Source organism: Mytilus californianus, unplaced genomic scaffold (genome assembly GCF_021869535.1).
Source record: "Mytilus californianus isolate M0D057914Y unplaced genomic scaffold, xbMytCali1.0.p SCAF_8, whole genome shotgun sequence".
In the NCBI taxonomy this organism is placed as follows: domain Eukaryota; kingdom Metazoa; phylum Mollusca; class Bivalvia; order Mytilida; family Mytilidae; genus Mytilus; species Mytilus californianus.
The window spans coordinates 70462738-70745705 of NW_026262734.1; the positions used below are offsets into that span (position 1 = coordinate 70462738).

Sequence of the window (282968 nt, forward strand, 5' to 3'; positions counted from 1 at the left end):
TGATATTTCATGATGGGGGGATAAATTGTTTGACAACTGATATGTAAAGCATTTACAACCATGATTTTAATTGCATCTGTAAAAAAATATCAACATCTGATCAGTTTCAGATTCAATCTTCAACCTAGTCTTATATCACCTAAATTTCTCGACTTCATCAAACATCATGAAGCTTAAATAAAGACCTATTCTACCTCTCAATACAAATGATAAGTATGATAAATGCACTCCCCGATCTTTAGGACAGGGTTTGGGCTGGGTTGAACGTTGTCTAGCTCTCCCTAGCTCTTCCTATAAAAATAGCAGACTACGAAGAACAGAAAACCCAAAAAAATCCAAAGTGGAATACGAGAAGAATAAAAAAAAACTACTCTCAGACGATGAAAGCAATTATACATGTATACTATCATATTTCAGCAGTGCTTAATTTCTATGAATGATTCTAAATTTTAAAGGAGATATGAAGTAAACGAAATTAATTTAGACAGCAACCCAATTAAACAACAAACAAAACAATTTACTTCTAAAATTCAACCTACGGTCTACTACAATGAACATGAATGTCATTACAATATTTTAAGTTTTTAATCCTACCTAGTCTAGCTATGATATATAGAATAGTTGTGAATACATGTAAAACATAATATCTTAATATCAAAAAATGAATATAATTTAAAACAATGAGCAGTGTCAAGAACAAACTTCTAGTAGTTGTTTTGAGATTTATTGACCATTTATACTACATATATATGCTATATAAGAGAAAGAGAAATAAAAGAAAATTATAAATTTCAAATACGAAAATACTGTTGGCATTTTAAAAGAATGGTCTCTCACAAAAGATTATGTCAATCCAGTATGTTAAGCTTTGAAGTATTCGTACGATAAGGACCTTATTTGACACCCAACATTAAATAGTATGCTGCTTAATAACGTGTTTGGTAAAATTTGTTGATTTATATGCAAGGATATTCTGAATGAATTAATCTACAAAGCGATAACACTTTCCACTTTCATCAGCTAAGAGACGGCTAGCTTTTTTTTAGAAAAGCTATTACTTGTAACAACTGTAAAGTCAATTTATTTAAAAAAAATATACCCGTTAACGTAATCATTAATGTGGTCTTACTTAAAACTTTGTCAATCAGTTTATTGATATTGAATTAAATTCAACTATGCTGCATCATTTTGTTATGCAATTCATGTAGACTATTAAATAATGATAAAATACTTTCTATTTCACTGTAGGGACGAATCATTTATATTGTATAAGCGGTGCCTTTTCACAGTATAAATGTTATTCACTTTCATCAAATAATGTCTTTATGACAGTGAAAATGTACTATCTGGATCCCGCACTTTGTATACACTGGTGACCGCGACAGACAATCAACACAGAATCATGCAGCACTTTTATAATAAGTGAGATGACAGAGCTATGTTTATGTTTATGTGTTTGTTTTTATTTGTATATTTTCCGTGCGTTCCCACCCAAACTTTGTAAAATTAAGAAGAAGAAGATGTTAAACGAAGAATTATATATTTTAATTCCCTTTTCAAAAATGAAAACAAAGGTATGTATGTGCCGCATTGAAGTATAATGATAACTACGGGATAACCGAATCGTCCAATTGTGTTACTTAAGGGTTAGAAATAGATCTTATTACCTAGTGCGTAAAAAAGTATTGCCGTAGGGAATTTTCGACAGATTTTGAAAGATGAGGGGTAGGCATTTCAGATTCTTTTTTATTAAACCTAACTTTGGACCTATGGTGAAGACAAACCATGAGTTTTCCCACCTGGGCCTTTTGGCCCAATTGACCAAAGACCTTCAACTATCATTTGCATCTAGTGTGTAAAAAGGTATTGCCGTAGGAAATTTTTGACAGACTTTGAAAAATAGGGGGTTAGGCATCTAAGACTCTTTAGACCTAAGTTTGGACCTATGGTGAAGACAACCATGAGTTGTCCCACCTGGGCCTTTTGGCCCATTGGACCTTAGACCTTTACCTATCATTTGAACCTAGTGCGTAAAAATGAATTGCCGTAGGAAACTCATGGTTTGTCTTCACCATAGGTCCAAACTTAGGTAAGTAGAGTCTGTTGAGTTTGGATCTTATGTATCTTTTGGGTTTTTAAATTTATCTTAAAAGTGGCTGCTAGCGTAGTGGCTGCTAGCGTAGTGGCTGCTAGCTGCAGCCTGGTTACATAATCCCTGAAAATTTTAGGGATTATACATAATCCCTAATTCTACAAATTCACTGTAACATATAAAGGTGTTTTACAGTAAATTATATATAAAACATATTCATCTGTCTTGTTGAATTTAAAGGATCAAATGACTTTTAACATTTAAAATAACGGGAATTCCCGAATTCCTTGATGTGAATTTAGTAGATGAGAAAACTACGGGATATTATAATTTTAAAGTGTAGCTCCTGGTGGGATATTTGTTTAACCAAGATTGGTATATATATATATGTGCATTTTACGTCAAAAAAGGACATTCAATCTGTCGATACAATTTGTAAGCCCGTATACATATTTTTATAGAGAACTGAAATTTGGCTTAAAAAATGAAAACAACAATTTATGATTTTCATGCGTCCGAAGCGCTTTTCTGGATCTACCTTCATCAGGATCACTCATAGCTTAATATGGTTAATTTTTTTTTTTAATTCCTATTCAAGACAGTATGTGGAAAGTTGTATTGATTGGATATGTATTGACGTGGAAATAACATTTAATTTAGGTGCAATGAACGGGTCATTGCGGGTATTCATACACATATCTCAGGTAAATATGTTCAAACAGACTGTCTTATATTAACATGTGTGTGTTATAGAAACAGGGTCAATATTGTGTTTTATAATATTCTATCTAAAAAATAAGGTTGGAGTACTTATCCTTAAGGATAAAGATTAACGAGAAACCAATTCAAGAAATATCTCAAACTATTTATTCAATTTGAAATAATTTACAACATTGAATTCATATTTTTGAACGGAAAAAGCAAAGGATTACCAACTATAATATAATGTCGCATTCGACCGACAGTAATTCTGAAAACATATCTACTCTCAGTGTAATTTTACCCGACGAAAGTTCGTGTTTATTAACCGACATTTGCATAGAACGCGAATATTTCATTGTTGTCGATAATGTAAACAGACGGGTTAAACGTTATAGAAAAGGTGATAATTGCTTGCAGGATTACATCTTTTTAGAAGATCCATGTGGGATTTGCAAATTATTTTTATCTTCTCATATTGTAGTTACAGAACCGTGCAATAAACAATTGACGTATGTCAGCGTAGAGGGTAATATGATCCTCAGTTCTCGAAGGAAGACTAACAAAAAGTATAGTGCAATCCGCTGCTTGGACGAAACAAGGCTTGTGGTTGGTTGTTGTGAACTGGCCAATGCTTCAGTTGACATACTAGATTATACTGGGAAAGTCCAACGGACTATAAATAGCAACGAGAAAGAATATCCCCTCTTTGTAACACCTGCTTGCTTGGCTTGTTTCAACGAGGAATATATAGTTATTTCTGATTCGGGAACAAGGAATGTGACGTGTATAAACAAAAATGATAAAGTTGAATGGATTATTGAACTCAAATGTTCCCCAAGTGGTGTTTGTGTGTCCAAATCAGGAACTGTGTACATTTGTTTGTACAATGAGAATAAAATTGTGACGGTTGATAATATACATAATGGCGATGTTGCAGGAAGTATAGACGATATTCAATTGAAAAATCCACTCTCAATCAGTAATTCAACTGGATGTTTGTACGTTACAGAGGAAATGCCGAGTGATAGAATAGTTCAAATTCAGGTAAATGAATATATCCGAATTCTAAATTTCAAATTGAAGTTTTACCTAATTTGAATTCCTCAAAGCTATTTTTAAACATTCAGTTGAACAAATGGTTTTACAATTAAAAAAATAATAAACCTTTTCTATTTGAATACTTTATGAGGTCAGTGAGCCACATTTAACCCATTTCTCTGACGTCAGTCTATTGTTCTTACAGTAGATTATTATTCAAGAATCCACTGACCTCTTCGTTTACTTAAGATAACTTATTTTCTAACTTTAAACTTTTAACTTAAGATTTTTTATCCTTTCAAAAACGAGAGGCAAATGAAGGGTTCGAACTCGCGCGTATTTTCTTCTTAATCAGTAGAGTCTTCAGTCTGTGCATTTTTTTTTTATCTTTAAAACTTCAGTCTGTGCATGATACCACTATACCACGAGTGCTCACATAAATCAATATTCAAATAACACTCTTAAAGCGCACAACTGTCAATACATGTCAATAAACTGTATTTCTATCTCAGAGATAATTCGCTTTTGTTATCTAATAAAATATTTATACTATGTCTGGATTTGTTCATGTTCTTTTCAAATTTATGTAAATTGTTTTATGCGTTATTTTTTAAGGAAGATTATGTTCTACATTTGAACGTTCTTGAGTATAGTTATATAGCTGTATGGAAATATCTTAAAAAAGAGTTTATTCACGATGTCAGGTTTGAACATTGGTCGATTTTCAACATCGTTATAATGAACCGATGGGTCTTTATACGATTGTGGCTATTACACACTAGTTCTCAACACTAGAGAATCGAGGAATTGTATATATTAGTACAGTTCCTTGATAAAATAAACAACCATATGCCCATTACACATGTCACTTTTAACGTACAAGGACTTTTCCTCAGTTTCATCATAGCAAATGCTTACTTAAGGTTTTAGTCTTATAATGATATCGAACTATCAATATTTTCTTCTTTGTTTGATTATAAATGGTCCAAATATACATCACGTCAACATTGAACGTACTCTAATTTGAATAAAGTGTGATATATAAGCTACGACCGTAAAACTACTTCCTTGACTGTAAAACCAGAAACAAAATCATCGCCTTAAAATGAATATGAAGTATATAATACCTCTAAGATTAAAACAATATTTTTGTCGAGAGAAAAATTGCAATGGAAAATTTCAATTCGGGTACAAGGTTTGAACTTGGCACTGCTAATATCACAGTTGTGTCTTTTGATACCAACGACTAGACGATCACGGCTATGAACAGCTTGAATGTAGTAGTAAAAAATTGACATAATTATACATTGTACATCTGTAGCACGAGCAATTCTGCTGGAGATTTAGAATGCGTACCACAGAAAATACTAGTTTATTGACTGGTTTACGATGGATGCCAAATGTAATAACGTTAAAATAATCTAAACTTAATGAAAGGGAAACAGTTTAAACAAAATACATGTATAATTTTCAAAAAAGACCTTCAGCAATTATTTTATTTATTTCGGAAAGCATCATTTACTGGAGTATCATAAAATTGTAGTATTATGGCAACTATGCTAAATACATGTATTTGACTTAATACGGTCAAATTGCTTTTTTTTTTTTTTTTTTTTTTTTTTTAAAGGTAATTTGTGGGTGGGGCTTATCTCGCCCTTTATTTTATAACACCAAGTTGTATTTCTGGCATAGTTCTTGCATGTCATCTTTTCTACTTTCGCTAAAGAGAAAGTTCTTTTTGTCTCTAATGTCTGGCCAGGTATTGAAGCTTTTACTGATTTCGGCGTAAAATTCAGGATTTTTTTTCTTTTTGACGTCTTTGTATGCCTGTAATGTGTCTGAAAACACCAGGACATACATGTCTTTTCTCTTCAACTTCAGTATGTAAGTTCTCTGTGGATGGTCGAAAACTATCTTTTCTACCTCATGGCTTTCTTGCTGTACCCTTTCCTTTCCTGTCGTGCTGGGTGGTGGTCAACCCTCGGCACCTTTAGTGCAGGCGGGATCTTCTTGTAAATCTTGTACAGCTTCAACTGATGGAGGTAGATCTCTGCATTCGGTTGATGTGGTTTCCGGTAATTCCTGTACTTCCACGTCTCCCATGTTGGTTGGAGCGGGTGTGCCTATCTCCTCTGGGTTTGATGAAGTTTCATCCGCATCGGACTTCTTCTACTGGATGAAAGCTTTGAGGCGGCGAGTATTTCTCTCTGTCCGTGCTTTCGATGATTTCTTTTTCTTTGTCGTCTCTCTTTGAGTGGTAACCTTTCCTAATGGCGGCCATCTAACTGTTAGAGTGTACTGTCCATTCCTTCTGGTTAAAGTCCAGTCGGCGGTTGTACTTCCCACCACAGCTAGTACCGATGTAACATCATCGGGTAGAGATAGAGTATGTTCTTGGCATGATTCACGTGAAGTCATTTCACCATATTACAAGACATCATAAACACGTCCGTCCAGGTGAAAATCTACTCACGACATTTAATACGGTCAAATTGCAGGCAATCCTTAATCATCTGTAAAGAATCATAGATTGCTAAATACTATATATGTAAATTTGAAAGGTTTCTAAATTTTGGTAATTAGATTTTTTTAACTATTCAAAAAAAGATTAAAAAATTCTGTATATTTACATATGTCTTTTTGAATAAATCATAAATACCAAAATCTATATAATTTTAATACTTTGTAATGATAAAACATTAAATGAAATATAAATATTCAAGTATTAAATCTGGTAATAAAAAGGGGAGCTAACAACCCATTTAAGTTATATCAAACTTATGTTAACTTAAATATAGACGTGAACCGTGTGGATATAATCATTTCCAGCTATTATAGAATAAAAAAGACAAAATACGAAATCATTTTTATGAAATTCCGTTGATTCATTGTCAAAACATAAAACAGACAGTCTTTTTAATAGAAATGGGTTAAGCTAGAGAATTGATAAGAAGTAGTGGATTCGTAAACGATAATCAACTTGCGACTAAAGTCGCTCGTCGATTATCGTTTACGAATCCACTACTTCTTATCAATTCTCTACTACATATCCTATTGTAAACTATAGTAATTACATGTATAACCTGTCTTAATCAACAGTATTACATGTATGATGAGGCTGACTGAAATATACATTGAGTAATCAAAAAGGGTAATTGTGAATATGAGAAGAACATCAAACATGAAAAGAAATCATCCTTACTAAAAGAAACATTTATTATATACTTCATTTACACGACGGGTACCACATGTAAAGCAGGATCTACTAAATCTTCCGGAGCACCTGAGATCACCCCAGTTTTTTGTGGGGTTCACGTATTCAATTTTGTGTTTTGTAGACCGTTGTTTGTTCTCGACATGAGTTTGAATATCCTTTGGTATCTTCAGTCTTTCTCTTATTGCTACTAGTCAAACAAGCTTGGAAAAGTATTATATGGTTGTGCACATCAATTATTTATAACCAATAGTTATGAAAGTATTACAATGAGACAGCATCCTTTGACTCTAACTAACAAAAGACAACTATAGGTGAAATACTGTCTTCAGCAGTAGACGGTTGTCTTATAATATGCTGACAACAGGTACAAAGAAACTGCATTTGAAGTGTCCTACTTCATCTTTGCAGTTGCTGGAATGGAGACGTTGAGTTCACAATCACGAATTTATACCTGAAAGCTAGATTCAACTGCTTAAGTTGTGTAAAATTTGGTCATCTCATGTACTTAGTTTTGTGTATAGTAAGTCTTTTAAGTAGAATTATCTAGTACATCTTTAGTTGTAGTTCTTCATTAACTAAAGTCAAGATTTGGAAAACAAACATCGATATGAGATTGAAAAGGAAGCAAACAGAACGATTAAAAATTAGTTATTTATAGGGACAACAAGTACTGCAACATTTCAAGTCACAAAAAATACAAAATTTGTCCTAAAACTTCAATGGAAAATAAATATGATCAGATGATACAGTTACTGTCTTGAAAGTCATTATACTATCTCTCTGATGGCTTGATATATGGATTTCAAATGAAAATTTTACGATATTATTCCATTTCAGATTGATGACCCTTCTGACAAAGGAAGAGTGGTAGACCTTTCTAATATTCATCTTATTACAAAGAAAGAATCAGACAATCAACAAATATCTTCATTATCATCCGAAGAAGACGAACCTCAATGATATTGTATTGACTCTTGATAAAAGATTATTTTAATAAAGTACATTGACACCAAACCTCCTTTGTGACAGAAGTAAATAAAATAATAAACATTCATAGTTTAAACGCAAAGCAACTTCTTTGAAGGCTTGTAAAAAAGTTGTAAATGGCTCGGCGATACAATGGGATAACCAATGACAGAGTGAGAACAGTAGAAAAGTAACTTTTCAAGCGACAACCTTCATGGCCAAAATATAGTATTCGTCAAGTGTGGTTTTAACTAAATGATACGCGGATGCTACAAAAATTATTGCGCCAGAAAGTAGTTTTTTATGCCACCTTATCTGAAAGTTACCGCATCTGAAAGTTGGGGGGCATATTGTTTTACTCCTTTCCGTCCGTCCGTCTGTTCGTTCTTCCGTCCCTCCGTCCCATTATGGGTATATAGTTATTCCAGATAACTTCTTCTACAGTTTGAATGCTAGGAAGTTTTGACTTTGCTGGCTGTTTGTACATATATTGAAGGTGTGCATGTGGTCAGGGTTTTGATTTTTATTGATATTTGCTCTTTTGGGAGATAGTTGAACTTTGTCATTTTTGGAGTATATACTTGCATAAGAGGTGCATAGCGTTTTCGGATAACTCCTCCTACAGTTTGAATGCTAGGAAGTTTTCACTTTGCTGTCTGTTTGTACATATATTGAAGGTGTGCATGTGGTCAGGGTTTTGAATTTTATTAATATTTGCTCTTTTGGGAGATAGTTGAACTTTGTCATTTTTGGAGTATATACTTGCATAAGAGGTGCATAGCGTTTCCGGATAACTACTCCTACAGTGAACCATAGACCTATGTGCTCCTATGCTCAACTTTGTGTATTTTAAAATAACACTTTGCATCTGCGGGGGGACCGTTTGTGTCTCCCAGACACAATAATATCTCAAAGAAAGTCCTACATTGACTATGTTATAATACAGTTACTTCAGAGTGGAGTGCGGGGGCATCACTTTGTCTGGTTTAAAGATTACAATGGCGAATACAACTTTAACAAGACTTATCGTACGGGTCGAACACAAATCAATTCGTTTCATGTTCTACGAATCTTTGGGTCAACAGATGGACAAGACACAATTCATTTGGTCTATATACTAATTAATTTCATGTTTTATAGATATTCAGGTCAATAGGTCGATTAGGTAGCACGTCGACAAATCAATTAAGGCTGCATATTATTCGTTTTATGTTCTACATTTATTAATTTCAAAAGGTCAATGGATCAGTAAGTCGACAGGTCGATAAGACAGCAGATCAACAGATACTGATATTGGAATCTTTAACAGGACACGATTTTCATGAAATCATACTTCTATATATATTTGACAAACCACCTATTTTGGCATTCAGACATGATAAAAACCTAAAAGACATTTTAGCTCATGAAAGCATAATGCTATGTATTTTGAGTAACCTTATAAATGTGAACCATTTGGACGGACCTGTTGAGATTTGCCCGTTTGTGCGTAATTTTAACTGTTTAATTAATTTCGAAGGAAAAACTTTTAACGTAAAAGGTTACATTAATTGTACGACAGCTAATCTTGTGTACGCATTATTTTACAGATGCTGTGACAAATTAATATAAGTAGGGGATCGAGAACAGGGATGCATATGAAAGCTTATTCGGGTAATTTTATGCTCAAGAAAAACTAAATTTCGAATTAATCTATCACGCCTTTTCATTTCGATCCCAGCTTTCTCCTCGACAGGTTGGATGCTTAATAAACAACTCGTGACTGGTCATCACTTAATACTGATGGCCACGACTTTTTAACTCGTGGACACGACATGAGTAACTCGTGGCCGTGACATGAGTAACTCGTGGCCACGACATAAGTAACTTGTGGCAACGACTTTTTTCTTGAGTATAAAATGACCCGAATAAGCTTTCATAGATACATTATATCTAAGATATCTGCCAAATTTATTGCTTATTCATAGTCAGAAACCATACCCTGTTGCGCTACATTTTAATTCAACGAATATTTGCACTTAAGAAAATTTGCAGAGACAATACGTACCGTGAAAAAAAATACTGTTTTCCGATGATTTTGTCGTGTATAGAAAACATAAAACAGATAATTTTTCCCCAAACTGCTAGCTTTGTATTACTTCTTCTAGTTGCTTTTACTTGGCCGAGTACCAGAATGTCCTACCAAAGAGTAGGCAACCTGTCGAAAAATATTATCCGGAGTAGAAAGTCGCTAATATGAAAATAGTCTATTGAGAAAATTTGGATAAAAACATTATTGCATACAAGCAGCACGGGATTAATACAAAAAATAACGTTCTCGCTCCCAAATTGTAATTGTTAACTACGACGTTGTGATGATATGATTTGTTACTATACCAATAATAAAGTTCCGCTGAAGATGACCGGCATTATTTTAAAGAGTTTTTGTCTCACCTGCAAGACATAGGGATTGCAATCCGGCGGTGGCGTAAACTATTTGTATAAAGCTTTATATTTCAGACGAAAGAAAACCTGGATGCTTCATACCTTCTATGCAGATACCTTATGCTACGAAGTTTCCGTCTGTCAAATGTCCATTGTCCTTGACCTCATTTTCATAGTTCAGCGACTTCTTGAAAAAAATATAGTTTTTTGTCCTGTGAACTTCTCACTTATTATGAGCAATACGATAACATTATATTTAGTATATGGATTCCATGGAAGGTCTACATGTCCGTCAGACAGGTTCCTACTTAACACGACTTCGTTTCATGGATCAGTGAGCAAGGTTAATTTACGTGATTAGGTCAGTTTCTCAGATATTATAAGCAGTAGGTCAACTATATGTGGTGTATGGAATGATTGTAAGGAGTCAGTCTGGCAGGTTTCATCTGACCTTGACCTCATTTTCATGGTCCTTTAATCGATGTTAAGTTTTTGTGTTTTCGTCTATTTTTTGAATACTATATGCAATAAGTCAATTGTAATTGATGTATTGAATGCTTGAAATGTGTACATGTCAGTCTGACCTTGACCTCATTTTCATTGTTCATTGGTCAATGTTAAGTTTTTGTGTTTTCATCTGTTTTTTTTTAATACTATAAGCAATAATTCAATTATATTTGGAGTATGGAATGATTGTAAGGTGTTCATGTCTGTCTGGCAGGGTTCATCTGACCTTGACCTCATTTTCATGGTTCATTGGTTCATTTTAAGTTTCAGTAGTTAGATCCTCTTCTAAGATACTATAAGTAATAGGTCAACTATTCGGTGTATGGAATGATTGTAGAGATTTAAACGACACAAAGTATCTATCTTTTTTATAAATTAACTGTACAAGACTTTGAATGTTTCGAAATACTAATGATTTTATACCCCAGGAATACATTACCTTAGCTGTATTTGGCAAACCTTTTTATGAATTTGGGTCCTCATCGCTCTTCAACTTCGTACTTTATTTGGCCTTTTTAACTTTTTTGATTCGAGCGTCACTGATGAGTCTTTTTTAGACGAAACGCGCGTCTGGCGTTCAAATTTTCATTCCTGGTATCTATGATGAGTTCATCTAAGAGTAATCGCAGTAACTGAAAGCTTGTTCAAACTCAAGTACAACTAATTAATAAATCTTGTTCTCCCAGACTGTATAAATCAGTACACATCCAACGGATTTAGTATAAAGACGTCATAAACAGTCTTAGAAAAGCCACGTGATTAATTGTGCAATGCTAAATCATAAGTACATAGTATCGACATAATGTAGTACCATAAGTTTTAACTACAGTATAGCAATATATTTAAAGTAATATGAAACGAATTTCTTGTAATTATAATATAATGGCAATTATTGAACCAATGCATGCATTTATACTAAACTAAGTCCTCTGAGGACATTTTTTTACATTTATTACGAACCTTTAATGTATAATCGAAAAAAAAATCATTTAGTGAGTCTTGATCCCAAACTATAGCTTCTAGTTAATCCTCGGGTTTTATTGCCGAAGTTTACCGGATCGTGACATTGATAAACAATCAACACATAATCATGGAGCACGTGAAAAGTAAGTGCGTTGATAGAACGATGTTAATTTTTGTTTTATATTTTCCATGCGTTTCCATTTGTTAATTTAACTTTACCAAAACAGTTGTTTAACAATTTAGTGTATTATTAGATTGTTCTTTCAGACTCAAATAACAATATTTACCTTCTAGTGCACGTTTGCTTTCATTCTTTTAAACACGGGTTTTCCATCGCACTTGCGTTGTGTGGTTGGCGAAGTTCTAAAGAGAGGCCTCATGGTTAATGTCATTCCATACGGAAAAGGTATCGGCGAATTAGAGTACGGGAAGACAATAAGTCAATAGCAATACATTTCAGATAAAGGATGTATTTTTACCAAAAAGTCCATGTACACTTGTTTTATAGTAAAACATTCAAGTATATAAAACATATTTAACTTTTTTTTAAATTTGGAGTTTTATAAGGCTTTAATTGTATTTTGATTTATCAAAAACAAAATCAATGTTAGTACCGATAAAACCTTATTCAAAGATCTTACTACGGTGTTAAATGAAAACATTCAAGTTTAGTCAAAGGAGCAACGAGTTAACATAGATCATATCTAAGTTACGAACTCTATACACATGTTTACCGTAAATATGAGGATGTGATGTCCTGTTTGTAATTATAATTCTAGAAGTACAGCCAATGGTAACTTACTTAATAATTTAACAGTTATTTATATATAAACTACGTTCATTGAAATCTAACCTCCACTTCAAACACAGGCATGACGAACCAGTTGGGAAAACAAACCGTAATAAGGGACCAAAGGAACATACCGTATAAAAAAAGAGAATTGCGAACAAAAATCGTTTCTTTTGTCATAGTTTTTTGTATAGAATTTTGCTTGTGAAATCTGCGACACATTACAATTCGAAAACATAGACATTTTGACTGGGAAGCTGGTATTAGGTATAAATCTATGATATGTACTCATTTCTATATAAAATATACGGAAAAAGGTCGCCGAAAAGTAGTTTTTGAACATGTATTTGAAGTCTAAAAATCTGCGACACGGAAAACTGAGGAGGGATCTTTGAAAAAACAGAGCACTGGGACGTCTGCTAAGCTTGCTGGAAGTAGATTATGGGTCGGTACCTTCCGTGTAATGCATTATTTGGTGCTAACAGTTCTCAAAAAAGAAATGTTTTAAAAGACTTTTACTTGCCTTGATTATTTTATCTTCGCTTTGAAGCTTTGTGCAAACATCTTTATATGATGTGTCCATTTTCATTATATGATGTGCATTTGCAATTAAATGATGCGATTTTACCTTTATCTTACTTGTCTTGATACGATGTACAATTGACATTATATGATGTGCAAATATCCTTATATGATGTGCAAATATACGTATATGATATGCAAATATCCTTATATGATGTGCAAATATACTTATATGATGTGCAAATATACTTATATGATGTGCAAATGTTCTAATATTATGAGCAAACATCTTTATATGATGTGATTGTGTCAAAAATATTATGTGCTTGTAACATTATATGATTTGGTTCGGTTAACTTCATTATAACGTCCTTATATGATGTGCTTTCATCGTTGTTATGTTCAATAAACATGATTACGATTAGAACGATTACTGTACGTCATAACTAATTACGATCTGCTTCTCCGGAATTACTATAAACCCGGCTCAAATCTGTAGCTATCGTTTGGAAAATGGATGAGATTTTAAAAGAGTTAAATCTTGGCACGTTGGTACCTCGTTTTAAAAACCTGATATTGTTGGAAAATTGTCAAAATATGAATTGCAAAGTTTAGGTTTAATCGATTGGTCTACAATAAAGAGCATACGGTTAACCCTCTTAGTGCGTATCGAAATTTCAAAACATTGTCCAGAAACGGGACAATTTCAGTAAAAAATGCCACAAACAGTAAATTGTTATTCAGCCTTGAATCACAACATGTTAACTTAAATAATTGAATAATTACTAAGATATAAAATCAAGATGTTTATTTTTTCAAAAAAAAACGTTATTTATTTGACATTACATAACGTCATAATGGTGTTCACGTCACGTTCTTAGCAAGTTTCGCGCTTTTCAATTAGCTAACGTCAAGCACTTTGCAGTGGATGGAAGAAAACGTTCAGTTTTTGCAAAACAGCACTATACTTTACAAAATTTCATGTCAGTTTTACATATTTTCGGTTGGTTATCTTAAATCAAATCAAATAAAATATGACATTGCGTAATCCAAGTGTACAACATACATGTGACAAAAAATGTAAATAAAACATAATGCATAATAAGAAAAAATTAACTATTTTTAACGATTGCCTGTAATTGTTTACATCCACTTCATTTGAACCTTGGTGGATAGTTGTCTCATTGGCAATCATACCACATCTCTTTTTTTATATTCAAAGGCTTATCTCATATTTTTACAAATTTGGTTGGCATCAGCCAACTTATTTTGATTAATTAAATATAATTTAAATTTGGATGAAACGCGTCTCCTGAGTGGCTGCCAATGTTTGTCTATCAGCTCATAGACATAATTTTGTCATGTGACCGTGATGACCGTGATGTCATCAACGTGATTCACTCCGGCTTAAAATGGAAATTAGAATTAAATTATAAGTTATGACTAATATTTTTTCTGTCTATTCGAAATAACATGAAAAATGTGGTGCACACTTTAAAATAACCTGCTACGCTGGTTATTGGGTGTGTCACATTTTTGATGTTATTTCTTCATAGACAGAAAACATTAGGGGACGACCATTTGATATTCTGGGGGGGGGGGGGGGGGGGGGCAGGAGGATTTTGAAAATAAATAACTCAGCCTTGATAATCACAAAAATAAATGGTTTGTTCTGTGGTAGTTTGAAAATAAATTACCTGACTTGCAATGTATTGAAAATAAATAACTCAGCAGGTCTGATCGAAAGTATGAGATGGCACCAGATTCTTCATAAATTCATCTTTTTCCAAAAAAAAAATCGGGAAACACTTCCCATATCTTTTAATAATAAAAGTATAAATATTATTTAAATATACTTGAAATGTCAGAAAATTGGTTTCATTTAACTTGAGGTTAATTGTCTCAGGAACACTTACATCACTTTTATTAAATCAGGGCCATAACTACATTGAGACAAATGCCTCATGTAGGAAATTTCAAAACCAAACGCTTGTCTCCATATCAAATTGTGTTCACCGTGAGTGCCTTGCAAGAAGCAAGTTCTGTTCTCCCTCAGACGTAGCCCCTGATTTTTCGGGATCAATGTTTCTTATTTATTTGTCTTTTGTTCATTGATTGCGCTTCTGTATTCTGTTAGTGTTGCATTCATTTTATTATTTAGTAATTTTATTATTAACTTGGTCATGAGTTTAAAAAAAAAACAGCAGCCACAGACTTAACTATGTGAATTACATTTTTGCTTTATCATGCATATTTGTCTTTTGATGTTGTTCCTAGAAACTTAAGTCTTACACTGAATCTATAACGTGATTTTGCTTTGAGACCAAAATATTGTCATAAAATTATTAAAACAGAACTTGCATTTTCAGTTTAAGAAAGGGTCTGGGGAACACCCAGAAGGCATGATTTTGCATCATTTGTTCTATAGCTTCTTGGGCCTTCAGCGGTTCAAAAACCCTTCAAAAAAATTTTTTTTTTGTTGGGTGCTAGGATGAAAAATCTTGTCCTGTATTTTTTTTAGTTGTAATCTCTGTTCTGCCTTTTTTATTTTTTCACTCTGTTTGGTCCTGCCTTTTTTGTATTAGTTTATCCTGACTTTTTTTTACATAAATTGTCATCCTGCCTTCTTTTTTTTACCAAGTTGCTCATTCTGCCTTTTTTTTTAAAATCAAAACTCCTGTCCTGCTTTTTTTCAAATTTCACCACCCCACCACCCCCCCCCCCCCCCGGCCAATAAAAATCAAATGATAGCTCCCTTATAACCTATACAATACACGTTTCTTTTGTTTTAATTGTGTTTTCTATGTACATGCACCTGTACATGTATTTTCATAGCACGCTTATATTAAAATTAATCTGAACTGTCAAAATAAGATTTTTTACATTATTGGTTTAGGGGCCAGCTGCGTTGGAGACCCATTGGTTGCCTTGTGGTGTTTTCTGCCTTTTGGTCGGGTTGTATCTTTTTGACACATTCCCCGTTTCCATTCTCTACTAGTATTCAGATTTAAAGGATGCATGTGTCCTAAAATAAATATCGTCACACCTAAAAAAGGCCAACATTTTATTGGTTTAACTATGATGCAATTAATTTTAAGCCTTGATTTCTTAACAAAGACACATTTAAGATTAATGGTGTTTACACGTGCACACAAGCACAAGCATGCACAATTTACATCCTTTACTTTAATAGAAATGTTTAAAGATGCCAAAAATATATCAATGCTGTGAAATGTTTTGCTATATATACTGTAAAATGTATCTTTCTCCGGAAATATCCTCCCCCAGTGAAACATTGCAGAGGCGGAACAAGGGGGGGGGGGGGGGGGGGGGGGCAGGGGGCCCGCCCCCTTTTGTGGGAAAAATTTGGTTGAATATATAAGGAATCACTGAAGCATGACTGGAGCGGGACCCTTCTTAGGCAGTCAGTGGGCCCCCACTTATGAAAATTTCTGGATCCGCCACTGCATTGTAATCGTCTTGTTCCCTTTTCTTTGTAGACGATGGTTGCACCGACGCTAGTGTCATCACATGAAATATTTCTTGTGTTTATTATGGTTATTATTTTCTATGTTATACATGTATTCATATCATATTATTTCATATGTCAAATTTATTATCATATCACATTGACGCTTGACGAATGATAAATCCAAATCGAGCACACCTTTTTACCTGCATGATTTCTAGTTACCGCCAAAAATGTGGATGGGTTGCGCTACTAGCTATATATTTACATGTTTGTTTTTTTCTGTTTCTTGGTTTTTAGGTTCGGTTCTAATATTTTCTTTGATTACTACTGGTTGATGATATATTTATACTATTTGTAACTATCATTATATATATATATATTTACAGAATAAATAATAACAGGGCCCTTCCGAATTTATATAGCTATACGGGGAAATATAACTCACGAAAACTTATTTCAAAATAATACCGTATGTGTTAATTTATATGTGTATATCAATGTAATATTTACACATATTTAGAAAAGATCTTTTATTACATCCTTCTTTTATTTTTTTCCCCAACTTGGCATTTTACACTCAATATATATAACACATGAAGTATAAGGAAAATATAGATCTTTGTTTGAAGCATCGTATTCAGTATCAGCATGATATGAGTTAAAAAATTTTACTTGTCTAAAATTTAAACATCGTAAGGTGTTGCTTCATTGAATAAATGTGAAGGAATTTCAAAATTTGCCGTTTTTAAAGATAGTACACTCTTTTGTTCACGTCCCAAGTCAGGAGTCGGAGCCTGTAATTCAGTGGTTGTCGTTGGTTCATGCTTGTCAAATGTTTTTCATAAATTGTATTGTTATAAATTATGCCGTTAGTTTTCATGTTAGAATTGTTTTACATTTTTTCATGTCGGGGCCTTCTTTAGCTGACTATACGGTATAATGGCTTTTCTCATTGTTTGGCTGATTCCTGCTACTAACGGGTTTCGAATAACTGCATAGTATCTATTCATTTTTGCACATAAACTAAAGCCTATAATAGCTAATAAAACATAAAAAAATATTCAGAATACTGAATGCTTTTTTATGCCAATTTAACAATTCGTATCAATAAATTAATTGTAGACTTATTTATCTATATACCAACGTAGACTTTTTCGTTGTTTAATTCATTTGTTTTCAAACAAGTAAGAAAACCAAAGCAAGCACTAAGTTCAACACTTAGTATATATCAGTGTCCCTCCCAATCTAAAAGAGTTGAGGACATTTGTTTGAAATATTTATAATTGTTGGATACAAGAATTAAAACCAAATAGCAAATATTTTTGTTTGTACTTTTCAATGATTATTTGTTCATGTTGATTTTGTTTTCTGATTCTATGTTATCTTATCAATACGAAGCATTTAAAAGGTTCATTCTAAAAGTTGATAGCGCTATTTTGCCTTCAACTCAATTACGACATAAAATGACGTCAAATAATACTATGACATAATGATGACGTTTTATGAAAAAGATGGATAAAAAGAAAACAACAACAAAAATAACAACCACATAATGAATAAAATATATAAAATGTATTCAATAAATGAAGGAAAGGGTATTTTTTAGAAATATTAAAAAGTGAAAAAATAATCGATTTTTTTTACACAAAGGACATACATACCCAACTATATCAGTCCTATTCAGGACCGATAACTCCGTCGATAAATATTGTCGGGTATACAATGTTGTTGAAATCAGAGCAATTGTATTATATGTCTCTGTTGAAATGTATACAATAACAAATTTTTTTACACAAGTTTAACTTTATATCGATTTATTGAATGCCTGGATTTTGCTTAAAATATTGAATTAAAAAAATAAATAATAAAATCATATTCAATGAAATCTCGTTTAATTTTTTACGAAATAATACAAAATCCATTTAAATTAAAATTTGAATCAAAATATTTCTTTAAAATAATTATAGAAACATAAATATTAGTTTGATTATCTTTTAAAGCAAAAATTATTTTTTTTAAAGATTTTTTTTTATAATATTCATATTTTCTTTAAGTTTATTATGATACATACTTCTTCTGGTTTGACACGGGGAAGAGAAGATATTTATTTGTACAGTTATGAAAACTTTTGTATATCACAAAATTTAAACTCTGGTAATACATGTATACACAGGATGTTTAATGTCACCTGGTTGCTTTTGGTTTGCACGTCTACCTGACAATATATTGTTATGTAACATTACATCCAAAGTCAGAGTTCACCTGTTCGTCAAGTGATGGGATTTTGAAGGTATGGAATATTTATCTATAATAATTGTTGGGATTTTTTTCTCTCTTGGGACGTAAATATTTTTTTGTTCTAAAAGGAATGTATAAATATATTTCTAAAGAAAGATAAATTATACAGAAAACAGGAAAAAAACCTTTTAAAAAAAGAAGAGAAAAAATTTTATTATAAATTTTATTGTTAACTATTTTCTGGTAACAGTATATCCTGGATATCTGTCAAAATAAAATTTTCCCGTGTCACACTTAAAATAATATTTTTTTAATCAATAAATTTTGAAATCAATCATATCGAAATATCACCAAAGAAAATAACAGAAACATCAGAGATTCTACATGAAAATTAAATTAAATCAAGGAAAGTCTTACTATACAAATCCTCGATTTGATGCAACATTTCCATATACATCATCCGCCATTTTGAAAAATCCCGAAATATTCACTTTTTTAAATCGATATTTGACCGAAATTGCCCAGAAATTAAACTGTTTTAAATAGTATTTTTCGCCAGATATATGTTTGAATATACTTAATCGAGTTGCAAAGTTTTATTTTTATTAACGGAATTTCTTTATTTGTTATACAAGTAGACATGGGTATCGGTAATTTAGCATTGAGTCAACGGAGAAATAACGAGAAAAAGTACATGTTTTTACGATTCTGTTAGGACCAACATTGTTTGATAGAAATATGTTTGAATATCAAGGATTGATTTGCAAAAGTTAGAAAACGGGTCAGGTTCATGAGAAAACTCAACTTTATTGAAGCACCTATGCATTTTATATGGGGCAATATATTACAAAATGGCGGCTAGTTTACGTCACAAAAGTCACGTGATGTCTGACTTAGTTGGATATGTATGTCCTTCACGCAGTAAGCCAGGGGAAGACATATATGTCCCTGCCGCAGTAAGAGGGTTAAAGTGATTAAGTTATGGGTCCTCGACTGTGTTAAGAGCACCTGGAGTTCAAATATTTGACCTACCAGAGGATATTCTGCATTAATTTTTTAAATGCCAGTTTTCTGTTTCTGATTTGGCAGTTCCAACCTAGTATCAGCTTCCGAACGTGTAATTTATAGAGAGAGAAAAATGAGACAGTGCAATTTAACAAAAATCAACGTTTCAAACATTTAGGTCAAATATTTGAACTCCAGGTGCTCAGTACACAGTCGAGGACCCATAACCGTGTGCTCATTATTGTAGATCAATCGATTAAACCTAAACCTTGCGATTCATACTTTGACAATTTTCCAACAATACCAGGTGTAATGTTTTCATCTTTAAAACGAGAAGATTTAACTCTTTTAAAATCTCATCCATTTTCCAAACGATCGCTACAGATTTGAGCCGGGTTAATACAAGTAATAGTAATTCCGGAGAAGCAGATCGGAATTAGTTATGACGTAGGCAGTAATCGTTCTAATCGTAATCATGTTTATTGGCCATAACAACGATGAAAGCACATCATATAATAATTTAATTTTGGATGTAACGCGTCTTCTGATTGGCTGACGTTGTTTTGTTTATCAGCTCATAGACATAATTTTGTCATGTGACCGTGACGTCATCAACGTTTTTTCATGGTTTACTCCGGTTTAAAATGGAATTTAGAATTAAATTATAAGAAATGACTGTAATATTTTTTCTGTCTATTCGAAATCACATAAAAAATGTGGTGCACACTTTAAAATAACCCGCTACGCGGGTTATTCAGTGTGCACCACATTTTTGATGTTATTTCTTCATAGACAGAAAAAATATTACAGTCATTCCTTAAATAAAGTACACTGAACGACATCATATAATGTAACAAGCACATAATATAATGACACAGCCACATCATATAACGATGTTTGCATATACTATAAGGGAAAATGCACATCATTTAAGGATATTTGCACATCATATAAGTTTATTTGCATATTTGCACATCATATAAGGGGCTCTTTGCATATCATATAAGGGGCTCTTTGCACATCATATAGTATATTGGCACATCATATAAGTATAGTTGCACATTATATAAGTATAGTTGCACATCATACATGTATAAGGATATTTGCACATCATATAAGGATATTTGCGCATCATATAATGTCAACTGGACATCATATAAAGGTGTTTACACATCACATAAAGACAAGTGCACATCATAGAAAGGTTAAATCACATTATATAATGAAAATGGACATACTAAGACATAGTTCTACACGGTATGCTTTGTCGAGCAGTTCACCGTGTGATTTTCATTCTTAACATAACATGTTGAGCACGTCACAGTGGTGTGCGTTTATCTAAATACATGTAAAAAGAATGCATATATATGATAGTTCAGAAAAATGTAGGAAACACTTTTTATTTCGCTTTAAGATATGGAACGAATACAATCAAAGTGGTCTCATAATAGTTTTGATGAAGTAACACATATTACGGTACACTGTAGCATTACAGAATGATAATATAGTTGTCCTTTACCTTTCATACGGGAAAATGTATTATATTTAGGAATAATATTTTCTTATTTCATCGATTTGAGGTCGTTTACAAATAAAAAGGTAATGGAATTCATTTCCAATATCAATTTTACAAAACCGCCTCGGTGGTCTCGTGGTAGCGTGTTCGCTTCGAGAGCGGGAGGTCGTGGGTTCGAACCCCGGCCGGATCAAACCAAAGACATTAAAATTGGTATTTGCTGCTTCTCCGCTAAGAACGCGGCATTAAGGAGTAAGAGCAGACTGGTCGGCTCGGAGTTAGAATGATGTGTCCGGTAGGGTGACATGTCTTCTTGCGGACTGTTACCTTGTGAACTAGCATGTTAAAAATTCGGCTCAGCGTGTCGGTCTAATACAAAGCAGCGTTCATGTTCATATATCATTAACATGTTCTCGTCCTGAATATGCATTTAATTTGCCACTGGACGTTAAACAGCCATAAATCAATCAATAAATTTTACAAAGATTTCACTCTATATCGTTTTTGGATTGTGTCCTCATAACCTGTGATAACTTCACTAAAGTTTTAAATAATTTTACCGGAAGATTTGACCACATATAATTATACTTTTGTTTTCAATTATAAATGATTATTGCAATGAATATCACTGATTTATTTTCTAGACTTTAAGATATAAGGATTTCATGTTTTTTAATCCGGAATTTGAGTAAAATATTTGCAATCAACGCCAAGCAATTTCACTTTAGTTAGTGCTTTGAACTGACATAACATATTCATATTTGTAATGTGAATATCTCTTTATCTTAATTTTTTATAAAAACATTATTGGAAGGCATGTTCACCTTAGGACATACAGACTTCTATCAAGTGATTGATAATTGCAAGAGTAAATTGTACAGAAGAGCATAAAGAACATCTTTCACAATGGTTCGAAATGACTTTTCATACGGAAGACGTTGTCAACGTTTTTCTACAACTTTTAGGTCACGCATTATGAATATTATGTAAATGAGGATGTACTGTAAGCATTTTGGTATTAAAATCAGATTTACGACTAAACAAGGATATACAATATGGTAACATCGAATAGACCAAAGGACAAAGATATGTACAGTTTTATTTTAAAGAAAGTTAATTTTGCCTTCCACTGTTTTCGAAGATATAAAAAAAAAATCTTTAAGAATGAATAAATGTCCTTTATGATTAATGTGCATACCGTAGTATTTTATTCCCAAAATGATAATTTTTAACAAACATTAATAGTATGCGAGGCTCGGAAAATTACTTTTGCCGTAATATGTAAGACACTGCCGTAACAAACGTTAGAAAAAGTCGATTTATAAGAGACAAAACATTGTAACTACAAAAAATGTGTTTTAAAGAGAGACCTATAAACCAGGTTTAATTCACCATTTTCTACATAAGGAAATGCCTGTACCAAGTCAGGAATATGACAGTTGTTTTCCATTCGTTTGATGTGTTTGAGCTTTTGATTTTGCCAATTGATAAGGGACTTTCCGTTTTGAATTTTTCTTGGAGTTCGGTATTTTTGTTATTTTACTTTATACCACCTAAAGAGAACATGATGACAATTATTCAAGAAACAGGTGCTGTAAACAAGAAAAGCAAATTACTTTTCTCCCCATTAAAACAAATGTAATCGAACTTGTCCGATTTTTAAAATTTTTAGTAAATGTATTATTCAGGTTGTGTATCACATGAAATATGATGGTAATGAGTCATGCATCTGTTGCAATGTTTCCAGGGAAAATGTTTAACTTTCAAATGATACCATGTGTTCTAAATAGAGAAAACGGAATTAAATGATTATTTAAACTAAACGTATCCATGTTCAAGTTAAACGTTGTAAACACTCATACAAACGATATAATTCATCAAAGTTTAAATTATTTTGGTTTCGGTTTTTTCAGCAAATTTATGAAATCAAGCACTTTTTGATAAGTTGACATTTTCATCACTACATTAATATTTGGGTCATCCAATTCAACAGGCTCTGAAGTGTCATTAGGAGTATGGTTTGAAACGGACGGTTTATTTAGGTAACTATTCTCGTTCGGTTTATTTACATTTTTTCCTGCTGTCTTACTAGGTGCATAATCAAACCCAGCCGGCATATTTGAAGTTTGGCCATTAATAGGCCTGACTGACTGACTTTGTTGTTCATCCGCAATACTTTGTGGTTTGCTATCATCTGGATAATTTTTTCTATTTTTTCCATTGCTTGTTTTATAGGGGTCTTCATTATCTTGCCTTAATGGAATGTCTCGAAATCTTGCACTTTCTTCTGATATGCCTGGCACTGCTGAATCGTTGAGAGAATTCCTACCGTGTTGATTCGGGGCTTTAGATATTGGATGAGCATTTCTTTTGTCCTTTTTGAGAGGATTACTTCCCGATCCTGTGTATTTCTTTAGAATACCTCTATTAGGCTGTGAATTATCCGGTTTTATTCCATCATTATTAGTATCATGTTTTTTTTTATAGATAGCGAAGTCTTCCTCTGGATTAATCATAGTACGTACTCGTTTACCAATATTTTCTTGGTTTGGGTCTTTGTTGTTACTTGGATTCTGATATTGCGTCCCCTGTTCAGGACCCTCTCTATACTTAGCAGTTTCGTTAGATATACCTGGAACAGACGAATAATATAATGGCTCGCTTATTTCTGGATGTCCGATGTTCCTCTCCGGTTGCGATTGCTTTCTTGGTTCTTCTAATTCATTTTCACTTGCTATTCCTTTCTTGCTAGCATTTACAGGGTATATATTAAAACTGGTTGGATCATCTAGCTCTCCTCTTTTCTGAAGCTGTGAAGGGCTCGAGCGACGTTTAACAGTTTCTTGATGAATGCCTGGCGCCTTGTAATTATCGACGGGTTCCGTTATCTGAGATGACCCATGCATGCCATGGATATTGTTTTGAAACTTTTCTTCCCTTTTGTTTAACATCGATTCATATGGATCGTCCTGTTTTCTAAAGTCTGGAGCACTCATGCTTTTATGCATTCCTCTTGACAAATCTTCAGCATTAACATTACTTAAATTCAATTTTTGTTGTAGCTGATTGTCTTCGTCAGAATTTTGTGGTGTAACATTGATGTTAAAAACTCTGTCTGGCCGTCTATATGTATTTTCAGAATTATCGGGATTATCTTGAGATATATCGTTATAATTGCCGTCAGAAAGTCCACGATTTGTGTAAGCTGAATCTCTATCGGGGTATTCTTTGTAGTTAACAAATTGTGGTGGTTGTCCGCTACTATTTGGTTTATTGATTTGTTCATATTTATCATTTTGCCTTGAATTATTACAATGGTGTGCATTGAATTCAGGAAGACTATTGTTTTTAGGTAGTTGTCTATTTTGCATATTTTTTATTCCTCTATTCATGGTTATGATGTCTGATGCAACACGTTTCATCTTTGTTGGGTTCCTCAACCGACACAAATACAACTGATCGAGATCATGGGGCGAATGTTTCATATCGTGAGGAATTTTCTCCATAACGTTATATTTATTTGTATTTTGCGAAGCATGTAAATTTTGTAAATTTGCGACGGGTTTACGTTTTATTTCTGTTTTTGATTCTTTTTCGAGGGATGTACTTTGATCACTTTCTGTGTTGCTGCCAGACAACGAGTTTTCATCGTATCCTAAACCGTTCTCGTCGTAGGAGTGTTCGTCATCTGAGTAATCGCTTGATGAAGGACTGAATTTGGGTTTTCGACTCCCTCTTGATTGTCTATGTGTGTCAGTCGAACGATAAGAAGGGCTTTCAGGAGGCATTCGATTGGAACCTTTCTTCTCTTCTATTTTTTTCTTTTGAAACCTGTCCCCTTTTGGTATTTTATCTTCGTTAAAATTTGATTTGGATGTGCTATCTTCATTAGTAGATTTTTCTTTCTTCTGTTTGGAATGTTTTGGTATTACTCGTTTATTTGAGACCTGTTGATTTGACTTAGTTTGAATTTTGTCGTCAAGATCCGACAACTGTAAAGGTTCGACTTTAATTTTTCTTTTTGTGCTTGGTGTTATCGGGGGTGATTCATCAGAATGATATACACTATCACAATCGTCTTCTTTAATAGCACCATTGTTTATTTCTCCTGCGTCAGTGTAATATTCCTCGTCTTTTGCTTTATTTTCAGCTTTTATATTTTTTCCTACTCTTGGCATAATTGTCATTTTACGTGGTGGGAATATTGAGTCGTCAAAATAGTCAGGCGGGTATTCACTCGGACATGGTGATGTTATAAATATGTCACGTGCTGTGATATTACCACGATCTTTCCATTTCCTGTCTTCATTATCAAGACTATAGCAGCTATCCGTGTCATATGAAGGTGCGACCGAATTTCTAGAAAGGTAGAATGCGTAATGTTAATTAATGCGTATGAATGATGTTTTCCCTCAATACTTGATATTTTTCTTATTTGATGGTTTATTCGCTTGTTCCAAATTAGCGTTTTCTGAAAAATCTTTCCTCGTCATTGTAATCATTACGACCTTTACCACTACAATTGAAATATTTCATGTAAAATTTGTACAGATGTTTAATGTATGTAGATGTTAGTTTTGTGAAAAGATTTAGGATTTTCCGAACTTAATTTAAAAAAAACCTGGGGCTGCAAGATCTAATCATAAAAGCCACAATAGTCATACCGTGTTTACACCACTCTATGCGTGCATTTAGAGGTGTTACTGAAACATTATAAATAGTATTTTTGTATATGTCAATATGTTTGCTTTATGTACCTTTATTAGAACCACTCAAAAAGGAGATTCAAAACTCAGAAGTCGAAGAGATATTTCATGGCAAAAATTGAAAAACGGCGAAAAGACAATTAATAGTCTGAATACTATACAAAATACCAGACTGAGCATCACATAACCCACAAAACTGTAATATCAGGTTCTCCGGAAGGGTTAGTAGAGCCTGTAGAATGGCTACAACATTGGTAGATATCCGTTTTCATCTCTGACACAAATATTACATAATAGTTAACCCCCTCATTTTTTTGGCATACTTTTATTATAATTAAGCAATAATCTAAAAAATTGGGTTTAGGAGGCATGCCAAAAATAAATATTAATGGTAAACGTCAACATTGTCTTTCGACATTAAAAACTTGTATTTCCTACGTTAACAAAGAAATTTTAGATACATTATTTGTGTAGACGTACCTCTCAAGACAGTTGACATTGGAAAAATATATGTTTGAAAAGAATGTCGCAGTTTTAAAGAGTATATCATTGAGCAATTTTTGTACATTGATTCCAATTGCATGATGGTTTTGACCGAACGTGAGGATAAAACACTTTTTTCAAATATAGATAGTCGTGCTAGATAATAAGTGAAGTATCTTTAATAATTTTAACTTTCCAAATGAAAACGTTTTAAGTTTTTATGGTAATAGTATCCATACTATTTTCACCTAAAATATACTGATATAGAATATTTATTCATTTATTTAAAAATACCATAGCTGATTTACTGTACCTTACCTTTTCTTTATTTGAAAAGGTTATATTTTGTCTAAACGTCTAAAGTGATAAAGATATGGAATTGTGCTTATACTTGACTTATAAGTGAAAAACGTATAAGGTTTTTGCTTTGAAAAAGTATTGGTCAAAAGCATAATTGATGACGATGTTCTCGAAAACTGCGTGAACAGGAGAATTGTAAATCATGTCATAATTTTTATCACTGTGTCGGTACCGCTGCTAATGGATTATCCCAAGAGGGTGACACGATGCCAAAACTGGTACTAAGTATCATCGATTCTGAAGTATTATATTATTTCTATGCTCAAATTCATTTGCCTTTCATAAATACATTTTTAAATGAAAGTATACGAGTGGAGTATATAACTAAATAAGTTTTTCAGCATATTTTTCTTTTCAGATTTTTTTTTGGTTTGTTGTATTTTGTTGTTTGCTTTGTTGCGTTTTATATAAAAATAAGGAGATGTGGTATGATTGCAAAAAGACAACTATCAACCATAGTTCAAATGACGAACATATAATCAATGTGTTGCGTTTGATTTGATTTTTGTTGAATTCTACGAATGCTGTTATAATATGCCGATACCAATATTTAGAACTTAGTTTGCAATAATGGTCTTGTATGTTTCTAGACTAAGTGAAACATTATTTTTGAAAATATTTTTTAATTTCCTTTCCGTTCACCATTGTCTCATTATTTTCTGTTCGTACTATTTTTATACTTATTTGTTATTATTTTCATTTTTTGTTGTTGTTTAATCTTTGACGAGTTATTTTTTATAATTATTTGACTTAGTTATATTTCAATCGTACTACTTCCTCTTTATCTATGTGATTACACTTACTCTCTTTGAAATTTCCTTCTTCCTCTTCCATGCATGTCATCTTCAGGGTCTGATTTTTTACGGAAACAACAACAAAGACAAAATATAAAATTGAAGACAAGCAGTAACCCTATCAGTCCAACATAAACAGTACATGGCATTTCGTCCCAACCAAAAACAAGGATACCAGGAACAGCTTCGTAACAATAATATCTTGTTACCGTTTCTGTAAAATGAAATAAAGTGCAATATTGAAGATATTTTCTTTTTTATGCATTTTATGTTCTTTCGTGGTTTAATTGTTCAAAACGAGCTTTTCTATGCTTTTGCATATATCGTTTTTAGAAATAGAGTGTTCATACATTATTAAAATCAATCATAACCTGAAGGTTTCCTTAACCCAAGATATAGATGGCTTTTGCAGATTTGGCGTAGTATTATGAAATTTCTGGTTTTCAATATTCGTCAAATTTGTTATTGATTCGGCCATGTGTTTGATTTGACCCGAGATACATTTATAAGTTTTTTTGTAGTTGAAACAATCATCTGTCTTTCTGAGCTAAGCCTTGTATCTTTTATGAGTTTTTATATATTAAAAAAAGCCATTGGAACAGAGCTTATTTGTACACTGATAAAAAGTATCGGTACTTTTATAACAAAGAATATCGCTTTTTTCTATGAGAGAAACAGGGACATAATTTAATTATCTTTTAAGAAAAAAGCTTTATAAATTTAATAGTACCCTGTAAATTTAGTTAAAACCATTTTCATACTCATTTGAATAATGTTCTACAGTTATGACCATTTCTATTCGAATTCATATAAAATAATCAACCTCTTTTTGCTTTTTTTCACAAGTTGATACATACCGGGTGGGTTGGTTGGTAAACCTGAAATAAAAAAAATATCCATGCATTCAGTAAAGTATTTTAATAGTATAGCAGGTGTTACTTGTGACATAGACCGTGTCCGTAAGCTAGCCATGTACTTCGGAAAATGGCTGTAGCTTACTAGGAAGCTATTAAACCAACAGTTCCAATTCGTGAAGTTGAAATCATCCCTTCGTAAGTTTTACGGACGCCATCATGAGTTGGTTGACCGTTATGGAATATCCGTTTCACAGATGATAGCGGATATGTTCCTAATGTCGTAACTACAATCCCGTCCGCCCTTTTCTCGAATTTGACCTAAAGAATTAGACTTATTACCGGGTTTGTACAAACATAAGCAACACGACGGGTGCCACATATGGAGCAGGATCTGCTTACCCTTCCGGAGCACCTGAGATCACCCCCAGTTTTTGGTGGGGTTTGTGTTGCTCAGTCTTTAGTTTTCTATGTTGTGTTTTGTGTGCTATTGTTTGTCTGTTGGTCTTTTTCTTTTTCAGCCATGGCGTTGTCAGTATATTTTCGACTTACGAGTTTGAATGTCCAACTCGTATCTTTTGCCTCTCTTTTCTGTACCAAGTCAGAAATATGACAGTTGTTTCCATTCGCTCTGTTGGTTTAAAAAGTCTAAAGTTTGATTTTGTCTGTTTTTAGAAGACTTCCCCTTTTCGAATTTACATTGGAGTTCGGTATTTTTGTTATACTTTATTTACTGATTTGTTCAACATTACTTTGATAACATAATTGTGAATCTGATTACAAAGTATCTACAATTATTTTTTTTCTTTCTGCAATGACATAAAAAAGGGATGTCAACGAGATATCGCGAATATTTCGGTTATATCGCGTGTTGGATACCAAAATACCTAATATTTTTTCTGTTCGAACATCGTCTCCTTCTTTTCATGATTATTCATTGTTAAAATACGTATAATTGTGCTAAATTGTCATTTAAAATATCTCCAAAATCCTCCGGATGGAAATATTATCAAAGTCCCGAGATATATCCTTTAAAGTGGTGGGCTACATCCGAGAGCAGCTTTCCGAGGCCTACACTTCTGGCTGAAAGGGTTCTTAATAATTTTTGCCTCATCAGTCCCGTCAGAGGAATGGGTAGCGAAACCAACTCTCCCTTGAAATGTTTGACAATATATACTTCTTAATGAAAACAAATGCGTCGCTCCCTCATCATCACTCCTGTGTACATGTGTTTTCAAACGATGAAAAATGTAATTGATGTTTGATCAAATTTTACTTTGTAATTATATACATTCAAGAGGTGTTTACCAAATTATTGATTACATGAATGTCTACTCAATCAGTAAATGGAGTAAATGCGCTATTGATTATGGTATATATTCTTGTGACTTTTATCTAGTCCTAGATAATAATGTAGAAGGTGTAACGTGCATTAAAGATGACATCTAAATGATTGTATTTCCAAGTTGATCACACAATGCACCACAGTAAAACTAGAGAAAACATCTATATGGCTCTATTTCCAAATTGATCCACACAGCAGCACAGTAACCTAGTAAAGATATCTGAAATGAAGTATTTCAGGGTTGATTCCCCGCTGCAGCACAGAAAAAGACATATAACGGGCTGTATTTCCAAGATTTTTCCAGATAGCAGCATAGTAAAACAAGAAAAAAACATCATCTATCGAACTGTATTTCTGAATGGATTTCACACAGACGCACGGCAAAACTAGAAGCAACACCAAAAGGCAATAATTCCGAGTTGATTTCAAAAAGCATTACAGTAAAACTTGAGAGAACATGAAGAGGGATGTGTTTACTAATTGTTTCCACACAACAGCAAGGTTAAACCAAAAGAGACACATAGAGGGATGTACTTTCGAGTTGATTCCTTACTGCAGCACAGCTAAACTAGACAAGAGATCTAAAGGACTGTATTTCCAAGTTGTTTTAATACAGCAACACAGTGAAACAAGAGAAGACATATAGAGTTGTGGAATTTAGAATTAATTACATTCAGAAGAACAGTAAAATAATGAAGACATTAAGATCCCTGTATTTTCGAGTTGATTCCACAATGCAGCACAGTAAAAATTGATAAAACATTAAGAAAGCATCTATATGGCTGTATTTCGGGTTAATCCAAACAGCAAGACTGCAAAAAATAATAAAGATATCGAAATGAATCTGTTTCCAATTTGATTCTGTACATCACCATGGTCAAAATAGAGAAAACATCCGAGTTGATTCCACACAGTAGGACAGTAAAACTATTCGTTTGATGTGTTTGAGCTTTTAATTTTGCCATTTGATAACGCACTTTCCGTTTTGAATATCCCTTGGAGTTTGTTATTTTACTTTTTAGAGGGTTCTAATTCCGTATCGATTCCAATAGAAGCTCAATGAAACAAGAGAAGACATCAAGGAAGTTGTATTTCCGAATTCAATCCACACATCAGAATATAAAATATGATCTTCTGCAAAGTCTAAAGTAATTTTGGCTTTAGAAGTTCATTAAATAAGGCAAATGATCTTTCAAAAGAAAGTTTTACTGATTCTATCTAGACTTCTATACAAAAAATTATAGAATATAACGATTCCATACACTTAATTATTATTTTATTCTATGTTTAGAATTAATCAAATATTGTGGAACAACGTTCATAAATATACATGACGAAATCACCGATTAATAATGAAATGACTAATGATAGTTTAACTTTGTCTTGGTAACATGAAACATTTCAAATACCAAAAGTTGCATTAACTCGTATAAAAAACACTTTATTGAACTGTCTAGTGTGATTCCTCGCCAAATGTATACTGGGCATGAAGTATACATTCTAGGGGAGTTGAATATTTAAACTGAAAATGCTCGAGGATGTTCTCATCTAAAAATATTTATATTCGATTGGATTTATAGCATTATCGACGGAGTGTAATTGTGGTAGAATGTATTCAAAGTTTCCGTATGGATTTTGTATATACTTTTGTACTTTGAAGGTGGTGGCGTATTTTGTCTCGGAACATCTTCTCTTGTATTAACAATTCCACATTTAAGGTCTTTCCACTACTATGAAAAGACCTTTTGATTTGTTCTGATTATTTTTCTTCTTCTCCCCCCAATTTTGTTTCTGAAATGTCGCTATTGTTTAGCAAATTTTGTATATGATATCGAACAGTAATTGTGCTGTGGACACTCGCCGTGTTAACCGAACACATTTCCGCATTGGAGTTATCTCTCAGTTAAATGTTTTCCTGTTATCGCTTCTCAAGGTCAAGGTTCAAGGTTCAAGGTCAAAAGTCAAAGTCATGATCTAAATTTCACAACTCCTCAGAAAGTGTTAAAGTTACAGATATAATGTTTTGTCAATTTGAATGTTACGACTTGACCCAATGCCAATACATAGGAGTCTAAGTGCTCTGGTGACCTTTTTAGGAGTTTTTCCCCTTAAATTTTCAAAATAAGTTGTTTGGTAGGATAACTTGTTATTCATACATATTAGAGACTTGGGGTCTTTAGATTTGTGATCCTTTATCTTTAACCTTGATACTGAGGTCTAGATTTTGACCTTTGCCTTAACTTCCTACTTGTACATGATACAGCTTTAAGGTCTTTTGTATGAGTTTGGACCACACATGATTTTTAACGTCAACCAGAAATGACATTGTGTAAAGCGAAATTAGGTTTTTGCACTTATTTCATATTGAAGTACCGAGACACCATATATTTTTCGAATCACTTTGAAGTGTTCTATCATATGAACCGAAAATGATATTTTGTAAACCGGAAGAATCAAATTATTTCTCTCATTTCAAGCAAAAGTATATTGAAACATTTCTAATCAGTGTAATGTTAGCTATTATATGACACCGGAAGTAGTATTGTGTAGACCGGAAGTAGAAAACTATCTCTCTTATTTTAAAGGGAAATACGTAGAAACCAAATGTTTTTGTAAACAGAAAAGTAAGCTATCAGTTGACTCTGAAAGTGACATTTTGAAACGGAAGTAACTGATCACCTCCCTTATTTGGAAAAAAGAACTACCAACTATATATTTTTGAATTCTATGCAATACAATTTACCTTCTGAAGCCGTTTATATTTAGGAAGACGATTTTTTTTGTTAGTAAGATATTTTTTGCAGATTTGTATAAAAGTTCTTTTAAAACTTTATTATCAACATGTAAAATGAAAAGACCTTCAATTGTTCTGTGAAAAATTGGTTTTTAACTTCTTTCGTTTAAGTTCTAAAAATTTTCAAAAATCAATTATTACAAATCTGACTTTTTAATTCAGATGCTTAGGTTAAGTGTATATTTATATATATTATGTAAAACACGAATTTCTGAGAGTAAATTTAAAGGAGAGAGAAATAAAAAAAAATATTTGCATCGAATAATAGAAAATTATTACTAGTATATTAATATATTTCTAGCAATATTTGTGTTGAAAATTATGAAATAAATCAATATTTTGTAATAATCAAATTCCTGCCTCCATATAGACAGCCATTCGTGTATTATCCGTAACGTCACACCTACTGTTTCGATTTTACCTGTCCAAGCATCTGCAACTTTCCAAAAATTTATTTACACACCGAGATGGAAACGAAAGTAGCCAAAATCAGATGGGTCTTGTTGCTTACAACATTGAACCTGAGCTCACTCATTTAACTGTTATGAATTGAAAATTGAAATCGAGCTGCATAAGCATATTCAGAAGCTGTAGTTCGGATACTGTAGGAATGGTGCGAGTTTGCAGAGTTTCCGTTTCTTGTTAGATTTCAATGGATCTGGTATTTTAAGGAAATCTCTTCCCATACTTCCCTCTTGCATTTACACAATTGATAGTTGGACAAAACGGCATAATAACGTAATATAATATTAAAAAAAGATTTCTTCTGTTGATAAATTGGATGCTTTTCTTTAAACCGGAATAGTAGTGATGACGTAGCAAATTATTCCTTTTGTACCCTTCTATACAAAAGAGCTGCGCAATCTGTCGCTACCCAGTAATTGGCGGGAAATAAAAAAATATTTTTTTAATTTAAACTAGTGGATTTTACATTTTTGAGTATAGATTTTAACAAATTAAAGATAAAAACTTAATTTTTTACGATAATTCTTTCAACTGAGTAGATTTTGTGTGTGTGTGTTTCCATCCCTTTAAGAATTGTTTATTCAGTAACTAAAATGTTATTCATCATGTCTAATGTAAAAACATTATTTTTAATGATAATAAGAGTTAATTTGACTTCCGAATATAGTGAGGTGCTTTTCCACCAATAATGTTGTAGCATTTCGTGTTTCTTAGTCGGAAATGAATTACAATTGACCGGATGCACATTTATCAGTTTGCCAGAATTCAAAAGAAGTCAAAGTGAATAATTTGATGATTCCTCTTCCTTCATATAATTAAAAATAAACCAATTGGAAAAAAAAAACATCTTGATTGGTTAGACCATCATTGAATATAGTTTATGAGCCTTTAAAGCCCGAATTGAGGCCGAGGATTTTAAATTACGGTAAGTCAATGAAACGGTATAAACTATGACATTTAGTGTCAGAGGCATTACTTCAATTTCTTAATTTTATAGCATATACATTTTCATTGACTATCCAACTTAGCAGCATGTTCACAACACGAGTAATCTTATAATTGATTATCAAAGATGATTTTTGCTGACTTCTTGTTTTACGGGTGTTTGTAAAAAGGAGTCGCAAACAATAAGTTTTAAATTATGTAAAATCTACTCACTGGTATATAAAGGTTAGACAATACTTGGTCATGTTTTATGAAGATTTAAAGCCCAAGGCGTAGCCGAGGGTTTTAAATGTTCATAAAACATGACCAAGTATTGTCTGACCAATTTAGAACGTATTCCCACTTTCGAGTGACTTACAAATTATCCTTCCCCATTGTAATATTCAAACCTTGATAAGAATTCACTTTTTATAAAGAAGTGTTAACTAGGTTAACAATAGGAATGTATAACATAGGTAATGATCATTTCAGTGGATGGAATGAAATAGCACTAACACAGTTTTCTGAGGACAAAAAGGATAAATTGTTCAAACATTGAGTTTTTTTTCTGCTTCAGGTAAAATTCAATACTTATATACCTTAAATTTCTTGATTTTAAAAAGCACACAATGTTATATAAATCAGCTTTTTGAAATTTGTATATTCAGCATCAGATGCTTACTTTTTATTGATGAATGTGCATGTATTGTGGTTTTTTTTCAAAAAAAATCCTTTGCTTTATATATCAGCAGTCTGACATTGTTTTTTTGAAAGAAAAAAAAATTATAATTGACTCGAATGTCTGGTATCAAAATTGAATAAAAGATTATTTTACCTACATCTTTGCCCCCATTTCATTTTTTGTTTGTTATATATATATATATACCATGATAAACATTTGCAAAATTAATAATGTTTTTTATAATTCTATTCTCTTATCTTTAATCAGTAGGCTATTTCCCAAGGAAAATGCCCCAGGGGATTGTACACTTCGTTAGTGTAGTTATTAAGAGTTCCCTTTCATAATTAATCTACAATGAAAAGTCATTCATTTAAAGCATTTGTACTATGAAAATTAGAAGGAAAAAAACTGACTTTTCATTGGATGAGAAGGGGTCACGTTTGTGAAATTCGTGTTCTTGTTTTTAATTCAAAATGCAGTTTTTAATCGGTTTCAATCAAAGATTCTGCCAAGCTGATAAATGTGCTTAAGGGCAGTTGTAACTCGCTTGTTGAAAATTCCTCACTAAGAACATGTTAACATACATTCTTCACAATTAATAATCATCCAATCTTACAATTCCATCGGTCGAGAACACTTTATTATATTTTGAATGAATAAAAGTTAGAAGGAAAATTCAAACAATTTTGTTCGACTGAGATAAATGTTCATAAAATATAACCAAGTATTGGCTGACCAATTTAGAACATATTCATCTTCGAGTGAATTACGAACCGTTCCTACATCAAAGGCTATATTATTAATGCACTGTTTTTTTTAAGTTTCCTTGGTTTATATATAAACAGTCAAAAATGCACGTGGATATCCACAAATATTCCCGTGCAATGCCAGAAATGACAAACCTGCTCCAGATTATCTTCAGATAATACTGTTCGTTCATCAGTGAACGAAAGAACTTTTTCTTTTTCCTTTTCATATGACATTACTTGAAAAACCCAAAGCCTCATATATCTTGTAACATGAACAAAACCGAAATGTAGTATTCAATATGTAGGGCAAACTGGGCGTGAATTTTTCAAACGAACACAAGAACATCTATACCGCTTCCGCAGACCTAAGAAATTCAAAAGTTTAATTTACCAACATTTAGAAAAACACAAACACAATATTAAATTTATAAAATTCCAACCACTTCAAACCGTCAAGAAACAACCAGGAAATCACATAAACAGTTTGAAGATTCCCGTAAACTTTGCAAACTGTCTTGGAGTAAACGACTACAGACAGCGTATTCCCTAAGTCTAAATGACAATATCATGGGCCAAAGGAACATATCTAAAACTTCCTCTATTGATATCATGACTATTGTTGATAAACGACAACACAATCAAAGATCTCATGGCAAACGCATTAACCGCAATTAACGAAATAAACATCGTTCTAATTTTATACTTGATGATTTTTTTATCTATATTTAAAAACAATGGTAGCCATCAAATATTATGTAAACTGGGTCAAATACCAAATAGTAAATTACATTATATTTTTAACGAGTGAGATACAGTATCGGTTTTCAGTCCAAAATAAGAGTGTACACGAATTAATACAGCCTTTTGTCACCATAGACTGTTCCCTAAAATTGACAAACCTGAAGATCATAAAAAGTATTTTATAAAAATGAAATACATTAATAGAGGTATTGATTTTATTAATTTTTCTAGTATATTTCATGACTCTACCGTTCAAAACTTTATACCTCCATATTTTGATAACATAGAGCCACCTATAATTTCTTATTCGTATAAAAAAAAAACAGTAGAAGTTTAATTTTTAATTATACGTCAGTTACATCAGGAATGTAAAACAATTCAAACGAGAAAACTAAATGGCCTGATTTTCGTACAAAATAATGAACGACAAACAACTATGAGAAACAGCAGCAAACGACAACCACTGAATTACAGGCTCCTGACTTGGGACAGGCACATATAGAATGTGGCAGGGTTAAACTAGTTTGAAGGCGCCAACCATCCCCCTAGCCTGGGACAGTGGTGTCCTCAGACCTGAATAAGTTTATTTAAAGTATCAATACGTTTACGTGGATCGTATCTTAATTTACGAGCTCTACTAACAACATTCCGTAAAAAATTGGAATTTGATATCCTGATTCTAATAGAATTTCTACACGAAAAGCCAAATTGTCAAATCAAATCTGTGTACATGTATCTATGAGAGAATTTAGTAAACGTTTTAATTAATTTGTGGTAACAAAATCTCTGACTTACTAATTTAACAGTGATACATAGATTACGTTCACTGAAATCTTAAACGTCACTACAGTCACGGACATAGCAAGCAAGGGTGTCAGCCTGGTTTGCCTACATTTAATTGCAGGTTAATAAAAAACATAAGGTGTTTTGTTGTTTTAACAGTTTTTTGTTGTTTTTTGTTTTGTTTATTTCTGAATAATTGTCATATTTTGTTCCTAAGTTTACTTACACATGTATATAAAGGACACTTAATTCTGATATCGGATATGTTCCTTATGTCGTAACTACAATACCCTTCCCTTTTCACGAATGTGACTTACCGAATTAGACTATTTACCGGATTTGTAATAACATAAGCAACACGACGGGTGCCACATGTGGAGCAGGATCTGCTTACCCTTCCGGAGCACCTGAGATCACCCCCAGTTTTTGGTGGGGTTCGTGTTGGTTAGTCTTTAGTTTTCTATGTTGTGTCATCTGTATTATTATTTGTCTGTTTGTCTTTTTATTTTTGACCATGGCGTTGTCAGTTTGTTTTCGATCTATGAGTTTGACTGTCCCTCTGGTATCTTTCGTACCTCTTTTAATTCTACTATTAAATTAAGGGAAATGTGACAAATATATTTAACAAAATATGTGCAATTTTTGGAAATACCAAAGAAATTTAGAAAGAAAATCCATTGAATTTTACAAATATTTATAACAAAATATATATATTACTGGCGCAAAGGCTAATAATTCTAGGATTGCTTTCATATAGAATTGAAAATATAGAAATATCTATTATTGTGACAATATATTAAAAACATTTCTAAATTGTTAGTAAAATTCTGGAAAAAAAAGAATAAAACGAGTGCCATTTAAAATTTCTTTTTATTCATTTACGTGTTTTCTTTTTTAATGTTTGTAGATACTTCATTCTTTAAATTTGAATATAGAATAAAACAATAAATTCTAACAAATAAATGTATTTTCTTGTTTCAATCAATAATCACGAGAGGCAAGTTTTAAAATCAAGTTTCATCAACTCTTACAACTTTGGAGGACATCGATGAAGCTGACAACGTACCCACTACAACAATACTTATCGACTACATGACAGAGTTTTGGGTTAAAGGATACCGTTTTTATTGAACTACTGCTTAACCGAAGGACCCCGCACAAATAACCACATGGAAAAATAACACAAGAAGATTAAGAGGAGACTTCGATATGCCTACAACAACATCTTCGAGATCATTGAACCAGAAGACCCAAGCATTAACAGAATGTACAATTATCCAGTTTGCAGCAAGAGCAGCCCGTCCTACAAAAAGACGCCAATACAGAGTAATTACAGACTCCAAACTTAGGCTACTGAAAGACAGACACTAACATGCTCTGATGCAGCATGTCATGTACTTCATTTGAACTGAATGACTGTGTGAAATATAATAAAATTTGCGATTTGTGACTTGTAAATTTATTGTTTTTTTACTTTTGAAATATAAATAAATAATTTAGAAATTTTCATCTTATACATATTACTTATTTACATAGTGGTTTATTTATTTTCTCATTGCAATGAATTTATAAATTTTCTTCATAGATTTTATAAATTATGTTTGTTATAAAAGACAACTTTGTTATACATTGGTGTATTTGTATCATTACCACTAAAAAGTTTAATGATGAATTATTAACACTTTAATAAATGAATGCCATTTTTTTATTTATATTTATTAATTTAGTTGTCTGTTAAATGAATTTATTGAACTGACATTAAATTATTCACACAAATAAAAGTTGAACTTTACAATGAATCACAGATAATATATACCTTAAAAGTTGGAACAGACTTTACAATTGTTTGCTCATTAATCCTTTTGTCTTTTTTGTTTTCTTAACCAATAGACAACATGATAGATGATTGGAATAATTAAATGTAGGCAAACCAGGAGTAAACCCACGCAAGCAGGGAAATATACACACCGTAAGAAGGGACCAAAGAAACACCCCACCGGTCAAAGAGTAAAAATTTAACAATAGGAACTAAAAATCATCTTTTTACTTTTTATATTGCATCAAAAGCCACATATTCAGAAATATGGAAGGGAAAATACTGTTTTTCATTTGACGAGAAGTGTATTTATGTTCCAACTCTGTATTAAAGATTGAATTGTGAAATATATATTTACAAAAGAGACCTCAAGGGTAACTTGTGTATTCATTAAATGTATTGACAAACATTTCTGGCAAAAAGGTCAGAGTTAATATACCAATGAGAAAAAGATGGTATATATACAACATGTAACATTTGGATTTTGAATTATTCATTTTTGTGGATTTGAAGAACCTACATTATCTTCAGACAAGATATCTAAGATACATCGTGATCTGTCCGATGGTTGTGTTTGTCTGGTTTTTTTCCCGTATATAACAGTTGGTTGTTGAACAAATTATAACAGTGGTTGTGTTTGTCTGGGTTTTTTGGGTTTTTTTCGTATATAACAGTTGGTTGATGAACAAATTATAACAGAACTTGTTAAATTTCTTTGCCCATTATAGTCTGTAATTTGTTAATGTTAACCTGCATTTGTGTTTTTCTTGGCACAGATGTAGCGTTAATGACATGTATCACAAACATCCGTTGAACAAAAGCTTCGAGCCGTCTTGAACTGTGAGCTCCGTGTAAGAGACCTCATTTCGACATTGAGATGATTAAGGCAGTAAAAGCGATGTTACTTTGCTGCTTTTGTCAAAAGTATATTAATATTATCTGTTATGAAGTAATACACCAATATCCCTTTATTTACATTACTGTAAAATAGAATTTTACTAACCTAAAGTCTTATTGGTGTCAGTTGTCACGGGACCATCTCCAGCACTAGTAAATCCTGTGACGCCAACATAGTAATATGTATCAAAATCAAGTCCAGTTATAGTATGTTGAAGAGTTGTGTTGTCCACTGTAATATTGCTTGGCCAAGCGCTTACAAACTTATAATATATTATTCTGTAACCTAAAGATATGGGAACAATATATTCATCAAACTTTTTAATTAACGAAAATGTGACTAGTTAAAGAATGTTGAATTGGATAGAATGTTTTTTGCCAAAATAAACCGATAGAAAGTTTTGCCAAGATAAACCGAAGTTAAACAATAATTATTTTTCTCATCTTATAAATTTTGGAAAGATAACCTATTCATAAAATTCAAAATAATTTCATATATGAAATGTACTTCAATCGGAATTTGGCAGTTTGAAACAATCGAATTGTTGTTCCTAAATTTGAAAGCCATTTAAATCTAATCATTTCTCAACCCATTTATTATTTATAACAAACTTTAAAAATCAACGTTTGATAACATTGTTCTTTTCAATGGTTTTGTCAGTTTCTTTCGACTTATGAGTTTTTAATGTACTTTTTTGTGCCGTAAATAACGAAATTGTTTTTTTTGAGCTCCACGGTGTATTGTGGTAGAATCTACATTTCTATAATCGTATTCCGTTTAATTAAATAATGACTAACCTAAGAGAACCCCATTTCTATCTTTCGTTGCTATTTCTGTCCAGTCTACTTCAATTTCAGTGTATGATATACCAACTGCTTCCACTGTATCCGGCGCTTGTGCTGGAACTAGTATACAATAATATTCTACATTGCATTGTTAAGATTTGTAGTACTTTTATATTTCAATAAACTTGTATATACAACATTTATGATAGTTTATGTGAACATTTATAGTTACGACAATGAATTCTTTATTTCAATAAACATTTTGATGCTCACACCATACCTTGATTATCTTGCAATGATTTATGTAACCCCTTTTTAGAGACGTCAGATGTTGAGTATCCGATGTAACGAGGGATATAACATTATTATTGAAAGTTAATTATCTCCCATTCACCAAATGATTCTCAATTTCAAAATAATTTTTTTTACAAATAAACGTGTATGGGAGATACGATAGGTCATATGCTTAAGTATAGTATATGTTATGTCGCAAGCTCGGACATCTCTAGTAGTAAATAAATAAAGGTAATAATAAGTCTATGGTCCACCTATAAAAAGAGAAAACGTAACTGTACTGTTCTGTGTGCACCTTTTTTTTTAAATTCAAGTATGGCTACAAAACTACAAATATTTAGTTTCATATTTGTATATATATTGATATGACATTGACTAAAAGAGAGGCGAAAGATGCCGAAAAGACATTCAAACTCATAAATCGAATTAAACTGACAACGCCATGGCTAAAAAGGAAAAGACCAAAAGACAAACAATAGTACACAAAACACAACATAGTAAACTTAAGATAGAGCAACACGAACCCCACCAACAATTGGTGGTTATCTCAGGTGCTCCGGAATGTTAAACAGATCCTGCTCCACATGTGGCACCAATCGTGTTGCTCATGTTAGTAAAGGATGAAGTTTCGCGAAGGAAGTCAATTTAGCTTTTAAAAAGCTTTGTTTTCTTATATTTTAATATCATTTAATGAAAGTAACACGTCATAATTTCCGCATGTCCGAAGCGCTTTTCTGGATTTACCTTTATCAAGAACGTTCAAACCTAGTTTTTTGAAAGTATTAGATTAGTTATAAACTTAATTGTACCTGGCACTAATTATGAAACAGGCATACGATAATATTATACTTTGAATACTCTTAGATTTATAATAATTTTTTTCTAAAATACATGTATATACAACATTGGTATTAGTTCTTGTCAACATTCATAGTTTTGATATTGATTTCTAACTTTCAATGAACATGTTGGTGCTCGTACTGAGACTCAATAAGCTTGTTATGAATTATGTTATGTAAATAAATCAATAGTGGCAAAAAGAGCTAAACGCGAGAAAAAAAAGTATCCTGAAAAACAAGTTGATGTACAGTATATGGTAAAAATTGTGTATTTTGAATACTAATATATAAAGGGCACATTGAGAGAGTGGTATATAATGAAGTACGAAAAATTAAACTCCTTACCATCCGTTAATGTCTGGCATTCTATTGTTTGTGTAGGTTCATTACCAGATGATGTATATGTGTAAAGAGATAAGGTGTAGATACCATATTCCCCGAGACCACCGTATGTGTAAGTTTCTACAAAGTAGTCATTTACGTCCAATTGCTGAAATAAAAATCATATAACCATAGAAGGTAATTAGAATCAAGAAAATATGCCACAAAAATGGCTCTTTGGACGCGTCATTTAATTTTGAGTTTATTTGAATTATCTTTATAGTATAACTCTAAATTTTACAGATTTGATATGAACTCATTAAAGTGGCAATGACAAAATATTTTGCTAACCATAGTAGGTACAAATAAAGAGCCAAAAGATCAAAAAGATAAACATGGACTTTGCCCGAGAACTTCATATTATGCAAGAAATTAAAGTTGTAAAAAATCAGCAGTATCGCATAAACCTTTTTCACACAACATCCCCGAAGTAAATGGTCGTGGTAGGCAGGATTTTTTTACCACACTTACGGGAAATAGCAGCTATTATGAATAGATAAAGGGAACTGGTCACAAATGAATAAGCTTCTTGAACAACAAATTAAGCAATGTACGGAGAGTTAATAGTATTTAAGTCATAGGAATACTAAAGAAATACTGCAAAATACAATAAAAGAATATTATTATTATTATTATTACAATTTTTCTATAGCGCTAAATCTAAAACAATATTACTCAAAGCGCTTTACATCACATGTTAAACGAAATATACACACAGACAGTGATAAAAATATAAAACATGAACACACAAAATAAATATTTAAGTGTTAAAACTTTTCTAGATAAAAGGATTAATAATGTGGGAATTTTTACAAAAAAGTGGAATATATATATCAATGAATCAAAATAAAATTATACTGAATAAAGTTGGTAAAATAAATAGCCAAAAAAGTCTAAAATAATATAGCACAATAATGAAAGAGCAAACTAGTTGGGAGGTCTCGCTGGTATTTCATGCACAAGATAATGATCTGCAGGCTAGTGAGGACGCCTCGCTGGCTATCGAAATCTGCAAAAACGGAGCCTTACCTCAGAGTTTCCGTGGGACGCCTAGCTGGTCAAAACATTACGGTTTGGACAGATTTATACTAGTGGGGACGCTTCGCTGGTAGGATTATAATAATCTTGTAAGGATGCCTTGCTGGATAAATCGATCAGGCTTAAAATGAATAAAGCTTGTGGGAACGCCTCCCTTGCAGGATCACTAGAAGATTATACAAGATTACAACAATCTAGTAGGGACGCCTCGCTGGATGAAACGATAGAGCTTGATATGATAAAAGCTAATGTGGAAGCCTCGCTGGCACGAGTTTTTTAGTATTTTTTGGTATGTGTAATAGAAAATGGGTAAGGAAGCCGTCTGGGGACAATATGAATTTCTACACCAACATGTACAGATGACATATTAGCACTCTCTGCAGTGAACATTAGGGTATCATGGACATTGCATACCACCATACACAGAGAGACCCAGTCAAAATAAATCAACAAAAATCGGACCTTGTATGCTACAATACCAAGCAGGAAAGAGTAGCGCATATTGGCAGCTGTCAGATAGGTAGAAGTACATTTGCAAAACATCTAGGTATAACCAGAAATGAAAAGAATACAAATGATATTGATGAAAAACTGAAAGTAAAGGAAAGGCCACTATCTATGGCATGTTAAGAGCTGGACTCCATATAAGGATAGGTTTTTCTCATGACATATTGGTTGAAGGTCTCAGTACTTACTTGGCTATCTATCTTTTATTTTCTTGGATACTTTACTGCGTAGTGCTTCAACCCTTTTTAAATATTTATCGCATAGTGCTTTAATGTACCCTTCATATTGGACATAGTCTCCATACATTGCCGATGAACGCTTCTATCAGTATATTTCGTATATTCAAAGTTTAAAACATTAGTCTTAAGCGCTTTTGCTATAGACTGTTTTAAACTAGTATTTTATGCATGGATCAATGATGATTTTATACAGATAAATTATCATCTTTCTCTTAAAGGGGCATTAGCTACGAGATATAGAAAAAAATAAAATATGATTTTTTTTTGTTCAATCATTAATGAAAGTGAAATAGTGATATAATAATTCGCTTTTAGCAGCCAGTTTGGTTCAGTTTTGACAAAATAAGCAAAGAAACATCGCTAATGAATTATTCACTTGCAAGTGAATAATTCGACCTCATTAAATCCGTATTCATGTGAACTTCAATTGAACCCTTTAGCTAGAGATGGGTTACGCATGAACTAGGCGTGTTCAGCTATTAAAAAGAAAAGAATGTCAACATTGAAGTGAATCAAGGGCAAACCATTTGGTTGACACGTTTTTACATGCATGAACTGATGCAAAAATGACATTTCTTTAGTTGATATGAGTTTTAAGTGGTTGCATGTGTTTATTTGTATAAAGCGCATTGGTCATGCTACTATGTATGAGTATGCCACTGTAGAACGACGATTCATACTTGTAGAAAAAAAGGAAATTGTCTATATTAATACAATAAATACAATAAAAGTTTTACCTAAGAGATGGATCATAAGATCAACATTATACAAATAAAACTACTAAATAGGGAAAAGCTATAGCAGAACAGAAAAGCTAGTAACACTTAGTGTATATATATATAACATGCGGAATATGCAATCAGAGAACGCAACCAGTAATAATCATAGACTGTGAAGTATGTAACCATTTGATGCACCACACATATGAAGGCATTACTCCAGACTTGATAGGCAAAATTGACGAAGATCAGTATACATGCAAGAGCTACGTTGCATTGGATACAAAACCTTTATCACAAAAAACTTCTGTCACAACCAAAACTTTAGAAGATAATAATCTAGAATTTAGTCCAGAAGATCAAGAAGTATCAGTAGAATGCAGTACATTGAAGCCAATAAAACAAGATATACAAACCAATGGAAATAATGATACACGCCAATGCAGAACAGACAAAATAAATACAAGGAAAATGGAAATACACAGCAGCTAGAATGTCAACTAGCATCATGCAGGGCATAATCAGTCATAATGGAGTCTAACCATATAGATTATAATACCACACATAACCTTGTACGAATGCAAGCAGAAGAGAGCAAATGAAATAAAGGAAAGTCTAGACCCTCTCAGACAAGCTGTAAATGCAGCAATAACCTTCATGAACAGACATTAAACAAAAAATGTACAAATAAATCTAAAGCTGTATATCAAAACGCCAAAATTCTATAAGTAACAAAATTAACAATTGAAGAATATGCCATCAACAGAACACATGAGACCAAAAAATCTTATTATAAACAGAAACGAACAAACCAGGTAGATATCGCAGAAAGAACAAGAACTGGTAGGGCAACTATATATAGTCTACCAAGGGATGGTTTACATGTAAGAATGTAATAATACATCAAATACGGCTGTCTACACTTTGGTAGGAACAGAACCCTTTAATATTACCATGGAAAAAATATACTAGTACTTACCTCCTTTGTGAACATTGCAAGAAACACAGAAACCTTAGAGTGGGAAATTCTGCGCAGAAGAATAGTTTTTTGTTGACCATAGAGGAAATGGTTTTACCAATAGAGTGGGGAAAACTCTTTCCAAGTATAACCTAAAGTCATGTAGCTACTACATAAAATATCCAATTAAGAAAATCGAATGGAAAAGATTGATAGGAACTATACGGAAGCGTAATAGGGACATAGTAAAAAAAAATTGGCATTGAACTTTTTTTCATTTTTATGCACCTTTCCTAAGTCAGGAGCCTGTTGTTCAGTGGTTGTCGTTTGTTGGCGTGGTTCATATGTGTTTCTCGTTTTTTATATAGATTAGACCGTTGGTTTTCCTGTTTGAATTGTTTTACACTAGTCATTTTGGGGCCCTTTATAGCTTGCTGTTCATTGTGAGCTAACGCTCCGTATTGCAGGCCGTACTTTGACCTACAATTTTTAACTTTTTATACATTGTGACTTGGATGGAGAGTTGTCTCATTGGCACTCATATCACATTTTCTTATCTAAATATTTAAAAAGATGAGATGGAAAAATCTATGTACGAAAACATTATAAATGAAGGCAAACTCCTTCAGCTTATTATGGGCTGTACTAGCAAAGACATCAACTGTCATTCAAATATGTGTGAAGATTTAGAAAGCACAGCTAGAAATATGTACTATGAGATGCACCAACATTGTACTAAATGGAGGAAAATATGATCACGAGTACAGTACATGAGAGCCAAAACGGCCAAAACCATAATAAAAAAATATTTGATTTTTCTTGAACAAAAAATGCAAATAACTTTTATATATATCTAGTGGATATTTAAAACTTTTCCAAATGCACAAATTTGTCTGTACTCGAAGTAATTTTGTAGGTGTAAACACAGCCATAATTGTCCATTTGTTATGCAGAACCTTAAATATATCAAATACATAAAACTAGCAACTATTGAAGGCCGATTTTATATAATCTGAAAAATATTAATTCTTCCGTCATCTCGCTGCACTCCAATATCAGAAAGACAGAATTTCTGAACTCGTTACTCGTGATTTGTCACATGATTATCATAACGCGTGATCCTCGATATCTAAGCACTCGTTGCAAATGGGTTTAAAAGTAAATACATACCGGGAGTGCGTCAACAATCAAGTTGTCAGTTCTTTCCAAGTTCAGAATGTATCCTTGAACAACTCTGCTTGGATCGCTTGGTCTGTCCCATGTAAAGATAAGGCTTGTGGAGCTTGAAGGTGCACATGCTAGGTTTGTGACTTCGTCTGAAAATAAAATATTTCAGCTCTTTTAACAAATGTTTCGTTGTGTTTGGATGCAATCTACATATATTTAAATGATCATAGACACGGGGTATAACCGCCGTACAGTTGATTCCGTACGTTACATGCGTTCTGGAGTGGTAAACAACGACGAACAAAGAGTCGATATATGATATTAAATATATATATAAATTTAATTTTAAAAATCTTTGAAAATTTGTAACGCATTTGAAACATCTTATTTCTTCTATATTTCAACTTTGAATAGTCAAAACGCGACCAGTACAAGAATTTGCAACGAACGGTACTAAAGAAAGAAACCACAAATATCACGAACCGTACAGTGGTGAAATTTGAGGTCTGTCTTTAAATTTCTGTATTAGAAATATACAGTTTTTCATTTGTTGTGACTATTTTAGAAAATGACAGGTGACTGTATGAATAACTTGTAAACATCGTGAAACAAAGACTACATGTAACACAAACTTTATTAAACTATGAATAAAGCATGGTGAGTGTACTAGAACTAAATGTGATTGTGTGTTTTGTGATTTTTTGTTGTTTGAGAAATAATAGGTGTTCATGTATTTAGAATAATTTCAGCAAGGACGATATTAAATATAAATTCACAAGAAAACGTTCTGGTGAATATAACAATAAAAATGAATTGAAATAAAAAACAAAATTGCCATATAAATTAAATGGTATCATTTTCCTCCTAATATAAGCAAACGACGAGTCTATAGGAGCTTTATGTAAAGTTGGTTTAATTAAAATGTTGCTGTGTGAATAAATTCCTGGAGTAACAACCTCAATTTATTTTTCTACTAGCTGTATACCTCTCTGGAATTCACCAATTATCATTTGGTGTACTCAGCTAGGTAAACAAAGTTAAGGAAACAAATACCAAAAGAATCGATTGATAAGCTGCGAAAATTAACACTTTTGAAATCAAGTTACTAAGCAAATTCTAACAGACCTAAGCACTTTGTAAACGAATGGAAAGTGAATACAAAAACATCAAAAACACCGCAAATACATGTACAAAAATCAAGACGACCTATTCTTAAAATTAAAAAAAATAGTAAAAATCTTTTAACGAATAACCTACTTTGTAAAAATATTTATCTTAAATATTTAACCTGCACAGACACAACTTTTAAATCGTTATATCCACAAAAAGACAATATTTCTGTATTGAAAGTTCGCGTGACAAGAGCAGACCGGCGTATTCGAAAACCTAGATGTGGAAAAAAGGTATACTTTGGGAAATTGTAAGATGCTAAGGACTATGTGGAACACTCCGAAAATTGGTGAAATGAAAGAGCTTTAGATTTTGTATGCACATGATAATTTCTAATTTTTGTTCAATAATGCAGCAAAGATAAAAAAAAATAACATCTTTCAGTTTCACAAAATTCTACCGCAATTATCTCAATAAAGAAAGAATATTAAACATCATGCATTTGCACCAGGGGCGGATCCAGCCATTTTTAAAAGGGGGTTCCAACTCAGGATAAAGGGGGGGGGGGGGGGGGGGGGGGGGTTCCAACCATTTGTCCCCATTCAAAATGCATTGATCGTCTAAAAAAAAGGGGGGTTCCAACCCACCGGACCCCCCCCCCCTTTGGATCCGTCACTGTGCACGTATACTTCTAATAATGTATACTTCTAATAACACAGTTTAAGAAAATGTATGACTGTTGATAAGAAATAACTTTTAATCAGTATCGTCATCCGGCGTTGTTCTACTATTTATTTTGTAGACTTTTTCATAAGAAGAGGTTTTTTTCAATTTTTCTCGCGTCATCGGTTTTGCACTGATATCCCGTAATAGACATTAGAGGAAAAAAGTATTGCTTGTAAAAGGATAATTTGCTGACATGAACCGGAATACTTTATTTCATTGGAAATATTGCACAGCAATATTCGAGTTTCGTTTATAAATTGTCCACATGCATTATTCTCGCATCAATGGTATACGCGATAAATAGTTTGTCGCTGTACGTCAGTGTGAGGTTTATACTATACAAAGAAGTCTCACTCATTTGGTATATAATTGTTCTTCCACAACGAATTTACCGATTTCTTCCTTTTTATTGGTGAATAATTTGATGAAGCTAAAACAAGTTTAACCCCGGCGTGCGACAATCTATATGTGCCTGCTCCAAGTCAACAGCCTGGAATTCCGCGGCTCTCGTTTGTGCTTTTGTAATATTTGGTTTTCGTTTATTGATTATCTTAATCAGCCCGTTGGTTTTTTCATTTAAACTGTTGCACATTTTGTCATGTCCCGCCTTTTATAGCTGACTATACAGTATGGGTTTTGCTCGTTGCTGAAACCAGATACCAATCCTTTATCGACACATACATGTATCTGTATTTGGATCACTCCTCTGTTGTGCTATTTCCAGTAAAATATTGAATTGAATTATAATTTAGGCATATCAATTATTTTTTACATGAATTAAACCCCCCCCCCCAAAAAGCCTTCGACGACATACTTTACTCGTCGACAATTGCTACATGTATTGAAATCAGAATTTTCAAGTACACCGGTTATTTCCTCTTACCTTAATTCCTCCTAAGCAATTTTGGTTTTTACTAACTGACATTATTTAAAGAAAAGGGTATGTTATCTTTGGTAATAAATCTTCAACCTCTGTCAATTACTAGTCTGTCCTTCCACGAAATATATTAATAGAATATATTTATTGCTTTTCAAACTTTCGAAAATTACCACTGACAACCAATCAGACAATAATTTTAGGTTTACAATTTAAATGCATAAAAGTACATCGAATGATAAGAGCTAGCAGATACATTTGTCTTTTAAAATATACTGTCATGTATGGATCGTAACGATACCATGTGAATTTATCGGTTTTCAAGAGCTGACAGCGCGTGATCCCAACAATTGCCTCTATTTTCATGAGTGAAAAAAAAATGGTATAATGGGGAGATAATTTTGACGAAGTAGATTCTTGACTGACCTGTACTGAATTTCAATCAACTTCTTCCACAAGTATAAAGATACGGATAAAATACTATCATAACTCTTATCAACAAAATTACTGTTAAAAACTAATGTCTGTTTTTATTATTGCAGATCATGAAGAGTAATAATGTTTTATAAAGTATACATTTTTTAACTATCTATGCAAAACATTGGGCCTTCAGCTTTACTTTTTTTTTTATTAAAGGACAAAATTAATCACACGCGAAAAATTTGTGGTAGATGGTTAAATAATGTTGTATTCTTTCTACAAGTCATTTACAAGTTGTAACACATCTAAGGGTTTTTTAATTATTTACCTTAAATTCAGAATTTCGCCCCATCTTGGAATCTGGAGTAATAACATAAGACAGCATTGCTAACTCACAAAACGACACCGGTTCGTATTATATTAAACATTCCTATATATATATCTTTTTTTATAGAAAAATCATAATAGTTACAATATTTCTACCAGAACCAGAGTTACCAGAAAAGTCTACTGATAGCTGAATTTCTCAGGATCAAAATAAGCTTCATTCTGGTCATAAAATTTGACCCCTATTATGTTAAACACACGAAATTAGCCTAGAAACACGATTTTATCTATACATGTATTTGCATTTTAGGGCAAGTAAACTGTCTTTTAAAAAAAACTGCAGAACGAAATGCTTACATAAAATTGGAAGCGTCTTTTAAAAATTTTGATGAATAATGACAAAGTTCCAAAAATCTAGAAAAATGGGGGGAATTTTTCAAACAACAAAAGAAGGAGTACAACTTCAGTTTACCGTCTGCATAAAAAAGATTATACGTACGATGGTTTATTTCAAAAAGGTTGATTTAAAGATGATTTTCTGTCCAAAAGGTCAAAAGGAAACAATTTATGAAACATACTTACATAAAGCATAGATAGAGTGAAGAAACACCAGGACAGATACAATGATCAGTACTTTCTCCATCTAGGTTTTTAACCTATATCTGTCGTGAAGGACAATTCCTTATAGCTACTATTTCATAATTATAATTAATAAAAGGTTAAATCCGATTAATCAAGGATTAATCTATTTGCGAATTTACTTAAAAGAGTGTGTGTGTGTCAAATAGTAGACTCACTTAATTTTGTTTAATCTATTTTAATTAATAATCTTTAATTTTCAGTGTTTATGGCATTAGATTTCATGCAGTATATAATGCTTAAAATGATAGTTTCAGGAACATGAACTTTAGTCAACCTTTAAAAGGAATTTAAATCTGACAACAAGGAATATTATATTTTATTCTCTGTGTCATGATAACAGATTTAACTAAATGGTAAGACCTGAGGGAATTTCATAGCTGAAACATTATATATATATATTGTAACTTAGATCAAGATTTTGAATAATGAAATTATTAAGTCATTATAACTCGTAATATATATATATATATACGTGCGCACAGTGCGATATGAACTACACCTTTTTACTGATCCCATTTGGTACCAACGTTTTTAATTTTCTTATCCAAAATCTTTCCCGAATGGGTGGTCATTGGCGGAAATTATTGGTCTACCTGGATTATTGGCTTTGTGTATTTCGGTCAGAAGATAAAAACGTCCCGGGTTAATTTTTCAGGTTTTAAGTATTCAAATGTGTCTTCATCCATTATAACCCTGTTCAAAAATGATATTCAAGTCTGTGGTGACTATTTTGTTGAATTTAGAAATTTGGTCAGAGCGTCTAATTTCTTATGAAATCTTTCATCAAAAAGTTGACGTTCTGCCTCTCGAGTATAATCACATTTGTCCATGACGACAACAGCGCTACCTTTATCTGCTGGTTTTATTATTATGTCGTCTCTTTTTTTAAGCAACTGCACAGTTTCATTTTCTTCAGATGATAAATTGTTGAATGTTTGTGAATTGGAGGTGGACAGATATGTTACGTTGGATTTAATATTATCTATAGTGTGTTCTAAAGTGGCACATTTACTGGGTTTAGGAATCAATGAACTTTTTTTCTTAAAATCTTGGAATTTCGACTTCATCGCGTTCTTCATCTGAGTCGAGATCACTTATGTCCCCCTGTGTGTTAATGTTGTCATTGTTAGAAAGTATTCCTTAATTCTGAGAGATCTAGCTTATTTGTCAAGGTCATCTTCCAATAGTAAACTATCAATTTTTCCCGGCGTGGAAGAGATGTTCAGATCTTTTGATAAGACTTAAGTCTCGGTCTTCGACAAAGCAAATGAAGATAAATTGACTACAATGTTTGTAGAGCTCTTACACATTTTCTTTTTTTCTCTTGAAACTGCGATTCTGGGCATTTTTTTTAACGTTTGTGTCGATACGATATAGAGTTAAGGTGGTCTGCTATGGAATATTGGGGTCTAATAGTCTCGTTCAAAGTTTTTTAACAGTTTTTTTATGTAATTTCCTGGATTCAATGCGTATGATGTCTTGGAGGCGCTCGTTGATGGTGAGCAATTAAGGATCGGAAAGTACCTATAATGATTTGTTATAAAATGATTATTATAATTTTGTAAATTAAAATGTTAATGAGACGCTTCGGCATGTAAAAGATCCATCAGCTTCAAAGAACCACAGTAAAGGATATCATTCCATCTTTCCATAAATCTGTTGAATTTTTCACCCGTGGTAAGAGATGAAGCTTTCAAAACTAGCCTTACCGAAATAATGCCTTGAGACAGATATGTCTTCAAACTGAAAACGAGATGTTCAGTTTAAATTATTTTAAGAGTCAGACGTCTAAGCTTTCTAGAAATAGGACACAAATGCATGGTTGAAAAAGCAGTAAGAAACATCCGATCTAGTGAGACTTCCTCTCTGCATGGTCAACTAAGTAGATTGTTTCTCCACAGTATCTTTATGTCTGGTACCATATTGACGTCAACTTCGACTTATGACTTATTTTTTTTGTTGACTCACGGAATGGTTATGTCAGTGTGACTCTGACTTCGAGTGACAACATACTTTAACAGTTTTAATCGTTTATGCTGAAATTATCCTGTTTCTTTGTCTGTTACCGATAGCACAATGTGGTATAAAATTTGATGTACATCTTTACTCAGTATGCCAGCATTGCACAACACTGTTGTAGACCTGCGCTAAAATTCTAACTGTTTGCTAATATACATCACTGTGTAGACGCCATAGTTAAAACCACCACTCCTTGCACGTGAAAAGTGGTGTATATTTAAACTGACAATCTTATAAAGTAAAAACGGCGAATGCCAAACCATTCAGTTTTCTGTTGTTTGGTTGCTGTTTTATTGATGTATGCGTTGTATCTTCTTTTACTCATATTTATGTTTTATGTGTCAAAAAGTTGCAACTTATTTACCAAAGATTGAAAATATTATTGCATTTTATAGCTGATGTGTACTTTCAAAAAAATAAATTTCATGGCACCCCCCCTTTTCTTAAAAAAACATAAAAAACCAATACAAAATATTTAAAAAATCGTTTTCAACGCATAATAAGAAACAAGACAAGCTACTTCTTTCAGAGATTAGCATACGATGTATAGGGTTTGAAAACCTTATATAGTACACAATTTGCGAAATTTCCTCAGAGAAGGTATTTGTTAAAATCTGGATCGTTATATACGTATTATATACATTTATAGGTTTTTTTCCCCACTTTTCGTTTTTTTTTTAAGTTGTGAAGTGTACAGATTAAAATTGAATAGTCCAAAAATTCTTAAGCATCGAATCAATCATCAAATGAGTCTTTATCATGGTTTTTTCATGATAAGAAAAACAAATTTTGCAAAACATTGATAATTTCTGTATTATTATACCTTTTCCAGGAAACAATTGCTTCATATAAGTTTTCATTGCAAGCTATGTAATCAAACCTCTGACCGCGCAAGGGCTGTATAGCCAGTCAATGTCGTTAAAAACTTCCATACATATGTAATCAAACCACAATATAGCACTGCTGGGAACTTAGCCCTCCACGGAACTAAGTCAAACCTGTACGTATGTTGAGGCGACGGGATGAATTCTTAGATCCAACTTTACCCATAACTGTCCTAGTACTATTTTAAGAGAAAAGGGGGAGGGTTAAGATCTGAAAAAAGCCTTCATTTTAACCCTGTTATATTTTCATATTCCTGTTCCAGGTCAGCAACCTTGTCAGAACCGCACACACGCACTTGCTTCAAAAGAGTTTTCTGGGTGTCAAGCGAAAAACAAAAGAATTAACGCACCCACAATTGGGGGAAATTAGCACAGACGTCTTTGCACGCTCTACGTACGCCTTACTCATTTTCTGCAGTAAAATGATAACAAAATCAGGGAAAACTAATAGAAGAGGAAAATGAGAGAAAAAAAAAACTCTCCTTCTTTCGTGATTCTATGTTTTTATATCAACAATATTCAGACTCTTTCTGAAATGATTTTGTGACTCTAAAAAGATACGTTTTCAATATGCAATTGTCTTTGTTCTGTAATATTCTGTCTGGGTGTCATCACTTTAACTGCTTCTTCAGCAGTGTAAACATTTGTTTCTTCCTCTTACACTGCCGATTTCTCAGATACTCTCCCTGTGTGTTTTATTAGACGATTGATTAAATTAACTTCCTCTCTGCATGGTCAACTAAGTGGATTGTTTCTCCACAGTTCCATTACGTCTGGTACCATATTGACGTCAACTTCAGACTTTAAATGCGACTTATTTTCTTTTGCTCACGGAATGGTTATGTCAGTGTGACACTGACTTCGACTGGAAATAGACTTTTTAACTTTGTTTAAACCTGTTTATTTACTTTTGACCTTAATTATTTATCCCTTATAATTTTTATCAACTATGTATTTGAATTCAGGTATCACAGATCAAATTTATTCGTTTATCGTGTGTTAATTTACGTTTTTTGATTGAGTTAAGCCTTCCAATTGATATTTTATAGTGTGTCTTTCTATGTTGTGATGTTATACTATTGTTTCAGAAAAGGGAGAAGGTTTGGTACCATTAAAACATTTAATCCCGCTGCAAATGTTTGCACCTGTCCTAAGTCAGGAACCTGATGTACAGTAGTTGTCCTCTGTTTATGTAGTTCATACGTGTTTCTCGTTTCTCGTTTTTATATAGATTAGACCGTTGGTTTTCCCGTTTGAATGGTTTTACACTAGTAATTTTTGGGGCCCTTTATAGCTTGCTGTTCGGTGTGAGCCAATGCTCCGTGTTGAAGGCCGTACCTTGACCTATAATGGTTTACTTTTATAAATTGTTACTTGGATGGAGAGTTGTCTCACTGGCACTCATACCACATCTTCCTATATCTATTTTGCAGTTTTAATCGTTTATGCTGAAATTATGATGTGGCTTTTGTCTGTTGTCGATACCACACTGTGATATAAAAGTTAATGTACATCTATACTCAGATTGACGGCATTGCAATACACTGCAACTCTCCTATTTTACGTAGACCAAAGACCTGCGCTAAAGGAGTAGGTCCGGTAAGGGCCGATTTTGGCCTCAAATTTCAGGTTCATATGACGAAGGATTTTGGACACTTTTTGAACACTAAAGTGTCTATTTCAGTTGATTCTATTAGTTTATGTGAAAGATTTTAACTGAATTAGTCATTAAAAACGCTCCGATTCAAGCTTAAATATGAAAAATATATCAAATATGCCAAAAATGTCACTTTTCAGATGGTTTTTGTCAAAAATGAAAGTGGCCGCATTCGTGTTCATCCTCAACCTTTATATATGTTATGTATTATCATCAAATACAACTTACTTTTCAATATTAAGAATGAACACAAATGCGGCCACTTTCATTTTAGACGGAAACCGTCTAAAATTTAACTAAAATGCTAAAATTGTGAAGATTTCAGTAATTTAGCCTGACTAAAGGATGCTAGTACCTGATATATGTGCATTGTATTGTCAAAAACAGCCCATATTTATGTAGCAGAAGCATTCTTCTTACCAATAAATAACTTAAAGTTTACATTTTAACAATTTTGTAAAACTGCTATATTTTGGGGCCAAAAAGGGGTCTTACTGGACCTACTCCTTTATAAGTGGTTACTAATATACGTCACTATGATGACGTCATAATTAAAACCCTCACCCCTTGCAGGTGAAAAGTGGTGTATATTTAAACTGACAATCTTATAAAGTAAAGACGGCGAATGTGATACCGTTCAGTTTTGTGTTGTTTGGTTGCTGTTTTATTGATGTATGCCTTGCATCTTCTTTAATTCATATTTATATCAATTTATGTGTCAAAAAATGCAACTTATTTACCAAAGATTGAAAATACTATTGCATTTTATATCTGATGTGTACCATTAAAGAAATATATTTCATGGCACCCCCTTTTCTTATATAAAAAAACCAAAAAACAAAGCAATACAAAAACACCAAAAAAATCGTTTTCTACACTTAATAAGAAACAAAACAAGCTACTTCTTTCAGAGGTTAGCATACGATGTATAGGGTTTGAAAACCTTATATACTAGTACACAATTTGCGAAATTTCCTCAGAGAAAATTTAAATTGTCCCAAAATTCTTAAGTATCGAATCAATCATCAAATAAGTCTTTATCATGGTTTTTTCATGATAAGAAACACACATTTTGCAAAACTTAGATAATTTCCGTATTATTATACCTTTTTCAGGAAATAATTGTTACATATAACACTACAAACCAGTAAAAGTCTGAAATGGCCTATATCTGTACTCGACTGTGTACTGATTTTTACTCGACCAGTCTGAATTGGTCTGAATTTTACTCGACATTACTCGACCCCAGTCTTAACCATACTCGACTGTACTGATTTGTACTTGACCCTTATCTTTGCCATTGAAAATAGTCTGAACTATTACTCGACCAGTCTGAAACAGTCTTAACCCATTCTCGACCTGTACTCGACCTATTTTTTTCAGTCTAAACCATACTCGACCAAAGGTCTGAACAAAACTCGACCAGTCTGAACCATACTGGACCAAATAACCTCTACTTTTTCTAAATTTTAACTGTTAAAATAAATTTCTTTTTAACTGACATGACAACAGCCACAATAAAATAAAGATATATATTATAAAAACAGACTTTTACATTCTCACATGATTCTCAGATATAATCTTATATAATAATTTAAATATATTAATTTTAAAGTTTTAGAGTTTTGTTAAAAAAAGATTTTCTTTTACCTAAAAACCACACCTATACTGAGGGTAATTAAACCTGGTAAACGGACAGAAAGTCACAGGACAAAAAGTCACAAGACATAAAGTCACAAATTTGATAGGACAAAAAGTCACAGGACAAAAAGTCACAAATAATTTGTTGACAATTGTTTGAATATATAAGAGAAAGATCTTGAAATATTTTAGGTGCTTCTATTTTGGCATGTGTTTTTTTTTTTAAATTAATTTTCCTAAATTCCTAAATAAAAACTACATAGGTTTCATGGTTACATACAAAAAATGTACAATAGTTATATAATTATCTTTTTAATGAGGTAACAACGGCCAACAAAATCACTGAAATTGTTTAACCTTATTTTAGAAATATATCTATTATTATAATTTGGGATATATCATATACAATATATATCAAAAAGGGATAAAAATTAAAGAAATTAATAAAATTGTTCTTCTGATTAGTGGTGAAGTATAAAGTAATACCTCCTGCTTGGGGCAAACTCATGAAAAAGATCACACCTGGTTAGAGAGTATTAAATTCTAAATAACATTCATTCAAAATTGCAACATCCTGTGAAACTTAAATCGCAAGGCCTTTTGAATTCACTAGATAAGTAATACACGAGTTTAAGAAAAATAGGGCTTTCTTTTTACCTGTAAAACACACATGTACTGAGGTAATTAAACCTTATTAAAGTGCTTCTATTATGCCATGTCTTTAATTTTGACAAAAAATATTTAAATTTAATTGAAATAAATTTATACTGTAACTTTGGAACACATTTCCTTTTTTAAAAGTTTATCACAGGATTACTATGGAAGTTCTATTATCATGATTATATTAAATTCTTGGTTTAACAAAACAAAGGTGTCATTTTTTAAATTTATTAAGTTGCTTTATATGCTATTTTACATATTTTAATAATTTAATTTTGGATGTAACGCGTCTTCTGATTGGCTGACGTTGTTTTGTTTATCAGCTCATAGACATAATTTTGTCATGCGACCGTGACGTCATCGACGTTTTTTCATGGTTTACTCCGGTTTAAAATGGAATTTAGAATTAAATTATAAGAAATGACTGTCATATTTTTTCTGTCTTTTCGAAATAACATAAAAAATGTGGTGCACACTTTAACCCTTTCGGCGCCAAAACGACATTTTTGTCGTTTACCGCTAGCACGCCAAAACGACATTTTTGTCGCTTTTTAACAGATCCCACAAACCATTAAAAACGTATATAAAAAACATCATTTCACTGCCGAAACCATTATAGGTTTGAAGGAAAATAACTGACATGGTTCTGTTATACAGATAAACTCTAAAAGTCCCAAATATATATATATATATATTGAATTTTTGTGGTTGAAAACAATTTTTTTAGAGGCAAGGTGCAAATTTTTACACAAGCTATACACCAATTATAAACTTTGTATGCCTTTATTTATCAAATTAATTTAGTGAAATTAGTTCACATAGTTGACTGTAAAAAAAACAACAATTGTTATTTTATTTTTAAATTGTAACGTTTATTCGAATGACGTCATCAAAACTGGTGCTGTATGTGACGTTTATGCGTATAAAATTGGCAGGTACTTGAAATTACTGGTAACGTTTTGCCATAAAACCATTGAGTTTTTACCGATTTTCACAATGTGAAGTGTAACAGATTGCAAATCGTTCGACAATTGGTATCACAGTTTGATTTCTGTAAATATATTCAATAAAAGCTGTTTGTTCAAATTTAGTAGGATACCTCGGCAGATAAAGTCGGTTGAATTCGGGAATATCTGTTTTTGAATGCACTATTTTACCCAACATATTTCTTGAAAAACTTACTCATTTGCTGTTGGTGTAAACATATGTTGACTTCATTAGTATTAAAAATACCAAAATACTAAAGTTATTAATAAATTCGACAATGTCTTTTAAAATAATTTCTGCGAAAAGCCAAATCAAACCCTGAATTTTGTATTTCTCATTCTGCATACACTTTTCATACTCCGCCTTAATTGTTCATGTGTCCCACTTCGTTGTCAATTCAATGTTTGAAAACATGTTCTATTTTTAGTGAAGATCGTGTTATGAATTACCTATCCTTTATTTTCTTATTTACTTTTTGTCTTTTGTCATTGTGTTAGTTTTATTTTTTTTGTGCTTGGTCATATTTTGACAAGTCAAACTCTTTTCAAATGTTTATTGCTATTTGTTCTAATGTTATACTGGTACACGACACCGACAGTTCAAGATTAGAAGAGGGGATCAGCGCCTACAAAAATATACGGAGCTTTTCCAAAGCCAGGAAGAAGCCTTTGGCCAACTGGTTGTCGTTATCACATACCCTTTGTTTGTCATGTTTGTTTTTTCGATCCTTCAATGCTTAAATCTTAACATGTCGTGAACTTTCTCATTTTAATTGTTTCACATTGAATTAAATGAAGGCCAAAAAAAAAATAGAGAGGCGAAAGATACCAAAGGGATAGTCAAACTCACAAGTCGAAAACAAACTGACAATGCCAAGGCAAAACACGAAAACTGACCAAAAGACAATTAAATAGTACACACACAACATAGAATACTAAAGACTGAGGAGCACGAACCCAACCAAAAACTGGGGGAGATCACATATACAAAACTATTGTTGAAGGCAGTACGACGACCCGTAGTTTATAGCCTTGTCCTGATGTCTTTGTTGGCTATAGGTGTCTCATTTGTAACCATACCAAATATCATGACTTTCAGATCATAACGGACTCTTTCAAAATAATACTGGTGCCAAAAGAAAATTCTGAATTGTTTATTTTCACAACCAAAATTGTTTAACGGTAGCTAAAGAAAAACAATATTTAAACACGGACGGCAGTGCATGATTCTATTCAAAAGTTAAGCTAATACTAGTATTGAAAATTCAAATCCAACACACAAAATTGATATACGAACTTGTTTTTATACAGAAGTTATTAACAGCATGTAGATTTTTTTCAGTCCATCTGATCCATTAAAACTATTGAACTATTGTCATCATTTTGAATCGGTTTTATTTGTTTTTTTTTTGTTAGTGGGAAAGATTAAACAAGACTCTAATCTAACTACTTCGTATGACTTTATATGAAAAAGATCAAGATATAATCAAATAGAGCTAAGGAAAAGCGATACAAGTATAAAAAATATAATATTCATGTTATTCCGAGACCACAGTGTTGTAAGAAATGTTTCCGTTTTGCTTTAAAAATCCAAATCTCGGGGGAACGAGGTCCTCATCGTGATCATCTATTCCATTTGTTTACTTTTAAATTTTATGTGAAAAGCTTTCCTTATGATGGAACCTGAATAATGCATATAACAAAGCACTTTTTTCAGTTTTAAGAACATACAAGAATGGGTTATTTAATTCATGTAATTTGAAAATGTCCATTATTGTAAAAAGAGTTTTATTTCAAATTTTTCAACTGGAAAATAAAGGGTCGTCTAAAATCGTCTTTTCTTCACACAAGTGCAATCTTCTATCCAGCTCTTTTGATATACAAGGGATGGGATATGAGTGACTATTTTAATTCGGCACCATTTTTCTGTGTAAGTCAACGGCGGTTGTTTCCACTCATGTCAGAATTGATTTATTGTCCCAGTCGTTGTTTTTTCGGTAATATTTGAGTGTTTTTTTTTTGTCCAAGCGGTTGTGTTTGTTTATATCCGACTGCTATATTTTATTTTGGGAAATGAATGCTGATAGCAAATTTTAGTAGTCTCTGATAATTTTTTCACAGACTTTCATACTTTATCCTTTAGTGTTTGAAATATCGTATAATGTCCGACTATCTTTTAAGAATGTAAGTTGACCTCTATAAATCTTTGTTTTATTGTGTGTGTCCTGGAGTTAAAGTCTCATTTACACCGAGTCTGCAACTCTTTTTAAAATTGGAGAAGGGTTTTTAAAGTGACCAATTTTTGGTTATGTTTGTGCATGTATCAAATCAAATTCAAAATCTTAAAGAATCAACCACAGTCAAAAGGAAAGTACGTCGTCCGTAATTATGATTGGGGAAAACTTTTGGTACCAACATTTACCTCTTTTTATTTCATACTTCAAACTAACCATGTACTAGTTTTGAAAAATAGATACTACATCATAAAGTTGGAAGCAATGAAAGAAAATAGTTACAGCATTTTGGGCCATATCGATTTTACCGAAATTCCTAAATGAACTCTTGCCAAAATATTGTGTCTCTACGATAAGATAGTTTCTTCTCATCATCTGCCTGAATCACACCAATGAAAAAAGATTTATATAAGATTTTCGATGTCAATGATCGCAACAAGAAAAAGAAAATAGTTTTATCGACAGGCCTCATTTAATGAAAAAACTGATTTAAGTCGGACATGTATCTAACACACCAAAGGATTTCTTAAACCTGTACCTATAATTGTTCTTTACTGAACTTATTAATAAGTTCAAAACATTTAAATATTATCTGTAAAAATCGGCTTATTCCGTAAAAGGGTCAAGACAGTTTGAACCACAGATAAACATCAAATTTAAACATCAAATGTTACATAAAAAAATAAAGATATGGCGAAATTAATTGAACTTCGCATGCCTTTGACATGTAAAATATTGACTTGAATACTAAAAAAAAAAGAAAAAAAAAAAGGATCAGACTAGGCGCGCTATATGAAAAAAGAAGCAAAACTGATGGTAAAAGTTAACTACAACTGGTTTAGTCAGACAATTGACAATCCTCAAAACCAAATCGGCAAATCAAAATGAAGTATAAGTCACAAAATTGTAATGTTACAGTAAACTTATTTCAGATTATACATTATCAGAAAAAAGATAAGTTATTATTGTGAATATTCATGAAATATTTGTCGTTGAACGCAGTTGTCATTCGATTTATTGCTCAACCAGTTAAGACTTTGGTGGTTACATCATTACAATGCTATATACTAGTATCCCGATTTTTGTGGTGATGTGCAAAGTGTTAAGACGGACTCTACAGCGATGGTGTTTTAAAAAATAAACCAGACCGACGCCAACAATGAAGAAACTGAGAACACTGCTCGTCTTTTGAATCCCTCGATGATATCAAATCTTGCATGATCCTTTATATCAAAATACAGTAATTGAGATATATTTTCTTCAATATATCTTTGTTGTTTGTAATATTTATCATGTTATAAAAACCTTCATTTATTTCATTAATTTCCATATTGTCGGTTTTTTTATGGTCTTCTAGAAAAAGAAATAGAAATGAAATAAAATAACTTCGATTTCCAACTCGAACATAAAAAAATCACTGAATATACGCAAGGTCCGCTTCATGTACTCAAGTTTAAAGGTTAGTCCCGAGAATGTTGGAAATTTCCCCGAATGTACGAGATGTCTAATAAATCGATTAACGAGGATAACGTGCATGTGCTTGTAGGTAATGTATTGACGTAACGTTACGTATGGTTTATAGTAACGTCATTCAAATAGGTATGGCAACGTAACAATGTGAAAAAACAACGTCTCGGCGATCAAAGGGTTAAAATAACCCGCTACGCGGGTTATTCAGTGTGCACCACATTTTTGATGTGATTTCTTCATAGACAGAAAAAATATTACAGTCATTCCTTAAATAAAAAAAATGTTCACTGCATTATTAACTAAACTCAACTGACACCATAAATCTATACAAAGCTTGAGTTAATGGTGAAAATTGAGTAACCATAAAATATATCTGAAACATTCAAAAAATTTTGAATAACATTGAAAATATTAGTTACAATTCAGTTTTGAGATTATTTGATCAGCTTGTTTTATTTTTATTTTAAAGGTGATATATATGTATGTATATAAGTGTTGATGAATATGGTGATGAAGTTATATCATGTTTATTGTGAAATTTTGGTTTCAATGCTATATTGAATACATTTTTAATTTCAAATTGTTGTTCAAATTTCTAGCCAGGGGAAATAGCTGTTGTTAAAAACAGTTTTTTAAATTGATGAAATACAATAGATAGATACAAAAAATAGGTCTAGGTTGGTTAAGACTTGGTCGAGTATGGTTCAGACTAGGTCGAGTATGGTTCAGACTAGGTCGAGCATGGTTCAGACACGTATAAAATGGTTAAGTACTGGTCGAGTAACGGTCGAGTACAAGTTCAGACTGTTAAGTATGGTTCAGACTACAGTCGAGTATTATTAAGTAAATTTCAGACCAATTAAGACTGGTCGAGTAAAAATCAGTACAGTCGAGTACAGATATAGGCCATTTCAGACTTTTACTGGTTTGTAGTGTAAGTTTTCATTGCAAGCTTTGTAATAAAACCACAGTCTAGCACTGATAGGAACTTAGCCCTCCACGGTAATAAAGATAAAAATAAAATGCTCCGCAGGGCGCAGCTTGATACGACCGCAGAGGTCGAACCCTGAACAGTTGGGGCAAGTATGGACACAACATTCAAGCTTGATACAGCTCTGAATTTGGATTGTGATTAAATATTTGACACAGCATAGGTTTCTGACACAGAATGAATGTGGTCTAAGAACTTAAAAATTTTAAATTGGACATTCACCTATTATGGTCCAATATCCAAAATCTAAATACATGGTTAGATTCAGCATATCAAAGAACCCCAAGAATTCAATTTTTGATGAAATCAAACAAAGTTTAATTTTGGACCCTTTTGACCTCAATGTGGACAAAGTTGATAACGGGGCCCAAAAATCAAAAATCTAAATACATGGTTAGATTCAGCATATCAAAGAACCCCATATATTCAATTTTTGTTGAAATCAAACAAAGTTTAATTTTGGACCCCGATTTGGACCAACTTGAAAACTGGGCCCATAATCAAAAATCTAAATACATGTTTAGATTCAGCATATCAAAGAACCCTAAAAATTCAATTTTTGTTAAAATCAAACTAAGTTTAATTTTGGACCCTTTGGACCTTAATGTAGACCAATTTGAAGACGGAACCAAAAATTAAGAATCTAAATACACGGTTAGATTCGGCATATCAAAGAACCCCAATAATTCAATTTTTGATGAAATCAAACAAAGTTAAATTTTGGACCCTTTGGACCTCAATGTGGACCAATTTAAAAACGGGGCCCAAAATCCAAAAACTTAATACACGGTTAGATTCAGCATATTTTAAGAACCCCAAGAATTCAAGAATAAAACCCCATTGAAATTGATCAAGAAATAAGCAATTTATACGAAGTATCTTCTTTTGCACAATACTGTGCAATTGAATATTTCTTGCTATTGTGCAATACTGTACAATTGACAATTTCTTGCTATTGCGCAATATTGTGCTATTGGATATTTCTTGCTATTGCGCAATACTGTGCAATTGAAGATTTCTTGCTATTGTGCAATACTGTGCAATTGAAAATTTCTTGCTATTGCACAATACTTATTATATAATAATTTACACAACCTGTTTGGTGTGTATCTCCTACCATTTCATTATTATTTGCTTTTAAATATAAATCAGAAATAACCAACTTAAAATGGAAAATTTTAAAAGAAAAAAAAATGAAAAAAAAAAATCCCCCCCCCAAATTTTTTGAACCCCCTTATGATTCATCACCCCCAAACTCAATCCCAGCCTTCCCTTTGTGGTATGGTACCTTGCAGTACAATTTCAGAGAGATCCATACACTTGAACACAACTTATTGTCTGGAAACTAGAAAAATGCTTATTTTAGGCCCCATTTTGGCCCCTTATTCCTAAACGTTTCGGGTAATTACCCCCAAACTCAATTCCAGCTTTCCCTTTGTGATATATGGAACCTTGTAGTACAATTTCAGAAAGATCCATACACTAACACACAAGTTATTGTCATGAAACTAGAAAAATGCTTGTTTTTTGCCCCTTTTTTGGCCCCTAATTCCTAATATTTTGAGGCAATTACCCCCAAAATCAATCCCAGCATTCCCTTTGTGATATGGAACCTTGTGGTACAATGTCAGAGAGATCCATACACTAACACACAAGTTATGTCTGGAAGTTACAAAAATGCTTATTTTTGGCCCCTTTTTGGCCCCTAATTCCTTAACTGTTGGTACCATAACCCCCAAAATCGATCCCAACCTTCCTTTTGTGGTATTGAACCTTATGGTAAAATTTCATAGAGATCCATTCACTTAAACTAAAGTTAGAGTGCGAAAACCAATGTGTCTTCGGACGACGCAGGACGACGCCGACAACGACGACGACGCCAACGTCATACCAATATACGACCGCAAAAATTTTTGCGGTCGTATAAAAATTAAGTCCATCTATCAGAACAAGAAATTATATTTTCAAGTCTGCTTCAGACATTATGTTAAATCATAAAAAGCTGCTGCCAAAATTTCATAAAATTCTATGAAGGTTTAACAAAGTAATTGATGTGTAAGAAACTTTAACCCCAGACTGTATCTACTTGTTAACTGTAAAAAAAACTAAGATCTGTAAAATAAGGAACTAGAGGCTCTCAAGAGCCTGTGTCCCTCACCTGTATGTACTGTGGTTTTGGAAATCATGTATAATACGGTTAAAATCATAATAGATACCCTAATAATGATTGAGACAAAGTTTGGTTTAATTTGGTCCAGTAGTTAAAATAAAAGCAGAAGATTTTGGAAAAAATTTACAAAAATTACCAATAAATTGCAGAAAATGACTTTAAAGGACAACAACTCCAATAAGATGTCAATTGCCAATTTTGGTCATTTTGACTTATTTGTAGATCTTTCTTTGCTTGATATTTTTGCTGTTTACAGTATATCTCAATCTATAATGATATTCAAGATAATCAACAAACAAGATACCCCAATGATGATTTTGGCCAATTTGGTTAAATTTGGCCCAGTAGTTTCAGAGAAGATTTTTGTAAAAGTTAATAGACAGTGGAAAATCTTCATTAAAGGGCAATTACTCCAAAAAGGAGTTGTTGGACAATTTCCTCCATTCCAACTCAATTGTAGATCTTGTCTTGCTGATCGTTTTTGCTTATTTAAGTTACTATCTATCTATTATAATTTTGAAGATACGAGGCAAAAACGCAAAAAATTGGTAAAAGCAGTCATCAAAGGGCAAAAACTCTAACAAGGAGTCGACTTGCGATTTCCACCATGTGGACTAATTTGTAGAACTTGTCTTGCTGATCATTTTTGCTATTTAAAGTTTCTCTTTATCTAATTAGTTTTCAAGATAGAAGACAACAAGAGGCTGTCAGAGTGACAGCAAACCGGATTTTCCTGCAGAGGTCAAACTCTGAACAGTTCAGCAAGTATGGACACTTCATTTAAGCTCAAAACTGCTCTGAATTTGGATTGTGGTTGAATATTTAACACAGCATAGGTTTGTGACACAAAATGAATGTGGTCAAAGAACTGAAATATTTGAAAATGGACATTTACCTATTATGGTCCAATATCCAAAATCTAAGTACATTGTCAGAATCAGCATATCAAAGAACTCCAAAAATTCATTTTTTAATGAAATCAAACAAAAGTTTAATTTAGGACCCTTTGGACCACAATGTGGACCAATTTGATAAAGGAGCTCACAATCCAAATTCTCTCAATACATGGTAAGATTCAGGATTTTAAGGAACCACATAAATTCAATTTTTGTGAATCAAACAAAGTTTAATTTTGGACACTGATTTGGACCAACTTGAAAACTGGGCCCAAAAATCTAATATTTAAATACAGGTTTAGATTCAGCATTTGAAAGAACCCTATATATATTTAATTTAAGTTGAAATGAAACACAATTTAATTTTATCCATATATTTTCTGTGCAAGGGAAATAACTCAAACTTGATAAATAGATATGATTATAATGAATAAAGTGATGACTAAGTTCTATAAAATTAGAAATGATGTAATTTTTCAAATTATAATCAATAATATAATAACAACAACCAGTAATGACTAAGTTCTCTTAAATTAGATATGATTTAACACTCAAACATTGTTAAAATCAGCATATCAAAGAACCCAAGAATTCAATTGTTGATTAAACAAAAGTTTAATTTAGGACCCTTAGTACCTGGATGTGGTATTATCTAACTAATAATGAAAATAAATACAGGTTTAGATTCAGCATTTCAAAGAACCCTATATATATTCAATTTATGTTGAAATCAAACACAGTTTAATTTTGGACCCTGATTTGGAGCAACTTGACAACTGGGCCCAAAATCAGAAATCTAAATATATGATCCTAATCAAAAAAATATATATAGCATTCAGAAAATTAGTTTTTACAGAATAACAAACAATTTACAATTTACCAAAGTAAAGAAAAAAAAATCAAAATTTTTATTTATCATTAATACAAAGTCTTTTAAAAATCTATAAAACTTATCTGTAATTATCTTCAAAATGTCTAATAATGAACAGTAAATTTCTAACTATATTTACTACTATATAGCTTTTAATCATCAACACTTAGAAAACAGAAAATTTTCAAATAAATCTGTCACTCAAGATAAGACATTAACCATATGTTTAGTAAACTGATTACAGGACATATAAACAGGTGAACATTATCTATAAAGGCTTAGTGTAATCAAACTTTATGTATATAATTAACAATTTCTGTTCAAAGGAAAATAACTCAATCACAAAAAAGACCCCAGGGGACTCGACTTTTATTTCATTTGATTTGTTTTATTGTAATATACAAGAAGAACCAGGGGACTCGCCTTTTATTTCATTTGATTTGTTTTATTGTAACATACAAGAATATATATGGTTTCAGGGTGGGGATCTTGACCGTTTACAAGTTATCAAAAAGAAGGGGGGGTGGTAGTTACCCCAATGGGCTTCCCCTATATTTCATTTGATTTGTTTTATTGTCCCATCCATATGGAACGAAAATCAATTTTGGGACATACAGCATACGTACTTACAGACAGACAAGGGTAAAACTAAATGCCCCCTCAACTACAGCGCAGGCATAAAAGTGTGGCAAACTGATTTGCCAAACTGAAGGACAAACAGACAGAGAGACAGACAGACAGACAGACACACAGCCTACCAAAAAACTTTCAAACAATTTACCAATGATATTTCGCCAATAACTCAAATTTATTTCCATGAACCAGTAACAAAACACCAAAATAATTCTCTAAAATTAGATATGACTTAACCACTCATAAATCTCTATTATTAGATATGATTATATATCTATCAATTAAACACATCACTTTTCAAAAAAAATAACTCAAACTTAATTACATAAACAAATAAATAAAATGCTCCGCAGGGCGCAGCTTGATACGACCGCAGAGGTCGAACCCTGAACAGTTGGGGCAAGTATGGACACAACATTCAAGCTTGATACAGCTCTGAATTTGGATTGTGATTAAATATTTGACACAGCATAGGTTTCTGACACAGAATGAATGTGGTCTAAGAACTTAAAAATTTTAAATTGGACATTCACCTATTACGGTCCAATATCCAAAATCTAAATACATGGTTAGATTCAGCATATCAAAGAACCCCAAGAATTCAATTTTTGATGAAATCAAACAAAGTTTAATTTTGGACCCCGATTTGGACCAACTTGAAAACTGGGCCCATAATCAAAAATCTAAACACATGTTTAGATTCAGCATATCAAAGAACCCTAAAAATTCAATTTTTGTTAAAATCAAACTAAGTTTAATTTTGGACCCTTTGGACCTTAATGTAGACCAATTTGAAAACGGAACCAAAAATTAAGAATCTAAATACACGGTTAGATTAGGCATATCAAAGAACCCCAATAATTCAATTTTTGATGAAATCAAACAAAGTTAAATTTTGGACCCTTTTGACCTCAATGTGGACAAAGTTGATAACGGGGCCCAAAAATCAAAAATCTAAATACATGGTTAGATTCAGCATATCAAAGAACCCCATATATTCAATTTTTGTTGAAATCAAACAAAGTTTAATTTTGGACCCCAATTTGGACCAACTTGAAAACTGGGCCCATAATCAAAAATCTAAATACATGTTTAGATTCAGCATATCAAAGAACCCTAAAAATTCAATTTTTGTTAAAATCAAACTAAGTTTAATTTTGGACCCTTTGGACCTTAATGTAGACCAATTTGAAAACGGAACCAAAAATTAAGAATCTAAATACACGGTTAGATTCAGCATATCAAAGAACCCCAATAATTCAATTTTTGATGAAATCAAACAAAGTTAAATTTTGGACCCTTTGGACCTCAATGTGGACCAATTTAAAAACGGGGCCCAAAATCCAAAAACTTAATACACGGTTAGATTCAGCATATTAAAGAACCCCAAGAATTCAAGAATAAAACCCCATTGAAATTGATCAAGAAATAAGCAATTTATACGAAGTATCTTCTTTTGCACAATACTGTGCAATTGAATATTTCTTGCTATTGCGCAATACTGTACAATTGACAATTTCTTGCTATTGCGCAATATTGTGCTATTGGATATTTCTTGCTATTGCGCAATACTGTGCAATTGAAGATTTCTTGCTATTGCGCAATACTGTGCAATTGAAGATTTCTTGCTATTGTGCAATACTGTGCAATTGAAAATTTCTTGCTATTGCACAATACTTATTAGATAATAATTTACACATCCTGTTTGGTGTGTATCTCCTACCATATCATTATTATTTGCTTTTAAATATTAATCAGAAATAACCAACTTAAAATGGAAAATTTTAAAAGAAAAAAAAAAAGGAAAAAAAGAAAAAAAAAGAAAAAAAAAAAATCCCCCCCCAAATTTTTTGAACCCCCTTATGATTCATCACCCCCAAACTCAATCCCAGCCTTCCCTTTGTGGTATGGTACCTTGCAGTACAATTTCAGAGAGATCCATACACTTGAACACAAGTTATTGTCTGGAAACTAGAAAAATGCTTATTTTTAGCCCCTTTTTGGCCCCCAATTCCTAAACGTTTCGGGCAATTACCCCCAAACTCAATTCCAGCTTTCCCTTTGTGATATGGAACCTTGTAGTACAATTTCAGAAATATCCAAACACTTACACACAAGATATTGTCATGAAACTAGAAAAATGCTTGTTTTTTGCCCCTTTTTTGGCCCCTAATTCCTAAAATTTTGAGGCATTTACCCCCAAAATCAATTACAGCCTTTCCTTTGTGATATGGAACCTTGTGGTACAATGTCAGAGAGATCCACACACTTACACACAAGTTATTGTCTGGAAGTTACAAAAATGCTTATTTTTGGCCCCTTTTTGGCCCCTAATTCCTTAACTGTTGGTACCATATCCCAACCTTCCTTTCGTGGTATTGAACCTTATGGTAAAATTTCATGGAGATCCATTCACTTAAACTAAAGTTAGAGTGCGAAAACCAATGTGTCTTCGGACGACGCCGGACGACGACGACGCCAACGTCATACCAATATACGACCAAAAAATTTTTAATTTTTGCGGTCGTATAAAAACCAGCAAAATACTTCTCTAAAATCAGATATCATGTTATATCTATTTCCATATTATAATCAAATTTAATTAATAGTTGTTAATATTGTTTCTTTCATGTGTCAAAAAATAATACAGATCTGCAACTTATCTATCAATGTCAAAAACTTTATCTCATAATAAAAATAGATTATTATCTAATCAAAAACAAGTTTAGATTCAGCACTTAAACAACCCTATATATATTTAATTTATGTTCAAATATAACACACACAATCTGATTAATTTTCCCAGGGGACCTGCCCTTTATTTCATATGATTTGTTTTTTTGTCCCATACAAGGATATATATGGTTTAGGGGTGGGGATCTCAACCATTTACAAGTTCTTAAACAGGAAGAAGGTGGGAATGACCTCAAGGAACTCACCTTTTATTTCATTTCATTTGTTTTATTGTAACATACAAGAATATATATGGTTTCGCCGTGGGGATCTTGACCATTTACAAGTTTTCAAAAAAAAGGAGAGTAGGGGTTACCCCAGGGGACTTCCCCTAAATTTAATTTGCTTTAATTTATTGTCCCATTCAAGTACATATATGGTTTAGGGGTGGGGATCTCAACCGTTTACAAGTTTTCAAAAAGAAGGGGGTACGGTTTACCCCCGTGGACTTCCCCTATATTTCATGATTTGATATATTGTCCCATACAAGAATATATATGGTTTCTGGGTGGGAATCTTGACCGTTTACAAGTTATCAAAAAAAAGGGGGGTAGGGGTTACCCCAATGGACTTCCCCTATATTTCAATCAGAAAACAGTAAATTTTCAAATAAATCTGTCACTCCAATGTTTATCATATGCTAAAATATTTCAAAGATCTAATTAATAATGAAAATAAATCATTATCATATGCTGAAATATTTAAAATATCTAATTGAACAGAACTATGGTTGTTTAACATAGTACTCTAACATAATTAATAATGTAATAATCTTCAAAATGTCTAATGATATAGTTTATAATCATTACCATTTAGGAAATAGATAATTTTCAAATAAATCTGTCACTCCAATTTTTATTCAGAGATAAAACAAATCATAAAAAGATAACAACAGTAAAATATTTAAAAATTATACTTTTGGATATTAAAAATGAAGATAACTCACAAAGGAGATATACTAAAATCTTGAAAATTAATAGAGACCTTCATTAAGTCCCAGGAAACAACATATTTAAATTTGAAAAAAATTTGTTAAAGCGTTTTCATGTTATTGTGCGGACGCTGTTTGGCAGCCGCCAGAGCCGCCCAGCCGCCTGCCGTATATTACCATTTTAATAACCGATATTTCCTTCGAAAATCCGGTTAAAAATGAAAAATTTCCTTTCGTCCGCTCCAAAACTTATTTCACCCAGGGCCTGCATAATGTTGGAAATGCCTTTAAATGTATTTTTTTTAAAACCCTTCAAAAAAAATTTGGGCAAGCACCGACTAACCTGCCTGATCTGGGGGGAATTCACCCAATATAAGTATGCTGAAAGTATATGCTATTAATTCTACTTGGCCCAGTAGATTAAGAGGAGAAGATTTTTTGTTAAAGATTACAATGATTTAAAAAAAATAGTAAAAAAAAAATGACTTTAAAGGGCAATAACCCCATAAGAGGTCAATTGAGAATTTTGGTGATGTGACTTGTTTGTAGATCTTACGTTACTGAACATTCTTGCTGTTTACAGTTTATCTCTATCTATCATAATATTCAAGAAAATAACGAAAAACAGCAAAATGTCCTTAAAATTACCATTTCAGGGGCAGCAACCCAACAAGGGGTTGTCTGATTCGTCTGAAAATTTCAAGCCAGATAGATCTTGACATGATGAACATTGTTAAAAACTGCATTTTACCCCCATGTTCTATTTTTAGCCAGGGGGGCCATCTTGGTTAATGGGCGAAATCATTGACTACATCTTTTAAACTACATACCCTAAGGATGATTTAGGCCAAGTTTGGTTTAATTTGGCCCAGTAGTTTAGGAAAAGACGATTTTTGTAAAAGATAACAAAAATTAACGAAAAATGTGAAAATTTACTTTAAACGGCAATAACTCCTTAAGGGGTCAATTGACAATTTTGGTCACATTGACTTATTTGTAGATCTTACTTTACTGAACATTCCTGCTGTTTACAGTTTATCTCTTTCTATAATATCGAAGATAACCAAAAACTGCCAAATTTTCCTAAAATTACCATTTCAGGGGCAGCAGCCCATGTCAGATTTGCTCTAATTGCTTTCGTTACAGAGATATAAGCCAAACTGCATTTTACCCCCTCATGTTCTATTTTTAGCCATGGCGGCCATCTTGGTTGATGGGTGGGGTCATCAGATACATTTTTTAAACTGGATACCCTAAGGATGATTAAGGCCAAGTTTGGTTTAATTTGGCCCAGTAGTTTCAGAGGAGAAGATTTTTGTAAAAGATAACGATGATGACAGACGATGACGACGGACGACGGACGCCAAGTGATGACCCTATGGGTCAGGTGAGCTAAAAATGAAAATAAATATTTTCAAAATTTTGCTCTTGTACTGTATTTTGGACATTAACTATTAACAATTTCAAAATTTCAGAAAATTCCATTAATTTTTGACAAAGTTATTGATGACTGAACAACTTTAACCTCAGATTGAATCTGAATGTTAACTGTAAAAAAACCTAAGTCCATTAATCAATAAAATACGGAAAAATGAAAATAAATATTTTTAAAATTTTGCTCTGGATACTGTATTCTGGTCATTAACAAACTTCTGTCTAAATTTCATAAAATTCCATGAAGGATTAACAAAATGATGGATGTCTAAAAAACTTTAACCACAAACTGACCTAAATGTTGACACCACCCACGCTGAAGCCAACCCCGGAATCTAGGATTGCTATGTCTGGCTTCCGTGACATAAATGTTGCAGAATCGACAATAAAACGCTTCGCTGGGCGCAGCTTGATACGACCACAGAGGTCGAACCCTGAACAGTTGGGGCAAGTATGGACACAACATTCAAGCTTGATACAGCTCTGAATTTGGATTGTGATTAAATATTTGACACAGCATAGGTTTCTGACACAGAAAGAATGTGGTCTAAGAACTTGATTTTTTTTAATTTACCTATTATGGTCCAATGTCCAAAATCAAAATACATGGTTAGATTCAGCATATCAAAGAACCCCATATATTCAATTTTTGTTGAAATCAAAAAAAGTTTAATTTTGGACCCCAACTTGGACCAACTTGAAAACTGGGCCCATAATCAAAAATCTAAACACATGTTTAGATTCAGCATATCAAAGAACCCAAAGAATTCAATTTTTGTTAAAATCAAACTAAGTTTAATTTTGGACCCTTTGGACCTTAATGTAGACCAATTTAAAAAACAAGACACAAAATTAAAAATCTAAATACAGGGTTAGATTTGGAATATCAAAGAACCCCACTAATTCAATTTTTGATGAAATCAAACAAAGTTTAATTTTGGACCCTTTTGACCTCAATATGAACCAATTTGATAGCAGGGCCCACAAATAAACAATCTAAATACATGGTTAGATTCAGCATATCAAAGAACCCCATATATTCAATTTTTGTTGAAATCAAAAAAACTTTATTTTGGACCCCAACTTGGACCAACTTGAAAACTGGGCCCATAATAAAAAATCTAAACACATGTTTAGATTCAGCATATCAAAGAACCCCAAGAATTCAATTTTTGTTAAAATCAAACTAAGTTTAATTTTGGACCCTTTGGACCTTAATGTAGACCAATTTAAAAAACGGGACCCAAAATTAAAAATCTAAAAACACGGTTAGATTCAGCATATCAAAGAACCCCATATATTCATTTTTTGTTGAAATCAAACAAAGTTTAATTTTGGACCCCAATTTGGACCAACTTGAAAACTGGGCCAAAAATCAAAAATCTAAATACATGTTTAGATTCAGCATATCAAAGAACCCCATATATTCAATATTTGTTAAAATCAAAACAAAGTATAATTTTGGACCCTTTGGACCTTAATGTAGACCGATTTGAAAACTGGACCCAAATTTAAAAATCTAAATACACGGTTATATTCGGCAAAACAAATAAAGAAATGTGTCAAAGATTTTACAAATCTAATGCGCCATACTGTGCAATTAAAGATTACTTCTTGAAATTTTTCAATATTTGAAATTTGAAAAAAATATAATATTTGAAGAATAATTCTGTTAATTTCTGAAATCTGAAATGAGAAAAAATTGACCCTCCACAATTTCTTTTTACCCTCCCCCCCCCCCTTTTCCCCCAAAAAAATTCTTTCCCTCAAGATATGGTCATAATCTCAATTCAAATTTCCAATGGAGTTTGCAACCATAATTACCCATTTAAATTTACCATAGTGCTAACTTAAAGACCAAACAGCCTATTCAGTTCTACCAGTGATTTTTCCTTAAAATTTTGTGTGAAGGTATTTCATGATTTGAGGAACAAAATATGATAAAAAAAATTGGGGGTCACCGACTTAGTTTTGTCACTATAGCAACCTCAGTTTCGTGTTTTCCCGAATATTAACATGATATTTGCTTGTTATTTAAACTCTCAAAAAATCCCATTATATCAAACCTACAAGCATAGTTCTTGTTTCATGTTAAACAGTAGATTTGTGTCTATCAAATACAGGTTCAAGAGTTTAAGACTCTTATTGTTTTGATCTTAAAAAATATGATTTATTTCATTCCCGCCAAAAATAAAACGCAAGAATGAAAAACTTTTCAAGTATTAAAAAATATCTACCAGTGATTTTTTCATAAAAATTTCAAGAAGGAAAGTGCCATGTGTACTCTTCAAAATAAAGCAAAACAAGAGTGCACACGCTGAAATGTCTCGCCTTCTTTACTAATCATTTTTATTATGTTGATAGTCCTAAATATAAAGCTTTATTACAACTGTCACATAAACTTAACATTAACCAAGTAAACTAAACATTGACCAATGAACCATGAAAATGAGGTCAAGGTCAGATGAACCATGCTAGGCAGGCATGTACAGCTAACAATTCTTCCATACAACAAATATAGTTGACCTATTGTTTATAGTTTAAGAAAAACTTAACACTGAGCAATGCACCTTGAAAATGAGGTTAAGGTCAAATAAAACCTGCCTGACTGACATATAGATCATAAAATATTTCCATACACCAAATATAGTTGAACTATTGCATATAGTATTAGAAAAAAAGACCAAAACTAAAAAACTTAACTTTGACCACTGATCCATGAAAATGAGGTCAAGGTCAGATGACACCTGCCAGCTAGACATGTACACCTTACAATCATTCCATACACCAACTATAGTAGACCTATTGCATACAGTATAAGAAAAACAGACCAAAACACAAAAACTTAACACTGAGCAATGAACCTTGAAAATGAGGTCAAGGTCAAATAAAACCTGCGTGACTGACATATAGATCATAAAATATTTCCATACACCAAATATAGTTGAACTATTACATATAGTATTAGAAAAAAAGACCAAAACTCAAAAACTTAACTTTGACCACTGAACCATGAAAATGAGGTCAAGGTCAGATGACACCTGCCAGCTAGACATGTACACCTTACAATCATTCCATACACCATTTATAGTTGACCTATTGCATATAGTATAAGAAAAAAAGATCAAAACTCAAAAACTTAACTTTGACCACTGAACCATGAAAATGAGGTCAAGGTCACATGACACCTACCAGTTGGACATGTACACCTTACAATCATTCCATATACCAAATATAGTAGACCTACTGCTTATAGTATCTGATATATGGACTTGACCACGAAAACTTAACCTGGTTCACTGATCCATGAAATGAGGTCGAGGTCAAATGAAAATTGTCTGACGGGCATGAGGACCTTGCAAGGTACGCACATACTAAATATAGTTATCCTATTACTCATAATAAGAAAGAAATTTACATTACAAAAAATGTTGACTTTTTTTTTCAAGTAGTCACTGAACCATGAAAATGAGGTCAAGGACATTGGACATATGACAGACGGAAACTTCGTAACATAAGGCTTCTGTATACAAAGCTTTTAAGAAGTTAGCTAACTATCCCTATGTCGAGCTTTCTGCGACAAAAGTCGCAGGCTCGACAAAAATGTATATGTCACCGACCTTTCAAAAAAGTTATTATTAATTTTCATGTTTTTTTCTCGTTCGTTTTGAAGAAAAGAGTTGTCTTTCTTCAGAACATTGAATCTGACGTCATAGTACAAGTTTTCCTTGCTGGCGTACTGTTTGAAAAAAGTTGCAAATTGGACGTTTGAAACCCACATCTAAATTTTCAAGAATCAAAAATAACAACTATATTCACCTACTTTATTATCCGGTAATACAAGAGATCACATGTATGTATCAGTATCAGATCTCATGATGTTGTTGCCACACAAAGTTAACCTTCAGAATGAAAAATTGTTCGAAATAACCTTTCACGACGCTTTAGAAAGGAAAGTCTGTTTTTGTCCTCTCCCTCTCAATAGCAAAATCATTGAAAATAAAAAGAGAAATGAAAGATGACACTGGTTAACTTACAGACTATTTGACTATATTAAAACTAGATGTGTGGGTTTTTTTTGTCGCATCAATTTCAGAACTTCGCCCTAGCGCACTCTTTCGCTACTGTTGACAGACGGACAGACATTATCACGGACGGACTTCTTGATACCATTATGTGTCCCAACTAAGACGAGCGTATACAAATTATTCCATCTAGTTTGTGGATTCATTATTTCTGAATATTTAGAATATAAGAAAATTAAAATTAAAATTATAGGTGTATTGGTATAATATATGAATTAAAGTTTTTGATTCTAAAACGTTTTACATCCATTTAACCTATCATAAAATACGATCCCCGTTATTACTACCTCACGTGTTTTGAATAAACGAGACAGTAAATATAAAATACAAATAAGTTTTTAATTCAAAAATTGATTTAGAATCTAAGAAATAATTTTCCGTTGAAAACTATAAAGTATTTCTCAGAACAGGATGAAATATTAGGAATCTAAATAGCTCATTTGGAAATTAAAACAAAGACAAGGTTGTATGTATAGATCGCCGGCATTGAAAATCGAAATTTGTTTTCAATCTTTCCGGTCATTGTAGGTTTTTGAAAGTGAGAAATTTTATGTTGGATCTTATTCTTGAAGCAATTCCTGGTACCTTTGATAACTATTGTTTTTGTTATAAGTTAAATTTACAACAAGTTTAGTTTTAAAAACCGTAATTTTTTTATTTTAATTCACATTCGCTGAGTATATCAATTTCTTATATTTTTTGCCTTAAGCTTCTGTGAGATCAGGCGAAATCTTTATCATTTCTCCTTGAGACAATTTGAAATGAAACAAACGACAAAAGACAATGAACCTTTATCATTTTTATTTTTACATTAAGATTTTGTCAATTAAACAGTATAGATAAAATTTAACTTCATTGCAAGACCACCATTATTTTACGAGAATCTTAAAGAAATAAGTTAATCTCAACATGCATACTTTGCCAGTATATCAAAATTCTAGAAAGTATTGTTTATCGGCCTAACCTTTTGAAAACTTAGTTTTGAAAAACACATATTAAGTTAAAATTCTAAGCGCAAGTCATATAAATTTACCAGTGTAAAGTTACACGGGCGTACGAGATTTGCGCGGATTTAAAAAAAATTTTGATCTTTAATTTGCGCCGATTTGATTCTTTCAGTAGCGCCTATTTTATTTTTTTTATCACTAGCCCGATACTTTATTTGCTATACGAGTACGAGTAAATACATGTACATGTAGTAAACCTAGAATGTATATTGCATGGTAATATATGGATATAAATAGTGTTCCCTTATGTTTAAGATAATTTTGGTCATATTGTTCGAGAACTTCGTTTTGACACGAGAAAGAAAAGATAGTCTTCGTTATTGGCAAGTACAAGAAGTATAGAAAAGATAAAATGACAAGAAAGGAATATATCAGATGTGTGGCATATAAATTCTCGGCAAGATAATGATTCATTGTACTAGTATTACATTTTTATGGATTTAATTGTGGTGCTTTGAAATGCTGTAAATAGAATTTTACTCCGTGATTTTAGTGGATGAAAACAGAGTGCACAAATATCTTTTAAATTGACTTATCCTGTTCAAAAATTCTACTCCCACCTCCCTTTGTGAGTAGGGGACAACAGTTATATTCATGTTATAACTGACAATTCATAACAGATGTACAACTGGCTAACGGAAGAGGTTTATATGATAAATAAAAAAATAACTTTTACCTATAATTTACCTGTACACTATCGGCGCAAATGAAAGACAAAATCGGCGCAAGTGAAAGAAAAAAAGTGAAATGCAGATCGGCGCAAATGCAAAAAGTTGAGTTCAAAATTCATATTTTTATCATTATTTTTATTAGAACGGAGGTTACAGATAGTGTAGTATCTTTTGTGTCCATTTGTGTTTAATTTCCACTAGGTATCAGTGCGACGATTAATACCACTTTTCTTGGAAGATGTACTTTCACAATGTTGGAATCCGTGATAAACGCGAAATAGGACGTTATAATTTGACGTTTTTTCCATGGCTAGAAACTTTAGAGCTTTTATGTCACTACCAAGTTGCGTTAGTTGATGCGCATCAACAATAGGCTGTTTGGTCTTTAATCTATTTTATAATAGAATTTAAAATATAGTGTCAAATCTTTCATATGGATTTTTATGTAAAAAAAAAAGATGCAACATTTGCAGATATTTTTACCGTTATTTCCTTTATAAATATGCATTTCTTTAAACATAATTTAAAAGCAGTGTAAGGGAAGTAACCAAAACGTTGTATTTGGATTACCTCCCTTACACTGTTTTAAATTATCTTTTTTTTTTTTAAACTTTTTTTTTTTTTTTTTTTAATTTATCATATTTTATTGAAATCTGTACATTTGTTAGTGGAAAACATCAAGTACCGGTACCTTATCCCGGCCTCGTTAACATTAGTAAAATAACATATTTATACAGCTGTTAGTTTTTGTTAGTACTATACATACAATTTTCCATACTTAAAAAAATTATGTACCATGTCAGTAATATCAATAAACAAGCTTACCATTAAGATTATCAAACATATAATTATCTAATATAACAAATGCACAGGTTATAAAAAATATATAATTTGTGTTGTTTTAGTAGTAAAATATAAATATATATAAGATATTTCTGTAGATTTTTTAAATTCAAACAATGAAAAAAAACAAAAAAAATAAAAATAAAAAATAATTGAAAGATAGATAATCAGATGAATTTCAAAGAAATTAAAAGTTGTTTTGTTTGTTTTGGTTATTTATTTGCACAGATGAATCATGTAGTTTTTTCTCATATAAGAGACAATATATCATATGCACATTCTATGTCTATTAATTTATGTACACATATACAATGTAAAAAATAACTGATCATTCACTGAAAAGGATGGCAAAAGCATTCCAACTCTGGTCAAAAATATCTACTCTTTTATTTTTAACAGCAATTAATTTTTCAGTGCTGTATAAAGATTTTATTTTACTTTGCACTGCCTGCAATGTTAAAGCTTTCTTAAAATATTTGCAGTTGAAAATATATTGTTTTATTTGCAAATAAATCAAATTTGCAGCATTCCCCCTAAATGATTTTGTAATATCCCCAAACAGAAAATGTTTTATGGTAAATGGAACACTTATACCATTAGACAAAAACCATGAGTCAATTTCATCAATGAATGTTTGAACAATTTCACAATTCCAAAATAAATGTACAATAGTTTCTACTTCTTCTTGGCAAAATGTACAATTTGGATTGTGACATTAATTTTATTCAAAAATTTATTTGTACCTAGAATATGCTGATTTATTCTATATTGTAACCACTGCAGTTTGGTATTTTTTGTGACTACAAAAGGTAATTTGAAAATTATTCTCCATTCATTTTCATCTACATTTAAAATTTGATCCCATTTTTTCTGACCCGTTGAAACTATATTATTTCTAATTAATAGTGAATACATGTCTTTAGTTCCCCTTGAGCTTTTAAAAAAAATCTTGGCAAATGAAGGAATAAATGGAGTGACTAGTTTATAATTATCAAAAACATAGCCCTTTCTTGCATTCTTTACAGCAGAAATTATGCTGTTGTATTTCATAACATTTCTGTCAACTTTAAATGTTTCTTCTAACTGTTCCAAACTGAGAATTTTTCCAGCATCTGATATAATGTCATTAATGAAAACTATACCTTTATTAAACCAGTTTTTATAAAATACAGGTTTATTTTCTATTTTTATACAATTATTCATCCACAGTGGGCTTGACAAAAAATATTCCCACGTATTGTTTTCATCTTTATCAATGATAATGTCCCATGCATGGAATACATCAAGCCAAAATTTATTTTTCATATTTACTTTAATGTTTGACAGATAACCATTTCCAAATTTAAATAATTTTTCTTGATTTATTATGGAAAATAAAACATTTTTCCATTTATTGTCAGATTGGAAAAGTTTTCTAACCCATGTAGATTTGAGGGCTGTGATAAAGGAGCTAAGGTTGATCATTTTCAATCCACCTTCACTGTAATCTTTTTGCAACAGCTCTTTCTTGACTCTATGAACAGGTGAATTCCAAATAAATTTTAAAATAAGCTCATTGATCTTTTTCACAAGTTCTTGATTTGGATTTGGCAATGTAATTATAAGGTGATTAAGGACAGGTAAAATCAGAGTTTTCACAACTGTAATTTTACCTATTACTGTAAGATTTCTTTTTGACCATATCTTAATTAGATTTTTTATCTGCAAAATCCTCTCATTATAATTAATGTTAATAATTTTATCAAGATCAACATCAAAATTTATACCCATTAACTTAAAAGATGTTGTACCCCAGGATAAATTTCTGTTTGGACAAAGTTTATCACTACAATATTTTTTACTCCCAATCCAAACTACCTGTGTTTTAGAAATGTTTATATTTAGCCCTGAAAGTTTTGCATACCAATCTAATTCATTTAAAGTTTCATTTAAGGACTGTTCACTTCCATCTAAAATAAGTGAAGTATCATCTGCAAACTGTGATAACTTATGTTCTATCCTAGTCACAGTTATACCAGTAATATTTCTATTCCCCCGTATTCGAATTGCCAAAATTTCTGCACAAATAATAAAAAGGTAAGGTGATAAGGGATCCCCTTGTCTACAGCCACGTCCTATTTGAAAAAAGTCTGAAAGATTTCCCCCCTGAATGACTGCAGATGAGATATTATTATAAAATACTTTAACCCAGTTAATAATAGATTCACCAAAATTGAAAAATTGCAACACTGACACCAGAAAGTCCTAAGATAGAGAATCAAATGCTTTTTCAAAATCAATTAAAAGCAATAAACCTGGAATGTTATGTTCTTCTGTATACTGTAAAAGATCATAAATTAATCTTATGTTATCCCCAATAAAACGTCCACTGATAAAGCCAGTTTGATCTAAATCAATCAGTTTGTCTAAAAACTTTTTTAAATCTACTAGCAATAACCCCTGAACTTATTTTGTATACAGTATTCAGCAAGGAGATAGGTCTCCAATTTTTGAGTAAATGTCTTGGTTTATTGTCTTTTGGTAAGCATGTAATGATTCCCTGCCTTTGAGTCACTGATAAGTGTCCTAAATTTGACCCATAATTTAAAGATTTAACAACAAAAGATTTCAAATCATTCCAGAAAAACTTTTAAATTATCTTAATTGTTCATTAACCATTACTTCATACATAATTTAAAAGCAGTGTAAGGGAGGTAATTTCAATGAAGTATTTGATTTATCTCCCTTACACTGCTTTAAATTATGTTTTGTACTCAAGTATTTGTCCATTAACCAGGACAACCTTGTTTTTCCCCTTTTTTGCCCCTAATTCCTAAACGGTTTGAGCCATAACCCCCCAAAGCAAATCCTAACCATCCCTTTGTGGTATGGAAACTTGTAGTATAATTTCAGAGAGATCCATACACCGTTCCACAGTTATTGTCTGGAAACTAGAAAATGCTTATTTTTGGCCCCTTTATGGCCCCTAATTCCTTAACTGTTGGTACCATAACCCCCAAAATCAATCCCAACCTTTCTTTTGTGGTATTTAACCTTATGGTAAAATTTCAAAGAGATCCATTCACTTAAACTAAAGTTAGAGTGCGAAAACCAATGTGTCTTCGGACGAGGACGACGACGCCGACAACGCCAACGTCATACCAACAAATTTTTGCGGTCGTATTAAAATGAAAATGAAGTGTGTTGCAAATTGTTTGATAATACATGGCAGGATTTCCTGCATCTTTAGATGGATCCAAGAGTTTGAGGATTTTTTCTTAGAGGGTAGCTGTATGAAAGAATTAGTATATATTCATGATATCCTTGGTGTAAAAAAAGTGTAATATTGTTTGTTTTATATTTCGGCTTTTTGTTTTATCATCTATTAGCATGTCTTCAGATCTCAACAGTGCACTCCTGAGTTTAATTCTTTGCTGTTCCTGATGTTATTTGAAACCTTTTTTTGGTTTTTGTGCAGCATCTTAATTTTAGTAATTACATATGATGTTTTCTTTGTAGGTCAAGTAAACTTTTCTTGTCTCTTTTTGAAGGATTTACTTTGTTTCCTGTACTATTTATATATTTTATTGTTTGAAAAAACTGCATCTTTTTGAACAATCTGTTTCTTTTTCTAATCAGTGCACAATTTTATTTCTTATTTGCCCATGGTAATTTCTTTTTTTGCATTGTTGATCAGTTTGGTTGGAATGGAATTTTCCATGATTTTCAATACAATTTTTTTCACAAGTTTCCAAAAGTTTGTCCATTGTAAGCTTTTGTTTATTTGGATTTTTTTTTTGTGCCCTTCAAGGGTTTAAGCTGGATTCAATTTACAGTAAACTTTGTTATGTGCACACTGAAATAGCCATCATATATTTACCAAAAGGAAATTATACAAGCAAAATATCTATTTTGATGAAATGTTTCAGCAATTCAACATTGTCTGAGGTTTTACAATCCAAAATTTGTTAGTGTTTACACAAGATTAATGATTAACAACTTGGAACTGCAGGAAATTGTCCAAATATAAAAAGGAAAATGCTGCTTTAAAATGATTTTATTTCTTATAAGTAAATAAATAAAAATATAAAAATAAATTAACAATTCGACATAAAGTATTGCCCTATTCAATATATTCTCTTCAAATTCTGATCTATGAAAATAAAAATATTCTGGTTGTATCCATTTAAACAAGAGTAATCATGCTGAAGTATCTCAGCTGCATTTGTGCTTAAGACTGAATGAAATATTGAATTGTTTATCAATGAACCAATAAAATGAGTAACTAAGGTAACTATTACAGTTAAGAAAGATGAGGACTTTGTAAAAAAAAACTAAGTCCATTTATCAGTAAAATACAAAAAAAAATGAAATTTTGCTCTGGATACTTTATTTTGGTCCTTAACAAGCTTCTGTCTAAATTTCATAATATTCCATGAAGGTTTGACAAAGTTATTGATGACTGAAAAACTTTAACCTCAGACTGAGCTTGTTAACTGTAAAAAACTATTTTCTCATTGTTGAAGACTGTACGGTTGCCTATAATTACTAACATCCACTTCATTTGAACTTTGGTGGATAGTTGTCTCATTGGCAATCACACCAGATATCCATATTTTTATATAAGTCCATTTATCAGTAAAGTACAGAAAAATGAAAATAAAGATTTTCAAAATTTAGCACTGGAAAAAAACTTTTTACCACAGACTGAACCTAAATGTTGACACTGTTGACGTGGACAACGGAATCTAGGATCCCTATGTCTCAGGCTCGACAAAAATGACCAAGTCAACATATTAAGAAACAAAGAGGATAGCAGGTTATAGGTTATTTTAGTAAAATAAGTTCACTACTAGGCTGTACAAACAACTTCCTAATATATCAACCTAAAATCATTTTCTACTTGCTGTATATATCACAGGAAAATGTGAAATTTCTCTCCATAAATATATAAACATAGCTAATTCAGTCAAGTATAGGAAAAATTACCGCCAAAATCAAATGACATGCAGTTATATTAAAACTGTATGTCAATAAAGTAAATTCAAAGGGACTTCATTTTGAAATACACAAATAATGCAAATAAACTCCAATGAACATAGATTTATATGGAATAATCAAAATGCCCTGAACTGTTAAAAACAATCAAAGCTATAAAAGGGTAATCATTTTTGTAAATTATGTTTTTCTCTTATAACATTTTATTTTTTTGGCTAGAACAGACAAAACTTTGAATAGTAATATTAACTAAGCACATTATTTTGATATTGAAAGTTCCAATGACAATGAGTAGACTGGCGTGCTCTGCATTTTTCTTGAAAATAAGTATATTTTTGCAAACCGTGTTTAAGATTATGAAAATTTCCTTATTTTATTTCATCCTTACATTCACCATTTTTCTTATCTTCTTCCTAAAAATAAAATGAAAATGAAAGTAAATACAAGAAAAAGTATTAGATTCTCTGAGGTTCCTTCAGATTCACCTAACTTAAAAAGTCTGCATTGAACAATTAACTATGGATTCATGGTGAACTTGTTTACCTGGATTTTGTAGGTAAATGTGAATTAAACTTTCTGACTTTGCATTTTTGCATGAAATTGATACAATGCAACAAGAATATTTGGGTTGAATGGAAACTGTGTGGGTCAAACCCTTTTCTTGCAGATAATTTTTTAAGAGTTTTTGTCTATCCATTATAGTTTTCAAGATAATAGGCAACTATGAAAAAAATAGTTACAATTGTAATTTAGAGTCAATTTCAATCATCAATCTGACTTATTTGTCGAACAATCTGTCGATACCTGTATCTTGGCATTGCACAAGGTCATGTTTTTCTCTGACTGTTAATGACATCTTTACACTAAATCCATTGAATGTTGGATGTGTACTGATTGATATTTTAGTCCTAGATCACAGGCACTTGTCTCTGAAAAAAATCCTATATACCTTCATATAACATTAAGGTATATAGGATTTTTTTCAGAGACAAGTGCCTGTGTCTTAGATGCATGATTTTTTTTATTAGTTGTTCTTGGCTTTGAACTAGCTGTCAGTAACTGCGAGTACTCTCAGATCTGTACTTAGTGTCTTTTTATTGTCGAGATGTATAAGTACCCTGTGGCGTCCACCCCGTGTTTTTGTTAGATGTATTTCTGTTTTGGATCAATCTGATGATTTAAGACCTTTTTAACTGATTTTTATAGTTTGTTCTTATGTTGTACTGTTACACCACTGTCCAAGGTAAGGGTGAGGGTTGGCGCAGAGGTCAAACCCTGAACAGTTGGTACAAATTTGGACACAATATTCAAGCTTGATACTGTTTGAATTTGGATTGTGATTAAATTTTTGACATAATATAGATTTCTGACACAAAATAAATGTGGCCAAAGATCTTACAAATCTATTGTGCAATACTGTGCAATTGAAGATTTCTTCTTGAAACTTTTCAAAAATTCAAAATTTGAAAAATTTTGAAAAAAAAATATGAATCCTCTAAAAAGATTGGAAAAAAAAATCCCCCCCCCCCCCCCCCCAATTTTTTTAAACCCCCCTTTGAGCAATAACCCCAAAACTCGATCCCAGCCTTTCCTTTGTAGTATGGAACCTTGTAGTACAATTTCAGAGAGATCCATACACTTAAACACAAGTTATTGTCTGGAAACTCGAAAAATGCTTGTTTTTGGCCCTTTTTTGGCCCCTTATTCCTACATATTTGGGCAATTAACCCCAAACTCAATCCTAGCTTTCCCTTTGTGATGTGGAACCTTGTGGTACAATGTCAGAGAGATCCATACACTTACACACAAGTTATTGCCTGGAAACTAGAAAAATGCTTGTTTTTGGCCCCTTTTTGGCCCTTAATTCCTAAACTGTTGGCCCCATAACCCCTAAAATAAATCCCAACCTTCTACTTTTGGTATTAAACATCTTGTACAATTTCAGAGCAATCGAAATACTTATACACAAGTTATTATCCTGAAACTAGAAAAATGCTTGTTTTGGTCCCCTAATTCCTGAACGGTTGGGACCATCATCCCCAAAATCAATCCCAACCTTCTTTTTGTGGTATTGAACCTTCTTAAAAAATTTCATAGAGATCCATTCACTTAAAGTAAAGTTATTGTCCGGAAACCAATGTGTCTTGGGACGACACAGACGACGACATCATACCATTATACGATCCCAAAAAATTTTTTGCTGTCGTATAAAAATAAATCTTGTCTCTGTCTCTGACCGTTTATGACTGATAAGTCATTATTTGCAAAAATAAATAATAGTTGATGTGTTTATAGATTATGATAAGCTATTTTAATAACGGACTTTCTGCATTAAGTGATTTAAGAGTTTCAACTTAACAAGGTTAATAGACTTAAGGCACTAATGCTAATAGTGAGTAAAATTTAGTTCATTCCTTCAGTATTATTTCTTTCAAATGTAAGTGTGCATAAGGGAACTTTGACATTTGAAATCTGACTATCAATCAAAAAGTTCTGTATTTATAAATATGTTCATAAAATATTAAAAATTTTCATTTATTAATTTTTTATTTAATAAACAAAATATAAACTAATAAAGAGCAGGTCAGTGATATTGTTTACAAATTAGACAAAGATTATGCAATCATCAAAACAGTCCTCCGTTCGGTAGAGATTATATTCTCCGATTCAGTGTTAGTTACACAATAAAACTGTCAGATTTGGCTCGAGTCATTATTTGTTACCTTTTTTCCTTAATTGATTTTCTGTATGGATCACTGGTGTTGTTTTAACATTTTCACAATAAAAATGAGGTTATATATAGGGAAACCAGGTGAACGTTCATGTACAGTTGTAAATTCTTGGAAAAAATTATTTTAAGGTTTTTATATCAATTTAAGCTACATTTGTATTCGCGTGTATTCTTTTTTCGCAAAAATATCCCTACCCCGAAATTCGTGAAAATAAATACACCGCGAAAAAAGTACATATACAGTAGTAGCCTTTATAATTTTAACATTTTTTAAATAAAAGTTTTAGAAACTGTTTTAGATGTCAAAAAGTAATTATTCTAATGTGATATGTATCAGCTGTTTTGTTTTAATCTTTATTGTTATAATTTTATTTCAATTTGTATACTAAAAAAATGCTGAAAATGAAAATGAAAGTACACATTGAACCTGTTTGATATTTCATGTATTTAAGCATGCAATAACCATCTTAGTCCTATACAAGCACTGGACCTGATCTTTTTTGAATTTATATCCTTCTATGGAGAAGATGTACACGAGAACCAAGAGGGAAAACTGTAGTTTAAATAGGGTGAAGCTGCTACCCAAGAAAGGTTGGTTTTCTTATCATGCAATAGTGATTTAAGCCCTCAAAATCCTGGCTATATATTACAATAAAATGACTAAGTTCAACAACCCGTCATTTGTGGAAAATTTCAAGAAAATCAAAATCAGTGTGTATTGTCAGAACACCCTACATAATAAAAAGTTTTTGCTTGAAAAAGTTCTGTGATAGGAGTTAGCCGGACAAACCGTATACCCTATGAGGGATAGAGGGAGAGGGGTTAAACAATATGCCCCCCAACATTTTGTTGAAATGGCATAAATGCTTGTTATTGCACTGTGTGTAAAATTCAATTCAAGGTCTTTTAAAAGAGAATTGAAGTTCCATTAAATTATGTCAATAGTAATTATTCTAATATCATATGTATCAGCTGTTTTGTTTTAAATCTTTATTGTTATAAATTTATTCGTATTCTAAAAAAATGCTGAAAATATGTTTACTAGTTTTCAAAATGTGTTCTTTAACATATACTTTTTTTATTGTTAATTTCATAGTGCATAATTGTTAGTAAAGTCACAAGATATTTGAAAGGAAATTTTTATATAATAAAATGCTCTGAGGGGTGCAGCTTGATATGACCACAGAGGTCGAACCCTGAACAGTTGTGGCAAGTATGGACACTACATTCAAGCTTGATACTGCTCTGAATTTGGATTGTGATTAAATATTTGACACATCATAGGTTTCTTACACAGAATAAATGTGTAAACGAACTGAAAAATTTGAAATTGGATTTAAACCTATTATGGTCCAATATCCAAAATCTGAATACACTGTTAGATTCAGCATATTGAAAACTCCAAGAATTTAATTTTTGATGAAATCAAACAAAGCTTAATTTTGAACCCTTTGGACCTCAATGTGGACCAATTTGATAACAGGGCCCAAAATCCAAAATCAAAATACAAGGTTAGATTCAGCATATCAAAGAACCATATATTCAATTTGTGGACCCCGATTTGGACAGATTCAGCATATCCAAGTACACCAAGAATTTAATTAGTTTATTTATATATATATTAATGGACAATATGAGCTAAGTTTTTAAAGGGGTTCGCTTCATAAAAAAAAACTATATATATATAGCATTCTGAAAAGTAATTTATACAGAATAACAAACAAACAAACCTATCACGAAGTTCTTCAAAAAAATTACCAAAAAATTAAAAAAACAATTTCCAAAATATCATTCCCCAGTAATACAGTCCTACAGTTATCCATGAGAAATCGCATCAAAATGATGATGGATTTAAAATCAGCTTATCAGCCACAACACTTAGAAAACACAAAATTTTCAAATAAATTTGTCATTCCAATTATGAGTGTGTTAGTTGATGAATGCCATAGGTTTGTTTTCTTGATAATAGGTGGTAATTGCTGCATGAATGAATTAATAGTAAATACACAACACTTATCCATATTCATAAATGTGAATATTTAGTTAATTACAAATGTAAATATGTAATACAAATTGTGTGTAGTTTTTATAGGAAGAAAAATAAAAATTTCATTTTTTTTTAAATAATAATAATTATAATACATGTAATAATAATTCTGTATTTAAAGAGGGTTACACAGTTAGCTGTAAAACTAATCTTCCCTGAGGCCCTCCTGAAATACATGGAAAAATAACAAACAAAGAATTACAAAATAATCAAACAAATACACACATTAGCTAATGTGTAGGGAATTAATACATCACAAAGTTTCCTTTATTCATATTAATATTTAATTTCCATGATTAGTTATAATAAAATGCTTCGCTTGGCGCAGCTTGATACGACCGCAGAGGTCGAACCCTGAACAGTTGGGGCAAGTATGGACACAACATTCAAGCTTGATACAGCTCTGAATTTGGATTGTGATTAAATATTTGACACAGCATAGGTTTCTGACACAGAAAGAATGTGGTCTAAGAACTTCAATTTTTTTAATTTACCTATTATGGTCCAATGTCCAAAATCAAAATACATGGTTAGATTCAGCATATCAAAGAACCCCATATATTCAATTTTTGTTGAAATCAAACAAAGTTTAATTTTGGACCCCAACTTGGACCAACTTGAAAACTGGTCCCATAATCAAAAATCTAAACACATGTTTAGATTCAGCATATCAAAGTACCCGAAGGATTCAATTTTTGTTAAAATCAAACTAAGTTTAATTTTGGACCCTTTGGACCTTAATGTAGACAAATTTAAAAAACGGGACCCTAAATTAAAAATCTAAAAACACAGTTAGATTTGGCATATCAAAGAACCCCAATAATTCAATTTTTGATGAAATCAAACAAAGTTTAATTTTGGACCCTTTTGACCTCAATATGAACCAATTTGATAGCGGGCCCACAAATAAAAAATCTAAATACATGGTAAGATTCAGCATATCAAAGAACCCCATATATTCAATTTTTGTTGAAATCAAACAAAGTTTAATTTTGGACCCCAATTTGGACCATCTTGAAAACTGGGCCAAAAATCTAAAATCTAAACACATGTTTAGATTCAGCATATCAAAGAAACCCCAAAAATTCAATTTTTGTTAAAATCAAACTAAGTTAAATTTTGGACCCTTTGGACCTTAATGTAGACCAATTTAAAAAACAGGACCCAAAATTAAAAATCTAAATACACGGTTAGATTTGGCATATCAAAGAACCCCAATAATTCAATTTTTGATGAAATCAAACAAAGTTTAATTTTGGACCCTTTTGACCTCAATATGAACCAATTTGATAGCGGGCCCACAAATAAAAAATCTAAATACATGGTAAGATTCAGCATGTCAAAGAACCCCATATATTCAATTTTTGTTGAAATCAAACAAAGTTTAATTTTGGACCCCAATTTGGACCAACTTGAAAACTGGGCCAAAAATCTAAAATCTAAATACATGTTTAGATTCAGCATATCAAAGAACCCCATATATTCAATTTTTGTTGAAATCAAACAAAGTTTAATTTTGGACCCCAATTTGGACCAACTTGAAAACTGGGCCCATAATCAAAAATCTAGACACATGTTTAGATTCAGCATATCAAAGAACCCTAAGAATTCAATTTTTGTTAAAATCAAACTAAGTTCAATTTTGGACCCTTTGGACCTTAATGTAGACAAATTTAAAAAACGGGACCCAAAATTAAAAATCTAAATACATGGTTAGATTCGGCATATCAAAGAACCCCAATAATTCAATTTTTGATGAAATCAAACAAAGTTTAATTTTGGACCCTTTGGACCTCAATGTGGACCAATTTAAAAACGGGGCCCAAAATCCAAAAACTTAATACACGGTTAGATTCAGCATATTAAAGAACCCCAAGAATTCAAGAATAAAACCCCATTGAAATTGATCAAGAAATAAGCAATTTATACGAAGTATCTTCTTTTGCACAATACTGTGCAATTGAATATTTCTTGCTATTGCGCAATACTGTACAATTGACAATTTCTTGCTATTGCGCAATATTGTGCTATTGGATATTTCTTGCTATTGCGCAATACTGTTAAATTGAAGATTTCTTGCTATTGCGCAATACTGTGCAATTGAAGATTTCTTGCTATTGTGCAATACTGTGCAATTGAAAATTTCTTGCTATTGCACAATACTTATTATATGATAATTTACACATCCTGTTTGGTGTGTATCTCCTACCATATCATTATTATTTGCTTTTAAATATAAATCAGAAATAACCAACTTAAAATGGAAAATTTTAAAAGAAAAAAAAAGGAAAAAAAGAAAAAAAAAAAAAAAAAAAAATCCCCCCCCAAATTTTTTGAACCCCCTTATGATTCATCACCCCCAAATTCAATCCCAGCCTTCCCTTTGTGGTATGGTACCTTGCAGTACAATTTCAGAGAGATCCATACACTTGAACACAAGTTATTGTCTGGAAACTAGAAAAATGCTTATTTTTGGCCCCTTTTTGGCCCCCAATTCCTAAACGTTTCGGGCAATTACCCCCAAACTCAATTCCAGCTTTCCCTTTGTGATATGGAACCTTGTAGTACAATTTCAGAAATATCCAAACACTTACACACAAGTTATTGTCATGAAACTAGAAAAATGCTTGTTTTTTGCCCCTTTTTTGGCCCCTAATTCCTAAAATTTTGAGGCAATTACCCCCAAAATCAATTACAGCCTTCCCTTTGTGATATGGAACCTTGTGGTACAATGTCAGAGAGATCCATACACTTACACACAAGTTATTGTCTGAAAGTTACAAAAATGCTTATTTTTGGCCCCTTTTTGGCCCCTAATTCCTTAACTGTTGGTACCATAACCCCCAAAATCAATCCCAACCTTCCTTTTGTGGTATTGAACCTTATGGTGGAATTTCATGGAGATCCATTCACTTAAACTAAAGTTAGAGTGCGAAAACCAATGTGTCTTCGGACGACGCCGGACGACGACGACGACGACGACGACGACGACGACGACGACGACGACGCCAACGTCATACCAATATACGACCAAAAAATTTTTAATTTTTGCGGTCGTATAAAAATGTTAAAATAAACAAAATTTCAATTTCATTGTTCCTATCATGTAGTGGTATTATCAGAAACTGGACATAATCATCTCTACATATTTACAAACTCAGTTTTTTGTTTTAAACATCTGTTTGTTAAGTAATATTATCTATCCCTTTATCAGCATGAGATGACAGATTTACAGCTCTACTTAACCATTTTATAATTGAGAGAAGATATGAAACTTTCATTCTGAAGGGTTTAGATGTAAGACTGAATACAAAGTCTTTAAAAAATCTATAAAACTTACCTTTACTTATATTCAAAATATCTAATAATGAAGAGTGAATTTCAAACTACATTTATACATAATTTCTTCTCTGAAATTAGATTTGATAATATATCTATTTTTAACTATGATTCTAATTTCTATTAATTGTGCAAAACAGCTCTGAATTTTGATTGTGATTACTGGTATACATTTGACATAGCATAATTTCTTACACAGAATGAATGTGGTCTAAGAACTTAAAAATTTGAAATTAGACATTTACCAATTATGGTCCAATATCCAAAATCTAAATACATGGTTAGAATCAGCATATCAAAGAACCACAAGAATTTAATTTTTGATGAAATCAAACATGTTTAATTTTGGACCCTTTGGACCTTAATGTGGACCAATTTGATAACAGGGTCCAAAATCCAAATCTAAATATAGGGTAAGATTTGGCATATCAAAGAACACCAATAATTCAATTTTTTATGAAATCAAACAAAGTTTAATTTGGGACCCTGTGGACCTTAATATGGACCAATTCAAAAACAGGGCCCAAAATCCAAAATCTATATACACGGTTAGATTCAGAGCATATCAAAGAGCCCCATATATTCAATTTTTGTCAATATGAAAGTTTAATTTTGGACCCCGATTTGGACCAACTAGAAAACAGGGCCCATAATCAAAAATCTAAAAACATGTTTAGATTCAGCATATCAAAGAAGCCCTTGAATTCACTTATTTTTAAGAATCAAACAAATATTAATTTTGGACCCTTTGGACCTTAATGTGGACCAATTTGATAACAGGGCCCAAATCCAAAATCTAAATACATGGTTAGATTCGGCATATCAAAGAACACCAATAATTTATTTTTTGATGAAATCAAACCAAGTTTAATTTTGGACCCTTTCAACAGGATCCAAAATCTAAATACACGGTTAGATTCAGCATATTAAAGAACCCGAAGAATTCAATACTTTGAATTAAACCCCATTGAAATTGGTCAAGAAATAAGCAATTTATACACAGTATTATATATAATTTAGAAAAGTATTGTTTTTGGCCTCTTTTTCCTAAACAGTTAGAGTCATAACCCCCAAAATTAATCCCAACCTTCTTTTTATGGTATGGAACCTTTTGGTACAATTTCATAGAGATCCATAGACTTATACTCAAGCTATTGTCTTGAAACCAGAAAGTCCAAGTTTTTTGCCCCTAATTCCTAAACGCTTAAGGCCATAACCCCCAAAATCAATCCCAACCTTCCTATTGAGGTACAGAACCTTGGGGTAATATAGAGAACCATACACTTATACACAAGTTATTGTCCTGAAACAAGAAATAAATGGGGAATGTGTCCATGGGACACAGATGATGCCCCAGCTTGCATATCATATAAAGTTATAAAAGGACATAACTGAAGAACGATAAAAGTGACACCACCAAAATTCAAACTTGATCTGTATTTTGTGGTAATAAGCATTGTGTATAAGTTTCATAACATTTGGTTTAGGTTAACTTAAGTTAGAGAACGGAAATGAAAATTCAGCAATTTTTCCATTTGTAAAGGGGCATAACTCTAGAACGGTTAAAGTGACATCACCAAAATTCAAACTTGAACTGTATTTTTTCAGGTCATAAGCATTGTGTATAAGTTTCATATCATTTGATTGAGGCAAACTAAAGTTAGAGAATGGAAACATAAAATTCATCAATTTTTCCATTTGTAAAGGGGCATAACTCTAGAACGGTTAAAGTGACGCCACCAAAATTCGAACTTGATCTGTGTTTTGTGGTAATAAGCATTTTGTATAAGTTTCATAACATTTGGTTGAGGCAAACTAAAGTTAGAAAATGGAAATGTAAAATTCATCAATTTTTCCATTTGTAAAGGGGCATAACTCTAGAACGGTTAATGTGATGCCACCAAAATTCAAACTTGATCTGTGTTTTGTGGTAATAAGCATTTTGTATAAGTTTCATAACATTTGGTTGAGGCAAAAAAGTTAGAGAACGGAAACCAACTTTGGGAAGTACGTACGGACGGACAAGAGTAAAACTTAATGCCCCCTCCGCTACAAAATAGTAGTACATGTGAACTGTCCATTACAGGATATATAATTTTTTACAAAACTTAATAGTATAGTGGCACAGTTTAAGTTGTAAAAGGAGTTCCCATGGGAAATTGTATTGTCTATATTGACAGAATTGCAACCTTTAGATACATTTATTTTATAATTTCACACTTGCACTGCTAACAATCTTTGTAAAAAGTGCAATAGCATTACTCAACTTTCTGCAGTAGTTGGATATAATATTCAGATTCTACCACTGCATCGAGTGTGATTTGTTATTTCTCCACTCGAGATAGTTAAATATCTAAAATTTAACTGTCGAGAGCAGAGAAATATAGTATTGCACGACATTTGGTTATAATCAGTTTCTCTAATGATTTTCAGATGATATGCAGTCAAACTTAATCCTTCTTTTCCAATGATCTGCAAAAAGACGTGTTCTTTCTATGTAACGTCATCAGGCATAGTCGCCTTATTTTGTGACATCACAATAGGAAATTCAGAGGAAAGCAAGTAAATTTGACGACACAAACGAATTTAAACCAATGAAGGACTGAGATCAAACAAACCACATTTTGATTAAATAAAAATAATCAACAGGACAGGTCAGGAAAAGGATAAATAGGTAAAGAATTCGAGGAAAATATTCTAAATATTGATATTCTGCAGTAGTTGGATATAATATTCTACATATTGATATTCTGCAGTACCGGTAGTTGGATATAATATTCTACATATTTATTTGCAGTAGCTGGATATAATATTCTACATATTGATATTTTGCAGCAATAAAATACATGTATAATAATCTACATACCAGTTTGGTTGAATATTACAAATTGCAAATTCTTTATCCCCATGCAAAAGCAGCAAGACAATGCTACAGTCTAGTCATGGTAATATAATAAGTAACTAGGAAGAAAATTCCCAAAGAGATGTATATATACAATTGTATACCAAATGTAAGAGATGTATATATACAATTGTGTACCAAATGTAAGAGATGTATATATACAATTGTATACCAAAACCAAATGTAAGAGATGTATATATACAATTGTATACCAAAACCAAATGTAAGAGATGTATATACACAATTGTGTACCAAATGTAAGAGATGTATATATACAATTGTATACCAAAACCAAATGTAAGAGATGTATATATACAATTGTATACTAAATGTAACTGTCATCCAAGATTTGCAGCATTCACCAGCATAACTAAATGAGTAGAATAAGGAGTGACACAAATAATATGTAATACCTCTCTAATGCTAATTTTTGCTGTTTTCTCTAGACCAGCTATCATCTGTCGAGATTCTAATAACAGCTTCTGCAACTTACTGGATGGTGAGGCCTCCACCTGCATTAAAATTCATTATAACATTAATGATGATTGACTGGTTTATATTATACAACATAACACATCTTTAACAACAGACTATAAGCATGAATAAAAAGTCAAAAATTAAAACAACAGGAACAAAAGAAGATGTTAATTACTTTAGTAGATAAATAGCAACCCATCAACACAAATAACCAAAAGATATCTAGATATAAAATTGGATTTTACTATAATAAAGACTGAAATTTAAGTCCCTTGGTATTGAGAACTTAACTTGGACATAAAATTTAATATGAATTTGTTAAGCTTCATATAATGAATGGTTAGAGAGCCCTATTGACCCAAGTTGCATGATTGTAGATTTTAAATCTAAACTCAAGACATTGAATCAATTCATGTACGTGTAGGTGACCTTGTTGAATACTGATATTCTCAGCAAGATGCAGCATTTCACTTGTATGGTATAAATTTATGACAGTTGGTATATGAGAACTAAACATGGTCATGACTTAAAATAAGTCATTGAAGCTTAAAACTTAAACAAAGGTGTCCTTCCATTTACTGTATATTAACAAATAAATTTTAGATAGAAAGAATAACTATCTATACTATTAAATGAGAAGACCTCATTTTGTGTGTTGCTTCTCTTCCTTCCACAATAAATTAATCATCATGCCCTTATGTCCTAGGTACCATGCATAATCGCATTTGTCATCCATTCTTATGATTATTCAGTTTGGGTTATTTTGGGAGAAAAACGAAAATAAAGGCGTCCGGATATTGTTTCCGTCATCGGACGCACTTTTAAGTCATAGACAAGACTTCCGTTTAGCACTGTTTAAAATTACACGTAATTTTCATATCAAAGTACTTGGGGACAATTATTTTCGCGTTTATCTGTACACCATGATCATACATATGCTATAAATAAAGTGTATTTGCTATTTACTATCAATTCCAAATCTACTATCCACGGCGGTCACTGATATATTATGTAACGGAGATGCTGAAATAATTTCCCTTGGCAAGGATATTGGATGACGCAAAATAAACACTATCACCCCGGAAGAGCGGAATAATGAACTGAATATTTATATGAAATTATATTGTGATGATTTTGTAGACGTTTTATCCAACTTACTGGATATTTTATAGAAGACTTTGCCATTCTTATGGAGGAATTATACCTTTTAAAATGAACTTGTGAAAATAATAGACTTATTATAATAAAACATTTGTATTGGGGTCACTATTACTATAAGAGAAGTTGAAATAGCTCTGCACTCATAGACTGTGAACATTACCTAACTTAGTGAATGTTTAGGCTTCATCATTCATGTATAAATTTATATAGAATATTTAATAAAGTATCTGAACATCTGTATTTGGTCTCAATTGACAGAGCTCAGTCTCAGTGGAACGAACCTTTGTCCGGATGAGACACATAGAGGGGACGGTGACGCATAGCCACCCAGCCCTCCTGTTACCATTATAAAGAGAGTCTCTATATATAATATATATCAGTTACCGCCGTGGAAAGTAAACTTGGAATTGATAGTAAATAGCAAATACACGTTATTTATAGTATATATGTATGTTCATAGTATACAGAAAACGCGAAAATAATTGAAATTAACAGAAAACAAAAATTAACGGACTTTGGAAAAAAAGGGAAGGGCTAAAACAATTGTTCCGTCCCCAAGTACCTATGACTTTTGATACCTTTCCTGAAATTCTCCAGTCATAAAACCTTTTACAAAAATTCATCAATTAACAGTTTATATACTTTCAACTATACTCTTAATACCAGCGATTTCGCGGGTGTGTTCTAGTATTATTTAGATAAGAATAAGAAGCTGCTGAACCAACGCCTTTGTGGTGAAGTGAAGGTAGAGTCACTAAAGAGGATACCCGATGGTATGCAGGGTTGTCAATAAAAATAAATAAATAAAATATCGCTGGATTGACAACAACACTTTAGTGAACTGCAAGTTTTATTGTGTCGATATTCAGGACAAGTTATATAGAAATTACAATCCCTGAAGTATAAAAAAATGGTATCTAAATTTTAACGTCATAATGTGTTTACTCCATTGTCTTTGTTGTTCCTGGTTACCAATGTATGAATGAAATGAAATAAAATGCTCCGCTGGGGCGCAGCTTGATACGACCGCAGAGGTCGAACCCTGAACAGTTGGGGCAAGTATGGACACAACATTCAAGCTTGATACAGCACTAAATTTGGATTGTAATTAAATATTTGACACAGCATAGGTTTCTGACACAGAATGAATGTGGTCTAAGAACTTAAAAAATTTTACCTATTCAAACCATATCATTATTATTTGCTTTTATATATAAATCAGAAATAACCAATTTAAAATGAAAAAGTGCTGAAATAGTGTACAAAAAGCTAAAAGCTAATGCCAGCAACTCTTGATTGGAATCCTCATGTCTTGCATTCTGAGATATTTATTCTAGATGTAACAGAACAAAATTACTTCTATCATAATTATGCAGTCATTTTTAAGATTTAGGAATGAATCTCTAAAAATATTTCTTTAAATATTGACTGACCTTCACATAAAAACAGCTATTATTTTGGTTTATTTTAAGTTTGGTTTTATTATAGAAATTTGTATTTTTCTAACCTCTTTTCTTGGACTTCCTAAATTAAAACTATTATTCAAATTATTGTCTTCATCATCTTCATCATCTAGATAATTGGACAACTTTTCTTCAAAAGAAACTCTCTGTCTCCTGGATGAGGACATTTGTTGAACAGTAAAGTCAACTTGGTGTGTCCCACTTATTCCACTGTCCCTAGTTAAACTACTTATTCCACTTTCCTTAGCACCAAAAAACTGTCCATAATCCTGTTTATCCTCAACATACTTATCATCTATTGTTGCTTCACCACTTAAATTGCGCAAATGTTGATCAAACCTTTTTTTAATATTATTTTCACCAGTTTCACCCTCTTGAATTGTCTCCCTTTCATCATATATCATCAGATTATTCTGGTCATTTATATTTTCTTTTGATGGTTCATATGCAAAAGTTTCAATGTCTGCTAACATAGCCTTTTGTACATGTTCAGACTGTGGAGTTTTATATTTTTCAGAGTAATGTATTGAGGGAGAAAGCGATCGTTTTTGCTTCATGGATTCTGCAAAAGTTTGTTGTGGAGATAAATCTGCTGTTATTCGACTGAATGATTTACTACAAGAGAAACAACTTCTTGAAGCACTGAAAGAGAAAAAAGTTATAATTATTCAATCTGCAACTTTTACTTCAAACTCTCCAATGTGTGTACAGACGTGCATACAGTATCCCATTCAATAAAGGGAATAAAGTTGTAAAATATCTGATAATCCTGATAATTGCATAACTTTTAAGAGGTTCCAGCTTTGAATAAAGGAGACAAACTATAAGCTGTACATGCAAAATATTTCAGAAATTGACTATTAAAAGTTCAACAACACAATGTTATGGACAAAATCAAATTTCTTATTTTATGCTATTAAGTGATATAAACTTATTCAGATTGCCTGGAAATGACAATGCTACACAATCACTAAAATATTTGTCTTTCTATACAACATAATTTAATCTTTTTTTGTATGTATCTCTTATCAGTATTTTTGCTCAAATATTTAGACTTTTATATATAATTTACTAGCCTCAATTCTTCTAAACTACTTTGTTGCTTATGTATAACTTCTTTAGAACTTTCCAAATTCAACTGTAACAGAGTCAGTTCCCTCTGCTGTCTCTCAAACAACTGAAAAATAAGTTACATGTTAACAAACTGATGATGAGGCTGTTGGTGCTTAATAATTAGCAAAGTACAAAAAAAAATATAAAGTGTAAACTTGAATCTACTTTCTACCATCTTTAAGACCTACTTATTGTTCCTAATTTCGGTTATGATAGATTGTTCAAATTATAATTTCTATTACACAAATTTGCAAAATAATACTAGAAAAACATCACCATCCTCATAATTTCAGCTATTGAAATTAAATCAAAACAAAAATTTGTCATATTGATCAAGTTTGCCACTCCTGTTACTTTATTCCAATTTGTTTACAAGGTTATGAATCCATAACAGGTATATATTTTGGGAAAATATTCTAAATTCAGAATTCTTAAAATGATTGCTACAAGAAACTCTTGTCTGCGTCATCACACTTGATTGCCATGTCCCCGCAAATATCTTGTGCTCTGTGATGTCTGCATGAAGTTTTTTTCTTAATATAATTGTATGTTTTCATACTGATCTATCTTCAAAGGCATATGGTTGTTATTGAATATCAAACTGCTTACATTAATACTACATGGCATCTAGATCTTGCTGTAAGGTGTATTTCAGTTCATTGTTGAAAAATTTCCAGCAACTCTTAAAATGAAGGACAACATTGAAATTCTCTCAGTTTAACCAACTGTTTTTTTCCTTTTGTTTCATGAGATTGCTTTCTCAACACAATATCCCTTCTGGTCCAATTAAACACACAGATTTTGTGATTATACTAAAACTCACAATGACTTGATTCATACAAATTATCAGACAACCTGATCAAGGATCCGGAAATTTTTTCACACAATTTCGGTCATTTTGAGATGATTGAAAAGTTGGTGCCCCCCCAATTGTTGATGTCAAACTAGATTCATAGCATCAACAAACTTGTATTGATGTTTCATCGCATTTACTAAGTAAATTTCATTTTTCTAAAAACCTTCAAGAACAGTTTAGGGAAGGCAACAGTTTAAAACTGAAATGATTTTAATGACTCAAAATGGTTAATTTCTCAGACATTGCTTACGTTTCTTTCGATTTGACAAAATTAAAACTGGAAGTTTTGCGATAACATTAAAGTACGAATAATTCTGGATTCATTTCCGGGATTCCTTTTGTTTATCAAATTGACAGGAAATCACCGGCTTCTTTTTATTTTATTACCTTTAAAAGTGTTTGAATATAACAGATTATAGTTGCACTCGTTTATTTTTACATGAAATCAATTTGCATTTTACGATTAAATATTTAATTTGCTGAAGACAATTTCACGCATGCGTATTACATAGTAAATAAAGCACATGTGTTACTCATGAAAAAATACTTTTTTCTACGTCAATTAAAGTAAGGTTTATTTTTAAATCAGAATTGATGATTGTCTTTGCTGAAAGTAATTAAATAATGAATACACTTGTCAGGGAATTTTAATTTCTTAAAGATATTATTCTGAGCTTGTGACCAATATTGTCAGGTGTGAATTAAAACCACAGGTAAAAAGTGATTAGCGATCATTAGCAAATGTTTCCCAGAGGCATTGATATAGATATAAGAAGGGCCCTCAGGATTATCAAACTACTGGAGTGACAGTTTTATTACAGGAAAGGGATTATAAACAAAAACAAGTGATCACAAGTGGAAAATGGCGATTAAGAAACCCGATTTCAAAAATTAGGTCAATGAAATGACCGAAATTATTTCTGTTAAAAAATAAAATTTGTCCTAAATCCCAATTACTCGTTTAGGACATATAGCTTTCATCTTAGGACATGACTGGCAAATATGACCGTTTCCGGACCCTTGAACCTGATATAATAAATGATTAGGAAGCACTGCTTTTTTAAGACATCAAAAGTTTTGATACTGACTGCCAATTAACTGGTACTTCAAATTTAAAAAAAGTTTATACTGACATTAATGTGTTTTAGGCCATGAATTAAGACAGTAGTTTACTGATGTTCTAATATCATAAATATAGATAAAGAAGACAAATCAAGATAACAAACAAAAACCAAGGGAATAGCATAAACTTTATAAGGAGCGAGACCAGGTGCATTGACAGGGTAGGTGTCTCCTGCTATACATGCATCACCCTCCATGCCAATAAACAGGTGTTTTCTTCCCAATGAACTTTTCCTTTTGTTTTAAAAAATATTACAGGAAAGGCAAACACAATTTGTTTTTAGTTAAATCTTTGCATTTAGATACCTCTCTAAGTTGCTTTAGCTGTGAATCTGTTCTTGTCTGTTTTGATTTTAGAGATTCAATCAACTGGTCCTTACATTTCTCTCTACTGTCTACAAGTAAATTTTTTTAAAATTAAATATAACTAATAACAGATACAGTCAACCTAATAAACAAGCCAATCAAGTAAAAAATCAAAGCACTGAAGGGAAAAGGTCACATTCAATTTTGAAACAATGAATTGTATTTGGCTAGGCAAATTATAAATATGAATTATAGAATAACTAATCGAAGAATCAAATAGAGAAAAATATTCAACGAGTGACCGAACAACACATTAATTCACGAATGCCCGTAGCGCATGAGTTAATTATCAGTGTTGTTCAGTCACGAGTTGAATAATTTTCGATACTTGAATTCTTTGATTAGTTATTCTTTTTATTACATTGGCAAATGGCTTTTTTTAATGAAATTAATGTAGAAAATGTAAGGAACTATATCTTTTTTCTACGCGTTCACAATTTGTTTTGATCCGATGTTATCGACGTCTTGACAACGCCTATTGTTGTATGATGTCAGAGAGTGAAATAACCACGTTTATTTCACATGTGAAATTATCGGTTTTTATTTGACTGTGAAATCAATGTAATTCAATGCTACCAATGTAATAATTGGAGTTATCTTCTTTTGTTCATAACTGTATATTTTTAGATGAACCTTTTGTTATAACAGATTCATATGCCATACATTACTTATGTATGTATGAAAACTGTGTCTAATCCTTTTGGCCATTTTGAACAATAAAATATGTTAAACTTATGTAATTTTTAATATAAAAAAAGTTTTCTTGACAAGTTTGGTTTTTTAAAACACACATCATATTTTAACTTGAACATTTGAAGATTACATATCATTAATAAATTGACACTGACTGGATAGGATCATAATGATCACCTCGCTGCACTATTTTGTTTTAACTATCAAAGGTAGTGATAAACCCTGGAAGATATAGATATCAAGTCAGTACTATAAGGGTTTTGATTGCATTTCAGTCAATCTTTACCCCAAAATTCAAAGAGCACTGATCTAATACCCCCATCAGTTAACATTTAAGGGCTTGATAGGGGTATTTAATTCTTCATTTTGAGTGTAAGGGCATCTGAAGTGAGGAACAGTAAGGGTTACCACTTTCCCAAATGGCAGAAAAAACACCCAGGATGGTAAATTTTGGGGTTAATCTTAATGAGGATCATCATGAAGCATACAATTACAGATTTCTTAAAGATCCCAGAGGGAACTATCTCTGATATCGTAATGGATAAGCATATATTAGTTAACTGCATTCCTCTAATTCTTTGGCAATTTAAACCTTTCTGTACCCATTGTTTAAAAAATGTAATCAACGTGTGGTTGCCGATGATCTCAGTAGATGATTGGCTAATTTAAAAGGTCATAACCCTTATCAGCACTCTGGATGGAAATGTGCTAACAGGTGATAGAGAAATTGACTACTTTATAAAACCTTGTACAATAGGGATATAGTTTGACCCTCAGAAATTGTTGTTCAAGTTGTTTACTATTTTATATGAATAGATTTCATTAAATGCAATGTTCTTGATCAAAAGTGATCTTTTATTAATGTTTGCTTCCATTTGATCCAGAGATGAATAATTGAAGTTTTTGTGCATCAAAATATTGTAAGTGTAAGATGTATAAATCAGGAATGTGGAAGACACGTGAAGGGGATTTTCGTCTATCAAAAATTTATTTATTTGATAATCATTAGAGAAACAGATTCTCACATAGTTACTCATAGATTATCTGACACATCCAATCTCAATAGTTAAATTATCAAATGTTAATGTCCTCACCTAGGGTTGGGCTTTTAAAATTCAATAATTTAACTATCTCAATTGGATAAATCTGATTGTTCACTGGTGCCAATGTAAGAATCTATATTTATCAATTAAAATTTGAAAACAAGAAATGATTGTAACAGGATGCTGTTACGAAGTCTCCCAAACGAAGCTCCAATAAATCGTCATTCCCAGGTTTGCCTGACATTGGGCAAAGTCCAGTAAAGTTATATGCATTAGTAATGCCTGGGGACTGACCCTGTATATCATTCAAATCATCTTGGCATGACAAACCAGAATATATATGGTTTACGGGTGGGGATCTCAACCATTTACAAGATATTAGATCATTGAGGGTGGGGGGACCCCTGGGGACTGACCCTATATATCTTTTGAATCTTTGTGACATGACGAACAGGAATATATATGGTTTAGGGGTGGGGATCTCAACCATTTGCAAGATATTAGAACTTTATCAAATGGCAGGGGGTGGGGGTGATCCCTAGGGATTGACCCTATATATCATTCAAATCTTCTTCACATGACGAATAAGAATATATATGGTTTAAAGGTGGGGATCTCGACCATTTACAAGATATTAGATCATTGGGGGTGGGGGACCCCTTGGGACTGACCCTATATATCATTCTAATCTTTGTGACATGACGAACAGGAATATATATGGTTTAGGGGAGGGGATCTCAACCATTTACAAGATATTAGAACTTTCTCAAATGGCAGGGGGTGGGGGTGACCCCTGGGGACTCACCCTTTATTTCATTTGATGTGCTTTATCATGACAAACCAGAATATATATGGTTTAGGGGAGGGGATCTCAACCATTTACAAGATATTAGAACTTTCTCAAATGGCAGGGGGTGGGGGTGACCCCTGGAGACTAATACTTTACTTCATTTGTATGTGCAGTATCATGACTAACCGGAATATATATGGTTTAGGGGTGGGGATCTCGACCATTTAAAAGATATTAGAACTTTCTCAAATGGCAGGGGGTTGGGGTGACCCCTGGGGACTAATCCTTTTTTTCATTTGATGGACTGTATCATGACAAACATGAATATATATGGTTTAGGGGTGGGGATCTCGGCAACTTACAAGATATTAGAACCTTCTCAAATGGCAGGGGGTGGGGGTGACCCCTGGGGACTTACCCTTTATTTCATTTGATGTGCTTTATCATGACAAACCAGAATATATATGGTTTAGGGGTGGGGATCTTGACCACTTACAAGATATTAGAACTTTGTCAAATGGCAGGGGGTTGGGGTGACCCCTGGGGATGAACCCTTTACTTCATTTGATGTGCTTTATCATGTAGAACATTTTCAATTATAAAGATTGTGTCTATCACTAACGGTTTTCAAGTTATAATCATTTGAAAAAAAAAAGAAAAAAAAGCCCATAGGGTTCTATAGTAAACCCCTCCCTTCTTTTGGCCCCTCAAAGTACCCCTTTTAGACCCCAATGCACAAACGAAACCCTGATTGCACCACTAGACATGTTAATCTAACATATTGTGAAACCTTAAGTAAATCTGACTAGCGGTTTTGGAGAAATGGTGCGGACAAGTTCATTCAAAAAAGTGGCGGAAGAGCAAGAATAATAATAACTAGATTTGCCATTGCAAGCAATAGCGGATGTCACCCTTCCCCCCATTGCCACTAAGTGGCAGCCATTTCAAAAATTTTAAACAGTGAATGCACATATATGCATGGCAATACATCTTTCTGTAAATTTTCAGAACATTTGGAGCATTTTGAAATTTTCACATTTTTGCTGTTTCCATGGCAACAGCGACCATTTTGGAAATTCCAAAGTCAAAAGTCTTATCTATACATGCCAGTTAGCATTAATATAAAGTTATATTAAGTTTGGTGCATTTTGAAATTTTTGACATTTTTGCTAGTTTCCATGGTAACAAAGACCATTCCCAAAATTGTAATGACAGATGCCACATTGGTACATGGGAGGGAACAAAACATCAAAGTTTCAATGGATTTGACCTACCATTTTAAGAGAGAAAATGCTACTTTAAGGTTTTTCCCATAGGGTTATAATGGGAAACCTTTCCCCAGTTTCCATGGCAATACAGTAGTTCCGATGATTCTTAAAATCATCCAAAACCTGTATATAGTGGATACCTATGTTGTATAAAAATTTGATGATTTTTAGGTTAGGCATTCTCAAATTAGTCATCAAAAACAAAAAAAATATTTTTCACATTTTTGCTGTTTCCATGGAAACGGCGGCCATTTTAAAGTTCAAAAGTTTCACTGCAACTCCTCTGATGGTGGTCCTCATTATGCTCAACAATCATGAAGATTGGTTCAATTGCCTCAGAGAAAACTGCCTGACAAAAATTAGGTGGAAGAAAAATAATAGTAATAGGGAAAAAGAAACAGAGGAAAAGCAATATGTCACCCGACATTGTCGATCGGTGCAGCCATTTCAAAAATTTTAAACCGGGATGCTTATATATGCATGGCTATACATGCATCTGTAAATTTTCAGAACATTTAGAGCATTTTTGATCAATTAAAAATGTTTGACATTTTTGCAGTTTCCATGGCAACGGTGGCAATTTTGGAAATTCCAAAGTCAAAAGTCTCATCTAGACTTGCCGGTTAAGAATCATATTAAGTTTCATTAAGTTTGGAGCATTTTGTAATTTTTGGAAATTTGACATTTTTGCTGGTTTCCATGGTAACAGAGACCATTCCCAAAATTTAATGACAGGTGCTACATTGGTACATGGGAGGGAACATACCATTAAAATTTCAATGGATTTGACATACCATTTTAAGAAAGTAAATGCCACTTTTAGGATTTTGGATCATTTTGACCTGTTTTACATTGTTTCCATGGTAACGGCAGACATTTTTGAAATTCCAACGCCAAATTCCACATCTACCATTGTTGCTCATCATTACTGTGAAGTTTCATTAAATTTTGAGCATTTTGATATTTTTGAAATTTTTGGTGTAGTTTCCATGGCAACATATAGTAGTTCCAGTGATTGCCAAAATCATCCAAAACCAGTATATAGTGGGCACCTACATTGTATTAAAATATCGTGATTCCAAGTTTATGCATATCCAAATAATCCACCAAACTCTAAAATTTTATTTTTTTTACCTTTCTTTGGTTTCCATGGTGATGGCATCCATTTTTTAGTGCCAAAGTTGCACTACAACTCGTAAGTTAGGGTTCCTTGTTATAGTGAACAACCATTAAGATTGGTGCATTAGGCTCTGAGAAAACTGCAGGACAAAATTAGGTGGAAGAATAATAATAATTATCGGTCGTCCCACTGTCTATATCACTCTGCTCAGCTCTAAATAAAATTGCATATCACGGCTTTGTGACGTCAAATACATTGACCCGGCCTTAATAACTTTGACCCGGACATATCAGCGACGTCATAATGTTTGAACCGACGTTGATAAGTTTGACCCGAACTTATCAAGTCATCTTCCGGTTTGCTGGTGAAACAAAGAAAACACTTCCAAAATACGCAAATACAGCCCGATAAATCGATTATCAGGTTGGCTGCATATTGAGATTGTAAAATATCAGCTGCTCAACCTTTATGCATGGTATGTTTTATCATCAAATACAACATATATTTAAATATTGAAACTGAACACAAGTGCGGCCACTTCCATTTTAGTCAAAAACCGTCTAAAAAATTAGCACAAATGCTATAATTGTGAAGATTTCAGTAATGTTGCATTAATTAATGATGATGCATATGCATTGTATAGTCAAATACAGCCCATATTTATGTAACAAAAGTATTCTACTTTCCAATGAATAGCTAAAAGTTTACATCTTAAAAAAAATAGTAAAATGCTATATTTTGGAGCTAAACAGGGTTCTTACCAGGCTTACTCCTTTAAAAAAGACAAAATAATATGGTTGCTAGGTGTTTTTCCCAATTATTATTGTTCTAATAGACTTCCAAGAAATTAACCAAAGTTGGAAACTCATAATTTGAAATCAAATTGTTCTATATAAGGTTTTGGTCAATATGTTTTAAAAAGTTATGTTTACATTTTACAAGGTACTTTTCTTTAAAAACTGCTAGTCTGGGAGACTTCCAGGAAATTTACAAATAGTTGGAATCACATCCTTTTGAAACTCAATTCTTCCATGGCATTTGTAAGTCAAAAAGTTTCCCAAAATATATAGTTGCTATATGCTTGTCCAAATCATTATTATTCTAAAGGACTTCCTGGAAATATACCAAAATCGAAAACACATCCTTTTGTAATTAAATTGTTCCATCTCAAAGTTTGGGTAATAATGGTTCCATAAATGTATGGTTGCTGGCTGCTTATTTAAAAATTATTTTAACAGATATCTGGGAAATATATTACAAGGTACAAAGACAGCATTACTTAAATAATTGTGGGTTTGAAAGTCTTTTACGTAGGAAATTAACCAAAACTGAAAACACAACAAATTGTTCAATTAAAAGCTTTAACCAGTTAATTATTTCCAAGTGTCTTTTATGACAAATATTGATATGTTTCCCATCATTAAAGGGAAATCATAACTGTGGTGGAAAGACACTTACTATACTCATCCTGTAAATTTCCTAGCACTTGTTTAGTTTGGTCTGTTATTGTCATCTGATTTTGTAACTCCTCATCTTTTTTCTTTAAAACCTCTGCAATAAAGAAAATACAATTTGAATAAAAACAAGAAGTTGCATGTGTTGTCATGCTAAGCATGCCCCTACTCATTATTAAAGAACAAGAAAACAACTCTTGCTTAGCTTGGTAAGGCTAAAATAAATCCAGATGAATATGGGTAGGGGATCGATATTCTGGTCTGAGATCGATGTATCTGTATGTCATGGTCTTTTATCATTATAATAAAGTTATATGATTTTTTGTCTCTTGTTTATTTCTTTGTTCAGTTACAATTTTACTTGTGGTTTTCAGCCAGAGTAAAATTTCCAATCGATCTTAGCGTGATTTAAATTTATTTGACCATGGGAAAACTTCCGACTCATCTAAATTTTCGAGTCAACCGAGTTTGAGACAGTACTATGATGTTATTTATAGCAACTCTAGCCTTGAATTTTGACCTACTAAGTAAAACTTAATATAAAAGAATTCCTCCCTTTCCTACTTTCAACAATTTGTATATGTTTTATTCTAATATGACGTTCCTCAAACGCTTTGAGTAAACACCTGAGGTAAAATATGAATATATTGTATGTCAGCTGATCATGATTTGTTTGGGCTGTTCCGATCATACTCCCACGTCATATGCTTTTTTATGAATGAGCTACCTGACGTCGATCCGTGTAAATGACGTCATTGAACAATGACGTAACAATATAAGCATTTTACGGGAAAATGCACGGTTGTGAATCTGAAAGTCATCAAAACAAGGAAACATAAACTAATGATGATAAAATTTGTTAAAAGCCAATTTTTTTATATATAAGTAAGATTATCATTTATATTCATCCAAACCTATCTAATTAGGTTATTGTAAATAGTTTAAGCATGTCACTAGTTCAGTTTTCTCCATTCTTTTACGTCAATATTAATAGTGTGTTTAATTTCGGGAACGGCAAATGTTTGCCTTCACCTAGAGCGCTTCGATCCAAAAGAATTGCCGTATTTGTCAATTAGAATAGAAATAATTCATGTGGGCTTGAATTTATACTGATTTTACAACAGATTTGCCCTTTATGCCAATATTTTACCCCTCTCTATCGCTCGTTGTAAAATATTTAGCATAAAGGGCCAACCATTGGTAAAATCAGTATTAATTCAAGCCCCCATGAATTATTTCTTAATTAAAGTCCAACAAGTGTACCTTAAGGTCAAGTTACTGTAAATGGGCTAAAAACAGTCACAATTAACAAGTACATATTTTGTATTTTCCTTGTTTTACACCCACTTTTAAGTATATTTTAGATTCATACTTGCCAACTTTTCGAAATCGTCATAGGGGATTTTAAGCGCAAGAGGACATAATGCTCCTCTTATATTGTCATAAGTGTTTTTATTTACTACTATATTGTTTGAATGAGTATATATGTGCTTAATTATCCTTTTAACTCATTTGAAAGCCTGTTTTGAGGTGTTCAGTTTATATTATAAAGAATTTCAAAATTCAGGTCAACACCTCTCATGGGGGATACCCCCCCTCCCCCATAAATCGGTATAGTTGGCAGGTCTGTAGATTGGAAAAGTATGAGTGCACCAAAGAAACAACTTTATATTTGGTAGGATTATGAAAATAGTTATAATAAAGCTTCTCTTAAATTATTTTGTTGTTTCTCAGCTGCGCAGGATGTTTCCACAATGGAAATGACAACTGAAAACTGCATGAATTCTGCAGTGTACTTCATTTTTATAAAAAAAACAGTGCATATTATGACATAATTGTGACATCATCACATCTAAAATTTTATGTAATTAATTTTTATTTCTTGATTTTGTGCATTTCTAAACATTATGGGCATATTTGAAATAGTTCTCAAAAACTTTATTTTCTTGGGCCAAAACCGGCCCTTATTGCCCCTACTCCTTTAAGAGTATTTTTCGTCGATTTTATGTGCTTTCTATACAAATGTTAAACTATTTTGACAGAATTCAATCAGCAATATATTTCAGAAAATAAGAGATAAATGCATTATTTTTTCAATTTTCAGTTATAGTTCAATGAGCCAAAATTGTATGCAAAGTTTTACCAAAATCTGTGACATAGCCCATTTACTGTTTCTTGACCTTAAGTAGTCACCCAGAAACCACAAAAACTCAAGTTATCATCCGGAAACCATTTTTTAACAACAAAAAAAACTTTTTAGTAACGGCAACCTGGAACTTTGCCTTTTTGACCCCAAAGTCATTAGGATTCCTCCCTTTCCCTATATCTTCCATTGATTTAAGTTTTTACTTAAGGGAAATGTTAAGTATGATTAAAACCAAGAAAAAAAAAATAAAAAAAAAACCCACTACAAAATACCAAAACATACATAATTAAAAAAAACTATATAAGACCAACAAAATCTAAATAAAAAAATAAACTGAAAAACAGGATCATGGGAATCGGAGAGATAGAAATAATAAAATGTTCCGCAGGGCGCAGCTTGATACGACCGCAGAGGTCGAACCCTGAACAGTTGGGGCAAGTATGGACACAACATTCAAGCTTGATACAGCTTTGCATTTGGATTGTGATTAAATATTTGACACAGCATAGGTTTCTGACACAGAATGAATGTGGTCTAAGAACTTAAAAATTTTAAATTGGACATTCACCTATTATGGTCCAATATCCAAAATCTAAATACATGGTTAGATTCAGCATATCAAAGAACCCAAAGAATTCAATTTTTGATGAAATCAAACAAAGTTTAATTTTGGACCCTTTTGACCTCAATGTGGACAAAGTTGATAACAGGGCCCAAAAATCAAAAATCTAAATACATGGTTAGATTCAGCATATCAAAGAACCCCATATATTCAATTTTTGTTGAAATCAAACAAAGTTTAATTTTGGACCCCGATTTGGACCAAGTTGAAAACTGGGCCCATAATCAAAAATCTAAATACATGTTTAGATTCAGCATATCAAAGAACCCTAAGAATTCAATTTTTGTTAAAATCAAACTAAGTTTAATTTTGGACCCTTTGGACCTTAATGTAGACCAATTTGAAAACGGAACCAAAAATTAAGAATCTAAATACACGGTTAGATTCGGCATATTAAAGAACCCCAATAATTCAATTTTTGATGAAATCAAACAAAGTTTAATTTTGGACCCTTTGGACCTCAATGTGGACCAATTTAAAAACGGGGCCCAAAATCCAAAAACTTAATACACGGTTAGATTCAGCATATTAAAGAACCCAAAGAATTCAAGAATAAAACCCCATTGAAATTGGTCAAGAAATAAGCAATTTATACGAAGTATCTTCTTTTGCACAATACTGTGCAATTAAATATTTCTTGCTATTGCGCAATACTGTACAATTGACAATTTCTTGCTATTGCACAATATTGTGCTATTGGATATTTCTTGCTATTGCGCAATAGAAGATTTCTTGCTATTGCGCAATACTGTGCAATTGAAGATTTCTTGCTATTGTGCAATACTGTGCAATTGAAAATTTCTTGCTATTGCACAATACTTATTATATAATAATTTACACATCCTGTTTAGTGTGTATCTCCTACCATATCATTATTATTTGCTTTTAAATATAAATCAGAAATAACCAACTTAAAATGGAAAATTTTAAAAGAAAAAAAAAGGAAAAAAAGAAAAAAAGGAAAAAAAAAAATCCCTCCCCCCAAATTTTTTGAATCCCCTTATGATTCATCACCCCCAAACTCAATCCCAGCCTTCCCTTTGTGGTATGGTACCTTGCAGTACAATTTCAGATAGATCCATACACTTGAACACAAGTTATTGTCTGGAAACTAGAAAAATGTGTTTTTTGACCCCTTTTTGGCCCCCAATTCCTAAAATATTGAGGCAATTACCCCCATCATCAATCCCAGCCTTCCCTTTGTGGTATGGTACCTTGCAGTACAATTTCAGAGAGATCCATACACTTACACACAAGTTATTGTCCTGAAACTAGAAAAATGCTTGTTTTTTGCCCCTTTTTGGCCCCTAATTCCTAAAATATTGAGGCAATTACCCCCATCATCAATCCCAGCCTTCCCTTTGTGGTATGGTACCTTGCAGTACAATTTCAGAGAGATCCATACACTTGAACACAAGTTATTGTCTGGAAACTAGAAAAATGCTTATTTTTGGCCCCTTTTTGGCCCCCAATTCCTAAACGTTTCGGCAATTACCCCCAAACTCAATTCCAGCTTTCCCTTTGTGATATGGAACCTTGTAGTACAATTTCAGAAAGATCCATACACTTACACACAAGTTATTGTCATGAAACTAGAAAAATGCTTAATTTATGCCCCATTTTTGTTCCCTAATTCCTAAAATGTTGAGGCAATTACCCCCAAAATCAATCCCAGCATTCCTTTTGTGATATGGAACCTTGTGGTACAATGTCAGAGAGATCCATACACTAACACACAAGTTATGTCTGGAAGTTACAAAAATGCTTATTTTTGGCCCCTTTTTGGCCCCCAATTCCTTTACTGTTGGTACCATAACCCCCAAAATCAATCCCAACCTTCCTTTTGTGGTATTGAACCTTGTGGTAAAATTTCATAGAGATCCATTCATTTAAACTAAAGTTAGAGTGCGAAAACCAATGTGTCTTTGGACGACGACGACGACGAGAACGACATCGACGACGACGCCATATCAATATATGACCACAAAAATTTTTTTGCGGTCGTATAAAAACTACAGGTTTGCTGTTGAATTATCAAGTAATTACACAAAAGAAAATATGTTACTTTATAACCTGCTAATTATAAACACTGTCAGTTTTGTATCATTAGGTTTCTGTGTCACTGGTCTATACTCTATACCCCACATTTCGTTTTCGTCATAAAAATTTGAAGAGTTCTTTTTACACATCTGAACAAGATTTTTTTAAAACTATAACATGGACCTAAACATTTCACTCATCTTGAGGGAAAAGCACAAATATTCTTAATGTAAAATAAGGCTATGATATTAATACCACTAGATTCCTTCAGATTATTTTTCATTTCTATATACTGATCCTTCCAGTGGTTTGTCTGATTAACTGATTCTAGCTCTTTCTCCAGACACTCCCTTGCTCTGATGTCTAATTGGCGTAATCTGTCACTTAACTCCTTTATTTGAGCTGTAGCCAGTTCTAAATCGTTATCCTAAGTAGGCAGATAAAAGTTAAGTTTAAAAGTTAGGCTTGTATAAAACAACAAAATTTTGGAATAATTCTAATCACAGATTTGGAATGAAGTGGATTGAAAATACATCAGTATATATATAATAAGGAATTCCCAACTTTGACTACTAAAACCGGGTCTGAAGAACCTTAAATGTAGAATAAAATGTAAATGTAAAACAAGAGTGCACACGCTGAAATGTCTCGCCTTCTTTACTAACCATTGATATTATGTTGATAGTCCTAAATATAAAGCTTTACTAAAACTATCACATAAACTTAACTTGATCCAAGAAAATGAGGTCAAGGTTATATAAACCAAACTAGAAATACATGTACACCTTACAATCATTCAATACACTAAATATAGTTGACCTATTGCTTATAGTTTCTAAGAAACAGACTTAACCAAGAAAACTAAACATTGACCAATGAACCGTGAAAATGAGGTCAAGGTCAGATGACACCTGCCAGCTGGACATGTACATCTAACAATCATTCCATACACCAAATAAAGTAGACCTATTGCATACAGTATAAGAAAAACAGACCAAAACACAAAAACTTAACTATAACCACTGAACCATGAAAATGAGGTTAATTAAGGTCAGATGACACCTGCCAGTTGGACATGTACACCTTACAATCCTTCCATACACCAAATATACTAGACCTATTGCTTATAGTATCTTAGATATGGACTTGACCACCAAAACTTAACCTTGTTCACTGGTCCATGAAATGAGGTCGAGGTCAAGTGAAAACTGTCTGATGGGCATGAGGACCTTGCAAGGTATGCACATACCAAATATAGTTATCCTATTACTCATAATAAGAGAGAAATCAACATTACAAAAAATCCTAACTTTTTTTTCAAGTAGTCACTGAACCATAAAAATGAGGTCAAGGACAATGAACATGTGACAGACGGAAACTTCGTAACATAAGGCATCTATATTTGAAGTATGTAGCATCCAGGTCTTCCAACTTCTAAAATATAAAGCTTTTAAGAAGTTAGTTAACGCCGCTGCCGGATCACTATCCCTATGTGGAGCTTTCTGCGACTAAAGTCGCAGGCTCGACAAAAATGACTTATACCAATGGTTCGTGAGTAAATAATGATTGCAGATATTTCTCTGTATAAGAGAACCCAACATTTGATTCCCTAATTTCATTTCATCTTAGGAACTTTTAATAACAAAATCAATTCAGGACACATACTTAAGACTACATGTTGGAGAAATGATATAAACTTGGTTCAAATCAATTTAATATATTAACAGTTGTTCTATTTATTACCTTTCTTACTATCCATTGAAAGAGAAACAATTAATTGTCATTACCAACCAAGTAAATTAGAGGGAACAGGTATCTAAACATACAGCAGCTTATAAAGTATTCATGATACACCTAACAAAAAAAACCTAACTTAGTGTTGATGAACTACATACATACTCAAATATTTTAGAGGTAGAAATACATACATCCACGGACATGTATATCTCCTTAATCCTGGTGTTGAAATAGCAGACAAATGCACAGATCAAAACAATACTTGATCAGCTGCTTGATGCAGACAATCCCTTACAAAAAGTGATTTCATAATCTATAGAAATTTAGTAATGTACAACAAACCTTCAGTTTAATTTTAGTGAGAAGCTCCTGTTCTTTGGCTTGAAACTGTCCCTTTATACTGGATATGTCTTTTAATACACTTCTTAATCTTATATTTTCATCCTGTACATATATTGAAGGATAAAATATATCAACTCAAAAGCAAGAGGTAATGTTTCAATTAGTAAAATATAAGCAGATATTTGATTCACAAAAATGTTATTTGTATTTGTGCCACATTCCATGTTACCATCAAACTTGCTCCACAAGTGAGTTTATTTTCATCTCTGGTTATAAAACAATCAGAACCCTAGAAAGTCTCAGTTGTTATTCTACACCAAAAGAGACCCCTTTTACATATATATATGCAAAGAGAATTAACAGGTATTGCACTAAATTGGCTATTAGGCAATTTTTTTGTATACTCATTCAATTATCTCCATAAAAATGCTTCATATTTGAGTTGAGGCTGATATCTTACAATATATTTTAATATAAAACTTACTCTATTGTAAAAATCGTTTAAATAGTTTATAATTTATCCAGTCTCCTTGCACAAATGCCTTCCTATAAGATGCATCATCAATTACCTGTTATAGGACCTAACACAAATCATATTCAGATCAGAAATCTGAGCAGGTTTATTATCTCCTTTTAATTTCCTCTAGCAGTAGTTGATATCTTCACAAGATAGTGCTACTGAAACAGGAACTGTTTTAAAAATTGGTGAATGCACATCAAAACTTTCAACAAACTTTCAAACAAGCAGCTCAGTATCGGTACTTATAAAATTAGGTAAAAACTGGTTACTATCAAACCTCATCTTTTTAAATAAAACAGAAGTCTTGTTAGTCAGCAGATCTATACATTTTGTACAAAATTCAAATCTATTCTATTGAGGTCACCACGATAAAATATTTGCAGGAATCATCTCATACCTTTAAATCCTGTACATATTTGACCTGTCTAGAATTTTCCTCTGTGATTTTATTCAGTTGATCTTGTGTTGTCTCCAATGTTGAGTTTTGTGATGTAGTTTCATTTCTCATTGACCTCAGCTGTGCAATTGCTTGTCTTAACTGTTTAGTTCTGTGCTTGACCTCCTCTGTAAGTGTAAGCCAGTTATACATTTAAATGTTGGCTCTCTACCAAGTAAATGAAATGTTTAAAATATAATTATAAGTTAGTTTCATAACCAGTGACAATTGGATATCGTTTGATATCAACTCAAATTATTAATATCATTATAGTAATAAAAGACCCTTTGGCCAGTTTATTTTATTACCATCTGTATATAAATTAAATAAAGAAATGTTGATATCAAGTGGATTCTCTTTGTGTTAAATAGAAAATTATGTGAGTCATATATAATGCGACTTGTTGATCGTCTTTGCACATATAACAGTATGACGTTACATCATATGTCCTGTTCCGGTGAAAAACTTTAACATCAAACATTTTAAAACTTTTTATATGCTTCAGAATTCAATATAATTTAACAAAGAGAAGATTTTCGGGTAAAAAGTGTGAGTGTTTTGTATATATATATTATTGAAGAATTTCAACAATCTCTGTTGCCATGGAGGAAATGTAGATTGTTTTGACCTTTATAAGTCATAAATGACCTTAAGAATAGCCAATGGAAATATGGTTTCATGATGCTGGATAAGCCAATAAAATGAATGCATATTTCATATCACTTATTTGTATCACACTCCATGCAGTGTGATATGACAAATATCTCTTCATGCGAGAAACAGATAACAAGCCACAACTATAAGAGAAAATATGGTATGTGTAAAATGTATGATGGTATCAATCTAGTTAAATGGAAACAACCACAACACCTCTTACTGCTATCACTTAAATGAGGACTATTCCAGTAAAATGAATGTGGGAGCCCCAGAGGGAAGATCAGGACTTTCGTGATCCCTAGTTTACAACAAATCTACTTTTGAAAAGATCAAATGGACATACAACCCATTTGAAATGTCTGAAAATAAAATTTCCTTCTTTCCCTCCTAAATTTCTAATAGCAAGCAGAATATTTTACTGCATGATGCAAATGCCCAGCAATGACAAAGAAGAAACTATATGTGTCAGTACAAAAGGTACTAACTTGTAACAAAAAAATTAAAGGACAAGTAAAGTATCAAATGGTAATTCTAAAAATTGTCTCAGCTTTTTAATCTTATTTTAAAATGTGGTTAAACCAGTAAGAGTCACAAACACCAATTATATATGTATTTTATGTACATAGTGGATGAATTTTATCGTATGACAGTTCTATAATAATATATTAGAATTGTAATCGGATTTAATACCCTTTTATGAACCTGAGTTTATAAATCAGGTAGACTCAAGTTGAAAGTATCGACAAGGGTGTTAAACATTTTGTAAACTTGTGATAAATATTAATACTTCTAGTTTTATGGTTGATGTTATAGAAAATGGTAACAAAATACCTCTGTTAAAAAAACCTGAAAACATATATCTGAAAAATAATAAATCTGCATTAGAGCAGGCAGATTTTGTATCAAGTGCAATCAAAGAGCTTTTATCAGGTGGGTTAGTAAAACGGGTACAGATTAAGCCACATGTTTTTAATCCTTTAACTGTTTTAGTTAACAGTAACGGTATACAGAGATATCGCTTGATTTTATACCTTAGATACCTTGGTGATGTCTTAGGGTTAGATAAGAGTCAATTACCAATCCGCATATTGCATGATGTCTTTAGTTTTCAATGTTGTGTTTTGTGTACTGTATGTTGTTTGTCTGTTTGTCTTTTTCTTTTTTTGCCATGGCGCTGTCAGTTTATTTTAAACTTATGAGTTTGAATGTCCCTTTGGTATCTTTTGCCTCTCTCTTGACATGTAAATGCACAGGTTGTTGATAACAAAGTCAAATTTGAAGAATATGTAACTTTGAATTATTATGGGTATGTCTTTGATTTAAATTCAGGATACCATCATTTGAACATTTTTGAGCCACATCCAAAGTATTAGGATTTTCGTGGAAAGGAAACTAGAGGCTCTAAAGAGCCTGTGTCGCTCACCTTGGTCTATGTGCATATTAAACAAAGGACACAGATGGATTCATGACAAAATTGTGTTTTGGTGATGATGATGTGTTTGTAGATCTTACTTTACTGAACATTCTTGCTCCTTACTATTATCTCTATCTATAATGAACTTGGCCCAGTAGTTACAGTGGAAAATATTTTGCAAAAATTTACAAAAATTTACAAAATTTATGAAAATTGTAAAAAATTGACTATAAAGGGCAATAACTCCTTAAGGGGTCAATTGACAATTTTGGTCATGTTGACTTATTTGTAGATCTTACTTTGCTGTACATTATTGTTGTTTACAGTTTATCTCCATCTATAATAATATTCAAGATATTAACCAAAAGCAGCAAAATTTTCTTAAAATTACCAATTCAAGGGCAGCAACCCAACAACGTGTTGCCTGATTGGTCTGAAAATTTCAGGGCAGATAGATCTTGACCTAATGAATAATTTTATCCTGTCAGATTTGCTCTCAATGCTTTGGTTTCAGAGATATTAGCCAAAAACTGCTTTTTACCCTATGTACTATTTTTTAGCCATGCCGGCCATCTTGGTTTGCGGGCGGGGTCATCGGACACATTTTTTAAACTAGATACCCTAATGATGATTGTGGACAAGTTTGGTTAAATTTGTCTTAGTAGTTTCAGAGGAGAAGATTTTTGTAAAAGATTACAAAAATTTACGAAAAATGGTTAAAAATTGACTATAAAGGGCAATAACTCCTTAAGGGGTCAACTGACCATTTTGGTCAAGTTGACTTATTTGTAGATCTTACTTTGCTGAACATTATTGCTGTTTACAGTTGATCTCTATCTATAACAAGAAATGATTGTAACAGGATGCTGTTACGAAGTCTCCCAAACGAAGCTCCCATAATTAGTAATTCCCAGGGTCGCCTGACATTGGGCCACATCCAGTGAAAATTGGTTTGGTCCAGTAAAGTTATATGCATTAGTGATGCCTGGGGACTAACCTTGTATATCATTCAAATCATCTTGGCATGACAAACCAGAATATATATGGTTTAGGGGTGGGGATCTCGACCATTTACAAGATACTAGAACATTGGGGGTGGGGAGGAACCCCTGGGGACTGGCCCTATACGTCATTCAAATGTTCATTACATGAGGAACAGGAATATATATGGTTTAGGGGTGGGGATCTCAACCATTTACAAGATATAAGAACATTGGGGGTGGGGGGAACCCCTGGGGACTGACCGTATACGTCATTCAAATGTTCGAGACATGACAAATAGGAATATATATGGTTTAGGGGTGGGGATCTCGACCATTTACAAGATATTAGAACTTTCTCAAATGGCAGGGGGTCAGGATGACCCCTGGGGACTAACCCTGTATTTCATTTGATGTGCTTTATCATGACAAACCAGAATATATATGGTTTAGGGGTGGGGATCTCAACCATTTACAAGATATTAGAACTTTCTCAAATGGCAGGGGGGCGGGATGACCCCTGGGGACTAACCCTGTATATCATTCAAACCATCTTAGCATGACAAACCAGAATATATATGGTTTATGGATGGGGATCTTGACCACTTAGAAGATATTAGAACTTTCTTTAATGGCAGGAGGTGGGGGTGACCCCTGGGGACTAACCCTGTATTTCATTTGATGTGCTTTATCATGACAAACCAGAATATATATGGTTTAGGGGTGGGGATCTCAACCATTTACAAGATATTAGAACTTTCTCAAATGGCAGGGGGTCGGGATGACCCCTGGGGACTAACCCTGTATATCATTCAAACCATCTCAGCATGACAAACCAGAATATATATGGTTTAGGGGTGGGGATCTTGACCACTTACAAGGTATTAGAACTTTCTTAAATGGCAGGGGGTGGGGTGACCCCTGGGGACTAACCCTGTATTTCATTTGATGTGCTTTATCATGACAAACCAGAATATATATGGTTTAGGGGTGGGGATCTCGACCATTTACAAGATATTTGAACTTTCTCAAATGGCAGGGGGTCGGGATGACCCCTGGGGACTAACCCTGTATATCATTCAAACCATCTTAGCATGACAAACCAGAATATATATGGTTTAGGGGTGGGGATCTTGACCACTTAGAAGATATTAGAACTTTCTTAAATGGCAGGGGGTGGGGGTGACCCCTGGGGACTAACCCTGTATTACATTTGATGTGCTTTATCATGACAAACCAGAATATATATGGTTTAGGGGTGGGAATCTCGACCATTAACAAGATATTAGAACTTTCTCAAATGGCAGGGGGTCGGGATGACCCCTGGGGACTAACCCTGTATATCATTCAAACCATCTTAGCATGACAAACCAGAATATATATGGTTTAGGGGTGGGGATCTTGACCACTTACAAGGTATTAGAACTTTCTTAAATGGCAGGGGGTGGGGGTGACCCCTGGGGACTAACCCTGTATTTCATTTAATGGGCTTTATCATTTAGAACATTTTCAATTAAAAAGATTGTGTCCATCACAAACGGTTTTCAATTTATAATCATTTGAAAATTTTTAAAAATAAAATCCCATAGGGTTCTATAGTAAAACCCTCTTTTCTTTTTGCCCCTCAAAGTACCCCTTTATAAACCCCATTGCACAAACAAAACCCTGATTGCACCACTAGACATGTTAGTCTAACATATTGTGAAACCCTAAGTTAATCTGACAAGCGGTTTTGGAGAACGGGTGCGGACAAGTTCAAATTTAAAAGCGGCGGAAGAAGAAGAAGAAGAAGAAGAAGAAGAAGAATAATAATAATAATAAGAACTGAGCAAAAACAATAAGTCTTCCCAAACTTCGTTTGGGAGACTTAATAATATTCAAGATAATAACCAAAAACGGCAAAATTTCCTTAAAATTACCAATTCAGGGGCAGCAACCCAACAACGGGTTGTCCGATTCATCTGAAAATTTCAGGGCAGATAGATCTTGACCTGATAAACAATTTTACCCCCATGTCAGATTTGCTCTAAATGCTTTGGTTTCAGAGATATAAGCCAAAATCTACATTTTACCCCTATGTTCTATTTTTAGCCATGGCGGCCATCTTGGTTGGTTGGCCGGGTCACCGGACACATTTTTAAAACTAGATACTTGAATGATGATTGTGTTTAAGTTTGGGTGCATTTGGCCCAGTAGTTTCAGAGGAGAAGATTTTTGTAAAAGTTTACGGACGACGGGCGCAAAGTGATGAGAAAAGCTCACTTGACCTTTCAGGTCAGGTGAGCTAAAAATGATATCTTACAATTTTATGTGTTTACTTAATTGCCATTTGGTCTTACCTCTAGGGGCTATAATTTTACTAAAGCTGTTAGACAATTGGTCAAGCACTGGTGTAAATCTAGCATAAAGATAGTTGTCTAGTCATTGCTAGTTGTCTAACCTTTATGCTAGATGTCGACTTAGACAACGGTTTTGGGGTTGAAGACAACTATGAAATTTGTGAAAAGCTAGCTATTAGAATCAAAACAGACTTTGTTGCTTCTGGTTTTGTGCCAAATAAAGATAAGTGTGTATGGTTACCTTCACAGCTTGTTGAATGGTTAGGTTTTTTGTGGAGTTTAAATTCTTGTAAGTTAGAAATTTCCCATAGAAAAATAGCTGACATATTTAATTTGGTAGCATTTATACTTGAATCTAATGACAGGGTAAAGGTACAAATGTACGACCACTGCTTTAACACCAGCCGTTGGTAATGTTACTCAGATAATGACAAGATGCATTTTTGCAGTCATTAATATGAAATTTTTGCAGTCATTAATACAAATGTACGACAGTTGGCCAAAATCTGCATTAAATTTATTGCTTAACACCAGCCATTGGTAATGTTACTGATATCATGACAATATGCATTTTTGCAGTAATTAATATGAAAGATTATTGGGATCAATATGTAAACATCAGCAAGTAACCTGATTGTATCAATGAGCTTATTTTCTGGCTGTGGACTTGGTAAAGAATATTTCAAATTTCATCTTTTGACAGGCACAAGCAATACGGGCGCTGCTGGTTACATACAAAATTCTTCTAAGATTTAGCACAAAATCTGGTTAGAAACGGAGAGAGATAGAAGCTCTTCTTGGTGAGAAGTCAAAGCAATTCAGTTGTATGTCATTGCATTTTCTAGAGTCTTACAAAACAGTATTGTGACTTTTCACACAGATAACAAGAATGCCTTTAACATTATAAACAAAAGTAGCAAAGTACAAGAGTGACAACAGTTGTCTTTAGAAATTGATAGGTGTTGTTTACTTCAAAAAATTTCATTACGCATAATCTGGTTACCAAGAAAAGATAACGAGAAGGCTGATTTATTGAGTACTTTTTTAATTTATAGACATTGATGACTAGGGTATTTCTGCAGAGTACTTCGAATTTTTAGACGACCTCTAGGTTTGCTAATTTGATAATAATAAATTTAAGTAGACAAATTCAGTTCCTTGTATTGGAACCCTGGAAGCTGTAGATGCTTTCTCCTGCCACTGGGCACTAGAAAACAATCTATTAGTACCACCAGTGTCTTTAGTTTGTAAAAGCATAAACCACTTGGTTAGATTCAAAGCAGAGGGCATACAGATAGTTCTGAGACGGCCTTCTTCTCCTTACTGGCCATCGTTATTTGATGAAAATTCAGAATTCAAATCATACGTATCAGACATGCTTGAATTTCATGAGGTAGACAGAATTTTAGTAGCAGGAAACAATTTGAATTCAATATTTGCAAATGAAAATTTAAGGGTAGAATTTTAGCTGTTTGTTTAAAAGCCATCTATTTGTTATTTTTGGCAGATTTTAGAACCTGGATGTTCTTGGTTCAGAGAAATAGCTTACTGAAGCTTATTGATGATGATATTATGTCACTTGACAGTAGCTTTGGGCTACTGGGCCTGCAGCATACCACTGGGTATAGTAACAGTCACTGGACCTATTGTGTTTCTGTTTGTGATTGCTAAGCAGTTATAGCTATTTTAAGGTAAATATTTTTATCTTATTCATAATTATTTTACAAAATAAATGTTCAACATGATTCTGGAAAAATGCCAACCAAGTAAAGCACACAGACCTTAAGGTTTTGTTCAGAAAAATAAAGAATATGAATACAATAATTGACTCTAAAGCCAGAAATACAACTGTTAAATATGCATATAGTTTCAGATGCTTTGTAGTTTGGTCCCAAATAAATAAAGTAATCACGTCACTCCTGTCTGCCAACAAATTTATGTCTGCTTATATCTCCAAAATTTAAAGCAATGCTAAAAAAATTATAGCACATTAGAAGCTACATTTTATTCTATCAAGTGGGCTCATACTTTAGCTGGTTTTAAAGACCAATGCAACACTAGTATATAGTAAAAAGTATTGTGGAGGCAGCTATATTCAAGCTTGATACAGCTCTGAATTTGGATTGTTATTAAATATTTGACACAGCATAGGTTTCTGACACAGAATGAATGTGGTCAAAGAACTGAAAAATTTGAAATTGGACTTTTACCTATTATCAGGCCCAATATCCAAACTCTAAATACATAGTTAGATTTAGCATATCCAAGTACACCAAGAATTTAAGTTATCTATTTTTTAATGGACAATATTAGCCAAAGGGGTTCACTTTATCAAAAATAATATATATATATACAAGTCTGAATTGAAAACAACTTTCAAACCTATGATTGCATTGGATAAAAACTGCAATTTTTATACGTGTGCATGCAAAACAAATTTCTTGGTAGAGGGGTCTAAATACAGCACAAACAACATTTTACAAAAGACCAAAAAAGTGAAAAAGTATATTTTATATAATAATAAGTACGTCTAAACAAGTGACAACTCTACGACAGATCCATCCATTGGATCACCAGTGAAGGTGATACACGGCTGAAAACACATATCATATTCATAATTAATCTAAATATCAAAATTCAGCCATCGAAAGCTGAATTTTTAAGTTCAGTCTAGGTGGCCGAGTGGTCTAGAGCACTGGACACAGTGCAGGCCGTGTTGTCACCATATCCCAATAGCATGAGTTCGAATCCCAGCGAGGGAAGAACAAAAATTTGCTTCCGCAGATTTAACATTGTTGTGCTGAGGCGTAAAAAAATAATTTTCATGTGTGCAGATATATATATATATAACAAGTCTAAAAGGGTACAACATCACCAAAAAATAATTAAATCATGATAAAATTTTAGATATTTCGGATAACTAATATCCTTCATCAGTAAGATGTAAAATGAATCTTATCTTGACATGTGGTAGTCAAACTGAAATAAAAATCTTGAATGCTATACAAATTATCAATAATCCACATGATCAATACGCTGGTAATTTTTTTCAATATTGATGTTTGGGAGGAGGAATAAATTTCTTAAAACTGTAAGAGTCCAAAACGGAAGCCTGAGTTACTGGAAACAAGTGATGGTAGGGAAAATGAGTGACACATGATATATATATATAGCATTTTGAAATTAATTTATACAGAATAACAAACAAATCTACCACGAAGTTCTTCAAAACATTTACAAAAAAAAACTGAAAAAAACAATTTCCAAAATATCATTCCTCATAAATACGATGTCTTTAAAAAATCTATCAAACTAAAATAAAAATCCCAAAATATCTAGTAATGAACAGTAAATTTCTAACTTTCTCTAAAATTTTATTTGATGCTGTATCTATTTTTAACTATGACTATATTTACAATTTCTATTAATTGTACAATACAGCTCTGAAAATGGATTGTGATTAAACATTGTTAAATATTTGACATAGCATAGTTTCTGACACAGAATGAATGTGGTCTAAGAACTTTGAAATTGGACATTTACCTTAGTTATGGTCCAAAATCTAAATACACGGTTAGAATCAGCATATCAAAGAACCCTAATAATTCAAGAGTTTGAATTAAACCACATTGAAGTTAGTCAAGAAATCAGCAATTTATACAAAGTATTAGAAAAGTATTGTTTTGGCCCCTTTTTCCTAAACAGTTAGGACCATACACCCCAAAATCAATCCCAACCTTCCTTTTTTGGTATGGAACCTTGCGGTACAATTTCATAGAGATCTATACACTAGTACACAAGTTATTGTCCTGAAACAAGAAAAATGCTTGTTTTGGCCCCTTTTTGCCCCTTATTACTAAACAGTTATACTCAAGTTATTGTCAAGAAACCAAATGTCTTCGGACGACGAAAAGGCAGACAACATGATTACATTATACGACGCAAAAATTTTGTGGTCGTACAAAAAGAACTTATAACGAACACAAACATAATTCTTAGACTTTTTGAAAATTTGTATACCTATAATTCGTTTAAAATTCTAATTAGCTTTGCGTTTTCTGGCTTATTCAGGATTTTTAAGGTACAGCAAACTATGTGAGATCAGAGCAAAACACATTACATTTGGAGACGATCATATTGATATTTTTATTAAAAGTAGTAAAATCAATTGTAACCAAAAAGGAAAAAAAAATTTAATGGCTAAACTTGATCAAGTTCACGTCCTGTCCTGTTAAAATTTTGAGTGATTACTTAGATGTAGCTCAAATAGACATTTCTTCAGATGATTTTGTGTTAAGGTGTAATACCACCATTGATTTCCCCCTATTAGTCTTTGTTAAATTTACTTTTCAAAAAATTGTGCAGAATTTATCTTTGTTTCAAATAAAGAAATACTTGGCATGAGTAAAGATTTATCCTGTCCAGTACTATAGAAAAAATTTCACATAACATTTCATTGCATATAAGAAAATAACCATCACTGGAAGTTAACCAATCAAATTTTCCCCCTTTTTTAACCTGTGTACAAGCTTTAGTAAGGCCAATTAAAATTAATTGATAGATTTTCATCCCCGCCCGCCCCTCTGAAATCGTTCCGCCCCAATTTTTTTTATTTTGAAAAATTTACGATTTCCGGATTTTGTTCATTTTCGTTACCGGTAACTGTCGATAATTTCGTTTCATTAATAACATCCTGTTTCAAATTTTGGTTTTTGCATTTCTTTGTATGTTTGATTCGTTATACATGTATATACATGATAGAACCTTATTATTACACTTGCATATATGAAGAACACGTCACAAGAGCGTTTCATATCTAATAAAAAATAAAAAATAAAATCCTCCCACCCACCCCATTTTTTTCAAAAATTTGGATGAAAATCTACTAATTAAATTTACTTGGCCTAACCATGTAACCTCAAGTTTCCAAAATATTCTATAGAAACCCCAAATAAAGAAATAATGGTGCTTTGAAATACCCAAGATATATGTTTATGACTCAGAAATGTTTTACTGCAATGAAATGTAGGATCAATTACCTACAACTGTCAAATTCAAGGGAATATTTTTTTTCGACCTATTTTCGTATGCAACCGGATGTGACGTACTATGATTTGGTGGTATTACACCTTAAGAGCAATATCTTATTGTAAGAGTACAAACAGCTTCGAGCTGAGAAAAAAAAAATGTAAAACTAGCTAGAACCAGAGAGATAGGAAAAAGTGCTTTATTAGAAATATGTTTAGATCCAAGTATTTTTGGAACACATAGTTATAGACCAGGCTGTTGTTCAGCCCCTAGTATAAACACTGACCAGTGTCTCAGACAGATTATTAAAGATTCATGGAAGGTGGAAGACTGATAAATCAAAAGATAGTTACGTTAGTGACGATTTGAAAAAAAACGCTTACAAGTTCTGAAATTTCTTTGTTTGTACACAGAAGAATGGTCATCGTGCCTGACAAGGTCTAAAACTGGTGTTCTAGTTATTTATGAAATAAGAATCAGATGGGTCAGTCACCGGTTTATAGTTTCTATAATATAAGTTATGTAGACAAGTACATAAATAATTTATGTTCATCTGAAGAAGGAATTAGAAAATAAATGTATTTATGTACATTTTATAGCTGACCATACGGTATGGGTTTTTCTCATTGTTGAAGGCTGTACGGTTGCTTATAATTGCTTACATCCACTTCATTTGAACTTCGGTGGATAGTTGTCTCATTGGCAATCATACCACATCTCCTTATTTTTATAATGGTAGATGAATTTTTATCGTATGACAGTTCTATGATAATATTATTAGAATTGTATCCGGTTTATGAACCTGAGTATGTAAATCAGGTGGACTCGGTTTGAAAGTATTGAGAAGGATGTTGACCTTTCATCAGTGTGGACATATTTTTGTTAGCTTTACTTATGTAGATATATATTCCAAAATAGTAGCTATTTTTAACATGATTTGTTTGTCTTTTGTATATTGTTGAGTGCTACATTTCTCTTATTTTTCAGCAGAGGACTTATTCTATTTATGGACTTTGTTTACTATTCACAAATAAGTTATAGTTTGCTTGATATAACAATGTTGACTTAAAAAGAATGGTCCTCATGTCTGACAAGATCTAAAACTTGTGTTTTAGTTATTTATGAGATAAGAATCAGATGGGTCATAAATTATGTAGACTAGTACATAAATAATTTATGTTCGTTTGACGAAGAATTGACGAAAATATTATTATCTATTCAATAAGTTACCATCATAAGGGTTATTTCTCTGAGAGTGCACCCCAAATGAGAATAATCTGTCAGAGTTGACAATTTTGGATACTCAGTAAATTCAGAAATTTTTGAGATTTTTAAAATTGAAATAATTAATGCACACAAAAATTTTTGAAATGGGTTTTTGTGTGCATTAATTATTGTGATTGTTCAACAATGGATAATAAAATTGAGAATGGAAATGGGGAATGTGTCAAAGAGACAACAACCCGACCATAGAACAGACAACAGCAGAAGGTCACCAACAAAACAATATAATTAGTAAGATTACTTCAATAGCAAGATTAATTATGGCAATTTAAGGAAATGCTGCATACGAACATTACGAATAATGCTATCATATTATAAAATGTGAATTTTAATTTTAGCAAGACCTATCCCATTGCAGTTTTCACTATAATAAAAACATGGCAAAAATTTCTAAGTTTACAGAATCCAAAATGGTAACTGGATCTAACTATGATGCTACTTTTTTTTTGCAGTATTCCTTAGATACGATAAAGTTAGTTCTTTGTGTTTTTTTTACATCAAAATACAAGATTCTTTTTCAATTCAACATATAAATAAGAGCAAAACTGACCAATACAGGCAAAACAATAAAGTGCTCATTTCAGAATGTTCTACAAACGCATGCCCCTATCATATGTTACTTAAATACACACAGTTTGCTGGTTAAAGTGGTTTTGGAAGTCACATGAATAAAATTTCATTTCTTCCTATCTATCAGTCAGGCAAGTTTTGTAAATTGATAAATAAGGATAAGAAACTCAGTTTCACCACCGCTAGAGAGTGTCTACTTTAGAGAATAACAATTATTTGTCCCGATTGTAACAATGGTTCCACTTTTTCAGATCAAATGGGGGCCACAGTGCCTGCTAATGCAGACATTAGCAACAGGTATTTGAAAAATATGGCAGATGGAAATCAGACTCGGGCAAAAATAAATGTTGTATACTCTACAGAGAAACACTTGAAAAATTCTCTAGTTTTTGGTTTATAATTCATATTTCCATGGAATGTAGCTATAGGCTTATAGCAATCTGTCAATAACTGAACAAACATCATTTAAATCATGCAAATGGTTCATGAATCAATACCTTGATACTGATGACATTTTTCTTCAAGTGTTAACAGCCTATGCCTGTCCTGTTCCCATGCCTGTAACTGATGCTGATGTGCTTGAGTCATCTCATTTAGCTCTCGATCACGATCTCTCAACTCAGCAACCAGCATCTGAATCTCACATCTTTGTTTATTTATAGTTGATGTATCCATACTTGAACTGTTTCCCTGTAATGCAAAAAAATTATGAAAAAAAAATTCTACATATATTGTTCTAAGGCATTTGCCTCACTTTTTTTTTTATTGCATACAAATGTATTTCTGAAAGTCCACACATTTGTAATTCTTTTAACTAAAAATTCAATAAAGAAACCAATATTGATTTTGAGTTTCCTGTATTAATCACCTAGTATAGTATGAACTGATGTTTTGTAAGATTTCAAATTGAGCATTGTACTTTGTCATGATCAGTTGAAAGAGCCTAAACATTTTTAATAAATGGTAAAGAAGATTTCTCAATTCCCAGATATAGGGCATAAATTGATAATTATTTTTAAAAAAGTTACACATTTGTTTACAAAAATACTGTTGAATATTGAAAAATCAGATCTTGATTTATTTCATAACTGTCTGCATATATATAGATATAGGAAGATGTGGTATGAGTGCCAATGAGATAACTCTCCATCCAAGTTACAATTTATAAAAGTAAACCATTATAGGTCAAGGTACGGCCTTCAACACGGAGCATTGGCTCACACTGAACAGCAAGCTATAAAGTTTATATGTTTGTCCTCCTTTTTGAGCATTTTTGCATTTTATACAATTTTGCAATAAAAAAAGAAGTGTTCTCTGGTGTTGAAAAAAACAGGGGTCAGCTAAACATATACTTCAGTGGATTTCAGTTATTTGCATAGCCCATTTGTCAGACAAATTGTGCAATTTAAATAAAAATAAGATGTGGTATGATCGCTAATGAGACAACTCTCTAACAGAAACCAAATGATCTAGTTACAACTATCATGACTATAGCTCATCACTGTATGGCCTTCAAGATTGAGCAAAACCCATACCGCATATTAAGCTATAAAAGGCACTGAAATGACAAATGTAAAACAATTCAAACAAAAAATTAATGACCTGATTTATGTACAAAACAATAAACAAAAAACAAATATGATATACAGCAACAAACAACAACAACTGAATTACAGACTCCTTATACTTCGAATATGCACAAACAGAATGTGGTGGAGTTAAACAAACTTGCTGACACCAAACCCATCCCCTAACCTGGGTCAGTGGTGTAACAGTACAACATCATGAACATAAGATCAAACTATAATAGTCGGTTGCACAGGGCTTAACTCATCAGAACAATACAAAGTACAAAATCGATAAAAGCTAACAAAAACAACTAATAAAAAAATCATGTATCCAAGACTAAAATATCAATAAGTACACATCCAACATCAAATTGATTTAGTGTAAAGACATCATTACAGTCAGAGATTCATATGATATTTTTTCATTGAATTCCTTCCTTCCCCCTCCCCCCACCAAAAAAAATAAAATGCTCCGCTGGGCACAGCTTGAAACAACTGCAGAGGTCGAACCCTAAACAGTTGGGGCAAGTATGGACACATCATTCAAGCTTGATACAGCACTGAATTTGGATTGTGATTAAATATTTGACACAGCATAGGTTTCTGACACAGAATGAATATAGTCTAAGAACTTAAAAATTTTTAATTTACCTATTCAAACCATATCATTATTATTTGCTTTTATATATAAATCAGAAATAACCAATTTAGAATGGAAAATTTCAAAGAAAAAAAAATCCCTCCCCCAAATTTTTTGAACCCCCTTATGATTCATCACCCCCAAACTCAATCCCAGCCTTCCCTTTGTGGTATGGTACCTTGCAGTACAATTTCAGAGAGATCCATACACTTGAACACAAGTTATTGTCTGGAAACTAGAAAAATGCTTATTTTTTGCCCCTTTTTGGCCCCTTATTCCTAAATGTTTTGGGCAATTACCCCCAAACTCAATTCCAGCTTTCCCTTTGTGATATGGAACCTTGTAGTACAATTTCAGAAAGATCCATACACTTACACACAAGTTATGTCTGGAAGTTACAAAAATGCTTATTTTTGGCCCCTTTTTGGCCCCTAATTCCTTAACTGTTGGTACCATAACCCCAAAAATCAATCCCAACCTTCCTTTTGTGGTATTGAACCTTATGGTAAAATCTCATAGAGATCCATTCACTTTAACTAAAGTTAGAGTGCGAAAAACCAATGTGTCTTCGGACGACGCCAACGTCATACCAATATACGACCGCAAAATATTTTTGCGGTCATATAAAAAGAACACAACAAAAAGAAACAAAACAGACATGGCTTAAAAGCCATGTCAAACATCTATGACAACAGCAATGTACTGCTAACTGTGACATTTACCAAAAATACATTGTCCAGTCTCAGATTGCATTCATGATTGGTATGCACAAAAATGATCAGATATGGCAAGTCTTTCTATTTTCTAAATTAAAACTCACTTGTTAAAACACAATTATGAGGCCTTAATGGTGATATGGAGGATTGTAGGACTAAAGAACCAAAAGCTTACCAGGGTTTACAGTTTGATTCCTAATGTTGCTCATCTATACATCCCTGGCATAACTTGAAACCGACATACAGAGACAACTTTAGGTAAAAAAGTGTTCTATTAAATGGCAGCACAAATGAGTTATGCCTATATATATATATATGTCAATTATATTATTCACAGCTATGATATCTATGGATACCATCTATAAGTAATATTTTGCATGTATGATTCACTACAGTTTACCCATTAATTAGTTAAAAAGGCTATTTTTCTTATTAGTCATTTGGTACATTTTGTAATTGTGTTCTTTTAACGAAGCATTTTAACAAACCATTAATATATTCATGAAACTAATATATATTAATTTTGATCCAAACCATGACAAAAGTGAAACCCATGTCAATATTTGGAACACTTACACAAACCATGTCAATTTTCGATATTATGCTATATGTTTGTTACTTTTCAACAACCACAATTTAAATATTGAAAGTTTGATGTATAACATTAAATCAAAATTTTTTATTTACTTTTGGTATGCTTATTTGTAGAGAACTAAGGCAATCGTTCTAGGGAGTGACCTAACCAAATCATGTCAAAATCACTGTACTAAATGCTCCTAATTCAAGTAAGCACACATAAAAAGTGACATAATACCAAGCCTAACCTGCTATAAAGTAGAAACAGAGTAACCACACTGATGCTTATAAGCGACTTGAAAGAACTATAATTATTTTTTAAAAAATCTGTGATTTTGGCAGTGGTTGTCTGTGATTCTGTGGACATTTTTCAGTTCATAAATCTAGTTTTAATGTAAGGTCTTAGGACATCTCTTTTAAATTAATTCTATCGCAACCTATTTAGAAAACATACAATTTAAAGTCTGTTGTATACTGATAAAACCATAAAGCATCTGTATATATCTCTTTTTTGGTGCTTTCAGGGTGCTGTTACACTGCACTGATTCACACCAAACATCTTTATATGTATTTTTATATGTATTAGCATTTTCTAAATAAACACAAAAAAAAAACCCCAAAATTGCTTGTTTTTAAAACTACTTACTCTTAAAGAAAACTGTTCTGTCAGCTTTCCATTACCATGACGAAAGTAACCCCTTGGACTTCCGGGAGCATTGTCATTGTTATCAGCAACTTCATTTCTGTCAGTCTGAACTCTGAATGACCCAGTATGATTCATGTTTTTTCTCTTTGAACTGTCCTCTTTTTTATCTTTTGGTTTAAAATTAAACAACTCCTTCACATGGTTTGCAGAATGTTCAATTTTTGTACCAACAGAATGTTTATTAAACAGACCATGAAAAGAATCATCTACACCTACAGGTACCTTAGAGGATTGGTTGTTAGTTAATTGTGAACTGATTGAATAAATTGGTCTGCTATGGTTGTGATGATTTCTGGTTCCAGTTTTTGAATCTGATGTATTTAAACCAAGATGTTTAGAGTTTTCTGAATGTTGATTTTCATGTCTCATTTTTTTTGAATGATCTGGTAATGAGATAAGATTATCATCCTTTAATGTTTGTACACATTTCTTTTCCTCTTTATAAACATCCTTGAATATTTGTACATATTTCTTGTCCTCTTCAGGTACATCCTTGTTCTGTGGTGTTTTATCTATGTCCCGTAAATAAGATCCATATTTATCTTCATAATCTTTTAGAGAATGTGCCTCATTATAGTGTTTAAGTGAAAGAGTTGAAGGTATATGAGAGGAGCTTGATGGATTAGATAAACCTTGTGGAGGAACACTTAATACTTTCTTGGAATGGGATCTACTCCTTGTTGTAAATGGTGGAATGGAGGGCTACAAAGTGAAACAGTTAAAATTCAATTGTTTTATTCACATTATTATTTTTTCTCTTAAAAAAGTTATATATATTCTCTTAATGATAGTTAAATTTGTGTATCATATGTATTGCATATTGACAACTTTAATTTTTGTTTTTGATTTGGTATTTAAAATGAAGATTATTATTATATATAGTTCAGGTACATGGACAATTTGGTTTACTCTTGGTTTGCCAACTTTTAATTACACCCATTATCTATAAGTTAAGTAAACAAAATAGAGTCAAGGTTTCATGAGCTTACAATTGTATCATGTGCATAGTCTATTCCAACTATATAGATATAATTTATGTGTGATTTTTATAAAATTAATGTATTTTTCATTGTGTAGTTCCATTTTTTTGGCAGGTAAATAAATTACAAATAATTTAATATCATTTTTAATGGATTCAATCAACATACAACTAATAACAAAAAATTGTCATTAATTTATAAAAGTGTCTTTTTATTCATCATTAGGTTTTCTCAGAGATCATAGTACAAATACAACAATGTATGATTAAGATTTTTTTTATTACAAACATGATCTATAAAATCTATGAGCAGAGTAGGTTCACAAAAGGGTTAAAATGGGCCCTAAAATTAAAATACTACAAATTTCACCTAGAACTAAAGGACTTTTTTACACATCACATAATAAATTATAAATTGTATGAGTTATGACCCCATAATTATGCAAATTTTGTGTTGATATGTCAGGTATGATCTTATTTTTCCATAACTTACAACAGTTTTAGGGCTCACGCTAGCAGGCGACTGGGGCGAAAAAGTCTGTTTTTAGCATAACTTACTTTAATGGCAATTTCTGATCTACATTTCTATAGTGTCTTTGGATCGAATAAAAGTCTTGGCTCCTTTTGAATATTATATATAGAGCTTTTTCTAAAGCAAAAAATCAAATATCTAAATACATGTTTAGATTCAGTATATCAAAGAACCCCAAGAATTCAATTTTTGTTTAAATCAAGTTTGGGACCCTCTGGACTTTAATGTGGACCAATTTCATGTTGAATTTGAAAACTGAGTCCAAAGAATCAAAAATCTAAATACACTGTTAGATTCAGCATATCAAAGAACCCCAAGCCAGCCAAGAATTCAATTTTTGTTGCAATAAAACAAAGTTTAATTTTGAACCCATTGGACCTCAATGTGGACTAATTTAAAAACGAGGCCCAAAATCCAAAATCTAAATATACAGTCAGATTTAACATGTTAAAGAACCCCATGATTTCAAGACTTTCAATTCAACCCCATTTAAATTGGTCAAGAAATAAGCAATTTATACAATATTAGAAAATGCTTGTTTTTGGCACCTAATTTCTAAACAGTTATGACAATAACCTCTAAAATCAACCCAACCTTACTTTTGTGGTACGTAATCCTGTGGTACAATTTCATAGGAGATTCATACTCCAGTTATTGTCTGGAAACCAAATGTCTTCGGGCGATGAAGACGACAACAATAACAACAATGTATTACTTTTATACCACCCCATCTCTTCCAAGTAAAAAAATTGAATTGAATTACACAAGTGAAAACAACAAATTCTGCTTATTTGGTTTGGTATGGTAAAGACTAAAGGCATAAAAAAAGACAACAATCCAGGATGAGGTCACAGATTTTATCAGAGAAAACTACTAGGAAAAAGTTCCATATGGCACTCCACGGAATAAACTGTAGGTGTCATTGTGTTTTTTTATATGGTAAGGTGACATATGGAACTACTGCCAAATATTTTACCACTGCATCTCATTCTGTTCATCAGTTTTCATTCTTTAACAAATCAAATTTCAAATATTTAAAATGATCTTCAAGTCTTGTTTAAATATGAAAATTTACTTGTTGTAAGTGCAGAAATATCATACCACAGTGGCCACTCAATGTAAAAGTAAAAGCTGTACCAATCTTTACATAATATAAATTTTACAGGTAAAGTTTCAGATGTCAGAATAGTTTTCAACGACTGTACTACACCTGCATGACCTGTGTTGAAATCCATTTGCTTATTAAACATACCTTAACTGGAGTACTATGAGTTGGAATATCATCTGATGTTGGTACAGGAAAAATCTCTGTTAAAAAAAAAACACAAAAAAAAACTTATTCAATACCAAACAGTCAAGGGTGTAACTTGAATAAGTTATTAGAGAAAAATAACATACATGTGTTATTACAGATACTTTCTCTTAATCTGTAGTAACATATGTTTGTTATCAGTTAAATGTACCATAAATTTTTTTATTTTAGTGGGCACTTGGGAATTCTTGAAACTTGCGCAGTAACTTAATACATAACCTTGAAAACTAATTTTCGAATTCAATTAATACATTTTTGATCAACCATGGTAAGGCTTTTAAGTGATAACTTAGCTGTAATAACAAGGCTTAGTTATTACAGGCATTTAACTTATTACATGAGACACTTGGGAATGACTAGGAAGCTTGCGCAGAACCTCATTACATGCTCTTATCACTATTTATTACAATAAATTAAAATACATTGTGATATATGTAGGAGAAAAGGCTTTGAAGAGATATAGAGAAGCTGTAATAACACCCTTTAGTTATTACAGGCATATTTTTTCTGTAATAACATGGGTGTGTTATGCATGATTGGCAAACTATGGACTGTTATATCTTTCTAAAGTTTAATATACATAAAGACAATTATAATATCAATAGAACTAGTACACAATTTAACAAAAAAAACGATGTATAATGCCCCTTTTAAACATGTAACATACATATGTTATCACAGATTTTTGATTTTTTAGCCCTCAATAACAAATGTATGTTATTTTTCTCTAATAACTTATTTAAGTTAGACCCTTGACTGCCAAACTGAATAATCATGATTTTTTTTTTTTTTTTGATAATAAGTTATTGTAAAAATTCATAAATTAAAGTTCTCTATTTCTTAATGAAACATCATGAACAACAATATTATTTTATTGTTGCTAACAAATGAAACATGGTTATGGCTCCAGTTTGCAAATGCTATAGAATATTTCAATGAATTCTGTAATTCAATTGCCACAGAAAACTATGATGATGATCATGTTGCGTGGGAAGTAGTGTAATGTTTATTGGTTGTTAAGGTAACAAACAAGAAGAATCTTGTTGTATATATGCATATTTCACGCAGAAGGAAGCATTGTGCATGTTGTGTGGATTTAGACGTTTGGCGGGAAAGTCAGTGGTTGGGTCCAAGGGTATGGGGGTGTTTGAGAGGGATTTTTGTGTTCGGTATCGGGAACATTTAGAGAACACCCCTATCCAGTAAATAGTGTATTCGCCCTGGAGTATATAAGGGGGTAAGGAATACAATTCAGGTTCTGTCGATATTCTTACAAAAGAAGACCAGCTTACAATAGTGAGTACGTTACATAGCTGTAAGTTAGATAGGACAACTTGTACTGGGGACAACTTGTACTGGGTACAAGTTGGTCTAACATTGAAAGTTGGTAGAGCAGACTGTCCCACTCGGAGGACAGACTGCAACAATCCGCATTGTTTGTTAGTGACAGTCTGTCCCACTCGGAGGACAAGCTGTACCAGCCCAGACTGTCTGGTAGCAACATACTGTACTAGCCCGCACTGTCTTATATATAGTGACAGATAGTCCCACTCGGAGGACAAGCTGTACCAGCCCAGACTGTCTGGTAGCAACATACTGTACCAGCCCGCACTGTCTTATATATAGTGACAGATAGTCCCACTCGGGGAGGACAGGCTGTTTAATATTATATTGGTGTATATATAATTGTTTTATTGTTCATTGTTACTTTGGATCGGCAAATAGCTAGTGTATATATTTTGGTTCATTGTGCATAAGATAGATAATTATAGCTTTTAGTATTGCCGTATTGTTTGGACAACTTGGATCCAAGTATTTATTGGAACGTACGTTTTTGATATAAACGCCTAGTTATACGTTACAGTACTATTTTAAGTGGAAATAAATGGGGAATGTGTCCATGGGACACAGATGATGCCCCCACTTTCATATGTTATAAAGGGACACAACTCAAGAACAGTAAAAGTGACGCTACCCCAATGTGTACTTGATCTGAGTTTTGTGGTAATAAGCATTGTGTATAAATTTCATAACATTTAGTTGAGGCAAACTTAAGTTAGAGAACAAAAACGAAAAATTCGGCAATTTTTCCATTTGTAAAGGGGCATAACTCTAGAACTGTAAAAGTGAGGCCACCAAAATTCAAACTTGATCTGTGTTTTGTGGTAATTAGCATTGCACATAAGTTTCATAACATTTGTTTGAGGCAAACTAAAGTTAGAGAACGGAAACAAAAAATTCAGCAATTTTTATACGACCGCAAAAAAAGTTTTCTGGTCGTATATTGGTATGACATTGGCGTCGTCGTCATCCGAAGACACATTGGTTTTCGCACTCTAACTTTAGTTTAAGTGAATGGATCTCTATGAAATATTACCATAAGGTTCAATACCACAAAAGGAAGGTTGGGATTGATTTTGGGGGTTATGGTACCAACAGTTAAGGAATTAGGGGCCCAAAAGGGGCCAAAAATAAGCATTTTTGTAACTTCCAGACATAACTTGTGTGTTAGTGTATGGTTCCTCTGACATTGTACCACAAGGTTCCATATCACAAAGGGAATGCTGGGATTGATTTTGGGGGGAATTGCCTCAAAATTTTAGGAATTAGGGGCCAAAAGAGGGGCAAAAAACAAGCATTTTTCTAGTTTCACGACAATAACTTGTGTGTAAGTGTATGGATCTTTCTGAAATTGTACTAAAAGGTTCCATATCACAAAGGGAAAGCTGGAATTGAGTTTGGGGGTAATAGCCCAAAACGTTAAGCAATAAGGGGCCAAAAAGGGGCCAAAAATAAGCATTTTTCTAGTTTCCAGACAATAACTTGTGTTCAAGTGTATGGATCTCTCTGAAATTGTACTGCAACATACCATACCACAAAGGGAAGGCTGGGATTGATTTTGGGGGAAATTGCCTAAAAATTTTAGGAATTAGGGGCCAAAAAGGGGCAAAAAACAAGCATTTTTCTAATTTCAGGACAATAACTTGAGTGTATGGATCTTTATGAAATTGTACTATAAGGTTCCATATCACAAAGGGAAAGCTGGGTTTGAGTTTGGGGGTAATTGCCCTAAACATTTAGGAATTTGGGGCCAAAAAGGGGCCTAAAAAAAAGCATTTTTCTAGTTTCCAGACAATAACTTGTGTTCAAGTGTATGGATTTCTCTGAAATTGTACTGCAAGGTACCATACCACAAAGGGAAGGCTGTGATTGAGTTTGGGGGTGATGAATCATAAGGGGGTTCAAAAAATTTGGGGGAGGGATTTTTTTTTCTTTGAAATTTTCCATTTTAAATTGGTTATTTCTGATTTATATATAAAAGCAAATAATAATGATATGGTTTGAATAGGTAAATTAAAAATTTTTAAGTTCTTAGACCACATTCATTCTGTGTCAGAAACCTATGCTGTGTCAAATATTTAATCACAATCCAAATTCAGTGCTGTATCAAGCTTGAATGTTGTGTCCATACTTGCCCCGACTGTTCAGGGTTCGACCTCTGCGGTCGTATCAAGCTGCGCCCAGCGGAGCATTTTATTCCATTTGTAAAGTGGCGTAAATAGATATAAGAAGATGTTGTATGAGTGCCAATGAGACAACTCTCCATCCAAGTCAAAATTTATAAAAGTAAACCATTATAGGTCACAGAACGGTCTTCAACACGGAGCCTTGGCTCACACCGAACAGTAAGCTATAAAGGGCCCCAAAAAATTAAATCTAGAATGGTAAAAGTGATGCTACCAAAAAAGGTAATAAGCATTGTGTATAAATTTCATAACATTTGGTTGAGGCAAACTAAAGTTAGAAAACGGAAACAAAAAATTCAGCAATTTTTCCATTTGTAAAGGGGCATATATAACTGTAGAACAGTAAAAGTGACGCCACCAAAATTCTTGCACTTGTATGTTATTGAAAAATATATAGCTTTTTATTAGTAGGAAAAAAAGGTTTGTCCTGAGAAAAAAACCATGCCACCTACAGATGAATGGATGGTGCCTTTGATGTTAAATTTTTTTTTTTAAATCTGTGGCATTGCCATTGCTATTGTTATGACCATTCTTTGATATTAACCTTTAGTTTCTATAGTACTGTAAATTCAAATATTATTGTGTGCATTTATTATTGTGATTTTTTTATTATTAAGAATGGACAAAAATGGGAGCAAAAATTATTGCGATTTCAGGAAAATCTGCATACAGATAAATGTATCAGATATCAAATTTGCGAGTTCTTAATATTGCAATAGTCACCCATTCACATAATTCACATTAATAAAAACCTCAGCAATAATTTCAGAATTTACAGTACATTGTATAATTAGAATGTTAGAGAATTTTTATTATTTAAAACAAGTATAACCAAAGTAACAATATTATTGTTTAATCTATCATTTAAACAGAATTTAGATGGATTTGTACTCAGTTTGGCCATTCATAATTACAATACAGGAACAAGTCTGCTCTATCTTAAAGCAGTGGTGAGTCCAGAACTTTTTATAAGGGGGTCCTACTGACTGCCATAAGAGGGGGCCCGCTACAGTCATGTTTCAGTGATTCCCTATATAATCAACCAAATTTTTCCCACAAAAGGGGGGACCCAGGCCCCCCCCCCTCCCCCGGATCCACCTATGTTAAAGGGGTGCAATTGATGCCTATAGGAAGACCTACAACTGTTCCTTGACCTTAAGAGCTACCATTTGATTTTTATGGGGGGCTAGGATGAAAAATTTTGTCCTGCATTTTTTTTAATTGTAATCTCTGTCCTGCCTTTTTATTTTTCACTCTATTCGGTCCTTCTATTTTTTTTTTAGTTTATCCTGACTTTTTTTACATAAATTGTCATCCTGCCTTTTTTTTTTTTGCCAAGTTGCTCATCTTGCCTTTTTTTCTTACTCAAAACTCCTGTCCTGCCTTTTTTTCTTCAAATTTCATCCTAGCCCCCCATAAAAATCAAATGGTAGCTCCCTAAGTTGCATGTCATTTGTATTTTTATATCAGCAGTTCTACTTATTTTGAGCTTTCTTTCAAATACTGCAAGCATTTTTTGATTCCATATTTCTTTTATATTATTTTACTTGTATTTGTATTTGTGTTTTTGTTATATGCTATTCCTGATTTGAACCTTATTCTATTTAGCTTTCATCTTGTAAATAACGTTGTTTCAGTATTGGAAATTAAAAGGCTGAGGTCATATTAGACATAGTAGATTACAAGAAAAATAAAAGTGTTTGCCAGACAGAAATTTTTGTAGTAACCATTGTTTGATACAATGTATATTTGATAGCATCTGAAGAATGATACCTTGGACACATGTTGGAGAGGGGAAATTTAAGTGAGGTGACAAAGTATATTCATAAACATGATAAACGATTTGGAAAGAAATGTGGATAGTGTCCACATGTGGACACAGATGATGCCCCCGCTTGCATATCATATAGTTATAAAGGAACATAACTGAAGAACGGTAAAAGTGACGCTACCCAAATTTGAACTTGATCTGAGTTTTGTGGTAATAAGCATTGTGTGTAAGTCTCATAACATTTGGTTGAGGCTAACTTAAGTAGAGAACAGAAACTAAAAATTCAGCAATTTTTCTATTTGTAAATACGCATAACTCTAGAAAGGTTGTGTATAAGTTTTATAACATTTGGTTGAGACAAACTAAAGTTAGAGAACGGAAACGAAAAATTCAGCAATTTTTATGTTTATAAAGGGACATAACTCAAGAATGGTAAAAGTGTCGCCACCAAATTTCGTACTTAATCTGTATTATGTAGTAATAAGCATTGTGTATAAGTTTCATAACATTTGGTTGAGGCAAACTAAAGTTAGAAAACGGAAACAAAAAATTAAACTGAGTTTTGTGATAAAAAGCATTATATATACATTTCATTACATTAATTTAAGACAAACTCAAGTTAGAGAACGGAAACGAAAAATTCAGCAATTTTTTCATTTGTAAATGGGCATAACTCTAGAACAGTAATCAAAGTTCTTGTAAGCACAGAATGGTAAAGATTGCATTAATTTATCATTAGGAAGTAAAATTGAATATTGCATTGTATAAAGCATTGGTTGTAGTTGATTCAACTACCATTATGCACAAAGAAAGATAACTCCAATTTTCAAAGAAGACTTTAAAATATTTTTAGAAATGAAGGGTAAAAATTGCTTTAATTTATCAGTGGAAGGTAAAATTAAACATTGCATTGTATAAAGCATTGATTGTTAGTTGATTCAACTTTTAATCATGGACAAAGAAAGATAACTCCAATTTTAACAAGCATTCTGTGAGTATTGCATGGCAATACATAGTCCCCTACCGATTACAAATTCATTCTAATGGAACGAAATTCTAACTTGATCTTTAGCTTGTCATCGAAAAAAACTGTTGAAAACTGAATTCAAGTGAATTTTCTATGTCATAAGACCATAACTCTGCACAAAATTATCAGACTGGAATAAAATTCCAACTTGATCTGTAACTTGTCAAGATAAAACTATATACTAATTATCAAATCAATATCTTCAAGAATATCAAAAAAACCTACCACTAAATTCTTCAAACAATTTATCAAAGAAAAAGAAAAAAATCCAAAATGTCATTTTGTATTTTAAAAGTCTTTTAAAAAATGAGTTATTTCCCTTTGAACAGAAATCTACTAATTAATAAGTATTTCATCAAAACTTTAATTCTAGGGAAAGGGCTTTAACTGAACAAAGAGAAAAGCTAAAATCGTGAAAATTCAACTTGACCTGTAACTTGTCATGATAAATCAATAAACCAAATATCAAATCAATATCTTCAAGCACAAAGAAAAAAGGTCTGGAAAACTGATTTGCCGGACTGACAGATGGACAGACAGACAGACAGACGGAGTGCAAACCTAAAGTCCCCATCGACTTCGTCGGTAGGGGACTAAAAATACTTGATATTTAGAAATAAAAATGAAAAATTCAGCAATTTTTTTATTTGTAAAGGGTATAACTCTAGAACAGTAAAAGTGACGGCACCAAAATTCAAACTTGATCTGTATATTGTGGTAATAAGCATTGTGCATAAGATTCATAACATTTGGTATAGGCAAACTTAAGTTAGCGAACGGAAACGAAAAATTTAGCAATTTTTCCATTTGTAAAGGGGCATAACTCTAGAACTGTAGAAGTGACGGCACCAAAATTCAAACTTGATCTGTATATTGTGGTAATAAGCATAGTGTATAAGATTCATAACATTTGGTTTAGGCAAACTTAAGTTAGAGAACGGAAACGAAAAATTTAGCAATTTTTCCATTTGTAAAGGGGCATAACTCTAGAACTGTAAAAGTGACGCCACCAAAATTCAAATTTGATCTGTATTTAGTGGTAATTAGCATTGTGTATAAGTTCCATAACATTTGGTTGAGGCAAACTAAAGTTAGAGAACGGAAACCAATTTTGGGACGTACAGACAGACGTACAGACGGGCAGGGTTAAAACTTAATGCCCCCCCCACTATGGTGGGGGCATAAAAAACAGTGAACATACCTGATTCATCCATTAAAGCAGTCCATAGTCTTTCTTGTTGATCACTCATAAGTTTCACAAAGAATTAGGATCTAAAATAATAAAATAAAAGTAACTCTGATCACACTGTCATTGTTCAAATAAAGTCAAAATATATATACATAGAAGTATCTATCATGGTAGGTTCATCTAGAAAAAAGAGAACATACTTTACATGACAAAATGTACATGTACTTCTGAATCAGTATCAGTATCATGGTAGGTTCATGGAAAACAATACCGAACTAGTTCGCACTACATGATGTGATGTACTTCAGAATCAGTATCAGTATCATGGTAGGTTCATGAAGAATAATACTGGGCTCACAGGACATGATGTGATGTACTTCAGAATCAGTATCTTTACCATGGTAGGTTCATGGAAAACAATACTGGACTCGCACTACATGATGTGATGTACCTCAGAATCAGTATCAGTATCATGGTAGGTTCATGATCATGGAGAACAATACTGGGCTCACACGGCATGATGTGATGTACTTCAGAATCAGTAACATTATCATAGTAGGTTCACGGAAAACAATACTGGACTCGCACTACATGATGTGATGTACTTCAGAATCAGTATCATTATCATCATGATCATGGTACGAAGGTTCATGGAGAACAATACTGGGCTCACAAGACATGATGTGATGTACTTCAGAATCAGTATCATGGTACATGTAGGTTCATGGAGAACAATACTGGGCTCAAACGACATGATGTGATGTACTTCAGAATCAGTTCATTATCATGGTAGGTTCATGGAGAACAATACTGGGATCACAAGACATGATGTGATGTACTTCAGAATCAGTATCATTATCATGGTAGGTTTAAGGAAAACACTACTGGACTCACACTACATAACTTGATGTACATATATTCAAGCATCAGTACAAGTACCTTTATCATGAAAAGTTCATTGAGAATAAAAACTCAAGCCTCACACTACATGATGTGATGTACTTTTGGAATCAGTACCATTATCATAGTAGGTTCATGGAGAAGAATACTGGGCTCTGACACTTCATGATGTGATGTACTTTAGTCCAAATAATTATGACGTCTTGAAAGGCTATTTCAAGTTAGTTTTTTTCTGTGACACCAGGCATCACAGAAAAAAAATTAAAATAGCCTTTCAAAATGTCATAATTATAATTGGACTAGATGTACTTCAGAATTGGTATCATTATCATGGTAGGTTCATAGAGAACAATACTGGGCTCGAACTTCATGATGTGATGTACTTCAGAACCAGTATCATTATCATGGTAGGTTCATAGAGAACAATACTGGGCTCACACTACATGATGTGATGTACTTCAGAATTGGTATCATTATCATGGTAGGTTCAAGGACTACTGGACTCACACTCCATAACTTGATGTACATATATATTCAAGCATCAGTACAAGTACCTTTATCATGAAAAGTTCATTGTGAATAAAAACATGAATAAAATGCTCCGCTGGGGCGCAGCTTGATACGACCGCAGAGGTCGAACCCTGAACAGTTGGGGCAAGTATGGACACAACATTCAAGCTTGATACAGCACTGAATTTGGATTGTATTTAAATATTTGACACAGCATAGGTTTCTGACACAAAATGAAAGTGGTCTAAGAACTTAAAAATTTTCAATTTACCTATTCATACATGTGATGGACTGTGAAACTCAGATCAGGAGATTGGGAAATTTTGGTCAGGAGATTAGGACTCAGATCAGGAGGTTTTTAATCAACATTAATTTTGTTGTAAATGTAACCGTGTGCTGTAAAAATGGTCTTTCAAAGTGTGTTTTCTTCAACTTTCCATCCAATTTATTATGTTTATAGTAACCTTGTACTTATAAAGTTTTTCCATCTTTATATTCTACATGTTCAATCTAACATTGTTTTTTTTCAGTATATTCTATAAAACAATCATTGCAACCAGAACATTTGTTTCCCTATCTGCAAATAGTTTTTATTTTTTTTTTTTTTTTTCTCTTGCAAATAGTTTTTATTTGCAAACTCAGAAAATCATTCCACCTGTAAAATAAGGGTCATATTTATTATATAAATTTCAATTTAAGCCTTGAAAGGAAGTATAGAATCCTCAAATAATTTTCAAATTATTATTTTTTTATTTGTCCTAAGACATTTAAAATCATTTAATTACCATCCTTTTATGATTATTTGTTCAATTTATATTTTATTTATATTCTTTTAAAAAATTTCATTATTAAAAGGAAAGTAACTTAAAACAGGATAAATCAAGGGAAGTAACCCAATAAATACACAGCCTGAGGTAAAAATCGTTGATTACCAGTATGTTTGACAGCCAAACTGACAAGTGAAGCCATATAATTATGCATGTTAATTGATTTACAGGTAAAATATGACTTCAGGTAATGTCAGTTACACCAGATGCCTGAGATGATATGTTGGGCAGAAATTTTTCATTCATGAAAAATTTCATACACGGGATTTTTTCCTCTTCAACGGGAGGTCGGGAGGAGACCCCTGAAAACGGGATTATTGTACTTGAGGTTCACATGTATACCTATTCAAACCATATCATTATTATTTGCTTTTATATATAAATCAGAAATAACCAATTTAAAATGGAAAATGTTAAAGGAAAAAAAAAATCCCCCCCCCAATTTTTTGAACCCCCTTATGATTCATCACCCCCAAACTCAATCCCAGCTTTCCCTTTGTGGTATGGTACCTTGCAGTACAATTTCAGAGAGATTCGTACACTTGAACACAAGTTATTGTCTGGAAACTAGAAAAATGCTTGTTTTTTGGCCCCTTTTTGGCCCCAAATTCCTAAACGTTTACGGCAATTACCCCCATACTCAATTCCAGCTTTCCCTTTGTGATATGGAACCTTGCAGTACAATTTCATAAAGATCCATACACTTACACACAAGTTATTGTCCTGAAACTAGAAAAATGCATGTTTTTTTTTGCCCTTTTATGGCCCCTAATTACTAAAATTTTGAGGGAAAAACCCCCAAAATCAATCCCAGCCTTCCCTTTGTGGTATGGTACCTTGCAGTACAATTTCAGAGAGATCCATACACTTGGACACAAGTTATTGTCTGTAAACTAGAAAAATGCTTATTTGTTGCCCCTTTTTGGCCCCTTATTCCTAAACTTTTTGGGCAATTACCCCCAAACTCAATTCCAGCTTTCCCTTTGTGATATGGAACCTTGTAGTACAATTTCATAAAGATCCATACACTTACAAACAAGTTATTGTCATGAAACTAGAAAAATGCTTGTTTTTTGCCCCTTTTTGGCCCCTTATTCCTAAAATTTGGAGGAAATTACCCCAAAAATCAATCCCAGTATTCCCTTTGTGATATGGAACCTTGTAGTACAATTTCATAAAGATCCATACACTTACAAACAAGTTATTGTCATGAAACTAGAAAAATGCTTGTTTTTTGCCCCTTTTTGGCCCCTAATTCCTAAAATTTGGAGGCAATTACCCCCTTAATCAATCCCAGCATTCCCTTTGTGATATGGAACCTTGTGGTACAATGTCAGAGAGATCCATACACTTACACACAAGTTATGTCTGGAAGTTACAAAAATGCTTATTTTTGGCCCCTTTTGGCCCCTAATTCCTTAACTGTTAGTACCATAACCCCCAAAATCAATCCCCACCTTCCTTTTGTGGTATTGAACCTTATGGTAAAATTTCATTGAGATCCATTCACTTAAACTAAAGTTAGAGTGCGAAAACTAATGTGTCTTCGGACGACGACGCCGGACAACGACGACGCCAACGTCATACCAATATACGACGACAAAAATTTTTTTGCGGTCGTATAAAAACACAAGGCTCACACTACATGATCATGATGATGTGATGTACTTTTGTAATCAGTACCATTATCATAGTAGGCTCATGGAGAACAATACTTTGATCAGACTACACGATGTGATGAACTTCAGAATTGGTTACATCATCATGGTAGGTTCATGGAGAACAAAACTGGGCTCACACTTCATGATGTGATGAACTTCAGAATCATAGGATTAAGGAAATTCTTGGTTTGAATCTGACAGGGAGAAGTGGCAAAGATTTATAGAGAATATATTAGATTTATTCATTTGGTAAATTCTGCGGTAATTGTACATACTATAATTAGAGAATTTTTAATATTTAAAGCAAATGTAATTAAAGTAATGTTAAGTGTTTATTAAATTTGTCAATTAAATGAAATTAAGATGAATCTATACTGCGTTTGGCGGTAAACTGTGATTCATAACAAAACAGGAACAAGTTTGCTTTGAAAGGGGTGCAATTGATGACTAAACTTTATTGATGAAACCTACATAGATCAAGCAGAAAATGTACAGCTTTAATCATCTCATCACAGTTCCAGAAAGTCTAACTAAGCATATTTGCATATAAAAATAAGGAGATGTGGTATGATAGCCAATAAGACAACTATTGCTTTACTTGGCTTAACTCAAAAGATCAGTACAAAGCACAAAAACAACTAACACAAAAACAAGACATCAAGCACCGAAATAAGAGTACTCACAGTTACTGAAAGCTAGTTCAAAGCCAATTATAACTAATAAGTAAATCATGTTCTCCCGGACTAAAGTATCAATCAGAACACATCCAACAGATTTAGTGTCAAGACATCATTAATATTCTGAGAAATGTATGACCTTGTACAATGCCAAAATATAAGTAAACAGTATAGACAAGATGTAGGATAATGAGTTCTCATAACTGCAAATATATTGCAATATATATTTAGTTATGTTTCAATTTTTCAAAAACAAAATCAATGTTGGTACCAATAAAAACAATATTTTGATTTACAGATAAAAATAAGGAGATGAGATATGATTGCCAATGAGACAACTATCCACCAAAGTTCAAAATAAGCAATGATCAAGTGGATGTATTAGAAATTATACGCAACGTACAACCTTCAACAATGAGAAAAACCCATACATGCCATACCGTATAGTCTGCTATAAAAGGCCCCTACATGAAAAATATGAAACAATTCAATTGAGAAAACTAACTGCCTAATTTATAACAAAACAATTAACATAAAAAACAAATATGACAGACATGAACCAACAACAACCATGTGCACTGAACTACAGGCATCTGACTTGGGACAGGCACATAAAGAATGTGGCGGGGTTAACATGGTTAAACATGTTTGTGAGCGCTCAACCCTCCCCCTAACCTGGGACAGTGATGTAACAGCACAACATAAGAACAAACTATAAAAATCAGTTGAAAAAGGCTTAACATCAGATCAATACAAAGCTGAAAAACATCAAACATAAACAAAGACTGGACATGGCAGGGTATTTATCCATCCCTCATCAGGGTTGGCAAAAACCCCGGTTTTATGAGTAATGCCCAGCCCAGTGGGTAATACTGGGAAAACCCGGGTTTTACCGGGTAATCATGGTAATACTAGGCAATACTGGGTAATATGAAATACTGGCCTGAGTTTTAAAGAGGATTCAGTGATTTATCACAAATGCAATACATTAAAGATATTTATAAAAATAAAACATAGTATTTTAATTTATAAGTTCACTTGTTTGAGACTTTTTTTTATAAAGTGTATAAATATGAGAAAGTATTGTTCCAGCAACTCTAAGACAAGTGTACATGAAGACACATTAATCAAATGTGAAAAGCTTTTCTCAATAATCCTCCTAAAAATCTATATAATCTATATTAAGTCTAGATTGATCAAACTGTTAACATGCATAAAGTCCAATAATTCAATTTGTTTTTTTTAAATATATATAACTTATATTAAGAATAGTAATTATATGTAAGGAAAATTACTTTTGAACAATTTTGGTTCATTGCTTAAAATGTTAACTAACTTCACTAATTACATGAATTAATAAGTAATTATTCAGATTATAACACAGATTTGTTTGTATAACAATAATCAGTCTTTTCATTTCTATGAGTCTATATACCATGTCCCCTTGGGGTGTTAATTTAGCAATATGATTGTATAACAATTAAAATTTACAATTCACTTATTACATGTATTAATCACTGCAATAGAATGCATTTGTTCAAAGATTGGATTTTTTAAACAAAGCTTGGAAATTGCCTAAATTGTGCAAAACTTGTATTCTGCCTACATAGAATTAGTGGAGAAAAGGAAGAAATAGAATTTTCAATCTTCTAGAAATGACTCTCAATGATTATCTGTAAAAAATGTATATATCTAGCTATAATAAAATTGAGAATGGAAATGGGGAATATGTCAAAGAGACAACAACCCGACCAAAGAGCAGACAACTGCCGAAGGCCACCAATGGGTCTTCAACGCAGCGAGAAAATCCTGCACCCGGAGGTGGTCCTCAGCTGCGGCTCTTTTCACAAAAAATCTTAAGAGTAAAAATACTCGTAAGAAATACACATTTCAGTATAACTTACGATCAATTTTAATCGTAAGATTTTTTGTGAAAAGTGTCGCTGGCCCCTAAATAAAATTGTGTACTAGTTCAGTGAAAATGGACATCACACTAAACTCCAAAACATATAAATGAACTAAAATAAAAAAACATACAAGACTTACAAAGGCCAGAGGCTCCTGACTTGGGACAGGCACAAAAATGTGGCGGGGTTAAACATGTTTTGTGAGATCTCAACCCTCCCCCTATACCTCTAGCCAATGTAGAGTAAGAAACACATAGCAATACGCACAGTAAAACTCAGTTTAAAAGAAGTCCAAGTCCGATGTCAGAATATGTAACAAAAGAAACTAAGCAAAATGACAATGATACATAAATTAACAAAGGACTACTAGCAGTTACTGACATGCCAGCTCCAGACCTCAATTAAACTGATTAAAAGATTATGTCTTCATCATATGAAAATCAAGTACAATCCCTCCCATTAGGGGTTTAGTATCATATGAAACTACAACAAGTCTTTACTATTCTGTGTAAAAATAAGCTTAAATAAAATGCTCCGCAGGGCGCAGCTTGATACGACCGCAGAGGTCGAACCCTGAACAGTTGGGGCAAGTATGGACACAACATTCAAGCTTGATACAGCTCTGAATTTGGATTGTGATTAAATATTTGACACAGCATAGGTTTCTGACACAGAATGAATGTGGTCTAAGAACTTAAAAATTTTAAATTGGACATTCACCTATTGTGGTCCAATATCCAAAATCTAAATACATGGTTAGATTCAGCATATCAAAGAACCCCAAGAATTCAATTTTTGATGAAATCAAACAAAGTTTAATTTTGGACCCTTTTGACCTCAATGTGGACAAAGTTGATAACGGGGCCCAAAAATCAAAAATCTAAATACATGGTTAGATTCAGCATATCAAAGAACCCCATATATTCAATTTTTGTTGAAATCAAACAAAGTTTAATTTGGACCCCGATTTGGACCAACTTGAAAACTGGGCCCATAATAAAAAATCTAAATACATGTTTAGATTCAGCATATCAAAGAACCCTAAGAATTCAATTTTTGTTAAAATCAAACTAAGTTTAATTTTGGACCCTTTGGACCTTAATGTAGACCAATTTGAAAACGGAACCAAAAATTAAGAATCTAAATACACGGTTAGATTCGGCATATCAAAGAACCCCAATAATTCAATTTTTGATGAAATCAAACAAAGTTTAATTTTGGACCCTTTTGACCTCAATGTGGACAAAGTTGATAACGGGGCCCAAAAATCAAAAATCTAAATACATGGTTAGATTCAGCATATCAAAGAACCCCATATATTCAATTTTTGTTGAAATCAAACAAAGTTTAATTTGGACCCCAATTTGGACCAACTTGAAAACTGGGCCCATAATCAAAAATCTAAATACATGTTTAGATTCAGCATATCAAAGAACCCTAAGAATTCAATTTTTGTTAAAATCAAACTAAGTTTAATTTTGGACCCTTTGGACCTTAATGTAGACCAATTTGAAAACGGAACCAAAAATTAAGAATCTAAATACACGGTTAGATTCGGCATATCAAAGAACCCCAATAATTCAATTTTTGATGAAATCAAACAAAGTTTAATTTTGGACCCTTTGGACCTCAATGTGGACCAATTTAAAAACAGGGCCCAAAATCCAAAAACTTAATACACGGTTAGATTCAGCATATTAAAGAACCCCAAGAATTCAAGAATAAAACCCCATTGAAATTGGTCAAGAAATAAGCAATTTATATGAAGTATCTTCTTTTGCACAATACTGTGCAATTGAATATTTCTTGCTATTGCGCAATACTGTACAATTGACAATTTCTTGCTATTGCGCAATATTGTGCTATTGGATATTTCTTGCTATTGCGCAATACTGTGCAATTGAAGATTTCTTGCTATTACGCAATACTGTGCAATTGAAGATTTCTTGCTATTGTGCAATACTGTGCAATTGAAAATTTCTTGCTATTGCACAATACTTATTATATAATAATTTACACATCCTGTTTGGTGTGTATCTCCTACCATATCATTATTATTTGCTTTTAAATATAAATCAGAAATAACCAACTTGAAATGGAAAATTTTAAAAGAAAAAAAAAGGAAAAAAAGACAAAAAAAAAAATCCCCCCCCCAAAAAATTTTTTGAACCCCCTTATGATTCATCAACCTCAAACTCAATCCCAGCCTTCCCTTTGTGGTATGGTACCTTGCAGTACAATTTCAGAGAGATCCATACACTTGAACACAAGTTATTGTCAGGAAACTAGAAAAATGTGTTTTTTGGCCCCTTTTTGGCCCCAAATTCCTATACATTTAGGGCAATTACCCCCAAACTCAAACCCAGCTTTCCCTCTGTGATATGGAACCTTGTAGTACAATTTCAGAAAGATCCATACACTTACACACAAGTTATTGTCCGGAAACTAGAAAAATGCTTGTTTTTTGCCCCGTTTTTTGCCCCTTTTTTTCCCCTAATTCCTAAAATATTGAGGTAATTACCCCCATCATCAATCCCAGCCTTCCCTTTGTGGTATGGTACCTTGCAGTAAAATTTCAGAGAGATCCATACACTTGAACACAAGTTATTGTCTGGAAACTAGAAAAATGCTTATTTTTGGACCCTTTTTTGGACCCCAATTCTTAAACCTTTCGGGCAATTACCCCCAAACTCAATTCCAGCTTTCCCTTTGTGATATGGAACCTTGTAGTACAATTTCAGAAATATCCAAACACTTACACACAAGTTATTGTCATGAAACTAGAAAAATGCTTGTTTTTTTACCCTTTTTTGGCCCCTAATTCCTAAAATTTTAAGGCAATTACCCCCAAAATCAAATCCAGCCTTCCCTTTGTGATATGGAACCTTGTGGTACAATGTCAGAGAGATCCATACACTTACACACAAGTTATTGTCTGGAAGTTACAAAAATGCTTATTTTTGGCCCCTTATTCCTTAACTGTTGGTACCTTAACCCCCAAAATCAATCCCAACCTTCCTTTTGTGGTATTGAACCTTATGGTAAAATTTCATAGAGATCCATTCACTTAAACTGAAGTTATAGTGCGAAAACGAATGTGTCTTTGGACGACGACGACGCCAACGTCATACCAATATACGACCGAAAAATTTTTGCGGTCGTATAAAAATCATATTGCCCAGTATTGCCCAGTATAACCTGTTTCTGGGAGTATTGCCCAGCCCGGGAAACGCGGGTTTCCCCACCTGGGTTTCCTGCCCGGGTAATACTTTGCCAACCCTGTCCCTCATCCCTAACAACGAAAAGGACACTGAGTACAGATCTGAGAGTACTCACAGTTACTGACAGCTAGTTCAAAGCCAATAACAACTAATAACAAGCATTTTGAGCTAGAGTATTTCATGGCAATACATAGTCCCCTACCGGTTAAAAATTCATTGTACTGGAACAAAATGTTAACTTGATCTTTAACTTGGCATGGTGCAAACTATATAACAAATATCAAGTCAATATCTCCAAGCATGACAAAAAATGTGTGGAAAACTGATTATTAGAGTGGATTTTCTATTATTAGAGTGGATTTTCTAAGTCCAAGGACCATAACTCTGCACAAAATCATCACACCGGAACAGAATTCCAACTTGATCTGTAACTTGTCATGATAAAACTATATACCAATTATCAAATCAATATCTTCAAGCATGACCAGAAAAGGTGCGGAAAACTGATTATTTAAGTGAATTTTTTAAGTCGTACGAGTCCAAGGACCATAACTGTGCACAAAATCATCAGACCTGAACAAAATTTGAACTTGATCTGCAACTTGTCATGATAAAACTACATATCAATTATCAAATCAATATCTTTATGCATGACGAAAAAAAGTGTGGAAAACTGATTATTTGAATGAATTTTCTAAGTCCAAGGACCATAACTCTGGACAAAATCATCAGACAGGAACAAAATTTGAACTTGACCTGTAACTTATCATGATAAAACTATATACCAAATGTATATCAAATCAATATCTTCAAGCATGAAGAAAAAGTGTGGAAAACTGGTTTGCCAGACTGACGGATGGACACAGACAGACGGACAGAGTGCAAACCTAAAGTCCCTATGGGACTAATAAAATGCTTCCCTGAGTGCAGCCTGATACGACTGCAGAGGTCGAACCCTGAACAGTTGGGGGAAGTTTGGACACAATATTCAAGCTTGATACTGTCTGTATTTGGATTCTGATCAAATTTTTGACATAATATAGGTTTCTGACACAAAATAAATGTGGTCAAAGATCTTAAAAATTTGAAATGGGACATTAAATTTACCTAGAATGGTCTGATATCCAAAACATATAAAATGGTTAGATTCAACATATAATAAAACACCAAAAATTTAATTTTAGTTGAAATCAAACAAAGTTTAATTTTGGACCCTTCAAACCTTAATATGGACTTATTTGAAAATAGGGCACAAAATAAAAAAAATTAAAATTAAAATGCACAATAAGATTCAGCATATCATACAGCCGCAATAATTCAGTTTTTGATCCCAGCCTTCCCTTTGTGGTATGGTACCTTGCAGTACAATTTCAGAGAGATCCATACACTTGAACACAAGTTATTGTCTGGAAACTAGAAAAATGTGTTTTTTGGCCCCTTTTTGGCCCCAAATTCCTATACATTTAGGGCAATTACCCCCAAACTCAAAACAGCTTTCCCTTTGTGATATGGAACCTTGTAGTACAATTTCAGAAAGATCCATACACTTACACACAAGTTATTGTCCACAATAAGATTCAGCATATCATACAGCCGCAATAATTCAGTTTTTGATGAAATCAAACAAAGTTTAATTTTGGACCCTTTTGACCTCAATGTAGACCAATCTAAAAACAGGGCCCAATATCCAAAATAGCAATACAAGGTTAGAACCCCCAAAAATTAAAGACTTTAAACTAATCCCATTGAAATTGGTTGGGAGATTTGTATTTATTTTCAATTGAAGATTTCTTGCTATTGCGCAATACTGTGCAATTAAAGATTTCTTGCTATTGCGCAATATTACAGAGCAATATTGTGTTATTGCGCAATACTGTGCTATTGTGCAATACTGTGCAATTGAAGATTCTTGCTATTGCGCAATACTGTGCTATTGAAGATTTCTTGCTAATGCATAATACTGTGCTATTGTGCAATACTATGCTATTGTGCAATACTGTGCAATTGAAGATTTCTTGCTATTGTGCAATACTCTGCAATTGAAGATTTCTTGCTATTGTGCAATACTGTGCAATTGAAGATTTCTTCTTGAAGCTTTTCAAAAAATTTGAAATTTCAAAAATTTTGAAGAAAACAAATATAAACTCCTAAAAACAATTGGAAAAAAAAAATCCCCCCAAACTTTTTGAACCCCCCTTGGAATAATTACCCCCAAACTCAATCCCAGCCTTCCCTTTGTGGTATGGAACCTTGTAGTACAATTTTAGAGAGATCCATACACTTAAACACAAGTTTATTAATAATTGTCTGGAAACTAGAAAAATGTGTTTTTTGGCCCCTTTTTTGTTCCTAATTCCTGAATGTTTGGGGCAATTACCCCCAAACTCATTCCCAGCCTTCCCTTTGTGATATGGAAGCTTGTGGTAAAATTTTAGAGATATCCATACACTTACACACAAGTTATTGTCCGGAAACTACACAAAAATGCTTGTTTTTGGCCTCTAATTCCTAAACTGTTGGTACCATAACCCCCAAAATCAATCCCGACCTTTCTTTTGTGGTATTGAACATTCTGGTAAAATTTCATAGAGATCCATTCACTTAAACTAAAGTTATTGTCCAGAAACCAAATGTGTCTTCAGACGATGACGACATGATAGCATTATACGAACGCAAAAATATTTTGGCGGTTGTATAAAAAAAATCGTGTATCTAAGACTAAAATATCAATTAGTACACATCCAACATCCAATGGATTTAGTGTAAAGACATCAATAACAGTCAGAGAAAAACATGGCCTTGACTTACATTTTTCATAATTTAATTACAGAAGATTCAAGAAGTCTATATGAGTGGCAGCAAATACATGTGTACATGTATATAAATCTGCAATCAGATTTTTCAAAGGACAATTGATTAAATAAGAAAACTTCTGTTTGATAAGCATGATAAGATTGTGTGGAGTGAAGTTAATGGAATTGTAGAAATTTGAAAAGTCATAACTGTCAACCGAATTGAAAGGACCATCAAAATCATGTAGTTTATCTAAAACATACAAAGAATTTTTTATACTCCAAAAATAATGAATTCCATTATTTTTTTATACTTAATATTACAAAAAATAATTATAATTACAAGCGGTGACATAATTCTTTACTTTTTGACTCTCTGTGGAGCACATGGCCTGGTGACTGAAGAAGCATTTGTAATTTCATTCTTAGACAAAAACTAAAAAAATTGGTAAAAATCGTCATCAAAGGGCAATAACTCTAATAAGTAGTAGACTGACAATTTCAACCATACAAACTTATTTGTAGATCTTGTCTTGCTGATCATTTTTGCATATTAAAGTTTCTCTCTATCTATTATAGTTTTCAACATAATAGGCAAAAATGAAAATAAATGGTAAAATTTGTCATTTACATGTAACAAAATGTTTAAGGGCAATAACTCATATAAGAAGTCGTCTGACAGTTTTGACATCATTGAAAAACAATTGGTAGAGCTCAACCTTCTGAATATTTTGGTACCTATCAGATTTTCTATATTTATAACGGTTTTCAAAACAATAAACAAAAAGTTGCATTTTACCCCTATGTTCTATTTTTAGCTATGTCGTCCATCATGGTTGGTCATTGGACACATTTTTAAAACTAGATACCCAAATGATGATTGTGGCTAAATTTGGTTAAATTTGGTCCAGTAGTTTCAGAGAAGAAGATTTTTGTAAAAGTTAAAGGACGACGACAGACGCCAAGTGATGAAAAAAGCTCACTTCGCCCTTTGGGCCAGGTGAGCTAAATAAACTGCTTCGCTGAGCGCAGCTAGATACGCCCGCAGAGGTCCGACCCTGAACAGTTGGGGCAGAAATGGACACAATATTCAAGCTTGATTCAGGTCTGAATTTGGATTGTAATTAAATATTTGACATATTATAGGTTTCTGAATAAATGTATTCAAAGAACTTAAATTGGTTATATGAATTGAATTTATATTCAATTAAAAATTTCTTGCTGTTGTGCAACACATAGTAAATCTGTTGTCAAGACTATAAACAAATAAAGTTCAATTAATTCTCAATGCCATATTAGAAATTTATGAAAATAAAAAGGGAGCTTACATCAATAGATATAAACAATTCACCAAAGTTTCATAAGAATTGGTGACATCATTTTTGAGTTATTGTCTGAAAACTGGAAAATCACCCTTTTTTTAATGAATAAAACCCCATAACTCAGAAATGTTAAATGTAAAATTTATAAAATTCTAAAGAGAGTTTACATCAATACATACAAACAATTCACCAAAGTTTCATAAGAATTGCTGAAAGCATTTTTGAGTTTTTTTCCGAAAACTGAAAAATCCCCCCTTTTTTTATGGATAAAACCCTGTAACTCGGAAACGTAAAATCTAAAATTTATAAAAATCAAAAGAGAGCTCATGTTAATAGATATAAACAATTCACCACAATTTCTTGCAAGTTGGTGAAAGCATTCTTGACTTATTGTCCGAAAACTGGAAAATCCCCCTTTTTTTAATGAATAAAACCCCATAACTCGGAAACGTAAAATCTAAATTTTATAAAAAACGAAAGGGAGCTCACGTCAATAGATATAAACAATTCACCAAAGTTTTATGCAAATTGGTTAAAGCATTCTTGAGTTAATGTCCGACATGTTGACGACGGACGGACAGACGGACAGACGGACGGACGGACAGACGGACAACGGTATACCATAATACGTCCCGTAAACGGGCATATAAAAACCTAAATGTTTTTAATTTAAAATCATCTCTATTTAGATGTTTTGAATCTGTATGCAGTCATTTGTTATTTTTTTTTCTCTGAAACATGAAAGGGGCATTACAGTTTATAACACAAGTAATAAAATGCTCCGCTGGGCGCAGCTTGATACGACCGCAGAGGTCGAACCCTGAACAGTTGGGACAATTATGGACCAGGGCTCAGGCTACCAGGAGACTAGGGAGAAGAAGTCACTTTCCCGTCCGTCACTTCGCTTTGCAAGACCCTCAAAAGCGAAAACAACTCGCCCTGTTGTTTACGATACTCGCTTTCGATGCAGGACGTGACGGCCATACTGCCATGATGTCCATAGGATGAAACGGCCATACCCCGAAAAGATGAAACGGCCATATGACAAAAACGGCCATACTTTGTGAAGACGTATCGTCCACGGTTTTTTTTTTTTTATATAGATGTTATATATGAATTATTTTGATACTTATAGATGGTTATACTTTTAAATAAACTTTACTGTTTTTATATTATTTATCATGTTTAATTTTGTTATATCATTTGTTTACTCATTATATATATATCATAAATGAATGTGTTTAATCTAATAAAATATTAAAATATCATATTGTTTTCTAAATGATTTTTTGATATCTTGCGTATAACAAACAGAACAAAATGAACAAATATGAATGACTATATCCATGATTTGAAGAAGAAAATGAAAGCATTACGTAAGAAAAATCCACGTGATTTTTGGAAAATGTTCAATAAGTTTAAACGTACAGTGAATAATGACATTGATATCAAACAGTTTTATGATTTTTTTAAAGAATTGAATAAAGATAATCTTAATAAAGCGAATATTGAACTAGATAACAATTTTGATACTGATAGATCAAATTATTTCTTGAATAAAACAATAACAAGAGACGAGGTTATCAAAGGTATACAAAGTGTTAAAAATAATAAGTCACCTGGTGACGACTTAATAATAAATGAATATATTTTATCATCTTCTGAATTGATGTTAGATATATATGTATATATGTTCAATTTAATTTTCGATACAGGTTTCTTACCTGAAATATGGCTTTTAGGAAATGTTATTCCAGTGTTTAAAAACAAAGGTAGTAAAAGGGAACCGAAAAACTATCGGCCAATAACGTTACTATCCAGTTTAGGTAAAATATTTACTTCCATTTTAAGCAATAGACTTTGTGATTATTTAGATGAGTTTTTAATTTTACAAGAAAATCAAGCAGGTTTTAGACCAGGATACAGCACAAATGATCATATTTTTGCTCTTTATGCCTTTTTTGAACTCTTGAAATTAAAGAAGAAAAAGTTTTATTGTGCGTTTATTGATTTTCAGAGAGCTTTTGATTCTATTCAAAGAAATCTCCTTTTATTTAAACTTTTGAACAATAATATTAACGGAAAGTTTTTCCGAATTATACAAAATATGTATAAAGATATAAAATCCCGTATTGTCTTCAATAATGAGAAATCTGACTTCTTTCCTTGTGAAATTGGTGTACGACAAGGTGAAAATTTATCTCCTGCTTTGTTTTCTGTATATCTGAATGATTTACAAGCATTTTTAGAAGAGTTAGATACAAAAGGTTTACAGTCAATAAGTGCAGACCTAGAAAATGAACTAGATGTGTATCTGAAGATTTTCTTATTGTTATATGCTGATGACACTGTTTTATTAGCGGATAGTAACACTGAATTACAAAATATGTTAAACAAATTTGCCATATATTGTAACAAATGGCAACTTAAGGTAAATGTTGATAAAACAAAAGTTCTTGTTTTTGCTAATGGTAGTTTTCCACAAAATTTGAATTTCTCTATTAATGATACTGAAATTGAGATTGTTAAAAATTATAAATATTTAGGAATATTCTTTTCAAAAAGTGGTTCATTTTTACAAACTAGAAAATATTTAAGAGACCAAGGAATAAAGGCTATGTATTCTATCTTGAAGAAGAGTAGAATTAATAATTTATCTATTGAATGTCAACTAGATCTCTTTGATAAGGCTGTTGTACCTATTTTGTTATATGGGTCAGAGATTTGGGGTTTTGAAAACTTTGACTTATTAGAGCGGGTGCACCTAAAATTTTGCAAACTCATTTCACATTTAAAGCAATCAACCCCAGACTGTATAGTTTATGCTGAACTAGGCAGATTCCCAATACTTCTTTATGCAAAAGTTCGTATGATAAATTTTTGGGGCAGAATTACCGGTATAAACGGTAAAGAGTGTAAAATTTCTCATGTTCTTTATAACTTATTACTTATAAATCTAAATAACTATGGTTTTGAAAGTAAATGGTTGATTTATATAAAAAATGTTTTAGATAATTGTGGAATGTCTAATATTTGGAATATGCAGTTTGCTGACAAATGGGTATCAAAAAGTGTGGAACAAAAACTTAAAGATCAGTTCACACAATTATGTTTGTCACATATAGATAGCTTACCTAAATGCCTATGTTATAGAATTTTTAAGACTAATTTGAAATTTGAGAATTATCTCAACATATTGCCTAATAATTTATTATTTGTATACTGCAAATTTAGATGTGGAAGTCACCGGTTACCAATTGAGATGGGAAGATGGCGAGGCTTGTCACGAAACGACAGACTTTGTCATCTCTGCGATTCAAGTGGTATTGGTGACGAATATCATTACATCATGACTTGTAAATCTTTGGATGTAGAGAGAAAGAAATTTTTACCTGAATATTGCTGTAAAAATCCAAATACATACAAATTTAACGGTTTATTTAATTCAGACAATACTATCATTTTAGAAAAATTATGTAAGTTTATAAAAATAATACAGGTGAAAGTCAGTCCTCCAAGTTAAGTTACGTTTGTTCACACATGTGCATGCTTATATATACATATATGTAATTGTAGATATATATTTTCTCTGTAACTATGACATGTAGTTTTGTGAGAATAAAGTTCATTCATTCATTCCGAATGGGAGACTAATTTCTGTCAAAATTAAAACAATAAGTTCAGTTTTGAAATATAAAACAAGGTAATCAAGTAATGATTAAGTTTGAAATTTAAGAAGATTGTTGATTGCTTATTATTACTTCTTTGATGAACACAAGTATTAATTATGCTTTTGTCAAGAAATTGTAATGGAAATACAATTCAAGATCACTATAAAAACACAACACCCAAGCTGAGTTCAAGCGGAGTGCAAACATACATTTTGTAGTGAAATTCTTGTAAAAATACAAGCTGTTTGAGCAGTCTTTTTGATGTACCGACCTTGCTTTATAAAAGTAACCAGAAATGTCGGTGGCACTCATTTGGAAAATTGCTGTTCATCAAGCGTACCCTTGTGTGCTATGTGACCAGCAAGTCCGACCAAGACAACATGCTCTCCAATGTGAGGATTGTGATAAATGGCAACACAGGCTTTGCAATACAGGTATTTACAAATTTATTATTAATTTAGTTTTTCCTTTCGTACTTTCAGTCATATTTTAGATACATTTTTTTTTTACTTTAATTTTGGTTGAGACCCTTCCCTGATAAGAATTAAATCTATATTAGTGTTATTTGCATTACACATTTGTCCAATAAATGGACCATAGGTATCAATTAATAGATATAAAAAGAAGATGTGGTATGATTGCGGTATGATTCCCAATGAGACAACTCTCCATCAGAGACCAAATGATACAGAAATTAACAACTATAGGTCACCTTACTACGGCCTTTAATATTATTATCAGTGCATTAATATTACTTGACTGTAAAGAAATATATATATGTCATATTTTAATTTCTTGTTATTTCAGGTATATCAATTACTGATTACCGCCTGATGGTAAATGAAGAAGTCGACATTATTTTCCACTGTGCAGAATGTGTCCGCATACCACAAGATATGGAGGTTGAGGTACATATACGTTATTGTATTATTTCTTTAAATGTTGTGTGTTCGACAGAATTGTTTTAATTTCTTAACGTTTATTTATTATTTTGAGAAGAAAAATTGTATTCAACCTAAATTTTTCCTTTTTTGTGGTTGACTATTATTCCGAATAAGTCCTGTTATGCCAAAGGTCTCAAACCGTTATTTATGATTATGTATAATTAACTATAAAAAAAATACCCATCATAAATCATATTAATCCAATCATTGGGCGCGTGTCTCTGTTGAATGCAAAGTATACAAATTTCGGAGGTGTTAATCCTTTAATTAGTTTACGTGATTGCCAATTATCAAACAATGTTACAAATATTAATGTGAATTTATATATTTTGAATTATATTTTGACATATAATATTATATTATATTTGAAGTTTTTTTTTATACTTTTATAACTGCATGTTTATGTATTTTAGTGCTTTATGATATAGGTTATATGTGTGAATGTGAATATAAATGTTTGAATATTGGGTGAAATGTGTATGCAGTGGAATTAATGAATGAGTGACATGAGCATATGAGAGAAAAAGTATGAGATTGTTAATTTAAAAAATGTATATAAGATGAATGTTCAATGGCATATGTATATATGTATGTTCTTACATTTCGATGTGTTTGATTTTCACATGCCTGAACGAAAAGAATAATATATATGAGTGTTTTGTGTATGTATGATGTATGATGTATGGTTTATATGTTTGTTGTATATTTGTTTATCTGTATGACTGAATGAATAAATAAAATATATTAAACAAAAATATTATCTTTTTATTTCTTGTACTAAGAGTATATTGGTATGATTGTCCATAATACAATTCTCCATCAACAAATGCACAAAAATGATGGTATAGAATATTTGTTCCAACAGGAACAAATATTATGACATTGTTAATAACAAAGTTTCCAGTGGAACTTCTGTTTGGCGGAACAAATATACGTTGACAATGGCACTGCTGACAGACAAAAATTGATCCCAAAAGGAAAAAAAATACGCTTTCTACATGCATTAACATACTTTTGTTTAGATCTTCTTGATTAATGTATATATTTCCATGTATATGCATAGTTTCAATTTATAACTTAAAGTTGCTCAACTCTGGGACTATTACACTAATATAATTATATTATGTCCAAGCTTAACTGTTAAATTTATATATCTTCTTAATGAGAAATACTTAATTTCATGAACATGCAAACAGAGTAGTTTTTTAATTGAATTTTAAATGGTATAACAACTTTCTTTTCCTTTTTGATATAAAATTTTTTTTTTTTATTATTGCCAGATATTTAATTGTTTTTTTTCTGACAAGAGGACTCATATGATTGTGCAACTATATATGATAAAATTAAACAAGTTATTCTAATTGTATACCAAAGGTACAATTTGAACAATATAAAAAAAAATAAGATACATATCATTATGGCACTTAATGTATTATAGTAAAAACCAAACATTGTAGCACCGCGAGCAAACAAGCACTTCTCTTTCAAATCTCACCACTTCTCCCTCTCAATTTCAAAAAGAGAAGTCACTTCTCCCTATGATTCTGAAGTAGTGTGAGCCCTGATGGACACAACATTCAGGCTTGATACAGCTCTGAATTTAGATTGTGATTAAATATTTGACACAGCATAGGTTACTGACACAGAATGAATGTGGTCTAAGAACTTAATTTTTTTTAATTTACCTATTATGGTCCAATATCAAAAATCTAAATACATGGTTAGATTCAGCATATCAAAGAATCCAAAGAATTCAATTATTGATGAAATCAAACAAAGTTTAATTTTGGACCCTTTTGACCTCAATGTGGACCAATTTGATAATGGGGCCCAAAAATCAAAATACATGGTTAGATTCAGCATATCAAAGAACCCCATATATTCATTTTTTGTTGAAATCAAACAAAGTTAAATTTTGAACCCCAACTTGGACCAAATTGAAAACTAAGTCCATAATCAAAAATCTAAACACATGTTTAGATTCAGCATATCAAAGAACCCCAAGAATTGAATTTTTGTTAAAATCAAACTAAGTTTAATTTTGGACCCTTTGGACCTTAATGTAGGCCAATTTAAATAAAATGCTCCGCTGGGCGCAGCTTGATACAACCGCAGAGGTCGAACCCTGAACAGTTGGGGCAAGTATGGACACAACATTCAAGCTTGATACAGCACTGAATTTGGATTGTGATTAAATATTTGACACAGCATAGGTTTCTGACACAGAATGAATGTGGTCTAAGAACTTTAATTTTTTTAATTTACCTATTCAAACCATATCATTATTATTTGCTTTTATATATAAATCAGAAATAACCAATTTAAAAATGAAAATTTTAAAGAAAAAGGGGAAAAAAATCCCCCCCCCCAAATGTTTTGAACCCCCTTATGATTCATCACCCCCAAACTCAATCCCAGCCTTCCCTTTGTGGTATGGTACCTTGCAGTAAAATTTCATGGAGATCCATACACTTGAACACAAGTTATTGTCTGGAAACTAGAAAAATGCTTGTTTTTTGGCCTCTTTTTGGCCTCAAATTCCTAAACGTAAAGGGCAATTACCCCCAAACTCAAACCTAGCTTTCCATTTGTGATATGGAACCTTGTAGTACAATTTCATAAAGATCCATACACTTACACACAAGTTATTGTCCGGAAACTAGAAAAATGCTTGTTTTTTTCCCCTTTTTGGCCCCCGATTCCTAAAATTTTGAGGCAATTACCCCCAAAATAAATCCTAGCCTTCCCTTTGTGGTATGGTACCTTGCAGTACAATTTCAGAGAGATCCATACACTTGAACACAAGTTATTGTCTGGAAACTAGAAAAATGCTTATTTTTTCCCTTTTTGGCCCCTTATTCCTAAACCTTTTGGGCAATTATCCCAAAACTCAATTCCAGCTTTCCCTTTGTGATATGGAACCTTGTAGTACAATTTCATAAAAAGATCCATATACTTACACACAAGTTATTGTCCGGAAACTAGAAAAATGCTTGTTTTTTGCCCCTAATTCCTAAAATTTTGAGGCAATTACCCCCAAAATCAATCCCAGCCTTTCATTTGTGGTATGGTACCTTGCAGTACAATTTCAGAGAGATCCATACACTTGAACACAAGTTATTGTCATGAAACTAGATAAATGCTTGTTTTTTGACCGTAATTCCTAAAATTTTGAGGCAATTACCCCCAAAATCAATCCCAGCATTCCCTTTGTGATATGGAACCTTGTGGTACAATGTCAGAGAGATCCATACACTAACACGCAAGTTATGTCTGGAAGATACAAAAATGCTTATTTTTGGCCCCTAATTCCTTAACTTTGGGTACCATAACCCCCAAAATCAATCCCAACCTTCCTTTTGTGGTATTGAACCTTATGGTAAAATTTCAAAGAGATCCATTCACTTAAACTAAAGTTAGAGTGCGAAAACTAATGTGTCTTCGGACGATGACGACGCCGGACGACAATGACGACGCCAACGTCATACATGTACCAATATACGACCGCAAAATTTTTTTGCGGTCGTATAGAAATTACAATAATAATCAATGTACAAAATGTAGGTTATAAAATAGTAGAATAATATATATACTAAAAGAAACAGCAATGCTGCAAACTGGATTTGTTTGTTAGCAAAATGGAAAACTAGTCCTAAATAAAAACCTGTTTATGTCATTGTATGTTAGTTGGCTATAAAAACATGAGAGTGGCGAAAAAAATATTGTTTTGGCGAAAGAGGTTGCAAAAAAAGAAATTGACCCAGGGGAAACCCTGGATATAATATTTATCATGTTTATCATTACCAACCAACAGAAGAAAATAACATAGTGACAAGCGAAAAAAGCAATTTACCACATGCCCTAGCATACATGTACATGTTTAAAAAATTTATAAATAAACCTAAGATCAAAAAAATTTAACAAAAACAGTTTAGCTCATTTTATGGAGACAAAAATGAAATTTCGAAAAAACGCTCTATGGTTTTTTAATCTAAATCAATAGTAATCATGCATTTTTTCAATATTATTTGAGGAGAAATAAAAACGACTGCATAAGGCAACTATCATATAATAAAGTTGTTTTCTTTAAAAATTTAGATCATAGTTATATACATTTTTCCAGTTTCCAGATAACTATTCGTAGGCTAAACTGGTTTCGAAATATGATCGCTATCTGTTTATGTTAGTCATGTTTTTCTTGGGGAACAGTACAACATGTACAACAACCCATATTTTGAACTAAATGATAAAATAATCAATTACCTTTCTGCTACAACTGGATTGAATTGGGAATTTACAGTTTCATTTGGGAAAATTTCAGGATTTTTCTAATTCAGTAATTGGGAACAGGGCCGATATTTGGCCTAAAATAAAGGCAGGGAAATCATTGTGTCATTCACTCCATAGTACTGTAGTATGATTACTTATGCAGTAGTCTGGCATGTGGGACCTTGTTGAAAGCCTTAGCGAAGTCAAGTAGGATGATAATTCATTTCAACTTTTCATTTTTCTGCCAAACTATAAAAGACTGGAACAAACTACCATAACCAATAGCCTGCAGCAACACTACTGAGTGCTTCAAGGAGAAACTCACCAGAGAAATTCTCCTTGACACTTACAAATACTTGCATGTTTAATATGTATCTTGTTTTTATCTTATACCAAAAATTAAAAATAAAAATTGAAATATATTACTTACATATACCAGTCAGGGGTACTACTTAAACAAGTGATTTCATTATCACCTATTTCAGTGATTTGATAAATTCAGTTATCACCTATTAAGTATTTAAGTGATTTTGGTGTTTCCTTTGATCTTCAAATGCTAATTTCATTGATTTTCCATATTTTGACAAACTTTTCTATAATTTTCCTACATAGAACTAATTATCCCTTTCTTTTGTATATCAATTTCACCAGTGGGCTTGGACAGTAAGTTAGTGAGCTAAAGCTTTTAAAAGTACCCTTGGGAATTTTTCTATAATCAAATATTCATTAACTACTCTTACTATCAGACAAAGGTCAACAATATTAGGTAACCTGATTGGTTTTCTTTAGAGTTATAATGTCAGATCTACTTCAAGGTTATGCCCTGATCCTGGATCTACAAATTATTCCAGTTATTGCATATTTTAAATAAACTGTAAAAACTGACAGGCTAATCAAGCAAAAGACAATTTCTGCATGTACATAGTTGTTTTTTCAATGGAATTCTTGCCTTTTTACCAATAAGTAAGGCAAGCTTGTGGGAAAAATATCAAGAAAATGTTATAAACACTTGTTGAAGTGATTACATTTTAACTTCTCAAATTACTTGTTTCAGTGATTTTAAAAAGTCTGTGCATATCTTCATGTATTTTTGTGAAAATTTTTTAATATTTCACAGCCAAAATCACTTGAAGAAGTGATTCTGAAATCACTTGTTTAAGTAGTACCCCTGACTGTATACACTTGTATATATAAAAATTGAAAATTATTATGAAATTAAATATATTTTTGATCATTAACAATACTGTTAAACCAGGCATGTGCCAGAACGTAATCATCAACCATTTGATGTTTTTCTGTATATGAAGAAGAAAGAAGAAGAACTTGTGCTCCTTTAGGCTTAGCAATGTGTCTTACTATTTCCTGGACTGTTATCAATAAAGTTAGGGATTATTTTTAAATAAGACTCAGAGCGGATTGTTTTTAGATAATAATAATTTGTAAAGTGTTAAATTATTGAAAGAGGAGAAGGCAGTATACATTTTACTGTAGTTTCAAAAAATCAGTATTTTAAAATTTTATACAGTAGTGAATCCGGGTCCGTTCGCCCTGATTCCGGTTCGCCCTAGTACCTGTTCGTCCTAATACCTGTTCGCCCTGAGTCTGTTTGCCCTAATGCCTGTTCGCCCTGAGTCCGTTCGCCCTGATTTTTATTTTATTATATATATGTTGCATTGTGTGTATATATTTGAATATGTTAAAGTGTGTCTACAATTTCGTCAAATATTTATTTATGATGTATTATGTTGTCTAGCTGCTACCAGGAAATAAGTTTCTGTGAATTCAAGGACTACAAGGTATTGTTTCTGTGAATTCAAGGACTACAAGGTATTTAAATAAAACAACTGAAGACTAAGTTATCTGTATGTATTTGAATATGTTGAAGTCTGTTTACAATCCACCAAAGACAATTCATACAACAATCAGTGATATCAAAGACATCAAATTATACCTAATCAGCAATCAAAATTCAATCAACAGTAATTAAAAGTAATTATAAATTTTAAAAAAAAGTGCAGCCAAGAATTTAATTAATATAAATTTTTCAAATATTCTGTATTTAACTTTTGATAGATATACATAAATTGGGATAAATATATATAAATTTTAATAAATGTTTATTTTCATTCATAAATGTAACATACATTTGACATATACATATACACCTTATCGCTAATCCCGCTTGACCCGAGAATCAGTCCCGCTCGAACTTTTGACGTCATACAACAATCACTTTTCCATTGTGGCGTCAGATATTTTCTATTATGACGTCAAAATTTTACGGGAACTTGTGTGATGTCCAGTAATGGCGGACAAATAGCGATAAGGTGTATTCTCAAGGATATTTTCTTTACCAAACTTTCTGAAAGGTTTTGTCTCACTATACAAATCCTTGATATTCTAAATAAAAATGGGGCGAACGGACCCAGGGCGAACGGACCCGATACCTACAGTAGTCAGTATACATTATGTACGTATACGGACTTCGTCCTCTTTCACACTCACAGGTTACACCTGCCTCGTATTATTAATTACTTGACAAGAATAGAGGTTAAATTGGTCTTTGGGACACGCTTATCTGGTCACTTGGAAAGATCTTGCAGAAAATTTGAGAAAAAGGACTAACATAAAATAATATTGGTTTGAACTTGTTTACAGTTTGTTGTCTTCCTTTCCGTTTCCGGGCGCGAATAAAAACAAGATTTTTCTATGCATCTACAAGATAAAATCTTTCCACTTAGGTGTAATTATAATACTTCCGGTAACAGGGTAATTTGGATTTACACCACATGCTGACGATTATGCACTATGAACACCTTTTGTCTTTACACAAACTTGCAGTCCTATGTAAAAGACTGCACAAACTTCATATCCCGCGTTAACGAAATTCCCTTTCCCCCATCCATCAAATATATTTAATAAATAAAAAAAAAAAAAAATTTGGCCGTTATGGCTTATGCCCCATTTATATTATTTTTACATGTAATTTCATCCCCCTACTTACTATTTTATGCATAAAATGTAAAGAAATAAATTTGTGGAAGGTGTACAAGTTATACACTGTCATGAATAAATTTGTGGAAGGTGTACAAGTTATACACTGTCATGACTGTCCCATGTATGTAACCATTGTGAATCCAGAACAAAATTTGACCGACTAAAAAGTCAACTCGGACTGTCTATGAAGACAACACAGACTGTCAATAAGTCAACTCGGACTGTCTTTAAAACCAACTGGGACCGTCTGTAATGACAACTCGGGCTAAGTTTTAAAAGAGGTTTTGAAGTATTATAAATGATTATAAAATTTAGGCCAAAATAAATAAATTGTGTGTTTCTGGTTTACCTCGGTTTCCGACGCAGACCCTAAACATTTTATTGACGATTATAAAAAAAAAAAAAAAAAATCTGGATTTTTCAGTCTTTCTGGATCCAAGTATCCGTTGGGCATATTGAGCTTGTCGTAGCTGCGGAATGATAGCTTGTAGGTCCTTATAATATTTTTGGACAATTTGCGGATCATCAGCACAAATTAAATCAGGAAACATAATAAAGACCATTAGAGTTGCAGTTCCGCAGCTAGGCTTGTCGACAACCGTGCTGCGTAATAGCTGTCAAATATGCGAAATGTGATCACATGGACGCAAAAAATTTAATGACATCGATTCCTGATAATTACGATATGATGAACCTTTTAGAAGAACATCATGATGATCCTATAGACGAAAAAAATATGAAGCTGAAGTATTTTGCTCAACTTCTTTGGACCAAAAGTCAGAATTGTTCCAGGTTGAACAGACGGTATCTGTCGGTTAATTGACAAACAGTTTTAGAGTGTAATGTGTTCAGTTTACTGCTAAAATCAATCCAGCTATTGTTGTAAATATTAAAGAATCAAACAAAGGGTGGCACATCAGTCAACAATTTCATTTGGAACCTTTTTTTCTACTGTCAACAATAGAACAAATATAAAATGATTTCATAAAATAAAATGTTTTACCCACCTACCCTACCTATTTTTTTTGGAGGTGAAATAGGAAACACACAATTTATTTTGGCCTCAACATGACAATTTGCAAATCATTATTAAAAAAAAATAATTTAATAATGTGAATTCAAATTTTTACTTATCTTTATCAATTTATTATAAAGCTTTATTGAAGCAAAAAAAAAAGTCTAGGTTAAATTTGTTTAATTAATTTGTTGAATTCTTTATTTATTATTTTTAAAGTCAACTCGGACCATTTATAATGCCAACACTAATGAATCATCAACATAGAGTTTGTGCTGTTTATATGATAACATGTTATATTTTACATCAAAGTATCCATTAATGTAGATTCTTATTTCTACTTCATCATGGTGATTCTATATTTGGAATAACATCTTCATTAATTCATTAAACAAACTTAATTTATCCGTTAATTAAAATCAATATTTCGTCATAATAATTAGATTATAAATTAATTATAAGGCCTAAAATGCGCACCTGATTTAAGTTATCTTGTTTTGTAACCTCCATTGACAATGGCTACATTGGTTACACATATCAAAACCTTCATATTATCATGATTATACATGTAGTTAAATTCGAGTCTTTCCAGGTTACAATGGGTTTTTAAATGGTAAATAGTTCACTACTGGTTACAATGGGGAATATATGTTATGGTTATAGTTAATTATACTGTTTTCAAACCTTGTTACTATGGTAACCAAAGAACTACCTATAAAAAGGTACTCTATTTGTAGACAATGAAAATCAAAGAACGATAACTGTGTCCCCGGACCTTATAGAGTAGAAAGACTTGACCAATTTTAATAAAGGCACTGTCTACAATTACGTTGAAAACATAACAATAACAAAAAAGTTATTGTTACGTCGGAAACTATGCTGGAATGCTAGGTTGAGTTAGGAACTGATTAATTACAAATGCAACAATAATATTTGTGTCTACGGTTACGTTGTGTTAATGTTATGTTAATTTGTCCTGAACATGCATGAAATATTTGCCACTGGATGTTAAGCATCCATCAATCAATCATGTTGTGTTAATGCATTTCAATATATGCTGGGAATAGTAATATGTATATAGTATGTCCCATATGTATGAAATATAATCAACTACATCTTTAACAGTCAAGTGTCCCATATGTATGAAATATAATCAACTACATCTTTAACAGTCAGGAGACTTACTTAAATGAATGATTTTTAAATCACTGATTCAAGTAACAATTTGTCCACAAGTGTTGGAAGTAAGAGTTGTCTTTCTTTAATAATCACCTATTTAAGTAGTTCAAATAAATCACTAGACTAAGTGATTTAATTTTATTGTAGCTTTAGATATACAATACTAATGATCCAGGGACTAACTATGTTGCTAAAATTATCAGAACCAACATCTGTGTTGATAGGATGACCGGTCATGTCAGGTGATGACCTGTACTAAATCTGGGATAATGACATAAAAATCACTTGTTTAAGTATCATACCTCTATTTTCATCCAAAAAATCACTTCTTTAAGAATTATTATTTTAATTACCCCAACTAATTTCAACACCCCCGAACAGTGAAATTTTGATCGTGAACAGTAAAATTTTATTACATAATCTGTAAGATGAAACCTTGAATTTTACAGGAAAAATACTCCCACTGCTGGGAAAAATCTGTTAAGAAAGTATCAGTTCATTATGTAAAGCCTTCATTATAGCATTTTTTCAACAAATATAGAATTTACAGCTAAATATTGCATCAAACATGTCAAAGGCATAAACCTTGCTACTTAAAAGAAGCAAAAGGTTCATTTTTTTCAATTTTACTAATAATAAGATATACATTTTGTAATCTAGACATGCTAGACCTATATGTTTAGAATTTTGGTAAAACTTCAAAATCACAATTTGTGACAAAATTTCGAATTTGCTACTTAAATTAGTGATTTTTATAAATCACTTATTTCAGTAATTCCCCTGACTGTTTAAAACTTTTATTCGTAAACAATTCAACTATTAAATATTGCATACAGATTATATATTTTATTTACCATGGCAGCTTCTCCACATCTAATATGTGCTTTTGGATGCATGTTTTAATCCAACACCTTTTTGGTAGCCATCACAATTGAGTGATGCAGCAATGTGCACGTTGGTTTTGCACACTAAACAGTTCCACTCTGCAATTTCCCTTTTTGAAGTTATACTATATTCGATTGATTTTATGACCAATAAATATTAATATAGGAAGAAAAAAACCTACCTTTGGTTTGGATGTACTCCATCTGATTTTGAAATGAAATTACGTCCTCCATGGATACATGCATACACCAGTTCACAATATTTTAGTTCACTTTTTGTCTCGCCTTGACGGAGTCAAAAAGCGAGACATAGGTATGCTGTTTCTGGCGTCGGCGGCGTCAACAATTGTATTAGTTTGTGATTAGGTCTAGTTTATGGTGAACCACTAGTGGTAGGTCAATGATATTTGGTATGCAGTTGTATTAGCATTGGCACATCTTATTTCTACAGAGATTATTTGGCCCTGCCCCCTCAGTCATGGTCTATTGACTTTGAAACTTTTGCTTAGTTTACATCTATTAGTTTGTGATTAGGTCAGTTTATGGGGAACCACTAGTGGTAGGTAAATGATATTTTGTATGCAGTTGTATAAGCATTGGCATATCTCATTTCCATGGAGATTATTTGGCTCCGCCCCCTCAGTCATGGTCTACTGACTTTGAAACTTTTGTTTAGTTTACATGTATTAGTTTGTGATTAGGTCTGTTTAAGGGGAACCATTAGTGGTAGGCCAATAAGCATTGGCATGCAGTTGTATAAGGATTAGCACATCTCATTTCCATGGAGACTATTTGGCCCCTCCCCCTCAGTCATGGTCTATTGACTTTAAAATACTTTGACTTAGTTTACATGTATTAGTTAGTGATTAGATCAGTTTAAGATGAACCGCTAATGATAAGTCAGTGATATTTGGTATGCAAATTTATTGGCATATGCAAGTCTCGTTTCCATGGAGATTATATACACCCCCTTCATCATGGTTCATTGGCCTAGGAACTTTTACATAGTTTACAAGTTAATCATGTTAATGTTTGTGTTTAAGTTTGTTTAAAGGGAACGACTTATGATAAGTCAATGGTATTTGGTATGCAGTTGTAGTAGCATTGGCACATCTCACTTCCATGGAGATTGTTTAGCCATGTAACGTCAGTCATGGTTCATTGACTTTTAATATTTGCATAACTTGCATGTTAAAATATTGCTTTTTTAATTTCGACATTTGCATTATCAAAATTACAAAAAGGCGAGACATATCTCTGTGTTAACAGTTTATGCTTTTGATGTATCAATTGTTTTGCCAACTTCATATAACTGTATAAAATTTGAAGCGGAGGGGGCATTAAGTTTTACCCTTGTCCGTCTGTAAGTCTGTCCGTCCCGAAACTGGTTTCCGTTATCTAACTTAAGTTTGCCTCAACCAAATGTTATGATTCTTATACACAATGCTTATTACCACAAAACATAGATCAAGTTTGAATTTGGGTGGTGTCACTTTTACCTTTCTAGAGTTATGCCCCTTTACAAATGGAAAAATTGCTGAATTTTTCGTTTCTGTTCTCTAACTTAAGTTTGCCTCAACCAAATGTTATGATTCTTATACACAATGCTTATTACCACAAAACATAGGTCAAGTTTGAATTTGGGTGGTGTCACTTTTACCTTTCTAGAGTTATGCCCCTTTACAAATGGAAAAATTGCTGAATTTTTTGTTTCTGTTCTCTAACTTAAGTTTGCCTTAAACAAATGTTATGATTCTTATACACAATGCTTATTACCACAAAACAGAGGTCAAGTTTGAATTTTGGTGGTGTCACTTTTACCTTTCTAGAGTTATGCCCCTTTACAAATGGAAAAATTGCTTAATTTTTTGTTTCCGTTCTCTAACTTAAGCTTGCCTCAATCAAATGATATGACTCTTTTACACAATGCTTATTACGACATAACACAGATCAAGTTTGAATTTGGGTAGCGTCACTTTTACTGTTCTTGAGTTATGTACCTTCATAATGTTATATGCAAGCGGGGGCATCATCTGTGTCCCATGGACACATTCCCCAGGCCATAAAAAAGAATAGGTTGGTTTGCCCTAACCCGACCGACCCATAAAAAAGCACCTGAGTCAAAATCTTTTTTTAATCAAAATTCTCGATGTTTTTTTTTTTTTGCAGAGTTTTGTCGTATCCGTATCTGTCTTCAGTTAGTTGCATAGAATAACCTGATCCGATCTGAGCGCGCTTTATCACAGGAAAATTTGTGTTATGTATTAACATGATTAAAGCCTCCAATTGATACGGATGAAAAACAACATGTTTCCGTCTAGTACAAATAAAGGTTGGATTAAAATCAAACCCTGTAGTTTCCAACAAATTCTATCGTTTTGAAAACGCAAAAACATTTGATAAAGTGTGTGATGACGATTTCATGCTACGGAAAACTGATGAAATTTGTGTGACTGTCTCTGACCGATCGGGATACTCGTTTGAGCCCGATTTTGAGGAACCAATCCAAGTTGTTCAGGAATTTGATTCGGCATTAAAATTTGATTAACATGATATTATTCTGACAGAAGTTCTGTCAACAGTGTTTTGTTCAATTGTTTTGTATTTGAATTTTGTATTCAAATAAACTTCTTCTTAGTATAAGCCTCCTTTAATTAGGAGACCCTCCAAATATATATGGAGTTTTTCCTTAACTTTAAAATTTTAAAGAATAAAACATGTAAAACAAAAACTTTTTTTCCAACATATGTACAGCACATATAAATATAAAACAATAAAAGTATCATGCATGGCATATTTACAGGGACCTTTTTATTAGCTCACCTGACCTGAAAGGTCAAGTGAGCTTTTCTCATCACTTTGCGTCCGTCGTCCGTCGTCCGTAAACTTTTACAAAAATCTTCTCCTCTGAAACTACTGGGCCAAATTTGACCAAACTTGGCCACAATTATTATTTGGGTATCTAGTTTAAAAAATGTGTCCGGTGACCCTGCCAACCAACCAAGATGGCCGCTATGGCTAAAAATAGAACATAGGGGTAAAATGTAGATTTTGGCTTATATCTCTGAAACCAAAGCATTTAGAGCAAATCTGACATGGGGTAAAATTGTTTATCAGGTCAAGATCTATCTGCCCTGAAATTTTCAGATGAATCGGACAACCCGTTGTTGGGTTGCTGCCCCTGAATTGGTAATTTTAAGGAAATTTTGTAGTTTTTGGTTATTATCTTGAATATTATTATAGATAGAGGTAAACTGTAAACAGCAATAATGTTCAGCAAAGTAAGATCTACAAATAAGGCAACATGACCAAAATTGTCAATTGACCCCTTAAGGAGTTATTGCCCTTTATAGTCAATTTTTTACAATTTTCATAAATTTTGTAAATTTTTGTAAATTTTTAAAAGTATTTTCCACTGTAACTACCGGGCCAAGTTCATTATAGATAGAGATAATAGTAAGGAGCAAGAATATTCAGTAAAGTAAGATCTACAAACACATCACCATCACCAAAACACAATTTTGTCATGAATCCATCTGTGTCCTTTGTTTAATATGCACATAGACCAAGGTGAGCGACACAGGCTCTTTAGAGCCTCTAGTTAATTATTTAATTTCATTTTCATAGCTTTTAATATTTGTCCAGAGCTTCTTTACATTTCTTACAATTGTTATATGACAGACTCTGTGTCGGTATATATATGTCACTTATGATAATCACTATTTTCATTTGTTTGTCATTTCCTCCATTTTGAGATATATGTATATATATACGTATGTGCAAATTCAGCAATATATGTCTTGCTATTTGTTGTCCATAATTTTCAATCTTTTATATGCATTTGGAATAACATATTTCTGGTTTTGTTTTCATTATTTTCCTAGAATTTTTCACAGTTATTAAACAGCTCCTTATATTTTGAACAGTCTATAAGCAATTGTACTATCACAGTTTTGTTCGTGAAGGTGCAGTTCCATTTTGTTGGTGTGATTTTATCAGTGATCTCTTTTCTTATTTCAGGGAAATATTTTTCTCTCGTAGTACTGAATATAAACTCGTTTAAAATGTGTGTCTGTATTTACAATGTAAACATTCAGAAAAAAGTGTGAACATTGAGGTGGAATGCTGAAAAAAACTTAATAGAAAAGATCTTTTATACTACATATAGATCCTGGCATATATGTGTCTGACAATTTATACAAAACTCTATAATAGTCTTTCATTTTAAAAGTTGTTTACAAGGTAAAATAATTTGTTCCCCTATTTTTCTCTAAAAGTAAAAAAAAAAAGAATTTCCCTATCTATCTACCCACACATGAGACTGGTGGGTAGGGTTTGGGCAAACAGAAATATTTTTAAGTCTGGCCTAAGTCAAACTCACACCGTCTATAAAGTCAACTCACACCGTCTATAATTACATCTCAGACTAAGTATGAAATTAAAGTTTTGACCAAATAAATGATTTAATGAAAAAGACTGTGTCTGAAGAGATGTCTCTAATAAAGTTTTAATGCGATCTTGAGGACTTTATGATTAATTTCTCAACGACCTGTAATTTATAATGAGCTTGTGTAATTTGATTATCACTTTCTTGGTCATTTAATTAGAATAATTACATGTAAATATACATTATTGATTGTTGACTTAATTTTATTTAATCATTATGATGAAAGACCAAATTTAATTTACAGATTAATTTTAAAAGTTTGTTTAATGAATTATGAAGGTTTTAATTTTTATTCAAAATGAAGAAGTAGAAATGAAAATCTACACTAAAGGAAACTTTGATGTGAAATATAATATGTTATCATATAAATAGCACACACTCTTTGTTTACATTTTGTTGGCACTATAGACTGCCTGAGTTGACTTTAACATAAGAAATAAAGAATTCAACAAATTTATAAAGTGAATGTAACCTATCAAAATAATAATCTAGAGTGCTAGACTTAAATTTTATAATAATTTGATAAAGATGTCATTTATTTTGTATGACATATTTTGTAAAATTTGATTTTTTCAATATCCATGTTGTTTTAGGACCTTGTGTTTGAACTTTCATGTATTTATGATAAACAACATGAACAATATCTATATTTCAAGCTTTGTCAAGTTTCAGAGATACTTAGAATTTACTTGTACTGAGGGTTAATGCAATTTGATGCATAAAATCCTACCTCTGGTTTTTTTGGGGGTTGTGTTGCTCATTCATTATTTTACTGGTTTTTTTTTGTTGACTTTGGTTTATCTATTGTTAATTTCTGGCATTTACCTAATGTTTAGTCCTAATGGTTATAGTTTTTATTCTTATTTTTTATTACAATGTTCAGTTATTTTAATCAACCAACCAACCAACCCCCCTTTTCCCTGTGTCAGTTGAAATAATCATCCCTTTCTTTATTCACATTACATCTACACAAACCCAACTGACTGATGGTTTTCATCCCCAATATTCAGACACGGCATTGGTCTGACCCCGCAATAGTCTGACACCGCATTAGTCCAACTCTGAATTGTTATACAATAGTCTGTATCTTTTTTTATATGACCGCAAAAAAATTTTGGGGTCATATATTGCTATCATGCCGTTGTCTGCGTCGTCCGAAGATATTTGGTTTCCGGACAGTAACTTTAGTTTAAGTGTATGGATCTCTATGAAATTTAATCAAAAGGTTCACTACCACAAAAGGAAGGTTGGGGTTGTTTTTGGGGGTGATGGTCACAATCGTTTAGAAATTAGGGGCCAAAAAGGGGCCCAAAACAAGCATTTATCTAGTTTTCAGACAATAACTTGTGTTTAAGTGTATTGATGTCTCTTACATTGTACCACATTTTACAAAAATAAAATTTCTTCAAATTTTATTTTTTTGGGGAAAAGGGGGTGGGGTGAAAAAAAAAATTTAGGGGGGGTGGGTTAAATTTTTTTCCCTCAAGATTTAAGAAATTGTCAATTTTTCAAAGAGAAATTGGGGGTCACAATTTATTTTGCTAATTCTTTGTATATAAAATTGAGAATGGAAATGGGGATATAGTCTGAAAACAGATTAATACTAAGTATTGCGCAACAGCACAGTGTATTGCACAAAAGCTAGAAATCTTCAATTGAATATAAATTCAAATCATATAACCAATTTAAAGTTCTTTGACTACATTTATTCTGTGTCAGAAACCTATAATGTGTCAAATATTTAATTACTATCCAAATTCAGACCTGTATCAAGCTTGAATATTGTGTCCATTTTTGTCCCAACTGTTCAGGGTTTGACCTCTGCGGTCTTATCCAGCTGTGCTCGGCGAAGCAGTTTATTTTATATTAGAAAGTCTGATAACTTGCTTATTTAATATACACACTGTGTTAGGAACAGACGGCCCTGACCATTGAATGATCAAGAACAGTCAAAGCTAGCTATCAAGGCAGATTGGTGTACAAGTATTATTGAAAGATAACTAAATGAAATCTTTCAGAATCAGTCACAATATTCATGATATTAGCATTGATTAGGCTACTTGCACAGGTATAAGACCAGATTTGAAATAAAATATTAATGTTTACTGAATACACTCATACCTGTGACTAATTGAGGTTGCAGAATTGCTTATTTGAATACACATTAATATTGGTCCCGGCATCAGCAGCAATTATTAGATAAGTTACTTAGTACTTCATGAGCGATTACTAGGTGGTCTTACTGATAACATTCTGCTTCTGTAGATGACTATGTCATAGTAGGAAACAGGAAAAGGGCAGTGCGACTAAATACTGGACTGGGATCTGAACTTAAAAAAATTGATGGTACATTTGTACGTGTAAATTTTGTTTTCTTAAGAATCCATTTGATTATCATGATTATTATTGGACTCTTTACACTTGGTTAGGGCTTAAATAGGTAAAGTTGTATGGAACTTGGCACAAATATTTGGAAACTGACAACTTAAAAGCAGTCACTGACAATTTATAAAAGTCTTTCAAATATCATTTGCTTTTATTCGTTTCATTTCTGTATTGTATATTGATACCGGTATGCCTTATATATTTTAGGGTTCCACTCATTGAAGAATCTAGTTATTGAAAGAAATGGCAGCAGCAGAGACAGAAACTTGTGGAAATAGTAAATTTCTACCATTGGCTTGTCCACAGCCTGGTGTAACATATCCAATACAAATTTCTTATTGTGGAGGTATGTTATGTATATATTATACCCCACTCTAGGAGTGGTGCAATATTGCATTCACCTTGTCCATGTTGTCCGTTCTTCCAACAAATATTTCCATAATCACACTTGCCTCAGGTACTAAGAACAGAATGACTTTATATTTGGTTAGCAGCTTGACAGTGATGAATTGTGATGTGTGAGCTCTTTTCATATCTGTATAACACCTACTTCTTGTATTCCCAGCATGTTGGGCAGCTGGAGATATGGTAACAGTCTCCATCCATCTGTATGTCTCTTCAAAACACATTAAGACCGTTTGACATAAAGCTTTCATACATTCAGACATTTGTTGTCATATTCTCTTGACAATGCTATAAAATCAGTTTGATTTGACATTACGGTAATCCCATGACCATAACTCCAGTAAAATCTGACTTTGACCATGTTTTTCTGGTATTGTAACAATGACATTTTGTGAACGCAACTTATCTAATTCGGCATTACAGAAAGCTCTCATACTTAGTTGGATTGTTTGCCATCATGTATTGATGACCATGTTGAACCAAAGAGTATTTTTACAGGAGTTGTGGACAATGTTTAGCTCACCTGGCTTAAAGGGCCATGTGAGCGTTTGCAATCACTTGGTTTCCATCATCTTTGTCCATCTTCATAGAATTTTTAAAAAAAATGTCTTTTCTGAAACTACTTGGTAAAATGTTACCAAACTTTACCTGATTGTTCCTTAGGATATCTAGTTAAAAAAATTAAATTTTGGGATATGATCCATCAATAAACACGACAGCTGTTTCTTAAAATAGAACATAGGGTAAAATGCAGTTTTTGGCTTACATCTCAAAAAAACTAAAGCAGCTAGAGCAAATCTGATACAAGATAAAAGGGATCAGCAGGTCAGGGTTGACATTAACAGCTGAAACATTGTCAGGGACAAGCAATAATCATCATGATCATCATCGGAAAAGTAAAGCTGCAGTGCACATGTACATATCCAATGGGGAAGTGAAAAAAAAAGGTTAAAAATTGTGAAAAATACTGAATCTAGTCTTAATTAGGAGGTATATCTCTTTTCATCAATAAATCATCGTGTCAATCAGCACAGAAAAGATCAACAAATTTACAAAATTTTAGTATTTTCATTTAGTAGACAATATTTTGAAAATACTGGCCAGTGGCCAATCAGAGTATGATTCTGTTGCTGAAGTATTATTTGATGAACCAATCAAATTAGACCTAGCTATTGTAGCAAAACTATCTTGGACACAATAATATGAATTTAAGATCACCTTAATATCACCGATTTTTGAAACCTTGAACTAAAGTGAAATTAAGGAAGATTTAAAGATGTATACAAAATAAATTTTAACCTTTATATCTTTATTGATTAGTTTTTCAACGTGCAGCACTACTAACTTTATCTAAGTTTCTGTGGGTAAAAATATACAAGAGCCGATCATTATCAATCCCATATTAACTACTTTGACCGAAAAAATTGTTTTATTCCCATTGTTCTAATTGGATAGATAGGTAACATTACATTCTATATTAACATTTCCGAGCACTTGTGATTTAATTTGGCATGGCAGCTGACTCATGCCATGGGAAGTTTTATTCCAATTGTTCTAATTGGATAGATAGGTAACATTACATTCTAAATTAACATTCCTGAGGACTTGTGATTTAATTTTGCATGGCAGCTGACTCATAGGAAGTTTTATTCCCATTGATCTAATTGGATAGATACACTGTAGGTAACATTACATTCTAAAATAACATTCCCAAGCATTTGTGATTTAATATGGCATGGCAGCTGACTCATAGGAAGTTTTATTCCCATTGATCTAATTGGATAGATACACTGTAGGTAACATTACATTCTAAAATAATTGCTTTTATCTTACCTTCTATAGATTTATGGGGATATGATTGGTTAATCGACTACATGTGGTGACCGTATATATTTCATATAGGGTGTCCTAAAAAATACATGGTTAGTTACCATATACGGTTAGCAATCATATGGGGCTAGTAAGGGGTTACTTCCCTTTTAAAACAAAAATGATATCTGAAAGGTTTTAAACAGACGAAGAAACTGGTAATAAACGATTGAAATACATTCATAAAACAAATTTAAAGCTGACACGTTGTTATTGTTGGCATTTGTTTTTTGTATAGACAAATGGAAGTAGGTTCTTAAACATGTTAAAATTAAGTATTGAAGTCTTTTAAATCACTTTGATAGGCCGCTAGTCTTAATACCACATGGGAAGATAGTCGGTAAGATAAATTCGTTACACGGTGTGCTAGTGACCTAATACGATTTGATTTTTATGGGGGGCTAGGATGAAAAATTTTGTCCTGCATTTTTTTTAGTTGTAATCTCTGTCCTGCTTTTTTATTTTTCACTCAATTCGGTCCTGCCTTTTTCATGTTTTTGTAGCGGTGGGGGCATTAAGTTTCACCATTGTCCCGTCTGTACGTACGTACATACGAACGTACGTCCCAAAATTGGTTTCCGTTCTTTAACTTGAGTTTGCCTCAACCAAATGTTATAAAACTTATACACAATGCTTATTTTCACAAAACACAGATCAAGTTTGAATTTTGGTGGCGTCACTTTAACCGTTCTAGAGTAATGCCTCTTTATAAATGGAAAAATTGCAAAATTTTTAGTTTCCGTTCTCTAACTTAAGTTTGCCTCAACCAAATGTTATGAAACTTATACACAATGCTTATAACCACAAAACACAGATCAAGTGTGAATTTTGGTGGCGTCACTTTAACCGTTCTAGAGTTATGCCCCTTTATAAATTGAAAAATTGTAAAATTTTTATTTTCTTCTAAATATCAAGTAATTTTTATACGCCCGTTTACAGGACGTATTATGGTATACCGTTGTACGTCCGTCTGTCCGTCCGTCCGTCCGTCCGTCGTCAACATGTCGGACATTAACTCAAAAATGCTTTAACCAATTTGCATAAAACTTTGGTGAATTGTTTATTTCTATTAACGTGAGCTCCCTTTCGTTTTTTATAAATTTTAGATTTTACGTTTCCGAGTTATGGGGTTTTATTCATTATAAAAAAAGGGGATTTTCAAGTTTTCGGACAATAACTCAAAAATACTGTCTACAAATCTCATGACACTTTGATGAATTGTTTATATCTATTGATGTAAGCTCCCTTTACATTTTCATAAATTTCTAATATGACATTGAGAATTAATTGAACTTTATTTGTTTATAGTCTGAAAACAGATTTACCGGTACTAAGTATTGCGCAACAGCAAGAAATCTTTAATTGAATATAAATTCAATTCATATAACCAATTTCAAGTTCTTTGACTACATTTATTCAGAAACCTATAATATGTCAAATATTTAATTACAATCCAAATTCAGACTTGTATCAAGCTTGAATATTGTGTCCATTTTTGCCCCAACTGTTCAGGGTTGGACCTCTGCGGGCGTATCCAGCTGCACTCAGCGAAGCAGTTTATTAGTTTCTGTTCTCTACTTAAGTTAGCCTCAACCAAATGTTATGAGACTTACACACAATGCTATTACCACAAAACTCAGATCAAATTCAAATTTGGGTAGCGTCACTTTTACCGTTCTTCAGTTATGTCCCTTTATAACTATATGCTATGCAAGTGGGGGCATCATCTGTGTCCACATGTGGACACTATCCAAATTTATTTTTTATATGTTTATCCTGACTTTTTTAGCTCATCGGGCCCAAAGGGCCCTATGTGAGCTTATGCCATCACTTGGCGTCCGTCGTCTGTCGTCGTCGTCTGTTGTCGTAAACTATTTCAAAAATCTTCTCCTCTGAAACTACTGGGCCAAATACCTTCAAACTTTAACTAGATGTTCCTTAGGGTATCTAGTTTATAAATTGTATCCGAAGTTTTGATCCATTGGCAAACATGGCGGCCATGGCTAAAAATAGAACATAGAGGTCAAATGCAGTTTTTGGCTTATATCTCAAAAACTAAAGCTTTTAGAGCAAATCTGACATAGGTAAAATTGTTCAATTGGTCAAGATCTATCAGCTCTGAAATTTTCAGACGAATCGAACAACCCATTGTTGGGTTGCTGCCACCGAATTGGTAGTTTTAACAAAATTTTGCAGTTTTTTGTTATTATTTTGAATATTATTATAGATATATATAAACTGTAAGCAGCAATAATGTTCAGCAAAGTAAGATCTACAAAAAAGTTAATATGACCATAATTGTCAATTGACCCCTTAAGGAGTTATTGCCCTTTAAAGACATTTTTACACAATTTGTTCAAGTTTGCTAACATTTAAAAATCTTCTCCTCTGAAACTACTGGGCCAATTAGCTTCAAACTTTAACTGAATGTTCCTTAGGGTATCTAGTTTATAAATTGTATCCGAAGTTTGTATCCATCGAAAACATGGCCGCCATGGCTAATAATAGAACATAAGGGTCAAAAGCAGTTTTTGGCTTATATCTCAAAAACTAAATCTTTTAGAGCAAATGTGACAGGGGTAAAATTGTTTAATTGGTCAAGATCTATCGGCCCTGAAATTACCATTGTTGGGTTGCTGCCACCGAATTTGTAGTTTTAACAAAATTTTGCAGTTTTTAAAAGACCGGTCGTATATTGGTATGACGTTGGCGTCGTCGTCGTCCGAAGACACATTGGTTTTCGCACTCTAACTTTAGTTTAAGTGAATGGATCTCTATGAAATTTTACCATAAGGAACCCGAAACCTCTGAAACTACTGGGCCAATTACTTTCAAACTTTAACTGAATGTTCCTTAGGGTATCTAGTTTATAAATTGTATCCGAAGTTTGTATCCATCGACAAACATGGCCGCCATGGCTAAAAATAGAACATAAGGGTCAAATGCAGTTTTTGGCTTATATCTCAAAAACTAAATCTTTTAGAGCAAATAAACTCATCATAGATACCAGGATTAAATTTTGTGTTTACGCCAGACGCGAGTTTCATCTACAAAAGACTCATCAGTGACGCTCTTTCCAAAAAAGTTTAAAAGGCCAAATAAAGTACGAAGTTGAAGAGCATTGAGGACCAAAATTTCTAAAAGTTTTGCCAAATACAGCTAAGGTAATCTATTCCTGAGGTAGAAAAACCTTAGTATTTCAAAAATTCAGAAGTTTTGTAAACAGTTAATTTATAAATATGACCATATCAATGATAATTCATGTCAACACAGAAGTGCTGACTACTGTGCTGGTGATACCCTCGGGGAATTAAAACTCCACCAGCAGTGGCATCAACCCAGTGGTTGTAAATAAACTCATCATAGCTACCAGGATTAAATTTTGTGTTTACGCCAGACGCAGGTTTCGTCTACAAAAGACTCATCAGTGACGCTCGAATCCAAAAAAGTTAAAAAGGCCAAATAAAGTACGAAGTTGAAGAGCATTGAGGACCAAAATTTCTAAAAGTTTTGCCAAATACAGCTAAGGTAATCTATTCCTGAGGTAGAAAAACCTTAGTATTTCAAAAATTCAGAAGTTTTGTAAACAGTTAATTTATAAATATGACCATATCAATGATAATTCATGTCAGCACAGAAGTGCTGACTACTGGGCTGGTGATACCCTCGGGGAATTGAAACTCCACCAGCAGTGGCATCGACCCCTTGGTGTGACATGAGGTAAAATTGTTTAATTGGTCAAAATCTATCGGCCCTGAAATTATCAGACGAATCGAACAACCCATTGTTGGGTTGCTGCCACCGAATTGGTAGTTTTAACAAAATTTTGCAGTTTTTATACGACCGCAAAAAAATTTTGTGGTCGTATATTGGTATGACATTGGCGTCGTCGTCGTCCAAAGACACATTGGTTTTCGCACTCTAACTTTAGTTTAAGTGAATGGATCTTTTTGAAATTTGACCATAAGGTTAAATACCACAAAAGGAAGGTTGGGATTGATTTTATGGGTTTTGGTACCAACAGTTAAGGAATTAGGGGCCAAAAAGGGGCCAAAAATAAGCATTTTCTAGTTTCCAGACAATAACTGTGGAACGGTGTATGGATCTCTCTGAAATTATACTACAAGTTTCCATACCACAAAGGGATGGTTAGGATTTGCTTTGGGGGGTTATGGCTCAAACCGTTTAGGAATTAGGGGCAAAAAAGGGGGAAAAACAAGGTTGTCCTGGTTAATGGACAAATACTTTAGTACAAAACATAATTTAAAGCAGTGTAAGGGAGATAAATCAAATACATCATTGAAATTATCTCCCTTACACTGCTTTTAAATTATGTATAAAGTAATGGTTAATGAACAATAAAGATAATTTAAAACAGTGTAAGGGAGGTAATCCAAATACAACGTTTTGGTTACTTCCCTTACACTGCTTTTAAATTATGTTTAAAGAAATGCATATTTATAAAGGAAGACCAGTAAAAATATCTGCAAATGTTGCATCTTTTTTTTTTACAAAAAAATCCATATGAAGGTCCAAAGGGTCCAAAATTAAACTTTGTTTGATTTTAGCAAAAATTGAATATATGAGGTTCTTTGATATGCTGAATCTAAACATGTATTTAGATTTTTGACTATGGGCCCAGTTTTCAAGTTGGTCCAAGTTGGGGTCCAAAATTAAACTTTTTTTGATTTCAACAAAAATTGAATATATGGGGTTCTTTGATATGCTGAATCTAACCATGAATTTAGATTTTTTATTTGTGGGCCCCGCTATCAAATTGGTTCATATTGAGGTCAAAAGGGTCCAAAATTAAACTTTGTTTGATTTCATCAAAAATTGAATTATTGGGGTTCTTTGATATTCCAAATCTAACCGTGTATTTAGATTTTTAATTTTAAGTCCCGTTTTTTAAATTGGTCTACATTAAGGTCCAAAGGGTCCAAAATTAAACTTAGTTTGATTTTAGCAAAAATTGAATTCTTGGGGTTCTTTGATATGCTGAATCTAAACATGTATTTAGATTTTTGATTATGGGCCCAGTTTTCAAGTTGGTCCAAATTGGGGTCCAAAATTAAACTTTGTTTGATTTCAACAAAAATTGAATATATGAGGTTCATTGATATGCTGAATCTAACCATGTATTTAGATTTTTTATTTGTAGGCCCTGCTATCAAATTGGTTCATATTGAGGTCAAAAGGGTCCAAAATTAAACTTTGTATGATTTCATCAGAAATTGAATTATTGGGGTTCTTTACTATGCCAAATCTAACCGTGTTTTTAGATTTTTAATTTGGGTCCCGTTTTTTAAATTGGTCTTCATTGAGGTCCAAAGGGTCCAAAATTAAACTTAGTTTGATTTTAACAAAAATTGAATTCTTGGGGTTCTTTGATATGCTGAATCTTAACATGTGTTTAGATTTTTGACTATGGGCCCAGTTTTCAAGTTGGTCCAAGTTGGGGTCCAAAATTAAACTTTTTTTGATTTCAACAAAAATTGAATATATGGGGTTCTTTGATATGCTGAATCTAACCATGAATTTAGATTTTTTATTTGTGGGCCCCGCTATCAAATTGGTTCATATTGAGGTCAAAAGGGTCCAAAATTAAACTTTGTTTGATTTCATCAAAAATTGAATTATTGGGGTTCTTTGATATTCCAAATCTAACCGTGTATTTAGATTTTTAATTTTAAGTCCCGTTTTTTAAATTGGTCTACATTAAGGTCCAAAGGGTCCAAAATTAAACTTAGTTTGATTTTAGCAAAAATTGAATTCTTGAGTTCTTTGATATGCTGAATCTAAACATGTGTTTAGATTTTTGATTATGGGCCCAGTTTTCAAGTTTGTCCAAGTTGGGGTCCAAAATTAAACTTTGTTTGATTTTAACAAAAATTGAATATATGGGGTTCTTTGATATGCTGAATCTAACCATGTATTTTGATTTTGGACATTGGACCATAATAGGTAAATTAAAAAAAAATCAAGTTCTTAGACCACATTCTTTCAGTGTCAGAAACCTATGCTGTGTCAAATATTTAATAACAATCCAAATTCAGAGCTGTATCAAGCTTGAATGTTGTGTCCATACTTGCCCCAACTGTTCAGGATTCGACCTCTGCGGTCGTATCAAGCTGCGCCCCAGCGAAGCATTTTATTTGTTATTATTTTGAATATTATTATAGATATATATAAACTGTAAGCAGCAATAATGTTCAGCAAAGTAAGATCTACAGAAAAGTTAATATGACCAAAATTGTCAATTGACCCCTTAAGGAGTTATTAGGGCCCCACCGAATGGCGGCCACCCTATAGTGATCAGCCTGTCCGTCCGTCCGTAACAAATCGTGTCCGCTCTATATCTAGAGAACTGTTATGATTTCAAAGTTTATACTTGACATGTATATTAACCAAAAACCAAAGGGTGTGTCATAATGTATGTTCAAATTCCTAGGTCAAAGGTCAAGGTCAAAAACTTTGGTTTTAGTTGACAACCCCATGTCCTATGGTAAAGATCGTGTCCGCTCTATATCTTGAGAACCGTTATGATTTCAAAGTTTATACTTGATATGTATATAAACCAACACCAGAGGGTGTGTCATAATTTATGTACAACTTCCTAGGTCAAAGGTCAAGGTCAAAAACTTTGGTTTCATTTGACAACCCCATGTCCAATGATAAAGAAACAAATTTTTTACCACACATTATTCATAGTGGGGCCCACAGAGATGGCTCCCATCTCAATGATATCTAGTTGCCCTTTAAAGACAATTTTACACAATTTGTTCATCAAGATTGCTAACATTTAAAAATCTTCTCCTCTGAAATACAGGTGAGCAATTCAGGCTCTTGAGAGCCTCTTGTTTTTCAAATTTCATCCTAGCCCCCCAACCCCCCCCCCCCCCATAAAAATCAAATGGTAGCTCCCTAATACATTTGTTACAATTGCAGAATATTTTTTGTTTTATTCAATTTTTTTTAAAACTTAGCCATATAAGGAGAGATTCAGATTATGTAACTTTTGTAAATGAATGTGTTTTGAATTTGAAAAAATGCATGATATAAACTACATTTTGGCAAATTACTAAAACATTCTATCAATTTCAGTTTAGAACCTCCCCCACCCCCTCCATCTACCTTAAATGATTGTATGGTAAGGGCCCTATTTGGCCCCAAATATTTAACCATTTCATACCGAATGTATCCTTTTGGCACCTTCGTGCACATGCAGAAATTATTCTTTTGGCACACCGGTCCAGATGCCGAATGTATCCTTAAGGATACATAAATTTCTATTTTAGGACAAGTCACAATGCAAACAATCGCTGTCAAGTGTTTCATTTCGAGTTAAAACATTTAGAAAACTTAACCTGCAGTCTTGAAAGTAGTTGAGTTTGTACAAAAGTAATAAATGTACGTATATTTTGGAGTTGTGAGAGGGATAATTGGGAAACAACCTGAAATCGAGACTTTGATTGTCGTCAGCAGGTGCACGACTGTAACTTTTTATTTCTCTGCCATTTGACAGTCAATCGTTCATTACCGAATGAATCAGAGTTTTTACTGTCATTATAGACACTTTGGGGAGGCTGTGGTGCTACAGGTTCTATTTCTTTTCATCGAAAAGAAACTTGGTCGGCTGAAGGTCGAGAAAATGAAACTCCACTTTCATTAAAAATAGAACGGAATATGTATGTATGAATGTATGTATGTTCTGTATCTTCCCCCTTTAGTAGGAGCACCACCATGGATTTCAGTGTAAAGGAGGACATTTAACACACTGTATCGGTACAGATTTAATGTGAGCATTTGCATTTGCCTACCCAGTTTCCCAGCCTGGCCGTGACGGGTCTTACTACCAGAAAGTTAACCTTCCCCAAAAACAATAAGTACAATGCAATAAAACATACGAACACACCCACTCACCTGATTCGCTCATCCTCAAAAATATAAAAAAATGCAAAATATAATAACAATTGTATACAAAATAAAGGATAAGGTCACCCCGGATGCTGCACAAATGCCAAGGTAAATAACGGGAAACCGGTAAGGACACACTTGGATTCCAAACAGAAATGCCCAGCTGTTTTCCTGGTAGAGGAAAGCCGAAAATCCTATGATAAAGGATCTCGGAAAGAAACTACCGATGCATTAGGTGAACAGCTAAAACCCTCGGACATCAAATAGATTGGTCTGATAGTTTCCAACTACTAATGGATCCCATCCGACCACATGTCTCAAACAAACCTGAAAATATCTTCAGAAACTTTCCTCAACAAAAAAATATAATCCAAAACATAAAATGTACGATGTAAGGATAATAATATTTATCCATGAAACCAATTTGACAATATACATTTATTTCGGAGGGAGATATGAAGATTTGTTCACCCAAGAATATTCATATTTCACAAGGGCTCTGCCCGAGGGAAATATGATTTTTCGAGGGTGAGCAAATCTTCATATCTCCCGAGGCAAAGGGAAATGAATGTTTTATTCCACTGCCTATGCTTTGTTTACTATCAATACATTAAATATTATTTTGCATACGTTTTTTTTTTCTTATCATGCTTATACGCTTGTTTTTGTAAGTCAAACTAAACACGACATACCCATTGATAAACAGTAAGGATCAAAATTTAATTATAAGTCTTTTTGTTTTATCGTCTGAAATAAATTTGAACATGATAATGATTTTTGCTATCGCTATTTTAATAAGAATAAGAAGTCCAAAACGTTATGTACATTAACCGCGCGTAACGTGGCATGAAGTAATCCCGACATTTCAGAGGCACTGTGTATCATCGCCACCGGAAATTGGGTACTAACGAAGCGGCGAGAAATGGAAAAAAAAGTAAACAAGGTAAGGATTCATTCAATTTAAAGCATTTCTACTGATTTGACGAGGGTACCGCTTAAGAAATGATTTTCTGATATATAATTCTTTAAATTATTAGGCCGATAAGTACAAAATTAAGACAAGATTTTGTGTTATACTCAAGAACTTGCCACTTAGTACCTGAAAATTTCGAGGTCGATCGTCCTCTGTCGCCCCATTGGCAAGATATTCAACTGTTTTTCATTATTTTTCCAGACACTTTTTTAGATTATGATAGTGTGGCATCATATTTACAGAAATTTGTTGTCAAAATGAACGTTTTTAAAGAATAAAGACCATAAAAAATAAAGTCTAGGGTACGGCAACTTGCTCATGTTGACAAATTTACTGTATGGCAACTTGTTTTCAACTCTATGGCAACTTGCTAATTTCAAAATATTTATTTGCCGTCTTTTTAAAGAAAATAAAGTATCAGGTTCAAATATCTAATTATGCATTTGATAAAAATACAATTCGCTTGACACCATTTAAGATGTATACACAATATAAGGCTTGAACACAGTCCTATTACATCTTTTACATACCTGATGTATACAATATGAATACGGCATATACAAAAGCTGGCAAATGTTGTAACTTTCGGAAAGGCATGTCACTGTTTTACAGACCTGTTGTTCTGCCCTGACGTAGCGTTAAATGTTACCCATGTCCGTCCGACCCGTCTCTCCCGTCCGTCCAGAAAGTCCCAATATTGGTTTCCGTTCTCTAACTTTAGTATGCCTTAACCAAATGTTTTAAAACTTACACGAAATGCTAATCACCACAAAACACAGATCAAGTTATAGATTGGGTAGCGTCACTGTTACCGTTCTTGAGTTATGCCCTTTTATAAATGAAAAAAAGCTAAAGCTGTCGTTTCTGTTCTCAAACTTTAGATTTCCTCAACCAAATGTTTTAACCATACAACATTAGTCAGCATTTGCATATAAGTGATGAACATTTCGGGGATGGGTTGTGGGTGGAGGGAAGGAAGGAGGTAATGGCAGGAGAATTTTTCCGCATTGAATATTTAGAACTATTAAGTGAATGAATTATCTTTCAACTTTCAGATAAAATGAAATATAAATGAATTATCATTCTCTGCCAAAAAAAATGTTGTATTGCTACACCACGGCACCATGTTAAGGGAGGTTTGAGTGCTCACAAACATGTTTAAGCCCGCCTCAATATATATGTGTCTGTCCCTGGTCAGGAACATGTAATATAGCGTAAGTTGCTGCCTGACATATTTGTTTATGATTTTGTCATAAATCAGGCAATTTTGATACGGTATGGGTTTTGTTCATTGTGAAGTGTATAGTAACCAATAGTTGGTCAAATCTATTTCATTTGGACTTTGTTTGAAAGTCCTCTCAGTGAAAACCATTCCACGTCTCCTTTTTCAGTTATTGTCTTATTTGTAAAAGGCAGATACAGCCAATATATTAGAATAAAGAACATTAATTTTCTAAAAAAAAAATTCATCTCTATATAGAAAGAAATGAACAAGCTCGGTGGCTAACACTGTTTAAATTTTTAAAAAATATTAACCTTAGATTAATCATTTTTGGAAAGAATGAAAGAAGAATCCGATACAAGGGATACAAATCCGGCTGTGGCTACGGCATAAACTATTTATATACACTTTCTACTTGAGAATAAAGATGACCTTGTATGAAGTTTTTTTTGGTTGTCATTTTAATATTATATACTTATTAATACAATTCACAAAAGCTAGCATCTTTGACTTGTAAGTTTAAAGAATTATAATGAAATAACATCTAATAAGGACAGGTTGAAATATTTTTGAATCCTGATGGTACATACTCATAAATTCTTTTGGAAAAATCCAGGTAAATTTAAATGTTGATTTGATAGCGTTCATTTATTTATTTGCCCTCGTAAACAGTTTTGTTAAAATACCGAAATCTGTAAATTCTTATCGTGAACGAATAAGTCGGGTACACCTTTTTACATTCAGGCGTGCTTAAGTTGCACTCTTTTCTTCTTATTTAGAAAAATGATTTTAATTTTAGCATCTATCTAAAGATTAGATTATTTACACACACACAAAAATAGGGCTTACTGTTGATTTTGAAACTCTATGAATTCACATTTATATTCAACCAAACAGATAGGCCGAGATCCATATCTTTATAAATTTCTAAACAGAGAAGGTGTGTTTGAAAACAAAAAATCACGTACTGTTATATCTTTTAAGGCAAATGCAAGTCTTACTTGTATTAATTATATAATTTTAATTTTAATTGGCACAGTATCACATTAAAATTTACTGAGAAATATTATACATAGTAATCATGAAAATGTACTACTGTAACAATGAAAATTCGGACGAATACACTCCTTTTCACTACCCCTCCATCTACTCATTTAAGTTTAGGCCAAACAGCCTTAGCAACAGTCTTTTATTATTTTTTCCCTGTAAATAAAAAGATTGATTGAATTTACTTAAACTAAAAAAAAAAATACAATCTTATTTTCAATAAGAAACAAGAAAATTAATTCGAAACACAATTCATGATTTATTTCTCGTAATTTTCAATGAAAACAAAGTATTTTCTTCACTTTTCTTTTAACAAATTATTCATTTCAGAAATTTAAAAAATAAACAATAAACAATGTTGAAGACCGTACATTGACCTATAATGGTTTACTTTTATAAATTGTGACTTGGATGGAGAGTTGTCTCATTGGCACTCATACCACATCTTCCTAGATCTATTTAACCCAGCACATTCTTTATGTGTCTGTCCGAAGCCACGAGCCTGTAGTTTGGTGGTTGTCGTTGGTTCATCTCTATCATATTTGTTATTTTTCGTTAATTGTTTTGTTATGAGATAGGACGTTAGTTCTCTTGTTGAATCCTTCCACAATTTTCATGTCTGGGCTTTTTATAGCCGACTGTAAGGTACGATTTTTCGTTGTTGAAGGCCAAACGATAGTATATAATTGCTTACATACACTTTATTTGACCCTGGTGGATAGTTATCTTATTTGCAATCATACAACATCTCCACTGTTTATATTTAAAAAAAAAAACAGCGCCAACAAAAGATGAATGGTCGTTTTTTTTTATTGAACTTACAAAATTTCACCTTGACAACAAATAAGACAACAGTCGTTATTATTATAACGATATATGAATGTATTTAGGATAATATGGTTGAAAAAAAACTTTTTGTCTTTAAAAACAAAAAGTCAAATAGAGGTACGCAACGACGACCTCTGAACGAAATTAACGGCATATATTTTATAATAGTTGATAAGTAGTTTATTTTGTATATTTGTAAGCCGGTAAAGCTTTGATACAGCCAAATTTCGTCACTTGATATTATCTAAACAGTGATTAATTTCATCTTTAAATTACAATATATTGCAAGACGCCGTACAGACAAAAGTTGTTATTTTGCAATTCGCCGTACAACGTCCTGCAATTCGCCGTACAATAAACAAACAATGTTTTGGTCTGTATTCTTTAAAAACATCTTTATGACAACAGATTTCAGTCAATATGATGTCACACTATCATAATCTAAAAACGTGTCTGGAAAAATAATGAAAAACAGTTGAATATCTTGCCAATGGGGCGACAGAGGACAATCGACCTCGAAATTTTCAGGTACTAAGTGGCAAGCTTTGGAGTATAACACAAAATATTGTCTTAATTTTGTACTTATCGGCCTAATAATTTAAAGAATTATATATCAGAAAATCATTTCTTAAGCGGTACCTTCGTCAAACCAGTAGAAATGCTTTAAATTGAATGAATTCTTACCTTGTTTACTTTTTTTCCATTTCTCTCCGCTTCGTTAGTACCCAATTTCCGGTGGCGATGATACACAGTGAGAGGGGAATATGATCCTCAGAATGGAATATGAAGATTTGTTCAATGACACGTGGGATAGTCTCAACCAATCAAATATTGATTAAACTATCAATATGTTTAAACAGTGGAATAAAACAATTTCAATGATGTTGAAGGATTCTCTCTGCAAAAATTTTCACGTCTGCTCTCATCGGCATGCTTGACCGCAACTATTGATATTGACAAAATTGACAACTGAGTCTAAAAATAGTGTGGTTAATAAAAACACGTGTTGTTGCATCTCATTATTTAACAGAAAAGTGGTTTTGAAAGATGAGACAATATGCTTCAATTTTATTCATATTTGAATCGAGAATAAATAATATTCCATGATTTATCTTATCTAACACAGGTGTTTAAAAGTCTTTATTTTTGGTGAGCATACAAAATCTCATTTTGTTGTTAAGAAGGGAAGTGAAAAAAAATATATTTGTTTCAGAAGGGAAGGGAAAAAAATTATTTCTTTTAGAAGGGAAGTGAAATTCTTTTTTTTTCAAACAGAAAAAATATACGGCAGTTGGTTTCTATTACTGATCAATCTTCAGAGGTTTGCGGGGTGGGGGGCAATTTTATATAAAAAATAGTGTTCTTGTATGTTACCGAAAACAATTGTGTTTTTTTTTATTATCTGGAAAATTGGAAAATTATGAAGGAAAATTCATCCCCCTCAAGTTGCACACAAACACATAACATGATTGACCGGTGCCTAAAGTTATCTTACAATTTGTTTAAAACTTTAGATATCCTATTTTGCAACTTGTAAGCATTTTTGGTATCACGTCGTCGTCAGCGTCGTCTGAAGACAATTGGTTTCCGGACAATAACTTTAGTATAAGTAAATAGAAATCTATGAAATTTAAACACAAGGTTTATAACCACAAAAGGAAGGTTGAGATTGATTTTGGGGGTTATAGTCCTAACAGTTTAGGAATTAGGGGCCAAAAAGGGGCCCTAATAAGCATTTTTCTAGTTTCCAGACAATAACTTGTGGAACGTTGTATGGATCTCTCTGAAATTATACCACAAGTTTCCATACCACAAAGGGATGGTTAGGATTGGCTTTGGGGGGTAATGGCTCAAACCGTTTAGGAATTAGGGGCAAAAAAGGGGGAAAACAAGGGTTTCCTTGTTAATGGACAATTACTTTTAAGTACAATGTTTTGTGTTTGAATTACCTACCTTACACTGGATCGATGCCTCTGCTGGTGGACTGATAGTCCCCGAGGGTATCACCAGCCCAGGAGCCAGTACTTTGGTACTGGCATGAAAATACGGGTTTTATGTTATTAAAATTTGCTGTCACAAAATTTTGGAAATTATTTAAAATTAAGGAATGTATCTCCCTCATGCAAAGCTCTGATTCCTTGCCCGGCTTTGGCTATACTTTTTGGTCCTTTTTTGTTTATAGCTCTTCATATTTTTATTAAGCTTTGGATTTTCAAATATGTTGGCCTCGAGCATCACTGAAGAGACATTGTTTGTTGAAATGCGCATCTGGTGCAGAAAAATTGGTACCGTTTATGTTATGATGTATATAAATGGGTAATTATGGTTGCAAACTCCATAAAATTTGAATTGAGATAATGATCATATCTTGAGGGAAAGAATTTTTTTTTGGGGGGGAAAAAGGGGGGGTAAAAAAGAAATTTGGGGGGGGGGGACATATTTTCAGATTTCAGAAATTAAAAAGAAAATTTCTTCAAATATTTTTTTTTTTGGCAAAAAAAAAGGGGGGGTTCAATTTGCAACAGCATAGTGTATTGCACAAAAGCAAAAAAAAGGTGGGGGTAAAATTTTTTTTAAATTATTTTTTGGGGGGAGGGGTAACCAATTCTTAGTTCTTTGACTACAGTTATTCTGTGTCAGAAACCTAGTATGTGTCAAATATTTAATTACAATCCAAATTCAGACCTGTATCAAGCGGGAATATTGTGTCCAGTTTTGCCCCAAACTGTTCAGGGTTGGACCTCTGCGGTTGTATCCAGCTGCGCTCGGCGAAGCATTTTATTTAAAATTCTATCCATATCAGTAGACTAGGATCATGGTTGCAGCTGTTGATGTTGTACAAACAAGTTCAATTTAGAAATGGGAAAGCATTTCTTGTTTGTCATATTTAAAGTTACTGCATAAATCTTATACATGTAAATCGATTTCCATTATTTCAAAATTAAGCGTTTCAATTTAATGCATACATATGTGCGAAAGTGAAAGGTTTTTTGCTTCCTGTTGAAGGCCTCACTGTGACTTTGAGATGAAGAACAGCAATAAAAGTGCTGTTCCTTTGATTTTTGTGTGTTTTTTGCTGTGCATGTACTGATTTTGTGTCATGGATGGATACCCCATATCCTTTCTTTTTCTATTGTACAATTTTTTCTGTTTTTTCTTACAGATTTGCCAGTTACAATCAAAAATGGGTGAAAATAGCGATTTTTAGAAAATATACCAAATCGTCTGGATTTCATCCACAATTTGGCCTTTGAAACATAGAGCCCAGGTTCCAGCAATCTAAATAATCAAGTCATATAAGTCATTCATAAGTCATTAGTTATGTCCTCAAGGTCTAAAGCACTGTTAGATAACAGGAGTTAACTTGTTATGAACTTTAACCACACTATTCTGATAGGCTTAGGTAAAATCAGCACTGATGTATTATTTTTACAGAAGTTAAGTAAATGAAATATATATTTAACGTTGCATTGTAAGCATTTCTACAATACAATATAATATAGGAGTTATGCATTTTGTTTATTATGCCAAAAAAAAAACATTGTATTTACTGAAATCCTACCTACCGGTACCATAATTTTTTATATCCAACCCTAACTTTTTTTTACTGAAAATTGGGCAAATTATATTTTTACTGGTATTAAAGCTGACAGCTATATTCTTTTTGTTCAACTGCTAGCTTAATGCTGAAAATGGTCAGCAAGTATTGTATAAATCTCAGTAAAAACATATCTGACTGACAAAAAATCTTTGACAAATGGCCATTAATCGGAAATATTTGTAAATGCAATACCGACTTCGGCTATTTCTGGGTTTGCTGATAAAAATATTTTTTGTTTTCAGCAGATAACAGTAAACACACATACTTTTTTATTGGCCTAGTCTTGAAAAAATTAAATAGGCAGACACTGTAAACAACAGCATAGCTCAGCAATACAGGATCTATATATACAGAATTGATAATGTGATAAAATAAAATTTACTGACTTATAGGAGTTTTTGCTCTTAAACATGTAAAATGAAGAATTTTTACCAATATTTGCTGTTTTGCTTATTATCTTGAAAACTTGCATAGTAGATAGACAGAAACTGTATCGATGATCTGAAATATATGATCTACAAACAATACCAATTGCTTGAAACAGCAGTTATGGCTCTGATATAAAGGTTGCCTTTTTTAACAATTTTAACATATTTTGTCTATTATCTGAAAAAGTCAACTTGACACAGCTACAACCCTTCATAATGTATATTGGACGTTGAGACAGAGCAAACACGTTTTAAGACTTGTTTTAGTGTAGAAGAGGTGATCTCAAGTCTAGTTCAAATGCTTTGACAAGGTTTAAAACAGCTATTTTTTGTTCTTTTTCAGAATGCAGTATGCCATTAGAAGTGAGTATGTAAATTTGAAAGTTACAGATTGGTAAGATTTCAGTAATGGGAAACTGCATATTTCTTGTTGTCAACATCCTTTTCTGTATATTGTCTCAGTCATACATAGATTTAGATACATTTAAAGACATGTATTCACTGACCAATGATGAGGCAATGATACATTTGCAAAAAAGTAATGTGGTTGCAGGTTACATTTAGTTTAATAATAATTAAGGCAAATGTGCTAAATAATGACCTGAATGCATATTGCAACAGATGACTAAGGTTATTAAAATGGTATAAAACTGATCTACATGTCATATGGTTGGAAAATAATGAGAAATATTGATTTATTCCAGTATGTAATTATTTGAATTACCGGGTAAGGAATTTCTTCTGAAATATGGTAAAATCCTGGTGTATACAGACACACGTAGTTTATCAACCCTAATAAGCTACAAAATACATATTGACATCTTGGTTATATATTAATTTCTACCAGTAAAAGAAAATAACACTTTATACATTTAATGATTTTGTACATCTGAAGAGCTCTTCTGGATTTACCTCCATCAGGAAGGCTCAAATCTTAACTATAGAAAGCCAAGGATGTATAAAGACCTAAAAACATAATGAGCTATACCACCAAAAGTAAAACATTTTGTAAAAAGTATAGCCAAAATTATCTTAGATCAAATATGCCTGAGGGAGTTGGAACTTTAGTTTCTTAGCAACTTAAAAAATTTTCAATAGATAATTAAAATAAAAGTTTGTTATAAATCATGTAAATATGGAAGCATTAACTATTGAAATTATGATACACAATCTATTTTTGTATGCCTTGCTTACTATAGAAGGGACATTATGAAGTTGGTCACGTATCAGGTGAAAAATTTCCTTTAAGGCAGTTAACCATGTAATTGTGGTCACATTAACTTGATATAAAATACAAATTTTCATTATGATGTAAACTTTTAAAACTATGTTAATTCCAAATAAGGGTTTTTATAGTTTCAAGTCAGTGCAATCATAATAATACTATTTTAATAGATATGCAATATGATCATTTTATAAAAGCTACTGGACATGCTGGATGGTCAAGGTAAAAACATCCTCATTTCACTGTATTTACTGTCCATTCATGGTTGTATCACCTGTGTGAAGAAAATGTTACAAACAAAAAATGCAATGTTGAATTGATGTATATATTAAAAGCAACATTGAATTTTTTTAAACGTTAAGAAGCATTTGATTTTATTGCCAATTTTGATGAGAAAAAAAGGCTGACAGAAAGCTAGCAACTTGTTATAATATTATACATCCATTCTGGAATAGTATAAACATACTACCAGGGGCTGTTTAAAGACCTTGACTACCCATGAGGGTCTCGCACCATCGGTGTATAAACATGATAAATTTGTATAGAATAAGAGACTAATTTTGGTTTTTTTTACTTTCAGTATTGTGAATACTATCCAAATTATGAAAAATGCAAGAAATGGTTGGAGAAAAATCTGCCAGAAGAATTTGAAAGACTCATGAGTATAAAAGGTTTGGACAGTGATAGTTTAACATCAGACAGTTGTGTTTGAAATTTACCTTTAGGTTATTTCATGAGTATTTATATTTGAGGAAAATCCAACTATGTTAAACATGAACAAAAAAATGTTTGCAACAATATTTAATTTGAGAGATAAACAGAGTCTTCAACGTTATGGTGAATTGTGTATACTAAAAGTCAAGCTCTTCATCTATAGGAAGAGGATAACTAACAATACACTATGTCCCAGATCTAGATTTGGACCAAGGCCAGCTTGGAATGTGGAAAGTTGGGGAAAACTTAAATAGATTCCTTCTAAGATCTGCTAATCAAATTTCATAAAAGAAAATTTAAACATTGCGATGTAACTAAATACTCATTATGTCATTTCTGTGCAATAACTTATGTAACATCCAACCAATGCTTTTCAAATCTTAATACGTTGTTTCTGATGGAAAAATGGAGGTCAAGTTTTTACTGCGTTATGGTCCTTTATAGATTGGAAAATGACTGTTGCCATGCAATAGATTATGAACCATTCAACCAATGCTTTTCAAATTTTAGTCTTTTGTTACTGATGACAAAATTGAGGTCAATTTCAATATTGATATTTTCTTTTTGTGTTCAGGAGTTATGGTCCTTGATAGATTGGAAGATGACCTGTTTAGCCAATGCTTTTCAAATTTTTATATGTTGTTACACATGTACTAATGGTAAAAATGGAGGTCAAGTTTGAAATTGACTATTTTCAATTTTACAATTCATGACAATTCATGACCTTTTATAGATTTGTAAATGGGCACAGAACGTGGCAGGTCAGACAAGCCTGAAAGTACCATACATTACAATATGTCAATAACTCCCTCAGGCAAAGTTGATTTTAGATGAATTTGGCTATTTATTTTAGGTATTTTTGTCATATAGCTCTTCAACGGTTTCGGTACTTATACATCCTCGGATTTCAAATGTTTGGCTTTGAGCGTTCCTGATGAAGGTAAATCCAAAAAAGCGCTTCGGACGCATGAAATTATTAAACGTGTTGTTTTCAATTTTTTCATTCCTTTTAGCTGTCAATTTGACATCTCATTTCTTGTTAGAACCTAGGGTCAAACCATGTGAAGGACAAAATTGGAACAGGTTTAATTCATACCTGAATTTTCTACTGGATATCATTCGTAATCTGAAACATTATCAAAAAAATAAAAAGCTCATCTCTTGTTCTGAAGTTTGTGCAGCTTTTGATATGTTGACAGCAGATGTAATTCTTTGTTTTGTATTTTTGATCCAGCCATGCTGGATCTATGTGTACACTCCGGATTTTAAGATTTGGCATAGTTCTGCTTTGACAACATACCATGTAACTAATTATGTGTTTTATGACTTGCAGAAAGTTTAAACAACATTTTTATCATCTACCACCATCTTTTGACATATAATTTGCCCTTAAAATAAGAAAAGATAGGTCAAACAGCTACTAAATTTTAGATAAACACTTGCATATACATGTAGTTACTTTTGTAAATCAAAATTTGAAAAATAGTACTATTTATGAATAAATGTGAAAAGGTAAGATATAATATTTAAGTAGAAAGCATTTTATCATTATCTGTTTCATGTGGAAGTAATGGAATAAAATTAGACAAAAGCTTTATTGATATCAAAGTTCATAACCACACTTTTTATGCCCCAGCTGTAGCCGAGGGGGCATTAAGTTTTACCCTTGTCCGTCTGTACGTACGTACGAACGAACGTACATACGTTCGTCTGTACGTACGTACGAACGAACGTACATATGTACATACGTCCCAAAATTGGTTTCCGTTCTCTAACTTTAGTTTGCCTCAACCAAATGTTATGAAACTCATACACAATGCTAATTACCACAAAACACAGATAAAATTTGAATTTTGGTGGCGCCACTTTTACCGTTCTAGAGTTATGCCCCTTTACAAATGGAAAATTTCTGAATTTATCGTTTCCGTTCTCTAACTTTACTTTGCCTCAACCAAATGTTATGAAACTTATACACAATGCTTATTACCACAAAACACAGATCAAGTTTGGATTTTGGTGGCATCACTTTTACTGTTCTAGAGTTATGCCCCTTTACAAATGGAAAAATTGCTGAATTTTTCGTTTCCGTTCTCTAACTTTAGTTTGCCTCAACCAAATGTTATGACACTTACAGACAATGCTTATTACCACAAAACACAGATCAAGTTTGAATTTTGGTGGTGTAACTTTTACCGTTCTAGAGTTATGCTTACAAATGGAAAAATTGCTAAATTTTTAGTTTCCGTTCTCTAACTTAAGTTTGCCACAACCAAATGTTATGAAACTTATACACAATGCTTATTACCACAAAATACCGATCAAGTGTGAATTTTGGTGGCGTCACTTACTCCGTTCTAGAGTTATGCCCCTTTAGAAATGGAAAAATTGCTAAATTTTTATTTTCTTCTAAATAAGTAATTTTTAAAATTGGAGTTATCTTCCTTTTTCCATGATTATAGTTGAATCAACTACAATCAAGATTGAAATAAACAATTAATTTCCCCATAGGCGACAATGATAGCCTTTTTCGAGATACAGACTTTAGAAAGCTGATTTTTTTAACGAAACCTTGCTAGAATTAAAGAAAAGTTATTAGGACAGTATTTTTTGGTCCAAAAAATATAGGTTCGCGTTGCTTTTCTTAGCGTAATTTGTACTTATCTCCCATGCCTATCAATTTTGCACTTAAAAATACGTGTCTCATCCTAGCGTTTAAAAGACATCTCAGTTCCGTTAGGGCTAAGGAAAATAATTTATTTGGCCTTTGGTATAATGCAGAATGCACGAAGTCTCTAATTACAAAAAATAACGGGCGCACATATCAACCAATCAGGATTAGCTATACTCTTAATTCTGAATACCATGTTATGCTCATAAAATGGCTGCGCCCATAAAATCTAATGGTGTATTGTAACCTATACGGTATTTAATACTTTCTAGAATCATGCAATTCATAGTTCGTTAGATGCATAAATATATATGCCACACAAAAATCATCTTCAAAACGTTCTGACATTACTCTCTGAATTTTCACAATTTTTTATCAGAGGTAACCCCAGTCAAAAAATGTGAAAAAAAAATTTCTGATTTTTTGAGTAAATGCGGTACTGCTAAAAAGGGCCTGAAGATAATGTACACTTTCTCCAATGATTCTTTATATGTCATCAAGTACTGATTATATTGATACCAAAACCGATCCAATATGTAACTACTACGGTGAATTTTGAACAACAGTTTTAAATGAAACCATTTTCGTATAAAAGTACATTTTTGAAACAGACTATAGCCTTTCAAAATATGAAAAATGTGTAAATATTTGTGTTGAAACATCGAAAACTATTCGTTAACTACAAAATGTCGTGCCTATTCTAATTTTTATAGTCTGCCATTCGAGTGAACATTTCAATGTTCGAAGGGGATCATTTCTGTACATTTTCACTGAATTTGGTAATTTCGATAACAGCACTTGGATCGAGATTGTCATGTTTAAAAATCGATTTGTATATCCAAACTCTAGACGTGTACGTGCTTTTTTCAAACAAATCAGCAGAAGTTCAGAAAATGACATATTCTCTCCACAGTAAGTCAAAATTCGAACCCACCCTTGTTTCTAAGGTAAAACGCTATACAAATATGAAACAGACTATAGCTTAAAAACTAGTTAATCAATAATTCATTTGTCACCAAAAAATACGGTTTCACATCAAATATCAAGTAAAATTACTGTTTTTGACACTTTTTGAGCACTATGATAAAGAAATGTCGACGCTGTATAGATTGAAATAAACAATTAATTTCCCCATAGGCGACAATGATAGCCTTTTTCGAGATACAGACTTTAGAAAGCTGATTTTTTTAACGAAACCTTGCTAGAATTAAAGAAAAGTTATTAGGACAGTATTTTTTGGTCCAAAAAATATAGGTTCGCGTTGCTTTTCTTAGCGTAATTTGTACTTATCTCCCATGCCTATCAATTTTGCACTTAAAAATACGTGTCTCATCCTAGCGTTTAAAAGACATCTCAGTTCCGTTAGGGCTAAGGAAAATAATTTATTTGGCCTTTGGTATAATGCAGAATGCACGAAGTCTCTAATTACAAAAAATAACGGGCGCACATATCAACCAATCAGGATTAGCTATACTCTTAATTCTGAATACCATGTTATGCTCATAAAATGGCTGCGCCCATAAAATCTAATGGTGTATTGTAACCTCAATGCTTTATACAATGCAATGTTTAATTTTGACTTCCACTGATAAAACACAGATCCAAATTGAATTTGGGTAGTGTCACTTTAACCATTATTGAGTTATGCACCTTTATAAATCGAAAGATTGCAAATTTTTTAGTTTCCATTCTGTAACTTAAGTTTGCCCCAACCAAACATTATGAAACCTATACACAATATTCATTACCACAAAACTAAGATCAAGTACAAATTTTTTGTTTCCATTTTCTAACTTTAGTTTGCCTCAACCAAATGTTATGAAACTTATACACAATGCTTATTACTACATAATACAGATTAAGTACGAAATTTGGTGGCAACACTTTTACCATTCTTGAGTTATGTCCCTTTATAAACATAAAAATTGCTAAATTTTTCGTTTCCATTCTCTAACTTAAGTTTGTCTCAACCAAATGTTATAAAACTTATACACAACCGTTCTAGAGTTATGCATGTTTACAAATAGAAAAATTGCTGAATTTTTAGTTTCTGTTCTCTACTTAAGTTAGCCTCAACCAAATGTTATGAGACTTACACACAGTGCTTATTACCACAAAACTCAGATCAAGTTCAAATTTGGGTAGCGTCACTTTTATCGTTCTTCAGTTATGTCCCTTTATAACTATATGATATGCAAGCGGGGGCATCATCTGTGTCCACATGTGGACACTATCCACATTTATTTCAAATACTGTTATTCCAATTCCTTCCAAGTTACAGTATTGATACAATACTATTATGATTGACAACTGTCATGATATACAAACAGTTACACTCAAAGGTGTGAGTATTAGTAGGAATCACTTCCACTTTAATGCCAATCTTAATCAACCACAGTTTATATCTTTTGTATTACATAATTGAATAGACATTTTATTATGCAACTTTTACATAATTCTTGACCTTAATACATGTACTATGTCTAAAAAATAGTTTTGATCTTTACACCACACAAAATCATTCTGTAAATTATGTGTCAAAGGTGAATGATTAAGGATTGATAAGAAAGTATTTTTTTCAAAGAAAAGACAAACAATAAAATATGAATAAGAAAATGCAAGTAGGGTCTATTTTACTTGTAAAATCAATGTCATAATCATCTGATACTAGACAATAATTGATTTAGATGTGTTTAAGTTACAATTTATAATATCAGTAATTTGCTTGAAACAATAAACAAAATTTAGATAACTCTAACCAGAGCATTTTTATACGGCCGCCAAAAAATTTTTGTGGTCGTATAATGGTATGACGTTGGCGTCGTCGTCGTTGTCGTCCGAAGACACATTAGTTTTCGCACTCTAACTTTAGTTTAAGTGAATGGATCTCTATGAAATTTTACCATAAGGTTCAATACCACTAAAGGAAGATGGGGATTGATTTTGGGGGTTATGGTACCAACAGTTAAGGAATAAGCGGCCAAAAAGGGGCAAAAAATAAGCATTTTTGTAACTTCCAGACATAACTTGTGTGTAAGTGTATGGATCTCTCTGACATTGTACCACAAGGTTCCATATCACAAAGGGACTGCTGGGATTGATTTTGGGGGTAATTGCCTCCAAATTTTAGGAATTAGGGGCCAAAAAGGGGCAAAAAACAAGCATTTTTCTAGTTTCATGACAATAACTTGTGTGTAAGTGTATGGATCTCTCTGACATTGTATCACAAGGTTCCATATCACAAAGGGAATGCTGGGATTGATTTTGGGGGTAATTGCCTCAAAATTTTAGGAATTAGGGGGCCAAAAAAGGGCATAAAACAAGCATTTTTCTAGTTTCATGACAATAACTTGTGTGTAAGTGTATGGATCTTTATGAAATTGTACTACAAGGTTCCATATCGCAAAGGGAAAGCTGGAATTGAGTTTGGGGATAATTGCCCAAAAAGTTTAGGAATAAGGGGCCAAAAAGGGGCCAAAAATAAGCATTTTTTTAGTTTCCAGACAATAACTTGTGTTCAGGTGTATGGATCTCTCTGAAATTGTACTGCAAGGTACCATACCACAAAGGGAAGGCTGGGATTGATTTTGGGGGTAATTCCTTCAAAAGTTTAGGAATTAGGGGCCATTAAAGGGCAAAAAAACTACATTTTTCTAGTTTCAGGACAATAACTTGTGTGTAAGTGTATGGATCTCTCTGAAATTGTACTGCAAGGTTCTATATCACAAAGGGAAAGCTGGGTTTAGTATGGGGGTAATTGCCCTAAACGTTTAGGAATTTGGGGCCAAAAAACAAGCATTTTTCTAGTTTCCAGACAATAACTTGTGTTCAAGTGTATGGATCTCTCTGAAATTGTACTGCAAAGTACCATACCACAAAGGGAAGGCTGGGATTGACTTTGGGGGTGATGAATCATAAGGGGGTTCAAAAAATTTGGGGGGGATTTTTTTTTCATTTTTTTTCTTTAAAATTTTCCATTTTAAATTGGTTATTTCTGATTTATATATAAAAGCAAATAATAATGATATGGTTTGAATAGGTAAATTAAAATTTTTTAAGTTCTTAGACCACTTTCATTCTGTGTCAGAAACCTATGCTGTGTCAAATATTTAATTACAATCCAAATTCAGTGCTGTATCAAGCTTGAATGTTGTGTCCATACTTGCCCCAACTGTTCAGGGTTTGACCTCTGCGGTCGTATCAAGCTGCGCCCCAGCGGAGCATTTTATTTGCAATGAAATTTATTTGTTTATCCCCCATTATATTGCTATTTTACAGTATAAGGTATTTGTACATGTCTATTTGAAAACAGGAAATGTATTTTTCCCAAAGAAGAATGAACACCAATTTAAATAAAAATAAGTTACTTAACATTTTGTTGAAAAGTGCGTTTCAATGCCGCTTTCAGTTAATTGTTAAGTCAAACATTGATAAAAAGATATTTTACGCTTTCCTTTGAAGATACTTCTTTCCATCCATATCAAAATGATTAAATTCAAAAATATTAATTAATAAAAGGTGTAAAAGAATCTGCACCTTCTAAAATTGAAATATCAAAAGAATTTGCATCAATATTGAGAAATTCTCTATTGTTGGGAGATAGAATAAAAAATTTATAGTAAGATTATGGAAATGAAAATAACTCTATAAACCATTTATCTTCAGTATCGTATAAATTTTATCCCAAAATCAATAAACAATTCACAAACTTACATTTTGGCCAGACTCACTTATCCAAAGTTTTGATGGCTGTCTTGAATTGTCTTACATGATTTGATATTCAGAAGAAAAAAAAATTGAAAATTAGATCAGAAAATGTCTAATTGGCTGGATCACAGCACCTACAATGCTTTGATTATAATGAAAGTATTCAGTACATGTCCTATTTCAAATTTACTTTTGTTCATACGTATACCATTCACATGTCTGTCCAGACTTGTTTTTGGTAAATTTCTGTGTCTCAGTCTGTTTCTTAGAAACTTTTGATTTTAATTTATATCTGTAATATTAACCAGATATAGTACAAAATTGACATTGCTGAGGAGTTTTGATGATACATGTATTTCAAGTGTATTTCAGTACATGTAATACATTTTCTTTGTACAGAACAATGTTTTTCAATGACAATTTGTTACATTCGATGCCAGTTTCAGTGATATTTAATATAGACCAATATTCAATAATCATTGTATGGTTCCACACTGGCATGACTGGTACACACATGTTGAAACCAAATAATTTTCTGTTTAAGTTGAAGTGTACATAATTTTAAACTACTCCACAGCATGATTTTAGTTTTCACATATGGATTTTGCTTGTAAAAATACACCAGAAAATAAAATTAAAAAAGGGGTAACCGTTTTCATTTTTTGAGATACAAGCTGTTGAAATTAATAACATGATATGCTAAAAATACATAGGCTATATAGGGAAAATCATGAAATTTGGCAAGAATTTTTACATGATCAAAATATTTTATTTAATTAGTCCACAGATTTTTTTCAAAAATTGATATATGATTTAGAAATGAAGGACGAATCGATTGATGTAAAGGAAGTCCTTAGCAATCGTGCTAGCTTTCAAGCTATATCCTGTGGAAGTTTAATCTTTAGCGGAAATATGAAAAATTTCAGTGAGGTTATTGAGGTCTACATTGACATCGCCATGCACAACTTCTACGCTATACAATGTATATATAAGTAACGCTAATACACTGTTGTGTCTTGCCCTATGAAAAGCGCGACTGTGCATCAGCCATTTTGCCATTTTTTACTAATGCTAATTTAAGAGAAATATACTGCAAGTGATTAAAGAAAAATTACTGTCAGCTTCTAATAGCCAATTTCAATCATCATTATACTTTCATCTTTACTAAATTAAACAGTTGTCTGTACCTTTTTGGTAATGCTTGTTTTGTACTGATTTTTAAGAATCAAATATTGAAACTTACTGATCCAGTTTTATTTCATCCTGTAGCAGAATAACGAACCTTTATATTTTAATCAGTTATAACATTTTATTGATTTACCAAATTAAGACTCATTTTCTGCATCTTTTAATCCTCCTTAAAATTGCAGTAAACAAGTGTCAGATTTTTTACTTGAAACTCATAATTAAAAAAAAAATTGACTTCAAAGTTCAAACTTTCATTCACTACTTCTGAATGGTGATGAATGGTACACAAAAGTACAATGAAAGAAAACAATTTTTGCTACCTCTTGGAAATTGGAATTTGAAGATAATGATAAATAAGAAAATTCATGTTCTATTTTTATCATACACATGTTACAGTTTAGTTTCAGTTTCAACAATAATTCTAAATTTAGATTTTACATTCCCGAATAATTGCGGACGGAATAGAAGACACCTGTTAATTTTTGCCCTTTTGAATAAAGTTAAATGCTAAGGCTGAATGACATAGCTTTTACTTATTCTAAGATAAATGTTGGAGTGGGGTTCGTGTTAGTGCTCAATTCTAATTGTCTATGTAGTTTTTATATGGCCGCACAAAATGTTTTGGGATCGTATAATGGTATGATGTCGTCGTCAGCGTCTGCGTCGTCGTCCGAAGACAAATTGGTTTCCGGACAATAACTTTAGTTTAAGCGAATGGATCTCTATGAAATTTTAAGAAGGTTCAATTCCACAAAAGGGAAGTTTTGGGGATGATGGTCCTAACCGTTTAGGAATTAGGGGCCCAAAAAGGGGTCCAAAACAAGCATTTTTCTAGTTTCAGGATAATAACTTGTGTATAAGTATTTCGATTGCTCTGAAATTGTACCACAATATTTAATAGCACAAGTAGAAGGTTGGGATTGATTTCAAGGGTTATGGGGGCCAACAGTTTAGGAATTAAGGGCCAAAAAGGGGCCAAAAACAAGCATTTTTCTAGTTCCCAGACAATAACTTGTGTGTAATTGTATGGATCTCTCTGACATTGTACCACAAGGTTCCATATAACAAAGAGAAGGCTGGGATTGAGTTTGGGGTTAATTGTCCCAAACATGTAGGAATTAGGGGCCAAAAAAGGGCCAAAAACAAGCATTTTTCTAGTTTCCAGACAATAACTTGTGTGTAAGTGTATGGATCTCTCTGAAATTGTACTACAAGGTTCCATACTACAAAGGAAAGGCTGGGATTGAGTTTTGGGGTTATTGCTCCAAGGGGGGTTTCAAAAAGTTGGGGGGGGGGGGGGAGAATTTTTTTCCTAATTTTTTTAAGGGATTCATATTTTTTTTCAAAATTTTTTAAATTATCGAATTTTTGAAAAGTTTCAAGAAGAAATCTTCAATTGCACAGTATTGCGCAATGGATTTATAAGATCTTTGACCACATTTATTTTGTGTCAGAAACCTATATTATGTCAAAAATTTGATCACAATCCAAATTCAGACAGTATCAAGCTTGAATATTGTGTCCAAATTTGCCCCAACTGTTCAAGGTTTGACCTCTGTGGTCGTATCAGGCTGCGCTCAACGAAGCATTTTATTTAAGGAGGGATAATTCTTTTTTGTCGTCTTTGTTCCTCGACTTGTAAATACTGTTTGATTAGCCCCTTAGTATCTTCTTGCTTTTTATAAGAATTTGAAATCTGTGCTAAATCTTTCAATTGCATTCATATACCTAATACTCAGCTTTGTGTCTATATAAAAACCTACATGACTAACGTCCTTCTAGATCAACACACACACTCACGTATTCATTCATCACCTACAATTTTTTCGCTACTATATGTATTTCATATAAAACTACGTTTTTTTCAAAACAATATTGGGGTCATTGCTGGTTGGATTTTAACAAATTTGGTACCAATAAAAACAGAAGTCATAGGTTTGCTTTTTAGCTCACTGGGGCCCGAAGGGCCCCATGTGAGCTTATGCCATCACTTGGCGTCCGTCGTCTGTCGTCGTAAACTATTTCAAAAATCTTCTCTTCTGAAACTAATGGGCCAAATACTTTCAAACTTTAACTAAATGTTCCTTAGGGTATCTAGTTTATAAATTGTATCCGAAGTTTTGATCCATCGACAAACATGGCCGCCATGGCTAATAATAGAACATAGGGGTCAAATGCAGTTTTTGGCTTATATCTCAAAAACTAAAGCTTTTAGAGCAAATCTGACATGTGGTTAAATTGTTCAATTGGTCAAGATCTATCAGCTCTGAAATTTTCAGACGAATCGAACAACCCATTGTTGGGTTGCTGCCACCAAATTGGTAGTTTTAACAAAATTTTGCAGTTTTTATACGACCGCAAAAAAATTTTTGTGGTCGTATATTGGTATGACGTTGGCGTCGTCGTCGTCGTCCGAATACACATTAGTTTTCGCACTCTAACTTTAGTTTAAGTGAATGGATCTCAATGAAATTATACCATAAGGTTCAATACCACAAAAGGAAGGTGGGGAATGATTTTGGGGGTTATGGTACTAACAGTTAAGGAATTAGGGGCCAAAAAGGGGCAAAAAATAAGCATTTTTGTAACTTCCAGACATAACTTGTGTGTAAGTGTATGGATCTCTCTGACATTGTACCACAAGGTTCCATATCACAAAAGGAATGCTGGGATTGATTTTGGGGGTAATTGCCTCCAAATTTTAGGAATTGGGGGCCAAAAAGGGGCAAAAAACAAGCATTTTTCTAGTTTCATGACAATATCTTGTTTGTAAGTGTATGGATCTTTATGAAATTGTACTACAAGGTTCCATTTCACAAAGGGAATACTGGGATTGATTTTTGGGGTAATTTCCTCCAAATTTTAGGAATTAGGGGCAAAAAAGGGGCAAAAAAAAAAGCATTTTTTCTAGTTTCATGACAATAACTTGTTTGTAAGTGTATGGATCTTTATGAAATTATACTACAAGGTTCCATATCACAAAGGGAAGGCTGGGATTGATTTTGGGGGTTTTCCCTCAAAATTTTAGTAATAAGGGGCCATAAAAGGGCAAAAAAAACATGCATTTTTCTAGTTTCAGGACAATAACTTGTGTGTAAGTGTATGGATCTTTATGAAATTGTACTGCAAGGTTCCATATCACAAAGGGAAAGCTGGAATTGAGTTTGGGGTAATTGCCCTAAACGTTTAGGAATTTGGGGCCAAAAAGGGGCCAAAAAACAAGCATTTTTCTAGTTTCCAGACAATAACTTGTGTTCAAGTGTATGAATCTCTCTGAAATTGTACTGCAAGGTACCATACCACAAAGGGAAAGCTGGGATTGAGTTTGGGGGTGATGAATCATAAGGGGGTTCAAAAAATTGGGGGGGGGATTTTTTTTTCCTTTTTTTTCTTTAACATTTTCCATTTTAAATTGGTTATTTCTGATTTATATATAAAAGCAAATAATAATGATATGGTTTGAATAGGCATACATGTGAACCTCCCGACGGGAGTACAATAATCCCGTTTTCAGGGGTCTCCTCCCGACCTCCCGTTGAAGAGGAAAAAATCCCGTGTATGAAATTTTTCATGAATGAAAAATTTCTGCCCAACATATCATCTCAGGCATCTGGTGTAACTGACATTACCTGAAGTTATATTTTACCTGTAAATCAATTAACATGCATAATTATATGGCTTCACTTGTCAGCTTGGGTGTCAAACATACAGGTAATCAACGATTTTTACCTCAGGCTAACTGCTGTTGTGTAACAAAAACTGTGTATTTATTGGGTTACTTCCCTTGATTTATCCTGTTTTAAGTTACTTTCCTTTTAATAATGAAAATTTTTAAAAGAATATAAATAAAATATAAATTGAACAAATAATCATAAAAGGATGGTTATTAAATGATTTTAAATGTCTTAGGACAAATAAAAAAATAATAATTTGAAAATTATTTGAGGATTCTAGACTTCCTTTCAAGGCTTAAATTGAAATTTATATAATAACTATGACCCTAATTTTACAGATAAAATGATTTTTTGAGTTTGCAAATAAAAACTATTTGCAAGAGAAAAAATAAAAAATAAAAACTATTTGCAGATAGCTAAACAAATGTTCTGGTTGCAATGATTGTTTTATAGAATATGAAGTAAAAAATTTAAAGAACATACTGGAAAAATACAATGTTAGATTGAACATGTAGAATATAAAGATGGAGAAACTTTATAAGTACAAGGGTACTATAAACATAATAAATTGGATGGAAAGTTGAAGAAAACACACTTTAAAAGACCATTTTTACAGCACACGGTTACATTTACAACAAAATTAATGTCGATTAAAAACCTCCTGATCTGAGTCCTAATCTCCTGACCAAAATTTCCCAATCTCCTGATCTGAGTTTCACAGTCCATCACATGTATGAATAGGTAAATTGAAAATTTTTAAGTTCTTAGACCACTTTCATTCTGTGTCAGAAACCTATGCTGTGTCAAATATTTAATTACAATCCAAATTCAGTGCTGTATCAAGCTTGAATGTTGTGTCCATACTTGCCCCAACTGTTCAGGGTTCGACCTCTGCGGTCGTATCAAGCTGGGCCCCAGCGGAGCATTTTATTTGTTATTATTATGAATATTATTATAGATATATATAAACTGTAAGCAGCAATAATGTTCAGCAAAGTAAGATCTACAAAAAATTTAATATGACCATAATTGTCAATTGACCCCTTAAAGAGTTATTGCCCTTTAAAGACAATTTTACACAATTTGTTCATCAAGTTTGCTAACATTTAAAAAAATCTTCTCTGAAACTACTGGGCGAATTACCTTCAAACTTTAACTAAATGTTCCTTAGGGTATCTTGTTTATAAATTGTATCTGAAGTTTGTATCCATCGACAAACATGGCCGCCATGGCTAAAAATAGAACATAAGGATAAAATGCAGTTTTTGGCTTATATCTCAAAAACTAAATCTTTTAGAGCAAATGTGACATGGGGTAAAATTGTTCAATTGGTCAAGATCTATCGGCCCTGAAATTTTCAGACGAATCGAACAACCCATTGTTGGGTTGCTGCCACCGAATTGGTAGTTTTAACAAAATTTTGCAGTTTTTTGTTATTATTTTGAATATTATTATAGATATATATATAAACTGTAAGCAGCAATAATGTTCAGCAAAGTAAGATCTACAAAAAAGTTAATATGACCATAATTGTCAATTGACCCCTTAAGGAGTTATTGCCCTTTAAAGACAATTTTACACAATTTGTTCATCAAGTTTGCTAACATTTAAAAATCTTCTCCACTGAAACTACTGGGCCAATTACCTTCAAACTTTAACTAAATGTTCCTTAGGGTATCTTGTTTATAAATTGTATCCGAAGTTTGTATCCATCGACAAACATGGCCGCTATGGCTAAAAATAGAACATAAGGGTCAAATGCAGTTTTTGGCTTATATCTCAAAAACCAAATCTTTTAGAGCAAATGTGACATGGGGTAAAATTGTTTAATTGGTCAAGATCTATCGGCCCTCAAATTTTCAGACGAATCAAACAACCCATTGTTGGGTTGCTGCCACCGAATTGGTAGTTTTAACAAAATTTTGCAGTTTTTATACGACCGCAAAAATTGAAAATTTTTTGGTCGTATATTGGTATGACGTTGGCGTCGTCGTCGTCTGGCGTTGTCCGGCGTCGTCCGAAGACACATTGGTTTTCGCACTCTAACTTTAGTTTAAGTGAATGGATCTCCATGAAATTTTACCATAAGGTTCAATACCACAAAAGGAAGGTGGGGATTGATTTTGGGGGTTATGGTACCAACAGTTAAGGAATTAGGGGCCAAAAAGGGGCCAAAAATAAGCATTTTTGTAACTTCCAGACAATAACTTGTGTGTAAGTGTATGGATCTCTCTGACATTGTACCACAAGGTTCCATATCACAAAGGGAAGGCTGGGATTGATTTTGGGGGTAATTGCCTCAAAATTTTAGGAATTAGGGGCCAAAAAAGGGGCAAAAAACAAGCATTTTTCTAGTTTCATGACAATAACTTGTGTGTAAGTGTTTGGATATTTCTGAAATTGTACTACAAGGTTCCATATCACAAAGGGAAACCTAGAATTGAGTTTGGGGGTAATTGCCCGAAACGTTTAGGAATTGGGGGCCAAAAAGGGGCCAAAAATAAGCATTTTTCTAGTTTCCAGACAATAACTTGTGTTCAAGTGTATGGATCTCTCTGAAATTGTACTGCAAGGTACCATACCACAAAGGGAAGGCTGGGATTGAGTTTGGGGGTGATGAATCATAAGGGGGTTCAAAAAATTTGGGGGGGGGGATTTTTTTTTTTCTTTTTTTTTCTTTTTTTCCTTTTTTTTTTCTTTTAAAATTTTCCATTTTAAGTTGGTTATTTCTGATTAATATTTAAAAGCAAATAATAATGATATGGTAGGAGATACACACCAAACAGGATGTGTAAATTATTATATAATAAGTATTGTGCAATAGCAAGAAATTTTCAATTGCACAGTATTGCACAATTGCAAGAAATCTTCAATTGCACAGTATTGCGCAATAGCAAGAAATATCCAATAGCACAATATTGCGCAATAGCAAGAAATTGTCAATTGTACAGTATTGCACAATAGCAAGAAATATTCAATTACACAGTATTGTGCAAAAGAAGATACTTCGTATAAATTGCTTATTTCTTGATCAATTTCAATGGGGTTTTATTCTTGAATTCTTGGGGTTCTTTAATATGCTGAATCTAACCGTGTATTAAGTTTTTGGATTTTGGGCCCCGTTTTTAAATTGGTCCACATTGAGGTCCAAAGGGTCCAAAATTTAACTTTGTTTGATTTCATCAAAAATTGAATTATTGGGGTTCTTTGATATGCCGAATCTAACCGTGTATTTAGATTCTTAATTTTTGGTTCCGTTTTCAAATTGGTCTACATTAAGGTCAAAAGGGTCCAAAATTAAACTTAGTTTGATTTTAACAAAAATTGAATTTTTGGGGTTCTTTGATATGCTGAATCTAAACATGTGTTTAGATTTTTGATTATGGGACCAGTTTTCAAGTTGGTCCAAGTTGGGGTCCAAAATTAAACTTTGTTTGATTTCAACAAAAATTGAATATATGGGGTTCTTTGATATGCTGAATCTAAACATGTATTTAGATTTTAGATTTTTGGCCCAGTTTTCAAGTTGGTCCAAATTGGGGTCCAAAATTAAACTTTGTTTGATTTCAACAAAAATTGAATATATGGGGTTCTTTGATATGCTGAATCTTACCATGTATTTAGATTTTTTATTTTGTGGGCCTGCTATCAAATTGGTTCATATTGAGGTCAAAAGGGTCCAAAATTAAACTTTGTTTGATTTCATCAAAAATTGAATTATTGGGGTTCTTTGATATGCCAAATCTAACCGTGTTTTTAGATTTTTAATTTTGGGCCCAGTTTTTAAATTGGTCTACATTAAGGTCCAAAGGGTCCAAAATTAAACTTAGTTTGATTTTAACAAAAATTGAATTCTTGGGGTACTTTGATATGCTGAATCTAAACATGTGTTTAGATTTTTGATTATGGGACCAGTTTTCAAGTTTGTCCAAGTTGGGGTCCAAAATTAAACTTTGTTTGATTTCAACAAAAATTGAATATATGGGGTTCTTTGATATGCTGAATCTAACCATGTATTTTGATTTTGGACATTGGACCATAATAGGTAAATTAAAAAAATTGAAGTTCTTAGACCACATTCTTTCTGTGTCAGAAACCTATGCTGTGTCAAATATTTAATCACAATCCAAATTCAGAGCTGTATGAAGCTTGAATGTTGTGTCCATACTTGCCCCAACTGTTCAGGGTTCGACCTCTGCGGTCGTATCAAGCTGCGCCCAGCGAAGCATTTTATTTGTTATTATTTTGAATATTATTATAGATATATATATAAACTGTAAGCAGCAATAATGTTCAGCAAAGTAAGATCTACAAAAAAGTTAATATGACCAAAATTGTCAATTGACCCCTTAAGGAGTTATTGCCCTTTAAAGACAATTTTACACAATTTGTTCATCAAGTTTGCTAACATTTAAAAATCTTCTCCTCTGAAATACAGGTGAGCGATTCAGGCTCTTGTTTGGCTATATTTTTGTTGTGAAGTGTTTTAATTTTTGTCGAGCCTGCGACTTTTGTCGCAGAAAGCTCAACATAGGGATAGTGATCTGGCGGCGGCGGCGTTAACTAACTTCTTTAAAGCTTTATATTTTAGAGGGTGGAAGGTCTGGATGCTTCATACTTTGTATATGGATGCCTCATGTTACGAAGTTTCCGTCAGTCACATGTCCAATGTCCTTGACCTCATTTTCATGGTTCAGTGACTACTTGAAAAAAAAGTTAAGATTTTTTGTAATGTTAATTTCTCTCTTATTATGAATAATAGGACAACTATATTTAATATGTGCGTACCTTGCAAGGTCCTCATGCCCGTCAGACAGTTTTCACCTGACCTCGACCTCATTTCATGGATCAGTGAACAAGGTTAAGTTTTCGTGGTCAAGTCCATATATCAGATACTATAAGCAATAGGTCTTCTATATTTGGTGTATGGAAGGACTGTAAGGTGTACATGTCCAACTGACAGGTGTCATCTGACCTTGACCTCATTTTCATGGTTCAGTGGTTATAGTTAAGTTTTTGTGTTTTGGTCTGTTTTTCTTATACTGTATGCAATAGGTCTACTATATTTGGTGTATGGAAGGACTGTAAGGTGTACATGTCTAGCTGGCAGGTGTCATCTGACCTTGACCTCATTTTCATGGTTCAGTGGTTATAGTTAAGTTTTTGTGTTTTGGTCTGTTTTTCTTATACTGTATGCAATAGGTCTACTATATTTGGTGTATGGAAGGACTGTAAGGTGTACATGTCTAGCTGGCAGGTGTCATCTGACCTTGACCCCATTTTCATGGTTCCAGGTGTCATCTGACCTTGACCATATTTTCATGGTTCAGTGGTTATAGTTAAGTTTTTGTGTTTTGGTCTGTTTTTCTTATACTGTATGCAATAGTTCAACTATAATTGGTGTATGGAAGGATTGTAAGGTGTACATGTCTAGCTGGCAGGTGTCATCTGACCTTGACCTCATTTTCATGGTTCAGTGGTCAAAGTTAAGTTTTGAGTTTTGGTCTTTTTTTCTAATACTATATGCAATAGTTCAACTATATTTGGTGTATGGAAATATTTTATGATCTATTTGTCAGTCACGCAGCTTTTTTTACCTTGACCTCATTTTCAAGGTTCATTGCTCAGTGTTAAGTTTTGAGTTTTGGTCTTTTTTTCTAATACTATATGCAATAGTTCAACTATATTTGGTGTATGGAAATATTTTATGATCTATTTGTCAGTCACGCACATTTTTTTACCTTGACCTCATTTTCAAGGTTCATTGCTCAGTGTTAAGTTTTTGTGTTTTGGCCTGTTTTTCATACTATAAGCAATAGGTCAACTATATTTCTTGTATGGAAGAATTGTTAGCTGTACATGCCTGCCTAGCATGGTTCATCTGACCTTGACCTCATTTTCATGGTTCATTGGTCAATGTTTAGTTTACTTGGTTAATGTTAAGTTTATGTGACAGTTGTAATAAAGCTTTATATTTAGGACTATCAACATAATATCAATGATAAGAAAAGAAGGCGAGACATTTCAGTGTGTCCACTCTTGTCTGAATATATGAAGTTTTATTTTGTAACCTTTGTAGTGTGTCTGAAACGGTAACAGATGTTAAATTATCAATATCTGATCATTTCTTTGAAGTTTTTAGATAGCTTAAGCATACTTGTTTGGACTCATGATTAACCAAACGACATCAAATCTTGTTTGTGTTCTTATTTTTCCTTACTTGGAGTAAGGGAGATAACTTGCATAACTAACGACATGCGTTTTTGTCGAGCCTGCGACTTTTGTTGCAGAAAGCTCGACATAGGGATAATGATCCGGCGGCTGCGGCGGCGTTAGCTAACTTCTTAAAAGCTTTATATTTTAGAAGGTGGAAGGTCTGGATGCTTCATACTTTGTATATGGATGCTTCATGTTACGAAGTTTCCGTCAGTCACATGTCCAATGTCCTTGACCTCATTTTCATGGTTCAGTGACTACTTGAAAAAAAGTTTAGATTTTTTGTAATGTTAAATTCTCTCTTATTATAAGTAATAGGATAACTATATTTGGTATGTGCGTAACTTACAAGGTCCTCATGCCCGTCAGACATTTATCACTTGACCTCGACCTCATTTCATGGATCAGTGAACAAGGTTAAGTTTTGGTGGTCAAGTCCATATCTCAGATACTATAAGCAATAGGTCAAGTATATTCGATGTATGGAAGGACTGTAAGGTGTACATGTCCAACTGACAGGTGTCATCTGACCTTGACCTCATTTTCATGGTTCAGTGGTTATAGTTAAGTTTTTGTGTTTTGGTCTGTTTTTCTTATACTGTATGCAAAAGGTCTACTATATTTGGTGTATGGAATGATTGTAAGGTGTACATGTCTAGCTGGCAGGTGTCATCTGACCTTGACCTCTTTTTCATGGTTCAGTGGTCAAAGTGAAGTTTTTGAGTTTTGGTCTTTTTTTCTAATACTATATGCAATAGTTCAACTATATTTGGTGTATGGAAATATTTTATGATCTATTTGTCAGTCACGCAGGTTTTATTTGACCTTGACCTCATTTTCAAGGTTCATTGCTCAGTGTTGAGTTTTTGTGTTTTGGTCTGTTTTTCTTAAACTATAAGAAATAGGTCAACTATATTTGTTGTATGGAAGAATTGTTAGCTGTACATGCCTGCCTAGCATGGTTCATCTGACCTTGACCTCATTTTCATGGTTCATTGGTCAATGTTTAGTTTACTTGGTTAATGTTAAGTTTATTTCTAGAACAGCCTTATTCAGAATTTTTGTTTGAATATGAATACAAATATTTAGTTTCTACATGTATATTTTCAGATGATGAGGAAGGTGGAGAGGGTGATGCAGAGAAAAAAAGACAAAAAAGAGGAGGGAAAGGACAAATGAAAGCAAAGAAAAAAACAGAACCACAGGGTGTTCGAATAGGCACAGCAAAGAGAGGAAAGAAGAAAATGGTTACAATTGTTATGGGTTTAGCTACTTATGGTAACTTCTTCCTTAAGTAGCTTTGGTATTCAGTGTTACCCAAGTCTGTACTTCTGTCATTTTGTCATTTTATCATAACATCATTCTGTCCTTCTAAAATCAAACTATTGGCTAGACTTTAACAGTCAAGGGTGTAACTTAAATAAGTTATTAGAGAAAAATAACATACATGTGTTATTACAGATACTTTCATGAGTTGTCTGCTCTTTCTTTCTTAATCTTTAACATATGTTTGTTATTAGTTAATATATCAAAAATATTTTTATTTTTAGTGGGCTCTTGGGATTTCTTGAAACTTTGCGCAGAAACTTAATACATACCCTTGATAATTAATTTTCCAATTCAATTAATACATTTTTGATCAACCATGGTAAATCAATGAGACAAGGCTTTTAAGGGATACACTTAGCTGTAATAACAAGGCTTAGTTATTACAGGCATGTAACTTATAAAATGAGACACTTGGGAATTACTTGGAATCTTGGGCAGAACCTCATTGCATGCTCTGATCATTATTTCTTACAATAAATTAAAATACATTGTGATATATGTCTGAGAAATGGATTTGAAGAGATGTAGAGAATCTGTAATAACACCCTTTAGTTATTACAGGCATATATTTTCTGTAATAACATAGGTGTACTATATATGATTGGCAAACTATGAACTGTTATATCTTTCTAAAATTTAGTATACATAAAGACAATTAAAAACCAATTGTTCAGAGAACAATTGAAGGTCTTTCCACAAAAAAACAAGTATTTTGATATGAAAATAGTAAAAATATTCGGTTTAAAATGTCATTAATAGCCGTAAAATGATAGCTTATAGTACTCTGATTCCAAAAATATAAGGTTTCTATACAATATTTTTTAAATAAGGGAGATAATTTGTTACTTCCGGTTTGAAAAGGTTACTTCCGGTATTATTTAACTATTTAATTGACACTGATTCCAAAAATATATGGTTCTATATACTTTTACATTCAAAATCAAAATCTAGAACGTCAATTTAACCTATGACCTTGGGCTCAATTTCAAGGTCATCAACCAAGGACCTCAAATCAAAAGACCCTAGATCTTAATTATATTTGGTTCATGAGTTATATCACCATATGCATATTTTTTAAATAAAGAGGGGAGAAAACTCTAATTTGATGTAAGCGCACCCTTTAAACCAATATGTATGTGTTACGACATGTCGCAACTAACAATTAAGTAAAAATATGTTGTCGATATCTTGTATCGTGTTTGAAAAGTGGTGAAAATAAAAGCCAAAAACCAAATTTAGAAATGACCTTGACCTTTGACCTTGACCCTATTTTCTTTTTTTTGGACCAAGGATCTCAAATTAAAAGACCCTAGGTCTTTATCACTTATGGTTTACAAGCTACAACTACATTTTTCTTATTAAAAATACAAAAGGGGAAATAACTCCCATATGTAGTCTCCGGACCGCTTTGGTCAAAATTATTTTTAAGATCCTGAAGATATAACGAGCAAATTGGTGAAATAATTTTGTCGTAATCTTCAACGGCTGCGAAGGAGATTTGTACACAAGAAAAACCGTGTTTAGGGAGATAACTCTTACAATAAAAAGTGTTCGGCTTAACAGGGTCAGTTTCAAAATCGAAATAACTGTTCGATATCACGCAAAAAATCTAAGCGACATCTTGCAAAACAAAAAAGCACCATCAGAAAAAAGTGGCGGAAGAAGAAAAAAAAAATAATAATAATTAAAAACCAATTGTTCAGAGAACAATTGAAGGTCTTTCCACCAAAAAACAAGTATTTTGATATGAAAATAGTAAAAATTCGGTTTAAAATGTCATTAACAGCGTCAAATGATAGCTATAGTAAGCTGATTCCAAAAATATATGGTTTCTATACAATATTTTTAAAATAAGGGACATAATTTGTTACTTCCGGTTTGAAAAAGGTTACTTCTGGTATTATTTAACTGTTTAATTGACACTGATTCCAAAAATATGGTTCTATATACTTTTACATTCAAAAAGTACAAAAAAATAGCTACTTCCGGTTTACACAGGGTCACTTCTGGTTCCTTTTTCAAGGTCATATGGCTTGCAACTTAATGCAAAAAGTCCCATGGCTTTATCATGTATACAAATGAGGTAAAAGCAAAGGTCAAAATCTAGAACGACAATTTAACCTCTGAACTTGGGCTCAATTTCAAGGTCATCAACCAAGGACCTCAAATCAAAAGACCCTAGATCTTAATTATATTTGGTTCATGAGTTATATCACCATATGCACATTTTTAAATAAAGAGGGGCGAAAACTCTAATTTGATGTAAGCGCACCCTTTAAACCAATATGTATGTGTTACGACATGTCGCAACTAACAATTAAGTAAAAATATGTTGTCGATATCTTATATCGTGTTTGAAAAGTGGTGAAAATAAGCCAAAATCCAAATTTAGAAATGACCTTGACCTTTGACCTTGACCCTTTTTTCTTTTTTTTGGACCAAGGATCTCAAATCAAAAGACCTTAGGTCTTTATCACTTATGGTTTACAAGACACAACTACATTTTTCTTATTGAAAATACAAAAGGGGAAATAATTCCCATATGTAGTCTCCGGACCGCTTCGGTCAAAATTATTTTTAAGATCCTGAAGATATAACAAGCAAATTGGTGAAATAATTTTGTCGCAATCTTTAATGGTTGCGAAGGAGATTTGTACACAAGAAAAACAGTGTTTAGGGAGATAACTCTTACAATAAAAAGTATTCGGCTAAACAGGGTCAGTTTCAAAATAGCAATAACTGTTCGATATCATACACAAAAAATCTAAGCGACATCTTGCGAAACAAAAAAGCACCGTCAGAAAAAAGTGGCGGAAGAAGAAAAAAATAATAATAATAATCAGAAGAAAACCAATAGGTCTTTCCACAGAAAAGTGGAAAGACCTAATAATAATCAGAAGAAAACCAATAGGTCTTTCTACAAAAAAAGTGGAAAGACCTAATAATAATACCAATAGAACGTGTATACAATTTAACAAAGTAAAGGATGTATATCGCCTCTTTGAACAATGTAACAAACATATGTTATCTTAGTTTTTATACGCCCGTTTACGGGACGTATTATGGTAAACCATTGACCGTCTGTCCGTCCATCTGTCGTCAACATGTCGGACATTAATTCAAAAACGCTTTAACCAATATGCATGAAACTTTGGTGAATTGTTTATATCTATTGACGTGAGCTGCCTTTCGTTTTTAGCTCACCTGGCCCAAAGGGCCAAGTGAGCTTTTCTCATCACTTGGCATCAGTCGTCCCTCGTCGTCGTTAACTTTTTACATTTTGAACTTCTTCTAGAGAACCACTGCATGGAATGAAACCAAACATGGCATGAATGTTCCTTATGAGGTGCTGACCAAGTGTTGTTACTTTGTAGCCGATCCATCATCCAAGATGGCCGCCAGCGGGGGACTTAGTTTAACATAGGACCCTATGGGAAATACATACAAATGTCTTCTTTTAGAGAACCAGTGAATGGAATGAAACCAAACATGGCATGAATGTTCCTTATGAGGTGCTGACCAAGTGTTGTTAATTTGCAGTCGGTCCATCATCCAAGATGGCCACCAGCGGGGGACTTAGTTTAACATAGGACCCTATGGGAAATACATACAAATATCTTATTTAGAGAACCACTGAATGGAATGAAACAAAACATGGCATGAATGTTCCTTATGAGGTGCTGACCAAGTGTTGTTACTTTGCAGTCGGTCCATCATCCAAGATGGCCGACAGCGGTGGACTTAGTTTAACATAGGAGCGTATGGGAAATACATACAAATCGTCCCCCGTCAATTATTAATTGGAATGAGTGTCGTAATATCATCCACGACTCACTCCATACTTACTGTTTGAAATGGATAAAACGGGAAAAAGCTGACAAAAAATCTTTGGACTCTTTTTTTAAATCAGTAATGAACATAGTTGATATACGTATTCAACATTTTAAAGAACATTTTACTCTTAACAATAACCACAATAAACCTATTTCTTGTATCAAACATAAACTAAAAGAACTAGCCAAGGAATTTGTTTTTGTCCCGGCCGATAAAGCTGCTAATAATATTATTATTGTTTGACGTAAATTTTACATTGAGGTTCTGAAAAAAGAAATCACCAATTCACCAACATTCCAACTGACTCCATTTTCAGAAAACGACATCTGTAACAAACATAAACTTTTAGCTACCGCTTTACAAGCAGAACCAAATACAATGAAAGTCCCAACTATGTATTGGCTTCCGAAGCTACACAAAACACCTTACAAATATAGATTCATTTCATCTTCAAGCCATTGTTCCACTACTAAATTGTCTATTCTTCTTACCAGTACACTTGGTACAATCAAAAACCTGATAATAAATTGTTCAAATAAGGCCTTTGAAAATAGTGGAATTAATTACTTTTGGAGTGTCAAGAACTCGTTGGAAGTACTTGATAAATTGCATGCATATATTGGTGATTTTGAATCTGTTCAAAGTTTTGATTTTTCTACCCTATATACCACATTGCCTCACATTCTCATTAAGAAAAAATTCACACATCTAATTAAATGGGCATTTAAAAAGTCAGAATGTGAATATATATGTTCAAACTCTTTTAGGTCATTTTTTAGTAGCAATAAACAAAAAAACTATGTCAATTGGACATGCTTTGATACTATATATGCCCTTGAATTTTTACTAGATAACATTTTTGTTCGCTTTGGAGATTCCGTATATCGTCAGGTTATCGGAATTCCAATGGGGACTAACTGTGCACCACTTATTGCGGACCTTTTTTTGTATTGCTATGAGTTACAATTTATGACAAAAATCAGCAAAGACCCATCGAAACAACATCTGATACACAAATTTAATAATACTTTTAGATATTTGGATGATATTTTGGCTCTCAATAATGACGACTTCAGTATGTATACTAAAGAAATTTATCCTGTTGAACTTACTTTAAATAAAGCTAATACTAACAATGACCACTGCCCTTTCCTCGATCTTGATATCTATATCATTAACGGAAAGCTTAATACTAAAATATATGATAAAAGAGATGATTTTTCATTTCCTATCGTTAATTATCCATTTTTAGATGGTGACGTTCCCTTGTCACCATCTTACGGTGTTTATATATCTCAACTTGTACGATTCGCTCGTGTATGTAACAATGTTTTAGATTTTAACGAGAGAAATTTATGTATTACTGAAAAATTATTACACCAGGGTTTTCGATATCACAAACTAGTCAAAACATTTACTAAATTTTATCATCGGTATAAGGACATCATTCGTAAATATAGCTCAACATGCAGACTTCTTATACGTTCAGGTATTTCACATCCAATTTTTTATGGAAATATTCTTTATAAAGCACAAAAATGTCAGTATTCACCTCTGAAGCTAACAAAACCTATAAATAGACTTATTAAGAAAGGATATAGTTACGATACTGTTGTCAGGTCATTAAAGATTGCATATTTTGGCGTTAATATTGATTCACTTATAGGGTCTTTGCATCGGCACTAAACACATTTATTTAAAAACCAGTTGTTGGCATGACACGGGTTATGTTCTCATATATGTTATGATGGTATGATACTAAACCCCTAACGGGAAGGATTGTGCCTGATATTCATATGATGAAGACATAATCTTTCAATCAGTTTAATTGAAGTCTGGAGCTGGCATGTCAGTTAACTGCTAGTAGTCTGTTGTTATTTATGTATTATTGTCATTTTGTTTATTTTCTTTGGTTACATCTTCTGACATCAGACTCGGACTTCTCTTGAACTGAATTTTAATGTGCGTATTGTTATGCGTTTACTTTTCTACATTGGCTAGAGGTATAGGGGGAGGGTTGAGATCTCATAAACATGTTTAACCCCGCCGCATTTTTGCGCCTGTCCCAAGTCAGGAGCCTCTAGCCTTTGTTAGTCTTGTATTATTTTTAATTTTAGTTTCTTGTGTACAATTTGGAGTTTAGTATGGCGTTCATTATCACTGAACTAGTATATATATTTGTTTAGGGGCCAGCTGAAGGACGCCTCCGGGTGCGGGAATTTCTCGCTGCATTGAAGACCTGTTGGTGACCTTCTGCTGTTGTCTGTTCTATGGTCGGGTTGTTGTCTCTTTGACACATTCCCCATTTCCATTCTCAATTTTAAATGTCTTCTTTTAGAGAACCAGTGAATGGAATGAAACCAAACATGGCATGAATGTTCCTTATGAGGTGCTGACCAAGTGTTGTTACTTTGCAGCCGATCCATCATCCAAGATGGCCGCCAGTGGGTGACTTAGTTTAACATAGGGCCCTATGGGAAATACATACAAATGTCTTCTTTTAGAGAACCACTGAATGGAATGAAACCAAACATGGTATGAATGTTCCTTATGAGGTGCTGACCAAATGTTGTTACTTTGCAGTTGGTCCATCATCCAAGATGGCCGCCAGCGGGGGACTTAGTTTAACATAGGACCCTATGGGAAATACATACAAATGTCTTCTTTTAGAGAACCACTGAATGGAATGGAACCAAACATGGCATGAATGTACCTTATGAGGTGTTGATCAAGTGTTGTTACTTTGCAGTCAATCCATCATCCAAGATGGCCGCCAGCGGGGGACTTAGTTTAACTTAGGACCCTATGGGAAATACATAGAAATGTCTTCTTTTAGAGACCCACTGAATGGAATGGAACCAAACATGGCATGAATGTTCCTTATGAGGTGTTGACCAAGTGTTGTTTCTTTGCAGCTGATCCATCATCCAAGATGCCTGCTAGCAGGGGACTTAGTTTAACATAGGACCTTATGGGAAATACATACAAATGTCTTCTTTTAGAGAACCACTGAATTGAATGAAACCAAACATGGCATGAATGTTCCTTATGAGGTGCTGACCAAGTGTTGTTACTTTGCAGTCAGTCCATCATCCAAGATGGCCGCCAGGGGGGGACTTAGTTTAACATAGGACCCTATGGAAAATACATACAAATGTCTTCTTTTAGAGTACCACTGAATGGAATGAAACCAAACTTGGCATGAATGTTCCTTATGAGATACTGACCAAGTGTTGCTACTTTGTTGCCGATTTACTGTTCAAGATGGCCACCAGGATATTTTATTAAATAACGGGACCAATATTAAAACCAAATTTGGCCTCAATCATTATTTGGGTATCTGTTATGATTTTTATCTATCTTTACATGATTTCTAAATCTAAAGTAGAGTCAGGTGAGCGACACAGGCTCTTGAGAGCCTCTAGTTTATAAATTTCAGACAATAACTCAAAAACAATTTCACCAATTTGCATGAAACTTTTGTGAATTGTTCATATCCATTGACTTGAGCTCCCTTTGGTTTTTTATAAATTTTGGATTTACCGTTTCCGAGTTTTGGGGTTTTATTCATTAAAAAAGGGGGGATTTTCCAGTTTTCAGTCAATAACTCAAAAAAAATTTCACCAATTTGCATGAAACTTTTGTGAATTGTTCATATCTATTGACGTGAGCTCCCTTTCGTTTTTTTATAAATTTCGGATTTACCATTTCCGAGTTTTGGGGTTTTATTCATTACAAAACGGGGGATTTTCCAGTTTTCGGTCAATAACTCAAAGAAAATTTCACCAATTTGCATGAAACTTTTGTGAATTGTTCATATAAGTTTCGGATTTACCGTTTCTGAAATTTTGGGGTTTTATTCATTAAAAAAGGGGGGATTTTCCAGTTTTCAGACAATAACTCAAAAATGCTTTCAGCATTTTTTATGAAACTTTGGTAAATTGTTTATATCTATTTTTGTAAGCTCCCTTTTGATTTTTATAAATTTTCGATTTTACGTTTCTGAGTTATAAGATTTTATTTGTTTATAGTCTGACAACAGATTTACTAAGTATTGCGCAACAGCACAGTGTATTGCACAACAGCAAGAAATCTTTCATATAACCAATTTCAAGTTCTTTCACTACATTTATTCAGAAACCTATAATATATCAAATATTTAATTGCAATCCAAATTCAGACCGGTATCAAGCTTGAATATTGTGTCCATTTTTGCCCCAACTGTTCAGGGTTTGACCTCTGCGGGCGTATCCAGCTGTGCTCAGCGAAGCAGTTTATTTGATATTTTAGCCCACAATAATGACATGTATGTTATTTTTCTCTAATAACTTATTTAAGTTACACCCTTGACTGTTTAATATGCCTATCTATCCTCTTTGTCCCCTTTGAAATCTATAGAGGTTTGGAATGAAAAATTGACAAAATTTTATGTACTTTCTTCAAGCAAATACTTGGAAGAAAATAAGATAAATGATATCACAGATTATAAATATTCTGAAAGCTTTCAAATGGAAACTACCAATTGATGTTTCAAAGACTTAATGTCATAATTCTATAGGTTCAGTTTCTTTACAGAAGTGTTCACCAAGGCTTCATTAGCATCTTGAGGAAAAAAGTCTGATGCTTGTTAACTCAATTTAACTTAGGGTTGAATTCTTTATTATTGATGTATTGTTGTTTAAGACAAATTCCTGCACTTTGAAAGTGATAATTATAAAAAAGCTATAATTTTTAATATAAAATTCTGATGCCTCTCAAAAATGTATTGCTTGACATAAACTCTGAACCAATCATAAATTACCTAGGTTTAATTTGGGTTCAAGCTGCAGTAGTAGGTTGAAAAGCTCAAGTAGATGTTTTCATTCTTATTATGAATCTTTACAGGATTGATGCTTTGTAGACCCCCTGACAAACAATCTTCATATAATTTAGATCAGATAGCATACATGCCTGTCCCAAGTAAGGAGCCTGTAATTCAGTGATAGTCATTGGTTCATGTCTGTCATATTTGTTTTTATGCCCCCGCCGTAGCGGAGGGGGCATTAAGTTTTACCCTTGTTGGTCTGTATGTACGTCCGTCCTTCAGTACGTCCCAAAATTGGTTTCCGTTCTCTAACTTTTATTTGCCTCAACCAAATGTTATGAAACTTATACACAATGCTTATTAACAAAAAACACAGGTCAAGTTTGAATTTGGGTGGCGTCACTTTTACCGTTATAGAGTTATGGCCCTTGACAAATGGAAAAATTTCTTAATTTTTTGTTTCTGTTCTCTAACTTTAGTTTGCTTCAACCAAATGTTTTGAAACTTATACACAATGCTTATTACCACAAAACACAGATCAAGTTTGAATTTTGGTGGTGTCACTTTTACCGTTCTAGAGTAATGCCCCTTTACAAATGGAAAAATTGATGAATTTTTCGTTAGCTTTCTCTAACTTAAGTTTGCCTCAACCAAATGTTATGAAACTTATACACAATGTTTATTACCACAAAACTCAGATCAAGTATGAATTTGGGTAGCATCACTTTTACTGTTCTTGAGTTATGTCCCTTTATAACGTTATACAAGCGGGGTATCAACTGTGTCCCATGGACACATTCCCCATTTATTTTATAATGAACTTTTTATATGACCGCAAAAAATTTTGCTGTCGTATATTGGTATCACGTCGTCATCGTCGTCCTCCGAAGACATTTGGTTTCAGGACAATAACTTTAGTATTAGTAAATAGAAATCTATGAAATTTGAACACAAGGTTTATAACCACAAAAGGAAGGTTGGGATTGATTTGGGGAATTAGGGGCCCAAAAGGGGCCCAAATAAGCATTTTTCTAGTTTCCAGACAATAACTTGTGGAATGGTGTACCTCACTGAAATTATACCACAAGTTTCCATACCACAAAGGGACGGTTAGGATTGGCTTTGGGGTGTTATGGCTCAAACCGTTTAGGAATTAGGGGCAAAAAAGTGAGAAAAACAAGGGTGTCCTGGTTGATGGACAATTACTTAAGTACAATATTGTGTTTGAATTACCTCCCTCACACTGCTTTTAAATTATGTATAAAGAAATGTTGTATTGTCTTGAGGTGATTAGCTGTCAATTTATTTTTAGAAGTTACTATTTTGATAATTTTAAAAAATGCTGATTAAGGTATATTAATTTAAAATAAATTAGGGGTGTGGACAATTTTTTCTCCTCAAGATTTCAGAAAATTCTTCAAATATTTTTTTTTTTTTTTAAAGGGGGGGGGGTAAAAAAACTATTTTTGAAAAAGAAGAAGGGTAAAAAAAAAATTTTTTGGGGTGGGGGGGTCAATTTGCAACAGCATATTGTATTGCACAAAAGCAAAAAAGTGAATATAAATTCAAATCATATAACCAATTCTAAGTTCTTTGACTACAGTTATTCTGTGTCAGAAACCTATTATGTGTCAAATATTGGATTACAATCCAAATTCAGACCTGTATCAAGTGCGAATATTGTGTCCATTTTTGCCCCAACTGTTCATGGTTGGACCTCTGCGGTTGTATCTAGCTGCGCTCGGCGAAGCAATTTATTGGCAGTTGACATTTAGATATAGTCTTGCATTCAAGTTTTTTGACATGAATTATAAATTTGTCAAACCTTATTTAATACTTGGACAGCAGCTTATAAAAAATTAAGAATAGAGAATACTGTTTTCAACAAGGAGAAAACTCTAGTGGATAGTTGTTGTATTGGCATTGGCAAATGCAATCATACCACAATCCTTTTTTTTATAATTTTTTTTATTTGACTGATTATCCTTTTAACTGATGTTATTTGTTATGAAATTATTTCATGACTTGTGATTAAAGGTCTTATTTTGTACATATTCAAAAAGCGTATTGCATGGTAAATAAAAGCAAAAGTTTGACTTGATTAAAATTTTTAGTTATTAAACTTGATGGTTAATATCCTTTTCTGAATTTTATCAGTATCATTTCCTGTCCAGTGTAATACTTTTTTACATGTACATAAGGATGAAAACTAGAACTCTCAAAAAAATTTACTAAATGGTAATTGCCTTAAGCAACAGCTTAAAAAAATATCAGTTTCTCAATCTTTTTTCTGTAATGCCTAAACCAATTGTTAAGTTATTTGGTATATAGTCCCATCATAAAAAGTTATAGATTGAATTTGAGTTTCATTTTAGTTGGGTGATTTTTGCAGTTGTTGCCTGTAGGCATAGGCAATTTCTTAAAATATAAGTCTAGAGAAATAAAATATATCACCTTTTATAAAACATTATTTGCAATGAAACTTTTTTTCTCTTCAGATATAGATTTGAAAGATGCCAGTAAAGCTTTTTCTAAAAAGTTTTCATGTGGGTCATCAATACAAGGAGAAGATGAAATAGAAATACAAGGAGATGTTAAAGATGATTTATTTGACTTCCTTCCTGAGAAATGGCCCCAGGTAAACAGGATTTATATTGTAATAATTTAATATTTTCAGAAATGATGTTTTGAAGACCCTCTAAAAAGCAGAAATTCAATCTGACAATTATGAACTTGTCTTGGCAGGCAATGTATACTATATAAAGATTCTTTATGAAAATTAGAAAATTGATGATTTGATGATTTGATCAACTGGCTAAATAATAAATGAATTATTCTTCTTTTGAGATTTATAATCGATGACTTAAATCACCACTAGAGTTGTTGTCAATTTCTGAAAAAGTGAATTTTCTGAAAAATATCCTGCAAAGGACCATTTTCTACAACACTTAAGGGAAAGAATTGATGATTGCATTAAAATTATGATTGATAAAATTATCACTGGCATGGTTCTAGTTCAGGTTTGTACATACCTCTTAGATTTTGTTTTTTTCTGTCTGGACATGCCATATCATGAACCTGTGCATCCACAGAATACATCCTTGTAACACTAGATGAGTCTTGTCATCAAGGATATTCTTTAGCTGTTAAAGCAATTTTCTTTATGTCAATATTTTTACTGGAAATTGACTTCTGTTTTCATGCATTGCTTGCAATAATGGTAAAATCCAATAGAGACAAAACAAATGTAGCATGGGATCCTGGCCTCAGGGCAGTAAGTCAGGATCTCAAACAAATGATGCAATTGATCACATGATTGGCCTTGGCTTATGGGATAAAATCCAAGGAAATCAAATTTATTTACCTTTGGCCAATGTTTACCGGCAATAAAGTTGTCAAAGGATGCCATTTTATTATCAAATGATTGGAAACCAACTCGGGGCTTTTCCAGAATTAATTGTATGATGGGTGGGGGGGGTGTCTGAAAGGCACTTTTATTAAAATTTGATGGGTGTTGGTTATTTAAGAAAGATTGCTTGAACAATTAAAGGAAATATCCAATTAAAAATTTATGCATGGAGGGGTCAAATAAAAAGTGCCTTACGACCCCCCCCTCCCCCCATACATTTATTTTTGGAACAGCTCTCATTTAAATTGATGATTACATCATGTAACACACTGGAAATAGTGTAAAAAATTGTAGGTTAATAATTGGCAGAAGAAGTAAATGTTGAAAACAAAGTTAAACTTATATATATTTAATTTATACAATACTTAGTTACTTGTACAATGTTGTACATTTCCATTGTTTTCATTTTTAGCTCACATGGCTCTTCAGGTCAGGTGAGCTATTGCCTCACTTGGCGTCTGTCGTCATCATCGATGTACATTTTTTCCACGATCTTCTCGTCTGAAACTACTGAACCAATTTCAACCAAATTTGGAGTGAATGATCCCTTATGGTATGGAGTATGAAGTTTGTGTGTTTGTCAAGCCTGCAACATTTATGTCACTTTTAACCGGATTTTCGAAGGAAATATCGGTTATTAAAATGGTGATGTACAGCGGGCGGCTGGGCGGATCTACGGGTGGCTGCCAAACAGTGTCAGCACAATAACATGAAAACGCTTTAACAATTTTTTTTCAAATTTAAATATGTTGTTTCTTGGGACTTAATGAAGGTCTAGTTCAATTTTCAAGATTTTAGTACCGGTATATCTTTTCATATTTTACTGATAAATGGACTTTTAGTTTTTTTTACAGTCAACAGTCAGATTCAGTCTGAGGTTAAAGTGTTCAGTCATCAAAAACTTTGTCAAACCTTCATGGAATTTTAGGAAATTTGGATAGAAGATTGTTTATGACCAAAATACAGTATCCAGAGCAAAATTTTGAAAATATTAATTTTCATTTTTCCACATTTTACTGATAAATGGACTTAGTTTTTTTTTACAGTTAACATTCAGATTCAGTCTGAGGTTAAAGTTTGTTACACATCACTTACTTTGTCAAACATTCATAGAATTTATGAAACTTTGTCAGAAGCTTTTTTATGATTAAGATATAATGTCTGATGCAAACTTTTGAAAAAAATATTTACATTTTCAGTATTTTTCTGATAGATGGACTTAGTTTTTTACAGTTAACATTTACAGACAGTCTGGGATTAAATTTTGTTGACATGATAAATTTGTAAACCTTCATGGATTGCTATGAAACTTGGACAGAAGCTAATCTTCAAGAACAAGAAATGGCATCTGAAGAAAAAGTTTGAATTTCTTTTTAAATTCTGTATTTTACTGACAAATGGACTCACTTTTTAAGTCAACATTACACTTTTACACTGACTGCAGCGAGACACAGGGTTCCACGGAACCCCTTACAAATTTTTATGAAATTTCTAAGTTTTTGGTTGTTATCTGGAAAAGTATTATAGATAAAGCGAAATTTTAAACAGCAAAAATGTTCAGCAAAGTAAGATGTACCAATAAGTCTAACTACAGAATTCGTCAATTAATCCCTTAAAGGAACTGGTCGTCCGTTGTTGTCTGTTAACTTTTACAAACATCTTCTCCTCTGAAACTACTGGGCCAAATTTAACTTTACCACGATCATCATTGGGATATCTAGTTTAAAAAATGTGTCCGATGATCACGCCTGCCAACCAAGATGGCCGACATGGCTAAAAATAGAGCTCAGTGGTAAAATGCAAGTTATGCCTAATATTTTGAAAACCATCATTAATAGAGAAATTCTGACAAGAGCAAAAATGTTTAGAATGTTGTCTCCTTTCATCAAAACTGTCAGACGACTTCTTATAGGAGTTACGCCCCTTCATAAATGGAAAATATGCTGAATTTTTCGTTTCCGTTCTCTAACTTTATTTTGCCTCAACCAAATGTTATAAAACTTATACACAATGCTCACATGTATTACCATAAGAAACAGATCAAGTTCTATTTTGGGTGGCATCACTTTTACAGTTCTCTACTTATGTCCCTTTATAACGTTATATGCAAGCTGGGGCATCATCTGTGTCCCATGGACACTTTCTCCATTTATTTAAAATATTTTCCTTTTATCTCCAAAATTATAATAGATAGACAGAAACTTTAAAGGCAAAAATGATCAGCAAGACAAGATCTACAAGTAAGTCAACATGACCAAAATTGTTAGTCGACTCCTTATTAGAGTAATTGCCTTTTAATGACGATTTTTACCATTTTTGTGTGCTTTTGCCTTATATCTTAAAAACTATAATAGATAGATAGAAACGATACAAGCAAAAATGATCAGCAAGACAAGATCTATGGTTTACTTTTATAAATTTTGACTTGAATGGAGAGTTGTCTCATTGGCACTCATACCACATCTTCTTATATCTATTAGACAATTATGTGCTGTACTGTCTTTATCATGTTTATGTCATTTCATGCTTTTTTTTTTTCATTTATACATTTTACACAATCCAATTTCCAAATATTCCCATTTCAAAGTTATTTGATGAGGCTATAATATTTTATCCTCATTCTCAATTTTGAAGAAGAAAAATAAAAGAAAAAATTGTACTGCCAGACAAAAGAGAATAAAACGATTATTCTGAATAATTTCATTTGGAATTGTTGAAAAAAATAATCTGCTTTTTCGCGGTCAAAATGTCATGAACCCAGAGAAGAAACATGGATTCCCCCATTAACAAAGTAGATACATGTATAATATATTACCTACGTTTGTACCATACAGTGTAACATTTATTTGTTTCTTGCTTATGGGTCTTCAAATGCAAATAAAGTAACATTTTTAATGTATTAAACTGGACAGTGGTTATTAATGTTTATATCTAAATAAGGGAGTTTTTAGTTCACCTTATAATTGAGCCATTAGAAATGAAACTCCCACTTTAATGTGTCAGATTGGTAAAATGGGATACAATTTCCTGCAAATCTTTGCACAAAATAATGTTTTTGACAGTCTGATAGTTTATGTTTTAAGGTTTTCTTTGTCATAAAACACACCTTTGAGTTTCTGGATTACCCAAAGAAAGACCTCCCTACATTAATCTAGACATCACTCGAGATTTATATGACAAGGAAAACCTTAAAATATGAATAATCTATAACTTAAATTACAATTACGCCATTGGAATGGTGTTGTCTGTTCTTCTTTGGCTTCAACAAAAACCTTCTACTCTGAAACTACTGGACCAATTAAAACCAAACTTTTCCAAATTCACCGTTGGGGTATCAAGTTTAAAATGTGTCAGATGATCTTGCCATCCAAAAAACATGGCTGACATGGCTAAAAGTGAAATTTATAGGGGTTCACCAAATTTGTTTTTGCTGAATAATCTATTCCAGCATCTCTGTAATATCTATAAACGTCAAAAATAAGACTTCTAGCCACAAAGTCACAATTATTTTTGTATTTTCACATAAGATATTTACATGTATTCTATACATTTGAGCTATAAAAGTTATATTTATCTTTTTTTCGATGTTCTTGTGCAGTCCCTCATTCTCTAGTTGTATACAAAATTTTATAAAATTCCATAACATCATCCATTTACCTACATGTTACCTTAAACAATGAATGTAATTGAATGTATAAATTGGAATTACAAATTTTTCTCCCAACATAACTAATTAGTTTACATGTATTTGAAAAATGACTAAAATACACATTACATTAAATTACAAGAGAAATTGTAATTAATTACAGTCAATTACCTCATCCCTTCTATGGAAACAGATCTAGATTTTAGTTCTCTCATGTATTTGTGAATGATTTCTTACAGATTGTGTAGTCTTATAGTTGACTTATTTTTGTAGATAAATGACCTTTAGACTTTTGGATTTCATGACAATAATAAACAGCTGCGCCATGAGGGCATGATACGCCCGTCGTCTTGTGTGTGAATTTTTATGCAATAAGCATAAATAGTTTCTGACATACGGCGTGACATGCGAAAACACCCCTTTTTTTTTTTACAAAAAACTCAATATCTCTAAAATAAAATTTTGAATCAAAACTAAAAAATATACAGATCTTTAGATTAATATAACTAAGAAGTGTGTAAAATTTTAAGCAATAATCATAAATCGTTTTTGAGATACGGCGCGACATGTGAAAACACCCCTTTTAAAAAAAAAAAATCAATATCTCAAAAAAAAAATTTTGAATCAAAACCAAAAAGTATACAGATCTTTAGATTAATATAACTAAGAAGTGTGTAAAATTTTAAGCAATAATCATAAATCATTTTTGAGATATGGCGCGACATGTGAAAAACCCCTCCCCCTTTTTTACAAAATACTCAATAACTCAAAAATAAAATTTTGAATCATCACCAAAAAGTATACAGATCTTAAGGTTAATATAACTAAGAAGTGTGTAAAGTTTTAAGCAATAATCATAAACTGTTTTTGAGATACGGCGCGACATGTGAAAAACCCCTCCCCCTTTTTTAACAAAATACTCAATAACTCAAAAATAAAATTTTGAATCATCACCAAAAAGTATACAGATCTTAAGATTAATATAACTAAGAAGTGTGTAAAGTTTAAAGCAATAATCATAAATTGTTTTTGAGATACGGCGCGATATGTGAAAAAAAAAACACACCTGTTTTAGTTACTAAGTCCCGTAACTCAAAAAGTTTTAATCTTATTTTCACCAAAAAGTATACAGATCGTTTGACCATCATAAGAAACAACTATATTAAGTTTCATGAAATTTGGATAAGTCATTCTCAAGTTACGGTGCGACATGTTTATGCCGGACGGACAGACAGACGGACGGACGCCGGACATTTGTATAACATAATACGTCCCGTCAAAAATTTGACGGGCGTATAAAAACTATAGCTATCTTTAATTTCTTTTACTAATTGCTAGTTGCAGATTTAGTGCATTTCATTGCTATGCAAACTGGTATTTTTGAAGAAATTAATAAGTACATTTATAAATACAGCTTTGAATAAAGTCAATCATCATTTTAATGCAACATTATTTGTAACGTTCATTTTGATTGGATAACACCACAAATTTCAGGGCATCAGTTCCATGATTGATTGTCTAAAATTTGTGCACAAGCAAGACATAATTAGACTTATTTTAAGTGTAGGATTTAACAGTATTTTCTTTCAATTGCATTAGGATGAATATATCAGTATTGTATTTGAAGATTTGCATGTATCAATTTTTTATTGCTATCATGTCGTCGTCGATGTCCGAAGACATTTGGTTTCCGGACATTAACTTTAGTTTAAGTGTATGGATCTCTATGAAATTTAAGCAAAAGGTTCATTACTACAAAAGGAAGGTTGGGATTGTTTTTGGGGGTGATGGTCCCATCCGTTTAGGAATTAGGGGCCAAAAAGGGGCCCAAAGCAAGCATTTATTTAGTTTCAGGAAAATAACTTGTGTATAAGTATTTTGATTGCTCTAAAATTGTGTACAACAAGGTTCAATACAACAAGTTGAAGGTTGGGATTTATTTTGGGGATAATTACCCAAACCGTTCAGGAACTAGGGGCCAAAAAGGGTCTAAAACAAGCATTTTTCTAGTTTTCAGATAATCACTTGTGTCGAAGTGTATTGATGTCTCTTAGATTGTACCACATTTTATAAAAAGAAAATTATTCAAATGTTATTTTTTTGGAAAAAAGGGGGTGGGGGGTGACCAGGGCGTCAAAAAAAATTTTTTTGGTGAGGGGGGTAAAAAAACAAAATTTTTTCCTCAAGATTTAAGAAAATTGGCGTCACAATTTATTTTGCTAATTCTTTGTATATGGTCTGAAAACAGATTTACTAAGTATTGCCCGACAGCACAGTGTATTGTACAAAAGCAAGAAATCTTCGATTGAATATAAATTGAAATCATATAACCAATTTCAAGTTCTTTGACTACATTTAGTCTGTGTCAAAAACCTATAATGTGTCAAATATTTAATTACAATCCAAATTCATACCTGTATCAAGTTTGAATATTGTGTCCATTTTTGCCCCAACTGTTCAGGGTCTGACCTCTGTGGTCGTAGCCAGCTGCGCTCTGCGAAGCAGTTTATTAACAGATATGAAACTTACAATATTTAATATTTGATTATTTTTGTTTCAGATTGATGAAGATAGTATAGATGATATTGGTGACCTTAAAAAGTGATGAGAACAGTTAATATAACTATTAAAATATTAAAATGTTAATTTACACTACTAATTCATTGGTTTTACTTAATAAAATTATGGAGATGTGGTATGACTGACAATTGAAACAACCTTCCACAAAAGACCAAAGCAACTATACTTCACAATACAGCATATAAAAATATGCAAATCTCATAAGGTATAAAAAGATAATAGTTTTGTCTCACCTGCAACAAAAGTCACGGAAGGCAAGACATAGGTATTACTTTTCCCGATGGCCTCAACAATTGTTAGGTTTTCTGCTTAAGTTAGTTTGATAAGAACTACTTGTGATAGATCAATGATATTTTCTATTAAGTTGCATTGCTATCAGTTCATATCAGTTTGATAACTATTTTGAGACCCTGCCCCTAGGTCATGGTCCAGTGACTTTGAATTTGTTAGCAATTTTCAATGTTAAGTTTTCTGCTCAAGTCAGATTGATAGGAACTACTTGTGATAGATCAATGATATTTTCTATAAAGTTGCATTACTATCAGTACATATCAGTTTGACGACTATTTAAGACTCCCTGCCCCCGTAGGTCATGATCCAGTAACTTTCAATAATTACCAATTTTCAATGCTAGGTTTTCTGCTTAAGTTAGTTTGATTAGATCTATTTACAATAATAGACAATGATATTTTCTATAAAGTTACATTACTGTCTGTACATTTCAGTTTGTTGACCATTTCACAGCCCTGCCCACTAGTTCATGGTCCACGGATTTTGAATTAATTAGCAATGTTGCTGTCCATCAGATTGTCTTTTTCTGAATTTTATGCCAATAGGAGAGAGATATCTTTGTTTCAACAGTTTATTTAAGACAGTATCTGCCTTTCTATTGTCATTCTGACAACATCTTAGATGAGAGCCTCAAGAGGTTAACTTTGCTAAGTTTTACATACAGTAATATAAGTAGTCCTCAGGAAGATTAAATTTTGACATTTTGTGTAGACATCTGTCGAAGTGATTCAAAGTTTTCATCTGGCTTGTATCTGTTGTTCTTGATCTATTTCCAGATAAAAAATAAGAAGATGTGGTATGATTGCCAATGACAAAACTCTCCACCAGAGACCAAATGACAGAAGTTAACAACTATAGTTCACCGTACAGCTTCAACAATGAGCAAATCCCATATGGCATAGTCAGCTATAAAAGTCCCAAAATGACAAATGTAAAACAATACATACGAGAAAACTAATTGCCTGAATTATGTACAAAATGATCAAAAATCAAATATGAAATACAGCAACAAACGACAACCACTGAATTACAGGCTCCTGACTTGGGACAGGCACATACAAATCGTGGCAGGGTAAAACATGTTTGCTGGCACCAAACCCTCCCCCTGACCTGGGACAGTGGTGTAACAGTACATTAGTTCATTAACTTGATAAATCAGGTGATTAATATCAGATCAAGGAATACCAAACAACCTCAGTATTTAGTTTGCACTGATAGCAAATGAAACCCTAAACTTGCATTTGAGAGCAACAGAATTAAGAATATCTGTGGTCAGATTTTTATGATCAGATCATTTTTATACTACCGCAAAATTTTTGTGGCCGTATAATGATATGGTGATGTCATCGTCGTCGATGTCTGAAGACATTTGGTCTCTATAAAATTGTACCACAAGGTTCCATACCACAAAAGGAATGTTGGAATTGATTTTTGGGGTTATTGTCCTAACTGTTGAGGAATTAGGTGCCAAAAAGGGGCCAAAAATGCATTTTTTTTTTTTCAGGACAATAACTTGTGTGTCAGACCACCAATTAAATATCCCTATCTGTTCAACCAAATTTTGCAATTTTCACAGCTTTCTAAATATTTTACCTTGAGTTTAACTTCATAGAAACCAGGTATATCCTGAATTGTACATGTATCAGCTTTCTGCATGCCAATTTTCAACATACATTTAAAGCCTCCTAAGAAAAAAACTGACCTTCAAAAAGAGGTACTCCAAAAATAACCCCTGGTTTTCTGGAGATCTTAAATTAGTATACTATGGAGCGCATTAATCCTCAATTTTTGATGCAAACTCATAGACAAGTAAATTTTGGCTCAAAATGGTCTAAATATATTTTTGTTTCACCAAAAGTTTCATTTCTGCAAATTTGTTGGTTAGTTTAAGTAAACACGGGCATCAAAAGCACTATTTTGTGTCAGAGTAGGGCTACTTTTACATACGTTCTAAATTAGAGGGAGTAATTGGTGGTCTGACACCTAAAGAGACAAAAAAGTTGATCAGAAATCTTTTGTTTTGCTTTATTCTTAATCCTTAGTCAATTTGTAGTTAAAAACAGCCTATCTGAACATAATGAGACTTATATTACAAATTTCACAGCTCAATTTAAACTGACTGTAATGTATGACTTTGATAGAAAATACTTGAAAATTTCATTTTGGACTACAGGAACATAAACTTTCAATATCAAGATCAGTTTTTGTTGATTTTTCCTTGTTTGTTCTACTACTTTAAAGACTTTCCACAATTTTTACAATGAGTCTAGTAAAAAATCCAAGGTATTGAAGAGTCAAGGAATATTGACCCCCCTTTTTTCACCTGGTGTCAGTAATGGGACTATTAACTGATCAAATGTGGGGCATGGTCATTTAACTGTTTTTATTTACTATCAGTCAATAAAATTTAAGGTATAAAACGTTCATTTGAGATTATAAATGGGATTTTTGTGAGTTTATGCAGTGTTTACATCAGGCTATGTTATCTGCCAAATACATGGTATGATGCAATGATATAAGGGGTAAAAATCAAATAATTTCATAAAATCTTCATGACGACAATTTTTTTGGGGTAGTAAACAACCTATGTTTTAATGTCTAACACCACAGAAACAACTTGCTGTTCATTTATAACAATTTAGGACATTTTTTTATGTGAAAGCATATTGTAAGGGTGGGAAAAGCTAAAAATAGCACAAATTCAGGTTTAAGGCTCTAAATATGAAATATCTGACTTTTTGCCCAAAAAAAGATTGAAATGTGGCTCCTATCATTTCAATTGATCAGTTAAGACAAAAAAATCAATCGTTTTCTGATTTTGGGGTTTCACCGCATTTCACTTAAAGGGAAATCACACTATTGTTTATACGCATCGCTCTCGGCGCCACTATAGTGTCGTGACCGTATTATGACGTCGCCGTTTCGAGTCCGTCGTAAAGGTTGCTAATTTCTAAAATGGCGGCCCGCTCAAAGGGACGTTCATTAAATCAAGAGAAAGCAAATGACGTTTTGATTTAAGTGCAAAAAATGAAAATGCTACTCGAAACGGACAAAATGTATGGCAAAAAAATAGCCGAAAGTGGTCTTGATATGGTCTTGAATTACCTTACGATTGGGTTTAATTCAAATGAGTTACTCTCTTTAAATAAAGATATTATTATTATTATTATTGAGTTAGTATTTACATACAATACCATTTATACAATTATTTTTCTTAAAGGTTTATTAATTTCACCGAAAAATATTGTTAGATATGAGAAATATCAACATTTTTTGTTGATCTGGTCTTTATTATTTGTAGCGAAATCCGTCAGCTCAACTTTTTTTTGTAGAAAAACTTTTTTTATTTACTGGAAAGTTTATATTTTCTTATATTAACATATTTATTGATCTCGCAGTTTCTTAGTTTCACGAAGAAAAAAAATATTTAAAAACAAAAGAGATATTTATTACACTTTTTGTCGATCATTTCAGTATAATCAAAGCGTACATCGGCGAATGTGAAATCCGTCCGGTCAACTTTTTTTTTTAGAAAAACATTTTGTTTTACTATGAAGTTTAAATTTTCATGTAAGATAACTATTGATATCGCAGATTTCTTAGTTGTATGAAAAAATATTGTAAATATTACTAGTAACACTTTTTGTCGATCAGTTCAATATTGTAAAGCGTACATCAGTGAGTGTGAAATCCGTCCGGTCAACTTTTTTTTGTTAAATATTCATAAAATATAGTCTAATATTTCTAAGGTCTTCAAATATTAAAATAATCTATCAAATAACAAAAAAGTTCTGACTATTTATATCTCATCCGGTCAATACGGGCAATTGTCCTGTCATTAGTGTAACCCAACTGTTGGCAGCGTATCGTCGCGATGCGGTATGTGGGAATATACTGGAAAAAATAACAATATACCAAGAGTAACAGCATGTAAGCGCACAGCTTCCGGAATTTGTAGTTTTCTGTCCAACAGAGGGATGTAAATAAGAACAATGAGTTTCGATGTTCCTTTGGTGTCAAACGCCTCTCTCTCTCTCTCTCTCTCTGTTTCTTTTTTTTTGGAGGGGAAGGGGGGTATGCGGGCACAAACACATGAACACGAGTGATTCGTAGAGTAATCATATTTGTTGAAATATCAAACGTTAGATAAGAATAACACCAGTTAAACATCACTGTAAAAGAAGCATACAAAATTTTACATCGGTTGCTGTCTGTCGAAATCAAAGAAAATTTAGCACCGTATTATATAGTACATTATACTCAATCTTCCTTTAATGCTTTGTACAGGCTTACATAATTTGGGCACAAAAAAAAATCATATTTTGTAGTATTTCTTCAAACTGTCAATTATAGCGAACTGTACGACCAGCAAGTTAAAAAATAAGGCCGCTAGACGTCAGAGCAATCTGTGAATATTAAACACTATGCCTAGTTATTTTTGTACTATTGATGACCGTACTGCCTACAACAACAACAACAAAAAATCCACACTGTATATTTGGCTTTACAAGACTCCAACAAGAGAAATATTTAATACACACACATGTATTTATGTAGAGTAACATGTCTTTCAGAGTGCTAATCTGTAACCATCACATTAAGGTCCGTCTTGTGAAAGAGTATTCATCTCATATAGAAAAAAAATTTGTGCTGATATTCATGTAATATTTGCCACTGGAAGTTTTGCAAAAATCAAGAGTTCAGATGTTGGTTCGTGTTCAGATCACTCAATGTGATCACTTGCATGTCAACAAACAGTGATATAGGGAGATTGTCAGATTCCGATCATGACTGTAAAGGACAACCATTTGTTTAATACAGAGGTAGCTGATTTACTCTTGATACCTTGGTTCTTTAAAAAAAAATGGCCAACATGATATAGCAGAGTGCTGAAAGTGGCACACACAATCAATCAGTTATTTTCCAATTACATGTACCTATCATTAATCAGTTTTGGCAAAAAAAAGTATATAGGCTTTACCATACTGACACATAAATGTGATAAAAGAATATACAATTCAAGAAAGAGAGGTGCACCAACAGAAATTAGAAACTGCAATCTTTCTTTTAATTTCATCGGATCTCAGATCTCAAAATTTTAACTCTTACCAGAATTTATTCTATCTTACAGTATAACTCGGAAGTTTCTAAGTGGAACTCGAGCTTTAACTAGAACTCTTACTCGAATTAACATTCGAACAAAAAATAAAACTCTAAATTTAGCTGGAACTCGAACTCTTATTCTACATCAAAGGTTATCCACACTCTCATTTGTCATCTGATAAAAAAATTCGTAAGGGTTCCACGGAACCCAGTGTCTCGCCTACTTTTGCTGTTAATCGCAGGCTCAACAAAAATGAGAAAAAAAATCAATAAAAATATTCCTCTCGATACTATCTTTTGATTGTAAGAAGCTTCTGTCCAAGTTTGGTATAAATCTAGGATAGTTTATGGATCTAATAAATGTTTTAAAAACTTTAACTGCATACTGTATGTAATGTTGACTGGAAGAAAAACTAAGTCCATTTATAAGTAAAATACGGATAAACAGGTACAAAATTTTGACAAAATTTCCTTCGAGATACAAGCTTTTGATCATAAGCAAGCTTCTGTCCAAGTTTGGTACATATCCAGGATAGTTTAAGAAAGTTATTGAAATCTTAAAAACTTTAACCACAGAGTGAATGTATTGTTTCCTTAGCAGAAAAACTAAGTCAATTTATAAGTAAAATACGGAAAAAATAGATTTTATTTTTACAAAATTTATTTCTGGATACTATCTTGTGATCATAAACAAGCTTCTGTCCAAGTTTGGTAGAAATCCAGGATAGTTTAAGAAAGTTATTAAAACTTCAAAAACTTTAACCACAGAGTGAATATTTGTGGACGCCGCCGCCGCCGCCGCCGCCGCCGCCGACGACGACGACGACGACGACGACGACGACGACGACGCCGACGACGGAATGTAGGATCGCTATGTCTCGCTTTTTCGACTAAAGTCGAAGGCTCGACAAAAAACTAGAGTTAGATAAAATATATCGACATGTCCACAGAAACACGGATAAATGTAGCAGAACAAGAAAAAAAACTAGATCCGTTTATTACAAATTAAAAGATTTTTTTAAATACATCAACTGGGAACATTATATGTTCCTGATATCAATATGGCGATGTGTATTTCATTGTCAATTAACTCTAAATTATCAGATGCATTGTATTTCTCATAACATACCAACGTTGAGCGATTAATCGAACGGTAATAGAATATACGTAATACATGTACATAAAGTTTTAATACACAGGCGATGAACAGTGAACATATTATGTACAATGAACATGAAACGATGTATGAAAAATGGGTGCGGGATGATAGAACTCAGAAAAAAATTTGGTTTCCACAGTTCGAATAAATTATGAAGCATTGTGTAATAACGGAACCAATTTTAAATTCCTACCGAAAATAGGTTTCTTTTAAAGTGCTGAGTTTGTGGCATTTTTAACACGGCATTTCAGGTTTTATCTTCCCGGTGCGATTGGACAAGCTAGTGAAATTATGGTAACGAAATTATTCTGCCTACAGTCTAAAAGGAACGTGTTACTTTTCAGCCCGGATACCCTCAGTCTTCCGAGGTAGAAGATTCTTTATCTGGAAGCCGAAAATTATTTCTATAATACGGCATGAGGCAAACATTCGTTTTCCCCATACAACAAATGCAATTAAAAAAATGAGATGACTTCAACTTTGACAATTACTTTATAATAAACTGTTATTGTATCTATGTTTAACGATTCGATAGATTGATAAAGATATCAATGAATAATCAAAATACCTTAAAAAATGTTCAAAAATGATATAATATTTTGTAGTGAAAAGGTTTAATTCAACCCAAGAGTTGCAAGAAATGCTGTTATGCCAGCAACGTCGTTCTATAACGTTAAAAGGTTATAGTTCCCGCCAAAATTCAATAATAAAGATTATTTCCGTTTTAGCGGATTTAAAACATCGGTTACCCCCCTTTTTTATTTATGCTTTTAAAATCTTCCCTGAAGCTGAAACTTTTGCAGAAGTTTGAAGGGAAAAACATTAGTAGATTTTTTTTATTTCAAGAAAAATCTATTATAAATAGCAATTAAAAATGGCGGGAAATGTTCAAATGTCTTCAAAAATAAGGAAACCGAGACAAATAAATGTTCATAAGGTACAAGTTACATTTGACTGTTTTTGTTATTCCAGTTAAACATAGTTTTTCAATAAGTTTGTCTTTTTTTAACAATTTAGAGCGGTATTTCTATATTTCGTTATAACGCGATTCTTTAAGTTTTGATGACGTCATATCTCGAAAACAACATCGGTGACCCCAATTTTTTTTTCGCCTAAAATATCTTAATAAGTATGATCTGTCTACATGCAAAATTTCAATGAATTATTATAAGTAGTATAAATAGTGTGATTTCCCTTTAAAGGTGTCAGACCACCAATTAAATATCCCTATCTGTTCAACGAAATTTTGCAATTTTCACAGCTTTCTAAATATTTTACCTTAAGTTTAACTTCATAGAAACCAGGTATATCCTGAATTGTACATGTATCAGCTTTCTGCATGCCAATTTTCAACATACATTTAAAGCCTTCTAAGAAAAAAACTGACCTTTAAAAAGAGGTACTCCAAAAATAACCCCTGGTTTTCTGGAAATCTTAAATTAGTATACTATGGAGCGCATTAATCCTCAATTTTTAATGCAAACTCATAGACAAGTAAATTTTGGCTCAAAATGGTCTAAATATATTTCTCTTTCACCAAAAGTTTCATTTCTGCAAAGTTGTTGGTTAGTTTAACTCATTCGCCCCCAAGAGATTTCTGGAAAATCAGGCATTTTCGAAAATTTGCAATCATATGCAAATTATATGCAAATTAGCAGACTCTTGATGCTGTAACTGATGCTCATCTATTAAACTATGTATTGAGATTTGGGGGCGAATGGCATGGGTGGGGGGTGGGGTGGGAGGTGGAATATTTTCTCGTGGGTTTGAACCCACCCCCACTGAAAAATGTTAATTTTCCGTCTATTTTCCGATTTTAAAACGACCTTGAGAGGTGAACATTGACCAGACTGTTTTTCTTTGTCATTCAAGTATTACCCTATAGTTACAGCAGTTCATTCATGCTAACTGGGAGTATATTGAACTTAAGTGTCATGCTGCCTAAATGTCCGTTTTTACGGATTTTTGACAAAACGGTGACCTAGATTCTACAGACTAGATTCCTATTGGCCATATTATACCTCGTTGTGTTCCTTTACCACCTATGCATGCATTTATGATAATAGTTTATACCTACAGTCACTACCAGTTACGTAGTGGCCATCAAAAGATGCTCACCCCCACCTGATTTTGGCTACTTTTCACGTTTTTCCGATTTTGAACTCTTAAACGGCTTTCAAAGTGCCATATTTTCATGAAAAGACATCTGAGAAGAGTTTATGGACCATGAACTGCTTGGTTGAAGTCCCTGCTATCATGACAGTTCAGCTGGGGCAGTTCAAAAAAGGTATGGAGGGTCATACGGGCCATCAAAGAATGGTTGTCGCCATCACGCCTACAGGCGGGATTGGGGGCTAAAGGGTTAAGTAAACAAGGACATCAAAAGCACTATTTTGTGTCAGAGTAGGGCTACTTTTACCTGGGAACAGTATACCTAACGGGAAATGAATCTGATACGCTTTTCAGTATAAAATTGATAAAATCTCGGACTCCCCAATATATATGTTCCTGCTTTTACATACCTTCTAAATTAGAGGGAGTAATTAGTGATCTGACACCATAAGTGTATGGGTATATAAAAAAAAATGTAACACAAGGTTCCATACCTCAAAAGGAAGGTTGGGATAGATTTTGTGGGTTATGGCCCAAACCTTTTAGGAATTAGGGGCCAAAAATAAGGATTTTTTGGTTTCTGGACAATATCTTGAGTATAAGTCTATGTCATGGATCGCTATGAAATTGTACCACAAAGTTCCATACACAAAAGGAAAGTTGGGATCGATTTTCGAGGATATGGCCCTAACTGATTTAATCAGTCATCATTAAGAATTAGGGGCCAAAAAAAATACTTCTAATACTTTGTATAAATTGCTTGTTTCTTGAACAATTTCAATGGGGTTTAATTCAAAGTCTTGAATTCTTGGGGTTCTTTAATATGCTGAATCTAACAGTGTATTTGGGTTTTGGATATTTTGGCCCCGTTTATAAATTGGTCCACATTGAGGTCCGAAAGGTCCATAATTAAACTTTTATTTGATTTCATCAAAAATTGAATTATTGGGGATTTTATATACTAGTATGCCAACTTTAACTGTGTATTTAGATTTTTAATTTTGGGCCCTGTTTTCAAATTGGTCCACATTAAGGTCCATAGGGTCCAAAAATTAAAGATTGTTGATTTCAACAAAAATTGAATTATTGGAGATCTTTGATATGCTGAATCAAACTCACGTTGTATTTAGATTTTTGATTTTAAGCCCGGTTTTCGAACTGGTCCACAATAAGGTCCAAAGGGTCCAAATTAAACTTTTTTTTTACAAAATTTGAATTCTTTGAAATGCTGAATCTAAACATGTACATGTATTTATATTTTTAACTGAATTTTCAAAGAAAATATAGGTTATTGATTTGGGGATGTACGGCGGGTGGGCGGGCAGACAGCTGCCAAACAGTGTCTCTTCAATAACATGAAAACGCTGTGATAATTTTTTTTTCAAATTTAGATATGTTGTTTCTTGTTACTAAATGAAGGTCAAGTTCAATTTTCACGATTTTAGTATTTCTCCTTTTTGAGTTATTGCCATTTTTAATATCCAAAAGTGGTATTTTTAAATATTTTTCTCTTGTTATAATATTATGACTAAGCGTATGGTAAATGTCTTATCTCACAATAAAAATTGGAGTGACAGATTTATTTGAAAATTTTCTATTTCCTAAGTGGTGATGATTATAAGCTATATTATTAGACATTTTGAAGTTAATTACATTATTAATTATTATATATGTAATGTTAGAGTACTATATGTGAAACCATAGTTCTGTTCAAAGGGAAATAACCCTTCAGGTTTGCAAGTATGATTTTCATTATTAATTAGATCTGGGAAATATCTTAGCATATGATAATCATTGGAGTCATCAGATTTATTTGAAAATTTTCTCTGTTTCCTGATAAGATCTGTAGGACTGTATATATAAAGTTTGAAATTTACTAGTAGGACTGTATAAATGAAGTTTGATATTTACTGTTCATTATTAGACATTTTGTAGATAATTAAGTCTCCCTAAACCATATATATTCTTACCCCCACCCCCCTTCAATTTGAGAATGTGCTTTTATCTTGTAAACGGTTGAGATCCCCACCCCTAAACCATATATATTCTTGTATGGGACAATAAAACAAATCAAATGAAATAAAAGGCGAGTCCACAGGGGTCACCCCCTCCTGTTTGAGAACTTGTAAATGGTCGAGATCCCCACCCTCAACCATATATTCTTGTATGGGACAATAAAACAAATGAAATGAAATATAGGGGAAGTCCATGGGGGTAACCCCCACCCCTCTTCTTTTTGATAACTTGTAAACGGTCAAGGTCCCCACCCCAAACTATATATATTCTTGTATGGGACAATAAGACAAATCAAATGAAATAAAAGGCAAGTCCCCTGGGGTCACCCCCACCCCCTCCTGTTTAAGAACTTGTAAACGGTCGAGATTCCCACCCCTAAACCATATATATTCTTGTATGGGACAATAAAACAAATCAAATGAAATATAGTGGAAGTCCAGGGGGGGTCACCCCCACCCCCTTCTTTTTGAAAACTTGTAAACGATCAAGATCCCCACCCCGAAACCATATATATTCTTGTATGGGACAATAAAACAAAACAAATGAAATATAGGGGAAGTCCCCTGGGGTAACCCCCACCCCCTTCTTTTTGAAAACTTGTAAGCGGTCGAGATCCCCACCCCTAAACCATATATATTCTTGTATGGGACAATAAAACAAAACAAATGAAATATAGGGGAAGTCCCCTGGGGTAACCCCCACCCCCTTCTTTTTGAAAACTTGTAAGCGGTCGAGATCCCCAACCCTAAACCATATATATTCTTGTATGGGACAAAAAAACAAATCATATGAAATAAAGAGCGAGTCCCCTAGGGATCACACACCCCCCCCCCCCCCTTTTGAGAACTATTAAACGGTCGAGATCTCCACCCCTAAACCATATATATTCCTGTTCGTCATTTCAAGAAGATTTGAATGACATACAGGGTCAATCCATAGGCGTCACTAATGCATATCACAAACCAATTTGTACTGGACCTTGCCCTATGTCAGGCGACCATGGGAATGACGAATTATTGGAGCTTTGTTTGGGAGACTTCGTAACAGCATCCTATTACAATTATTTCTTGTTACTGATAAGTTTTATAGATTTTGAAAAGACATTGTATTAATGATAAATAAAATTTTGGATTTTTTTCTTCTTTTCTTTGGTAAATTGTTTGAAGAATTTTGTGGCAAGTTTGTTTGTTATTCTGTAAAAACTAATTTTCTGAATGCTATATATTTTTTTTTTTTTGATGAAGTGAACTCCTTTAAAAACTAAGCTTATATTGTCTATTAATAAACATATATTTAGATTTCTGATTTTGGGCCCAGTTTTCAAGTTGGTCCAAATCGGGGTCCAAAATTAAACTGTGTGTGATTTCAACATAAATTTAATATATATAGGGTTCTTTGAAATGCTTAATCTAAACCTGTATTTCTTTTCATTATTAATAAGATAATACCACATTGAGGTCCAAAGGGTCCTAGATTAAACTTTTGTTTAATTTCATCAAAAATGAATTCTTTGGTTCTTTGATATGCTGATTCTAACAATGTTTGAGTGTAAAATCATATCTAATTTTAGAGAACTTAGTCATCACTGGTTGTTGTTATTATATTATTGATTATAATTTGAAAAATTGCATCATATATTATTTTAGAGAACTATTTATCCAGTTTGAGTTATTTCCCTTTGCACAGAAAATATTATGGATAAAATTAACCTGTGTTTCATTCAAATATATATAGGGTTCTTTCAAATGCTGAATCTAAACCTGTATTTAAATATTAGATTGTTGGGCCCAGTTTTCAAGTTGGTCCAAATCAGGGTCCACAATTAAACCCTTAAACAAAAATTGAATTCATGGGGTTCTTTGAAATGCTGAATCTAACCATGTATTGAGAGATTTTGGATTGTGGGCTATTTTATCAAATTGGTCCACATTAAGGTCCAAGGGGTCCTAAATTAAACTTTTGTCTGATTTTATCATAAATTTAATTCTTGGGGTTCTTTGATATGCTGATTCTAATATGTACTTAGATTTTGGATATTGGACCATAATAGGTAAATGTCCAATTTCAAATATTTCAGTTCTTTGACCACATTCATTTTGTGTCACAAACCTATGCTGTGCCAAATATTCAATCACAATCCAAATTCAGAGCTGTTGTAAGCTTAAATGTAGTGTCCATACTTGCTCAACTGTTCAGGGTTCGACCTCTGCAGGAAAATCCGGTTTGCTGTCACTCTGACAGCCTCTTGTTAATTTTGGGCCCAGTTTTCAAGTAGGTCCAAAATTAAACTTTATTTGATTTCAACAAGAATCGAATATATTGGGTTCTTTGATATGATGAATATAACAGTGTATTTAGATTTTGGATGTTGGGCCCATTTATCAAATTGGTCTACATTGAGGTCCAAAGGAATATATAAATTTTTGTTTGATTTCATCAAAAATTAAATTATTGGAGTTCTTTGATATGCTTAATCTAACTATGTATTAAGATTTGGTTTTTTGACCATAATAGGTAAATGTCCAATTTCAAATTTTGAAGTTCTTAGACCACATTCATTCTGTGTCAGAAACCTATGCTGTGACAAATATTTAATCACAATCCAAATTCAGAGCTGTATCAAGCTTGAATGTTGTGTCCATACTTGCCCCAACTGTTCAGGGTTCATCCTTTGCAGACATACCAAGCTGCGCCCTGCAAAGCATTTCATTTTTATATGCCACAAGTTAAAAATCCACTATGGTTGGTCAATTGATTTTTCAGCTCATATATGTTGATGTCTGCATGTCATTTTTTTTAATTTTTAAAGTCTTAAAGGGTTTGAACTCCTTTGGAACAACCTGACCAATTGAAACCAAACTTGACATGAATTATTCTTAGGTCATACTCATGGCGACTAAATATGGAATATAAGGGTAAAATGCAAAAAACCTTTAATATCTTGAACACTTTAGATAAAGAAAAAGGCTTGGAATGTATTTTTAGAACTGTATCAGTAGCTGGATACTGAGGCTTGTATTGGGTATATTGGGATACAGGATATTTGCCATTTTAATTTTAGGGATATGGGATATTTGTCCTAAAAATAAATGTGATATGGGATATTGATACATTTTTAGGGATATTGAATTTTGGACATGAAAAAAAAAAGTGTGGAATTTAAAAGTTAAGCACAGAAATAGTTACATCTCACTTGATAAAATTGCCAAAAATAGGCCGTAAGTTTTCTCAGCAATTGAATTGTTTCATATTTTTCATGTCGGGGCCTTTAATAGCTGACTATACAGTATGGGTTTTTCTCATTGTTGAAGGCTGTACGGTTGCCTATAATTGCTTACATCCACTTTATTTGAACTTATACCTCATCTCCTTATTTTTTAAGTGTAAAAATGATAAGCATGTTGAGATTTATCTGCCACGTAATTTTTCAAACCAATTGGACAACCCTATTTGCAGTTATTGTATCTGGAATTATAAATTTTACGAAATATCTCTGTTTTTTTTTATGTTTTTTTTTTATTATTATCTTAAGTGCTGATAAAGAGAAATTTTGAACAGCAAAAATGGCCAGAAAGTTGAGATCTACAACTAAGTTAACTGACCAAAATTGTAAATTTATCCCTTATAGGAGTAATTGGCTTGAAAAGCAATTTTTTTTTATTAAATATTCAAGTTTTTTTTAAGAAACTATGAAACTTTAAGTGACAAAAATGTTCAACAAAATTAGATCTACGAATAAGTTAACATGACCAAACTGGTCAACTGATCCTTTATAGGAGTTATTGCCCTTGAAAGATTATTTACCAAAAGTTTAAATCTTTTGGAGACACTATGTTGGACATGGATAAACATAAAATGGCAAAGATCTTTAGTAAAATAAGGCCTACAAATAAGTTATCATGACCGAAATTGCCAATCGAGCTCTCAAAGGAGTTACTGCGGCCTTGTTTGACATATCTTTGCCATTTTATTTTTCAAATATAGGAGCTAGCTTAAAAGTTTAATTTGGGAAAATGATCAACATGATGACATGTATCCACCCTGAAAATTTTCGAAAAAATCTAACTACATTTTTTGAGTTATTGCCCCTGAAATGTCTATTTTTATCATTTTTAGCAGTTGTTGGCTGTTATCATGAAAACTATATGAGCTAGATTAAAAGTGTAAATAAAAAAATAATAATCAGCATAACAAGACCTATTTACTATGATATTTTTGGCAACAAGTTTTAGAAGTATTCCCCCTGAAATGTTGATTTTTGACTGTTTTTGAAGTTTTGGCTTTTGGTTTCTAAAAACCTATAGGAGCTAGGTAAACATGTAAATTGCAAAAATGATCAGCAACAGAAAGAGTAACTAAATGATGTGCATATCAAAGTCCTCATTAGCAAACTGGCGATTTTTTTTTCATCAGGTGAGTGATAAAGACAGAGTTGTGCCTCTTGTTTATATGTCAAATAAATTATAATTAACTTTTCTCTGTGAAAAAGCCCACATCCTTACCACAACGCATACAACATGTATTTACGAAAGTTGTATACAAAAATGGGTTTGTGTGAATTAATGATTTTTTGGGATATTTCAAAATAGTTTTAGGGATACGGGATATTTGTGAAAAATATTTATTGGGATACTAGGGGTAAACATTATAGGGATATGGGATATTGGGACAAAAACTTAATGGGATATGGGATATTGATATCCCCCCTAAACAAGCCTCGATACTATAGGGTAACCCTATGTCATCTTTTCTACCACTAGGGTTAAGTTTCCACCCAATTGCTCCCAATAGAGCAGCAGTGACTTTTTCTTTAAAACAAAATGATGTTGATTATTTCAATGAAACAAGGGAGAACAGGCATTATGACCCATATTTGGCGTTAGAAGTTTGAGAGTGTCAGAACTACTTCAGATTTGCTCATAAAATAGGGAACTGCATAAAATCAAGAAAATCAAATGAGTCCGACAATATACAATTATGGCCCGTTGAAAAGGTGAATATCCAAAATTATTATACCTTACATATATTTCAAACAATTCTATTGGGTAAAACGTTATCACGTGACATGGAATAATTCAGTTAATTTTCATTCAATTGCAAGGAAGAACGAATAACCCTTAAAAATTACACCAGCGTTGAATAACCCTATTATTCACCGGCGAATAACCTTTTTAGTTTGTTGATTTGTACTCATGAAAATGACGTCACAAACGTAAATAAACAAAATGGCAACGTTCAAGTTACAGGAAGCCCATTGATCGAGAGAAGAGGAAAATAAGGCTTTTGACGTGCATCTTGTGCCGATGATATCTCTAATAACGGTCCTTTTCAGGGCCATCAATATTTTACAAAAAGAATCTACCTTTGTTGTACATACGAGAATTCTAAGACGCAAATTACATGTATTTTTGAACGTCAACTTGTGTTTGTTACTGACTCAAGTAAGGGTAAGTGCTTTTACAATGATTCAAAATGCCCTTCCACTGTTAGTTCGGTATAATAAAACAATTGTGGCCCCTTAGAAGCGATGAATATCCAAAATTGTCAACCCTTAAAAGTTATTTCACTTCGGGCTGCGCCCTCAGTGAAATAACCTTCTCGTGTTGACAATTTTGGATATTCACCTTTTCAACGGGCCATAATTGTATATTGTCAACACAAGAAGGTTATTTCACTGAGGGCGCAGCCCGAAGTGAAATAACTTTTAAGGGTTGACAATTTTGGATATTCATCGCTTCTAAGGGGCCACAATTGTTTTATTATACCGAAATAATAGTGGAAGGGCATTTTGAATAATTGGTATAGCACTTACCCTTACTTGAGTCAGTAACAAACACAAGTTGACGTTCAAAAATACATGTAATTTGCGTCTTAGAATTCTCGTATGTACAACAAAGGTAGATTCTTTTTGTAAAATATTGATGGTCCTGAAAAGGACCGTTAATGGCGTTATTAGAGATATCATCGGCATAAGATGCACATCAAAAGCCTTATTTCCTCTTCTCTCGATCAATGGGCTTCCTGTAACTTGAACGTTGCCATTTTGTTTATTTACGTCTGTGACGTCATTTTCATGGGTACAAATCAACTAAAAAGGTTATTCGCCGGTGAATAATAGGGTTATTCAACGCTGGTGTAAATTTTTAGGATTATTCGTTCTTCCTTGCAATTGAAGGAAAATCAACTGAATTATTCCATGTCACGTGATAACGTTTTACCCAATAGAATTGTTTGAAATATATGTAAGGTATAATAATAGTTATATATACATGTATGTGACGTCATAATGACATCTTGATATACACATATTTAACAAAAATGAAGAAAAGTGCTGATTTTATGCAGTTTTCCATCCGTATTTCCTTGTTGAAAACATTGGCTGCATTAAAATAACAACAGAATTCTTCTAGTGAAGCTTTTCAATAGCTTATTTAACCAAATACTATGTAGCTGTTATGATGATGTGCCTATTTTTTCAGTGAAAATATATTCATAAATTGATACAAAACATAATAATTTTTTTTAGAAAATATACTACTTTCGTCATGGTTTGTTGCTATGGAAACTGGTCAAATGTGAAACACCTGATACTTGAGTACGGCAAACTTTAGATCATGTATAGTAACTTTAAAATTTGTGCTAAATTTTGGGCCAAGTATTGTAAATAGAATATCGGATACAGAATATAAAAAAAAGTTTCAGTATGAGTGAAATGATCAATTGATTCATTGATTTTTTCTGACCAATTTTAGCATATTGGCTGGTTATTTTGAAAACTGAAATGACTAAACTGGAACTGTAAACAGCAACACCGATCAGCAGTAATAGATCTACAAAAATGACTTATTTGAAAGAAACCAGACTTAAACCATCAATTGATTCCATGTAGGAATTATTGGCATGAAAATTCAGTTTTGTTGTTTATATCCCACGCAACTTTGTCGGGTATGGTATAATATTTTTGACCCATCTGTCTGTCAGTCCTGTTCTTGTCATCACAACTCCTCTGAAACCACACTACAGAATTTCTTGAAACTTTGTAGTTAATAAGGACATACTATTGACAGGAAATTATGATTCAATTTTTTTTCACAGAGTTTTGCCCCTTTCAACTTAGAATTTTGGCCTAGGTATGCTACTGCAACATTTTGTCATCTCAACTCCTCTGAAACTACACAACAGAATTTCATGATACTTAGTAAAAAAAAAGGACAGACTATGTAGATGTGCATTTCGACAGGATATTATGATTTAATTTTTTTTCAAGGAGTTATTTACTTTTGAACTTAGAATTTTGGGCTAAATATACTGCTGCGGCAGTTTTGTCATCACACAACTCCTCTGAAACTCGTGAAATTTTGTAGTTAATGAGGACATACTATGGAGATGTGCATATCACTTGACTTTGTAGGAGTTAAGACTGTCACAAAATTTTGTCTGCCCAGTGACAATTTGGGGGTATTGGGTATGTGAGCATGCTAACAAAGGTTCTTTAATTTTACCATACATTTCTCAGTTTTCTTGAAACTATAATGATCTTTAATAGATAAACAAATTATTTATTACAAAAAATTTCATCAAAACAGATTTACAAAATTCCCAATATGACCAAAAGTAGCAAGAGTGACACTTTAAAGGAGTTATTGCCCATGAATATGGATATTTTCCCAAAGTTAGCCTTTTTAACCAGGTTTTCTAAAGATAAAATCTGGTTATTAATTGGTGAAGTACGGTGCTTTTCAAACATAAATATGTTGTTACTGATGACAAACATAGGTTCATAATACATTGTTTAGGTGTTTGTTATGTTCGCAACTCATCAGAATTCTTGTTACCCTATTTTATGGATTTTCTTGAAACTTTGTAGAGTTGTGGATGATATTTTCATACTTTTTCATAGCATAAAAAGAAGAAAAAAAAAACAATTTTGAATAATAAATTATTTATTTGTACACAGAGCACACAGAAAACAATACATATAACATAAGCAAACATTTAGCAGATTGACAAAAAGCACTACATATTTGATCTGATAACAATTGTTGAATAGTTTATACAAGGACTTTTCACATTTAATAGTCTATTACAAGTGTAAAAGATACGATGCTGAGTCTGTTGTCATCTCTCTGTTGGCGTTTCGCTGTTTCAGGTTACCGAGTCTGGTCTCAATTTCTCTGCATTTTCTTTTTCTGTTGATTCGTTTACCACCGGCGGCGTACTGCAGCATTTGACATCTTGAAGAAGCTTCCTGGCGTTGTAACAGCTCGATCAACTTGTAGATATTTGGGTGTGGAGTCTGGATGATTTTCTTGATCTTTGAGTGCCACCCCTCTAAGTTGTTGGTTGTTCTTGGTCCTACAGTGTTGTAATGGTTCCACAGATGACGGTTGCCTTCTACCCACTACTCGGTCACGTAGTCAGTAAATCTTGCGGTGTTGATTTAGGTATCTGCATCCTCCAAGTCTTGGAGAGCTTGAAACCAGACGTTCTCCACCAAATCTCTAATATCCGTTTTTCAGTTTGAAATAATTGTATTTAACTAAAATTTCTTTAATATTTCTAATAAGTCTTATGTTAATAAAGATTTTCATCCCATAATATCTTTTTTTTAATAAAAAGTAATAAAAATGTTTTAATTTTCTTTATTTCTTTAAATTCATAATAATTTTAACCCCAAAATATACTATTTTTTCTTCAAAAAGTGATAAAATGTTCACTAATTATTTTTAACAGTTAAATACTTATAAAAACATTTAAATAGTTATAAAAACACCTATTGTTTTATATAAACATCTATTGAAATATTTTTGTTGGCGTTCAAGGAATAGGTAACATATAAAATGTTGGCATTCGAGGACGACACCTTTCTGTGGCCTTTTAACTTTTTTGATTTGATTGTCACTGATGAGTCTTTTGAAACTAACAGTTTTAGACCAACAAATTTGAAAAAGTAAATTAATGTACAACGTAGTACCTTACCTTGTAAATAGAAAAGTACATATAGTTACTGGATTTTACCTTTTAAAGATTGACATAATTTTTACATATGTGTATACATATATATTTTACTTGGATTTATCCTTGGTGTTTTTATGAGTCCTTTGTGAATGTAACATGCTGGCGTACAAAATTATAAGCCTGCGATTTTTGATGAATTATTTTTTTCTCAATCGTTTTTTTGAGTTTTGCCCATAATCTTTTGAATATTATTGGAAACATTATTGAGAAGAAAATGTATCCTGATTTGTTTGTCTCCAGTATGTGAGACACAGTTTTGATCACACGGTGATTTTTGTACGAAAATTTGAAAACAAGCTATTTTTCACCTAGCCAATTCAAATATGTAATAAAAAATACACCTTCATGTGCTACTTTATTAGATAAATGGGGTCGAAATTGCCATAAGTAACAACGAAAATGCCGTTTTTTTGGGAAGTTTGCTATAGCAATACTTTTCTAAGGCGTCGGCCTCAAACTTCCTGTGACAGACTATCGCAAATGTTCTGCTCCAAGATAATGTAGTACTAATGTTTGATTACTGATTCTAGGAAGATGCTTTTGAAATTTTGAGTCCTTTTGAAAAGATTACAGCTTGAATAAAAAAGGAATGAATGTTCACTGACAATTCAGGTGAATTTAACTTCATTTTGGAAATGAGTATCACAAACACTACTTCGCGGATTTTCCATGCGCTGAAGAGAAAATCAACAGAAATCTACGCGAGACATCGTTTAATTCGTGAATATTTCATGAATGAACATTTTCCCGCGCAATTTTTACTACGTACGATATAATTTACAAATGTTTTATTATTAAATATAAAGTAAAAGCCCGAGTGTATCGAAAGAATCCCGTATGACTGACATTACTGAATGCAACATGTTTTATATTTTGACCAAGCCGTGGGATAATTGACAAGTGATAAAAGTTTGATTGAACAATTATAGACAGGTGACAGAAATACTCGATAATCATATGGCTTATGTCACACGCCAAGGATGAGTAAAGGTAAATACCGGCTATGATAGAAAATTGCATGTTTTTGTCAAAACATCGATCGGAAGGTTTTGATGCCAAAAACATCTGAAAACTTTTAAATTCCGCTATTAAAATACTAGCTGTTTCACATTCCAATGTGGATTTAAGGACCTTCACTCGTCCAGCATGCTCAGTTACGTGGATCAAACTGGCAGCTGAAAAACATTGACTCAACGACAGTTCGTACATATCACAGCTTCCTCAGTGTTACGATTAACAATTACATTTGTACACAAATCGTTACAAGGATAAGGCAGATAAGTCAGCTTCTACTTAGAATAACTCAGTGTATCAAGACAAGTGCTGAAGCAATTAATTACATGATTAAATAAAAGCACCTCTATGAATCTAGTGTATATAAACTTTTTATTCCTGTCGTCATACTGATATTGTTATGTCCCCACCGTATTAAGTTTTACCCTTTTTCTTCTGTAAGTATGTACGTCCCTTACTTGTACATACGTCCGTACATCCCAAAATTGGTTTCTGTTCTCTAACTTTAGTTTTCCTAAACCAAATTGTATGAAACTTATACGCAATGCTTATTTCCACAAAACACAGGTCAAGTTGAATTTTGGTGGCGTCGATTTTACAATTCTAGAGTCATGCTCCTTAACAAATGGAAAAGTTGCTTGAATTTTTTGTTTACGATCTCTAACTTTAGTTTGTCTCAACCAAATGTTATGAATATTGTACACAATGCTCATTATCACAAAACACTGATTAAATTTGAGTTTTGGTGGCGTCAGTTTTACTGTTCTAGAGATATGCCCCTTTACAAATTTAAAAATTGCTGATTTTTGTCGAGCCGTTGACTTTTGTCAAAAAAGCGAGACATAGCGATCCTACATTTCGTCGTCGGTGGCGGCGGCGTCTACAAATATTCACTCTGTGGTTGAAGTTTTTGAAATTTTAATAACTTTCTTAAACAATCCTGGATTTCTACCAAACTTGGACAGAAGCTTTTTTATGATCATACGATAGTATCCAGAAGTAAATTTTGTAAAAAAAAAAGTATTTTACTTGTAAATGGAGTTAGTTTTTCTGCCATGCAGGAAACATTACATTCACTCTGTGGCTAAAGTTTTTAAAATTTTAATAACTTTCTTAAACTATCCTGGATTTGTACCAAACTTGGACAGAAGCTAGTATCTAGAAGGAAATTTAGTTAAAATATTGTTCTTGTTTTTCCGTATTTTACTTATTAATGGACTCAAGCTTTTCTTCCAGTTAACATTACATACAGTCTGCAGTTAAATTTTTTAAAACATTTATTAGATTCATAAACTATCCTGGATTTTTACCAAACTTGGACAGAAGCTTCTTACAATCAAAAGATAGTACAGAGAGGAATATTTTTTTTTCTTATTTTTGTCGAGCCTACGATAAACAGCAAAAGTAGGCGAGACACCAGATTCCGCTAACTTTAGTGTGCCTCAACCAAATGTTACGAAACTTATACACAATACTTTTAACCACAAAACCAAGACCAAGTTTGAATTTTGGTGCCGTCATTTTACTGTTATGGTTAGGGTTATGTCCAGTTACAAATGGAAAAAAATACTATAAAATCAAAGGCCCTAGATATGGCATGGGCACATAAAGAAATTAACAGAGATTATTGTATGTTTGATTATTTTAGATCTACAGTTTAAGGTTGCAATAGAAAATATCAAAATTTTATATGACAAACATATGAAAAAATAAATTGAGAATGGAATAATCATGATAATTGCTGAAACGAAAATGGTTTAGTTAAAAACATCAAAGCTGTGATTAAATACATATTTGAAATAATACACATCTATAACCTATTTGAAATAATACACATCTACAGTTGCAAACTCCCCAGAGGTGCTATCCAGCACTTTGATTTCTAAAACCATGAAACTTTGATGAAAATCAATTATTTCCAAAGAATTGTTATACAAATTTAGAGCATACTTATGTAAAAACAATATTCCAAATGTTTTTACAAAAATCCGCTTTTGTTTAACTTTTGAAACAAAAAAGTTAGGTATGTCTATCCAAAGGATAGAAATGTCCCAAAAAACGAAATTTTGAGTAAATGTCTAAAATTTCGACCCCATTTATCTCTTAACGTACCACATGAAGGTATATTTTTTATTACATATTTGAATTGACTAGGTGAAAAATAGCTTGTATGCAAATTTTCGTAAAAAAATCACCGTGGCATCAAAACTTAATCGTATGCCCTTAAGAGTGCTGTTTCCATCAGCAATTTGTTAAAGTTTGTTATAAGGTAAGGGGAACCACTAATGGTTAGTCCATGATATTTGGTATGCCCTTGTATTAGCATTGGTACATCTTATTTCCTTGGGGATTATTTGGGCCCACCCCCACGGCATGATCTATTGACTTTGAAACTTTTGCATAGTTTACATGTTAAAGTTAGTTTGTGATTAGGTCAGTTTAAGATGAACCCCTTATGGTAAGAGATTATATGTTGCCATCCCTTCAATCATGGTTTTGCACAATTGACAACTTTAAATTTGTGATTATGTCAAGGGTTTAAGGGGAACAATTTATGCTATTGTTCAAGCTGTTTGTGTTTCTGTATGTTTATAGTTGCATTTCTTTGCTTAGTTTTGGTATGCAATTGTATTATCATTGGCATATCCCATTTCCACATAGATTATTTGGCCGCTTCCTTCAGTCATGGTTCATTTTCTTTGAATTTTTTGCATGGTTTACATGTTTTAAAGTATTGCCATTTTGATTTCAACATTAAATTATTTACATATCTCTGTGTCAACATGTTATTATGTAAATTAATAACATGATCCTGGTACTTTTGTATATCATTTTTTAGCCTTGATTTCATTTTGAATTCTCAGGAACAGCTGTAGATTTTAAAATAAATAATTTGTTTCAGGAATGTTTGTTTAGATCAGAATAAAGATTAATAGCAAAATGTTATATTGTTGCAGTTTAGTGACTCATTGGAGTCTCTAATGCTTTTACCAGCTAATGTTGACTTTAATTCTATTTCAATGATTCATAGGGGTACGCTCTGTTGAACTACATCTTATTAGTCATACATAAAGACACTCAATATTCTTAAGAGCAAATACATATATCAGGCTTATCAGCCTGATAGCCAGACAAAACAAGAATGTTTATATCTTGCATGAACAGATCAAGGGTAACCCTTTCTCTTATTAACACACCCTTTGAGGAAGGGTATATACATGAAGCAAATGCAAATGTCAGTTTGTCCTTCCAATTTGTCCTTTCTTCTGGTCATCCATCACATTTTTCTTTTTGATATAATTATTCAAAACCCACTTCACCAAATCTTTATGAATTTAAACACAATGCTTATGGACCATAGAATAAAGGTCAAGTAAGATTTTCCAATTTTTGAAAATATTGGAACTATTGTTTCAGGTCTTTCCTCAGGGCATTTACCCTATCTACATGATGTAAACCAGGTTAGCCACTAAATCCATAAGTACAAGATGAGATTTCTTTCAGATATGTATATATTGGAGCCTGTTAGAACGTTTAAACCTGCTGCATTTTTATGCACCTGTCCTAAGTCAGGAGCCTGTTGATCAGTAGTTGTCGTTTGTTGGTGTGGTTCATAAGTGTTTCTCGTTTCTCGTTTTTTTTTATATAGATTAGACCGTTGGTTTTTCTGTTTGAATTGTTTTACACTAGTTATTTTGGGGCCCTTTATAGCTTGCTGTTCGGTGTGAGCCAAGGCTCCGTGTTGAAGGCCGTACTTTGACCTATAATTGTTTACTTTTTATACATTGTGACTTGGATGGAGAGTTGTCTCATTGGCACTCATAACACATCTTCTTATTCATATGAATACACTAACAAGGTCAATTTCTTACTTCTAAAAAAATGATCAGTTCAGAGTAAACATTTTCATGACCTTTAGACAAAATAGTGGCTTAAATCGTCCTTAACATTGCGTTATCTTACAAAATCCAATAAATATACCTAAGGTTAAATGTCAAGGTCACCAATGAATGACACATTTTGGTTCCCATAGTAACCATTCGAGCATCCTGAATCCCAAAAATTTTATTGTAAGTTATTGATAAGAAGTGTTGAAACTTTATAATTATATCAACAATTTAAATAGAGGCAGATGCAAAAATGTAGAACTGATCCATGCAAAATGTGTATAATGATTTGCCTTCATAAATACAATGAAAAATGACGAATGCCCCTTCAGTTGTAAGACAAATTTTATTTGGATATGGCATTGCTGTTTTGTTTTTTAAGTATAGTATTTCAACGAAAAAAATTTACAAATATCATTAAATAAAATGGTTTTGCATCAGAAAGATAATTAAAGTAGATTTTCACTGGTAATCTCCCCATAAAGTACGGCGGAAAACATTGACTTGGTTGCCATGACAACCTTAGTCTAGTATCAATTTTGGGGGCATTTTCCTAGTTACCGAAAACGGTGTTCCAACCTCCTAAATAATATATATGGTTGGTGGTAACATCACATTGAGCATACGTGTAATAGAGTGCCATCGCCTCAGCGCAGAATATCAATCAATCTAAAGCAGGGTTTAAGCTAGGATTTTGAGGGCTTTAGTCACTTTTGCGCGAGATAAAAATCAACATTATTTGGGGTAACAGCAAGGGACCAAGGATGTATTCATATTACTAGCTATACATCTTTGTCAGACTTTGAAAGACTAAGGCATCAATTTACTAGGCAATAATTGCATGATTTGACTGATGTGTCACTAAAATATGAAGATTAGAATATAAGATCTGAAAATCTAGTTCAAAATTATACTGCAATTAGTTTCAGGGGGCATTCCTGATCAACAAAAGTTTGGGTTCCTTTTCTTAAAACCAGGAATCACAGTATAAATGAACTTGTTGAACTTTGTGAGACTATTACACTGCATAATCATTATCCTTATAAAACGTTAAAATCGATATTTTGGATTAATTTCTATAAAGTTGGGACCATGGATTTGTACAAATTCACATGGAACGATTCTAATAACTGTAAATTGTAAATTAATCGAGAATAGGTTACAAGAGCGCAATTATTCGTAATGCATTTTCCATAGGGTACCACTGGTGTTCCGTATTTTTTTTCTCGAAGACTACACAAACTAGGGGAAAACGGATTGCAGTTCCTGTTACAAGAAATGCCAGTGTTGCATTACAACCAAAAAAATATATAGGGTCATGCGGCAGAAATTGACTTAAAATGCAGTTGAAAAAGATCGTCTATTTTTTTCGCTTAATGAAAAAGGCATATTTTTAATGGCTCCGACGTGCAGAAATGGAGGATATTTTCTATACTTCGTATAATGTGAATATGATTTTTTGCAATTTTTAAACCTAATTGGATAAGCTTTCGATTAAATGTAATTCCAATCCTGTATCATCCAATCAGAAGCCGTATAGGATTCAATTCTGAGTACCATCTTGGGGTAAAAAACTTGCCGGTAAAATGTAAACAAATAATTGCGCTCTTGTAACCAATAAATCACGTTTACTTTCGATTTTCAAATGAAATGTAACCGGAAGTGACAAGTAGATAATAAATTCAGAATGAATCCGGATTCATCTACGGATTGGTTCGTGTTTAAAAGAACTTTAGAAGGCAGGAAATTATCATTTTCTTATTTCAATTTGCTTAGTAAGAACTATATTTGTCTCTCTCATTTATTTTGGCACTAAATCTATTTCGTATTTTACGTTTTAGTGTCTATAGGAATACTTTCACGCATGCGCAGTATATCGTAAAAGAAGCACCTGTTTGACTCGTTGATGATGATGGAAGTTTTTAACGTGAAAACATTTCTGAACGTTTTGAATAAAGTTCTATCTTTTTAATCGAAATTGAAAGTTTTATATAAAAAATGACGAAAATACGACCATTTGACGAAACTACGTATTGAAATTAAAAAGCGAACTGTCCGGGGGAAAACAATTTTGTTCAAATGACGAAACTACGACAAACGAACTGCAAATTGTGGTCGTTGGCCTTGGGAAATATTGAAATTAAAATGCAGACTGACTAACTTTACTGGGGAAAATAATTAACCGGATTAGTGACCCATCCGATGCCGATAAGCGGATTAGCTGTAATCACAACTTTATAACACCTGTTGTAAATGTTAATTAGCTGAGGGCCATAAACTTGTCAGAAACATGTAGACAGGTAGAATTATAGCATTTTCATGCGAAAATATTTTTACACTTTCCAAATTTAAGTGACGAAATTGATTTGAAATACTTTCGTCATTTTGAAAACAGTTTCGTAAATTACGAAAGTGACGAGCGCTAGCAAAATCACTGAATCTAAAGGAATCAACTTATAAATATATCTTAACAATTATTTAAAGGATTTAAACGCATATTTATTAATCAATTGTTACGAAATTACATCTAATGTCTGTATTTTAAACACATAAAAGGTGCCTTTATTTCGTCGAAATCCAGGGTTACACAAATGTACATGATATAAACTCATCATAGATACATTGTACCAGAATTAAAATGTTGTACGCCAGTCACGCGCGTTTCATCTACGAAAGACTCATCAGTGAAGCTCGAATAAAAAAAGTAAATATATTTTAATAATTCTTATATGATTTGCATATAAGGGAATACGTTTATATGATTGGTCGAGAGGGTTTCCGGTATTGACTCTTTAAGCCGTAAGCGGTTGAGCTTGGGAAGTACTTCTTTATCTCAGTCGGTTAGAGCGCTGCTTTGTAACACAGAGGTCCCGGGTTCGAGTCCCGGTGAAGACAAAGTGATTTTGAAATAGAATCATACTCTCCGGTTACAATAGGATTAAACGCCTGTTTAAAGGAATTTTATTGGTGTATAAACTGGCCCAATTCACTCACAAACCAATAAAAGTCCGAAGGACTTTATGATATGTTTGTGAGTGACTTGGTCCAGTTTATTCACCAATAAATTCCTTTGAAAATACGTTTAATCCTTATAATATTTTAAAATTGGAGATAAGGAATTCAATTTCCCCACTCGTAACCTCTATCACACGTAAATTGTATATTTGTGTCATTGAATTGGCCTGGCGCATGAATATATTTTTGGTAAACGCAAAAAATGTACTCCATGAAATTTGCTATTTGAAAAAAAACTACAAAAATATCTTATTATCATTCAAATGAATGTTTTGTGTTTATTATTTAATTCAACGATGGACGCGAAGTGAAGATAAATATTTCTAACGTCGAGCCGGTTTGTGTTATTATCGCCGCCATCTTGTTTACATGGTTACAAAAAGTAATTCCGTCAACGTCGTCTATCGAAAAATAAATAACTTCAAGAGCCACTACCGGAAGCCCTCTCGACCAATCATATAAACGTATTCCCTAATATGCAAATCATATAAGAATGGTACACCAATAAATTCCTGTCAAAAGGCGTTTAATCCTATATAAGATTCTGTATGTTTTTCTTAACTTGATATTCTTTTTATGTCCATTTCTACTTTGATTAAGGATGTATTTAGGTCAGGTTTGGGAATTTTTATCAGATGTTCGGACTCCTTGGTTTTTTTCCTACGATAAAGGGTAACATATTTTGCCCCATAACACCCATTTTTCTTTTCATATAAGACTTCAATAGCTCATAAAAGGTCATTTACCAAAATTTAAGCAGATTCTAGATTTCTTTTCTTTCGATTTGAGACCCAAATAATACCAAGGCAAATATAAGGTAAAAGTCGAAGTCAGCCTTTTCCCGCATTTAAAAAAAAATTGAATATCTCGAAAAGGATCACCATAACCTATCAATAATTTTAGCTTATTTTGTTCCTTAAATTATTCTCTTCTGACTTATAGTATCAATTTTGAATTGTAGATTTTGTTAATTTCGCCTAAGTACATCCTTTTTTCCAAATATTTCCCTTTTGAAATGATTATGGTAACTCAATTAGGTTTAAAATAATCCCATTTGCAATTCTGATTTACAGAAGAATAATTGTTTCATTATAAATAACTTTTTTTTTTTTCTATATGCAATTTCAAATTTAGAAATATCTTATTTGTTAGCATCTTGCATTAACATCAAGTTTATAAATGCAATTTAAGTGGGCTTTCCTCTTTTTACTATGGCTAACAGTGCTTAAATTTATCGCTAACCGTGCATAAATTTATCGCTAACAGTGCTTAAATTCGAAGAAACATGACCTATTCACTTTCGATAAACCATAGATATATAAAGCAAACTCTCTCTCTCTCTCTCTCTCTCTCTTCGCTTAAAATATCCTCCACGGTGAACAACTCAACTACTGCTAATTCTTTATATCACGGCGTCAACTCCTGTATTATGTGTATAGCACAGTTACCATCGATCGAAACTAACATCATCAAGCACGGACTTAACTACTACTTGTATTTACAATATATCAAATAAATGGACAACTATACCAACTAGTAAATGTTTATCATCCTTATCTGATGCTAAATCGGTTCCATGCGTTATACCTACAACAACTAGCTCGAACTTTGGTACTCGGTGTCACTGCAACAAATACAATTTTTAGTTGCAATACAATAACTACAACTTCAGTATCACCAGGCACGATCTCATTAACGGCCATATCTCCGATAAAAACCAAAAAAGCGGGTTCCCATTAAGATCCTTCATTTTAGAACTCGAGCAGAAACTAAATGACCAAGAGAGCATCATGCACTAATTTTCTTAAGTCCACAAACCTATTTATAAGCATTTGTGTATGCAAAACAATATGAGCAATGCTAGCACCATTAGTGGACAGAATAGACAATATAAAAATGAAGCTAGCCATTCTTGTGAAATATCGACACATATTGGTTTTTCAAATCTGAACTCTTTTGAAAATCTTTAGAACTTTATGATACATAGTACGTAGGTTCCGTTCCCAACAATTCACAACTCTTCATTTTTGTCAACGCAACCACCTAGTACATCCAACATTATTATCAACGGTGACACATCTTCTCTTCTATACATACGACATGTACCGAGTACAAATATTTCATCTATGCACATGCAACTGCGTCCTCAAAATATTCCTGTATATCCAACGTATTATTATCAACAAGGACACCGCTTCGCTACTCCTACATACGACTTGTACTGAGTACAAATATTTCATCTATGCATATGCAACTGCATCCTCAACATATTCCTGTACGTCAACCGTATATGTATTATCAACAAGGACACAGTTTTGCTACTCCTACATACGACATGTGCCGAGTACAAATATCTCATCTATGTATATGAAACTTCATCATCAACATATTCCTGTATATTCAACGTATTATTATCAACAAGGACACAGCTTCGCTACTCCTACATACGACTTGTACGGAGTACAAATATTTCATCTATGCATATGCAACTGCATCCTCAACTTTTTCCTTATGGAAGGGAATATCCGCCATAATTATACATTTCTTAATTTGTAAAATGCAATTTCTTAATTTATAACATGCAATTTTTTAATTTGTAAAATGTAATTTCTTAATTTGTAACATGTATTTTTTCCATCCGTTACATGAATTTCTACATTTCCTATTTGAAAAATGTAGCTTCTTAATGTGTAAATGCAATTTCTTAATTTTTTAATGTATTTTCTTCGTTCTTTACATGAAATTCTACATTTCTTAATTTGTGAAATGTAATTTCTTTGTTTGAGTCACGTTTTTGGAGAATGTGTCAGTGTATTTGTTATCGCTGTCAGCCAATGAGAAGTCCCGTTTCTCAAGAAAAACTACAAGTTACAAATCAACAAGTTACAAATCAAGAAGTTTTACAAATCTCGTTCTTGTCCCGCATTTGATTAAAAAGTAAACCGGGACTAATTCAAAGTCAGCCCAGATATTGTTTTAAATTATAAACTAATTAACTGGTCCCAAGATATTTATTAATAGCCTATTGTATTACTATGATAAATCTGTTGCAACTAACGGACGCTAAAACGTGACCACATGCAGGGTCGCCATGTCCATTTATAATGACTGCATGATCTCCAAAAACGGCTGAGTAATAACTTTTGGTACTTTTTTCCTAAATATTTACGATTTTATTCCTTGGCTTCGTTTTTCCAGAGTGTTTTTTTCCGTGCAACGTTTTTGCGATTTGTTATTTCACGTGTTTCCGTGTTCAGACCCCCACAAAATTCCGCACGAGGTCAATGTGGATCCATGTCAAATCGTACCTTAGACAACTCGTACTCAACTAACTCGTACCCACTATTTTATTATTTATACGCATTAAAGTTGTTATGTTCTTTTATATAATATAGAAATATATAAATACAATAAAGTACAACTTTCTTGATTGGTAATTATCTGATGCAATTTGTTTTCAAATCATAAATGTCGAAAGTTAACCATTCGTCTTAGATATTCAGCTCTAGACTATATTCCTGGCATTGTATTAGACGAATCTAGAACAGAACGTACCAGATCTTCGTCAACACATCATAACACGACCCCAAAAGGGTCTTACCCCACCTAGCAAAAGACAGCGACTGGGGCCGTCCCCTCGTCCACCGAACGCAAATGATCCACCGACTTCTGGCAGATAGGGGGTTTGTGTAAGTGGACTATCTGAAGTGAAATCGACCAGTAATGGAACTGTAAATATTGAATATAAATTGAACAACGATTTTTTTTACTGTTTTTTTCGTTGAACATGTGTTCAAGAAGATTTTTTAAGTTAGTTTATATATGAAGGCCTTTCTGATCTTTTTGAAGCGATAAAGCCAGCAAAGGAATTAAACATTGTTCAAACGTTTTTACATATACAGCCATTTAGATACTATAACAGATACGAACCATGATCACAAATGTAACATCATATATTTCGCCCTTATTTCCCCCCAAGCTTGGATTTTACAAAGTTAATAAGTAAAACTCAACGGACTTTGGTGTTCAAAGTGCAGCATTTATTCCTAAATCTGTGTTTTCATAAACCCTTCTTTGTTTATTATTCATTTAAACAACCCCATTCTATTTTTGTAGGTCCGAGCCTATTGTCTACTAATCAGGCGCGGATCCAGCCAAGGGGGTTCCAACACATACAAGTCAAATAAAAAGGGGGGTTCCAACAATATGTCCCCATACAAAAGCATAACTTGTCAAACAAATAGCTAGAGGGGTTTCAACCCCCGGACCTCCCCCCCCCTCCCGCCACTGACCAATGATCACTGATTAGAACATTGTATGATTATAATTATTCAACATGTATATGAAATAAATTATCGTTCAAACAATTTCATATAATCACTTACTTCTAAAGACAAATGATTAACTTTAATATTTCTGATTTGAAAACAAATTGCATCAGATTACCAATCAATAAAGTTGTACTTTATTGTATATTGTATATTATATAAAAGAACATAAAAATTTAATGCGTATAAATAATAAATATTGGGTAAGAGTTGGTAAAAGTACGAGTTAGTAGAAGAACGAGTTGGCTCAGGTACGAGTTGACATGGATCCACAGCGACCTCGTGCGGAATATTGTGGAACTATTTCATTCTTGATTTTAAAATCACATTTTTAGAATTAAAATGTAGTTTTGTAATAAATAAATAAATTTAGATATCAGTCCACTCGCTGCATTATTCAATGATTTATGAAGGTGAGTATTTAATTTACAAAACTAAATTTTAATTCTAAAAATTAGATTTTTATTACATTAAATACCTCACCTTCATAAATTTAGATAAACAGAATTTAACGAAGCGCTGAATCCCCCTCACTAGGAGGAGGAAAAACAACCGGTTGAGCAGCAACTAAAGGTCCTAAAGAATAGAGGTTGTGACAATGAAGAGGCATAGAGCGTAAATAGTGGTTATAAAAGGCACTATCTGATCTCCAAAAACCAGCTGACATGATTTCCGACATAGAAGAGGAATTAAAAATATTCCAAGAAGAGGCTAAGGCTCATACGTCATGAGCTTTAACTTGATGTTAAGCTAAAACTTCAGATGAAGCAGACTTATAGGCCAACATGCATGACAGTATTGCAAATCCAGGTAGAAATGGTTTTAGCAGAAATGTCAGAAATTCCTTTTTTAATAGGAATGAACAACCTAGAAGAACCAGCAGGTCTTAATTTTGCTGACGAAGCTAGGTACAAAAGCAAAGTTCTCACAGGACACAACACCTAATTACCTGCAGAAGCAGGTATGGCAGGAATAGTGATTAACCAAGATATATAGGTAATCGATTCTTAGCTAGAAAAGAAGGATCAGTGAGAAGTGTAACTGAGGTATTATCAGCCGCAAAGCGGAGGCAAGACTCTGAGGTCCCAGACATATAACCTTAGCCGTATTTGGCACAACTATTTGGAACTTTTGGTCCTCAATGCTCTTCAACTTTGTACTTGTTTTGGCTTTCGAACTTTTTTGATCTGAGCGTCACTGGTTAGTCTTGTGTGGACGAAACGCGCGTCTTGCGTATTAAATTTTAAACCCGGTACCTTTTGTTAGCTATTATTCGTATGTTTCTCTGTCCTATATGTTCTCCCATTTATTTGTATTGTAGTCCTGTCATGTAATGTTGTCATTTTAATGTTATATTTAACATTGCCGTAAAAGTGGGAGGTTTGGCTAGCCACAAAACCAGGTTCAATCCACCATTTTCTACATAAGAAAATGCCTGTACCAAGTCAGGAATATGACAGTTGTTATGCATTCGTTTGATGTGTTTGAACTTTTGATTTTGCCATTTGATTGGGGACATTCCTTTTTGAATTTTCCTCGGAGTTCAGTATTTTTGTGATTTTACTTTTTATGTTGTTTTATGTATCCGTTTTTATTCTGTAGTTAGTCACCACTTCGTTGTTATCATGTATATCTATTATATAGTCATTTTTATAAATTTACTGTTTGCAAAAGTATGAATTATTCTAAGTGCTAGGGATTTTCTTGTCCCAGACATATAAACTTAGCCGTGTTTGGCACAGCTTTTTGGAACGTTTGGTCCTCAGTGCTCTTCAACTTTGTACTTGTTTTGGCTTTCGTACTTTTTTTATCTGAGCGTCATTGGTTAGTCTTGTATGGACGAAACGCGCGTCTTGCGTATTAAATTTTAAACCCGGTACCTTTTGTTAGCTATTATTCGTATGTTTCGCTGTCCTATATGTTCTCCCATTTATTTGTATTGTAGTCCTGTCATGTTATGTTGTCATTTTAATGTTATATTTAACATTGCCATAAAAGCGGGAGGTTTGGCTAGCCACAAAACCAGGTTCAACCCACCATTTTTTTCTTAAAATGTCCTGTACCAAGTCAGGAAAATGGCCATTGTTATATTATAGTTCGTTTCTGTGTGTGTTACATTTTAATGTTGTGTTTCTGTTGTGTCGTAGTTCTCCTCTTATATTTAATGTGTTTCCCTCAGTTTTAGTTTGTAACCCGGATTTGTTTTTTTTTCTCAATCGATTTATGAATTTCGAACAGCGGTATACTACTGTTTCCTTTATTTATTCAGAAATAGACAAGGCATGAATTTCGCTCCTTCTACGACCAGTATCCAAAGCTATGAGAAAACATAGGCTGAATGTAAAGGTTCAAGAGGTGGAAACTGAAGAACCTTCAAGACTAAACCTAAGTCCCAAGAAGGAACCAAACACCTTTGACGAGGTCTATTAAGGCAAAAGTTTTAAATCAACAAGGACAAAAACTCATTATCACCAAAATCTGAGCCTCCTAAAAGACATATAGTTCTGGCTATGGCAGATCTATATCCCTTTATGCTAGACGGAATTAAACCTTGTTCTTCAAAAAGATAAAGGAAAAAAATCCGCTAACTGTTGCACAGTAACTGAGAGAGGATCAATCTGTTTCGACTGACACCAAGAACAGAAAATTGACCATTTGGAGTCATAAACGGCTCCTGAAAATTGCCTGACTGACCCTGCGATACGCTTGGCTGCTCCTTCAGAAAAGCCTCCCTTTGTGAGGGAATTCCTGCCAGTAACCAAGCGTGCAGATGGAGATTTTCTAGACCCTGATGAATCTTTCTTCCCTTGAACTGAGAAAGAAGATCGTACCTTAGAGGAAGTCGGAACGGCTTTGCACAACACAGAAGAAGTTGTTCTGGGAACCAAGACTGTCTTGGCCAAGCCGGAGCAATAAGAATGGTCTTGCAAAGATCCCTCTGAATTTTGTGCAAGATCTGGGGAAGAAGACGAAAGGGGAAACATGTAACTGAACATTCCCTTCCAAGATAGGGTCATAGCATCTACTGCCCAAGCTTTTTCGTCTTGAATTTGAGAAACGTAAGTCTCCAACTTGTAATTCAGACTGGTGGCAAAAAGATCTATATGAGGACGATCCCAACGAAGAGTGATCTCCTGAAACATTGATGGATTAAGTTCCAATTCCGTGTTCACTGGAACACGCGAACGGGAAAGAGTATCCGCCAGAAAATTTTGACTGCCTGGAACATGTCTCACTGACAGAGTTATATCGAGACTGTGACACAGAAGAAGAATGTCCTTGCTCAGAAGATACAGAGAAAAGGAATGAGTTCCCCCTTGATTCTGAAGATAAGCCACTACTGTGGAGTTGTCCGTGGCAACCAGAAGTGACTGACCCTGAATCACAGCCTGAAAATGAAGGAGAGAAAGTAAGACAGCTCTCATCTCTAGAAGATTGATGTGTTCCTCAAACTGAGCACCTGACCAAAGACCAAAGACCTAAAGCTGTTCTGCTCCCCAACCCATCAAGCTCGTATCTGTGAACAGAGATAGAATGGGGTCTGGAGGATCCAACAAAACTCCCTTCAGAAGATGTTTCTCCTGAAGCCACCACTTAAGATGAGGTAACAACCGAGGAAGAATTGGAACAGGTGCCTCCCACAGCTGAGAAATTGGGTGACAAAACTCCGACAGATACCACTGGATTGGACGAATGTGTAGACGTCCTAGTGGAATGATTGAAATCAAGAAACCTACCAGCTGAAGAAATTGACGAGCTGGGACAGTTGAAAACTGCATCAGAGCACTGACTAACTGATGTACCTTGATTACCTTCTCTTCTGGAGGAAGAAATAGACCCATATCTGTCCGAAAATGTTCTCCCAGGAAAATGAAATTCTGACTGGGAATTATCTCTGATTTTCCCCATGAGATCAAAAACCCCAGTCTCAGGAGTAATTGGATAGTCAAATCGGTGTGTTCCTCCAGAAGATACCGGCAATGATTCTTGATTAGAGAATCGTCTAGGTAGGAGTGAATAAGTACCGCCTGAGTATAAAGATAAGACACCACAGTCTGAAAAATCCTGGTAAAAACTAGGGGAGCAGTAGAAAGGCCAAAAGTCATAGCCTTGAAACTGTACACTTTAAACCTTATCATCCAACTTGACAACAGGCGGAGCCTTATTCACCTCCTCTTGTAGCTTATCCAAGGAAACAGAAAACAACTTGTCCTTAGACGGAGGAGAACTTAGAAGTCTCTCCTGGAAAGCTTCAGAGACAGTCGATGTTGCAAGAATCTCCTGTCTCTTAGCAAGAGTTAAATTGGCCAAGGTGCCAAGAAGAAGGAATTGAGACATTCCAAGACTCTTGTCTACATGTAGAAGCATAGTCTTCAAGTCTGAAAATTCCTCCCCTTCGTCCTTTAAAAGAGACGCAGCTGCCGCCAAATAGTGTTCAGCTGTCTCAAGAACATAAGTTAGAAACCTCAGATTATTCTCCGACTTTACATATGAAGACTGAGAATGTCTGAGGCCGTCCACAGGTTTCGAACCCAGTAAACAGAATAAGCCTTATCACAGATAGGAGCCGACATACCCAAGGAAGATCCATGAATCTCATAGTCCTTAGATCTGCATTTCCCTGGGTAAGAGGCAGGTCCGAAACCAGAGAACTTACTACCACCAGTTTTGCTAGTGTTAGCATGGTTCTCAGCCAAAGAATAGTTAACAAAAGACAAAGCTGTTGTGAAATGACCCGAATCTGGAAAAGAATGATACCCTTCAAATCTGGCTTGACTAAACCAGAGCAAGCCATAAAATCTGAAGGGTCAGACGAAACCCTTGGTGGAGAAGACATGGGCATATCCAACATATCCATCCGAATGGAATAAACTAAACTCCTAAGACATTAAGAGGGGTTGCCTGAAGAAGGCTCCGTAGAAATCATAGCATCTCCCTCTGAGCTCTCAACACTGTCAATATCAGAGGAAGCACCTTGGTCTTCAAGAAAATTACCTTCTTGGCTTCTGGGAGCCAAGGAAACAGAACAATCTTCCACCAGATGTCTAGAAGGTCTAGGAGGATCCTGTGGAGGATCCTGAGACCTACCCCTAGACTCCATAAGAGTAAGCCTGTTACCAAACTCAATGAATTTTGAGTTAACAGATGCTTGCATCTTATGGATAGAAGTGGCAAGAATCCTCATCTCATCCTTAAAAGAGGATGATTCTGAAGACGGCTTTCCACCGAACCCCTGACCAGACCAGACTGACTGAGCCCAATACGGATCGAAGGGCTGCGGATAAGGAGGCAAGTTGGGCATACCCATAGGCATGGGAGGGTAGGCAAAATTCATAGGCCACCTAGTCCTGAAAAAGGGGTCACTCCTGATGCCAGCTGGTAGCGTCTCCTGCATACTTGTCGTGCAAGAAACAGGAGACATTGGTATCTCAGCAGGTCTAGTGACGGTATGAGATACCCTGCTAGGCCTAGAAAACCCCAAGTGACTAGCACCAGAAGTGAAAGGCAAAGTCCTAACAGGGTCTGGGTCCTGTTCCAGACTCACACCAGAAACACCAGGGATAAACTGAGAGTTCATACCTCTATCCCAAAACTCATCCGAATGAGTGGCCGAACGCCAAGGGGACAACATACTTGTGTATGTGTCACTTACTTCTTGCGTTGACGAAGTTGGTGTTCTATCAACCATTATTCAGATAATTTAAATTAAATTGTATTACCTGAATAAAACAAATTAATATTACAAATTACTATTACAAAATAATCAATAGCTATAATTTTTCTATTAGGAAAAAAGTGGTTTCAATAACTTTTTCCTTCTCAAAAGTGTGCAGCATGAACCATGGAACCGGAAAAAATTATCAAGATTTATGGCGCGCATGCGTCAGGTGGGAGAGCTCGAGGTTGTCACAGGGGTGTGGTTTTTTTTCTGGCTGGTTTCCGGTTGAATAATGCAGCGAGTGGACTGATATCTAAATTTATGAAGGTGAGGTATTTAATGTAATAAAAAATTCTTGATTTGTAACTTGTTGATTTTCTTGACAAACGGAACTTCTCATTGCTGACAGCGATAACAATTACACAGACACATTCTCCCAAAACGTGACTCAAACAAAGAAATTACATTTCACAAATTAAGAAATGTAGAATTTCATGTAACGAACGAAGAAAATACGTTAACAGAGTAAGAAATTGCATTTACACATTATGAAGCTATACATTTCACAAATCAAGAAATGTAGAAATTCATGTAACGGATGGAAAAATACATGTTACAAATTAAGAAATTACATTTTACAAATTAAGAAATTGCATGTTACAAATAAAGAAATGTATAATTATGACGGATATTCCCTTCCATAATTCCTGTACGTCCACCGTATATGTATTATCAACAAGGACACAGTTTTGCTACTCCTACATGCGATACGTCCACCGTATATGTATTATCAACAAAGACACAGTTTTGCTACTCCTACATACGACATATGTGCCGAATACAAATATTGTATCTATGCATATATGCAACTGCATCCTCAACATATTCCTGTACGTCCTCACAGAACTCACATCCTTCATAAATATATATATATATAAATGCCTTTTCAACCACATCCTCCTATTCGTCCAACATCTTACAGCATGGACAAGACGTTAGGGTTAGGGTTAGTGTAGTATTTACAATGTTTATTTTCAACAGTTCAATTTGTTTACGTTAATCAGCTGTCGGTACTATAAACTGTATGCATCATCGGATGCAGTGACATGAGTTATGACTTTATCTAAGATTCCCACGATCTGTATTTCTACTTTAATTAGATATAGGAAGATGTGATATGAGTGCCAATGAGACAACTCTCCATCCAAGTTACAATTTATAAATGTATACCATTATAGGTCAAGGTACGGCCTTCAACACGGAGCATTGGCTCACACCGAACAGCAAGCTATAAAGGGCCCCAACAGATTACTAGTGTCAAACCATTCAAACGGAAAAACCAACGGTTGATTCTAGTTTAGTTTATATTAAACCATGTAATCATAAAGTTGTATGTTTATTCCAAGTTGCCTTGAGCGTGTACACTACAATTTGTCGACGAGAAAATGTATTTTTGTAAATGGATTTAGAATCCGAGAATTACTGTATAGATATTTTATTCGGTGAACGTGAATAAGAAGTTATTATGGCAAAATTACTGGATTTACCAACTGTGCAACCTTTTGATTGTAACGGGGAACAATCTTAACTTTCACAGAGATGGACAAAATGGGAGAGAAGTTTTGAGTATTACATGACAGCATCTGGTGTATCCGAGGGAGGACTGAAAAGAGCATTGCTGTTACATTTAATTGGACAAGTCGCACAAGATATTTTTGAGACATTTACCGATACAGAAGATTCGTTTGAAGATGCCGTGGCAAAATTCGACCAATATTTTCTTCCGAAGAAAAATCAGCCGGTAGAAAAACACATGTTTCGTAAATTTAAACAGAACGAGAATGAATCAATTGAAAGGTACGTTTCAAGACTTAAAAACTTAGCAAAAACCTGTGACTTTGGAACAATACTTAATGATGCCATTCGAGACCAAGTTATTGACATTTGCTATTCGTCAAAATTAAGACGCAGACTTTTACGTGAAAAAGATTTGACACCAGAAAAACTTCAAGACATAGCGAGAGCAAGTGAAGCAGCAGATCAGCATTCCACACAATTTGAGGAAGTTCATATAAACAGAGTTCAAGTTAAACGGGATTTTAATCCAGCGAGACATCAGAGACATATAACTATCACTCTAAAAGAAAAGATATCGAGTGTCATCGATACGGACGTACTGGGCACATAGCTAGAGAATGTACAGTTGCCATGGATAAGACGTGTCACAAATGTGGCAAGATGGGACATTTTGCAAAGAAATGCAAGAGCAAGAAGTCAACAAAGGAACAAGGAAAGTTTTACAAGAAGGAAAAAGTTAGATATATGGAAGAAGAACGTTCCGACGATTCCGAAGAATATGTATTCGTAATTGATCGATCCTCCGAGAAAAGGATTACTTTGAAAATAGGAGACGTGTTATTCCATTTTTAGTGGATTCGGGAGCTACGTGTAATATTATTAATTGTGAAATTATGAGCAAATTAAAGAAATGTGGTGTCAATAAAATTCCAATTGAGAAGCAGCTATTTGCATACGGAGTTATTAATCCGTTAATGATCAATAGTAAGATTAGATCTGATATAACATGTGAAGAATCAAGGAAGTGTGTTAAAGCTGATTTTATGATAATTGATGGCAATCATACACCTCTGCTGGGTCGAAGTAAGCAAGTGAATTAGGCATTTTATTGATTGGTCCATTTGTCAATTTGATCAATACAAAAGGTGATATAGTGTCAAAATATTCTGATTTATTTTGTGGATTAGGTAAATTAAAGGATTACCAATTGAAAATTTACATAGACAAAAGTGTTAAACCAATTGCACAACCAACTAGAAGATTACCTTTTAATATTCGGAAGTCTGTTGAGGAAAAAATGTGTGAATTAGAGGAAATGGATGTTATATAGAGCATGTTGAAGGTCCAACAGAATGGGTGTCACCCACCATTAGTTGTAGTTCCGAAGCGTAATTCGGAAATCAGAATTTGTGTTGATATGAGACGAGCAAATGAGAACGTAAAACGTTCGAGACACCCAATTCCTACAGTGGATGACATTTTACAAGAGCTAAATGGAGCAAAGGTATATACTAAAATTGATTTAAGGATGGATTTTCGTCAAGTAGAACTGGACCCCGGAATCCCGAAATATAACAACATTTACTACCCATGTTGGATTATTTCGTTATAAGCGATTAATGTTTGGAATATCGTGTGCACCAGAAAGTACCAACAATGCATTAAAATGGCTTTAGAAGGATGTACCGGACAACGAAATATATCAGATGATATAATTGTATACGGATGTACACAACAGGAACATGACGAGCGTTTGAATAAAGTTTTGGACCGCATGCGCGAAAAAGGGACTAAGATTGAATAAAGACAAATGTAGGTTCAATACGGACAAAATGACGTTTATGGCACATGTACTTTCAGCAAAAGGGATCAGTCCCGAAAAGTCCAAAATCGAAGCCATAACAAGTGCAAGAAATCCGAAAACCGCCTCAGAGGTGAGAAGTTTCCTCGGACTTGTAAATTATTGTGGTCGCTATATACTAGTACCAGACTTTTCAACAGTTTCAGCACCTCTCCGGGAGCTAACGAGAGCAAAAATTAAATGGATATGGTCAAGCAGACACCAAGACGCGTTTGATAGTAGCGCAGAAACGCACGTGATAGTTGATGCGAGCCCTGCAGGACTTGGAGCTATTTTAAGTCAGAAACAAAGTGATGGGAACTTTAGACCTGTTACATTTGCTAGTAGGACACTGACCGATGTCGAACAACGATATTCTCAAAGCGAGCGCGAAGCCCTAGCTGTCGTATAGGGATGTGAACGTTTCCATTTCTACTTGTACGGAAAGGAATTTATTTTAGTTTCTGACCATAAACCGTTAGAGGTTATCTATTCCCCGAAATCTAAACAACCAGCTCGTATTGAAAGATGGGTGATGCGTTTACAACCTTATACGTTTAACATGTTTAAGTACAAACCAGGACCGCAAAATGCAGCAGACTGCCTTTCGAGATTGTCGCAAGTTCAAGATGAAACTACAGGTAGAAACATTGCAGAAGAGTATTCTTATTTCGTAGCACAAAATGCAGTTCCGAACGCGATGACGTTTAGAATGAAACAAGATTCAGAACATATGGATAAAGACATTAAACAGATTTTGAATGGTAAAATTTCAAAGTCGAACAATCTCTTCCGTTTCCGAGAAGAACTATCAGTTGTTGATGGTGTACCCTTAAAGGGATCACGAATCGTTATACCTGATAAGCTAAGAAAACAAACATTACAGTTAGCACACGAGGGTCATCAAGGTATAGTTAATACAAAACTGAGGCTACGTGAAAAAGTATGGTGGCTTGGAATCGACCAAGACGCCGAAAATTCTTGTTAAATCATGCAGAGCGTGCCAAGTCGTAGGACCCGTGCCGAAACAAGAACCTATAAAGAGAACACAGCTGCCAGACGGACCGTGGCAATACTTGTGTGCCGATCTTATGGGACCGTTCCCAACAGGTGAATATGTGTTTGTCGTAGTGGATAATTACTCCAGGTGGCAAGAGGTAGCGATACTTAAATCAGCTACAACAGATAAAATTATCCGTTCGCTTGATATGATGTTTTCTCAACACGGAATTCCAATAGCTTTGAAAACAGACAATGGGCCCCAATTCACATCAAGCAGAAAAACTACAAAAAGTATTCAGGAAATACTGGCTTCTTATTAAAACAGATTCTACAATGTGTGCCAGATTCCATAAAAACCTATCAATAGGATTCAAAAGAAATAGAACATTGGTGAATTAGTGAAACCAGCTATAAAATAATTTGTATAAACCTCACAGTTTCTACTAACTATTTAATACCAGTGCAGAACTAATTAATGACCATCAGGTAAACCACACATGTATACTACTTCCACTTCTACTTCTACTTTGTAGAGACCGCCTTCAACACGTTGAAGTTTATGTCACTTGTACTGCACATTGCTTTGTGGAGACGTATATACAGTGAAAAATTTAACATTTTTTATAATTAAAAAAAAAGAAAAAAATGATAATAACATTTTTATATAGTGGTAGTGCATATTTTTATTTTATTTATTTTTAATATTAAGATAAAACTATTTACACATGATGAATTTACTGACTGTAGGTGTAGGTTGAGATGGCTGTTTTGAACGACTCTATTGAGTCGCTCATAACAATACTCAGAGGAAGGCCGTTCCAGTTTTTAATTGTTCGTGGAAAAAATGATTGTTGGGGTATTTGTGTTCTGCATGATGGAATTTGGTATGAGAGTGCGTGCATGTTCCGGGACTGTCTGAGCGGTTGTATTAGTATGTCTGTTTTTGTGATTGCGATGAGATGGTATGTGATTTTGTAAAACATGACAAGGCGTGCATCTGTTCTTCTGTGTGCGAGGTCTCTCCATGTTAAGTGATCTATCATGTCACTAACCCTTGATGTGTTTCTGTGTCGGTTAGTGACAAACCAAGCAGTCCTTCTTTGCACCTTTTCTAGTTTGTTTATATCCTCAGTAAAGTAAAGATCCCATACGGAACAGGCATATTCTAGTGATGGTCTGACTGAAGATTTATATGCCTGTTCCTTTACTGAGGTGGAACTGATGTTAAGATTCCTTCTTAGAAAACCTAGTGTACTGTTAGCCTTATTACAGATGGTTTTTATGTGACTGTGCCATTTTAGGTCTGATTGTATTGTCACGCCTAGGTATTTTGCCTTGTCAACATGTTCAAGAACGTGGCCGTGTAGATTGTAATTGAAAGTGAATGGATTTTTATTTCGACTAATGGACATAACATTACACTTGTCAGGATGAAAAGCCATTTTCCATGTATGTTCCCAGATGCTTAGTGTGTTTAGATCTTTTTGTAGGGTTTCGCAATCGCTGTTAGATTTTATAACCAGGTAAGCAATAGTGTCGTCTGAAAATAGGCGTATGGTGGAATTTAACCCAACTGGTATATCATTAATATAAAATAAGAACAGATCCTTGAGGCACTCCTGACTTCACAGGGACATAGCCTGAAGTCTCACCCTCTAGGATAACTGCTTGGGTACGACATGATAAAAAGCCCTGTATCCATGCATTTGTTTTCCCCGGTATCCCATAGTAATTTAGTTTGTGTGTTAATTAGTTATGACTGACTTTATCAAAAGCTTTAGAAAAGTTCATTATAAGTACATCTGTTTGTTTTGAAGTTTCAATATTTTTAGTGATATCGTCTATAAATTCCAAAAGCTGAGTTTCACAAGATCTATTTTTTCGAAAGCCGTGTTGTAGGGAATACATGATGTTATGGTTGTCTGCGTGTGTCATGATTGCGCTAACTACAACATGTTCCATAATTTTGCAACATATGCATGTTAAAGAAATAGGCCTATAATTCTCTGGATTATATTTGGACCCTTTCTTGAAAATGGGGGAAACATGTGCAGTACGCCAGTCAGTGGGGACTTCGCCAGTATCTAATGATTTCTGATATATGAGGCACAGTATAGGTGATATTTCATGTGCTAACTCCCTAAGGAGTCGTGACTTAAGTTCGTCTGGTCCACTTGCTTTTGATGGGTTTAAATTTAAAAGTAGTTTGGAGATACCTTTGATGGTTATGTTTATGTTTTGCATGGTAGGGTAAGCTGTTTTCTGTTGCATGTACTGATTGTTTTCAAATTCAGTAGCAGTGATTTTGTTTGGTTCTGAGAAAACAGATTGAAACTGCCTGTTGAGTGCATCGGATTTCTGTTTTGTGTCTGTTACAAGTTTCCCATTCTGCTTTAGTGGTGTTATTCGACTGCAGTCAGTTTTTTTGCTTTTAATAAATGACCAAAATTTTTTCATGTTTGAAAATTTGCTTTCATCAGGTTTTGGTGTAACAATATTTTCAATGTACTGCCATATGATTGTCTTAGTTGTTTTTGTACTTGATGTTTAATTTGCTTATATTTGTTTCTCATATTGTCATTTCCAGATTTTTTCTTCTTTTTATAGAGTCGGCCTCTCTTTTTCATTAATTTTCTTGTTTCAGATGTAACCCATGGGGTTTTATTTTTTGTAGTTAGCTTTTTGTGTGGAATATGCTCATTGACTAGTTCATTAAGTTTTGTTTTTAATTCTAGCCAGAGTTCATCAACAGTATGCGTATTAACCTTTTCCTGTATAGTATGTTGTAGGTTAATTACTTCTTTTTTTTTATATAGTTTCCCAGTTTGCCTTGTTGTAAATCGGAACATTCCTTGGTGTTTGCTTTAGCTTAGATGGTGTTATTTTGAATTCCATAAAGACAATGTCATGATCTGAGATTCCCGGCATGATTTCAATTCGTGGAACCTGGTTTGGTAAATTTGTGATCATAAGATCTAATATATTGTCTTTCCTTGCTGGATATTCAATTAATTGTACCAAGCCGTTATCATCCAATGTATTTCCAAAATCATAGTGTATGTTTTGGTGGGTAGATTTTGGTTTTAGAATTTTGTTTTTCCAATCCCACCCTGAGAGATTAAAATCTCCTCCAATTAGTATTGCTGCATTTTTTATTTGAGTAGCTCTCCTAACTGATGTATCAAACCACTTTATGCTTTGTTCATCAGATGTTTTTGGGTTGTAAAAGGATTATATGTAAAGTGATCTGCTACCCTTAATTTCAATTTTTGCCCGTACCATTTCAGATTTAACATCAGGTGTAAGGTCTTCAACTTCATCACTTATAAAGTCTGATTTAATTGCAATGAGTACACCACCACCCTGCTGGTTTTTTCTGTCTTTTCTGTATAGTGTGTACTCTTCAGGAAAGATTTCAATATCTTTGATTGTTGAGTCGAGCCAAGTTTCTGTCCCAATTACAATATACGGTTTAGTGCTATCTATGATATTTTGAACGAGATGTTGTTTACGTTTGTTTAGTATTTGAATAATGATATAAACTTTCAAATGGGTTAGACGAACTTGCACCATGTAAGTCAAAAGGGCATGTGCTGTAGTTTGGATTTTCACAAATTAAACAGTTCCAGCTAATCATGCTGTCATTTAGCAAATCATATGTATTACTGTGTATATTCTGACAATCAATATGATACCATTGATCGCAAGTTTCACAGACAATACCTCTGTGTTCCCAAGTCACAACATCATCACATGTGCCACACTTATCCTGATAATCTTATG

General features: G+C 32.9%; 6 protein-coding genes and 2 long non-coding RNA genes across 13 annotated transcripts; 5 read left to right on the plus strand and 3 right to left on the minus strand.

Moving 5' to 3' along the window:
- Positions 1-2810: 2810 nt before the first annotated feature.
- Positions 2811-8112, plus strand: LOC127712176 (uncharacterized). Its single transcript, XM_052218474.1, has 2 exons — positions 2811-3838; positions 7887-8112. Exons 1-2 carry the CDS (start codon positions 3038-3040, stop codon positions 8007-8009), a joined length of 924 nt encoding a protein of 307 aa, XP_052074434.1. The 5' UTR covers positions 2811-3037; the 3' UTR covers positions 8010-8112.
- A 19688-nt stretch (positions 8113-27800) lies between these two features.
- On the minus strand, positions 27801-51942 carry LOC127712844 (protein sidekick-1-like). Its single transcript, XM_052219451.1, has 7 exons — positions 51888-51942; positions 46777-46922; positions 42110-42254; positions 40644-40751; positions 39952-40131; positions 28653-28673; positions 27801-28009 (listed from the first exon to the last, which is right to left on the minus strand). The coding sequence occupies exons 1-7, from the start codon at positions 51940-51942 to the stop codon at positions 27801-27803; spliced, it is 864 nt and encodes a 287-aa protein (XP_052075411.1).
- Positions 51943-77964: 26022 nt separating this feature from the next.
- Positions 77965-165071, minus strand: LOC127712168 (uncharacterized). 3 transcript variants are annotated; one of them, XM_052218463.1, is made up of 2 exons: positions 165056-165071; positions 77965-82703 (listed from the first exon to the last, which is right to left on the minus strand). In XM_052218463.1, exon 2 carries the CDS (start codon positions 81459-81461, stop codon positions 80367-80369), a length of 1095 nt encoding a protein of 364 aa, XP_052074423.1. In that variant the 5' UTR covers positions 81462-82703; positions 165056-165071; the 3' UTR covers positions 77965-80366. The 3 variants fall into 3 exon arrangements, with proteins under 3 accessions (XP_052074423.1, XP_052074422.1, XP_052074424.1); XM_052218462.1 differs by lacking the exon at positions 165056-165071 and adding an exon at positions 152768-152783; XM_052218464.1 differs by lacking the exon at positions 165056-165071 and adding an exon at positions 131415-131430.
- On the minus strand, positions 83712-168649 carry LOC127712160 (repetitive organellar protein-like). Of its 3 annotated transcripts, none has more exons than XM_052218444.1 (14): positions 168599-168649; positions 143284-143354; positions 135698-135753; positions 132875-133636; positions 129226-129418; positions 116418-116584; positions 115501-115602; positions 113677-113848; positions 108618-108710; positions 102186-102274; positions 99865-99965; positions 98833-99430; positions 96101-96199; positions 83712-85081 (listed from the first exon to the last, which is right to left on the minus strand). In XM_052218444.1, exons 2-14 carry the CDS (start codon positions 143330-143332, stop codon positions 85037-85039), a joined length of 2526 nt encoding a protein of 841 aa, XP_052074404.1. In that variant the 5' UTR covers positions 143333-143354; positions 168599-168649; the 3' UTR covers positions 83712-85036. The 3 variants fall into 3 exon arrangements, with proteins under 3 accessions (XP_052074404.1, XP_052074405.1, XP_052074406.1); XM_052218445.1 differs by having other exon boundaries at positions 168508-168634; XM_052218446.1 differs by lacking the exon at positions 135698-135753 and having other exon boundaries at positions 168599-168615.
- On the plus strand, positions 168649-237238 carry LOC127712180 (density-regulated protein homolog). Of its 2 annotated transcripts, none has more exons than XM_052218483.1 (7): positions 168649-168741; positions 179087-179225; positions 197513-197532; positions 198975-199065; positions 218672-218839; positions 230027-230166; positions 237144-237238. In XM_052218483.1, exons 2-7 carry the CDS (start codon positions 179123-179125, stop codon positions 237186-237188), a joined length of 567 nt encoding a protein of 188 aa, XP_052074443.1. In that variant the 5' UTR covers positions 168649-168741; positions 179087-179122; the 3' UTR covers positions 237189-237238. The 2 variants fall into 2 exon arrangements, with proteins under 2 accessions (XP_052074443.1, XP_052074444.1); XM_052218484.1 differs by having other exon boundaries at positions 168649-168733.
- LOC127712191 (uncharacterized) lies at positions 183648-187036 on the plus strand. The gene is made up of 2 exons (XR_007986983.1): positions 183648-183732; positions 184874-187036. It is a non-coding gene; the product is annotated as an uncharacterized LOC127712191 (long non-coding RNA).
- LOC127712185 (uncharacterized) lies at positions 209556-211778 on the plus strand. The gene is made up of 2 exons (XR_007986977.1): positions 209556-210476; positions 210640-211778. It is a non-coding gene; the product is annotated as an uncharacterized LOC127712185 (long non-coding RNA).
- LOC127712167 (uncharacterized) lies at positions 222497-226488 on the plus strand. Its single transcript, XM_052218461.1, has 2 exons — positions 222497-225445; positions 225778-226488. The coding sequence occupies exon 1, from the start codon at positions 223103-223105 to the stop codon at positions 224408-224410; it is 1308 nt and encodes a 435-aa protein (XP_052074421.1). The 5' UTR covers positions 222497-223102; the 3' UTR covers positions 224411-225445; positions 225778-226488.
- Positions 237239-282968: the final 45730 nt, after the last annotated feature.

Excerpts from the sequence above, each read along its gene's own strand:
- LOC127712176 (XM_052218474.1), top strand. The coding sequence starts at position 3,038 with ATGTCGCATTCGACCGACAGTAATTCTGAAAACATATCTACTCTCAGT. Across the intron at positions 3,839-7,886 it reads ATAGAATAGTTCAAATTCAG|ATTGATGACCCTTCTGACAA; the intron begins GTAAATGAATAT and ends ATTCCATTTCAG.
- LOC127712844 (XM_052219451.1), bottom strand. The coding sequence starts at position 51,942 with ATGAAGTCGAAATTCCAAGATTTTAAGAAAAAAAGTTCATTGATTCCT. Across the intron at positions 40,752-42,109 it reads ATGCCAGACATTAACGGATG|TTCCAGCACAAGCGCCGGAT; the intron begins GTAAGGAGTTTA and ends ATTGTATACTAG. Across the intron at positions 28,674-39,951 it reads TGACACCAATAAGACTTTAG|GTTTACCAACCAACCCACCC; the intron begins GTTAGTAAAATT and ends TTTTTATTTCAG.
- LOC127712168 (XM_052218463.1), bottom strand. The coding sequence starts at position 81,461 with ATGGGTATAAATTTTGATGTTGATCTTGATAAAATTATTAACATTAAT.
- LOC127712160 (XM_052218444.1), bottom strand. The coding sequence starts at position 143,332 with ATGAGTGATCAACAAGAAAGACTATGGACTGCTTTAATGGATGAATCA. Across the intron at positions 135,754-143,283 it reads TGCTTTAATGGATGAATCAG|AGATTTTTCCTGTACCAACA; the intron begins GTATGTTCACTG and ends TTTTTTTAACAG. Across the intron at positions 85,082-96,100 it reads CAAAAATTAGCATTAGAGAG|GAAGAAGATAAGAAAAATGG; the intron begins GTATTACATATT and ends TTTTATTTTTAG.
- LOC127712180 (XM_052218483.1), top strand. The coding sequence starts at position 179,123 with ATGGCAGCAGCAGAGACAGAAACTTGTGGAAATAGTAAATTTCTACCA. Across the intron at positions 199,066-218,671 it reads AAGACTCATGAGTATAAAAG|ATGATGAGGAAGGTGGAGAG; the intron begins GTTTGGACAGTG and ends GTATATTTTCAG. Across the intron at positions 230,167-237,143 it reads TTCCTGAGAAATGGCCCCAG|ATTGATGAAGATAGTATAGA; the intron begins GTAAACAGGATT and ends TTTTTGTTTCAG.
- LOC127712167 (XM_052218461.1), top strand. The coding sequence starts at position 223,103 with ATGAAAGTCCCAACTATGTATTGGCTTCCGAAGCTACACAAAACACCT.